Below are 288,358 nucleotides of genomic sequence, written 5' to 3'. Positions count from 1 at the left end.
ATGAAGGTGGTGGATGGGGTGCCAATCAAGCAGAAAGCTTTGTCCTGGCTGGTGTCGAGCTTCTTGAGTGTTGTTGGAGTTGCAGCCATCCAGGCAAGTGGAGAGTAACCATCACACTCCTCGCATGTGCCTCGTAGATCGTGGACAGGCATTGGAATTAGACATCAGGCAAGTTACTCGCCGTAGAATTCCTAGCCTCTGACCTGCTCTTGTACCCACAGTATTTACGTGGCTGGTACAGTTCAGCTTCTGATCAATGGTAACCTCCAAGATGTTGATAGTGGGGGATTCAGCGATGGCAATGCCACTGACATCAAGGCAAGATGTTAGATTCTCTCTTGTTCCAGATGGTCATTGCCTGGCACTCGTGTGGTGCAAATGTTACTTGTCACTTATCAGACCAAGCCTGGACGTTGTCCTAGTCTTGCTGCATTTCTACACGGACTGCTTCAGTATCTGAGGAGTCGCAAATGGTAAACATCGTGCAATCATCAGCGAACATCCCCACTTCTGACCTTATGATGGTGGGAAGGTCATTGATGAAGCAGTTGAAGATGGCTGGGGCTAGGACACTACCCTGAGGAACTCCTGCAGTGATGTCCTGGGACTGAAATGATTGACCTCCAACAACCGAACAGTTTTTCCCGATTCCCGTTGACTCGTTTTGCTAGGGCACCTTGATGCCATACTCAGTCAAATGCTGCCTTGATGTCAAGAGCAGTCTCTCACCTCACCCCTGGAGTTCAGCTCTTGTCCATGTTTGGACCAAGGCTGTAGTAAGGTCAGGAGCTGAGTGGCCCTGTCGGAATCCAAATTGAGCGTCAGTGAGCAGGTTATAGCTGAGCAAATGCCGCTCGAAAGCACCGTCGACGACACCTTCCTTGATGACACCTTCCATCACTTTGCTGATGATCGAGAGACTAATAGGCAGTAATTGGCTGGGTTGGACTGTCCTGCTTTTTGTGCACAGGACAAATCTGGGAAATTTTCCACATTGCTGGGTAGATGCTAGTGCTGTAGGCTGTACTGAAACAGCTTGGCTTGGGGTGCGGCTAGTTCTGCAGCACAAGTCTTCAGTCCTATTGCCAGAATGGTGTCAGGACCCATAGCCTTTGCAGTATCCAGTGCCTTCAGCCATTTATTGCTATCACATGGAGTGAATCGGATTGGCTGAAGACTGACATCTGTGATGCTGGGGACCTCAGGAGGAGGGCCGAGATGGATCATCCATTCGGCACTTCAGGCTGAAGATGGATGCAAATGTTTCAGCTTTGTCTTTTGCACTGATGTGCTGGGCTCCCCCATCATTGAGGATGGGGATATTTGTGGAGCCTCCTTGTTTAACTGTCTACCACCATTCACAGTGCTGTATCTCTAAACTAAACTAAACTAAACTAAACAACTGGATGTGGCAGGACTGCAGAACTTAGATCTGATCTGTTGGTTGTGGAATCTCTTAGCCCTGTCTATTGCTGCTGCTTCCGCTGTTTGGCATGCAAGTAGTCCAGTGAAGCTACAACACAGGACTGAAACTGGCTTATGGAGGATGCAGGCCAGACAATAGTTTGGGGCAGTAACTTGATTTAGCATAGAAAGTACTATAAAGGGATCATGGTCTGGTTCCCATAATAAACCCATAGCCATGCAATTTATAACACTTTCAATTGAAAAGGAGAAAGGTATCCAGCATGATTAACACCTGCAACATGATCCTAGGTTCAGCTTATTACAAACTACCTGAACTTAACTGAATTTCTAATCATTTAAACTCCAATAGGACCGAGCCTTCTAATCATGAATATATAATCATGAAGCTCATGAAAGCAATTTTACAAAGACACAAAATTCCAGTGCTACCTTAGTTAATCACGAGGCATTGATCCTGAAGACATAGTGATGGTGACATTATCACTGTGAGTGATCAGTTAATTGTCAATAATCTTAAACAATATGTACAGATTAAAAGCAAATAAACAGGGCAGCAACCTAAGGAAATGTTGCTTTCAAATCTGATCTTAATTATTTAATACTTTACCTGGGAATATTTGATGTCAAAGATGTTTCATTCCCCAATATCTCTCACCATGAGCACAGAGGTTCTTCATAAAAGTTTCCCTTACTCTTTCCATTCTTTCAGTTTAATGCTATGTGCTCTTTAATGTACTTTACTGGACTGTAAACTGTTTGGAAGGACACACTTAAGTCATCTTGACTGAGCCGTGGGATTGTCCTGGTTAAATGGAACAATTAGGAGGACTTACCATCTCATCTTTGGACTTTGTTTTCACACTGATGACCGGTTCTCCCTTAGATTTATCCATCACTACTATTCTTTCTGAACCTCGACTTCCTGATCTGCTTCCATCAGTTTGTCAATTAATGTCCCCCGTCCTATCACAGACCTTCCCTTTTGTTCTTTTTCCACATTCCCCCATTTGACCTACTTAAAAGCTTTTACATTTCTAACTTTTCTCAGTTCTGATGAAAGGTCATCAACTTGAAAGGATGGCCAGGATTTTGTGTTGGAGGCAGAGCACGCGGCTGAAAAGGCGGGGGAAAGCCTGCCTCTGCCTTTTTGCGCTGCCCCCGGAGTGATCCTCCGGTCTTTATAAATCTAAATTTCACAAGCCAAGATCCACGTCCCTTTAACGATAGGGATCCCGCCTCGAAGAGCTGCGGGCCAGTCAGAGGGCTGGCTGCTCTGCAGTATTGGCAGTGCCACCAGGAGTGGTGGCCACTGTTGATATTGCAGAGGCCTTGGCCACAGGCCGAGTGCTGGAACCCAGACTTCTGGTAAGTGAGGCAGGGTTGCCAGAGCCACTCTATAAGCAAGGAGTGGTGGGGGGGAGGGTGGTCGTGTAATCCAAGAAGAGGGGATTCCCAGGAGGTAAAGTGGTTCCCAGCAGCCCCCCCAAGCCTGTGTTACAAGGCATCCTCCTCGTGTGGTGGAGGCAACGCTGCCGCTGGTAAGATCCCAGTGACAGCGGTAGAGGCCCTTCTCTGGCTGTTAATAGGCTATTTGAGGGCCTCAATTGGCCTCTGGGCAGGAAGGCGGTCGACAGACTATCCCATCCCCAGTAAGATCACTTGGCAATGGATTCTCTGCCCCCCACGATTCTCCAAGCCCTCCCACTCCACCTCTGACCCTGCCTCGGGGGGGCCCATAAAATCCAGCCCATTAACTCTGTTTTACAGATGCTGTTAGACCTATTGAGTATCTCCAGCATTTTCTGTTTTTATTATGGTTGATTACAGGCAGTGCAGAAGCCTAATTTGTGTTACCATCCTGTTACTTAACTATAATCCCTCCCCCTCCCTCTTGCCCTCACCCTCCCATTCTCACTTTCTTTCTGCATAAATACTTCTCTATTCCTACTCTATCTGCTCTAACCAGCAACCACAGCCCCAGCTACTTTAAAAACCACCTCAGGTTCCCCCTACCCTTTATACCACCTGTATGCCACAATAATTTAACAAAACCAGCCAAAGGCCCATCTGCTCTTATTATTAAATCCAGTCCACCTATTCTAATTATCAATCCCAGTCCTGGCACTCCAATGAATAGCCCACTCCTATTCTAAATCAGTTCGAAGCAGAGGCCTTGCTCAATGCACATCAAAATAAGTAAATTACTATGTCCTGCATTTCCAAATTTACTTTTCTTTGCTACAGTTTATAAAGCTCTAGTTAGGCCACATCTGGAGTACTGCAGACAGTTTGGGGCACTGCACCTTGCAGGAAGTGCAGAGTACATTCATCAGATTGAAATCAAACTAAAAGCTTAAAATTATGAGGACAGGTTGTATACAGTATGTTTATATTTCCTTGAATATAGATTTAAAGGGTGATCTAATTGAGGTAAATAAGATGATTAAAGGATTTGATAGGGTAGATAGAAACTATTTCCTGTGGTGGAGGAGTCCTGAACAAGGTGGCAAAAACCGTAAAATTAAAGCTAAGCCCTTCAGAAGCAATGTCAAGAAGTACATCACAACACAAAAGGTAATGGAAATATGGAATTCCCTCCCCAAAAAGCTGCTGAGGCTGGGGATCGACTGAAAATTTCAAAACTGAGATTAAGGTAAGGGCATGAAGGGATATGGAATCAAAATAGATCAACCATAATCTAACTGAATGGCGTAACATGCTCAAAGGGCTGAATGGCCAACTCCTGTTCCTGTGTTAAAGTTAATTCTTGGGAGTGATATTTTGAGTTGTTCTACATTATTTGTCCTTGTAAGAAATGCAGACAAGTCCTTGCAGTAATCAGAAACAGTTTATTATGTCTGCTTGTTATCACCAATATTGGAATGATACCTTTACATCTTATGATTGTCTATCATGTGTTGTGTAGGGTTAATCCTGTGCTAAAGGGTTTTAATGGTACATGGATATTAAGATTAATTGTCATTCGAGAGAAGTAATCACGGATCAAATTGGCCTTCATTCACTGAAACGGAATCACTTCTGATTTAGGTGCATTCATGTTTGATTATGCATGGATTCAGTGGTCCTCAGTACTCTTAACAACACAACAACAGTATAAAACTTGCTGAGTATTGTGCTGTTTCTGGGGGAGTGTATATATTAACTCAAGGAAATGCCTCTATAACCTTCTGTTGGAAACCTTTTGTTCTCTCCACAGATGCTGCCTGACCTACTGAGTGCTTCCAATGCTTTCTGGTTTTGTCTCAATGTGAACGATGCTTCCACAATCACAGTAAATTTCCTGAAATAAGCAAGAAGCAGAAAATTTCATAGAAACTCTTATCTTAATGGCTACCAGTAATGTAAAGCAATTACAATCTGCGTACCAAACACAATTTGTAATTCCTGACATTTATCATTCCATGGTGTTAGCCATGGCTCAGTTGGTAGCACTCTTGCATCTGAGCCAGGTTATGGGTGTCACACTAGAGACTTGAGTACATAACCTAGGCTGACACTTCATTCCCAAAAGAGCTGTACTACTGGAGGTGTTGTCTTTTGAATGAGACTTTAAATTGAAGCCCTCTATACCATCTCTGGTGAACGCAAAGGATTTCATGTCACTCGTTTGAAGAAAAGCATTGGAGTTCCTCCCAGTGTCCTGGTCAATACTTATCCCTCAACCAACACCACTAGTGCAGATTACCTGGTGTGCACAAATTAGCTGTCTACACATCATTGGCTTTTTAAAAAAAATTCATTCTTGGGATGTGGACGTTGCTGGCTAGGCCAGCATTTATTGCTCATCCCAATTGCCCTTGAGAAGGTGGTAGTGAGCTGCCTTCTTGAACCGTTGCAGTCCATGTGGGGTAGATACACCAACAGTGCTGTTAGGAAGGGAGTTCCAGGATTTTGACCCAGCGACAGTGAATGAATAGTGATATAGTTCCAAGTCAAGATAGTGTGTGGCTTTGAGGGGAACTTGCAGGTGATGGTGTTTCCATGCACCTGCTGCCCTTGTCCTTCTAGGTGGTAAAAGTAACTGTAAAGTGCTTTGGGATGTCCTTAGCTTATAAAAAGGTGCTACATAAACACAAGTTCTCTTTTTTTTACTTTCCTTCTTTCAGCCACCAACATGGAATAGGGAATGCAAACTAATGATGAATTCACCAAAAGGCAAAGTTTCTGACTAGTAGTAAATGCACCTAAAAGAATCCAACTACAATGGCGCATTAGATCAGTACATTTCATTAAGTAGTAAAATATTCTAGAAAAAATAGAGCTCTCTCAATGGACCAGCAAGTCAGGTATAGTGTGCAGTATGATAATTGAGCCATAGACGAAACATATCCCAATTCTGATCCCTGCTCTATTGAGTTAGCCAATTTCAGGATAGTGGCAAGGTCACAACACAATTGTATTAAGTGTTCTTCAGTTGGAAGAGGAATCAGCAAGAGTTTCCGCATTTAATCACCAGCCAGTGAGCCCTGACAGAACTTTGGTGGTCATACGAACATGGAGTCTTGGAGGTTTATAGCACAAAAGAGTGCCATTCAACTCATCAAATGTGTGCCAATACTTACGAGAGCAATTCAAAATTAATTCCACTGCCCCCTTTTTCCCCATTGTCCTGTTATTCCCTCTACTTTAAATGGTTGTCCAACTTTTCCTTTGCATATAATAGTGTCTGCCTCACATACTGCCTGTGGTAAAGTATTCCAATGGTGGTGCAGTGGTTATGTTACTGGACTAATAACCCAGAGAGTGAGTTCATAAACTTACCATGGCCGTTTAAGGATTTGAATTCAATTTTAAAAGAAATATCAAAGCAAAAAGCTGATACTAGTAAAAAGTGACAATGAAGCCGTTGGACTGTCATTATAACCCAACTGGTTCACTAATGTCCTTTAGGGAAGGAAACCTGTCATACTTACCTGGTCTGTCCTTGTGACTCCAGTCCCATTCCAATGTGTTGACTTGCAACTGCCCTCTGAAGTGGTCTAGCAAGTCATTCAGTTGCATTAAACAAGAAGGCTCACCACTACCTTTTGATTTTGGATAAATACTGCTCTACAGGCTGGTGGAATGGGTGGATGCATGGCAGATGAAATTTAATGGAGGAGGAGGAAGGAATGTCCAAGTTGGGAATGGTGTGTGATTTGGAGGGAAATTGAAGGCAATGGTGTTCCCATACACCTGCTGTCCTTGTCCTAGGTGGCGACCGTCGTGGATTTGGGAGGGGCCATGGAAGAAGCCTTGCCAATTTCCTACAATGCATCCTGCAAATAGGACACATTGCAGTTATGGTGCATCGGTGGTGGAGGGGTGGCTGCCTCAATGTTGAGCGGGGGGCTGGTGAGGGGAGGTGGTTACTCTTTCTTGTTGGAGACTATCATTGCCTGGAAAAGCTGAATCTATTATCAATAAAATTAATATATTAGCCGATCACTCATAGCAGATATAAACAAGGTGATAGGGTGTACAAAGGACTCGATGGGTTGGATTTTACCGAGATCTTTGAGACATCGGTTGTAATCGTCCTAGTGGCAGCCAATTAAGACACCTTCTCTGGGAGCCCTATCCAATTAAGGACAGTCCAGGAAACTGATAGGCCGAGAGGACCCACAGTGATGTCCAGCCGGCGGCTCTACTGGGAAATGTGGACACTGCTGATGTAGATAGGAGATCGCGAGGGTGCATCAAGAAGGAGGTGCCTTCTGAAGAATTATAAAAGTGTGAATAATAAGTGTAGCTGGGGTGGGGGGGGGGTTGGCGGTGAGCCCCTTCACAGGATGGCTTGCAGCCGCAACTGTAGCCCTTTGACGCCTATGGCTTAGGGTGGGGTGGGGGAGGGGAGGGGATTTTGAAGGAGACCTTGCTGGCCCCTCTGCCCTGCCGCTGTGAGGCCGTCTCCAGGCAATTGTGGGCTGCGGCTTCAGCAGGGAGCCCATCCACTATCGGGAAGATCCCAGTGGCGTCACCAATTTGACCCCAATTGGGCACTTAATTGAGCCTAATCCACTACACGCCGCTACCAGGTGAGTAGCCGGTGCCAGTCAGACCCCGCCTCCGACAAGATCGCTCAGAGATGGAAATGTATCGGGGAGCTGCCCCGTCGAGAGATTCTCTAATTTTGCTCCTGGTTCTGCCTCCAAACCCACTGCCTCAAGACCGGGGAAATTCAGCCCACTGAGGTTTCTAAAAGTGAATTTATCTATATTGTCCACATAATCACAAAGACTGTACAGCGAAACTTCATGAGATGAATACCATGACCAGGTAAGGATGAGAGACAGCTCACACACAAATGCTCATGACGACAGTAGTGGGATATAAGCACATATGTAAACAACTGAGTATAGAAAAATCCAGATGCTTACATGCAACGACAACAACAAATTATATTTAAATAACGCTTTTAACATAATAAAACGTACAAAGGCGCTTTCACAGGAGCATTATAAAACAAAATATGACACCGAACCACCCAAGGAAACATTAGGTCAGGTGACCAAAAACTTGGTCAAAGAGTTAGGTTTTAAGGAGTGTCTTAAAGGAAGAAAGTGAGGTAGAGAGGCAAGGAGGTGTGGGGTGGGAGGAGGCATTCCATAGCTTAGGACTACAGCAACCGAAGGTGCAGCCACCAATGATGCAGCAATTTAAATTGGGGATGTTCAAGAGGCCAGGTTTAGAGGAGCACAGATACCTCAGTGTTGTGGTGCTGGAGGAGATTACAGAGATAGAGAAGAGCAAGGCAATGGAGAAATTTGAAAACAAGGATGAGAATTTTAAAATCAAGATGTTGCTTGATCGGGAGCCAATGTAGGTCAGAGAGCACAGCAGTTGAGTCACAGGCAGCTGAGTTAGAACATAAGAAAAAGGAGGAGTAGGCCATTCAGCCCTCGAGCCTGCTCCAATATTCAATAAGATATGATTGTGGCCTTAACTCCACTTTCCCACCTGCCCTGCATAATCCTTGATTCTCTTGTCAATCAAAAATCTGTCTAACTCAGCCTTCAATATATTCAATAACTCAACCTCCACTGCTCTCTGGGGAAAAGAATTCCAAACACTAACTACCCTCTGAGAGAAGAAATACCTTGTCATCTCAGTCTTAAATGGAGACCTCTTAATTTGAAACTGTACCCCTTAGTTCTAGATTCCCCCACAAGGGGAAACATCCTCTCAGCATCAGCCCTGTCAAGCCCCCTCAGAATTTTATACATTTCAGTAAGATCATTTCTCAACCTTCTAAATTCCAATGAGTATAGGCCCAACCTGCTCAATCTTTCCTCACAAGACAAACCCTTCATCCCAGGATTCAACTTAGTGAACCTTTTCTGAACTGCTTCCAATGCAAGTATGTCCCTCCTTAAATAAGACAACCAAAACTGTACACAGTACTCAAGGTGCAGTCTCACCAATGTCCTGTACAGTTGTAGCAAGACTTCCTTAGTTTTATACTTCAACCCCCTTGCAATAAAGGCCAACATCCATTTGCCTTCCTAATTATTTGCTGTACCTGTATGCTGACTTTTGTTTTGGATGACCTCAAGATTACGGAGGGTAGAATGTGGGAGACCAGCCAGGTTGTGAAGTAGTCAAGTCTAGAGGTAACGAAGGCATGAATGAGGGTTTCAGCAGCAGATGAACTGAGACAGGGCAAAGTCGGGCAATGTTAGAGGTGGAAATAGGCGGTCTTAGTGATGTCGCAAATATGAGGTTGTGACACCAAGGTTGCGAACAGACTGTTTTAATCTCAGACTGTCGCCAGCAGGAGGGATTGAATCGGTAGCTAGGGAATGGAATTTGGGACAGGGACTGAAAACAATGGCTTCAATCTTCCCAATATTTAATTGGAGGAATTTCTGCTCATCCAGTACTGGATGTCAGTTAGGCAGTCTGATAAGTCAGCAGCAGTGGAGGAGTCGAGAGAGGTGGTGGGGAGGTAGAGCTGGGTATTGTCAGTGTGAAAACTAACGTTATGTTTTCAGATGATGTTGCAGAGGGGCAGTGTGTAGATGAGAAATAGGTGGGGACCAAGGATAAATTCTTGGGGAACACCAGAGGTAATGATGCGGGAGCTGGAGGAGAAGTCATTTCAAGTGATACTCTGGCTACGATCAGATAGATAAGAATGGAACCAAGTGAGAGCGGTCCCACCCAGCTGGATTACAGTGGAGAGGCATTAGAGGAGGATGGTGTAGTCAACCATGTCAAAGGCAGCAGACAGATCAAGAAGGACAAGTTTACGTTTGTCACAGTCACATAGGCTGTCATTTGTGCCTTTGATAAGAGCTGTTTCGGTATTGTGGCAGGCATGGAAACCTGATTGGAGGGATTAAAACATGGAGTTCCAAGAAAGATGGGAATAGATTTGGGAGGTGACTTTGGAGAGGAAAGCAAGGTTAGAGATGGGATGGTAGTTTGCAAGGATGGTGGGGTCGTGGGTTGTTTTTTTTGAGGAGAGGGATGATGACGACAGATTTAAGGGAGACTGGGGCAACACCTGAAGAGAGAGAGAACCATTAACAATATCAGCTAAAATGGGGATCAGGAGGGACGTTGGGTGGTCAGCAGTTTAGTGGAAATAGGATCAAGGGAGCATGAGTTGCAAGCAGAAAGTTGTTATACAATGGGGAAAATTGCTTTTGAAGGTATTGAAATGTTTGAAATGCACAAATCTAATTATGCAAGCTCGCTAATTATTGAAAACAAGGTTTTGAATAGGAATTAACCTCCGTAACTTAGTTTACATAAGGACCAGTGAGCACAATAACTAAGCCAATGAATCAAAGCATAACTTAAGGAGAATATTTATTGCCTGGGCCAAAGATTGCATTGTTCTGTCTGTCACAGGTATTTAGCACATATTTTTAGCACATGCTTTTAAATCAAATTTAAATGTACTTTTAGTTATATCCAACTTAATAAAAGGAAATTATTTGCATAAATTGATGTATCCAAATATATGAAGTTTATTTCCAACTTTCCAGAAATAAAATGAGCAGAAGCATTGTAGTTCATAGTGTCATCACAGTTTATTGCATTTCAATGGTAAGATATAAAAGGTGTTAAATTTTTATATTTGGCTGCATCAGTTGCCAAGCTCCAGTAGAATGTTCGCAGCTCACCTTGGATTTCAGATGACATTTCAACATTCAACATTTTCACCCCCCTCAACTAGAGAACTGCGATGTGTCATCTACCTGAGAATTAGCTTGGTCTCAGATCTGTACCTTCAACAGTTGATTAAATTTCCACCAGTGTCTTAGCCAATATCTATCCCTCATCACTAAAACAGATTATGATTATCACCACATTGCTGTTCGTCGGAACTTGCTGTATGCAACTTAGTTGTCTCATTTTTAAAATATTCATTCATGGGATGTGCGTGTCGCTGGATAGGCCAGCATTTATTGTCCATCCCTAATTGCCCTTGAGAAGGTGGTGGTGAGCTGCCTTCTTGAACTGCTGCAGTCCATGTGAGGTAGATACTCCCACAGTGCTGTTAGAAAGGGAGTTCCAGGATTTTGATCCAGCGACAGTGAAGGAACAGTGATATAGTTCCAAGTCAGGATAGTGTGTGACTTAGAGGGGAACTTGCAGGTGGTGGTGTTCCCATGCATTTGCTGCCCTTGTCCTTCTAGTTGGTAGAAATCACAGGTTTGGAAGGTGCTGTCTAAGGAGCCTTGGTGCGTTGCTGCAGTGCGTCTTGTAGATGGTACACACTGCTGCCACTGTCCGTCGGGGGTGGAGGGAGTGAATGTTTGTAGATACATACATACATACAAAATAGGAGCAGGAGTAGGCCATTCGGCCCATCGAGCCTGTTCCATCATTCATTGTGATCATGGCTGATAATTCAACTCAGTAACCTGTTCCTGCTTTCGCCCCAAATCCTTTGATCCCTTTAAACCCAAGAGCTATATCTAACTCCTTCTTGAAAACATACAATGTTTTGGCCTCAACTGCTTTCTGTGGTAGTGAAGTCCACAGGTTCACCACTCTCATCTCAATCCTGAATGGTTTACCCCGTATCCTTAGACTATGACCCCTGGTTCTGGACTCCCCCACCATTGGGAACATCCTTCCTGCATCTACCCTGTCAAGTCCTGTTAGAATTTTATAGGTTTCTATGAGATCCCCCCTCACTCTTCTGAACTCCAGCGAATATAATCCTAACCGACTCAATCTCTCCTCATACGTCAGTCCCACCATCCCAGGAATCAGTCTGGTAAACCTTCACTGTACTCCCTCTGTAGCAAGAACATCCTTCCTCAGATAAGGAGACCAAAACTGCACACAATATTCCAGGTGTGGCCTCACCAAGGCCCTGTATAATTGCAGCAAGACATCTCTTCTCCTGTATTCGAATCCTCTCGCTATGAAGGCCAACACACTATTTGCCTTTTTTACCGCCTGTTGCACCTGCATGCTTACCTTCAGCGACTGGTGTACGAGAACACCCAGGTGTCGTTGTATATTCCCCTCTCTGTTTATAACCGTTCAGATAATAATCTGCCTTCCTGTTTTTGCTACCAAAGTGGATAACCTCACATTTATCCACATTATACTGCATCTGCCATGCATTTGCCCACTCACTCAACTTGTCCAAATCACCATGAAGCCTCTCTGCATCTTCCTCACAACTCACCCTCCCACCCAGTTTTGTGTCATCTGCAAATGGAGATATTACATTTAGTTCCCTCATCTAAATCATTAATATATCTTGCGAATAGCTGGGGTCCTAGCACCGATCCCTGCGGTGCCCCACTAGTCACTGCCTGCCATTCGGAAAAAGACCCATTTATCCCTACTCTTTGTTTCCTGTCTGCCAACCAATATTCTATGCATCGCAATACACTACCCCCAATTCCATGCGCTTTAATTTTACACGCTAATCTCTTATGTGGGACTTTGACGAACGCCTTCTGAAAGTCCAAATAAACCACATCCACTGGCTCCCCCTCATCAACTCTACTAGTTACATCCTCGAAAAGTTCTATTAAATTTGTCAAACATGATTTCCCTTTCCTAAATCCATGCTGACTCTGTCCGATTCTGCCACTATTCTCCAAATGCTCTGCTCTAAAATCTTTGATAATGGACTGTAGAATTTTCCCCACTACCGACGTCAGGCTGACTGGTCTATAATTCCCTGCTTTCTCTCTACCTCCCTTTTTAAATAGTGGGGTTACATTAGCTACCCTCCAATCTGTAGGAACTGTTCCAGACTCTATAGAATCTTGGATAGATGGGGTGCCAATCAAGCAGACTGCTTTGTCCTAGATGGCGTTGAGCTTCTTGAGTGTTGTTGGAGCTGTACCCATCCAGGCAACTGGAGAGTATTCCATCACACTCCTGACTTGTGCCTTGTAGATGGTGGACAGGATTTGGGGAATCAGGTGGTGAGTTACTCGCCACAGGATTCCTAGCCTCTGACCTGCTCTTGTCGTCACGGTATTTATATGGTTACTCCAGTTCAGTTTCTGTTAAATGGTACCCCCAGGATTTTGGTAGTGGGGGATTCAGCGATAGTATTGTCATTGAATGTCAAGGGTAGATGGTTAGATTCTCTCTTGTTGGAGATGGTCATTGCCTGGCACTTGTGTCTGAGGTCTGTGGTTCTTGAACTCTTTGGCACAAGGAAGGCCAACATTGGAATGGATGTTTGGCTTCAGGCTCAGGACCAGCAAGGGCGATTGCTTTACAAACACATGAATTAGGAACAGCAGTAGGCCACTCGGCCCCTCGAGTCTGCTCTGCCATTCAACATGGTTGATCTGATTGTAACCTCAACTCCACATTCCAGTTTACCCCCCACCCCCTGATAACCTTTCACCCCCTTGCTTATCAAGAATCCATCTACCTCTGCCTTAAAAATATTCAAAGACTCTGCTTCCACTGCCTTTTGACAAAGAGAGTTCCAATGACTCACGACCCTCAGAGAAAAACATTTCTCATCTCTGTCCTAAATGGGTGACCCCTTATTTTTAAACAGTGAGCCCTTGTTCTAGATTCTCCCACAAGAGGAAACATCCTTTCCACATCCACTCTGTCAAGACCCCTCAAGATCTTATACATTGCAATCAAGTCGCCTCTTGCATTTCTAAACTCCAGCAGATACAAGCCTAGCCTGTCTAACCTTCCCTCATAAGACAACCCACCCATTCCAGGCATTAGTCTAGTAAATCTTCTCTGAACCGCTGCCAACACATTTACATCCTTCCTTAAATAAGACCAATACTATATACAGTACTCCAGATGTGGTTTCACCAATGCCCTGGATAACTGAAGCATAACCTCCTTACTTTTGTATTCAATTCCCCTCGCAATAAACAATAACATTCTATTAACTTTCCTAATTATGCGCTGTACCTGCATACTAACCTTTTGCGATTCATGCACTAGGACACCCAGATCCCTCCGCATCTCAGAGCTCTGCAATCTCTCACCATTTAGATAATATGCTTCCTTTTTATTCTTCCTGCCAAAATGGACAATTTAGCATTTTCCCACCTTATCCTCCATTTGCCAGATCTTTGCCCATTCACTTGACCTATCTATATCCCTTTGTAGCCTCCTTATGTCCTCTTGACAACTTATTTTCCTACCAATCTTTGTGTCATCAGCAAATTTAGTAATCATACCTTCAGTCCCTTCATCCAAGTCATTTATATAAATTGTAAAAGGTTGAGGCCACAGCACTGATCCCAGTGGCACACCACTTGTTACATCTTACCAACCAGAAAATGACCCATTTATGCCTACTCTCTGTCTCCTGTTAGCTGGCCAATCTTCTATCCATGCCAATATGTTATTCCCTACACCATGAGCTTTTATTCTCCACAATAACCTTTGATGTGGCACCTTATCAAATGACTGCTGGAAATCGAAGTACAGTACATCCACCGGTTCCCCATTATCCACAGCACATGTTACTTCTTCAAAGAACTCCAATAAATTGGTTAAATATGATTTCCCTTTCACAAAACCATAATGACTCTGCCTGATTACCTTGAATTTTTCTAAGTGCCCTGCCATAATGTCTTTAATAATAGCTTCCAACATTTTCCCTATGACAGATGTTAAGCTAACTGGCCTTTGTGTGGGAGGCACAGAAGGCAAGGGAGGGTGGGGATGTTGTACAGGCTGGGGTCTCAGGTGGGTGGAGGTGCGGGGGAAGGGTAGCCAGGGAGGACACAGGCTGGGGCCACGGGTTGGGGAGGGTAGCTGGGGAGAACATAGGGTCGGGTCTCGGGGGTGGAGGTGCAGGGGAAGGTAGCTGGGGAGGACAGGGTGGGGTTTCAGGTGTCCGTACGAGCAGGGGAAGGCAGCTGGAGAGGACACAGGCTGGGGTCTTGGGTGGGTGGAGGTGCGGGAGAGCGAGTGGTCTTGCGACCAGCGTATGTCTAGGTGTTGCTGCTGCAGGTGGCTGGGGGAGGGTTGTTTTGAGCAGAATATTAAAGTGATGGTCATGATGGGCCTAAATGGAGGGGTCAGTGCTCTCCACATCGGGGTCCTGTGGGGCCAACTCAAGATACTGGCTGGCAGAGGGAACAGTTATACTAACAGGGCGCAGTTGGATTCGATGGGGTGGGAGGGGAAGGTCCAGACTTAGGGTTAGGTATTCTATTGAATCAGAGGGAGGTGAACGGGCAATTACATTGATGTGGATAACTGGAGGATCAAGGGTCAAAGTGGTCATATCTATGGCAAGTACATGTTAACAATGATCCGGTCCAAGGTAATGGGGAGAGGTTCAAGGGTCACAGAGGGAAGATATAAGGTAACATTGAGTGGGTCAAACGTGTTGGATGTAGACTGGAAGGTGGTAGGAGGAGGGTGGCAAGTGGGGAAACTTGCCTCTATTGTAACACACCATTTTTCTAAATACTGGAAACCACGTGGCCATTCAAGGATTGCAAATCGGTTGGGAGGAGACCAATGATGGGTGGGTGAATTTCAGGCTGGGTACAACATTAGGTGCACATATGCTATCTGCTCATTACTTCAATATTAGAGCTCCATGGCAAAACATGGGTGATTTTTAATGCTGGTCTCATTGTAATATATATGTAATTTATATACATAAATGATTTGGAGGAAAGTATAGGTGGTTTGATTAGCAAGTTTGCAGATGACACTAAGATTGGTGGAGTAGCAGATAGTGAAGGGGACTGTCAGAGAATACAGCAGAATATAGATAGATTGGAGAGTTGGGCAGAGAAATGGCAGATGGAGTTCAATCAGGGCAAATGCGAGGTGATGCATTTTGGAAGATCCAATTCAAGAGTGAACTATACAGTAAATGGAAAAGTCCTGGGGAAAATTGATGTACAGAGAGATTTTGGTGTTCAGGTCCATTGTTCCCTGAAGGTGGCAACGCAGGTCAATAGAGTGGTCAAGAAGGCATACGGCATGCTTTCCTTCATCGGACGGGGTATTGAGTACAAGGGTTGGCAGGTCATGTTAGAGTTGTATAAGACTTTGGTTCGGCCACATTTGGAATACTGCGTGCAGTTCTGGTCGCCACATTACCAAAAGGATGTAGATGCTTTGGAGAGGGTGCAGAGGAGGTTCACCAGGATGTTGCCTGGTATGGAGGGTGCTAGCTATGAAGAGAGGTTGAGTAGATTAGGATTATTTTAATTAGAAAGACGGAGGTTGAGGGGGGATCTGATTGAGGTGTACAGGGTGGATAGCAAGAAGCTTTTTCCCAGAGTGGGGGATTCAATTACTAGGGGTCACGAGTTCAAAGTGAGAGGGGAAAAGTTTAGGGGGGATATGCGTGGAAGGTTCTTTACGCAGAGGGTGGTGGGTGCCTGGAACGCGTTGCCAGCGGAGGTGGTAGACGCGGGCACGATAGCGTCTTTTAAGATGTATCTAGACAGATACATGAATGGGCAGGAAGCAAAGAGATACAGACCCTTAGAAAATAGGCGATATGTTTAGATAGAGGATCTGGATCGGCGCAGGCTTGGAGGGCCAAAGGGCCTGTTCCTGTGCTGTAATTTTCTTTGTTCTTTGTAATAGTTGCAAAGCTGCAAAGGCATGAGTCTCTTACACCCAATTTTTCTACTACCATGGGAGGAAGAGCAAAGGATGCAACTGAGGAGGGCTCTTGCAGTTCAGCAGCTAATGCCGCAACGCCAGCAGCAGGCAGCACAAGAGGGTGAGGCTGCTCAGAATGATGCCATCCAGGGGAAGGCATCATAGAAGATGGGCGCTGGCAGGTCAGCGCCTCCTCAGGAAGGACAAACTACCTTCAGATGTCCAAGAGGCAATGCCAGAGACGCCTGAGAATGTCACGTGAAATTTGTAGGATCATTCAGCATGACCGACAATCTCGTGGTTTTGGTGGGAATCCATTGCCAGTTGCCCTCAAGGTGACCGCTGCACTCAATTTTTTTTTCTAGCGGTGCTTTACAGGGCTCAACGGGTGACATATGTGGCATCTCACAAGTTGTCACTCATAGGTGCATCAAAGAGGTGACCAATGCCCTATTCCATCATGCCGGACATATTTTGCATGCGGAGGAACAAGAGGAGCAGCAGTCCTCCTCAAATGAGGATAAATGTGAAGAGCCTGAGGAGGAGGCCAATAATGTGAATAAGAATTTTACAGATGTTAGGGCCACAGAGTGCAAGGGACATCAGAGAGAACCTTATCTTTGGTTTCAGCCAAGAATGAGGCACTTACCTAATTAAACCTCAAGTGTGAAAAGAAATCAACTCCGTGGAATGTTCACATACCTCTGTGAGCTGAATCATTGTTGTTATCTAACAGTAGGCCTCATTTACCATCAGAAATTGCACCTGAAGTGCAGATGTGCTTAACGCCCTGTCTGTTATAAACTTCATTGTAACCTACTTGTGTCTCCATGGAAATAGTGTCTGGCATCCAGCCATTACCCCTCAAACATAAACTACTACACTGTTACAGCAGTTTGATTAGACCGGCACATCAAAATGGATCCGGGTTGCGATGGAGCCACAACAGCTCCTATACAAGGCATGTAAGGGAGGGCCGACAGAACTTGCTTTGGAAGGCATGTCTCTACAGAATGCTGCGACAAATTTTCAAGCTACAAGCAGCTGTCACTGAAGATTGAAAGCTCAAACATCAAAGATAACAACACAATGGCCACTTCCAAAAATCCTTTGTAAGCATGAATGGGTGCCAGAATAAGGCACCAATGATCATTATCTTTTTTAGTTCGGCAACTTCAAATAATAGAGAATAATGTATCTAAGACTAAATCAAATAAATGTATTTAAAAATATTATCATTTGCGGTTACACTATTTTAAACACCCCTGCCACCTTCGTGCTCATAATTCCTTAATTTTCCTTTTCCTTCCACTATGTCTAGGTGCTACCCCAACATTTGGAGCTGAGGTGGAAGCAGTCTGCTCATTGTGCTGCCCCATTGCTCTGGATGACAGTGGCAGGCATCCTCTGGAGGTTTGGGGCCTACTGTTAGTCGCCAGCACTGGTGCTTGAGCATCCCCCTTGGGCTCGCCAGCTGGAGATAAGGGGGTCAATGTCGGGGAGGAAGATGAGACGCTGCTTACCCTGGGGGTGTCCTGAGAGGAAGGCCTCGGGGCAGCTGGCATGCGCTCCTCCTCCATCTGGGTGCACAGTGGCACCTGCCTATCTTCCTGAGAAGGGGCACCCAGAGGGAGGTCCAGGTTCCTCGTACCGCTCTCGCTTAGACACTGCTAAATAGAGCCCATGGCTACAACAATGGAGTGCAGGTCAGATTGCATATGGCTTGAGTGCTCAACCAGACTCGCCACCGAGCTCACCAATCTCTCCACTGAGGAAGCCATACGCTCATATGCCTGGGACATGGCAGACATCATGGCTTGCATGGACTCCTCCATGGCATGCACAAAGTCATGCATGACCTCAGGCATCTCTGACATATTTTCCCCATGATTTCGCTGCACTTCCAGAAGACTTCTTGTAGCCACAAACAGAGGATCATCATCAGCGTGGGGCTGAGCAGGCGCCTGGTCCCCAGCAGTCCTCCAATTGTCAGGGGGCTCGGCTGGCACATGCTGCCTCAGCAGCCGGGATGTTTCTGTGTCGTATCCACCAGATTGTGACCTTGCTTCCAATTTCAAACTCCCATAGACCGTGTGGATGTATCTGTGCTGGCGGAGGTGGAAGAAGAGGCAGGTGTCTGTGCACCCTCTGGGGCACTGGCAGAATCTTCTCCAGAGGCTGTATCTTGGGTCTCATGGCGGTCCGTTACTCGAGTGCAGGCACCTGCAGTGGAAAAACAAATAGAGACACATGAAGCATGATCACAGCATGAGGTCGACACATTTTCACACGATCCTCCTGTGTTCACAAATGGCTGCAACAGTAAAGTTGACACTTCATCCTTACGCTTCAACGATCCTGCCTTGCCATCAGCAATCACTCTGCCTCCCTCCTCTCCAGTTATCTATGCTGCCTCCTTCTCTGCTGGAGTCAGGATTCTTATTTCAGGCACTCCTCCACCTGTTTTGGTCCGCTGCCTTTGGTTATGGGTCTGTTTTGCCTGCAGGAGAAAGTGCTGATTTAATGACATGTCAAATGATGCCTCACACCCATTGTCTACACGCATCGACATCACTCATTCTGGGCCGTCAGTCGCATGCTGAATCCAAGTACAAACAGACACAAGACTGACACATTCTGCAGATTCATTTGGTAACTAGCACCAAGCCTGATAATGTATTCAAACACATGCCATGACTGCCCACTGTCATAAACACATGCTCACGGAGCCAAGGAGAGAAATATTTGCGCAGCTTCGGCAACATCACTTACCGTCGCCAATCTGAGCAAGTCATTGATCCATTTCCAACACTGTACCCAGGTTCTACAAGTGACCCCACGGTTCGATACCTCCTCTGCCACCTCCATCCAAGCCGCCTTGGTCAGGCGGGAGGGTCTTCGGAGTTTATCCTTTAGGAATAGAACCTCCTGCCTTTTGCTGACAGCCTGGAAGAGAACCTGCAGGGAGGCATCACTGAACCATGGGGGAGGACACTGCCAGTTGGCTGCCATTGGTGTGGGTGGTGATGGTGACAGAAGTCAAATCTGAAGGGCAGTTGGTGCTGTGGTGGGAGAGATTCCAACGGATGAGGAAGGGCAAAAAACATTATACGGCAATATTAATTATTTTCTGCAGACGATTAAACATCAGGCAGACTGCTGATCCTCCAGGCTTGCAATGTGGAATGATTTATAGCCATGGCATTAATGATGCTTTTAAGAATGATGCAGGTTCCACCAATGAAAATCCATTGCCACCGCATGATCACACATATCTCCATGCCCGCTGCCAGAAGTTAATTTACATTTGTAATCCTGTGAGAAACTGCAACAAGGGCGGAAATGCCACCAACTTCCAGTTCTGCCATCGGAAATGCTGAGAGATGCATAAAGTACTGCCCAAAGCGGCATAGTTTCAAAATAAGGGGAAATTAAAGCAAAATACTGCGGATGCTGGAAATCTGGAAAAAAAACAGAAAATGCTGGAAATACTCAGCAGATCTGGCGACATCTGTGGAGAGAAAAGCAGAGATCACATTTCAGGTCAGTGACCTTTCATCAGAACTGGTCTGCTGAAAGGTCACTGACCTGAAACATTAACTCTGCTTCTCTCTCCACAGATGCTGCCTGACCTGCTGAGTATTTCCAGCACTTCCTGTTTTTATTTTAAAATAAGGAGTCTCCCTTTTAAGATGGAGATGAGGAGGAATTTCTTTTCTCAGAGGGTTGTTAATCTTTGGAGTTTTCTACCCCAGAGTGCAGTGGAGGCTGAGTCATTGACTATACTCAAGGCCAAGCTAGACAGATTTTTGATCTACAAGGAAGTAAAGGGTTATGGGGGCAGGCAGGAAAGTGGAATTAAGGCCACAATCCGATCATCCATGATCTTATTGAATGGCAGAGCAGACTCAAGGAGCCAAATGGCCTACTCCTGCTCCTATTTCTTATGTTATGTCTCAGGAGAGTCAGAGGCCTGGAATCTGGGGCAGGACAGCACTTCATTTTTCGGATACTGACCTGGAAGTCACGCTGGAGGGCATGAGGGAGAAGAGGGAAGTCCTCCCACACGGACGAAACAGGCCTAGGTAGAAACTGTTGCCATTGTCAGCAGCAGAAGTGTCATAAGATGATCCTGAATCCAGTGTTGGAAAAGGTTCAATGATCTAATATGTTCTGGCAAGGTGCGTGCTACCCCCAACCCTCAGGATAGGTCTCTGGGTATTCAACCTCCAGCAAATACACCAGATGAGGAGCCTCAGGGTGTATACTGCTTTTGAACACGGGAGGGGTATGTGCCTAGACCCCTCAGAATGGCTCTGAGCCATAGTGCTGCTGAGGCCCTGACAGCACTACAGTGTGCACCTTAGAGCTGATGCCATTGACTGCAGAGGACAGCAGTGCCTTATTACGCTCTCTTTCGTCCTTGTGGGAGAAACAGGCACATAATGCCCAAAAGGGCCCAGATAGGCAGAGAGTACCCTACCTGCAGATCATCGTGGTAAGGGAGGATCGAACTATGCAGATAGCCAAGATCGCAGACCAGGAGGAAGTCGGCCATGGCGAGATGGGCACTCATGGTAGAGATGGTGATTGCAGAGGGCAATGTGCTCATTGAGGGGTGCATTGCACTCGACCCCCTCTGACAACATGCTGAACACTGAGTTATACTGCTTCTGCTCTCCAGGCAAGGCTAGCTCTCATCATAGGGCGGCACAGTGGCTAGCACCGCAGCCTCACAGCTCCAGCGACCCGGGTTCAATTCTGGGTACTGCCTGTGCGGAGTTTGCAAGTTCTCCCTGTGTCTGCGTGGGTTTTCGCCGGGTGCTCCGGTTTCCTCCCACAGCCAAAAGACTTGCAGGTTGATAGTTAAATTGGCCATTTTAAATTGCCCCTAGTATAGGTAGGTGGTAGGGGAATACAGGGAAGGTGGGGATGTGGTAGGAATATGGGATTAGTGTAGGATTAGTATAAATAGGTGGTTGATGGTCGGCACAGACTCGGTGGGCCGAAGGGCCTGTTTCAGTGCTGTATCTCTAAATAAATAAAATAAATAGAGTCATAGAGTCGTACAGCATAGGAACAGGCCCTTCGGCCCACCGCGTCCATGCCAACCATAATGCCTATCTGTGCTAATCCCACCTGCCTGCATTAATTCCATATCCCTCTATGCCTTGCTCATTCAAGTACCTGTCCAGATGCCTCTCAAATGTTGCTACTGTTCCTGCCTCCACCACCTCCTCTGGCAGCTCATTCCAGATACCCACTATTCTTTGTGTGAAAAATTTACCCCTTTGATCCCCTTTAAACCTCCTCCCTCTCACCTTAAATCTATGCCCTCTAGTTTTAGTCACCCCTACCATGAGAAACAGACTCTGGCTATCTACCCTATCTATGCCTCTCATAATATTATATACTTCTATTATGTCCCCTCTCAGCCTCCTTCACTCCAGGGAAAACAGACCCAGCCTATCCAATCTATCTTTATAACTCAAGCCCTCCAAACCAGGCAACATCTTTGTGAATATTTTCTGCACCCTCTCTAGCTTAATCACATTTTTCCTGTCGTGTGGCAACCAGAACTGCACACAGTACTCCAAATGCAGCCTAACCAACGTTATGTACAACTGTAATATGATGTCCCAACCCTTGTACTCAATGCCTCGGCCGATGAAGGCAAGCATGCCAAACGCCTTCTTCACCACCCTGTCTCCGGTGACCAGTGGTGTGCTGCAGGGATCGGTGCTGGGCCCTCTGTTGTTTGTCATATATATTAATGACTTAGTGAATGTAGGGGGCATGATTAGTAAGTTTGCAGATGACACCAAAATTGGTGGTATAGTGGACAGTGAAGAAGGTTGTCTAAGGTTACAACAGGATATAGATCAACTGGGAAAATGGGCAAGGGATTGGCAAATGGAATTTAACGCAGAAAAGTGTGAAGTGATGTATTTTGGGAAGTTAAACCAGGGCAGGACATATAAAGTGAATGGCAGGGCCCTGGGGAGTGTTGTTGAGCAGAGAGACCATCTCCTCTTGTGTCTCCCATAGGTGCAGATGTCCACCCCACGAGACCTTCTCCCTCTCCAGCAGCATCCTTAAATGACCAGCAAGGAACCAAAGAAACACCATCATATCTTATAAGCCACCGTCCACCAGCGCAGATACTCTCACCTCAGTGGGTCCTCGCACATATTTAGATAGGATGGCACTGGGTGAGGATGTGTGCCAGAGGCAGATGTGGGCAGATGGCCTGCTCAATGGTTGCACGAATGAGCAGGTGGCTTTGGTTGTAGCCCTCTGGGGCTCTTGTACAGGGGTGAATAGTCATTTCTTCAAGGGATATCAGTTATCCCCTAGGATCCATCCACAGACCTTGGGGATTGGAGTAAAGAGCTGCGGCAACCTGCATTGGCAGAGGATGAAGGAATCATGGGAGCTACCAGGAAAGTGAAGCACACATGGAAGAAGCTCTTGCTGTTGTCGCAGACCAGCTGAACATTGAGGGAGTGGAAGTCCTTCCTGTTAATGATTCTGACTCGCCGGTCACTGGGTGCCTTGCTAGTCACATGTACGTAATCGATGATGCCTTGCACATGGGGGAATGGCGATGGCAGTAAAACCCATAACTCTCTGTGCCTGTGAGGCCGCATTTGTCATGAACTGAATGTGCTGTCCAGTCCTGGAAAATAGGGCATCAGTGACCTGCGAGATGCAGTGATGTGCAGCCGTTTGCGAGATGCCACCAAGGTCCACTGCTGATCCTTGTGTCACAGAACCGTATTTCCTTTCTCCTCAGATGAAAACAGTGTGCCTTTAAGACTCTGTTAAAAACAGTGTAGTTTTAAGACAGAGAGAGAGGCTTTTGGATTTCCAAGGCACAGTGTGCCAGCTGTACTTGTTACCTAGGCCACAGCAGGAGAGGTCACATGGTGTACTTTAACAATTTAACTGTGTGTAAAAAACAGCTGAAATCAGTTTTGAGAGACTCACCAGCGAAGTGTGCTACTGAAGAAAAGAGCTATTTCTCTCAGCAAAAATTCTACAAGGAGCTACAGGTTGAGTTAATTGCCTAAGGAGGAAAAACCCTGTAAAGAGACCGTTTGTATTGCTGAAGTAAAGTCTCGGCTGAGAGACCGTCGGTTTTAAAATTCAGGTTGACCTATTGCTGTGCTCATCGTTGAAAGAACTGTTTGATGCCTGCTGCAGCCGAACTGTTTTGAATGCCTATCTACTAAGAGACTAATTCATCAAATCCACATGGAGACTTCGAGTGGCATGTGTTTATTTTCAGTTTAGAATACCTCACCCGTCAGGAATGTAACCCACAAAGACTTATATGCCAGTTATTTTTTTATTCTCAAGAAACAGCTAATTTTTCAAACATAATTTTTTAAAGGAAACCGGTTAACTGTTAGTTTTGAGTGTGTGTCTGTGAATGGGGAGTTATGTTAAAATAAGAAGTTATAAGGCCTTTAGACATAGGTTTATCTTAATAGTGTTTAAGATTTAGTTTTAATAAATAGTTAATTTGTTGTTGTCTAAAGATACCTGGTTTGGTCTGTTTTATTCTTGGGGTTACTAGAAGGATTAATTTGGTTGTTTTCCAGTTGGGTGGGAAAACGTTAATAATATGCCGCAGTAACTGCAACAACTACCGTGGAATGTTCCTGCTCAGCATAGTGGGGAAAATCTTCGCTTGGGTCGTTTTAAACAGGCTCCAGAAGCTGGCTGAGCGTGTCTACCCTGAGACACAGTGTGGCTTTCGAGCAGAGAGATCCACCATTGACATGCGGTTCTCCCTTCGCCAGCTACAGGAGAAATGCAGCAAACAACAAATGCCCCTCTACATTGCTTTCATAGATCTCACCAAAGCCTTTGACGTGGTCTCTTCAGACTACTAGCAAAGATTCAATGTCCACCAAACCTACTAAGTATTATCACCTCATTCCATGACAATATGAAAGGCACAATTGAGCATAGCGGTGCCTAATCAGACCCTTTTCCTATCCTGAATGGCGTGAAACAGGGCTGTGTTCTCGCACCTACACTGTTTGGGATCTTCTTCTCCCTGCTGCTCTTACATGCGTTCAAGTCTTCAGAAGAAGGGATTTTCCTCCACACAAGATCAGATGGCAGGTTGTTCAACCTTGACCGTCTTAGAGCGAAGACCAAAGTACAGAAGGTCCTCTTCAAGGAACTCCTCTTTGCTGACGATGCTGCATTAACATCCCACACAGAAGAGTGTCTGCAGAGACTCATCGACAGGATTGCGGCTGCCTGCAACGAATTTGGTCTAACCATCGGCCTCAAGAAAACGAACATCATGGGACAGGACGTCAGAAATGCTCCATCCATCAATATCGGCGACCATGCTCTGGAAGTGGTTCAAGAGTTCAGCTACCTGGGCTCAACTATCACCAGTAAGCTGTCTCTTGATGCGGAAATCAACAAGCGCATGGGAAAGGCGTCCGCTGCTATGTCCAGACTGGCCAAGAGAGTGTGGGAAAATGGCGCACTGACACGGAACACAAAAGTCCGAGTGTATCAAGCCTGTGTCCTCAGTACCTTGCTCTACGGCAGCGAGGCCTGGACAACGTATGTCAGCCAACAGCGACGTCACAATTCATTCCATCTTCGCTGCCTCCAGAGAATCCTTGGCATCAGGTGGCAGGACTGTATCTCCAACGCAGAAGTCCTCGAGGCAGCCAACATCCCCAGCATATATACCCTACTGAGCCAGCGGCGCTTGAGATGGCTTGGCCATGTGAGCCGCACGGAAGATGGCAGGATCCCGAAGGACACATTGTACAGCGAGCTCGGCACTGGTATCAGACCCACCGGCCGTCCATGTCTCCACTTTAAAGACGTCTGCAAACACGACATGAAGTCCTGTGACATTGACCACAAGTCGTGGGAGTCAGTTGCCAGTGATCGCCAGAGCTGACGGACAGCCATAAAGGCGGGGCTAAAGAGTAGCGAGTCGAAGAGACTTAGCAGTTGGCAGGAAAAAAGACAGAAGCGCAAGGAGAGAGCCAACTGTGTAACAGCCCCAACAACCAATTTTATCTGCAGCGCCTGTGGAAGAGTCTGTCACTCTAGAATTGGCCTTTATAGCCACTCCAGGCGCTGCTCCACAAACCACTGACCACCTCCAGGCACTTACCCATTGTCTCTCGAGACAAGGAGGCCAAAGAAGAAGATGCTGCGACTTGTGGACTGATGGGACTGAATTGATAGTGCGTTGCTCCCATCTCGGTCGTAACACTTGGAAGGCGACAGAGCAAAGAAGTTGAAAGCCACACTAACTTTGATGGCCACTGGCAGAGAATGGCGACGAGGGCAGTCGGTGATCATCTGCCTGGCGGGTTGCAGTCTCCTGAGGCACTGCACTTGGACAACTGCAGGTAGCTCAGACTTTGCTGGTAGATCCTATGCTGAGGGTATGGCCTCCGTGTCCTTCCTGCTCCTTGTCCCTCTCCCTTACCCTCCTGATGCCTTGTACACCGCCCTTCATATGGAATGTGTTTCTCCTCATTACCACTTGGCCCAAAATCTGAGTTGTGTCCCCATTGCCAGCTGCAGCCTTCCTTGTAGTCAGGTGGCCGCCCAAATATGCTTGGCAGCCTTGCCCCGCAATGTCAGGAGCATGAAAAACCCCTACACTGCCCGAGCAGTTACTGTCCACTCTCCGTGCCACCTGAGCAGTGCCAAGGGCACCTGTTTCCAAAGTCCCTCTTTGCATTGTTCACCCTTTTATAGGAGCAAGGTAATTCCCTGGGACAGCCATGACTGGCTCCCCATGTACCCGCCTCCCTTTACCCGGCCTGTCAGCAGCCCATGTGCCCCAGCGAAAATCTCAACACCTCCCATTAATGAGCTCCTAGACCAACTTAACTGGTCTTAATCAGGGATCGGGCGACATCGCGATCCCATTCTCCACCTGCCCTGGCACACATGGCCGCACTGGGAAACCAGCATGTAGGCTGGCGCCAGTATTCCCGTCCCCGCTGGGACCCAAAAATTCAGCCCCAAGTGTTTATCACTCTCTGCATGAATTTTATGATCCCCGTAGACCACCAACAAACCAAATGAAATCGAATCCACCGACTGACCCCAATTTAGGAAACCAAAAAACACAAACCAAAAACTGACAAGATTTCACTTTTATAAACTTTAACACTCAAACTAAAACCCACATAAATTGAACATGAACTAACAGTTAAATCATGATTGATGTAAATATCTTAACGTTTACATGTCAATAAGCAGAAGCAACAAAGGTAGTCCTTATGATCTGCTGAGCAGTCTTATCAGCAAAATGGTGTTGAACAGTTCCACGGTACAAGATCAGTATCTTCCTCGGGTAGTTTTCAAAGTCTGTTCCTCAAGGTTGCATATATGGAAGTAATGATGTCCCGTTGATAGTGAGTGATGCAATCTTCCCTTTAACTTGTCTTGTCGCCTCTCGAACCACCTTGGCCTTTACACCACCATCCTGATGGCATGGCACTACGGACAACCAATGGTCAGCAGTGTTTTCTTGACAAATTTAAACTAAAAACTTCCAGTCACATGTCCTTGGTAGAAAAAAAAAAGCTGTTTGTTTTCAATCACTAGATTGTTTATTTGTCCATCCTGGGTTTGACTTCCAACCTGGAAACCCACAGTCCCAAATCAGGGACTGTCTCAGAAGCTGTGCAGAACTCAGTTTCCACACAAAGACTTCATAATAATGAAGAAGGAGCTCACAATATCAGTTCTGATGTTACCTTTGAACCTGGGTCCCCTTTAACATATTATTCAGGATTTACTTTTAAATGCCTTGTTTCAAGGCTCTAATTACTGTCTCTAATCTTTCCATGTAAGTCTTACCCCGGCACTAGAAATCAGCTTCATGGCTTTTCTCTGCACTGCCTTCAAACATTTGAATGTCTCCATTGTTTCTCAGCAACCAGAAGAGGACTCAAGGGGCGTTTTGACCAGTTTGAAACAGATTTCTCTGACTTGTATTCTACTTTTTTGTCAATTTAATTCAACATTCTGCTGACTTCATTGATTGCTGCTCCATATTGATTGGGCATGTTGAGTGTTTAGTCTACTAAGACTCCTGTCTTTCAAGTTCATCCTTAGCTATTTCAACACCCTACAGCGAGTATGCAAGTTGCTTCCAGAGTGTGTAAGTATCATTCTGCCAGCATTCACAAGCCACTATATCCCAGTACTGAATGTAGGCTTAGCTGCTCTCATACACCCTAAAACCCAATAGTTATCAAAGCCTGGAAGGATCATTAAAGAGTCTTGCAAGTAACACCTTCCATGAAATCATTGCATATTGTTCTGGTTGGCTGTCTCCAAGCAGTAAAGATATAGGTCATATTTGTAATGTACTATACAGAACATGAAAATGTCTGAAGAACTCTGTGGGGTTCATCAGTGTCAAAAAGAAACAAGAAATGCATTGATTTTGAATCTCAAATGGCTTCAAATAAAAGGCATTTTATTACATCTTCATTATTTGATAGACTTATCCCATGGAATACATTACCATAACTTTTAAAACTAGCTTCCCCCATAAAACAATTTATGAAGCTCATTATATCTCACCTCATTGAAATAGTTTATAACATCTTTAATCTGTATATATTGAATAAAATGAGACAGTCTGCTAATTTCCTGACTTTCTGTCTAAAAATATATATGGTATCTGCATCTATTTTTCTAGACTATTTTGCATATTTTTTAGATAGTTTTTGGAAATGAAAATTGCTCCATCCTGTTCACCTTCTACCATCGTGGTAATCACTTGATATAACAAGTTGGACCAAGCTGTTAAACTCTCGTACTGGTTTGTTGTTCTATTACCTCTATATTCAGTTGTTGACTAATTGTAGCAATCAATCGCTATCAATTCGGCTACACCAGTCACTGACACGAGACGAGGAAAACTCCCTTTGATGGAAAGCTTTGAGAATCCTAGTTCCAAAATCACCTCTTCCTCCCAAGCATGCTATACGTGCCATATGTCATGTCTGACACTACTCAAATACTGTATTGCAAATATTATTTTCTGTCAGAAATCTCTCTAATTTGCATTTCACCATCTCCCTAGGGAGCCTGTTCCATGGATTTACCACTCACTGAAATAATGTTTCCAGAGATTAGTTTTGAATTTACCCCCATTCAAGCACAGGCTGTGTCCTGTGGTTCTAATGTTCTAGGCAAAATGAAATTGCTTGTCATGACCCACATTATCTAGTTCCTTTGATTCCTAAAAACAGCTGTCAAATCACCTCTCAAATTTCACTTTTCTAATGAGAACATGCTCAATTTATGTAATCACTTGTCATAATTCAATCCCTCAATCGTTTTGGTTGCTCTCTTCTGTATTCTTTCACTAGCTGCAATATCCTTTTAGTACTGTGGTGACCAGAATGGTATACAGTATTCTAAGTGCGGTCACACCAATGATTTATAAAGTGGCAGGATTACCTCACTATTTCGGTTCAATATTGACCATTTAATACTTTCCGATGATGGATTTGCTTTATTCACTGTCAACCGAGCATTGTTGCAAAGCTTCAATTTATTGCGAATCAGGACCTCCCGATCTCTCTCATTTTCCATACGTGTTGTTTTCTTTCTATTTAAGTAACAGTGCCTTCTGAGATTTTTTATGCCCATATGAAGCACTTTGCATTTTTCTACATTGAATATTATCTGCCACCTGTTTTCCCAACTCACAAGTATATTCAAATCCTCCTGTAGCTTGTTATATTCATCTTTGCAATCTACCATCTTCATTAGTTCATAGCATATGAAAATTAAGTCACTGCGCTGGTGATTCCTAGCTCCAGATCAGAATTTTTAAGCATTAGTCTTTTTAACCCAAGTGGTCAAGCAAGAGACTTTAAAAGTAAAATTTTAAGAATTAGAACTAAGTATTGCCGAAAACAGAGACATTTTGTCGAAGCTTTTTGTCTTGCATTCATCAGGACAATTCGCAATGAACCAGCGAATGGCTGTCACTTATTTTGTTTAGCTGAAACAGGCGCAATGTGTGTACACGTTCTTTCAGTCTGCAAAGAACAGGGCCCTGTGTATTAATATATGTAACTTCAAGTATGTGCAAATGCACCACGCTGCGAGCCTGACTGACAATCTTAAATTGGTTGTCAGCGTAATTCTTAGCACACTGAGGATTATTTAGCAAATGTTATCCAATCGCGGAATCTAATGTTGGACACTGTGTTTTGAGTTTTGCAAGCAGGGGCTGGTTGGGTACGGTCTTTATCTTGCCCGTTGTGAACAGCGGAAGGAACATGTTGTTTGATACGATCCGCTGGTTCATCCTCAAGGCAATTCCTTGACCAATCAGAGTCAAGCTGCCCAGTTTGAGTTTCAAATAAAGCTTGGCAGTTAACTGTCAGAAGCCATAAACTGGTGCATTCTCCATGGCAACGTCTCTACCAATCAGCACTCTTCTTATTTAGTATAAATTTGTTGCTTTCCCTTACATTGGTATTTTTTTATTCATTCATGGGATGTGGGCGTCACTGGCTATGCCAGCATTTATTGCCCATCCCTAATTTCCCTTGAGAAGGTAGTGGTGAGCTGCCTTCTTGAACCGCTGCAGTCCATGTGAGGTAGGTACACCCACAGTACTGTTAGGAAGGGAGTTCCAGGATTTTGACCCAGCGACAGTGAAGGAACGGCGATATAGTTCCAAGTCAGGATGGTGTGTGACTTGGATGGGAACTTGCAGGTGGTGATGTTCCCATGCATCTGCTGCTCTTGTTCTTCGAGGTGGTAGAGGTCGCGGGTTTGGAAGGTGCTGTCTAAGGAGCCTTGGTGGGTTGCTGCAGTGCATCTTGCAGATGGTACAAACTGCTGCCACTGTGCGTCGGTGGTGGAGAGAGTGAATGTTTGTGGATGGTGTGCCAATCAAGCGGACTGCTTTGTCTTGGATGGTGTTGAGCTTCTTGAGTGTTGTTGGAGCTGCACCCATCCAGGCAAGTGGAGAGTATTCCATCACACTCCTGACTTGTGCCTTGTAGATGCTGGACAGGCTTTGGGGAGTCAGTAGGTGAGTTACTCGCCACAGGATTCCTAGCCTCTGACCTGTTCTTGTAGCCACGGTATTTATATGGCTACTCAAGTTCAGTTTCTGGTCAATGGTAGCGCCTAGGATGTTGATAGTGGGGGATTCAGCGATGGTAATGCCATTGAATGTCAAGGGGAGATGGTTAGATTCTCTCTTGTTGGAGATGGTCATTGCCCGGCACTTGTGTGGCGCAAATGTTACTTGCCACTGATCAGCCCAAGCCTGGATATTGTCCAGCTCTTGCTGCATTTCTACACGGACTGTTTCAGTATTTGAGGAATTGCGAATGGTGCTGAACATTGTGCAATCATCAGCGAACATCCCCACTTCTGACCTTATGATTGAAGGAAGGTCATTGATGAAGCAGCTGAAGATGGTTGGGCCTAGGACACTACCCTGAGGAACTCCTGCAGTGATGTCCTGGAGCTCAGATGATTGACAAAGAACAAAGAAAATTACAGCACAGGAACAGGCCCTTCGGCCCTCCAAGCCTACACCGATCCAAATCCTCTATCTAAACCTGTCGCCTATTTTCTAAGGGTCTGTATCTCTTTACTTCCTGCCCATTCATTTATCTGTCCAGATACATCTTAAAAGACGCTATCGTGCCCGCGTCTACCACCTCCGCTGGCAACGCTTTCCAGGCACCCACCACCCTCTGCGTAAAGAACTTTCCACGCATATCCCCCCTAAACTTTTCCCCTTTCACTTTGAACTCGTGTCCCCTAGTAATTGAATCCCCCACTCTGGGAAAAAGCTTCTTGCTATCCAACCTGTCTATACCTCTCATGATTTTGTACACCTCAATCAGGTCCCCCCTCAACCTCCGTCTTTCTAATGAAAATAATCCTAATCTACTCAACCTCTCTTCATAGCTAGCGCCCTCCATACCAGGCAACATCCTGGTGAACCTCCTCTGCACCCTCTCCAAAGCATCCACATCCTTTTGGTAATGTGGCGACCAGAACTGCACGCAGTATTCCAAATGTGGCCGAACCAAAGTCTTATACAACTGTAACATGACCTGCCAACTCTTGTACTCAATACCCCGTCCGATGAAGGAAAGCATGCCGTATGCCTTCTTGACCACTCTATTGACCTGCGTTGCCACCTTCAGGGAACAATGGACCTGAACACCCAAATCTCTCTGTACATCAATTTTCCCCAGGACTTTTCCATTTACTGTATAGTTCACTCTTGAATTGGATCTTCCAAAATGCATCACCTCGCATTTGCCCTGATTGAACTCCATTTGCCATTTCTCTGCCCAACTCTCCAGTCTATCTATATTCTGCTGTATTCTCTGACAGTCCCCTTCACTATCTGCTACTCCACCAATCTTAGTGTCGTCTGCAAACTTGCTAATCAGACCACCTATACTTTCCTCCAAATCATTTATGTATATCACAAACAACAGTGGTCCCAGCACGGATCCCTGTGGAACACCACTGGTCACACGTCTCCATTTTGAGAAACTCCCTTCCACTGCTACTCTCTGTCTCCTGTTGCCCAGCCAGTTCTTTATCCATCTAGCTCGTACACCTTGGACCCCATGCGCCTTCACTTTCTCCATCAGCCTACCATGGGGATCCTTAGCAAACGCCTTACTGAAGTCCATGTATACGACATCTACAGCCCTTCCCTCATCAATCAACTTTGTCACTTCCTCAAAGAATTCTATTAAGTTGGTAAGACATGACCTTCCCTGCACAAAACCATGTTGCCTATCACTGATAAGCCCATTTTCTTCCAAATGGGAATAGATCCTATCCCTCAGTATCTTCTCCAGCAGCTTCCCTACCACTGACGTCAGGCTCACCGGTCTATAATTACCTGGATTATCCCTGCTACCCTTCTTAAACAAGGGGACAACATTAGCAATTCTCCAGTCATCCGGGACCTCACCCGTGTTTAAGGATGTTGCAAAGATATCTGTTAAGGCCCCAACTATTTCCTCTCTCGCTTCCCACAGTAACCTGGGATAGATCCCATCCGGACCTGGGGACTTGTCCACCTTAATGCCTTTTAGAATACCCAACACTTCCTCCCTCCTTATGCCGACTTGACCTAGGGTAATCAAACATCTGTCCCGAACCTCAACATCCGTCATGTCCCTCTCCTCGGTGAATACCGATACAAAGTACTCATTTAGAATCTCACCCATTTTCTCTGACTCCACGCATAACTTTCCTCCTTTGTCCTTGAGTGGGCCAATCCTTTCTCTAGTTACCCTCTTGCTCCTTATATATGAATAAAAGGCTTTGGGATTTTCCTTAACCCTGTTTGCTAAAGATATTTCATGACCCCTTTTAGCCCTCTTAATTCCTCGTTTCAGATTGCGCCTACAATCCCCATATTCTTTCAAAACTTCGTCTTTCTTCAGCCGCCTAGACCTTATGTATGCTTCCTTTTTCCTCTTAGCTAGTCTCACAATTTCACCTATCATCCATGGTTCCCTAATCTTGCCATTTCTACCCCTCATTTTCACAGGAACATGTCTCTCCTGCACGTTAATCAACCTCTCTTTAAAAGCCTCCCACATATCAAATGTGGATTTACCTTCAAACAGCTGCTCCCAATCTACATTCCCCAGCTCCTGCCGAATTTTGGTATAGTTGGCCTTCCCCCAATTTAGCACTCTTCCTTTAGGACCACTCTCGTCTTTGTCCATGAGTATTCTAAAACTTACGGAATTGTGATCACTATTCCCAAAGTAGTCACCTACTGAAACGTCAACCACCTGGCCCGGCTCATTCCCCAACACCAGGTCCAGTATGGCCCCTTCCCGAGTTGGACTATTTACATACTGCTCTAGAAAACCCTCCTGGATGCTCCTTACAAATTCTGCTCCATCTAGACCTCTAACACTAAGGGAAACCCAGTCAATGTTGGGAAAATTAAAATCTCCTATCACCACCACCCTGTTGCTCCTACAGCTTTCCATAATCTGTTTACATATTTGTACCTCTATCTCACGCTCGCTGTTGGGAGGCCTGTAGTACAGCCCCAACATTGTTACCGCACCCTTCCTATTTCTGAGTTCTGCCCATATTGCCTCACAGCTCGAGTCCTCCATAGTGCCTTCCTTCAGCACAGCTGTGATATCCTCTTTGACCAGTAATGCAACTCCTCCACCCCTTTTACCTCCCTCTCTATCCCGCCTGAAGCATCGGTATCCTGGGATATTTAGTTGCCAATCATGCCCTTCCCTTAACCAAGTCTCAGTAATAGCAATAACATCATACTCCCAGGTACTAATCCAAGCCCTAAGTTCATCTGCCTTACCTATTACACTTCTTGCATTAAAACACATACACCTCAGACCACCAGTCCCTTTGCTTTCATCATCTGCTCCCTGCCTACTCTTTCCCTTAGTCACGCTGACTTCATTATCTAGTTCCTTACAGGCTTTAGTTACTACATCCTTACTCTCCACTGACCTCCTTTGGTTCCCATCCCCCTGCCACATTAGTTTAAACCCTCCCCAACAGCATTAGCAAAAGCACCCCCAAGGACATTGGTTCCAGTCCGGCCCAGGTGTAGACCGTCCAATTTGTAATAGTCCCACCTCCCCCAGAACCGGTCCCAATGTCCCAAAAATCTGAACCCCTCCCTCCTGCACCATCGCTCAAGCCATGCATTCATCCTGACTATTCTTTCATTTCTACTCTGACTATCACGTGGCACTGGTAGCAATCCTGAGATTACTACCTCTGAGGCCCTACTTTTTAACTTGGCTCCTAACTCCCTAAATTCTGCTTGTCGGACCACATCCCTTTTTTTACCTATATCATTGGTGCCTATGTGCACAACGACAACTGGCTGTTCACCCTCCCCCTTCAGAATGTTCTGCAGCCGCCGATCTGAGACATCCCTTACCCGTGCACCTGGGAGGCAACATACCATTCGGGAGTCTCGTTTTCGCCCACAGAACCGCCTATCTACTCCCCTTACAATCGAATCCCCGATGACTATAGCCCTTCCACTCTTTTTCCCGCCCTTCTGAACAGCAGAGCCAGCCACGGTGCCATGAACCTGGCTACTGCTGCCTTCCCCTGGTGAGCCATCTCCCTCAACAGTATCCAAAACGGTATACCTGTTGTGGAGGGAGATGACCGCAGGGGACACCTGCGCTGCCTTCCTGCTCTTTCTCTGCCTTTTGGTCACCCATTCCCTTTCTCCCTCAGCAATCCTAATCTGCGGTGTGACCAATTCGCTAAACGTGCTATCCACGACCTCCTCAGCATCGCGGATGCTCCAAAGTGAGTCCATCCGCAGCTCCAGAGCCGTCATGCGGTCTAACAAGAGCTGCAGCTGGACACACGTCCTGCACGTGAAGGAGTCAGGGATATCAGCCATGTCCCTGAGCTCCCACATTGAGCAAGAGGAGCATGTCACGGGTCTGAGATCTCCTGCCATTTTTAATCTTAAGCTTAAACTTAGTTAAATGAAAAAGGAATGAAAAGTTTTTAACCAATCACACGATAAAACAAAAAAGAGAAATAGAAAAAGCCTTACCTTATCTACACACCACCGAGTCCTTTTTTTTGGTTAGAGGAGGAGGGCGGGTGGGAGACACTACAGGTGTAGTGTCTCGGGTTCAGAAACGGCCTAAATATATAGGGTTTTACTTACCCAGCAGCCCCCTGGTCTCCGCCGAAAACAAAAGGAAATTAAGTTTACTTTAAACTGACCTTCCCAGCTGCTCACTCGCTCGCTTGCACTCTCTGCTCCCGAAAAAGCTGCTGCAATGAAAGGCAAGTTATTTTAAACGGCCCAAATATATAGGGTTTTACTTACCCAGCAGCCCCTTGGTCTCCGCTGAAAACAAAAGGAAATTAAGTTTACTTTAAACTGACCTTCTCAGCTGCTCACTCGCTCGCACTCTCTACTCCCGAAAAAGCTGCTTCCCAGCTGCTCACTCGCTCGCACTCTCTGCTCCCGAAAAAGCTGCTGCAATGACCTCAAACAACCACAGCCATCTTCCTTTGCATTAGGTATGACTCTAACCAGCAGTGAGTTTTCCCCCTGATTCCCATTGACTTCAGTTTTACTAGGACTCCTTGATGCCATACTCGGTCAAATGCAGCCTTGATGTCAAGGGCAGTCACTCTCACCTCACCTCTTGAGCTCAGCTCTTTTGTCTATGTTTGAACCAAGGCTGTAATGAGGTCAGGTGCTGAGTGGCCCTGTCGGAACCCAAACTGGGTATCACTGAGCAGGTTATTGCTGAGCAAGTGCTGCTTGATGGCACTGTTGATGACACCTTCCATCACTTTGATGATGATTGAGAGTAGACTGATGGGGCGGTAATTGGCTGGGTTGGACTTGTCCTGCTTTTTGTGTACAGGACAGACCTGAGCAATTTTCCACATTGCCAGGTCGATGCCAGTGTTGTAGTTATACTGGAACAGCTTGGCTAGGGGCACGGCAAGTTCTGGAACACAGGTCTTCAGTACTATTGCCGGAATGCAAATTGTCCTGATGAGTGCAAGACAAAAATGTCTCTGTTTTCAGCAATACTCAAGTTTTGTACTAACAAACAACAATTGGAACTAAGATCAATTTCATTTGTTTAGTTCCACAGTGAAATTTTGATAACTTAGAAAGATTAGCTTTTTCTGAATAATTTTCAGTATGAACAACACTTTGGGTGTAGCTTTACAGTGTCAGGTTGAAATGCTTCCAGAAAGGATATTCAGGCTCTCAGAAGCAAAATCAAGACTATCATTTTCTGCCAAATTTTCCAACACACTAAAATTAAACTGGAAATTCAATCACCATTTAGTTAAATAATTTAAATTTACTGTCTTTATCAGAAAAAAAGCCAATTTACCTGCAAGCAAAATTTTATTTCCAGATCGAGAGTGGAGAGCAAAATACTTATGATATTAGGTAAGCAGATCAGAGATCACGAAAAGAATGGGAAGGTTTGGGTCAAGTGAGGGGATGATAGTCTGAGAAATCTGTTTCCCGACTCAAACCAGTCTCCAACCTGCCCATTTCTGGCTTTAACTGAGGCTGAAGATTGGGTGGGCAGCCAACTTGCTCCAAATAGATGTGCTGAAACACCTCATTTGCTATTCAGGTTTTCAGCTTTAAACTGCTGTCGACCAGCTTTCCTGAGCATCAGGAAATTCAGCGCCTTCTTCAAGGCGAGGACTTTTTGGATGCAGGGTGTAAGTGCCTTCATACCTATCTCCTGGATTTAGGTGCTTGTCTTAGAAGCCTTCACAATTGGGCAACCCCCCAAACTTTCCCCCCCAGCCCCCTCCCCAAGGCCTCCAATCCCACCAGGAGGCCTCTGACCTCACCCGCCACCAGTTCCCAATGCCTCCACACAGCCAGGTCACTGATCTGCACCCAACATGAGGGGCAGAATTTTTTCCATGGAACCAGGAAACAGGAGTCGGGGTTGTTATCAGGTCAGAAACCCACCTCCAGTGGGAAACTGATTAATGTTATGATTTTCATGGGGGTGAACCCTGAATTGATCCCTGTCCAATTGCAGACAGTTGGGCAGGAACAGAGGCAAGTCAGATAAAGTGGAGGACTAATTTAGACATCCCATGGCAGCCGTCACTGAGGCTGATGGTTTTCTTAAGGAAGAAATCTGCTGATTGTGCCAAAGCCTTCCACACCACCAGAGGAAAGAGAGGTGTCACAGGAGATGTGGTGGCCTGGCACCGGAGGCAGGGTTGCCTCTCGTTTCATTGATGCCAACCTGGATCTAATGTTGGAGCCATGAGGTAGAAAAGGGAGGCCCTCTTCACAGAGGGTGACAAGTAGAGGTTACCAGGTTGCACGGAGCACTGAATGTGTCACTGGATTGTATTCTTACTGTCTCTGCCCACTCTGAGACTTGTGTCCCCAGCTGCAGCCTTTCTTTGGGGCAGGCCTGCCCTATTGAGATTGGCAGCCTTGCCCCCTGCTATTCTGCCTCTGTGATGCCAGGGGAGGTGACAACCCCATTCAATGCCAGAGTGCTAAGTTCCTATTCTCCCCACCACCTGCACAGCATCAAGGGCACTGCCTTTCCAAATGCCATGTCCCCCTTTTCCTCACTGACCCTCTTCTGGGACTGTGGTAATTTCCCGTAGCAGCCATGACCGGCTGCCCACTCTGTACCCACCATCCTTCAGCTGGTCTGCAACAGATAACGCGTGAAACCCATACACCACCCTCAAAATTCAAACCCTCCACCAACCTGCCCCCACCCCACCCCACCCATGTAACAAACTCTTCTTGAGCTGTTTAACTACTTTAATTTGCCTCCGCTGGTGAACATGATTGGTGCTGGGAACAGTGTCTCAAAACTGACACGCCAGCCGGCGCCCGTATTGTCAGGCATCCTCCCGCCTCTGTTCCCGACCTCGGCCAAAAATTCAGCCAGAGGTCTCCAATCCTCCTTCAGGCCTGTGCCCCTCCATACCACCATGAGTCCTCCAACCTCCACCCACGCCCCCCCCACCCCCACTCAGACCCTGATCTCCCCCCAAGGAATCAGCAGACAAAATAATCAACATCCCCAACCACCACCCCCCCCCCACCACCATGTGACACCCCCTTATTGAGACCTGGCCGATTCTCACCCCCACCTCCCCTTCTCAAAAGACCCCTGGCGTGGACATTCCTGCTGCTGCAGCCTTCACTGTCCAGCTCCCCACCTGACTGGAGCCCCAGCCTGTCGATCAGGCAGGACTCTGGGTGGGAAACTGATCAGTGAGGTCACTGACATGCTGGGAGTTAAAATTCCACACCGTGTGGAGGGATCTCGAATTGCGAGTTCCCAATGACTTTCTGACCAACTTGCTCTCTGCAGGTCAAGTAAGTACAAATTCTCACCATGGCACCTTAGGAAACTCAATTCAATAAATCGGGTAAATAGTGGGCTGCACTCGAAAACAGAAATGATTTTGAAAGCTGCCAGGTGATCATTGTTAAGAGGTGTGGCTACAAGATCATGTTAGTCATGTAAGAGCTATGATGTAACACAAACCGTGATTCTGAGTGTTAGTCTTGTACAGTTACAATCTCAATGTAATTGCTGCTCTCAGTAAATCAAGAAAGGATCCACAATATTACATTACTGATCCCATCTTGAGTGATCAGTCTTTGTGTACAGTCGATACAAACACAGAGGTTCAAGGAACATGCAACATGTTGGCTGCGGTGAGATTTCTGAAGACGCAAAGATGAAAACATTGTTAAGATTCTGAAGACATCACACTTCTTTTACTCTTGGAAGATCAGACCATGTTGCAAGCTTTTTTTTCTCTCAAATCTGCTCAGCAACGATCTGGATTTTCAACACCCAAATCCATCCAGCCTTGCCTTCAAAGCAGTGCAGTCAGCAGCAGCTGGGTAAGCTTCTTTTCATTTTGGGCTGTGAAGTTGGGTGGCTGCAGTCTCTGGTTGGCTCGACTGAATGGGGGATTCCCAGGTGAGTTTTTCATATCAGGAGCAACTTGAGGAAGACTGGGCGAGCGAACTCTGTACAGATGTGACAGACTCCGTTACTTTTGCGAGATGTGTGGACAGTTAAGTGCCATCACAGCAATGAGATACCAGTTCAAGCGCACAATCAGCACATTTTTCAGTGCGGGGAGCGCTGCGATCCATCGAAGAACACGGAACGGGCAACAGTCAAGACACAGAACAGAGGAAACTCCTTGGTTGCTGTTTCGGGAGGAATGATCACTTTTGCTATTTTTAGAAGGAAAATCGCCATTACAATTTTGGGCCTTTAGTTTTTCTCTTTGCATCATATTCACCCTTCGTGGGCAGGTCTAAACCAAAAGCATGCGAATTTAACAACAATGACACAACCTCCAAGCTTCTCCAATAGTGGTATTGCAACAAGTCTCCACAAGCAAGTGACAGTACCACAACCTCCAAACCAGTTCACCAGCGGAAGACATTGCAGAAGACAGCACCACACCATCCAAATCTGTTCGGAAGTAGTATTGTAAGTCTTTGATCTGAATTTTACGCCATCCTGGCGAGCAGAATAGTGGCGGGGGGTGGCATAAAATGAAGCAGGAGGCTCCAGGAGACCTTCCTGACCCACTCCCACCTCCACTTTATGCAGGGCGGCGGCAGCGAAAAACATCCCACCTGCCCCAGGCCAATTAAGGCCCTTAAGTGGCCACTTAACGCCGATGTAAGGGCCTTCGCTTGCCTCCACGCCGATTTTACAGGCAGGCAGGCGTTCTGGACCCAAGAGAAGCCGCCTGACAAAACCAGGCAGTCTTGAACATCCCGGGGGTGCCCTCATGATCGGGCACATTATGCCTGATAGAGGGCTGCCCCCACTACCCCAACCACCCCCAACACATCCCCCATCCCCCCAACCGACCACAGTTGTCTCGCCGGGGGCCGACTGATTACCCCCAGCAAGGCAACCAAAATTTACCAGTCATCCAGGCTCCATGGCATCTTGACTTCTAGATGGGCTGTAGTCCCAGCAGTGGCCACTGCTCTCGGTGGCGCTGCTGGGTCTAAGAACTGCCAGCCCACTGATTGGCCGGCAGCTCCATTAGGCGGGACTTCCTACCTCAAGCGTGTGGAAGCTCCGCCTCGGAACAATTGAAGCCCAGCGACCTGCAAAATACTGTTCGGATCCCCAGGCGAGGTGGAAGTGGGCCGTCACTGACTTTACAGTCGGTGGCCGGCTCCCGTTTGCCTCGGGTAAAATCCATGCCTTTGTTATTTTCTTCTGTTGGTGCAACGACACAGTTATTGCAATATTGGCAACACCTTTTCCATTAATTGCAAAGCATCTGACCAGCTTTCACAATTTTTTCTTTTCAAGCAGCGAGTTCAGCTACGTTTCGACGGCATGGCCATTACTGATTCACAGAAGCAAGCAATTAAGATATGCATTACTATTGGCAATGAAGGTCTACATCGTCTCAACACATCTGGTCTTAATGATGAAGAGCAGAATGATCTGCAAAGATTTGGTCCACTCTCGAAGACCAATTACGCCTCAAGCTTAATTTTCGAGTGCACCAACTCAAATTCATGTCTTTCAGACAACAGCCCAGTGAATCCATAGACCAGTTTGTCAGACATTGTCATGCTAAAGGCCTAGAGTGTGATTTTACTGACACTGATTGGTAGATTGTATCATCAAGCTTGTGATTGTATCCACACCAATGGAACTCTATCAAAAGGACCAACATACCATTTGCCTTCCGATTTGCTTGCTTGATATCCAGGTCCCTTTGGATATCAATACTTTCCAACCTCTCAACTTTTACAAATACTCTGTCTTTCTGATTTTCTACTGTGGATAACTTCACACTTATTCACATTATATACATCTGTCATGTTCTTGCCCATTCACTTAGCCTGTCCAAATCCCCTTGAAGCCTCCTTGCATCCTCCACACAACTTACACTCCCATCTAGTTTTGTGTCATCAGCAAATTTAGAAGTATTACATTTGGTCCCCACATCCAAATCATTTATATAGATTGTGAACAGCTGTGGCCCCAGCACTGATCCTTGCAGTACCCCACTAGTAACAGCCTGCAATCCTGAGAATGACCCACTTATTCCTACTCCGTTTTCTGTCTGTTAACCAATTCTCAATCCATGCCAGTATATTACCCCCAATCCCATGTGCTCTAATTTTGTTTACCTACCTCCCGTGTGGGACCTTATCAAAAGCCTTCCGAAAATCCAAATACACCACATCCACTGGTTCTCCTTTATCTATGCTACAAGAAACAGCCTCAAAAAACTCTGAACAGGTTTGTCAAACATAATTTCCCTTTCATAAATCCATGTTGACTCTGTCCAATCATATTATTTTCTAAGTGTCTAGTTATCACATCCTTTATAATATATTTTAACATTTTCCCTACTACTGACATCAAACTAACAAGGTCTGTTGTTCCCCATTTTCTCTCTCCCTCCATTTTTAAATAGTGGGGTTACATTTGCTAATTTCCAGTCTGCAGGAACCTTTCCAGAATCTATAGAATTTTGAAAGATAACCATCAATGCATCCACTATCTCTATAGCCACCTCTTGCAATGCTCTGGGATGTAGCTCATCTCATCCAGGGGATTTACCAACCTTCAATCCAGTTACTTTTTCGAGTACTACCTCTTTATTAATACTACTTTCTTTCAGTTCCTCATTTTCACAAATCTTTTGGTTCCCTCGTATTTCTGCGAGATTTTCTGTATCTTCCTCTGCAAAGACAGACACAAAGTAATTATTTAGTTTCTCTGCCATTTCCATATTCTTCATTACAAATTCTCCTTTCTCCGCCAGTAATGGAACCCACGTTAGTCCTTGCTAATCTTTTCCTTTTCACAGACCCTAAAGAAGCTTTTACAGTCCGCCTTTATGTTTCTCGGCAGACTGCACTCGTATTCTCTTTTCCCTTCATCAGTTTCTTGGTCATCCTTTGCTGAATTCCAAATTGCTCCCAATCCTCGGGCTTACCACTTTTTCTGGCAACCTTATAAGCAACATCCTTTGATCTAATGCAATCTTTAACTTTGTTTGTTAGCCACGGCTGATTCATCTTTCCTGTTGGGTTTTTGTGTCTTAGAGGAATGCATATTTGTTGTAGACCATGTAATACTTCTTTAAATACTAGCCAATGCCTTTCTACTGTCAAATCTTTTAGTGTATTTTCTCAATCCACCATAGCCAACTTGACCCTCATACCTTCAGTTTCCTTTATTCAGATTTAAGACCCTCGTTTCAGAATTTTTTATTTATTCATTTGGGGGATGTGGGCATCGCTGGCTGGGCCAGCATTTATTGTCCATCCCTAATTGCCCTTGGGAAGGTGAGGCTGAGCTGCCTTCTTGAACCGCTGCAGTGCTTGGGGTGTAGGTACAACAACCGTGCTGTTAGGAAGGGAGTTCCAGGATCTTGACCTAACGACAGTTAAGGAACAGCGATATAGTTCCAAGTCAGGATGGTGTGTGGCAGCGAGGGGAACTTGCAGCTGGTGGTGTTCCCATGCATCTAATGCCCTTGTCCTTTAAGGTGGTAGAGAATGCGGGTTTGGAAGGTGCATTCGAAGGAGCTTTGGTGAGTTGCTGCAGTGCATCTTGTAGTTGGTACACACTAACACACTGCTGCCACTGTGCATCAATGTTGAGGCTAGTGGATGGGGTGCCAATCAAGCGGGCTGCTTTGTCCTGGATGGTGTCGAGCTTCTTGAGTGTTGTTGGAGCTTCACCCATCCAGGCAAGAGCAGACTATTCCATCACACTCCTAACTTGTGTCTTGTTGATGGTGGACAGGCTTTGGGGAGACAGGTGCGGAGTTACTCGCTGCAGAATTTCCAGCTTCTGACCTGCTCTTGTAGTCACAGCAATTATATGGCTGGTCCAGTTCAGTTTCTGGTCAATGGTGAACCTCAGGATGTTGTTAGTGGGGGATTCAGCGATGGTAATGCCACTGAATGTCAAGGGGAGATGGTTAGATTCTCTCTTATTTAAGATGGTCATTGCCTGGCACTTTGTGGTGCGAATGTTACTTGCCACTTATCAGCCCAAGCCTGGATGTTGTCCAGGTCTTGCTGCATACGGACATGGGCTGTTTCAGTATCTGAGGAGTCGCAAATGGTGCTGGACATTGTACAATCAGCGAATATCCCCACTTCTGACGTTATGACGGAGGGAAAGTCATTGACGAAGCAGCTGAAGTTGGTTGGGCCTAGGACACTATCCTGAGGAACTCCTGCAGTGATGTCCTGGGACTGAAATGATTGACCACCAACAACCACAACCATCTTCCTTTGTGCTAGGTATGGCTCCAACCAGCGGAGAGCGTCCCCCCCCCCCCCCCCCCCCCAATTCCCATTGTCTCCAGTTTTGCTAGGGCTCCTTGATGCAATACTCAGTCAAATGCTGCCTTGATATCAAGGGCAGTCACTCTCACCTCACCTTTGGAGTTCAGTCCTTTTGTCCATGTTTGGACCAAAGCTGTTATGAGGTCAGGAGCTGAATGGCCCTGGCGGAACCCAAACTGACCGTGAGCAGGTTACTGCTGAGCAAGTGCTGCTTGATAGTACTGTTGACAATCCCTTCCATCACTTTGCTGATGATCGGGAAGACTGATAGGACAATAATTGGCTGGGTTAGATTTGTCCTGCTTTTTGTGAACAAGACATACCTGGGCAATTTTCTACATTGCCGGGTAGATGCCAGTGTTGTAGCTATACTGGAACAGCTTTGCTGAGGACCGGCTAGTTCTGGAACACAAATTTTCAGTACGATTGCCGGAATGCTGTCAGGGCCCAAAGCCTTTGCAGTATCCATTTCCTTCAGCCGTTTCTTGATATCACATGGAGTGAATTGAATTGGCTGAAGGCTGGCATCTGTGATGCAGGGGACCTCAGGAGGAGGCCAAGATGGATCATCCAATTGTCACTTCTGGCTGAAGATGGATGCAAATTTTTCAGCATTGTCTTTTGCACTGATGTGCAAGACACCCCCATCGGAGAGGATGGGGATATTTGTGGAGCCTCCTCCTCCTGTCAGTTGTTTAATCGTCCACCACCACTCACGACTGGATGTGGCAGAACTGCAGAGCTTAGTTCTGATCTGTTGGTTGTGGGATCGCTTAGCTCTGTCCATACAATGCTGCTTTTGCTGTTTGGCATGCAATTAGTCCTGTGTTGTAGCTTCACCTGGCTGACACCTCATTTTTAGGTATGCCTGGTGCTGTTCCTGGTATGCCCCCCTGCACTCTTCATTGAACCAGGATTGGTCCCCCAGCTTGATGGTAATAGTAAAGTAGGGAATATGCTGGGCCGAGGTTACAATTGTGGTCAAATACAATTCTGTTGCTGCTGATGGACCACAGCGCCTCATGGATGCCCATTTTTGAGTTGCTAGATCTGTTCAAAATCTATCCCATTTAGCACGGTGGTAGTGGCACACAACACGATGATGGGTACCTTCAGTGTGAAGACAGGACTTCGTGTCCACAAGGACTGTGCGGTGGTCACGCCTACCAATACTGTCATGGACAGATGAGACGTGATGTACAACAATGCTCCTCTCCGGTTGATCAACGTGTACACCCCGGTACAACGCAGCGAGCGGCTGACCGTCTTCCAGCAGCTCCCACTGCTGCTGGCGACGTCCAGGCTGGTCATCCTAGGTGGTGACTTCAACTGCATCATCGATGCGGCTGGACGATCCAGCAGTGACGACAGCAAACTGGACGCTACGTCCAGATTCCTAATGGAAACAGTTAAAGATGCCAAACTGCACGACGTCTTCAGCAAACCTGCAGACGGAGCGCAGCGCAGATACACATGGTCAAGATCGGACGGGTCTGCCCGTTCCAGGATTGACTTCCTGTTTGTGTCCCGTGCTGTCACGGTTGGATCCACCGACGTCAAGCCGGTTCTTCTCCGACCACTGCCTCTTACTGGCCGACTGTCACTTACAGGACGACCAGCGGGTTGGCAGAGGGACGTGGAAGCTCAATGCTACACTGCTGACCCCAGAGAACATTGAGGAACTCAAAAGGGATTACAAAGGTTGGAGGACCGTGAAACCCCTCTTTGAGTCTCCAGTTCACTGGTGGGAAGCGATCAAGGAGAACATCAAGAGGTTCTTCATCCACAAAGGTGTTCAGAGGGCGAGAGAGAGACAGAAGGAAAGGTCCCGACTCCAGAAAATTATGCAAAATCTACTCCGGTTGCAGTCAATGGGGGTCGAGGTCAAAGAGGACCTCCAAGAGGTGAAGAGCCAGCAGGCCTCGCTCTTTGCCAAGGAGGCCTCCAAGATCATCTTCCGGTCCAGAGTCCGCTCCATCGAGCAGGATGAGACGTGCTCGCGTTACTTCTTCCAAAAGGTACACAGAGAGAGCTCTGTTATCAGCAGCCTGAAGGAAGAAGATGGCTCGGTAACATCTTCGCAGTCCGACATACTAAGGATCAGCAAATCCTTTTATGCTGGGCTGTATGATGCGAAGCCCACAGACAGCAGAGCCTCCCAGTCCTTCCTGTCATCTATCACAGAGGTCTTAGATAACAGCAGGAGGGAGCGATTGGACAAGCCGCTAACTCTGGACGAGCTGACAAAGGCCGTTGAGTCTTTCGAGACGAGTAAAACTCCCGGGAGCGACGGCTTACCGGTCGAGTTGTACTCGGCCCTGTGGGACTGGGTCGGCCCGGACCTGCTGGAAGTATACGAGAGTACGTTCCTGGCCGGCAGCATGTCAGAATCCATGAGGAAAGGCATCATCACCCTCATTTACAAGCAGAAGGGGGAGAGGGCAGAAATCAGAAATTGGCGGCCCATCTCACTGCTTAATGTTGACTACAAGATTCTGTCCAAAGTCATAGCCAGTCGAGTCAAATCTGCTCTGGAGTTGGTGATTCACCCCGATCAGACCTGTACTGTACCCGGCAGGAAGATCTCTGATAGTCTCGCGCTACTCAGGGATACGATCGCCTACGTACGGGACAGGAGGGGCCTCATCAGCCTGGACCAGGAGAAGGCTTTTGACAGGATATCGCACACCTACATGATGGACGTGCTTTCCAAAATGGGGTTTGGGGAGGGAATCTGCAATTGGATCCAACTGCTCTACACAAACATCAGTAGCGCAGTCTCAATCAACGGGTGGGAATCGGAAAGTTTCCCGATCAAATCTGGAGTCAGACAGGGCTGTCCTCTCTCCCCGGTCTTGTTTGTTTGCTGTATTGAACCCTTTGCTGAGTCTATTAGGAAGGATGCGAGCATAAGAGGGGTGACAATCCCAGGCAGCGGAGGCACTCAGGTTAAAACCTCCCTGTACATGGATGACGTCGCCGTCTTCTGCTCGGATCCGCTGTCCATGCACAGACTGATGAGCATCTGCGACCAGTTCGAACTGGCCTTGGGAGCCAAAGTTAACCACGGCAAGAGTGAGGCCATGTTCTTTGGGAACTGGGCTGACCGATCCTTTGTCCCCTTCACCGTCAGGTCAGATTACCTGAAGGTGCTGGGGATATGGTTCGGAAGGGCCGGGGCGTGCACCAAAACATGGGAGGAGCGAGTAGCCAAGGTACGACAAAAGTTGGGCATGTGGGGGCAGCGATCTCTCTCCTTTGTGGGTAAGAACCTGGTCATCAGGTGCGAGGCGCTCACGTTGTTGCTCTACGTGTCGCAGGTCTGGCCCATACCCCACTCCTGCGCTGTGGCAGTCACCCGAGCCATTTTCCGCTTCATCTGGGGATCTAAAATGGACCGGGTCCGGAGGGACACGATGTTCAAATCTCTGGACAAGGGCGGGAAAAATGTACCCAACATGGCCCTCATCTTGATGACCACCTTCGTATGCGGCTGCATCAAGCTGTGTGTAGATCTCCAGTACGCAAACTCCAAGTGTCACTACGTGCTGAGGTTCTATCTGTCCCCGGTGTTGCGAAGGATGGGCCTGGGCACATTGCCGCGGAACGCTCCATGCAGTTGGGCCGTGCCGTACCACCTATCCTTCGTGGAGCAGTTTCTGCGGGAAAACACCTTTGACCACCGGTCCATCAGGCAGTGGTCTGCACGGAATGTCCTCAAGGCCATACGGGAAAAGGAGACGGTGGATCCTGTCGGATGATTCTCCGAGCAGACCGTCAAAGTCATTTGGCGGAATGCCTCATCACCAGAACTTTCAAACAAGCACCAAGACGTAGCTTGGCTGGTGGTGAGAAGGGCCCTCCCCGTCAGATCCTTCATGCACACCCGAAGTCTCGCCCCCTCCGCACAATGCCCCCCCGGTGGCTGTGGTGGGGAAGAGACGGTCGCCCACCTCCTCCTGGAATGTTTCTTTGCAAAGCAGGTGTGGAAAGAGATGCAGTGGTTTTTGTCGAGGTTCATCCCAAGCAGCTCTGTAACACAGGAGTCTGTGCTCTATGGGCTGTTCCCAGGGACGCACACCGAGACAAACATCAACTGCTGCTGGAGGACTATCAATTCGGTGAAAGACGCCCTTTGGTCTGCCCGAAACTTGCTGGTCTTCCAGCGCAAAGAGTTGTCCACCACCGAATGTTGCAGACTGGCACATTCCAAGGTCCAGGACTACGTGCTGAGGGACGCACTAAAGCTTGGGGCAGCCGCAGCAAAGGCTCAATGGGGAAAGACCACAGTGTAAGGTCCCCCACCAAGCTGAACTGAGAGGCTGGATCCATGGGAAACCCCTCGAACTGTATCGTTAATATTTTCAATTGCTGTAAATGTAAAACTGTAATTGGCATGACAATTGTGAAACGGAAGGGTTGTGAAGAAACTCATGATAGTATTGAAGGAAACTGATCTCCCTTGCAATGTTTGTATTTTTTGGTGCTGTTTTGAAACTGTTTGGCAATGTAATTTTTACAGATTTTTATGAATAAAGTATATTTTGGGAAAAAAAAATCTGCGACAGGTAGATTGACGAGTATGAGGTCAAGTAGGTTTTTCCCTCTTGTTGGTTCCCTCACCACTTGCCAAAGATCCAGTCTAGCAGCTATGTCATTTAGCACTCGGCCAGCTCGGTCAGTAGTGGTGCTACTGAGCCTCTCTTGCTAGTGGACATTGAAGTCCCGCACTCAGAGTACATTTTGTGCCCTTGCCACTCGCAATGCTTCTTCTATTTGGTGTTCAATATGGAGAAGCACTGATTCAACAGGGTGGTGGTGGGGAGGTGGTGGCAGTAGGTGATAATCAGTAGGAGGTCTCTTTGCCCATGTTTGATCTGATGCCATGAGACTTCATGGGGTCCAGAGTCAATGTTGAGGACTCCCAGGGCAACTCCCTTCCGACTATATATCACTGTGCCACCACCTCTGGTGGATCTGGCCTGCCAGTGGGACAGGCCATACCCAGGGATGGTGATAATGGTGTCAGGGACCATGTCTGTAAGGTATAATTCCGTGAGTATGACCTTGTCAAGCTTAACTAGTCTGTGGGACAGCTCTCCCAATTTTGGCACAAGCCCCCGGATGTTAGTAAGGAGGTCTTCGCAGGGTCGACAGGGCTGGGTTTGCCGTTGTCATTTCCGATGCCTAGGTCGATACCAGGTGGTCCGTTTGGTTTAATTCCTTCTCCAAGACTTTGCAGCGGTTTGATACAACTGAGTGCTTGCTAGGCCATTTCACAAGGCATTTAAGAGTCAACCACATTGCTGTGGGTCTGGAGTCACATGTAGGCCAGACCAGGTAAGGACGGCAGATTTCCTTCTCTAAAGGACATTAGTGAACCAGATGGGTTTTTACAACAATTGACAGTGGTTTCACGATCACCACTAGAATATCTTTTTAATTCCAGATGTATTAATTGAATTCAAATTCCACCATCTGCCGTGGTGGGATTTGAACCCATGTCCCCAGAACATTAGCCTGGGCATCTGGGTTACTAGTCTAGTGATATTGCCACCGCCTCCATCAGTCTCAACTTCACTCAGTCTACACTTTATTTCTCTCTGGAGTGCTCCTAATGTCAATGTCTATTCTGTTTCCAATCCTTTCTGTCTCATACTGCCTTTCTTTCCAAGTACTTGTTTTTTCCAGTTCTCTGAATTTCTGTTCTTTTCTGTCAGTGTTGCTTCTTCTTTCTCACCTGTCTTATCTTGTTTACTTTTCCCTCAAGGCTCCATTTATTGCATCCACCTCCACTGTTCCCCTCCCTATGTTCACATCTCTGCATTGTTGTCTCTTTCTCCTTGGGCTTATTTTTTGCCTCACTTTCTTCATCTTCTCTGCAATGTACATCCAATAAGTGTTTTTATTCACAACAGAGGTCGTGAGAAAGACTCACCAGCACGTTCACCTAGATTGATGATCTGCCTACTGCAATATTGGATGATTCATTTGCTCTGGAGTCACCTGAGGTCATAATCAACGACTCACCTCCTGACCCCGATACATAATTGGTGGGGACCAGAACTGTCATATCTGCCATTTTCTGCTATCTCCATCCTTCCTCTTGCAGGACAGGAGAATCTATAATAGGAGGGAGATGGCACCGACTGACAGAAGTCTCCCAGATCTGCATCCACTCACCTCCGCTGAGGAAGATGCATTGAAGCTGGCAGGCACCCAGGGCAGCCACGTACTATCGGATGGGGAGATTGGAGTCCCTGCGCAAGAGTCTGAGAAGACTGACTCCCAATGGCATACACATTAATGCTGGAGACCCACATATGTTTGTGCTCTCTCATGCAGGTTACCTTTCGCAGGGGTGCACAGCCACAGAGGGACAGTCAATCCACCTCTGAAGAGCAGGACCACTCAGAGGATGCACCGTCACATGAATCTCTTGCACCCTCCACCAGCGCAGATACTTTCACCTCAGTGGGTACCCGCTCGGCATTAGAATCAGGGTCACAAGCTGGTGAGTGCACCACACATGCGTCCATGCAGCCGGTTGAGGCTGAGACAGCCAAAGCCTTAGACAGTGAGAGGACTATGGGTGGCCAGGCCCATGCCGAGTCCCAGGATGATGGCGAGCCTCTGGTGTCGACAGCACAGGGCATGGTGAATTGCACAGAGAGGTAAGTCAACACCTGACGGAGATACCATGAGCGGACGATGGAGTCGTCCATCCATGCCAGGACTGCTGCTATGTCTCAGGCCTATGAGCGCATAGTTTCCTCCATGAAGAGGCTGGCAACCCTCATGGAAAGCCAGATCCTGCATCTCTGCCCCTGATCACACTAAAGAACACCCCACTGGAAGTGGTTCGCAAATTCTGCTACCTTGGGTCCATGGTGACAATCTGGCCCTTGATGCAGAGCTCGATACATGCGCAGGGAAAGCAGCGACCACCTTTGGCCAACTCGTGAAATGCGCATGGGATAAAACCAAGCTGACCCTTCGGACCAAGCTGGTGGTTTATAAGGCCCGTGTTCTCAGCACCTTGCTGTATGGCTGTGAAACATGTGTGACTTACAGCTGCCAGGAAAAGAAACTCAATAATTTACATCTTCACTGTCTGCTGCGCATTATGGGTATATCCTGGCGGGACAAAATTACAAATGCGTCAGTCCTCAAAGGCAGTGCACGCAGGTGTGTTGGCACTAATCAAACAGAAGCAGCTTCGGTTGGTTGGACATGTCCACAGGATGGAAGACTGTTGCATACCCAAGGACCTTCTGTATGCTGAGATAGACAGGACCAGATGACCAGTGGGGCACCCAAAGCTCCGCTTCAAGGATGCTTGCAAGAGTGACATGAAGGCCCTAAATGTCGACTATCACATCTGAGAGTCACAAACTGGCAAAAGAGGGAAATTGCGACACATCCTGTGGACTGGTGTGCACTACACAACGACCAGTTTCTACAGCAACTGGCAACAGGCACCAACATCAAAAACAACTCACAGCACCACTTGGCAGCTTCATGTGCAGCACTTGTGGCAGAAACTGCCTCTCAAGGATTGGCCTTCACAGCCATCAGAAAAGGTGTACCAAGAGAAGACACTCCACCTAATGGATTGTTTGCTGCATGTCCATCATCTTTCGTAGATTAAAGGATGCCAACCGAGCAAACAGATTCATAAGGCAGCAGTTAGTCATCCCTATACAGAACCCCCCCCCCACCCCTAAAACATTTAGCCCCCTTGCAGAGCCCCCAGACCCTCTTGCAAAGCCTGCAGCAACACAGTCCCACAGTGCCCTCTAAACCCCCCTTTCCCTATACACCAATGCTCAAGGTTACCTACCCATCATGGCAGTGTGTCCTCTTGCTTCAGTGGCACCAGGTTTTACCGGTCGTGAATCCGGAAGCACACGAGAGCCGCCTGCCATTCACAGAATCATTCACCAATCATTAAATCGCTTTTAATTATATTTTAATGCATGGAAGTCGGCATTTCAGCAATTTAAAATAGGTTCCCGTCGTGTTGCAGCGGCAATGAAAATATGGAACCAACGTCATGACACTGGATTTCCGGGTGGAGGGTTGCATTGTGATTCTCCGTACCCCATGCTACCAGACCTGCCCTTGACATCTGCGATAAATGCAGCCCAGTGTGCGTAACTAGATTTTTCTCTAATTGTCTGAAAATTAAACTTGCATTAAAAGAAAAAGATAGGCCAGAATTTTACGTTGGGGCAGAGGCCCCGCCCACCAGCTTACAAGTTGGGAGCGAGCCCACCTCCACCTGGCCCTGGAGCCTCGCAGAGATTTTACATAGCCCAAGCCCTTGATTGGCCTCGGGTGAGACGTCTGCCGCTCTAAGGCAGGAAGTCCCGCCTCCAGGAGCTGCCATCCAATCGGGGAGCAAGCAGCTCCTCAGTCCCAGCAGTGCCACCAGGAGCGGTGGCCACTGCTGGGACTGCACCTAGCTTCAGGAGGATCATGGACACCAGCGCCGAAAATGTAAAGATGGTCTGTGGGGTTTTGGGCCTCGCCGGGGACAATCGTCTGGGCCCCAGAGAGGGGAGCTGGGGTCAATCAGGAAGACCGTGGGAGTTGCACTAGCAGGCCCAGCAAAAGCTGCTGGGAGGGCCCTCCGTGGGGCACAGGGTGCTTGATCAGGAGCCCCCCCCCACACCTCAGGCCCGCAATGAAAATCTGGAACCGACATCATGACACCGGATTTCTGGGTGGAGGGTTGCATTGCGATTCTCTGTACCCCACGCTACCATGCCTGCCCTTGACGTCCATGTTAAATTCAGCCCAGTGTGTGTAACTAGATTTTTCTCCAATTGTCTGAAAATTAAACTTGCATTAAAAGAAAAAGGCCAGAACTTTACATCAGGGCAGAGGTCCTGCCCACCATCTTAAAAGTTGGGAGCGAGCCCGCCTCCACCGGGCCTGTTTCAGCTGAACAAAGTAAGTGACAGCCATTCGCTGGTTCATTCCTCAGGGCAATGCCTTGACCAATCAGAATCAAGCTGCCTGGTTTAAATTTCAAACAAAGCTTGGCAGTTAATTGTCAGTCACTGTAAACTGGTGTATTCTCCATGGCAACACCTCTGCCAATCAGAGTTCACTTGCGAACCAATCAGTACTCTCTTCTCATGCAGTATAAGTTGTTGTTTTCCCTTACATTGGTTATTCTTGCATATTGTCCTGATGAGTGCAAGACGAAAAGCTTCGACAACATGTCTCTATTTTCGGCTATTTTAGAATTGTAGTCACTGTTGTAATGCGGAAATGTGGCAGCCAATTTGTGGACAGCAAGCTCCCACAAACAGCAATGAGACAATGACCAGGTAATGTTATTGGTTGAGGGATAAACATTGGCCAGGACACTGGGAGAACACCCCTGCACTTCTTCAAAATATTGCCATGAGATCTTTTACATCAACCTGAGAGGGCAGATTGGGCCTCAGTTTAACTTCCCATCCAAAAGACTGCACCTCTAACAGTGCAGCACTCCCTCCAATTTCTGCACTAGAATGTCAGTCTAGAATTTGTGCTTCAGTCCCTATAGAGGACTGGAACCCACACCTATTGGCTGAGGCAAGAGGGCGATCCACTGAGCCACAATTGACACTATGTATAAGGACATAAAAGTAAAATACTTGTGGGTGCTGACAATTTAAAATAAAACCAGAAAATGCTAGAAATACAGCGCACTTCTGGCAGCATGTGTGGGAGAGAAATGGAGTTAACAATTCAGATTTGTGACTGGTTCTGATGAAAGGTTACAGACCTGAAATGTTAACTCTGTTTCTCTCCACAGATGCTGCCAGACCTGCTGAGTATTTTCTGTTTCTAAGTATAGGGAACTCATGTGTTGAAATTTTAGAATTTGAAAAAGTCACAAAACAAAATGATCAGTTGTACTGCTTCATGGCTTTAGAGTGTGATCTATTAATGACATCAGTGGCATACCGACAGTCTGTATGATAAGGGCTTGATTAGTTCATGTATCGCCTCCCTGCGTTGTTTTTTTAAAACTGAGAAAAAGAGTGACGTCAGTGTTATTTAGGAACCACAATTCTGTGGAAAGTTAATGGGGTTATTCTGAAACCTTGATGCATAATGAAGATTAACATTCACAAGCTTACATGCCCAAACCATAGAATTTGGAGGGTCTCCTTATGATTTACTGCACTGTTTTCAATTAATGCCTGGCAAGATCATTCCATGTACTCCAAACATGCATTTATAATAGATTCAGGCACTATCAATTACTATACAGACACTTCATTAAATGTTTACAGTCAATTTGATCAGCATTTGAAAGTGCAGCTTTCAGATTAGGCTAATACTAAGATACTAAAGCCAGCTTGAGGATATGCTCACAAAATGCTTTAAGCATGTTTTCCAGCCTTCTGCTGTAGCATATCTGTAGCAATGGAGAAGTTTCACTCTTGGAAGCCTGAGCAGCAATTACTGAAACCTGAAAAGTAAGCATACGGCTCAAAATAGGAGAATATTGTGAGCAGTAATGCTGGACTCGTCTGTCCGGGGAAAATGAGGATAGCACACTAGTTTTAAATTGACATGTCTGTTCTTAATTTTCCCAGTACATTAGACATTTGTCCATTCCTACTCAAATATATGTAAAGTTCTGTTGCAAATGAAACGCTCAAAATTTGCAAACCCTCTCAGCAGCTCAAAGGTCGATTTTCACTCTCACTTGGAAAACAAAGAAAGCATTACTGTATTTGTTCCCATCTGACTACACTCTCAGGTTAAATCTCTAAAGATTAATATAGATTAGCATTCATGGGGCAGAAATGTGGTGATTTGCTTCATGTTTGATCTGGATTATATGATCAGCCAGTAGACCTTTGGCCTCAACAGGACACATTGTTCTTATGTTCTGTCTCATATCGTTAACCATTCCACCTTATTAGAATGTAAAATATGGATACAAGAGGTACAACTTAGATAATGCAACTCACCCATCATAATTAATACCGACCCATGCCATTTTATTTCACTTTCCACTCTCCTGCTTTCCTCAGCATGATGATTCATACCAAAATAATGACAGTTCCACTTGTACTTAACCCAAGTAACTTCTTTATTTGGAAACTCAGGCAGGTTATTCAACTGCAGGAGGCAGCACAACCGGTACTAACCATCCACACACATACACTTTCCACAAAGGGGCTCTAGGTAACGATCAGGAGCAGAAGCCCAGACTCTATATTGCCTCTTATTAGCCTGGGGACACTGAAGACAACGTAGCACTTGCCACTTCCCAGCTAAAATCAGCCAGTTCAACACTCAGAGATAAAAACTCAGACCCTCCAGATCAGTATGACTCAGAACCACATTGTGCAGGGATTTTATCCATTGATTAATTGGAGAAGCTTGTCATCTTTCACTTTTCTTGATGCCAAACAAGTCTTCCAGCCCCGGTGAATCAGGAATATGTTGTATTCCTTTACAGATGCTTCAACCAGATTTATATTCATTGTGCTAAGTTAGCAATTCCTAATTTACCACTAGCTTGGTTGATTTAGCACATAATAGCTTGTCCCAATTTTTTTCTAGTTAAGTAAAAATGTGAGATTATCCACTTTGGTAGGAGGAATAGATGTGCAGAGTATTTCTTAAATGATGAGATTAGAAAATGTAGATGTACAAAGGGATCTGGGTTTCCTTGTCAATAAGTCACTGAAAGCTAACATGCGGTGCAGCAAGCAATTAGGAAGGCTAATGGTATGTTAGCCTTTATCGCAAGAGGATTTGAGTACAGCAGTAGTGAAGTCTTGCTTCAATTGTATAGAACCTTGGTTAGACCGCACCTGGAGTACTGTGTACCGTTTTGGTCCCCTTACCGTAGGAAGGATATTATTGGCATAGATGGAGTGCAACGAAGGTTCAACAGACTCGTTCCCAGGATGGCGGGTCTGTCCTATGAAGAGAGATTAGGGAAACTGGGCCTGTATTCTCTAGAGTTTCGAAGAATGAGAGATGATCTCATTGAAACCTACAAAATACTTAAAGGGATAGACAGGGTAGATGCAGCTAAGATGTTTCCCCTGGTTGGGGAGTCTAGAACCAGGGGTCACAATTTCAAAATAAGGGGGAACCACTTAGGACAGAGATGAGGAGAAATTTCTTTACTCAGAGGATTGTGAATCTTTGCAATTCTCTACCCCAGAGGGCTATGGAAGCTCAGTCATTGAGTATGTTTAAAGCAGAGATTGACAGATTTCTAAATACCAATGACACGAGGGGATATGAGGATAGTGTGGGAAAAAGGCATTGAAGTGGATGATCAGTCATGATCATATTGAATGGTGGGGCAGGCTCAATGGGCTGAATGGCTTACTCCTGCTCCTATGTTCCTATGTAACCTCTCCACATCTAGCACTTTATAAAATATGCTATAAAATATTAATACTGATATTTAGGAAAATAAGCTACAGGGAGTGTTGCTAAATCCAGGCAGAAGTTCAGTTAATAAGCATTATGTATTTTGGGTTTTTCCTATCCTTCTTACCCTAGACTTTTCAGCTTTTGTGTTTTCAATTATTCTCCTTAGTGAATCCTAACTCACTCAGACCCGAATATCTTCACCAGCCTTGATATCTAGGTGATCGTATTGCAGTGTGGTTAGTATAATAAACAGAAACATATTTCCATTAATTACTTTAACTCCTGAATATCCCATGGTTTAACAGAGCTTTCTCCTGTGTATGAAAAGCAGCAGAATACCACATCAGACCTCACAGGAGATTATACTGAAATGGCAGGAAAACTGAACATACTTCACCTTAGTTTTCACTCATGAGGCTAACAAAGAGGAAATGGCAATAATAGAAGTCGAGAGAGATATTACAACTGTTATGACCAGGTGAGGAAGAGGTCTCAGCCTCACCTTTTGCCCTTTCTCTGGTTTGACCACAACAGGGTTTATTCTGTTAACACAGTGATTTAGCTTACCACCTCAGTAAGCACTTGCTCACTGTTCCTCTAATTATAAATGAACCAATGAGACAGGTTTTCTTGAGTTTAAACAAGATGTAAGTTTATTAACCTTATCACTCTAAACCGGTTAAAAAGACTAAAATATGCGACACATCCATGCTCACATTCATATGAGAGGCGCACACACACACACAAATAGATACAGAAGGGAAAAGAGAGTTGGGAGGTTGAAGTAAAAAGTCCGTAATAAATGGAATTCAAATACTGAATTTCAGTGTCCTTAGTTGAAGTTAAAGGCCCTCGCTGGGCCACGTGCACAATTTGGGCTTGCTTCTCTGATTCCAGAAGACAGAAGAGAGTCTTTATCCATCCTCCTTGTCGTTGCCTGTAAAGATCTGCAGTCTTGAGGTTTAGTAGCTGTCACTGAGGCTCCCCTGGGACTTGGCTGGAGAGGGAGGCAGGAGAGAGAGATGTTCCTTCCTTGGAGTTCAGTTACTATCTGCTTTCAAAAGCACAATTCACAAAATTATGACCACCTCTATGTTTGAAACAGACATTTCTGAAAGGTTTCTTTGAAATTCAAAGTTCTTTCAAGCTGTGCAAACATACTTTTTTGGGGGGGGAGGGTTTGACTCTTTCAAAGTCAATAAGTGTTGATGGCTGTTGACGACCAATGTTGACAAAACCATTCTAGTTAATCGAATCAGGGAGCACCTCTATTGTTCTGGCTAGACTGGGCAATCACCTCGATCTCCCAGCTGGCCTTTGGCTTCTCATATGCAAATTGTGCGTGGCCATCTTTATCTGTCCTGTTCTGCATTTTAAAAGTTATTTGTAATAATGTCCAGTAAAAGGTCTCTGGCAGTTTCATACGACAAAATTAATATTTTTCCATTTGGCATGTGGGTTTTCCATCACACATTATTACAATAGAAAGGAGATACTAGCCAAACTTAAGGAGGAAGCATTGGGAGGGAGGTGTTGGTGTTTGGAGGAACTAGACTGTGAGTCCCGGAAATTAGTAACACTGCTGTGGGAGTGTTGACCTTTAGCAGTATCATATGAAAGTCCTGGAGTTTACAAGCATGGCGGTAGATCTTGAGTGTGGTAGCAATGAGGAAGGTCATCCTGGGGTTTCACAGCATTTTGCAGCAAAGCAGTAAGGATCATGACGTTTTGTACTATGGTAATAGGGAGCCAGGATTTGACAGCATTGCAGTGGAAGTCGAGGTTAAGTAGTGCTCGGGGAAAATGGCAGCACTGCAGTGGGGGCCCACTGTATACACTGTTCAAACCTTTCTCTCTTTCTTTCATTAGGTATCCCTTACACAAACAAACATTCTCATTTCCTGTTTCTCTCCCCGTTCACATTGGGGGTAACTTTAACCTAACTCGCCAGGTAGAAAACCAGCATTGCACCTGATCCCGTCAGTTTTCTGCAGGCCAGTTAGGCTAAAATTGTCTCTGTCACCTTTCTAGATGTCTGCCCCTCCCTTGTTCAGTCTTGCCTGCAGTAAAAAGAAGCTACTGACAGTAGTTTTATTGTCAATATTAGGCTTTTAAAAAATTTCAATGGTCATTTATGGCTTGTTTTATAGCAATTTGAGAATCCCATTCATAATTACAGCAATGGCCTTGGGCTTCAAGTTGAACTCCATGGTATAGCTGCTGGAAATCATAAATGTACAGACATGTAAAGCATGCTGGGAATTGTAGGCACTGAGCTTGCTGAGAATTGCAGTTAAATCTCTGCGGGAAGAATATAAACTCAAATGAAAGGTTTTTGCCAGAGGCACAAGCCATAGATGGCAATGGTCCCCCGTGCATTTTTAACACAGATAATGCTATTGTATAAGCTACTTTAATAATATTCTTGTAAATTTTGCAATTTCTTTCTAAAGTTAGAAAGCGTATTTACAGGTTCCTCAGCTAGTGAGTGTTCATATGGCAATAGAATAGATTTTCAAACAATATTCTGAGTGCTTATCCTTGATTCATTGTTCACATATGCATTTAGGGCAAAATTTGCGTATGAAGATTAGAAAAGAACAGGTACTGGTTAGAGGAGCAACGTCAGGGTGAGGTAAGGGGGTGGCAGGGGACATACAGGTGCTCCAGGGTTCTTATTGGGAATATTTCTGTTTCTAATTTATATCAATGGCTTGGATTCAGATACAGGGCAAATTGGTAAAATTTTCATATTATTGTTTGTTTACTTCTAGGCTGGGAGAATCAGGAGCAAGACCGTCTTGGGCCACCACCCACCCATGGTTGCCTGCCAACTCCTTCCCACCTAAGTTACCTATCTGCCAGAGACCGTTCCCTCATCCACCCACCACGTCATTCCCGGAGGGTTCAGGTGGGAGTCAGACTTGGATTACTTTCAGTTCATCTTCCAAGCCTGGGCTTGAAGTTCACATTTGTGCCAAAACTATCACTGTCATCTGAAAGGACATACCACAGTCGGAGCATGCAAGTGAGCATGAAAAGGATTCTCCCAGTTCAAGTGAAAGGCTGTGTTTCTTCACCCCATAATATGGTAGAATTTTACATTAAGTTTGAAAGTGATGTAGTTCAATCAGAAATTACCTTCTTTAATCTAAGCAAAGGAAACTATGAAGTTATGAGAGGTAAATTGGCTATGGTGGATTGGGAAACTATGTTAAAAGGCATGACAGTAGACAGGCAATGGCTAATATTTAAAGAACTAATACATAGTTTACAACAAAAATATATTCCTTTATTGCACAAAAACCAAACGAAAAATGTGTTTCAACTGTGTCTAACAATAGAAAATCAAGGATTATATGAGATAGAACAAAGAACAGTACAGCACAGGAACAGGCCATTCGGCCCTCCAAGCCTGCGCCGATCTTGATGCTTGCCTAAACTAACACCTCTGCACTTCCGGGGCCCATATTCCTCTATTCCCTTCCTATTCATGTATTTGTCAAGATGTCTCTTAAATGTCGCTATCGTATCTGCTTCCACCACCTCCCCTGGCAGCAAGTTCCAGTCACTCACCACCCTCTGTGTAAAAAACTTGCCTCGCACATCCCCTCTAAACTTTGCCCCTCGCACCTTAAACCTATGTCCCCTAGTAACTGACTCTTCCACCCTGGGAAAAAGCTTCTGACTATCCACTCTGTCCATGCCGCTCATAACTTTGTAAACCTCTATCATGTCGCCCCTCCACCTCCATCGTTCCAGTGAAAACAATCCGAGTTTTTCCAACCTCTCCTCATAGCTAATGCCCTCCAGACCAGGCAACATCCTGGTAAACCTCCTCTGTACCCTCGCCAAAGCCTCCACGTCCTTCTGGTAGTGTGGCGCCCCGAATTGCACGCAATATTCTAAGTATGGCCTAACTGAGCTGCAACATGACTTGCCAATTTTTATACTCTATGCCCCGACCGATGAAGGCAAGCATGCCATATGCCTTCTTGACTACCTTATCCACCTGCGTTGCCACTTTCAGTGACCTGTGGACCTGTATGCCCAGATCTCTCTGCCTGTCAATACTCCTAAGGGTTCTGCCATTTACTGTATACCTCCCACCTGCATTAGACCTTCCAAAATGCATTACCTCACATTTGTCCGGATTAAACTCCATCTGCCATTTCTCCGCCCAAGTCTCCAACCGATCTATATCCTGCTGTATCCTCTGACAATCCTCATCATTATCCGCAACTCCACCAACCTTTGTGTCGTCCGCAAACTTACTAATCAGACCAGCTACATTTTCCTCCAAATCATTTATATATACTACAAATAGCAAAGGTCCCAGCACTGATCCCTGCGGAACACCACTAGTCACATCTCTCCATTCAGAAAAACACCCATCCACTGATACCCTCTGTCTTCTATGACCGAGCCAGTTCTGTATCCATCTTGCCAGCTCACCTCTGATCCCGTGTGACTTCACCTTTTGTACCAGTCTGCCATGCGGGACCTTGTCAAAGGCTTTACTAAAGTCCATATATATAACATCCACTGCCTTTCCTTCATCATTTATCTTCATCACTTCCTCAAAAAACTCAATCAAATTAGTAAGACACGACCTCCCCTTCACAAAACCATGCTGTCCCTCGCTAATAAGTTTGTTTGTTTCCAAATGGGAGTAAATCCTGTCCCGAAGAATCCTCTCTAATAGTTTCCCTACCACTGACGTAAGGCTCACCGGTCTATAATTTCCTGGATTATCCTTGCCACCCTTCTTAAACAAAGGCACAACATTGGCTATTCTCCAGTCCTCTGGGACCTCACCTGTAGCCAATGAGGATGCAAAGATTTCTGTCAAGGCCCCAGCAATTTCTTCCCTTGCCTCCCTCAGTATTCTAGGGTAGATCCCATCAGGCCCTGGGGACTTATCTACCTTAATGCTTTGCAAGACACCCAACACCTCCTCCTTTTTGATAATGAGATCAAAGGAAGAGGTGTATAAAGTTACTAAAAAAGGTAATACTGAGGACTGAGAGCATTTTAGAGTTCTGCAAAGGAGGACTAGGAAAAAGATTAAGAAAGGGAAAATAGAATATGAGAGCAAACTAGCGAGAAACATAAAAACAGACTGTAAAAGCTTCTATAGGTATATAATAAGGTAAAGATTAGCAAAAAACAAATGTGGGTCCATTACAAGTGGAGAATGTATAATGGGGAATAAGGAAATAGCATAAAACTAAACAAATACTTTGTGTCTGTCTTCACAGAGGTAAATATTAAAAACCTCCCAGAAATAATGGAGAGTCAAGGGACGAGTGTAAACGAGGAACTGCAAGAACTTAATATTAGTAAAAAAATAGTATTAGAGATATTAATGGGGCTTAAAGTAGATAAATCCCCTGGACCTGATGATCTACATCCCAGTGTTGAAAGAGGTGGTTGTAGATAGTAGATGCATTGATGTTTATCTTTCAAAATTCTATAGACTTGGGAATGGTTCCTGCAGATTGGAAGGTGGCAATTGTAACCCCACTATTTAAGAAAGGAGGGAGAGAAATCGGGGAACTACATCAGTCGTAGGGACATTGCTAGAATCTATAATAAAGGATGCGATAACAGGGCACTTAGAAAATAATGGTAGGATTGGGCAGAGTCAACATGGAATTATGAAAGGCAAATTGCGTTTAACAAACCTGTTGGAGTTTTTTGAGGATGTCACAAGCAGAATAGATAAGGGGGAACTGGAGGATGTGGTATATTTAGATTTTCAGAAAGCTTTTGAAGAGGTTAGTAAACAAAATTAGAGCATATCGATTGTGGGGGGAATATACTGGCATGGATTGAGAACTGGTTAACTGACAGAAATCACAGAGTAGGAATAAATGGGTCATTTTCGGATTGGCAGGCTGTAACTAGTGGGGTACTGCAAGAATCAGTGCTTGGGCCCCAGCTATTCACAATAGATATCAATGATTTGGATATGGGGATTAAATGTAATATTTCTAAGTTTGCAGGTGACACAAAACTAGGTGTAAGTGTGAGTTGTGAGGAGGATGCAAAGAAGCTTCCAGGGGATTTGGAGAGGCTAAACTAGTGGGCAAAAATTTGGCAGATGGAATACAATGTGGAGAAACGTGAGATTATCCACTTTGGTGGGAAAAACAGAAATACGGAGGCTGGGAAGTGCTGAACTTCAAAGGGACTTGGGTGTCCTTGTTCATGAGTCACTGAAAGCTAGCATGCAGGTACAGCAAGCAATTAAGAAGGTAAATGGTATGTTTGCCTTTATTACAAGAGGATTTGAGTATAGGAGTAAAGATGTCTTACTGTAATTATATAGAGCCTTGGTGAGGCTGCACCTGGAGTATTGTGTGCAGTTTTGGTCTCCTTACCTAAGCAAAGATATACTTGCCATAGAGGGAGTGCAATGAAGGTTCACCAAACTAATTCATGGGATGGAGGTATTGTCCTGTGAGGAAAGATTAACTAGACTGGTCCCTTATTCTCTGGTGTTTAGAAGAATGAGATGATCTCATTCAAGCATACAAAATTCTCAGAGGGCTCGACAGGGTAGATGCAGGAAGGATGTTTCCCCTGGTTGGGGAGTCTAGAAACAGGGAACACAGAATAAGGGGCAGGCCATTTAGGACTGAAACGAGGAGGAAATTCTTCACTCAGAGGGTGGTGAATCTTTGGAATTCTCTGCCCCAGAGGGCTGTAGAGGCTCAGTCATTGAGTATGTTCAAGACTGAGACTGATAGATTTCTGCACATTAAAAACATCAAGGGATAGTGCAGGAAAATGATGTTGAAGTAGAAGATCAGCCATGATCTCAGTGAATGGCGGAATGGGCTTGAAGGGCTGAATGGCCTACTCCTGCTCCTATTGTTTATGTAACATGATTTGTGTTTTCAAAACTAAACAGAGAATACATTTTCAAATTTTCCAGCTAAATTTCATGTTTAAATTAGTAACTATTTACATCTATCATGATTTTTTTACATTTTACCTTAGAGACAAAGAACAAGAAGCCTGTTAGGGGGCTTAAGTTGGCCTTCTATTCAGTGTATTTCAGTATAACGTAGACAATTACCAATTATTTCTATTTGATACATTTAAGCTACTGGCATGAAGTGTGACCAATTGCTATTCCACAAAACAATGACTGCTTATAGAAAAATGTTCTCAGTGGTGAAGTCAAACATATCTTTGCTCAGACTGTATGTGATATTTCAGTTTGTTTTACTAAAAGATTTTAAAGCTATCTGGAAGATTAGTGTGCATTATTGGATTGGGATTTGATCCATTTTATTCTGTAAATTCCCCTATTCCTTCTGATTGGTGGCTTTCCATATTGATTGTGTCCAGCCCATCTTCATTCTGGCCCCAACTGTAATCAAGGATATCTCTCTTTTCCGAGTCAAATGAACATTCGCAGGTCCAGAACTTGCTGTTTGGGAGCTATTTTAAAAATGGTAGGTATCCTGTGTAGTTGATGGAGAGTCAGAGGATAGACCATTTTACAACTGGGGTGTTATAAGATAAATGTGACAGGGAAAGTAGTACAGGAAGTAAAAGTGCCATGTACAGAAAGGGTCTGTTATATACACAGATTGCAGGACAGTCTAAGTGACTGTCACTTAGTTACAAAGTTTACACTTATGAACAGTCAACTGAATACAACTTCTAATAAGACACCTTGATTATCTTTCAAGTGAAGTAATTTGTGAAATATTCAACTAGTTTTATTTCTTTCCCAAAACATGGAAATTTCCTCAGCAATAACCATATAGAAACAGAAATTTTACAAAGGACTAAAGACTGATGAACTGCACACACAAAAAAACTGGCATAACAGACCATCTTAGCTTTTAAAACTTAGAATGATTTCACATAAAATATATTTCAAAATAGAATACAAATTTTAGGGGATTGGCAAAAGAACCAGAGGTGATGCCGAGGAAAAACTTTTTTTTAATGCAGCCAGTGGTTAGGACAGGAGTCAGCAACCCTTTTTACCTGAAGAGTCTTTTAAAAAAAAAATTGCCCAAAATAAAAACTATTGGGAGCTGCAAGACAAAATTTTGGCATTTCTAAACCAAATACTTGGCAAATTACCAAGTGCCTCTGGTAGAATGCATGATTTTCATATATAATAAATAAAATACAAGTATTGAGTTTATGTATCAACAGAAAAAAAATCATAGACCAAACTCTGAACTATCACTTTTTTGATTTGTTTTACTATAATGTCAGTAGTCATCTTTAAAACAAACTATAACTTAAGATGCACAGAATTAAGACAATTTTTTCAGCAATTAATTCTTGTGATTAAAAAAGAACTCCTAATAGCATATTCAGAATAATTTATCGTCTCAGCTATTAGAAACAATAATGGTCGTAACCATAAAACCTCAAACCAAAGGCATTATCTATACTCATGGAATAGCTATACCACTCGAATGGGTTTATTTAAAGCAAAATGATGTTTTTCATTAAAATAATCATTTGAAATCATAAAGTGCAGCATAGTGATTAACTTTTTATCCTTACAATACTTATCTTTCTTGACTTAATTTTTTTTTAGGCTTCTTCATGTTAATGTGAAAAGATTGGGAGCCACAAATGAGATGTGAAAGAGCCACACGTTGCAGACCCTGGATCTGAAATACCTTGCCTGATAGGGTGGTGGAAACAGATTCAATAATAGCTTTCAAAAGGGAACTGGATAAATACTTGGAGTAAAAAAAATTGCAAGGATCTGGGGAAAGAGTGGGATCAACTGGATTGGTCTTGGAAAGAAACGGCACAGACTCGATGGGCTGAATGGCCTCCTTCTATGCTGTACCATTCATTTTATGAATATCAACCCGTTTGTTCGGAGCCACCAATCCGCAGTCGGGTAAAACAGAAGCATTAAACGCTCCCATATACGTATGTATATATAAATGATCCAGAGGGATGAGTCTACAAGCATTTTAAGCAGCAGAGGCAACAGATTATGCGTGAGGAAAAGTCATTGCTTCACTCCCCTCAGAAACTGCAGAATAGTCACCCACTACAGTAATAAACAGCCATGATTTAACCCATCCAGCTATGATTAAACAGCCATTAAACACTCGCGCGCGCTCTCTCAACGGACGAACCTGCCGCGCCATCGTCCGTCCGTTTCCCGCTCCCTTCGAACCCGCCCCCTTTTCTCCCTCTGCGCAGGCGCAGTATCCGGAACGGGCGGCGGGTAACCGATACGGCTCGGTCGCGGAGGAGGAGGGGCGCGCACGTACATACGTACGCGCGTGTAGGGGGCGCGGGCGCGCGGCCGATAGTTAGGGGTGGGACGACAGCTTGGAATGCTGGTTCGGCTGGGGCCACGTGACCCGGTGGTGCCACGGTCGAGAAACGGGAGCTAAATGGTAACTGGTGAGCCAGCAGGAGCGGATATGTTTTTATTGTGCGTGCGTGTGTGAGAGGGGCAAGTGTTTGCGAGCTGGCGGTGTCAACAGGCCAAGGAGTGAGAGTTAAGACTCTGCGGCTACTCCAGCGGGCAAACAATGGGCCTTGCACTCGGCTCGGGTCACAACCCCTGTCTCTATCTCTGTGTCTCTCCCCTTCACAGGCCTCTCTGTGGCTCGAACCTTGTTTTTCTGTGGGAGATGCGGGGCATCTTTCTGTGGCGGAGCAAGTTTGTGAGTGTCAGTCAGTCAGCTTTCATGGCTGCCTCGCTACCTAAACCATGTTTACTCCATGATTGATTTCTGAAGGTTCCAGATTGTTAGGTGCTCTGGTACTAATTTTGTGGCCTTTCAACATCTCTATCCTGTACTAATGTTGTGGCTTTTTTACATCTCTATCCTTTCCTGTTCTCTTTCTCTCTTTCCCCCCCCCCCCCCCAATCGTGGGAGAAAAAGATTACAATTCATTTTATTTGGCGTGGGGGTTAAGGGTTTGTATGTGTTCATAAAATCCAAGAGTTTAAATTTGTCAAAGATTTTTATTCTGTAAGAAAAGGGTATACTCTGCACCTATTGTTTCCAGTTTAAGTGTTTGCTTATGATGCGATTTTTGTTGTATTCATTTGTAGCTTGCAGTTACATCAGTGTTTCTACTTTATCACTTTCTAGGCTGGGTGTAAAAGATTAGCTTTCAACGTGGGCTGTTAGTAAATGTTTACAGTACAATTAACTGACATTTATTGCATGTTTTTACCCCCAATTTATAGAGTGGTTACCATGACCTGGGACTTACCCACACAACAATACCTTGATACCACTCAATCTTATGGATTTTGCTTTTGTCATGGAAGGTTCTAATTCTATATAGAAGTCAAATAGCTCTGAATACCAATAACTTCCTGTCAGATTTCAGTTTTCTGGTTCATCAGAAATGAAAAGTATTTTTTTGACTCATTCACTGAATGTGGGCTTCGCTGGCAAGGCCAGCATTTGTTGCCCATCCCTAATTACCCTTGAGGTGCTGGTAGGCTGCCACCTGTAACCACTGCAGTCGACGTGGTGTAGGTACACCCACAGTGCTGTTAGAATGGCATTCCAGAAATTTTACACCATGACAGTGGAGGAACAGCAATATAGTTCCATCAGAATGGTGTGAGACTTGGGGAGGAACTTACTGATGCTCCTGTATGTCTACTGCCCTTATCCTTCTAGGTGGTAGATGTTGTCAGTTTGCAGGGTGCTGTCGAAGGAGGCTTGCTGAGTTGCTATAGTGCATCTTCTAGATGGTACACACTGCTGCCACTGTGCACCAGTGGTTGGAGGGGTGTGAGTAAATGTTTAAGGTGGGTGGGCTGCCAACCAAGGGGGATTCTTTGTCCTCAATGTTATCAAGCTTCTTGAGTGTTGGAGCTGCACTTATCCAGGCAAGGGGACAGTCTTCACTCCTCACTTTTACCTTGTACATGGAGGACAGGCTTTGGGGAGTTAGAAGGTGTTACTCACCACAGAGTTCCCAACCTCTGACCTGCTCTTGTAGCCACGGTATTTATATGGCTGGTCCAGTTCAGTTCTGGTCAATGGCAACCCCCAGGGGATATGATTAGATTCTCTCTCGTTGGAGACTGTCATTGTCTGGCACTTGTTTGGTGAATGTCTGTTGCCACTTGTCAGTCTAAGCCTGAAGGTTTAGGCTTTAGGCTAAGCCAGGCCTTGCTGCATGTGGGCTTGAACAGCTTCAGTATCTGAGGAGGCGCGGTTGGTAATGAACATCCCCACTTCTGACCTTATGTAGGGAAGGTCATTGATGAAGCAGCTGAAGATGGTTGGGCCTTGGACACTACCCTGAGGAACTCCTGCAGTGATGTCCTGGGGCTGAGATGATTGGCCTGTAACAGCCACAACCATCTTATCTTTGTGCTAGGTATGATTTCAACCAGCAGAGAGTTTCCTCCGATTCCCATTGACCAATTTTGCTAGGGCTCCTTGATGCTGCACTCAGTCAAATGTTGCCTTGATGTCGAGGGCACTCACCCTCACCTCAAAAATTCAGCTCTTTCATCCATATTTGAACCAAGGTTGTAATGAGGTCTGGAGAGGAATGGCCCTAACGGAACCCAAATTGAATATTGGTGAGCAGGTGTTGCTGAGTAAATGCTGCATGTCAGCATTGTCAGTGACACCTTCCTTCACTTTGCTGATGATTTGAGAACAGAATAGTGCAGTAATTGGCTGGATTGAATTTGCCCAGCTTTTTGTGGACCAGACATACATTTTCCATGTTGGGTAGATGCCAGTGTTTCGGCTGTACTGGAACAGCTTGGCTAGGGGCACGGCTAGTTCTGGAGCACAAGTCTTCAGTGCTACAGCTTGGACATTGTCAAGGCTCATAGCCTTTGCTGTATTCACTGCCTTCAGCCATTTCTTATTATCGCATGGAGTGAATCAAATTGGCTGAAGAGTGGCATCTGTGATGCTGGGGACCAGTGGAGGAGGCCGAGATGGATCATCCACTCGGCACTTCTGGTTAAAGATGGTGGCAAATGCTTCAGCCTTGGCTTTTGTACTGACTTGCTGTGTTTCCCCAATCATTGAGGATGTGGAAGTTTGTAGAGCCTCCTCCTCTGTTTAGTTATTCAGTTGTTCACCACCATTCACAACTGGATGTGGCAGGACTGCAGAGCTTAGATCTAATCTGTTGGATAAAGGAGCACATAGCTCTATCTATTGTACACAAGTGGGTAGGAAGGAGTTAAATGCAACACCTCATTATCCACAAAAGGGTGCAGGTTCTGGAAATGTGAAACAGAAAATTTTGGAACTCCTCAGCAGATCTGTTAGATTCTGTGGAGATAGATGAGTTTCAGGTGCAGTTCCCTGGTCAGAACTGGCAGTGTGCATTTAGCTGTTCTGGCTGTGTTTGTGTTTATGGCTTAGTGAAGATTCTTGTATGCCAAATGCATTCCTAGAGAACTGAGAGCTGGTGTGCAGAGAGTTTATTTGACCAAGAAGACCCTTTCTTAGGGCATGCTGTATATCCATTAACAGGTTAAATTGCAGCTACAGTTGTACTGGCAGCTTAACTCCTTTTTGACCTGGTTGTATTGTGCACGGGTACCAACTGTCATGGCTGTTCTTGTTTGTAGTTATCTTCGATACCGTATAACATCCTCCTAACTAGCCATTGTTCTATCTTTATTGCGATCTCTGTTTTATTTTTGCCTGATTTTTCCCACAAATATTGTTTTTATTTGCTGTACTAAATCTCATTCACCTTTTCATTTCTGCTTGTTTGTTTCAGTTTTGCTCAGTCTTTCTTTCAGAAGCCCCTAAATCTCTCAACTGGGGATTTTACTTTTTTATTCCTTTTCCTGGAGGTGCTAACTGGTGCTGGCCTGTGGTTCTGTGGATGCAGGGGATGCTTCAGCCAAGTGCTGTTCATGTATTGCTGTTCAGCATTCATGCTCAGACATTGAACGTTGGCAGGCTGAATTGAGGTGCGGTTAGGTTACAGCTGAGCCAAATCCTTTCTGCAGCCGACATCTGCTCAGGCAATTAAAAGGAAGAATCATTGGATAGTGGCTTCTTCCTGACCTGCTTCTCCACCACCTCACCACAAACCCCGCCCTCTCCAAACTCCCTGTCCTGGGTGCCAAGGCTATTTGTAGATTAGATCAAAAAGCACAAGGATTGAACCCGGGATCGTAGTTGAGATCACCAAACTCAGTATAATTCAGGGATTGACCCTAGGACACTTTCTGTGGAACTCGAACAAGAAAATACTTGCATTTATATTGCACATTTCACATCCTCAGAATGTCCCAAAGCACTTTACAGTCATTGAATTACTTTTCATGTCTGAGTCAGAAAGTCGTACTTTCAAGCCACACTGCAGAGATTGAGCGCGTAATTTCGGCTAAGGCTCCAGTGTAGTACTGCAGGAGTGCAGATGTCTTTCCCCTGAAACAGTAAAGAGAGATCCTGGCTGTCTTTTCAGGTGGCTGTAAATAATCCCATGACACTATTTAGAAGAAGAGCAGAAGTGTTCTGCTGGTGTCCTGGCCAGTATTTATCCCTCAACTAACATCACTAAAACAGATTACGTGGTCGTTTTCTTTCATTGTTCTGTATAGGGCCTTGCTGTGCGCAAATTGGCTGCTGTGTTTCCCTACATTACAACAGTGACTACATTTCAAAAAGTACTTAATTGGTTGTGAAATGCTGAGAGATGGGCTGAGGTTGTAAAAGGGGCTATATAAATGCAACTACTTTTGTTCTTTAAAGTGTAGTTGCAATTATTTTGTCAGCAAACAGGTAGATAATTGACCAGATAATGTGTTTTGGTGGTATTGATGAAGGAGGAATGTTGGCAAGGACACCAGGAAAATCATGGGGTCTTTTACATCCACTTGTTCAAACAGGGCCTCAGGGTAACATTTTATCCAAAAGATGGCATCTATAAGTATGCAGTAATCTCTCAACTCTAACTAGAAGTGTCGATGAGGCTTGAACCCACAAACCTTTGAGAGGAGAGAGTGTTATCAACTGAGCCATGCTGACACACCAACAACAACAACATGCATACTATTAGATTTACTCACTGACCTATCAGTCAAGTTATTAGTCACTTCTTGGTTAAGATATATTTTGCAGTTAGTATTCTCTCCATCTCTCCAGCAGTGTACAGGAAGTTTGTTGGTTGAAAGGTCAATTTTTAACTGTTTAATCAGTGTTTTTGTAGAAATGGTTTTAAAGTAGGTTTTGTCCACACAGTGCAGGGTGTGAGTAGTACAATGTGAATATGAGCTACAGTGTAGCACCTTTTTAAAAATTGATGCTCAGAGATGGCAGGTAATGGTGTGAATAGGAAAATAATTAAAAGCTAAGAAGATAACTACTTTGGCATTTATTAAATAGGATGTATTTTAGGACATGGTGACTTACGTTGTCTAGAATTCCTCTACATTCTAACATGTTCTGTTTAATTACATGTTTTTTTTTAAAGTTTCATTTCCCCCAGTAGCTTAACTGGTTCTGCAGTGAGCAACTAAATTATACAGGCCAGGAAAGTCCCAGGTTTTATTCATTGTTACTTTACTGAAGCAGTGATCAGGTTGCTACCTTTGACCTCTCTGTTGGCAAAGAGAAGATTGGCTGGGGTTCCGAGAAAACATAGAAAATTTACAGCAACGAAGCAGGTCATTCGGCCCATCATGTTGCGGGCGGCTGAAAAAGAGCTATCCAGCCTAATCCCACTTTTCAGCTCTTGTTCCATAGCCCTGTAGGCGACAGCACTTCAAGTGCTTATCCAAATATTTTTTAAATGCGATGAGGGTTTCTGCCTCTACCACCTTTTCAACATCGAGTTCCAGACCCCAATCATTCTCTGGGTGAAAAAAATTCTCAACTTCCCTTTAATCGTTCTGCCACTTACTTTAAATCTGTGCCCCCTGGTTATTGACCTCTCTGCTAGGAAATCGGTCCTTCCTATACACTCTGTCTAGGCCCCTCATAATTTTATAAAAGCAAAATACTGCAAATGCTGGAAATCTGAAATAAAAACAGGAAGTGCTGGAAATGCACAGCAGGCCTGGCATCTGTGGAGAAAGAAACACAACTGATGAAATGTCTCAGATCTGAAACATTAACTCTGTTTCTCTCTCCACAGGTGCTGTCAGACCTGCTGTGTATTTCCAGCCCTTCCTGTTTTTACCCCTCATTATTTTGTCTGCTTTAATTAAACTGCCCCTTGATCCCCTCTGTTCCAAAAAAAAAATGTCAGCCTATCCAATCTTTCCTCTGAGCTAAAATCCTCCATGCCTGGCAACATCCTCGTAAATTTACTCTGTACCCTCTCTGGTGCGATCACATCCTTCCTGTGATCTGGTGACCATAACTGTACATAATTCTCTAGCTGTGACCTAACTAGTGTTTTATACAGTTCTAATACAACCTTCTTGCTCTTATATTCTATGCTTTGGCTAATAAAAGAAAGTACCCCTTTATGCCTTCTTAGCCATCTTATGATCCTATCCACATGCACTCCAAGGTCCTCTGTTCCTCTGCACTTCTCAATGTCCTACCATTTATTGCATATACCCATGGCTTGTTTGTCTTCCCCAAATGCATTCCTCACACTTCTCTAAATGGTACTATGTTTGCAACATTTTTTCCCATGTGACCAGTCCGTTGTCCTCCCTGCAATCTGTAGCTTTCTTTCTCACTATCAATCGCATACCCAATTTTTTGTAATATCAGCAAATTTCTTAATCATCCCCCCTACCGTTAAGTCAAAATCATTGATATATACTGCGAAAAGCATGTCCAGCGCTCTAATAGTATGGATGCATTTAAGTAGAAGCTAAATAAGCATGTCAGAACAACGGGAATGGGGGGTTATGCTGACAGATGAGAAAGGATGGGAGGGGGCTCAAGTGGAGCATTCACACCAGATGGACTGGTTGGGCCAAATAGCCCTTTTCTTTTGCCGTATATTCTATGCAATTGTATCTATGAAAGAACAAGGGAGTTCTCCCAGTGTCCTGGCCGATACTTATCCCTCAACTAACATCACTAAGTCAGGTTAGATGAAATCATAGCACAGAAATAGGCCATTCAGCCCATTGTGCCTGTAGCTCTTTGGAGTTATCCAATTAATCCCATTCCACTGCTCTTTCTCTATAGGCCTGTAAGTATTTTACCTTCAAGTATGAATATTATTGAAACTGTTTCTACCACCCTTTCCAACAGTGCATTCCAGATCACAACATCTTGGTGTTTAAAAAAAGTTTCCTCATATCACCTCTGGTTCTTTTGCTAATCACCTTAAATCTGTGTCCTCTGGTTACTGACTCTTCTGCTGGAAACAGATTCTCCTCATTCACTCTATCAAAACCATTTATAATCTGAACGTCAGTATCAAATTTCCTCTCGGGCTTCTCTGTTCTGAGGAAAAGAAAGACTAGCACTTATAATGCGCCTTTTGCAACCACTGGATACCTCAAAGCGTTTTACAGCCAATGAAGTACTTTTGAAGTGGTCACTGTTGTAAGGTAGGAAATAAGGCAGCCAATTTTGTGCACTGCAAGCTCCCACAAAAAGCATTGTGATAATGTGAGAATCCATATTTTTTGTGAAGTTGATTGAGGGATAAATATTGGCTGGGACACGAGGGAGAATTTCCCTGCTGCTCTTCGAAATAGTGCCATGGGATCCTTTACGTCCACCTGAGAGGGCAGATGGGCCCTTGATTTAACATCACATCCAAAGGATAGCGCCTCATACAATGCAGCACTCCCTCAGTACTGCATTGGACTTTCAGCTTTGATTTTTGTGTTCAAATTTTGCAGTGGGACCTTCTGACTCAGAAGTAAGAGTGCTGCCTTCTATGCCACAGCTGACACACAACAATCCCAGCCCCTCTAGTGTCTCCACATAATTGAACTGCATCATCTGATATAATTCCAGTAAATCTCTTCTGCACCCTCTCCAAGGCTGCATAATCCCAGCTGAGGCCTAACTGCTGTTGTATAAAGCTGTTAACATCCTTGTTTTTGTACTCCACACCTCTGTTAATAAAGCCAAGGATTTCATATGCTTTTTAACAGCTTTCTCAATTTGTCTTGTCTCCATAGAAAGATCACCAGCTGACACATAGAATCATAGAAAGTTTAAGGCACAGAAAGAGGCCACGTGGCCCATCGTGTCTGTGCGGGCTGAAAAACGATCCACCCAGTCTAATCCCACCTTCCGGCATTTGATCCGTAGCTCTGCAGTTTACGACACTTGAGGTGCATATCCAGACTCCTTTTGAATGAGTTGAGGGTTTTTGCCTCAACTATCCTTTCAGGCAGTGGGTTCCACTCTCTGGGTGAAAAGATTTTTCCTCATCTCCCTTCTAATTTTTCTACCTATCACTTTAAATCTATGCCCCCTAGTCACTAACCTCTCTGCTAAGGTGAATAGGCCCTTCACCTCCACTTTATCCAGGCCCCATGAGAATTTTGTACATTTCAATCAGATCTCCCCTCAGCCTTCTCTGTTCCAAGGAGAACAACCCCAGCCTATCCAAACTTTCCTCATAGCTGCATTTTTCCAGTGCTGGCAACATCCTCGTAAATCTCCTCTGTACCCTCTCTAGTGCAATTACATCCTTTCTGTAATGAGGTGACCAGAACTGCACACAGTACTCAAGTTGTGGCCTAACCGATGAGTTATACAGTAACAGCATAATCTCCCATATTCTATACCTTGGCTAATAAAGGAAAGGATTCCTTCAAAGATTTGTGTATATAAGCCCAGGTCTCTGTTCCTGCACCTTCTTTAAAATTGTATCATTTAGCTCATATTGCCCCTCCTCATTCTTCCTACCAATCATTATCCATTGACCACTGCCAGAATTATGCATGTGTGAACATCAGTTCAGAAAAGAATTGACCAAGGATGCAGGACTCTTCCGTTGAATAGCCTACTGAGACTTGTCGATTCTCACACAGAAAGAACAGGTGCTTTGGTGAGGTACAGGATGGTAGCTGACAACTGTGGAACTGTGATGAAGAAAAGAGTCTATGTCTTCAGTAGAAGAGGTGGGAAAAGAATTGCCCCCTCCAGTTTTCTGCCTTTGCTCTACTCCTTTTGGCGATTTCTGCTGCGGTGCTGATCACATAGGCATAGACAAGCCTCATCTAAGTGCCCATCCCTCATTTGAAAAATAAGCCAATGAGTTTGTGGAATATTCAATTATGTGGTTTTTCACAGCCAAGGGCAATTCTGACCTTGCACAGTTCAAGCAACAGTTCCTGGATTATGACCAAGAGCAGGAACTTTCACTAGCCTTTTTCCCCCTTAGCCCAGATACACTGAAGCCCATTGTGCCTCTCTCACCACTGTGCCTCAAAGATAAGCTAATTTGATGCATACTAGGAATGAAACCTAAGATGCTCTTGGTATACATGACTCATCGTCAGTTGCATTTATCCACTGAATCGTTTTTAAAACCAAAACTTAAAAAAAAAAATTAGGGAATGGATAATTTGTCAGCTAATTTGTTCTTTAGGATGCCATGAAAAGTTGGGTTATCCACATGTTTTGTAGAAAAGAGATGGACCATAACACAAAGAGGCTGAGAACTGGCAAGCACGATAAAGAGTAGCAAGTGAGAAGTTCGGAGTTGCAACCCAGGGTGGGGAGATCTCAATCTGGTAAGAGAGGACCAATTCTGTGACTCTTTTATTAAAAAAAAAGAAAAGAAATAAAAACAAATGGAACATGAACTAGGAGCGAGTATAAGCAGAAGAGGGAAAAGGTACAGAAGTAGTCAGTTGTGAGATAAATTATGCTGTAGAGGGCTTGGAGCAGCTGGAGCTCTGTACATAAACATTTTAAAGCAGAACCAGCAAGTGGACTGATGCCCTCAAAACCACCACAGTAAACCCATTTGTGGGGAAAACCCAACCAAAGAAGCGAGGTTTGCGTTCGGTTTAAATTGGTTTAAAATTATGATAGTGACAAGTCTTACATTAACTAGACGTTACAACAGAAACTGTACTTGCAGTTGGAACATAAGCTAAATAAGCAATGTCTCTCGAGATTGCTGGTTAACTGTGGAAGTGAATTGCATCATCAGAGTGGGAGCCTTTGTAGGATTCATTCCAGCATTTTGTTTTAATTTTACACCTGTTAAATTGTTCTGTACTGATGCATTGAATCTTCCACATGCACAAAGGGAACCGACAAAATGTAAATGATCAGGCTGTTACTGTCCCGGTGACTAACTATCAAGAGCTTTTATAGATGTGATCAATCTACCTGCAACTCCCTCTGGTGCTGACCTCTTTCTGCAGTAAGCATGTGGTGCTGCATCATTGTTTTTGTGTTTGGAAAGGATTCACAAATGTAGTTGAATCTCTCAATTCATTATGCAGATTGTGGACAGCAATTAGGATGGCAATTCCTTTGTGGGCTGTAGTGGGGGAGAGGCCCGGAGCAAGCGGCTCGGTGCTCATTGTTGATTGACAGTGCTGCTGTCGGGGGGTAAGCTGAAGAAAGAGACGATAGACATTTCCTTTCCTACAGCCACATCCTAAACACTGCGCAATTGAAGAATTAGGTTTGAATGCATCTTCTATTGGCTGTTCTGGGGCTTTGGTGTAATACAGGAGTATGCTTGGGGAAGTGGAAGGCAGACATTTGCTGTGACTCTGTGTCTACCTCAATTAATCCAATCCATTGGCTCCAGGCGGAGAGAGCATCAAATGCTTCTGTTTTTATTTTGAAAAATAAGCTATGTATAAACATTGGGCAGTTGTTGAATGATGTGGCTTAAAAATAGAGTTCTAAAAAACTTTCACTTTCAGGCTTAAGAGTAGGTAGGCCTTTAGCATAGTTCGAGTTTCTCGACACTGGACTACAAGGACACTCTGAGAGCTTTGCTTAGGAATTTTGATATCGAACACAAGTCCTGGGAGAAGCTCTCCCAGGATCGCTGCACCTGGCACAAACAAATTAAAAAAGGTGCAGCCTCCTTTGAAAGCAAGCACATAGAGGCAGAGAGAAAACACAAGGAGATGAAATCCCGAGCCAGCAGCTTGTCCAAAACTCAATCATCTGTGGTATCCTGCCCAATTTGCAGTAGAACCTTCCAGGTGCAGATTGGCCTTAGCAGTCACCTACATACCCACTGGAACCCTACCAAACACCCCAGATGATAGACATGGTCATCTTTGCCTTGAGGGGATGAACATCCAAAGAGTTTCTGGAATTAGGGGATGGGCCAAGGATAGGTGTCTCTGAGTTGCTATGGCAAAATACACTATATCTGGAACCCATCCTGCTTTTGTTTTGTGATCCAGCGAATTCATTTTACTGTAGAGCTCTGGTTATATTTTATGTCTCCTGTGTATTCAGGTGTTCATTGTTCCTTGTTTTCAAATCCCTCCATGCCCTCAGCCCTACAACTCTCTGAGCTTTTTGTGCTCCTGGAATTTCTGGCCTCTTGTGCATCCCCAATTTTAATCATTCCATGATTGGTGGCTGTGCCTTCAATTACTGAGGCCCTAAACTCTGGAATTCCCTCTCTAAAGCTGTCTGCCTCTCTTTCCTCCTTTAAGACACTTCTTAAAATCTACCTCATTGACCAAGTTTTTGGTCATCTGCCCAAATATTTTTTTTATCTCTTTCTGCGTCTCAGTTTCAAACTTTGTTTGATAATGCTTCTGTAAAACACCTTGGGACGTTTTGCTGTGTTAAAGGCACTATATAACTGCAAGGTTTTGAATGCTGGAAGACTAACTGCAATACACAAGGGTTTGTTTATGATCTTTTTGATATCACAGGACAGCTACTACATGACATGGGGGAAGAGATGTGCTAGTAATACCTTGTATACTAAATCTGAATGTTAATTAAATAAAACCCCATCTGAACCACAGTGCAGGCCCTTTATTTCTGTAGGCTCTGTGTGAATAGGTAATACAGTACCACTATTTGAGGCCTATAAGGGTCAGATTTAAAATAGTTGCTGCACGACATGGCTTTTTAATGTATTTAAGTGTGAGCTTAGAGAATAGAGGGGGTCGATAAAAATCTGGTGATGCAGTAAGTTGTAAATTAAATCTTTGAACACAAATGTAACTACTTTCCAAATAAACCCAGAAGCCTTTCCTATAGTGATTGGAAAAATTCTGGGTTTTTTTATATGTTAAATATCATGCAATGTATTTTTCAATGAATTCTAAGCCATGCACACTAAAAGCACCTTTCTGTGCTATTAGCTGATCTCAGTTAGGACACTATACTTGTCATGAGCCACTGGGATAAGATGGGAAAATTGACTATTATTCCTGCCTTTCTTTGTTATCCAGCAACCCACTACTGGAAGTGTGTGGTGGAGACAACAAGGTTAGATTAGCTATGATGCCTGTAGCAGTTGAAGAGCCTGCAAACATTTGCTGTCATTGCTCACATATGAATAATGACTTCAGTTCTACTTACTGGAGGATGCCGAGTACCTGTGCAATTGTGTTCAAAAGAGGAGGGATGAAAATTGGCTGAGAGAATTTAATTGAATATTATGAAGTAGAATTGGAGAGACATATACTGTGATGTGGAGCTAGATGAATGTACCTATTCAGACAACATAAATTCACACTGTGCTTCAGAATAAATTGTAAACTTGTATCATTTGAATTGTGCTGCAGAAATGTTGCTGCAGTTTGAACAGTGTTGTTCGCGACAAGTCCAGCCAATTACTAAACTGGCCATTTGAAAGTTATAGCACCCAAATGAGACTGTTCATCAGGAGAACTCTGTTTAAATTAGTCTCAACTGACCTTTGCACTTGAGGTGGGGAAGGTGTACTCCTGGAGGTGTTACTATTACATGTGTAGGGGGAGGAGGAATGTCTGGGGCAGATTTATTTGTGCAGTTCTTCACGATGACTGTCTTGAGAGGTCAAGGAAGAAATGTTATGAGTATCCGGGTAGATAAATGGGTTGAACTGCACTGCTGTCCTGATTATGGAAAACTGCGGGGAACAGATGCAAATATAACCAAATTAATCTGTGCAAGTCATTGATTCACTTTCAGTGCAATCACTTCTGCTGAAATCTTTGCTATTTGAGCTGAAACTTTTGCTAAAGTTCCTGCAATTGTTCTAAGCCCATAAATTAACATTCATGCTGAAAGTTGAGATTTGTGTGAAACTGGGCATGTTATTTTTTTTAAATTAATTTCCAGTAGCAATGTCTCAACAGGGCCATCCTCTCCCTTCTCCATTGCCAAAATATATAAATTTGATTTTTAATGGAAGACGTTCCCTGGTGGATGCCAAATGTGTACACGCAGCTGTATTTAGAATCAGGACATCATGGGTATCTGGTGTAGGGGTATATACAATGAATTAGCTGTTCTTTGAGCATCCCTCCTGAAATATTAGGATCCAGTTGTTGATTTACGTGTGTATCCACAGATCCACGGCAATACTGCAGGTAGTCTGAATTTTGTTTCCGGCCTATTCAGAATTTAACAGGGCTCACGAGAAAAGGGGGCCTGAGGAAAAAGAAATAGGATTTTTAAATCATAATGTAGTGAGTTTCTGTAAGGTTTGTGTGTTAGGCTGGTATCACAATAATGTCACTACACCACCCATGTGTGTAGGTGAGAGAGAAAAAGGAGGGATAATTTTCCATTAATGAAAGCTTAGGTAATATTACATATTGAAACATACAGTAGCTTTCTTGGACTGAGAGGGAGAAGTGCTCTTTGTCAAGGGATTCACATCAATTCATTCAGCGAGAGGACAAAACTCAATTAGTTTAAAAGATTTATCTGCAGTCTTGCATACCGACACAGATTGATGCAGGTTGTTCAAATAGATCAACAGCCTGGTGTTCTTTTCTTGAATAAGAAGATCTGCCGTGAGTGGCTTCATGTTCAAACTCAGCATGACTGCTTGCATATAATTCCACAAAGATGAGTGGCAAATCTGAAGATTGGGCAGAACATAAAGAACAGCAAAGAATGACTAAAAGGTTAATAAAGAGGGAGAAATTAAAGTAAGAAAGAAAGCTAGCTAAAAATATAAAAACAGATAGTAAGAGTTTCTACAGGTATTTAAAAAGGAAAAGAGCAAGTAAAGTGAGCCGTTGGTCCTCCTTGAAAGTGTGTCTGGGGAGTTAATGGAAAATAAGGAGAGGGCGGATGAATTGAAGAGATATTTGCATCTGGCTTCACTGTAGAGGATACAAATAACATCCCAGACATAATTGTAAATCAGGAAGTGAAAGGGAGGGAGGAACTTAAAACAATTACCAGGAAAAGGGTACTGAAAAATTTATTATTCCTAAAAGCTGACAAGTCCCCAGGTCCTTGTGGACTTCATCCTAGGGTCTTAAAAGAAGTGGCTGCTGAGATAGTAGATGCATTGGTTTTCCAAAATTCCCTAGATTCTGGAAAGGTTCCATCTGATTGGAAGATAGCAAATGTGACTCCTCTATTCAAGAAAAGAGGGAGACAGAAAGCAGGAAACTACAGGCCAGTTAGCTTAACATCTGTCATAGGGAAATGCTGGAATCTATTATTAAGGAGATTACAGCGGGGTAAAGGCCTGCTCGGGTCTGCAAAAAAAACCCCGACCCAAACCCGACAGAACCACATCCGACCCAGCCCGCGTCCTTCCATTTTTTCCCGCGCCTGACCCAACCCGACCATCAGTTAACTTACCTTTCGTTTTTCACTTTCTTGCTGATCTGCACGAGCTTAAAACAACTGTAACAAAACCACCTTTCTAGTCCAAAAACTAAATTAACAGTGGAGCCACTTACCTGTGATAGAGCATGTCTGACCAGGCCCGACCTGAGCCTGAATGCCTGACCCGAACCCAACACGTGTCGTCTGGTCCCGTCGGGTTCAGGTCGGGTAGCAGGCCTTTATAGCGGGGCACTTAGGAAATCTCAATGTAATCAGGCAGAGTCAACATGGTTTTATGAAAGGGAAATCATGTTTGATTAATTTATGGAGTTTTTGATGAAGTAACAAACAATGTGGATAAAGGGGAACCTGTGGATGTGGTGTACTTGGATTTCCAAAAGGCATTTGACAAGGTGCCACTTCAGAGGTTACTTAGCAAAATAAGAGCTCATGGTGTAGGGGGTGACATTAGCATGGATGAGAATTGGTTAGCTAACAGGAAGCAGAGAGTAGGGATAAATGGGTCTTTTTCAGGTTGGCTAGTAACTAATGGAGTGCCACAGGGATCAGTGCTGGGGCCTCAACTATTTACAATTTATATCAATGACTTGGATGACAATGTCTGAATGTTTGGTTGCTAAATTTGCTGATGACAAAAAGATAGATAGAAAAGTAAGTTGTGAAGAGGACATGAGTCTGCAAAAGAATATAGATGGATTAAGTGAGTGGGCAAAAATTTGGCAAATAGTGATGTGGGAAAATGTAAAGTTATCCACTTTGGCAGGAATAATCGTGAAACTGCATATTATTTCAATGAAGAGAGATTGCAGAACTCTGAGGTATAGAGGGATCTGGGTGACCTTGTATATAAATCACAAAAGGTTGGTATGCCGACACAGCAAGTTATTAGGAAGGCAAATAGAATTTTGTCATTTATTGCAAGGGGAATGGAATATAAAAGTAGGCATGTTTTGCTACAGTTGTATAGGGTATTGGTGAGACCACATCTGGAGTACTGTGTACAGTTTTGGTCTCCTTATTTGAGAAAGGATATACATGTATTGGAGGCAGTGTAGAGAAGGTTCACTTGACTGATACCTAGGGTAGGGGGGGTTATCTTGTGAGGGAAGGTTGGACAGATTGTATCTGTATCTTGGAGTTTAGAAGACTGAGAGGTGATCTAATTGAAATATATAAGATCCTGAGGGGACTTAACATGGTGGATGCTGAAAGGATGTTACCCCTAGTGGCAGAGACTAGAACTGGGGGATACAATTTAAAGATAAAGGGTTGCCCATTTAAGACGGAGATGATGAGAATTTTTTTCCCTGAGGGCTGGGAGTCTTTGGAACTCTCTTCCCCAGAGAGCAGTGGAGGCAGGATTAAATATTTAAGGCAGAGGTAGATAAATTCTTGACTAACAAGGGAGTCAAAGGGTATCAGGAGTAGGCAGGAAAGTGGATTTGAGGCCACAATCAGATCAGCCATAATCTTATTAAATGGCGGAGCAGGCACGAAGGGGCCAAATGACCTATTCTTCCTCCTAATTTGTATGTTCGTATTTGTTTTCTTGAAATGTTGTTCATATTGTCATTTTGTTAGACTGGTTGGGACAGAGTGCCAGTACTAACATTTCAGAGGGTGCATTCTAGTATGGAATAGGCTATCTACATAAATTCTACTGATTTATCTGCTTTGGGCTATACTGACCTGACACTCCACAATTTAATGTTCGTGCGAAGTTGAAATGGCTTAACATTGACTATGGAGTGTGAATTGGGTTTCAAGGCCAAAGCATTGAGACTTCTCACTCCTGGAAATATTGCTCTGTTTTGTTTTGTATTAAGCTAAGCCCTGACAGCATATTCCAGCTGCATTTATTCCATCATTGCAACTTAATCCAAATTGAAATGGCTTCATGTTGATGCTCAGTTACAGCATGAAAGTAGCCAAAGGATAAGGGGTGGGTTTTCACTAATGGCTAAAATTCAGCACTATAATATTCCATCAATGTATAGACTTGGCTTGGAGAACAGCGATATTAGTGACATGCCTTTCCTGAACAGTTCCATTTTTTTGGGCTATATTTACCATTTGTCCAACCATGTATCAGATATGAGTTTGCAACTCTGATGAAATTCAATGGGCAACAATCAGTGTCTTTCTCAGCAGAGTTGCTAGCTTGACCTTGGCACTGAAAGTAACAGTTTGTCCAGCCACTGGCTCATTTTTGTTATCAGCCTGTGTTGATTGTGTATTTGACCTTCAGATATGGAGTTAACTCTGTATAGACTGTGATGTTCTCAGGAGTGAGAATGTTATTGCTGCTGTTTAGAAGATTGTTGGTCAAGATCAGGAGCTACTGAGATCAAGAATATTTCCCTGAGGGACTTATAGAAATGCTACAGTGAAAAGACAAATGACTTTGTGTTTCTATCATCTGAAGAATTATATTAAGGCTTACTAGATACGTCACAGGCCTTATTGCCATATTCTCTGAAGAGCTCCAAAAGTGCCTAATGTTACTTCTCAACATAAAATTTGCTATTGAGAGAATCGCTCCATTTTTGTATCATGAGATTAAGAATCCCAAGTCAACCAATTTGCTGAAAAGCTAAGCTGGCGATATGCATGTTGCAGGAGAGTCTTCACTGCAGTTTCTATGTCAACCAACAGTGTGGATACTGCTGTTATCAGGATTTGACTTTGATCTCTTTTGTGAAGAGATAATATTTGCTGCTTTCCAATTGAATGGCACAGTGCCAAGTAACATGGTGAATTGAAATAGATGAATCAGGGAGGAGCTAGTTCCATTGGTGGTTAAGAATCAAAGCATCAAGGATAATATTGTCTTTTGGGAAGAGAAAAGGATTGGACCCAAGCTTTAAGAGAAGTTCAACTTTATTGTGCTTGATTTTGTTTCTGCTAATTGGGTTACAGGACTTCATTGGAACTTCTGATACCTGACTATGAATTTTAAGTGACTTTTCACCAAATATAGTGTGAAACTGCACATGCTAACTTCCTGTCTCTGGAGCTCTATACTTTTATGCAGGAACGGAAATGAAGAGTCAGTTATCAGTTGCTGAACCAGAGTTGCTATAGCAAGTGTACAGACAAGTCACAGATTTCTCACATTCTTTGCCCCTTAATACAATTTCCCATAAGTCTTTATGCTGCCAGTTACCAGCAAGGCCAAATTAATCTTTGTTGCAGGCTATCTTTGACTGCACCTTGTTATGCCACCTAACATGCCAAAAAAATCCCTGGCATCTCTATTGCAAAATGGGTACATTCTTGTCTTTGGCAGTGTTATGGGTTTCTTGTTATTTTTAGGTGTGTACCATAGCATATTGATATTCATAAAATGGCATCAGTCTTTTGTGAAGTTGATGCTTGTTTAGAAGGGTGTGCTTTGTAGATTGCTGTATCTTCCAGTGCCACATGACAGTAAACATGTGTATAAAAGCAAAATACTGCGGATGCTGGAAATCTGAAATAAAAACAAGAAATGCTGGAACCCGCTCAGCAGGTCTGGCAGCATCTGTGGAAGGAGAAGCAGAGTTAACGTTTCGGGTCAGTTCCGAAGAAGGGTCACTGACCCGAAACGTTAACTCTGCTTCTCTTTCCACAGATGCTGCCAGACCTGCTGAGTGGTTCCAGCATTTCTTGTTTTTATTACAGTAAACATGTGATTGTTTTATTACCTCCTTTGGGCTAAGCTTATGTAATCTAAAATGTGAATGATAATGAAAAATAGAGCATGACAATAAATTGAAGTTTTAAGAAAGCAGGGTTTTAAGAATTCTTGTGAAAGAAATTTAGTATAATAGTATGCGACCTGTGTTCTGACAGAATGATGTCTGCTAATGCTTAATAACAATCAACAGTGGTTTGAAATTCCAGAACACCAGGACTGCTGTTTTTTTTTGCTCTAAATAAACCAGGAGGAAGTATTTCTTGAACCAGCGGATTTATGAGCTGAGAATCTTGCTAGTGCAAATTTTATCTGATAAGAATTACATTTAAAAAAAAAAGTAAATCAATCCTTTACGACTAGAATCGCAGAATTATACAGCACATGAGGAGGCCATTTGGTCCATTGTACCTATTGCCAGCTCTTGGTAGAGTTTTGGTAGATTAAACTGAGTAAATCAGCTGCGAAGTAGAAGGGGGAAGACGATGTGAAAAGAATGAAGTGGGGGTGATATTGTACCATTGGACTACTGAGAAAAATAGGTGAATGGAAAGGCTAGACAGGCCAGTTAGGCATTTATACTGGGATTACATATCTGAGCTGTAATTTTGAGACTACCATCAGTGTGTCTATAATGCAGCCTATTGCACAATGCTAGGCAGAATCAATCATCTCCAGCCATTGTGAAACTGTAAGCTTTGAAGCATTAATTGGTGATTGAGAATAGAACCAGCAATGTCTTGAGCTGGATTTTTTTTGACTGTTTATAGTCCTGTCTACGAGTCTACGTTAAACTGCCTTAATGATTGACTAGCTGGTTATCAAGATTTTCTGTTGATTGCAATTTCAGTATTTCCTGGGTCTGTTCATCCAGACAATGTGAAAGATGGATGATTTTTACACAATGTAGACATTCCATTTCTTTTGTCCTCTGTAGGATCCTACAGTGGAGCTTTTTATTAATGGCTGAGGGCTCTTCTCTTACCTGTCACTTCCATTCCCTTCCTATGTCAGCAATGGTACAATAGTGTTTTGGACTTTGATTCAGTGATTTCACTGAATAAGTAAAAACTGTTACAGGCATTCCAACATAGTCATTTTGGAGCCTGTAGCTGACGTGTGCTCATGCTATTTATTACTGATTTTCACAAAAAACTAAAGCAACTGTCTCCAACATCTATGAATTTTGTACTTGTTTAAATTGCCTAGGTAGCCACCTATAATACTTCAATGTTCCCCTGTGTAAGAATATACTTAACAGCAAATCTTTTTATTACCTTTTTTTCACATTAGTGAAATGAAACTTTGTACTTTGAAACTGTGTTTGGTCTGCTGGGCTTTCTGTAGCTGCTCAGCTACTAAGCTCTATCCTGGCTTACTTATGTTTTCCTGGTCCCAATTTGGAGCTGCCTTGTCCCTGGGAACTCTGCATCTTGTCTTGCTAGCTACCGTTGTAAACAGGAATTTGAGGCCTAGCTGGCCCATAGTAACAGTCCCTAAAGATACTTCAGCTTCAAGACTATCAGTAATCAAGTTTTTCAAGACAGTACAAAGAGCGCCGATTGACTTTCTCCCTCCTTTCTTGGAGTTGTAAGAACAATAAAAATCGACCATATGTGCCTACACATGTGCGTGCATATGGTCAGGTTGCACTCAATATGCAATGAAGCATAACTCAGTTGGGGTTTCAAAATATAATTGCTTTGTGAAAAATTACTGTTTCTGTTGACCAATAGTTTGAATATCTTATGGATTTGCTTACTGCAGCAAATTATTGTGTAGTGGCTGCTGCACTGCGTAAAATATGCAATGCGCATGCATGTGGACAATGTCAGAAATTTGGAGTCACTGAACAGAACGTTTAGATACCTTAGCCTAGTTCATGGTTGCACTGTTGGTGGGTGGTTCGATTATTTTGTTTCCTATTCTGTGTTATGAGTTAGCTACCCTTGAGTTAAGGCCAGCTGTAAAAAAGCATCCAATGTAATTTGTGACTGAGAGAAACTTGGAGAATGTGAACTCAATTCTTTGTTCTCATTTTTTTAAGGGATTAATGAGCTGTAGTTGTAAAAACATATTTTACCTCAAATTCATATTGTGACATCAGAGGCATATTACAGATGAGATGTTTGAGGGTCGTTTTCAGAGCTGTACAAAAGCCTACAATTATTTTGATATTGAAAGATATATTGTGTAATATTTTAAGTTCCAGTCAAGTCTTAGTGTTGCCATACTTCCCCTCAACACATACTTAACAAAATCTTTTCGTAATAGTCTATCATATTAGGCAGTAAATTGTATTTTGTAAGTTCAGAACACTCTTGATTCAAAGTTGAAGCAAAAGGCTCGAGAATCACAACCTTGTAGTTCGCCTTTATTTTTATTAAACAAAATCTGTATCTATTTATTCTTCCTCCATCCTTTTTCCTGTGCAATCTTTTAGGTCCACAATTCATTCCTTCTCAGCCTGCATTTTAGGGAATAATCGATTATGTGAACGCAAGATGTTCTAGATTTCATGGTGGGAGGGGGAATTGCAGTAGTACAAACAGCTCAATGTATTGATGGACGGTGCTGCATTTCAAAATAGCAAACCTTGAATCTTATTCAAAAGAAACTGTATTAGGTTGCTGTGAGGTTCTGTCAACTTTGTTGATTTGGGGGCACACTATGTATGCTATTTGGACAAGTCCCACAAAAGCGACTCATCATTATTTAAATCCGTCTCTATCAAACACAACTTTTAGATTGTTGAGTGAGTATGGTACAGCTAGGGAGAGAACAGAGTGCAGTGTTGCTTCCAGTGATATGACTTTAATTATTTCCTCAGGAGTTAGAAGATATTTACTCTGTAGCTATTTTTGCTATGCTGCAGTGCATTTTACCCTCTTCCTCCTTGTTACATAATTTTGGTAAGATTTCATTCTGCCTGATAAAGATCTATTCCAGGCTATGAAAAGACCTTGCACTGCAGTAGATGCAATTGATTCAGGTGCGGTATGGTGTACTAATAATCAGATACCTTAACCAGCAATGAAACTCCATTTGGGAACAGTTGAATAGTTGGAAGCCAGTGGAAGCAGTAGGTGAGTGCCATCAGGCTAGCCCAAGTGTGTCAAAAGCAGATGTCTAAGAGCCACTTAGCTAAATGCATTCTTGACACACCATTGGTGCATAGTGTAGTGCTGTGTTTATTTGTGTTATAAAATATGAAAGAAGCAGTGTTTTGAGAATGGGAAAATTGCTTAATGTTTAGTATTTTAAAAACAAGTGAAATTCAATCCACATCATGGTTTAATAAACTATTACCCTTAAATTTCCCTAGTAATGAGCGACAAATGATTCCCTATTAAGAATGCAAATGACTTCACAACGGTTAGTCCTTCACTGTGGATGCACATATGCTTAATAATAGAGCAACTTAGCTGTCAACATCTGCACTGATAGACTTGCTGCAAGTGAGAGACTAAACAAAGCCATCCCTTAAATTAGATGGTTTTGATTAGTGATTTAAAAGCAAGTACCATAACTGTTTACAAGGCAACAATATAATTCATCAGTGACTTCTGAATTACATTAGCTTTATTCTTGTGACTTTTATACCATCCATACTCTTCTTTCAGAGCTGTATGACCCTTCAATTAAATTGCAGGCTTGTAATCATTCTCGAGCATCCATTATTTTATATGTAAACCATCTGCACTCTTGAGTTATCTTGAGCCCAGATCTCACTCTTGAGTGTTCACTGTTATGTAAGTAAACCAGATAAATCTACTCCCAGATATCATATGTTCTCTGTTTGAATTGTGTTTCCTTTACATTTCCCTTATTGGGGAATAGGATTCACTGTGTACTGCACACCTGGTATTGGGAGTGATAGAATTGTGCAGTTAATACAAGTACTGATCTGACTGATGCACCTTGATTATTACTAATACAGAATCAAAGATCTGCTGTAACAAGTCACTTCTGAATTATATAGCCTTGTAAACAGTTATGGTACTTGTTTTTAAATCACAAATCAAAGCAATTTCTCTAAGTATGGCTATATCATTGAATCCTGAACTTTTTGGTTTGCTGTTTATTTGTTTCTGTATTTGACCATCTGTAGGTGAAGACTGACACTTCAACACTTCTGACATTTAATCAGTATCTTGGAGAAAAGGATTCTCTTGGCCCTCTGAATTAGACATGCCTTCTTGCCTCCCAAAAATAATCAAGCATCTATCGAAGTTTAATGATCTTGATCAAAATGCAGATAAACAAATACGTGCACATTGGAGGTAAAGTAAGAATTCTAAAGGACTAGTGACTTTGGAACGCGAATGTAACTATTAACCCCATGTAAAATGTTCCAAACTAAAGTGGAAACTTGTTAGTATATTTAATATTGGGATCAGTTGGCCTGAATTGGTTCAGATATTGTAATCTGTGCACTGCTTCCAGCAAATGAGCTGGAAATTGTGGCGACCTGTCTCCACATTTAGTTTATATAGAGATTGCAGATATTTAAAGAATATAGTGTTAGTTTACTAACATGGGCCTATGTTTTCAGTGAAATTGATATTTGTAAGATCTTGCTGATATGTAAGGCATGACTTAATAGGGGATTGGAGAAGGCAGGTTTAAGCTGTGAAAAGCCCTACATTATATATAAATAGTATAAGTGAATCAGTATTGAATCTGTTTAAAAGTTAGCTTTGGGGAACTGGGTAATGGAATGAGTTAGCACATAGTGCTTTCACTTCTGGAATCTGATTTTAAAACCAGACTAAACTAATGGGATGAAAATCTCCCCATTCTACTGGCATTCAGGGTCCTATGTGAAATGTGTTTGGGCAGACTCAGTCCAAAACTGCTAAATTTTAGTTTTATGGGCACAGATTATAGCATAACTGCACCTAATGTGGCACTAATAGACAATTTTATCCAGAAAGGACAGTAGAGTAACTGGTGTAGGAGATGGAAATGTCACATTGCTGCTTTTGACTGTTTAGGGAGGAGGCACATTGTTGGTTTAGCACAAAGGGAGTGTCACTGAACTGTTGTGTGCCAAACTTGGACATGCCCCATGCTGACTGGATGCCTGAAATAGTACACTCTTTATTTCCCAGAGCTTCCTCAGTCACAAAAGTCCATCAAAATGTTAAACGAAAATACTGACCTACTTGTTGCCAGTGAATTGTGATTAGTAAATTTATTCTTGGGGATGTAAAGCACTTGAATTTCACTCACCGTTTAAAACCTTTGATTACTGTCACAATTCATTAACAGCCAACTAAATATTCTGTGTAACTTTTTTTTTCAATTTATATGAAGATAGCACACGGCCATCATACCAAGAGTGCCATTTTGAAACTGTATGTGAAGGAGACTGCAGCTACACTTTACTCTGCATCTCTAGCTGGACCTCCTTTCTCAGACATTATATGATACAAACACAGCTACAATAGACGCTTACTGTTGCATCCATTATTTCCAACAGATCTGACGAAGGGTTGTCTGTGTAGGTCATAAATGGACACTAACAATACATTTTCACTCCTGGTATTGACTTTTACTCAGTGGTGGTGTTATGCGTATTTCTAGTGACTATATGATGATTTACCCCTGGGAGGGAGTACACTGAATCACAACTATAAAATAGTTATCGCACAGAAGGAGACCATTCGCCCATCACGTCTGTGCCAGCTGTCTACAAGAGCAACTCACCTAATCCCACTCTTCCTTTTTCACCATAGACTGCAAATTTTTCTCTTCAGATAATTATCTTTTATAGTTCCCTGTTGAAGGCCTTGGTTGAATCTGCCTCCACCAAACTCAAGCAGTGTATTCCAGACCTTAACCACTCGCTGCATAAAAAAGTATTTTCTTCATGTTGCTGTTGTTTCTTTTGCAAGTCCACTTAAATCGGTGTCTTCTGGCTCTGGATCCCTCGGCCAGTGGGAAAAGTTTCTCCCTATCTACCCTGTCCAGACCCCTCGTGATTTTGAACACCTCTGTCAAACCTCCTCTTAGTCTTCTCTTCTCCAAGGAGAACAGGCCCAGCTTCTCTAGCCTATCCACGTAACTGAAGTACTTCATCCATGGAACCATTCTCATGAATCTTTTCGGCATCCTCTCATGCCATAACATCCTTCCAAAAGTGTGGTGCCCAGAACTGGACATACTACTCCAGTTGAGGCCGAACCAGTGTTTTATACAGTTTTATCATAATTTCCTTATTTTTGTACTCTGTTCCCTATTTATAAAGCCCAGGAGCCATGTGCTTTATTAATTGCTTTTTCAACCTGCCCTGCAACCTTCAATAATTTGTATACATATACCCCCAGGTCCCTCTGCTCCTGCACCTCCTTTAGAAGCCTCCTTTTAATTCATATTGCCTCCTTGTTCTTCCCACCAAAATGAATCACGTCACACTTTTCTGCATTAAATTTAATCAGCCACTTGTCCACCCATTCCACCAGCCTATCTATGTCCTCTTGATGTTTATAACTACCCTCCTCACAGTTCACAATACTTCAAAGTTTTGTGTCATCTGCAAATTTTGAAATTGTGCCCTATACACCCAAGTTAAGTCATTAATATATATCAAGAAAAGCAGGGGTCCCAACACTGACCCCAATGGAACCCCACTATGTACCTTCCTCCAGTCTTAAGACACAACCATTCTCAATTACTTTGTTTTCTGTCACTCAGCCAATTTTGTATCCATGCTGCTACGGTCCCATTTATTCCATGGGCTGCTACTCACCTTTTTATTCCATGAAGCTGATAATGATTTCCTTCCTCTTCTCCCTGCCCCCTATATGGGATCGGAAACCTTTCTTGTCTTGTATTTCTGAATACCACACAGTGCATTTACCAACATTGAGGGAGCATGAAGCAGCATTTATCGGTGTTTTTCTTTTAAGCAAATCAGAAAATGCTGGAAATACTGAACAGGTCAGGTAGCATCTGTGGAGAGAGAAACAGATATCGTTTTGTCTTTTAAGTGTTGGACTTCAGTTTGGTGCAGTATTTTCTTATACTTCCCCCCCCTCCCCCCCCCCCCCCCCCCCCCCAATAATTACTTTAAATTCACTGTTATACAGAAAAATCACGGTACTATTCCCAGTATAAGCATGGCGGGTAACAGGCCGTCCTCCAATTTTGGCTTTATGAAGATGCAGGGTAGAAAGCAAGAAAGTAAAAAATTTAAATAGAAAATGAGAAAGTGAGCAAGATCACAGTACCAAACTTCATTGGAATGGATAGGAGTAAAATAAATTGTCTTAAATTGAATTCGAGACAGCACATACATACCTGCTGATAAATCAGGAATCCAAATTTGGTTCAAAGAAAGATGTTCCAAATTAGATCTCAGAAGTGTTGGCAAATTCACATTGAACTATATAAACTTACCATCAGTACTGAGTTTAAAGATAAACTGTTGGAACAGAATTAGTTGATGTTATTTTTGCATTTATGCATGTGTTCGGGCATTTCTGTTTAAACATTTGAATGTTATTGACCTCTTTGGAACCAGGCTATGGAGATTATGTCATTAACTAAATTAATCCTTGTGGCTCTCTACTGTTCCCAATATTCTTTCCATAATGAGGTGACCAGAACTGTATCTAGTGGCCCAACTAATGTCAGGTACAATGCAAAATAATTTCCTTGCTTTTGTATTCAGTGTCCTGTGTATAAAACCCAGAATCACTTTCGTCTTTTTATATAACCTTTTCAAACAGCACTTTTTAAAGGTCTAAATTTGAGATTTCTCTCTCAGACTACTCTATTAAATCTTACTATTTAGGGTATGCTTTTACTGTTCTATTTTCTAAAAATATACTACTTCACATGTGTCTACGTTGAACTGCATTTGTTATTTTTCCACTGCTAATCTATTGCTACAGTCCTGCGTTCTTCCACACAGTTTTCCATGCCCCATAATTTGGTGGTTTCAATAATCTTGTATCATTTCAAACCACATGTTAAATAAAAGCTGGCCCTGCACAGATTTCAGAGGCTCACCACTATCCATGTCCCACCAATGTGAAGAACATTTTTAAAAAAAGACAAGAAAATGACAGCTGGTCCATTGAGCCTGCTCCTATACAGTCACAGTGCAAGACAGTCAAATCTTCCCAAAGACTGCTTTTCTGGAGTATAAAGACCCAGTTCTCCCAGCCAATCATGGTAACTAAAGGCTTTTAAGATGGCTACCTAAGCCTATCATGGTAACTAAAGGCTTTTTAGGATAGCTGTTGATCCAGAGGGCTACTTCTGAATCATTTCCAGGGACTCAGTATCACTCAACATTTGAGGGGATCAAAACTGAGGCCTAACCAAGATCTTATATAAGGACCAAATAGTGTTTTTTTTTTAATTTTAGATCTTCCTTGCAATATATGCAAAAGCTCTGTGTTTACTATAGCCTCATGGCATAGGTTGTGGACTTTGAGATTCAAGTACTAAAACATCCTCGGTGCTCTCCTGCTCAGTAACCATGCATGGTATACACACGGTTGGCATTACCCATACACGTAAAACTACATTAATCTATATTCAGTGATAATTGAGCCTTTCCCCCAAGGCTAGTTCTTCCGAAGCTGATAACCTGCTCAAGTACACAAACTGCCAGATTACTGAAATTCCCGTCTGCAATTAGTCTCTAAATTAGCGCAGCATGTGCCTATTTAATCTAGTCCCTTAAAAGGGCAGGTAAAGTTAAACACACCTCCATTATTTGCAGCAAAATGCCTACTGTGTTCCAGACCTTAAGTGAGGAACACCACAGTAAATCAGCTAGTTTTTAATGGCCATAGGAGGGGTTCTGGGCAGAGAAAAGGGGAAGTGAAACGAGGATAGGCTTCAAATCTCAGTGGAACAAATTAAACTACAATGCTGGTTATTTGCACCATAGGATTTCATACTTTACAGATACGAACCTTTAATCTGCTGCATACAAATTTCTACTCTATTCAAATAGATTTCTATATTTTCAACAGGCTACGTGTTCGTGGTTCAGACTTAGTTGATGGGAAGTAAATTATTATTTTGGACGGATGGGTTAATCAATCCAATTTTCTTTTCCTGCATTTTTGTTAGAAAACTTATGATTTTGAATGATGAGGCTATTTGGTCAGCACTCTGACATGACTTACAAATAGGAGGTCAGTCTTGTGCTAGTGGGAAAATCAATGTTGCAAATTCATAAGACAAGTAAAAGGTTCTAAAAGCTTCAAACTTATTTCTTGTTGGAATAGACTTTCAACACGTTTAATTCAGTATAGAAAATAATGGCATGTCTGACTTGTACTGTGGTACATTTTTCCAGTTGTGTAATAGTTTTAAAAGGTTAGAGGTTTATATAGTGTGTAATTTTAAGTCAGAAAATATGAGAGTGACCTGTACTAAAATGCAGGGTATAATTTGGGTTACTAAAGAACAAATCACAAAAAAATCTTCTACAGCCAATCCTTTATGGTTATTTATGGATGTGACCTTATTTCTGGTAAATGCACACAGCAAGATCAAAGTGTTACCAACAAAAAAATATCACTTGCCCTCACGATATGTACTGTCTTCAGGTCAGTGAGTTCCCAGTTTCAGGGAAGAGAAGTCTGGATGAGCCATTTTTCCCTGCGTCAATATTTACCTGCAAGCCAGTGCTCACTGATTTTCTCCAATTTGATGGATGGTGAGTGGTCTTAAAACTGGAAGGTCTTGCAAACATGTTGGTGTCTTCCATCAGGAAGTGTAGGCAGAAAAGATCACTTTAAAGTAAATGGATGATAGGTGAGAAGAAATAAATGAGCAACTTAAGTATCCCCAACTACTATCACAAGCAGATCTACCGTATACCTCATTAGATTGGAGAATGTGCCTTGATTATGTTGTGTAATGCACAATTATTCTGCTAATTGCAATTATGTGTAGGTTGCTATGGCCTTTTTAAGGTTGCTGGGTCCATTAGAAGCTGATCGATTGCAGAAATTCTTGGGTCAGTTAGTGACCTGGAGTTGTAGTTCTAGAGCGCAAAAGGAGGCTATTCGACCCATCAAGTCCATGCCATCTAGAGCAATCCAGTCAGTCCCCCCCCCCCACAATCCCCATAGCCCTCAAATTTATTTCCCTCAAGTGCCTATCCAATCTTCTTTTAAAATCATTGATCATCTCCATTTCCACCACCCTGACAGGCAGCAAGTTCCAGGTCATTACCACTCGCTGCATAACAAAAAGTTCTTCCTCACGTCCCCCCTGTATCTCTTGCCCAAAACCTTAAATCTGTGTTTCCTCGCCCTTCTGACATCAGCTAATGGGAACAGCTTTTTTTTGTCTATCTTACCTAAACGTTCTTGTGCACCTCATCAAATCTCCCTTCAACCTCCTTTGCTCCAAGGAGGACAACCACAGCTCCTACAACGTAACCTTGTAGCTAAAATCCCTTATCCCTGGAACTATTTTGGTAAACCTGCTCTGCACCTTTTCAAGGGCCCTCACATCCTTCCTAAAGTGTGGTGACCAGAACTGGACACAATATAGTTATGGTTTGACCAGGGCTTTATAAAGGTTTGGCATAACTTCCTTGCTTTTGTACTGAATACCACTATTTATGAAGTCCAAGATCCCATATTCTTTGCCAACTACTCTCTCACTATCTTCTGCCACCTTCAAAGATGTATGCACATGACCCCAGTCCTTCTGTTCCTGCACACTGTTTAGAACTGTGCCGATAAGATTATATTGCCTCTTCCAATCCCTTTTGCTAAAATGAATCACTTCACACTTCTCTATTAAATTCCATCATCACTTGGCTGGCTAGTATAATGGGCAGACAAGTCCTGTTGCAGTCAATTGGCATCATCCTCACTGTTTGCCAGACCTCCAAGTTTGGTGATATTGGCAAATTTTGAAATTTTACTTTGTATTCCAATATCCAAGTAATTTATAGATATCAAAAATCCAGTGGTCCTAGCACTGACTACCATCCTCTAGTCTTAAAAACAACTATTTAGCATGCTTCACTTTTCTGTCCTTAAGCCAATTTTTTATCCAAGCTGACACTAATGCTCCTATTTCATGAGCCTCAATTTTTTAACCAGCCTTTTATGTTTTCATATTCTCCCCTATCCCACAAGCTTGAGAGAAATTTCCATGTGTAATCTGAAGTGTGACAGATTTATCTCAAACCTATTATTTATGTATATGTGATTGAATCCTCCGTTATGGAATTAACAATACGAAGCATATCACAATCAAATCTTATTTTTAATTTGTTCACTTCTCTTTTTGCAGTTTACGGGAAGTGTTTCTCACTGCCCAGTTTCGCATCTTTTTAATTGGTTCATGGGATGTGAGCATCACTGGCAATGCCAGCATTTATTGTCCATCCCTAATTACCCTTGAGCAGGTGATGGTTAACAGCTTTCTTGAACCGCTGCAGTCTGTATGGCATAGGTACACCCACAGTGCTGTTTGGTAGGGAGTTCCAGGATTTTGACCCAGCGACTAAAGGAACAGTGATATATTTCCAAGTTAGGACCGAGTGTGACTTGGAGGGGAACTTGCAGGTGGTGGTGTTCCCATGTTTCTACTGCCCTTATTCTTGTAGGTGGTAGAGGTTGCAGGTTTGGAAGATGTTGTCGAAGAAGCCTTGGCGAGTTGCAGCAGTGCATCCTGTAGGTGGTACACAGTGTGAGCTGTTCCACTGTCATGGTTCCATTTGTATATTGGTTTAAATTTTTTTATTCTTATTGCACTTGCCATTTAATTGTCACCCTGCCCTTGAATTGTCAACTCTGGCTGGATATATTCCTGGAGGCTTCATCATTTGGCTATCATCCTATGTAACTGTGACAAAGGTAAACTTGCCCTCCTCATCGTCTTTAACCTGTCTGCAGGCTTTGGCATGGTTGATCACACCATCCTTCTCCAGTGCCTCTCCGCTGTCGTCCAGCTGGGAGGGACTGCTCTCACATGGTTCCATTGTTATCTATCTAATCGTAGTCAGAGAATCACTTGCGATGGCTTCTCTTCCTGCTCCCGCACCATTACCTCTGGTGTCGCCCAAGGGTTTATCCTTGACCCTTTCCTATTTCTCATCTACATGCTGCCCCTTGGCGACATCATCCAGAAGCACAGTGTTAGTTTTCAGATGCATGCTGATGACATCCAGCTCTACCTCACCATCACCTTTCTCAACTCCTCCACTGTTGCTTAGTTATCAGACTGCTTATCTGACATCCAGTACTGGATGAGCAGAAATCTCCTCCCAATTAAATATTGGGAAGACTGAAGCCATCGTTTTCCAAACTCCATTCCTTATCTACCAACTCCATTCCTCTCCCTGGCAGCAGTCTGAGATTAAACTAGTCTATTTGCAACCTTGGTGTCACATTTGACCCCGAAATGAGCTTCTGACCTCGTTTTTGCAGCATCACTAAGACTGGTTATTTCCACATCTGTAATTTTGCCCCGACTTCACCCAACTCAGCTCATCTACTGCTGAAACTCTCATTCACGCCTTGTTACCTCTAGACTTGACTATTCCAATGCACTCAAGGCTGGTCTGCCACATTCTGCCCTCCGTAAACTTGACGTCATCCAAAACTCTGCTGCCAGTGTCTTAACTCGCACCAAGTTCCGTTCACCTATCATCCCTGTGCTTGCTGACCTACATTGGCTCTGGGTCAAGCAACATTTTGGTTTTAAAATTCTCATCCTTGTTTTCAAATTCCTTCATGGTCTGGCCCCTCCCTATCTCTGTAATCTCCTCCAGCCCCACAACCCTATGAAATATGTGCGCTTCTTTACTTGTGCCCTCTTGAGCATCCCCAATTTTATTCGCTGCTCCACTATTGGTGGCCACGCCTTCAGTTGCCTTGGCCCTAAGCTCTAGAATACCCTACCTACACCTCGTCACCTCTCTACCTTGCTTTCCTCCTTTAAAGCACTCTTTAAAACCTACCTTTTTGACCAAGCTTTTGATGTTTGACCTCATATTTCCTTATGGCTCATGGTCATATTTTGCTTTCTAATGCTCCTTGCAATGTTTTATTACTTCAAAGGCGTTGTATAAATATAAGTTGTTAGCTGCCTGTCTTGAACCACCTGTCCCCACATCCACCTGTTGTCCATCCTCTGTTCCCTACCCCAATTGGAAAGGAAATAAACTCTTTATTATCCAATTAGGTGATTCTTGGCTTAGTGAAACAGCATTTTTTCTGATCTCCCACAGTTTTTGACTAATATATTAGTGTTCAAAGGAAATTTTTCTCCCAGGTTGCTCACTGCAGCATCCTGGAGCTATATCTTCAATTCCTGGGTTTTCAGGGCAATCCTGGAAGGTTGGCAAACCTCCCTTGCCCTACCCTACCCTGTGTAACTGAGCGTCAATATGGTAACCAGATTAATGGTCTGTATTGGTAGTGGTATAAACTTGCACATCTTCCTGTGCATTAAGAATGCAGAAGACCACAAAAAGAAAACCACTGAGTCAGTGGGATGTATAATTCATGAACTTGAACCCTGAATAAATTAAGTTAGCTCACCTCCCCTCACTTGACGTGTCGTGTTTCAGTAAATTGTTAAATCTTGTATAAGTCAACATGTGTTATTGATAAGTTTCCCCTTCGATATCTCCAATGATTTGTTGGATAACATTGTGAGAGGAACGTCTGTTCCAGGCTTTTCTGAAAGTATTTAGTTTAGTTTAGAGATACAGCACTGAAACAGGCCCTTCGGCCCACCGAGTCTGCGCCGACCATCAACCACCCATTTATACTAATCCTACACTAATCCCATATTCCTACCACATCCCCACCTGTCGCTATATTTCCCTACCACCTACCTATACTAGGGGCAATTTATAATGGCCAATTTACCTACCAACCTGCAAGTCTTTTGGCTTGTGGGAGGAAACCGGAGCACCCGGAGAAAACCCACGCAGACACAGGGAGAACTTGCAAACTCCACACAGGCAGTACCCAGAATTGAACCCGGGTCGCTGGAGCTGTGAGGCTGTGGTGCTAACCACTGCGCCACTGTGCCGCACTGCTTTTCACAGATGATAGAATTGTTGATAGACTAACTTGGGTATCTAGTCAGCTCCACCCACTTGGGCAATGGACTAATCCATGTGATGTGGTGGATGCCCCACCATCCACCACCCCCATCCTTCCCCAGAGTTCTGTATTATGGCATTGCATGGCTAAAGAGGGGTGCTTGAAGATACTGGTTAGAGAATTCTAGGGGTATCTATCTGTTCCAGTTATTCATTGATACTGATACCTCATGTTCCTGCAGATGCCAGCTGGAATATAGTCCTTCAAGACCATACTGAGAAGGGGCAAAGAGTACTTAGTCTTGCTCATCTTTTGTCAATTACATTAGAGCTTCCGGTGCACAGAGTGTATTTCAAACAGTTCTGCTTGATGTTTCAGGAAAGTGTCCTCTGGCCCATGTGTGATGTCTAGGACTAAACTGAGAGGTAGGTTTGTGGCAAAAAGGGACAATGTTTGGATGGAGAGTGTGTGAGTATTGTGGCCTGCAGTGGCAACAGTACCAGAGAGTGTAAATCAACCTTGTGGAGGACACTTCCCTTTTGCCAAAGGCCCCACCATGAGAATATAGATTAACATTGTATGTTGATGTATTAAACGTCATGTTGCTGAGGAGTACCCGCTGACCCAGCAATAACTTAAACACATGGTTGACATATACCCAAGGATCAACTAATGACTCTACTCCTTGGTTGAGGTGCTCCAAGGTGAGATGTCTCCATGAAAATTTGGAGCTAAGTTGATTTTCTGTGGTTTACTTTCTAATCTAATATCTGAAATAGGCAGATCAGCAATAATCTAGGGCACTGTTGATGATTTAACTAGACAGCCTGGTGCAACAATGAAACCTGTAGTGGGGAGACCTGTCAGTTCGACAGGATTCTTAATATCCCACTCCAGATAACCCTGCAAGACACTGAGCTAATGGGTATTGGTCCTAGCTGGGCAGCCAGCAGAAAGCTTACTGATAAGTAAGCTGTGCAGTTTGAACTCGTTAAACTCCCACAAAACCTGGTGCATACTTAGGAGTCCCTAAGGTTATGCCTAAGCTTACTCAATTTAATTAAGTCAGGCATGTCCCTTTGGGCTTTATTAGGGCTTTATTATTATTTGGCAGTGGTGGGATGCTTTGAGACTTCCAACTGTGGAAGTCTGTTTCATGATTTTGAGCTGCAACTAATGCTGCACATCATGGTTAAAAAATAATCGGCTGATCTTCTGAGACATTGCTTGCAGTAAGTCAAAGGATAAGAGAGGAGCATTATACCATGTAATGTACAAGATATTACATAAAGTGGTTCTCAGTCATAAGGTTGTGGATTTAAGCCCCACTCCAGAAATTTGAGCCCATAACCTAAGCTGAGACTTTTTGAAGTGCTGAGGGAATGCTGCATTGTTGGATGTGCTGTCCTCAATGAGATGTTAAACCAAGGGTCCCTTCTATATGTTCCAATGCCACTATTTGAAGAGGGAGTTCTTCCTTTATTTTGTGACTTTTTAGTGGATTGCTGGGCTATAGCTCCCGACAGATGGGGCTCATTTGGAAAAAAATCTGGCAACCCCACAACCAACCTTGTGAATTTGCTTTGTGAGTTGCTGCTGGCTATGAAAGACCCAGGTGTTCTGTACTGGTTATCATCCACTCCACTAACCTTACTATAAAGACCAGGCTCCCTCTTTCTCACTTTTTTCCCTTGTGTCTGTATTTCTCTATGAATGTTGTCGTCTTGCTATCTTTCTCTTTTTGTAAGTATTTTTCTACCCTTTGTTATGTATCTGATTATTTACTGATGTATTCAGTTTCTGATGTGCTTTGGTTAAAGCAAGATGGCAGCAGCCAATATGTAACACATTGGAGGTAGGTGTTGTAAGAGACTGTATAGGATAGATTAGAAAGAAAAATACGGTTGCTGGGGTTTGGGCTTCAGGCCAGGAGGAAGTAAGGGGTGCTTAGTGTCTAGGTGTGACCTACGCAGTTGGCACGGACTGGGCGTTAATTGGCTGTCTGTGCTTAATCCAGGATTTGAGAATGGGGTGGACAGGCTTGGGCCTGACATGGTGGAGCGATGGGTGGCAGTAAGACTCAGATCTAGGGGCATTTGGGAGGGCTGGAGCAGCAAGCAAACTAGATGAGGTTCGGTCTGCTGGCAGATGGATGTAGTTGCAGTGTTGTGCTGGAGTCAATGTGAAGATCAGAAAAGCCCTATAGGATTTCATGGGCATTGCCTGTTTTGGTTTAATTGCATTTCTATATTTAAATGATTAGTTGGCAACATGGCATTGTATTTTTGTGGTTTTCAATCCAAAGTACCCGTGATGGTTACTGTCATGCAAAACAATAGCAACATAATCCTGAGCAGAAACTCATTTACAACATTTTGCCAATTAAGAAGAATTACCCAACACTGTCTTCTGCTTGCTTAGGCAGAAATCGAAATTGCAATAATTTTTTGTGATCATTTCATGTAAATATTGTTGTATCATTGCCTTTAAGAGTGATCCCTTTAAGATCTTAGATCGTTGCCAAGGGACTGCTTAAGAAGAAGGATGCTAATGAGCTGACCGTCAGAATGCAGCTAACCTCTCATCAGTTGAAGGGAATACTCTAGAATCCAAAATTAAGGATAAGAAAAAAGAAAGATTTGCATTTGTATAGTGGCTTTCGCAACTACAGGACACCCCAAAGCTTTTTACAGCCAATAATGTACTTTTGAAGTGTAGTCACTGTTGTAATGTAGAAAACATGGCAGCCAATTTGTGCACAGCAAGCTCCCACAAACAACAATGTGATAATGACCAGATAATCTATTTTTGTGACATTGTTTGAGGGATAAGTATTAGCTAGGACACCAAGGAGAATGCCCCTGTGCCTCTTCATAATAGTGCCATTGGATCTTTAAGTGCACCTGAGGGAGCACACAGGGTCTCAGTTCAATATCTCATCCAAAAGACATAAGTTCGTGGAAGGCTTGGAGAGAAATAAACTAATTGGTTAATGGAAGTCATGCCAGACAAATGCAATATTTTTTTTGTGGAATTATAAAAGAATAGTAAGGCTTTTGTTCAGGTATCTCAGAGAAAAATTAAGAAAATTAGCTAAAGGGTTTTAGTGGAAGTATATTGAGATGGATTGGATTATGAATAGGAAGTATTGGAGTGTGTAGACTGGAGTCCTGCAGGGTTCAGTATTGGGATTGATATTTCAGCATTTTCATAAATTATCTGGAAGAGAGTACCTGTAGCTTCATCTCAAAGATTGAAGATGACACTGTGGTAGGAGTGGAAGATGGAACAAGCTTTACGGGAAGTTGAACTGTTTGCAGAGATGGATGAACAATTGACAGCTGCATTAAATAAAGTCATCCATTTTGGGACGGAATAGGCAGAGAGGTTACAAGATTAGTGAAAAATACTGAACAAGATGGATCAGGAAAAGGGTCTGGGATCATAGTAAATGTTTGGTGTCTGTTAATACAGCTATTGTACAAAAAGAGAAATGCAGTGAAGATCAAAGGAAGTAATGCTGCCATTCTAAAGACTATTGTGTGCATTTTTAGAAACCACGCAACAGAAAAGATGTAGCCAGACATGGTCCAAATGGCCTCTTTTAGTGCCTTAAACTTTTTATGATTCTATGTAGCCCAACTGGAAAAAATACAGGGAAAAGCTACTGAGGTGATGGGGATGAAGAATAAAACATAAAGATAGACTCAAGCAATCGGAACTCCCCTCATTGGGGAGAAGACTGAAGAGTATGTTTGAGCTTGTCAAATTAACAAGACTCAGTGATGTAGGGCTGTTTGTCTTGGCATGAGACAGCAGGAAGCAGTGATTGAGTATAAACTTATGCAAGTGGGTTGTTGGTTTTTGAAACAGGTTAATGGTGGGAGGTGATAAATAAATAACTTAGATTCAGGGATGATTACCCTAGACCAGGAGTCTGCAACCTTTTTAACCTGAAGAGCCTTTTTTTAAAAATTTGTCAAAAATTAAAAAAAAAACTATTGGGAGCTGCAAGATGAAATTTCAGCATTTCTAAACCAAATACTTGGCAAATTGCCAAGTGTCTCTGGTAGAAAGCATAATTTGCATATATAATGAATACATTGAGTTTATGTAACAATAAAAAAAATCAATTAAAATAGGCCTAACTCTGAATTATTGCATTTTTTGACTTTAATTTTGTCAGTAAAGTCATCTGTAAAACAAACTATAACTTAAGTTGCGCAGAATTAAGACCGTATTTTCGCTAATGATTCTTATAATAAAAAAAGCTTCTAATAGCACGTTCAGAACAATTTATCATCTTAGCTGTGTTAGAAACAATAACGGTCACAACCATAAAATCTGTTCTTCAAACCAAAGGCATTATCTATAACCATGGTGTAGCTATACCATTCAAACAGGTTTATTTGGAGTATGATGATTTTCATTAAAACAATAAGTTAAAACTGTAAGGTGCAGCCAAATTAGCTTTTTATCCCCACAATAAAAGCATGGCTCTTATTTTTCTTGACAATTTTTTAGGCTTTTTTTCATGTCAATGCAATTCAGCTGGAAAAAGTTGAGCCGCAAATGAAATGTTATAAAGCCGATTGCAACTCCGGAGCCAGAACTTGCACACCCCTGACCTTGGGTACAACTGCTGGAATGATCTTTTTTAGCCGTGAAATTTTCCAAGGATGTTTGTGTACATCGTCGGAGCTATCTGATCGAGGTAATATCTTCTCCACAAGGTGATTTTGTACAGTTTAGAAAGAAAGTTTTGCAGCAAACCTCCTTCATTGAGGAGGTGGCATATGGTGGTTGGGGAAAATGTGAATTTATTTTTAAACATGAAGCGCTGTGAGGCTGTGGAATGCACTATTGGAGTTTGTAACTGAAGGAGAGACCATGTCAGCATTAAAATGGCGATTAAATAAGTGGCCAGTGGAAAAGGGGGATAAAGTGATTTGGGAACAAGATGGGTTTATGGGATTAGGACTACTGCTGTTAGGTAGGATAAAAAAACCACCAACACACAAAACAGTAGTAAAGAGATTGTGGATCTCCCTGGATCTGGAGAACAACATGTAAAGGGAGGCATATCCAGCTGCCAGAGGTTAAAGTTCTGTATGACCTCCTGTTGAGGTCTGGGTGTGTAGGCGTTAATTCTAGGAGGAGGACATTGTTGCCTAGGGCTAAGGATTAGGGCAAAGTTGGGAGTGGAGGGAGTGTGTGGTCTGTAATTTGAGAGCAAAGGGATTGTGACTTGGGATTTGTGCTTCCCACACTCTGGCATCAAGATCTTCTGCAGTTTCTAAGATGGTGGCATCTATGATCTTATTGGATGTGTTTCTATATTCTGTAACAAAAAAAAGACATACCTACATATTTTAAGTCTCTATAATTTATCTCAGTACCTAGATGTATGCAGTGGTGCATTATGGTATTGGGTATACTCTGGGCACAGCAGTATATTTGGGCGCGAAGGAAGAGCTGAGTACGATTCAATGATGGTCTTTTGGGTTCGGCATCAAGAGGTTTAGAAAATCGATAGTGGGCCTTGAACTATCTGGTGCCTTGGGCCTGTATGAAATTTGCCTGCATTGTATGGATTTCCAGACTGACTTGTTCTTGGGTTCCAAGCAGAGCCCATACATCCCTTTATCACTGGACATAAAGGTTGAACAATAATCTGTTTTGGCTAGTTGACTGTTCATTAGAATAGAACAGCCATTCTTTGGGCCTGGTCGACTCCAGAATGAAGAGGCAATTGCTAATAATTAAGGTTACTCCTCAGCTCTTAAGTTGGAGGCAGCTACCATTGGATGTGGAGGAGTGGTATTGGGGCCACGGTCCATGGTGTGACCAGCAGTCTTTGTGAATGGGCTACCTTTAGTTCAGCTGTTAATGCTCCTTCTCAGTCCTCCTTTGAGGGTGGCATTGCTGGAGATGGGGGCAGCAATTTGACTCCTGACTTCCCTGAATGGGTGAGGTAGAAGGTTCAGTCTCTCATTCATTTTAGGTTTTTGGTGCTTTAGTGGAAAAACAAGTCAACAACTCTATTGGGGAAATATTGCTGAAGCTGCTGGCACAATCCTGGGGGGTGAGTGCATTTTAGCGTAAGGTGTATTCCACTATATTTGAGGGGCTCTTGCTCTGAGGTCAGAGTGGAATTGTAGAAACAGACCAAAGTGGGCAGATCGGCAAGCAGCATTTGAATTCATGCTGAGGCCGCTGATTTTATGGTTCAGGGTGATCAAATTGAGGTGCAAGGAGCCAGTAGATCAGCTGTTAAAATGAAGGCTGACTGGGGAGGCTTTGAGAAATTTTCCAGAGCGTGAAGCTGGGATCTTTGCAGAGAGCTGGGAGCTGATTTTAGGCAACAAGGCAGGGAAGGTGAAAGTACTGTTCTGAGAAACATTGCTGTGCTTTGCTTTGCTCAGCTATGGGTTTACTCGCAGTCATCTGCTTCTTGGTCTTCCTGAGGCAGCATCAGCCAGGTACTCTTGATTTTTCTTTCACCTCAATTGGGGAGCATTTAGGTTTGGAGCTCTTGGGGTCTAAAAACCATTTTGATCTTGGATTCACTGGAAGTCCATTGGATGAGAGTTGTTGATTTTCTAGAAATTGGTTACTCTGTTTTGTGGTTAGAAGGAGCCAATTAGATAGTGGTAAAGGAAGTAAATAGTAGATGGGACACAATTTTTTGAAAATCCTGATGATCTGATGTACACCATTACTTAATTCCAGTATGTAACCACAACCTGTGTGGCCTGAAAATGTAAGTCTCCCATATGCCTTCCTAACCACCTTATCTACCTGTGCTGCATCAACATCACTAAAACAGATTATCTGGTCATTATTATATTGCCATTTGTGGGAACTTGCTGTGTGCAAGTTGGCTGCCACGTTTCCTAAATGACAATAGTGTTTACACTTCAGAAGTACTTCGTTGACTGTCAAGTGTTTTGAGGAGTCCTGAGTTCATGAAGGTTCCTATTTAAATGCAAGTGTTTTTTTTGAAGAGGGTTCAGAAGAAATTTATTAGAATTATACCAGGGATGAGGAATTTCAGTTATGTAAAGAGACTAGAGAAATTGGAATTGTTGCTGAGAGTGGAGAACGTTCAGAGATTTAATAGACATGTTAAAAAATTCATATAATTGTGATAGAGTAGATGGGGAGAAACTGTTTGCACCGGCAGGAGAATCAGTAACCAGAGGACACAGATGTAAGTGGCAAAATAACTTTGAGAGTGGGGAGATGAGAATTTTTTAAATCTTGAATTGAAAAGGTGGTAAAAGCAGATTCAGTAGACAATTTCAAAAGGAAATTGGATATGTGCTTGAAAAGGAAACATTTGCAGGGCTGTTGGGAAAGACCAGTACAGTGGGACAATTGGATAGCTCTTTTAAGGAGTTGGCACGGAACTGATGAACCAAACGGTGACCTGCTATGCTTTATGATGCCATGTAGTTTCCTTTTGTTTATTTTGTAGAACTTTGCAATTAAAGTCCTGTTACTGATGCCATTGTGGCTGAGCTTTCCTTGTGGTACTGTGCCGAGAGAGGTTATATATAATCAGTTTTTGTGTCTCTATTTTTCTGATTGGGTTGATTTGGTGGGCAAAGCCTGATGTATGCGGAGATATGTGGGGTGCACGGAGGCCTGGAGTGCATGAGGCCCGTTTTGTATTCGTTTGGGGGTCACAAAGGGCAGCTAAATTAAGACATCACCAAACAATCACAGCTTGCCCACGCGGTAATGACCCGTTTATTCCTTCTCTGTTTTCTGCCTATTAACCAATCCTTAATCCATGCCAGTATATTACTTCCTATCCCATGCGCTTTAATTTTGCTAACCAACCTCCTGTGGGGGACTTTATTAGAAACTTTCTGAAAATCCAAGTATACTGCCTCTACCGACTCCCCTTTATTAATTCTGTTAGTATCATTCTCAAAAAAACTCCAACAGGTTCATCAAACATGATTTCTGTGCATAAATCCATGTTGACTGTGCCTAATCAGATCCAAGTGTCCATTTATCACATCCTTTAGAATAGATTCTAACATTTTCCCTGCTACTGTTTTAAGGCTAACAGATCTGTAGTTCCCTGTTTTCTCTCTCTCTCTGTTCTTAAATAGTGGAGTGGCATTTGCTACCTTCCAATCTGCAGACACCATTCCAGAATCTATAGAATTTTGAAAGATGATTACCAATGCATTCACTATCTCCATAGTTACCTCTTTCTGGGATATAGAATATTAGGTCTTGGGGACTAATCAAACTTCAGCCCCGTTAATTTCTCCAATGCGACCTTCTTACTAATACCAATTTTCTTTAATTCCTCATCTCCTTGGATCTCTAATTCTGGGAGATTTCTTGTATCTTTCTCAGTGAAGACAGACACAAAGTAATCATCTCGCTTCTCTGCCCATTATAAATTCTCCTGACTCTGCCTGTAATGGACCCACATTTGTCTTAGCCAAACATTTCCTTTTCACGCACCTTTACACCTTTATGGAAGCCTTTACAGTCTATTTATATTTTTTGCTCGTTTACATTCATATTTTGTTCTCCCTTTCTTTATCAGTTTCGTGGCCCTCCTTTGTTTAGCCTGTTCTCTAGTCAGTTCCTCAACATACTGCTCTAGAAAACCATCCCTAGCACACTCCAGGAACTCGTCCTTCACAGCATTAGTGCTCATTAGGTTTACCAGTCTATATGTAGATTTAAGTCACCCATGATTGCTGTGTTACTCATGCTACATGCTTCTCTGATCTCCTGATTAATGCCATGCCCCACACTACCACTACTGTTTGGCCTATAAACAACTCCTACCAATATTTGCTGCTCCTTCCTCTTTCTTAGTTCCACCCAAACAGATTCCACATTTTGTTCGTCTGTCTGAGATTCTCCCTTACTAATGTACTGATCCCATCCCTTGTTATCAGCACAACAACTCCCCTTTTCCTTTTTGCCTGCCCTTCCTAAATGTCAAATATCCTTGAATATTCAGCTCCCAGTCTTGGTCACCCTGTAGCCACGTTTCCGTAATGGCAGTTAGATCATGCCCATTTACCTTTATTTGTGCCTTTAAATCGTCCAGCTTGTTGCGAATGCTGCATGCATTCAGATAGAGTGCCCTTAACCGTGTTGTCTTGACGTTGTTCTGCACTCTAAACCTAGTTGTTGCTCGCCTTTGTTTTGCCTGCCTTCTAATGTCGCTTGCTACTTTTCTATCTCCTGTTACCAGCTTTACTTCCTTCCAATTTGAACTAGCCCTCAGGTTCTCATCCCCTTGACAAACTAGTTTAAACCTCCCCAACAGCACTAACAAATCTCCCTGCGAGGATATTAGTTGGGGTCCTGTTAAGGTGTAGCCCGTCCATCTTGTGCAGGTTCCACCTGCCCCAGAACCGGTCCCAATGCCTCAGAAATCTGATGCCCTCCCTCCTACACCAATTCTCCAGCCACGTGTTCAATCGATCAATCCTCCTATCCCTCTGCCCACTCGCACTAGGAGTAATCCTGAGATTACTGCTCTTGAGGTCCTGCTTTTTAATTTCCTTCCTAAAATCTGCTTTCAGGACCTCCTCCCTCTTCCTGCCTATGTCAGTGGTACCAATTTGGACCACACCATGGGTATAATGGACGTAGCTGTCTATGTAAAAGGTTTGTAGTGAGTAATAATCCATTTTATAAAATAATGTACTCTGCTACAACTGTAGAACACTCCTGCACATGATGTAAAATCCTCTAATCGGTCTGTTGCTTTATAGGAATGTTTTTCAGCGCAGCCTGAAATGGTACAGGTACATTGCAATGCTGCTTATTTGCTGCATAATAAATACTGTTTTTGAGATTAATTCACACCTAAAATGTAAAATCTATGATGAAGTGAAAAAAAAGGTAACTGTCAATGTAAAAATGCCTGACCTTTGAAGCTGACAAGATTTTAATGCAAATTAACTGTTTTAATAGTTACGAAATGTTGAGGTTGGAGTGTTTCATTATACATAAAATAATACTATTGCAATGTTTCTAGACTGCCCAAGAGACAGATGTGATCGGCTGGCAGTCGTGTCAATCCAGCTGATCTGCAGAAAGGTTGCTGAACTGGAAGTGTTCTAGAGCATCTGTAACAAAGAGAACTTCTGTAAGTTAACCTTATTTATTTTTTAACTGATGAGAATAGAATATATGATCAAATTCTAGTCGTCAGTTTTACTTGTTGCTAACACTTGCATCTGAGTCAGAAGTTTAAGATTTGAACTTCATTGCAGGACTTGAGCTCATAATCTAGGCTGGAATTATGATGCAGTACTGAGGGAGTGTTGCACTGTCAGAAACACCATTTTTAAGATGAGAAATCAGGCCAAAACCCTGTCTGCCCACTGAAAAAGATTCCCTGGCACTATTCAAGGAAGGGTAGGGGAGTTCTCCGTGTCCTAGTCAAAGTTCTACCCAACAAACAGAACAAAGCAGATTAACTGGTTATTACTTTATTGTTTGTGGAACCTTGCTGTGCACAAATTGGATGTGATTTGGCTTTGAGTAATTTATTGACTGAAGTGCTTTGGGAAGTCATAAAGACAGGAGATGCGTGATATAAATGCAAATTTGTTTTTGTTGAAAGCACACTCTACTTTCCAAGAAATCATTTTAAGGCTTTTTGAACCTTGTGTACTCTTTTCCCTTCCTCCCCATGTATACATGCAGACACACCACTGTTTCCTGTTTCTGCCCTCAGATGTCCTTGTCTTTCCCTTCCTGGTGTCTCATAGCCTCTTCTGCTCACCCTTTTTTCCCCCAGTCTCTTCTCTTCCTCCACTTGTCCCTTTATCTCCTATTTTTTCTGTTCTCCTCTTTTGTTCTCCCGACATCACCACAAATGGTAATTGTAACACTTTTGCTGCACCCATTACCAGATAAAGGATTTTTTCTACATGATTATCGTGGACCTCAGCCGATGCAATTAAATTCAAAAATTGAGGAACAATGAAAGAGCTCTGCAGGATTTAATATTTCCACTTTGAGCAGAATGTTATTGGAGATTCTTTCTGCAAGGAATTAAACTTTATTTTTGAACCTCGATTACATGTTTCAGAAGTAAACCCCAATGTCAATAGGAGTTTCAAATCATAATGGCCTCTGAGGTATTAGACTGCGCTTGCGCACTCGAGACATTCTGCAAAGGAAATCTCCAACTGCATTCTGCACATTCAGTTGGAAATCCCTTCCAGACCTTGCAACCTCATTTTTAAGTACACGGAAGTGAGTGCAGATTTCTGCTATCATCTTTACACCAGCCTGCTAACATGAATAGAGTCCAAGCTATTTTTGACCCTTTTTGGTGAACCACCACAATTGTGGTGATGTTTAAACAGTGAATATTGATGACAGCATTGGAGAAAATTGTCTGGAAGAGTTCCCTGGCCAGTTTCAGGGTGGGGAGGGGTGTTGTGTGGGTGGAGGAAGAGCAGTGGGGGGGACCACCAATTAGTTCAGCAATTCTTCAGCTGTGTGCACATTAATTTGGCATCTTTTCATGATGAGGTCCGGAATCACTCCAAACGACATGCCAGCTCATTTCAATGACTCACTATTAAAACAAAAATATTCAAAAATCCTTCCCAGCTGAAATATCGGCATTAGTTCAGCAGCTCTTCAGCTGTGTATGTGTTGATTTATCTCACTTTCATGACTGAGGTCAATAACAGTCAATATCCCGTCTCATTTTCAAGGACTCTAGCTATTCAAGCAAACATATTCAAACACCTTTTCTACCCCCAAGTTGTGTGAAGTGAAAGGTGCTGCAAGTAAATGTTAAAATTAAAAAATGAAACTGTTGAAAGGCTAATGCATATCAAACACTTAGTAACAGTGTTTTCCACAAAGTCTAGATCTTCCTAGCGATGGAATAATGTGATTTTTGTTGACAGGTTGCCAAGAAAAGTGATCACTCCTCTATTCGGTACACTTCAAAGCCATTCTTGTCTTGTTTAGTGTTTATTTAATCAAGGGTGTGCTGTGCTGCCAGAGCAGCGATTTTTTTTTTTCTCAGATGAGACTTTAAGCCACAGCCCCATCTGTCCACACATATGGACATAAAAGATACCATGATAACACTATTCAAAGAAGAGCAGGGGAGTTCTCCCAATATCCTGACCACCATTTATCCCTCAACTAATACCACTAAGCAGGTTAACTGGTTATTTACCACATTGCTGTTTATGCAACCTGTAAAAATTGGCTCCAAAAATTGGAGAAGGTACTATACTTCAAACTGTATTCATCTGTAAAACATTTGGGACATCCAGAAGTTGTGAACAGCTTTATATAAATGCAAGTTTGCTGTATTTCTTTCAAACAGCATCAGATTTGTATACAAAAGAAGAATACTGCGGATGCTGGAAATCTGCAACAAAAACCAAAAATGCTAGAATTACTCAGCAGGTCAGGCAGCATCTGTGGAGAGAGAAACAAGAGTTAATGTTTCAGGTCTGTGTGACCTATCATCAGAGCTGGCAAAAGTTAGAAATGTATTAGGTTTTGAGCAAGTGAAAGGGGGGAGGGGTGAAGAAGAATAAAAGGAAAGGTTTGTGAGAGGGTAGAGGGCAGGAGAGATTAAATGGCAAAAGGTTTCATGGTACAAAGCCGAAGTGGGTAGTTATGAGACAGGCGACGAAACAAAAGATGTGTCTGGATGAGGCGTAAATGACAGGATAGCAGCTGTCCGAACACAAAGTAAAGGGACTAAGAAAGAAACAAGTGGTGGTGAAAAAAAAAATCAGAAAAAAAAACTTAACTTCTGTCCCCATTTTTCTCTTTTTTTATGATCTAAAATTATTGACCTCAATCCTCCATCACAAACTATTATTGAAGCGGAGTCCATACATTTTTTAAAAAGGGATTCCGATATTTGCTTGTGAAAAAGGAAATATTAAAGGATGTGGAGAGCGTACTCGAGAGTGGGATTCGATGAAATATGGCCTGTACAGAAAAACCATTAATGCAAATTTGACGGGCCAAATGACGATCTCCTCCTGTTCTGTAGAATTCTACCATTGTGAATTTGGATCAGTGCATGGTTTAAGAACAAAGAACAGCACAGGAACAGGCCATTCGGCCCTGCGCCGATCATGATGCCTGTCTAAACTAAAACCATCTTCACTTCCGGGGTCCGTATCCCTCTATTCCCGTCCTATTCATGTATTTGTCAAGTTGCCTCTTAAACGTGTGGGGAATATGCCATTTTCATTACTGGTTTCCACTATTTGCGGATTGATTCTATTCCATGGATGCTAACGTGCCCCTCTTGTGATTTGATAATGGCCATTGTTCATATGTGACATTAAACAAGAAGTGCCCAGTTATTTGTAGACCCTTTTCGCCTCCCCTCCCCAAAACCATCATCCCTAGCTGAGATCAGTTAACTTGGTGCAGACCAATGATTTTCCTTATCTATATGGCTTGGTGCACCATATGTTATAATGTGTAAAAGATGGCAGAGTGCAGTTTAAATTTAGTTACAGAAGATCTTAGTAATTATGATTTGTAAAACTTCTGCATTTATAAATGGAGTCTATTTGTTCATGTGAAAATTTGGATAGATGATCATTTTGGGGATTCTGTGAATAATGCTGTAACAAAAGTGCAGGTTATATTTCCAACAAATAAAGGAAAACCATTAGCACCCAAGGGAGGGGGAGAAATCGACAAAAGCACTTAGTCATAACTTGTCTTTTTGATTATGGTAATTGAGTTCCTGTGTGTCTATTTTGGGATTTTCTAGTGACAAAATTTGAACTAATGTTTGTGAGAAATTATGTCTAATCCCGTCCTTTCAAATTTGGGTGTTTATTTTGTTCAAACAATATACTGGCGACAAAAAGGGTAGAAGAGAATTCCCACAAAGTAAATTTGTTTTAATAGTTTAAGTTTTATTTTATTGCACACCATTGTCTGTGGATATTGCTAGTTTTCTGTTTGAATGAATGAAGTGGGTTTAAAGTAAATTTTCTCAGTCTGCTTTTGTTGTGACCTAGGAGTGGTTAAGATATGGAACAAAGGATCTGTGTTACAGTAGTTATGCCTGGGGAAACCACATTGCATCAACAAGTGGCTCGTTTAAAATTTTTTCTAATTCTCAGCTATCCCTTTGGTACTGCTTAGGGCCGTTGGTAGACTTGTTTGGATGGTTTTTTTTAACATAAGAGAAGCAGGCTGTGCCAGTTTGTGAAACTAGTTTGTGCAAAGGAGGAGGCAGGTTTGAAATGTAGTGTTTCTCTGAGGGAAGAAGTTGGTTTACCATTGAGCCAAAATCTGCTCTGATGCACATCAGAGCCGCGTTGTCTCAGAGCTGAGAGTTTTAATGACGCACACCAAGCAGCTTGACAGAGTGTCGAGCCTGAACATGCAGCATGCAGGCAGCTGGTACTCGAGTATATCTGCTGCAGCTAGCAATATGCACATAGTCCGAGGAACCGCAGGCAAGTATAAGAAATGAAAGCACCTTTAGACTCTGTCCTCCTCTGTCTTTGCTTAGAATAAATATTAGCAAGGTGTGTAATGTCAGGCCTAGTCATACACAGTGAAGCTGTCAAAAGAAATGTGAATAATTTGCCAAGAAACTGGGGTTTAGCTGAGACTGAGTTACTGGGCTGCACAAAGTTGTACTGTTGCTGTTTTCTTAAAATCCTGCAGTATCAGATAATAAATACGAACCTGCCATGGGTTTTGTGTAATCCAGCATATTAAACAAAAAAAATCAGAACAACTGGTGCAAAAATTCAGTCAGTGCGCAATATTCATAAGGAGGAAGAGAAAATGAAATCTAGATATGTGTGGAGTTTAGTCAGCATATAGAATTTAAGTATCTTACCTTTGCACTGGAGTGATGAGTTTTGAGACAAACCCCTAAGGAGTTTGACAGACTGGCTTAAGGGCATTGGAGTATCTTGTAAACAACTCTTTGTACAACTTGACACTGCTATGGGATTCAGATAAATGATTAACATAGTGCCAGAAAAGTCTGTTCTTTTGAATGTGTGTGTTCATTGTTGATAATGATGCCCTCCTTTTGTCATGTTGCTGACTGGTTTTACTCAATCTCAGTGGCTCAATACATCCACTTCTGAGTCACATTGCCAATTTAGAGGTTGGAAAAGATTAATAAGCATGTGGCTTGCCGAGGGAGCCAATGTGTTTGGAGATAAATTTGAATCCCTTTTCAAATTATTCTACCAAAAACCACATTACCCGTAAGTTTTTTTTTCACAACATCCCTACCCACCCAAAATGCTTGAATTGCAAGCTTCCCTTCCACTGCTGCCAAGCACAACATACAAGTGATGAAACCTAACCGGGAAAGGATGGAGCAAGATCTTTTTAGCAGGTTGCCTGTCCAGTTTAGTAAAAAATTATTGAATATTGGGCTGAGTGATGTGAATTATCACAGTACCCTTTCATGTTTCAGGCCTAGGTTTTAATGCAGCCCAACATGAAGAGATGCAGTATCTCTCAAAATCACAGAATTGTACAGTACAGAAGGAATTTAGCCCAGTGTGCCTGTGCAGACTTTTTAAAGAGCTATCCACTTAGTCACAATCTCTGACCTTTCCTGCACCCTTTTTAATTTTTCCTTCTCAAATATTTATCCACTTGCTTGTTAAAAACTATTATGAATTTTGCATTCATCACTGTTTGTGGTCAGGCCTTTCCATGTCCTGAAAGCCATGTGCATTTAAAGAAAAAAAGATCTCCTAATCTTGCTCTCCATTCTTTTGGTGATCTTAGATTAATGAAACTCTGTCATGTCCTCAGCCTTCTCTGCTCCAGTGAAAAGAGTTTCAATGTCTCTCATCTCTCCCAATAAGTAAAGCAAATCAATCCTTATATCATCTCAGTGATTTCCCATGGCCTAAAAAAGGGCAACCAGAACTTGACACAATATTCTAATGCGGCCTAACCAATGATTTATATAGGGTTAATGTTGCCTTTTTTTGTGCAGAAGAAAGAACTTGCATTTATATAATGTCTTCCACAACCTCAGGATTATAGCCAATGAAGTACTTTTTGGAATTTAATCACTGTTATAATGTAGAAAACGTTGCAGTCGATTTCCATATAGCAAACTCCTACAAACAGCAATGAGAAAATGACTTTTTTTAAAATCTTTTTTAAAAAATAATATTGGCTGAGGGATAAATATTGGCCAGATTGCCAGGTAGAACTCCCCTTCTCTTATAGTACCATGAATTTTTTTACATTCACCTGCGAGGGCTGACTTGGTGCCAGTATAACGTCTCATCCAAAACACAGCATCTGTGACATACCCCAATTTACAATATTAGTTCCACCAGTAGAGTCATAGAGAGATACAGCACTGAAACAGGCCCTTCAGCCCACCAGGTCTGTGCTGACCAACAACCACCCATCTATGCCAATCCTACATTAATTCCATATTCCCTACCATTCTCCTACCATCTACCTACACTAGGGGCAATTTACAATGGCCAATTTACCTATCAACCTGCAAGTCTTTGGCTGTGGGAGGAAACCGGAGCACCCGGCGGAAACCCACACGGTCACAGGGAGAACTTGCAAACTCCGCACTGGCAGTACCCAGAACTGAACCCGGGTCGCTGGAGCTGTGAGGCTGCGGTGCTAACCACTGTGCCGCCCAGTACTGCAATGCATTCTTACTGTCGATACTTGGTTCACTAAAATGTCCTTAAAATTTAAAAGATTCATAGACATATAGTCCCTTAATGCATAAGGCAATACTTTACAGGGAGCACAATTCAGAACCCAAGCCAAATTGAATCAGCGTGAGCCAGACCTCCCCTCACATTACTGATGCATCTTCCTTTCTCACAATGCCACTCCTATCAGGTCCAACTGTGAATGGATCAGACCAGGGTCCCTTTCTCCTCACCACCTCTTATGATATTGGTTGCAGCTGTAGTAATACTATAGATGGTAGCATTTGCACGAACATGAGTACTTGCCTACAGTGCCCACAATCATTGGATTATCAGTGAGAGCGGACAGATGGGCCAGAGTTCAGGGCAGGGAGAATGAAGAAGAGCAATGAATGCCATTCAAGGGTTAAATAGATGACAGTGAAGAGGATGGAAAGGGCATGGTGTTAGGACCAGGTGAGAAAGGTGTCTAGGGGTCTCTTTCAGTCTTCAGGTCTTATTGTAACATGGTTTAATTTTAAACAGTGTTTTGAGCTCCCCCTTGCTTATCCATGTTCACCGCTTTCCAATTATAAGACAAAGAAATGAACACAAACAGACCTTTTTAGGTTTAAAGAAGAAAAGTGAAATTTATTGAAACTTAAACTAATTCATTTAACGCCTACGGATACATGCCGCGCTCCATGCTAGCATGCAGACGCAATAAATACGCACATGCAAATAGTGACAGAAAAGAGCAAAAGAAAAAAATAGAGAGGTTTGAGGCAATATCAGAAGAGTTTCTTGTTACTGTGCTTCGAGCTCACGGTAGTCCTTCTGTAGGTAGTCTTACTTTTCGTTGGGGCCCAGTATTCTTCTTAAATCTTGTTCACTATAGGAGGTTTTTCTCTCTTGAGGTTCATGGGTCTTCAGTTCCATGAGAAAAAGATGAGAGCAGACAGGAGAGAGATGTTCTCAGTCCAGGAGCAAAGAGCTTTGAGTTCAAAAATTCTCTGTGGCAAGTTCAAATTAAAATAAACTCCAACAGCCAGTTAGTCATGTGGTCAGACATGTCTGTATTCGGCCATCTTAGCAGTTAACCTGGAATGCTAGCCTCTCCACCTTAAATGTCTGGTATCAAAAGTCCATTGTGGATTAAATTGGAGCAGGGAGTGGCGCCTTTGTCCTTTCCAAGCTATGCAAGTGTCTTTCCAGTCAGGGGCTTGGCAACTCCTTGTAATAGGCCGCCTTTTCTTCCCAGCAACAGTTTTAAAATTTAATGTCCATGTGGTGAAATATCTGTGCCCCATTCTTGGCAGGTGGGGGCCTGCATGACAATGGATAACAGTGAAGATCGGGAGGGAGGAGAAGATTAGGCAAATTGACAAAAAGGAGGATGGATGGATGGCAATGAAGGGACTTGGGCTGGCGTGAAAACGAGAAGGAAAAGGCAGAAGCTGAGTGTGACACTTGGGGTGGGGGGAAGGAGACTGTCAGAATTAACTGATTGGGGAGGGGCGGGGATGGGGAGAACGAGTGTACCAGCATTTATTGGCAGAGGGGCGCTGCCATCACGAAGTGGAGAGTTGGATGGAGATGGGGCAATTTGATTTGAGGAGGTGAAGAATGCTATTTGGAGCAAAGGGTGAGGAGGGGAAGAATACTTCACACATTTATTTTGACTTCAGGAGATTTGAGATCAACTGTTTTGGCAGCATAACCCAGCATTCTGTTTTTGTTACTGCTACGACTGACCGCTCCTGTCAAAGCCCCCAGTCAAAATATACGATTCTGATTGTGGTGGGACCAACACACTGTTAATTCAATCCCGTCGTTCCACAGATCGGCTAACATATCATATAAAAACTTTCCAAATTAAAGACAGACCCAGCCATATTGTACCATGTATTAACCCCTGAATGAGGCTAATCAAACCAGGTATCTTTAATTCAACAAATTAACTCTTTAATTAGAAGAACTAAATTCTTAAACACTATGAAGATATAAAAAACATGTAAAATAGAAAAAATTAGAGTCCTTGCAAATTTACAGTCCAGTGTTGCTCTAAGTCCTCGCTGGATGTTGCTCGAAGTCCTCGCAGCCATCCGATGGGGAAAAAGCTCTTCCACGTAGAACAGTCCGTAGTCTAACTTCAGCCGTCAGTGATGCTTCCTTTTTTGGCGATGAATTTCAACAATTAACAACTTGTGAACACTTTCGATATAATCAGTCTGACTTTAGAATTTTTGAGGGATAAAAGATGGTCACAGTCTAACTCCCCTTTCTTCAATTTAAATTACCAAAGACCTCTGTCTTGGCTTGACGTTTTAGAATTTTGAGAGATAATTAAACAGACTAAAATCCTATTCCTTCGGTTTAAATGGCTGAGAGCTCTTTTTCAGGTGTGCTCATCACAGCTGTCTGTGTCTTCTGTCTGTCTGTTAGGACAAACTGTCTTCAACTGCCAGTTCAAACTGAATTGTAACAAATGTATCGCATCAGGGTCACTCCCAGTGGCTATATCGACGGTGATGAGAATGCAGTCTCCAAATGGCTGTTTCTAAGGCAACAAAATGTACCTTCCTATAACTCCTGAGGCTAGCTGGCTCTTAAAGCAATACTGATCCCTTGCAAGCCTTAAAGGCAAACTGCATATTCCGGGAAAAAAAACTACAGGACCATGACAATGACATTAGATTAGATTAGATTAGAGATACAGCACTGAAACAGGCCCTTCGGCCCACCGAGTCTGTGCCGAACATCAACCACCCATTTATACTAATCCTACACTCATCCCATATTCCTACCAAACATCCCCACCTGTCCCTATATTTCCCTACCACCTACCTATACTGGTGACAATTTATAATGGCCAATTTACCTATCACCCTGCAAGTCTTTTGGCTTGTGGGAGGAAACCGGAGCACCCGGAGAAAACCCACGCAGACACAGGGAGAACTTGCAAACTCCACACAGGCAGTACCCGGAATCGAACCCGGGTCCCTGGAGCTGTGAGGCTGCGGTGCTAACCACTGCGCCACTGTGCCGCCCTTCTCTCTCCATTTCGGTATAAGAAGTGACAACTCGATGTTGAACTGCTTTTGTATTTTAATTCTGGTTCCAGAAGCCCAACATTTATTTTCCACAGCAAAATCATAGATCAGACTTTACCTAAGTCTGCTAGTCCACTCCAGGATATAGGCAAAACAACAGTATAAGCACTGACTCATGGACTCAAGGCTCCTATATCCAAATTTATGTAACACCTCAAAGTCTCACTCATCTTGCCCCTTGACAATTTTGAATTCACCTACAAGATGTCTTACTTTCTTTCTTCTAAATTACAGTACCTTGCAATTGACCATACTGAACTGCATTTGACATTAATAAACTCAGGTGCTGTCAGACTTTCCTTGTAAAAGCTTAGTTGACTTCTCTGAGTCCACTGGCCCAGGCTTGGTGTCATCTGGTCATCTGTGAATTTAACTATCTTGCATTGTGACTGTGATTCCAGACCTCAGGCAAAGTCCCAGCATCGGCCCCTGGGGCATTCTGTTAAACACCAGTGCATAACTGATACGTGTAGAAATTTTCACATTGGTGTATTAGGTTGGGAAACTATTTGAGGAACCAAGGAACATTGTTAGAGCACTAGAGCAAACTTTACTCTGCATCTACATGTCCTGCTGCTAAACTGAAAGTCTTCACTAATGACATTGCAAAAAATAGCAAGTAGAACCCCCTATTTAATTGTTTTCTTGGCTCATTTTGACCTCTGCTTCGAGAGGTCATGAATTCAAGTCCAGAGACCCAAGTCCTAAATCTAGCTGACAGTCAAGTGCAGCACTGTTGGAGTTGCTGTATTTTGAGTGAGATTTTAAAAGTGGCACTAAATGTCTTCCATCTCAGGTGGATGTAAAAGATCCCATGGTACTGTATTGAAACAAGAACAGGGAGTTGCCTCCACTGTCCTGGCAATGTTTATATCTTAACCAACATCACTAAAACAGGTTATTTGATTATATATCCCATTGCTGTTTGTGGGGCCTTGCTGTGTGCAAATTGATGACCACATTCCCTAGATTACAACAGTGACTGTACTTCACAAGGGCTGTAAAGTGCTTTGAGGCATCCTTAGAAAGGTGCTATATAAATTCAGGTTAGTTATTTTAATTTTTTCCTTTCCACCTTGTATTATGAAAGGGGCTAAAAACTTAAATTTTGTTGGTGTGACTTTCTTCTATGTGTTGTTGCATAGGTCGTAGTTCTCCAAATCATTCATTAGAAGTTTTGTGCGGTAGTGTAGCGGTTGTGGTTCTGAAGCCAGAACTTATGACCTGAAATTCCATAACACAGCAAGTTATGAAATTGAGGTCAGTAATTATGATGATCTGACCACATTTGTCATTAACATCCAGTTAATGTCCTTCAGGAAACACAGCCTGCTACTCAGCCCTCCTCAATGTGGCCTACATGTGACTCCAATCTGATACCACAAAGTTAACGTTTAATCGTCTGAGATGTTATAATCTAGTTCAAGAAAACTTACCACCAGCTTTTCCGGAGAACTAAAGGTGGACAATATGTCCTGAAGTCAAATAATGTTTTTAAAAATTAGTTTTCATAGTGTTCTAGAGCATCGGTATGTTTACATATTGGTGTTTGTAGTCTTTGGAAGTTAGGGAGTGGAATAAATCCTTTCAAATGCCGGTAGCTGTTAATTGGTGACGCTTAGGACCATGCTGATGGTTTATAAGGCCTGTGTTCTTGGCACCTTGCTGTAGGCTGTGAAACATGGGTGACTTACAGCTACCAGGAAAAGAAACTCAATAATTTCCATCTTCATTGTCTGCGACACATTATGGGTATATCCTGGCAGGACAAAATCACAAATATGGTAGTCCTCTCAAAGGCAGAGCTCCCAAGTGTTGGTTAAAATGAAACTGAGGCGGCTTCAGTGGATCGTACACGTCCACAGGATGGAAGATGGTCGCATACCCAAGGACCTTCCGTATGGTGAGGTAGCCGGGGCCAAACGACCAGTGGGCCCCCCAAAGCCCCGCTTCAAGATTGCTTGCAAGCCTGACATGAAGACCCTAAATGTTGACTATCGCACCTGGGAGTCACTAGCTAACAAAAGAAGGCAATGACAACACATCCTATAGACTGGTGTACACTACCATGACGACAAGTTGCTACAGCAGCTTGGCAACAGGCGCCAGTGTCAAAAATAAGAACTCTGAGTCACTTGGCAGCTTCACATGTGGCATTTGTGGCAGAACCTGCCTCTCAAGGATTGGCCTTCACAGCCATCAGCAAAGGTGCACCAAGAGAAGACACCCCGCCTAAATAGATTGTTTGCTGCATGTCCATCATCTTTCGTAGATGGAAGGCTGCCAACCAGGTTTTTGCAAAGTCTTGAGTATCTCCTCCATTAGTGTTTGCACTGGATATGCAACTTAAAGTACAAGCTAGTATAGTGACACTATTTGTCCTATTCACTTCGTTTCACAGCTCAAACACATTTCAGCTCAGATTGCATAAGGTTGAAATTATTTTGTTTTAATAGTTGTCAGTCTTCAGGAATGAAATGGGCTAGAACGCTCCTCTTGTGTGTATTTACCTTGGCTTATGTTGGAGAATTTGATGCATGAAGTTTGTGCTCATCAATAGAAGAAACTGGGAAATGGATTTTTGTTGTCTAATTTTCTTGCCCAGTGTTAGCACCAAGGGTTTCCAGATCAGGTACAACATAGGCCAGAACAGAATAAAACTCCATCCAGTCTTTCCTAATGTAGACCAATATAAACATTTTCATTTTCCAAACCAACTCTCCAAGTGAAACTGAAAATGCTTTTCAATTATTGGCACACCATGGAATGTTAGAGCACAGAAGCAGGTCATTTAACCAGCAAGTGCTGGTGTTTATCTCCACATGAGCCATCTAGTCACTTCACTCCCCATCCTTTTAAAGAAAAACAATCCAATTCCCTTTTAAAAGAATTTATGGACTTTTTGCTTCAGTCAGTTTATGCAGATAATTTTACATCTAACCACCCTCTGCAAAGAATTTGCCAACTTCTCCTTTTATTCTTTGTGCTTACTTTAGTCTTTTATCATCATGCTGACCAAGGGCAAAGAAATGTCACTATTTGCATTATCATCCCCCTCTGTAATTTTGAGGATGTCTGTAAGGTCACCCTTAATCTCTTGGCTGTAACAAAAGGAGCCCTAACTATGTCTGTCTTCATAACTGTAAACCCTCATTGTTGATAGCAACCGAATAAACCACTGCACAATTTTCATTGCTTTTATATTCTTCCAATAAAGGGTGCCAATAATTATACACAGTGCTCCTATGGTAGGTCAGCCTTGCTCATGATAACATTTTGAAATAAGAAGTTAATGAGTCCAAGCCTCATTCCAGAGCTCAAATAATTTAGGCTGCCACAAATGTGCAGTATTGTGGGAGTGCTGCACGGTCAGAGATATTATCTTTCAGAACTGACAGACTGGTTGTTCAGGTGAATGTAAAATATCCTGTGGCATTATTCAAAGAGAGCAGGGAGTTCTCCTAGAGCTCTGTCAAAATGCCAGCAAAAACAGATTACCTAGATATTAACATTTCAGGTCTGTGAACTTTCATCAGAACACATCTGAAATGTTAACTCTCGTTTCGCTCTCCACATTTGCTGCCATACCTGCTGAGTATTTCTAGCACTTTGTTTTCATTTCAGAGTTCCAGCATCTGCAGTATTTTGATCTTACGTGGATTTTTATCTTAATTATTTTTGTGGATCCTGTTTTTTTTTTGCATGTTAGCTGCCAAATTTCCCAACATAACAAAAATGGCTGCACTTCAAAAAGTAATTTGGCTGAGATTTGAAAGATGACACGAGAGCAAGTTTCCCACCCCACCCCCCCCCCCAACCATAGAATTGTACAAGTTCAGCATTATCTCCTTAGTTTGTATTCTGTACTTTTGATGCCTATGCAATTACACCTGCCCTTCTCCTTTGCTTCATTTAAAGTTTTATTATTTGAGGTGTATTTTATTTCCCAATTCTTCCAATATGTATTACTTCACATTTTTCTACATTAAACTGCATCTGTTACCTGTCTGCTTATTATGCCAGTCTATGTCCTGCAGCTTCCTTAGTCTTGTTACAGTTTGCCACACCTCTAATTTGGTGTCATTATCAAATTTCAATTGTGGCCTCAGTTCTTAAATCCAGGTCATTCATGTATGTAGTAAATTATGCCAAGTCTTATGCAGTGAATCCTCACATTCTAGGAGGCAGGAAGATACTGCCCAGTGCATTGCAAAGGTTCATTTGGTATATGCAGAATAAATAGTCATTTGGTAGTACAGAACTCGAGTATTGCTGAAAATAGAAATTTGTCGAAGCTTTTCGTCTTGCGCTCATCAGGACAATCCGCAAGAATACCAATGTAAGAGAAAACAACTACTTTATAGTATAAAGTTGTTGTTTTTCCCTTACATTGGTATTTTTGTGGATTGTCCCGATGAGTGCAAGACAAAAAGCTTCGACAACATGTCTCTCTTTTCAGCAATACTCAAGATATGCAGTATACTTCATGCATGGTAATGAGGAATCAGATAAGTGCAGGCCTTGAAGAAGAATTGGTACATAACGTAAGAAATAGGAGCAAGAGTAAACCATACAGCCCCTTGAGCCTGCTGTGCTATTCATATGATCATGGCTGATCTTCTCTCTCAACTTCACTTATCAGCCTGCTCCACATATCCCTTGGTTTCCTGAGACACCAAAAATCTGTCTATCTCAGCCTTAAAATACACTCAACAATGGAGCATCCACAACCTTTCTGGAGTAGACAATTCCAAAGTTTCACAAACTGCTGAGTGAAGAAACCTCTGCTCATCTCGGTCCTAAATGATCACCCCTTATCCTGAGACTGTGTCCCTGTGTTCTAGAATCCCCAGCCAGGGAAACAACCACTCAATGTCAGTGTTTTAATGAAATCACCTCTCATTCTTCTAAACTCCAGACAATACCCCCCAATCCCAGGAACCAATCTAGTGAACCTTCGCTGTACCGCCTACAATGCAAGTGTATCTTTCCTTAAATGTGGAGACCAAAGCTCCACACGATATTCCAATTTTTGTTTTATTATTCGTTCTTGGGCTGTGGGTGTCACTGGCAAGGCCAGCATTTATTGCCCATCTCTAATTGCCCTTGAGAAGGTAGTAGCGAGCTACCTTCTTGAACTGCTGAAGCCGTGTTGTGTAGGGACACTGCAATGCATTTAGGGAGAGAGTTCCAGGATTTTGACCCGGTGACATTGAAGGCATAACGTTACAGTTCCAAATCAGGATGGTGAGAGACTTGGAGGGGAACATGCAGGCATTGGTATTTCTATGCGTCTGCTGCCCTTGTCCTTCTAGATGATAGTCGCAGGTTTGGAAGATGCTGTGTCACGAGTTGCTACAATGCATCTTTAAATGGTTCATACTGCTGCTACTGTGCACCAGTTATAGAGGGAGTAAATGTTGAAGGTGGTGGATGGGATGCCGATCAAGTAAGCCATTTTGTCTTGGATGGTGTCAAATTTCTTGACTGTTGGAGCTGCACTTATCCAGGCAAGTGGAGAGTATTCCATAACACTCCTGACTTGTGCTTTGTACATGGTGGGTAGGCTAAGTGGAGTCAGGAGGCGAGTTCCTCACCACAGAATTCTCAGCCTCTGACTTGCTCTTGCTTTAATCTCACCAAACCCCTATGCAATTGTAGCAAGACTTCCTTATTCTTGTAACTGTTTATACTGAATTAGGCACAGCAGATAATATGCCTGTAATGTGGGGATGTTCTTTTCATGCAGGGTCTAGCTTGTTTGTAATTGCGCTGTGAAAGGTGAATTTTACCAGGCACATTACACTATCCTAACTTAATGTTTGTGTTCTTTCTCCCTCAACAGATCTTCACTAAATATAACATTGAAAAGTCATTGTGCTGGCATAGAAGTTACAATGTGCTATATATCAGATTTAGTTTTAATAATTTCTCTAACCTCTTTGCATTTTTACACTTATTCAAGAATTTCTGTTCATTTATTGCCTTCAAAGAATTAAGTTGCATGGAGCAGTCTCTGGAGGTAATGGTGCTGGAAGGGAGTTTTGGAGAAATTTCTCCGATTAGTTATAGTGTTTGAATGTGAAAAGCAAATACCAAGCTTAACAGCCCTCAAAACAAATCCACTTAAACCGTTTGTTTAGTGCTATGCAGTGTGTCCTGTAAGGACGCATCCCATTTAAGCTTTATGAATATCGTTACAGATTGGCAGGAGCCACGGTTTTAGAAATCACATGCTTGGAGGTACTGCTGGAGTTCAACCAACTAAAGATGTGCAACGTACAGAGCAAAATGTTAGTGAGCTTCTCCAGCAGGAACTACCCTGCCCATTAGAGCTGCTGAAAGACTACTAGCTTGTCTTTCAAATTCTACACTTGGGACATAGTTAAGGATAACCGACTGCAGACCTGTCTGGAGTTGAATGGAGAAATTCCAAGACCTCTAAGCTCAACCAATGAACTAGGCTGGCTGGATTACTGCAAACACACCTAGCCTCAAGAATCAGATAAATGATTCTGCCCAGAGGATTAGCTCAACCTCCCACTGGCAGCATAACATCTTGAAATCCGTTCAACATTACTGAGGAAACTACCCTCCAAGGAAACAGTCACTAGTCGTTCATTAAGCAATTGACATGCTTGGGCTTGAGACCTAGCTAATTGAACTGCAGGAGCTTCTACCTGAGTAGTATAATGAAGAGCACAACTCAATAATTAATGTGTATTCATAAATTTCTGATCCTCCTGGCATGATGTGGGCAGTAGTTCCAACAGTTGGAGGTGTAAAGCTCCGCAACAAATAATTACCCTCTATAACTGAATCAAGTTAAGCACCAAACCCTTCAGTATGTTAACAAGAGCATATGCTGACATACTCAAACTCAAGGTAACTTCTTCTCACAGCTGATGTCCAAACATTCCTCATCAGCTGTAAGACGGAAATCAACCTTTAATGTGGTAGAAGAACCTATTGTAGGGTGTCTTGAGGTGTACCAGTCTTGATGTTTGAAGTACCCAAATTCAGCGCTGCATACAGCAGCAACTTGCATTTATATAGTGTCTTTAACATAGTAAAATGTCCCAAGGTGCTTTACAGGAGCAATTATCAGAAAAAATTTGACACCGTGCCACATAATGTGGTACTAGGACAGTTGATCAATAGATTGGTCATAGATACATTTTAAGGAGCATCTAAGCATACTTGTCACCAGCTGCTTAACCCAAATGTTATGTAAAGCATTTTGAAAGGCAGTTGAGCCTGCTTTGGGGGTGACACCCGAAGGGTGCTAAAATACAAGTTGCAAAAGACTGGCACACTCCCTCCCTGCAATTATTTCCCTTTTTGCCATAAAGTCACCCCTCAGCACAATGTTGGATCTTGCACATAAGCTAAGCAAATTTCTGCGCTGCATGCTCCAGGGCTGCAAATTATGAAGGTGTATTGTTTGGGCAAACAGCCCTGAAACTCGACCTGCATTTGGGTCTGCTGTCGCTAAAGAGAGATGTGAAAGATCAGAGTGCCTTTCTCTCCTGTGTTGTCCCAAAGGACTGTGTCCAAGCGAAGGTGGTTATCCATCAGAACACTCCAACACTGATGTGAATCAGCAATTGGAAAAGATGCCTTTTTATTTTGCAGTTACGAGAAATGGTTGCATTTGTTGGCAGCTCTCCATTGTAAGCTATTGCTGTTGGTTTAGAATTGTACCTTTCAATCAGGCTAGATTTAATTTATTGCTCTGTGCAGCTTAAATCATAGAACATGTTTGTTAGGGCCCTGACACATTTCTGCAGGGAAATGAGACATAGATGGTATAGCTGTGCCTGTGAGCCTGCTGTTTTGGCAGTGGTGAACCTGAAGCCTGCCCCACTGGAAGTCAGCATTAATATACTACAGTGCAATCAGTGTTCCTGTACTGCTGAAAGACTACTAGTTTGTCTTTCAAATTCTACACTTGGAACATAGTTAAGGATAACTGATCTGATTTTGTTGAGGATAAAGTACTTTTAATTTCTCCTCCATTTAGTCTTCCTTTCCCACACAGCATCTAATCCAATGGCTACTTGCTTTCAAGCATTTGAAAATTAAAATAGCTACTTATGTGCAAAGGCAACTTAGAACTGTTTCTCCCCATTTTTCTTTCCCTTACTTTGGGGAAGCCACAGATCTGTTCATTAGCTCAGTACTGTAGGGTGTGTGGTCCCGAAGTCACATCTCAGCGCAGTTTGATGGTCCAGTGGTTTGGTGATCCAAAGCAGTGTGTCATCAGACCACGGGGCATTTTGAGTTCTTTCTGGAGCAGTTGTAGAAAATTTTGATAACTATTTAAGCAGGCTTGTTCTGTCATGCTGATGAAGTGTTTCTGTCTGCTAATATAAGGTTTTGGTACACCAAAATGAAGTAGAATGGAGTGGTAGGAAAGGGGTATATGCCCATGGTTTTCTTGTCAGTAATTGCTCTCTGCTTTGTAACTTGTTTTCCAGCCGTAGAGTCATAGAATCATTTATGGCATCGAAGGAGGCCATTCAGCCCATCAAGTCTATACTGACTCTCCGCAGAATGATCCAGTCAGTCCCACTCCCCTGCTCAATCCCCATTGCCCTGCAAGTTTATTTCCTTTGAGTGCCCATCCAATTTCCTTTTGAAATCATTAACTGTCTGCACTTTCACCATTCTTTTAGGCAGTGTGTTCCAGGTCATTACCACTCGCTGCATAAAAAGTTCTTCCCCACAATCTCCCGGCATCTCTTGCCCAAAATCTTCAATCTGACCCCTAGCCCTTGTACTATCAGTTAATGGGAACTGTTTTCCTTGTCTAACTTATCCACGCCTGCCATAACTTTGTAAGTCTCTATCAAATCTCCCTTCAATCTCTTTTACTCCGAGAACAACCCCAGCTTTTCCAAGCTAATCTTTTAACTAAAATCCCCTATCCCTGGAACCATTCTGGTATATCTCCTCTGCACCCTCTCAAGGGCCCTTACGTCCTTCCTAAAGTGTGGTGATCAGAACTGGACGCAGTGCTCTAGTTGGGGGCTAACCAAAGCTTTATAAAGGTTCAGCATAACTTCCCTGCTTTTGTATTCTATGCCTTTATTTATGAAACCCAAGATCCCAAATGCTTTGCTAACCACTCTCTTAATATGTCCTGCCATCTTCAAAGATCTATGCACATGCACACCGGGTCCCTCTGTTCCTTCATACTCTTTAGAACTGCTCAATTAAGTTTATATTGCCTCACTCTATCCCTTCTGCCAAAATGCATCACCTCACACTTGGCAGTATTAAATTCCAACTGCCACTTGTCTGCCCATTCTGCTAACCTATCTATGTCCTGTTGCAGGCAGTTCAGATCATCCTTGTTGTTTGCCTCTCCAAGTTTTGTGTCATCAACAAATTCTACTGTGTATTCCAAGATCCAAGTCATTTATACATAGCAAAAAAAGCAGCGGTCCTCGCGCGGAGCCTTGGGGAACACCACTGTCCGCCATCCTCCAGTCTGAAAAACAACCATTACCATGACTCGTTTTCTATCTTTAAGCCAATTTTTAATCTAGTTGGACACTGACCCTCCTTTCCATGTGCCTCAATTTTGTTAACCAGCCTTTTGTGTGGTACTTTATGAAATGCTTTCTTAAGATGCACATAAACACCATCCGCTGCATTCCCTTCATCAGCCTTTTCTGTTTCTTCATCAAAAATTCAATTAGATTAGCCAAGCATGATCTGCCTTTTACAAATCTGTTCTGGCTATCCTTAATTAACTCAAACCTCTCCAAGTGCTTGCTGATTTTCCCCCCCCCCCCACCCACCCGATTATTGTTTCTAAAACCTTACCCACAACTGAAACTAACAGGCCTGTAAGTTGCTAGGACTGTCCTTATACACTTTCTTGAATAAGGGGTCACTTTTTCCACTGTCCAATACTCTGGCACCTCCCCCATATCTAGAGAAGGTTGGAAGATTATGGCAAGCCTTTCCTCTATCTCCATCCACACTTCCTTTAGCAACCTGTGATGCAAGACATCCAGACCAAGTGACTTATCTACCCTAAGCATAGCCAGTCTTTCCAGTATCTCCTCCTTCTCAGTTTTTACGCTATCCATTGCCTCTACTCTCTCCGCTTCTACCGATATTTTCAGATTCCTCTTCCTTAATAAACAACGATACAAAGCACTTAAGTCTTCCAGCCTGGCCTGTACCTCCATGCATATATTACCCTCTTTGTTCCTAAGAAACCCCACTCCACCTCTTACTACCCACTTACTATTTTCATGCCGTAGAAGATTTTTGGGTTCCCTTTTATGTCGACTGCCATTCTATTCTCATGTTCTTTGCCAGTCTTATTTTCCTCTTCACCTGCCCTCTCAACATATTGTATTTGGCCTGGTTCTCACTTGAAGAATTCACTTGATATGCATCATATACCCTCTTTTTTTTTTTTGTTTCATCATAATTTCTATCTCCCTCATAATCCAAGAATCCCTGATTTTGGTTCCCCTACGTTACGTCTTTGTGGGAATGTACCCAGCTTGTACCTGAAGCATCTCTTCCTTAAAGATAACCCATTGTTCCATTGCAGTTTTTCCTGTTGTCTTTGGTTCTGTTTTATCCTGACTAGATCCCTTCTCATCGCATTGAAATTAGCCCTCTTGCAATCTAGCTGTTTTACCTTGTATCGTTCCTTGCTTTTCTGCGTTACGCATCTAAACCTTATGATGCGATAATCGCTCTTACCCAAGTGCTTCCCCACAGGCACTTGGTTCACTTGGCCCACCTCGTTTCCCAGCACCAATGCAGCAATGTCTGCTTTCTAGTTGGGCCGAGAACATACTGATCAAGAGAAATTCTGCTAAACACACTTGAGAAATTCTTCCCCCTCCTTTCCCTTTACTCTAACATTATTCCAATCGATATTTGGGTAATTCAAGTTCCCCAATGTCGCCACTGTCTAGTTCTTGCACATCTCTGTAATTTCCTTGCAGATTTGCTCCTCTATCTCTCTCGCTATTTGGAGGCCTCTAGAATACCGCTAGTAGTATGATCATACCCTTTTTGCTTCTGAACTCTAACCAAATGGATTCTGTCCTTGCCCCCTCAAGGACATCCCCTCTTTCCAACACTATAATGTCTTCCCTAATCAGTACTACCACCCAACCTCCCTTTTTTCCTTTTCTATCTTTTCTGAACACTATAATCCTTCTGTATTAAGCACCCAATCCTCACCATTTTTAAGGCCATGTTTCCATTATTGCCGCTACATCATATTCCCATACTGCTATTGTAGCTCACTAACCTTATTTACCGCACTTTGTGCATTTACATGCATGCATTGTTATCTTGTCTTTGCATTCTTCGTAGTCCTTCTTAGTCTGCTCCTGTCTAATATGGAACTACTCCATTCTCTAGTACTGTCCAGCACACACACATTGTGCACCATATTCCTCTTTTCTTCTTCTATATGCTGGTGTCCATCCCCCTGCCAATTTAGTTTAAACTCTTCCCAACCACACCAGTGAACCTCCCCATGAGCCTCTGCCATTCTTTTTTCAAAGATCAAATGCTTTATCACAGGTCCAACAAAAACAAAAGTCAAGGTTGTTCCTGTAATCTAGGAAAAGAAAACAGATTTTAAAAAGCATTATGTTTTCAGAAAATTGCTGCAAGGAACTAAGTACAGTATATCATGCAACACCTTGACTTGGTCCTTAGCCTCTGTCTCTTGAGATGTAAACAAGTATGATCTAGAATGTTACAGAGGAGTGCCAGACATCCCAAGGAAACTATTATTGAATCAAGGACAGGGACTCAACAAAATTAACATAAGCAAGATAACAGTAATGCTGAAATTAATGGCACTAAAAAGCAGCAAACCCCCAAGACCAAACTGGAAGATTTCGCATGTCACTCTGCTATTTAAGAAGGATGAGAAAGGAAATCCAGGTAATGATAAGCCAGCTAGCCTAACATCTGTTGGGAAATTGCTCGAGTCGATAATTGGGTATAGGGTGACTGAACACCTTGAAAATTCTCAGCTGATCAGAGAGCCAGCATGGATTTGTAAAAGGTAGGTCATGCCTGGCGAATTTGATTGAATTTTTTGAAAAGGTAAGTTGTGCTGAGGGGGATGTCTATGGATTTTATTTATAGGGACTTCCAGAAGGTATTTGATAAAGTCACTAATAAACTGTTAGTTAAATCTGAAGCTCATGGAATTGAAGACGAGTTATTGACCTAGTTGGGAAATTGGCTGAGCAGAAGGAGACAGAGTAGGGTTAATGGGCAGATGCTCAAATTGGCAGTGTGACCAGTGGTGTCCTACAAGGATGTGTTGGGGCCTATAAGGTTCATTGTATTCATTAACATTATGGGTAATGCGATAGAAACCAACCTATTCAAATTTCCCAATGATACAAAGGTAGGGCTATTGTAAGCAGCGTAGATGGAAACATAAAGCTACAAAGAGATATTGAAATCCTTGCCATCTTTCATGGTCTTGCTAGTCTCCTCACATCGATCACAGATGAGGTCATTTCTGATTACTTCCTTGTATCGCTCTCCGCCCATATCTCCTTCCGTGCCCCAACCCAATCTCCTGCTGTATCTGCCCCTGGAAAAAAAAAACTATCCCCCAATTCACTTACAGCTGTACTTTCAAAATCCCAACTGTCTAGCCTTTGCACTCCATTCGCCATAACACTTTTGCAACCACCGATTTGTTCAACTACACCCTCACCTCCACCTTTGATGCCCGAGTCCCAAATAAAGCCATTAAACACACTCACCCTGGCTGTTCCCCCGGTACAGCTCTCAGCTCCGATCCCTTAAGTCCATGGGACATAGACATGAAAGGATATGATGGACAGCTGGTTTAGCCAGATCTGACTGGACCACATAAAGCACTATCTGGTTCTGTTCTCGTCTGCTAAAACTGCTTACTATTCTAGGATGATACTGGAATACAAAGATAACCCCCAGTTTCTTTTCTCTACAGAAAACCATCTTCTTAAATCTCTCTCCCCTGTCTCCTCCACCCTCACCTCAAATAGCAAGTCCGAATAGCTCATGAACTTCTTTGTTACTAAGATTGAGACTGTCCGATCAGCTGCCTCTGCCATGTCCCTGCCTAGCCCACTGGGCCTAACTTCCTCTCAGGTTCCCCCTGCTCTAGCCCTAAACTCGCATCTTTCTCCCTTTTCTCATGTGCTCTCCGAGCTCGTCTCATCTATGAAATCCATCTCCTGTTTCCTTTACACTATTCCCACCCGCCTTCCCCTCCTGGTTCCCATGTTAGCTGATATTGTTAACTGTGTTCTCTCTTCAGGTATTATCCCTCCTTTAAATCTATCATCACCCCTCTTCTCAAAAAAAGCCCACCCTTAACCCCACTCTTTCAAATTACCGCTCCATCTCCAACCTCCTTTCCGCTCCAGAGTCCTTGAACAAGTTCCCTCCCAAATTTGTGCCCACCTTTTCAAGAGCTCCATATTTGAATCTCTCCAATCAGGTTTCCACTCAACGGTTGTAATCAAAGTCACAAGTGACATCCTATGTGCCTGACAAAGGTAATCTATTCTTCTTCGTCCTTCTCGACTTGTCTGCACCATTTGACACAATTGACCACACCATCCTCCAACGCCTCTCCACTGTCATCCAGCAGGGTGAGACTGCACTCGCCTGATTCCATTCTTATTTATTTAATTAGAGTCAGAGAATCGCATGTGATAGCTTCTCTTGCTTCCACACCATTACCTCTGATGTCCCCCAAGGATCTGTCCTTGGCCTCCTACAATTTCTCATCTATGCAGTGCTCCTTAGTGATGTCATCCAAAAACACAGCTTTAGTTTTCACTTTTTATTTATTTATATATATTTTTTAGCCACGTGCCTGTTTTTCATGATGTGCTATTGAACAGAGCTGCTCATTATTCTGACATTAACATGCTCTCTATACTAATGCTTTATTGTTCACCACAACCATTAACACTCTCTTTGCCTTTGTCCCATGACGTCTTTGTTATTTCATCTCTCCTGCCCTCTGCCCTATCGCACATCTCTTTTGTTCTCTTCCCCAGCACCCCCCTTCACTTACTTAAAACCTAATACTTTTCTAACCTTTGCCAGTTCTGATGAGAGGTCACAGGCCTGAAATGTTAACTCTGCTTCTCTCTCCAGATGCTGCCTGACCTGTAGAGTATTTCCAGCACTTTGTTTTTATTTTAGTTTTCACTTGTATGCTAATGACAGTTCTACCTCACCACCACCCCTCTCGACTCCTCCACTGTTGCTAAATTATCAGATTGCTTATTTGACGTCCAGTACTGGATGAGTGGAAATTTTCTCCAATTAAATATTGAAAAGTCTGAAGCCATTGTTTTCGGTCCCCACTCCAAGCTCCGTTCCCTAGCTACTGACTCCATCCCTCTCCCTGGGATTAAGCCAGTCTGTTTGCAACCTTTGTGTCATATTTGATCCTAAGATGAGCTTCCAATCACACATTCGAGGCATCACTAGGACCATCTATTTCCACCTCGGTAACATCACCTGACTTTGCCCATGCCTGAGCCCATCACTGCTGAAACCCTCATCCTTGCATGTCTGTTATTTTAGACTTGATTATTCCAGCGTATTCCAGGCTGTTCTCCCACATTCTACCATCTGTAAATTTGAGGCCATCCAAAGCTCTGCTACCCATGTCTTAACTCGCACCAAGTTCATTCGCCTATTACCCTTGTGCTCGCTAACCTACATTGGCTCCTGGCCAAGCAATATCTTGATTTTAAAAGTTTTGTCCTTGCCTCACTCCTCCCTATCTCTGTAATCTCCACCAGACCAACAATTTTCTGAGATATCTGCATCATCTAATTCAGTCCTCTTGAGCATCCCCAAATTTAATTGCTCCATTGTTGGTGACCGTGCCTTAGTTGCCTGAGCCCTAAGCTCTGGAATTCCTTCCCTCCACCACCTCTACCTCACTTTCCTCCTTTAAGACGCTCCTTAAAACCTATCTATCTGACTTAATATCTCCTTATGTGGCTGGGTGTCAAATTTTGTTTTATAATGCCTCTGATGCATCTTGGGACTATCCCTTACTTTAAAGGGGCTATATAAATTTGTTATTGATGAACTAAGTGAATGAGCGGAATTGGAGCAAATGGATTTCAATGTAGGCCAATGTGAGATCATCCACTTTGGACCTAAAAAGGATAGAATAGGATAGAAGGCATGCTTCAACCATGTAAAGCCCTAGTTAGATCACACCTAAAGTGCTATAAGCAATTCTGAGCACCATACTTTATGAACGATATACTGACCTTGGAGGGAGTATAGCATAGATTTGCCAAAATGATACCTGGACTCAAAGGGTTAAGTGACAAGGCAGGATTAAACAAACTAGGATTGTTTTCCCTTGAATTTAGAAGGTTCAGGAGTGATTTGATTGAAGTTTTCACGATATTAAGGAGAACAGATAGGATAGATTAGGAGGAGCTATTTCTAGGACTTGGACTTGAGGGCATAGTCAAAACATAGTCAAAGCCAGACCTTTCAGGAGTGAAATTAGGAAACATTTGTTCATGCAAAGGGTGGTAGTTCGGAATTCCCTTCCACAAATAGCAATTGATGCTAGATCCATTATTAATTTTAAAACTGAGATTGGTAGGTGTTTTTTAACCAAAGGTATTAAAGGGTATGGGGCAAAGGTGGGTAAATGGAGTTAGGTTGCAAATCAGCCATAATCTTATTGAATGGTGGAACACGCTTCAGTGGCTAAATGGCCTACTCCGGTTTCTGTCTTCCTATTTGCAAGGCGATGGTCCCACAAATGGAAATTTAAACCATTGAGTCAAACTGCCAGGTTTGATGTGGCTCAGCTAATATAGTTTTTCAACCTGAAGCAAAACATTAACTTATAAATCTAGACTGACCTTGTTCAAGCTAACTACGCTCGTTCAACTTCCATCTCGAACAGCTTTGTTCAAAGGGCAGAACTTAAATATTAAAAGAGCGTCAAGGCTGCTGGAGCACAACAAAAAAAATACCACAGATGCTGGAAGTCTGAAATAAAAACAGAAAATGCTGGAAATACACAGAAGGTCAGGCAGCATCTGTGGAGAGAGAAAAGAGTTAATGTTTCAGGTTGTTGACCTTTCATCAGAAGGCTGTTGGCTTTCTTGGGTGTGAAAACTTGTTTTGCTTGTGAGAGTACATACTGTATTACACAGATAATGCTGCATAGGGGAATTACAACCCTACTTAAAGGTTTATTATCTGTCTCAACAGTAGCATCAATGGTGGACAAAGTTTTACATATTTGCCTCCTAGAATCCCTAAAGAACAAATGCACATGATCCTGAATAAAATAAACCATTAGTTCTACTTGAATTAAAATCCTCAGTATTTCTTTGTTCTCGTGAGGTCATTGACACAACAACCATCAACTCATCTGTCCATTTGCACATAACATGCTAGTGGACAATCACTGCCTGGCCAGCCAACCACAAAAAGTCAGAGACTAAGAACATTCGAACCCTTCACTGCTTATATAGTGAGCAGTCTTGTTTGTGCCTGTTGCTGCAGTGTCCTCAAACAGAAAAACCTAAAGAAAGTGCCCCCATTTTTTTTTTTTTTGAGGGGTGCTACTAATAGAGCTAAAACATAAAACAAATAAACTTAGCAAAGGTGATTTGCTTTGTAGCTAATTGTCAATATTAGTGACATTGTCATATTCCAATCCTAATTCTCCCAAGGATCGCATTGAATGTCACTTTTCTTGGTATCCATTCAAGGAGATTCTGTTAAAATCTTTTTTTTTAAAGTTTAGGGATAAGTCAGAAGCTTGATCCCTTGTATATGCCTAGGAAGCTAAGCTTTGTCAGAGCAGCAATTGGGCACTTCAGTTATCTCTGTCCTCAGGCTAGGGAGTGTTCTGACTCTTCCTACAAAGTGTGTGTGTGGACATTAGGTGAAGGCTGGGTCAGGCTTGGTTGTGATTTTCCTCTCATGGTTTACGCTCACACATGGAGTGTCCACTTGGGAAAGTACAATGAGGACTCATGGCGACAAGCAATAGTTACTGTCTTCAGGAGTTCGGGGAGAGAAGTGGGTGGAGTGGTAGAGGGAGAACTCATTATAATGAACACAGGACTACACTTGATTTTTCTTTGGTTAAAAAAAAAGTAACTGATCTTAAATATGTGTGTTATTGATCAGTCACCTTATCCAAAATAAATAAACTTTTATAAGAAGTTATGTGGAATTTCATGGAGTTTTTGTTCTGCACAAGTGGGAAGAGAATAGCCCATCTTGAACTGAAATGACTGTTGGATCTGACTGTCTGATAGCGCCATAGAACATAATAGGACTGTGAAGTTGAGTCTCTGATTCAACTGTTTTTTGAGAGACCAAGTTTCAGCTGGTTCATCTGTGGCTGTGGGAAATGTGAAAAACTGGGAGAGGAGAGCTTTCTGTCTGCTGAGCCGCAACTAGGAAGTGTGCTTTCTTACACAACACCAAGGAGCAGCATTAACTGTACTCTTAGGAGATGATTTCCGATTGCACCATTCCACTACTGCAATAGAAGATGGCTAGAGACTAATATGGAGGCAAAATATTGAGGTATTAAATATAACATACCAGTCTACTGTATTATTCACAGTGAGTCAGAAAATAACATTGTGATGGCATTAAATATATAGCCCAGCCAGGCCTTGGGGTATTTATTCTCCACATAAGCAGTAGTCCTAACCCATGAGCTCTCCCTGTTACCATATTTCTTTATTTTTCGCTCCCCCCAAAGTTTCCTTCATCCGCCCCTCAATCTATTCATAAATGTTAATATGCTGTCTACTTCTGACTCTGTCCAAAATTTCTGATTTAATCTTCTACGTTCCCTCGACCTCCTCGACCACGAGAACCAATCTGTTTTAATGATTCATTCCTATCCCTTCATAATCTCAAGTCACCCCTTAATTTCCTGATGAAAACAGCCCCAATTTTTCCACGTCCTTCATCGTATTTATATCCCCTGATACCAGGCAACATCCTCGTGAATCTACGCTGTAACCTATTGCCTCAATATCTTGCCTGTAGTATTGAGCCTAAAACTGCATACAGTACTCCAAATGTGCTCTTTACTTTCTCAAATACTGTATACAAAAGCTATTAGCATTTGGGCATAAAGGTTTTTTTTAATATCCCTAGCTTCCTAATTTTAAACTTACGTCCCCTGACCTGGTCCAAAAATGAACCTCCAGCCTAATGGCTATAAAATTTGGCCTATTGACCAAAACTCCCTCTCCAGTAAAGGTAGGGTGCAAGCGTGAATTTTCTAATGTAACTCATCAGTGTTTCTGATGACATAGCTTCCTCAAAATAAGGGAGATTTTGTTGTATACTATTCAAGTATAGAAATAACAAATTTACTTCTAATGAAAACAATGTTCTGAATTTGTTGCATAGAAATGATCTTGTAAGTCCTGTTCCTTTAACCCTTTTCCCAATAAACTGCTGATTGCCCAACTTCCCTTCCTGGTCCCCATGTTAGCTGATTTTGTTATCGATTCTCTCGCTAATGGTATTGCCCCTGTCTCTTTTAAATCTGCCTTCATCACCCCCTCCTCAAAAAACTAACCCTTGGCCCCACCGTCCTTGCAAACTACCACCCCATCTCCAACCTCCTTTTCCTCTCCAAAGACCTTAAATGTGCTGTCTCCTTCAAATCCACGTCCATCTTTCCCGGAACTCCGTGTTTGAATTTTTCCAATCAGGTTTCCACCCCTGCCACAGCACTAAAACGGCTCTTATCAAAGTCACAAATGACATCCTACGTGACTACCTTTATCACACAAACTATCCCTCCAGGCTTCTGAACCTGTCTGCAACCTTTGACACGGTTGACCACACTGTCCTCCTCCAACACCACTTCACTGTCATCCAACTGGATGCGACTGCATTTGCCTGATTCTGTTCTTATCCATCTAATCGTAGCCAGAGTATCCCTTGCAATGGCTTCTCTTCCCACTCCCACACTGCTATCTCTGGTGTCCTTGGCCCCCTGCTTTTTCCCACCTGCATGCTGCCCCTCGGCAACATCATCTGAAAACACAGCTTTAGTTTTCACATATAGGCTGACGGTATCCAACTCTACCTCATCACCACCTCTCACAACTCCTCCATCGTTGCTAAATTATCAGACTACTTGTCTGACATCCAGTACTGGATGAGCAGAAATTTCCTCCAATTAAATAAAGGAAGACAGAAGCCATTGTCTTCGGTTCCCACAACAAACTCCGTTTCCTAGCTACCATCTCCATCCCTATCCCTGGCAACAATCTGAGACTAAACCAGATTGTTCACAAGTTTGGTATCATGTTTGACACCGAGATGATCTTCCAATCACATATCTGCACCATCACCACCTCTAATATCGCCCGACTCCACCCCATCTCAGCTCATCTGCTGTGACCCTCATCCATGCCTTTGTTACCTCTAGACTGGACTGTTCCAACGCACTGTTGACCAGCCTCCCATATTCAGCCCTCTGTAAACTTGAGGTCAACCCTAACTCTGCTGAAAATGCCCTTATTCACACCAAATTCTGTTCATCACCCCTACGTTTGCTAAACTACATTGGCTCCCAGTTAATCAACGCCAGATTTTAAAATTCTCATCCACGTTTTCAAATTCCTCATGGCCTAGCCCAACCCTATTTCTGTAATCTCCGCCTGCCCCACAGCCCTCCGATATCTACACTCATCTCATTCTGGCCTCTTGAGCATCCCCAATTTTAATCACTCCACCATTGGTGGTAGTGCCTTCAGCTGCTAAGGCCCTAAGCTCTGAAATTCACTCCCTAAACCTCTACACCTCTCTTTTCTCCTTTAAGCCACTCCTTAAAACACACTTTGACCGAGCTTTTGTCCATCTGCCCTTCTATCATCTTATGTGGCTCGGTCTCGGATTTTGCTTTATAATGCTCCTGTGGGAAGCCTTGGGGTATTTTATTATGTTAAAGGTGTTATATAAGTACAAATTGTTGTAATAAATATTTAATTCAGCTTCCACCTTTTTTTTAAACCTCTGTTTGTGACGGAAATCACTCCATTTGCTTTAAGGTATTTAGCTCCCATTCCTCCGTCTGAATATATCATTTGTAGCTAACAAGCCTACTCCCAAGCTTCTGTTCAAAGCCTTCTAAAACCAGCTACTAGAAGTTGTGGAAGAAGAGCTTGTGATTCACTTGATTTTCCCCATCTCCACCCCAGTGTGGCAGGGAAGCATACCTTTTTGGCTTATTGCCTCATCCCTCCATCTCATACTACCATCATCAGGAATTTGGGGAGTAGGGAATCAGATCCTGCCATTACATCACATTTGTATACTTTGCACTGCCTGGAAATAACTAACCATCTATTCATATCAGAAGGAGCTTTTGATAAAATATTTCATCAGCAGCTGCAATTATGTTTTCGAGCAAGTGTCATTTCCTTTAACCTAATGGAGATGGGACAAGATTATCTCGTTATACACTGTAAATTCTGTTAATTTATTGAAGTGGGGTTAGTTGTAGTGTAGTAAATGAAGGCTAGCAATTCTTATATTGTGCCAAAAATTGTAATGTGGGATCCCCATTTTGTGTAGTTTGATGGAAACTCTCCAAGATGGTTGGCCTGGTATCCCCTTTCTGAGAAACCTCTGGAACGCTTCTGAGAATATAGACTGAGCTGACGGAGAGAGTAGCTTGTTTGTGTGGGTGTACAGTTAAAACGAATGTTCACCCACTTCCTGAGAAATGTTACTGACATTGTGTTTCCATTCAACTATTTTGTATACAGCATACGTAAATGTCATTTCAGCAGCCAAATTGGCTATATATGCTGTATATTAAATCTGAAATAATACTCTGTGGAAAAGTCAAGCCTGTTTAGTGCAATTAAATTGGAGTTGCAGCTTTCCAGATGGTTAAAAACTTATTACTTCAGCATGGCTAAATATTGACTACAGCTCATTTGTAAAATTTTTACTAGGCTGCAGACAATTTGATAGAAAAAGTTTAATGGAATGCTGGCATTTATTTCTAGAGGACTAGAATACAAGGCAATAGAAGTTATGCTACAGCTATCCAAAGCCCTGGTTAGACCACACCTGAAATACTGTGAGCAGTTCTGGGCATCACACCTTAGGGAGGATATATTGGCCTTGGAGCTACTGCAGTGTAGATTTATCAGAATGATGTCTGAACTCCAAGGGTAAAATGACAGCGAGAGATTACGCAAACTTTGGTTATGTTCCCTAGAATTTAGAAGGTTATGGGTGATTTGATTGAAATTTTCAAGATGTTGTGATCAGAGTGTTTCTCCCAATCTACCCAATTTTCTCTGGTTGGCCATAGTCTAAAAATTAGAGCCAGAGCTTTCAAGAGTGAAATTAGAAAACACTTCTACATACAAAGGCTGGAAGAAGTTTGGAACTCTCTTGCAATGGCAGTTCATGCTAGATCAGTTGTTAATCTTAAAACTGAGTGAGAGATTTTTGTTACCAAAAGATATTAAGGGATATAGGGCAAGGGCTGGTAGATGAAGGTCAGTCGTGATCAGCCATGATCTCATTGAATGGTGGAACAGGGTCGAGGTACTAAATAGCCTACTCCTGTTCCTATATTCCTAAATGACGCTCCCTGCTTGGCAGCAAAGCATTAGTAAGTCTGACTAACTTCAGTTCAACAAAACTCTCTGCTGCTCTGCCTGTTTGCATTTTCTCATGCATTCCTGAGGCGAGATCGCACATTCTTTAGCACAGTATTCGTACCTCTACAAGCTCCAGAGGCAACCCATGCCTGAGAACTGTTTTAGAAAAGTGTTCAGACTTGTGTTATTTCTGTACAGCACAGTTAAGATGCAAATGCTCCAGACATATTTCTGTATTGTACCGTTAAAATGCAAAAGAGGTGATTTAAAATTTCCCCAAAATGCTTTCAGTAAAAGTGCACAGCTCTGATAACTCGGTTAGTAAATGCACTGCTTGGTTGTGTTGGTATAGAGCCAGAAGCATCAGAAAGAACCCATGTTTGAAGTTTAGTGTATTGAGTTAACTGATCTCAGCTTGGAGTGTATAAGCATCCTGCAACTGGAATTGGGGCTGGGGAGGACCAAATACTCTGCTCTTGATCACTACTCACAGCCTCCTGATGAAAGTTACATATGTGTGGACAGTGAATAAAAGCAGGATCGACCTTAACTATGATACTTCTGTGAATAACCCGTTGACCCTCATGGCTCACATGAAGATTGACCAGTTGAGAATGTTACTGGAGCGTCGGTGCCACCCTGCGTGAATTACTACCTTTGGAAAAGGAGGAAACAGAATGAAGAGGAAAAAGCATTTAAGCAAAAGCTGATTTTATTTTCACACAACCTGTTAAAAGCTAATACACCTATTTAAAAATGATTTTTTAAAAGGTACAAATTAAATTCAGCACCAAAGGGCTTGTATTTAATTTACAGGTTGAATAAAGTAATGGCTAAATTTCTGATGCTTAGTTGGCAAATCGCCAATTGTAATTAGTTTTATCCCTTAGGGATATTGCAGGTTGACCAAATCCCACAGATCACTTGATAACCCATTCTTATATCATATTTGGAAGTCTATAAATTGTGCTTGAAAGTACAGCTTTGCGGCATAACATTTTAATTTCTATAAAAGCAAAATACTGCGGATGCTGGAAATCTGAAATAAAAACAAGAAATGCTGGAACCACTCAGCAGGTCTGGCAGCATCTGTGAAAAGAGAAGCAGAGTTAACGTTTCGGGTCAGTGACCCTTCTTCGGAACTGACAAATATTAGAAAAGTCACAGGTTATAAGCAAGTGAGGTGGGGGTGGGGCAAGAGATAACAAAGGAGAAGATGTAGATTGGACAAGGCCACAAAGCTGACCAAAAGGTCATGGAGCAAAGGCAAACAATATGTTAATGGTGTGTTGAAAGACAAAGCATTAGTACAGATTAGGTGTTAACAGACTGAATATTGAACAGCAACAAGTGCAAACCTGAAAAAAAAAACAGTGGGTAAGCAAACTGAACAAACTAAGATGAAATGAAATAAATGCAAAAAAAGATTGTAAAAAATGTAAAAAAGAAAAACTAACTAAAAATGAAAGTAAAATGGGGGGCTGTCATGCTCTCAAATTATTGAACTCAATGTTCAGTCCGGCAGGCTGTAGTGTGCCTAATCGGTAGATGAGATGCTGTTCCTCAAGCTTGCGTTGATGTTTACTGGAACACTGCAGCAATCCCAGGACAGAGATGAGAGCAGGGGGGGGGGGGAAGTGTTGAAATGGCAAGCAACCGGAAGCTCGGGGTCCTGCTTGCGGACTGAGCGGAGATGTTCCGCAAAGCGGTCACCCAGTCTGCGCTTGGTCTCCCCAATGTAGAGGAGACCACATTGTGAGCAGCGAAAACAGTATACTACATTGAAAGAAGTACAAGTAAATCGCTGCTTCACCTAAAAGGAGTGTTTGGGGCCTGGGATAGTGAGGAGAGAGGAGATAAATGGGTAGGTATTACACCTCCTGCGATTGCAGGGAAGGTGCCATGGGACGGGGGCGAAGTGTGGGGGTAATGGCGGAGTGGACCAGGGTGTCGCGGAGGGAACGATCCCTTCGGAATGCTGACAGGGGAAGGAGGGGGAGATGCGACTGGTCCCAGGCCCCAAACACTCCTTTCATGTGAAGCAGCGATTTACTTGTACTTCTTTCAATGTAGTATACTGTATTCGCTGCTCACATGTGGTCTCCTCTACATTGGGGAGACCAAGCGCAGACTGGGTGACCGCTTTGCGGAACATCTCCACTCAGTCCGCAAGCAGGACCCTGAGCTTCCGGTTGCTTGCCATTTCAACACTTCCCCCCCCCCCCCCCCCCCCCCCCCCCCCCACCCCCTGCTCTCATGCTCACATCTCTGTCCTGGATTGCTGCAGTGTTCCAGTGAACATCAACACAAGCTTGAGGAACAGCATCTCATCTACCGATTAGGCACACTACAGCCTGCCGGACTGAACATTGAGTTCAATAATTTGAGAGCATGACAGCCCCCCATTTTACTTTCATTTTTAGTTTTTTTTTCTTTTTTACATTTTTTACAATCTTTTTTGCATTTATTTCATTTCATCTTAGTTTGTTCAGTTTGTTTACCCACTGTTTTTATTCAGGTTTGCACTTGCTGCTGGTTCAATATTCAGTCTGTTAACACCTAATCTGTACTCATGCTTTGTCTTTCAACACACCATTAACATATTGTTTGCCTTTGGTCAGCTATGTGGCCTTGTCCAATCTGCACCTTCTCCTTTGTTATCTCTTGCCCCACCCCCACCTCACTTGCTTACAACCTGTGACCTTTCTAATATTTGTCAGTTCCGAAGAAGGGTCACTGACCCGAAACGTTAACTCTGCTTCTCTTTTCACAGATGCTGCCGGACCTGCTGAGTGGTTCCAGCATGTCTTGATTTTAATTTCGATACTGCATTAATAGATTTTGCCAAATATTCAGTACTTTCCTACAAAAGTCACTCCATCGGTTTCCCTTTCCCCACCCAAAAAAAATGTCGTCAGACAATGGACTGGAAAGTTGCTGGCTAAAGAGAGGGGATGATGGAATCTAGCTGGATACAGTAGATTATCCACCTGCCCTGTGTTCCAGTGAAGATAATTTCTAAACCCTGGTGATTGTGGTTTGATTTGGTGGGCAGAACCTGGTGCGTACACTACAGTTACTGGCCCCTGGCTCTCACTGTTCCTTGGCCTCGCTTACTGGGCTCCAACCCATGGCTCTTGACCATTGTGGGGATGGGAAGCAGGATCGGCATGAGCAAGGGGTGGGGGGGAATAATGGCATGGAGGAGGAGTATGACAGCAAAGGTCGCTGGAAGGAGAGGTAGATGCCGGCATGGGGGGCGACGGGGATGATGCCACGGGTGTGTGGCACAGCATGGGAGTGGGAGGGTGGGGAGAGGGCATGGGGGGGGTGGGTCGTATGATCAGGGAGGTGGTGTGATCTGGGAGGTTTGGAATGGGAGATAGGAATGGGTATGGCTGAGGGATGGCATGGGAAGGGGATTTAAAGAAGTACTGTTTCAGTAAAGATACTAATTTTACCACAAATGTTTTGTAGGTCTCTGCTAGTTTTTTTTTAAATCCAGGTTGGTCACCACTGAAGTTTATGTTCTCATTAAGAATGTTATTCAGACTGATATGAGCGACCTGGAAACTGTACTCTTAACATGAGTAGACCTATTAGTAATAGGGTATCTTGTTTGTGGTATATTTGTTCCAGAACCTGTGGGAAGTTATTTTGGTTAAGGGTGCATGTTTATCATTTGTGTAAGCCCGGTCCAGAGCTCTTACTGGGTGACAGAGGTCCAATTCAATCGCCTTTTCTAAAACTATCCATGTTAGACACCGATTTCCTTTCAAATAAAATCAGTCTTTTTTTTAAAAAGCGGATTAATATAAATGATAGCAGTTAGCAGCAATGAGATTGAAGGCAACAATTGGATGACGGTGAACTTAGAGGGGTTTGCACGGTTTTCAGTTGTCTGAGCACTAAATTACTGCTTTGTTGCTTTGCTAGGAAGTTTTTATTCCTTTTTAATTTTATACCAAGTAGTATTTACTGCTGATCTTCAGTTGTTGTACGTAAGAAATGCAAGCAGGAGTAGGCCATTTGGCCCCTCAAGTCTGCCCCGCCATTCAATAAGATCATGGCTGATCTTCCCCAGATCTCAACTGCTCTTTCGTGCCAGCTTCTTATAGCCCTCAACTCCCCGATATTTCAAAAATCTATCTACCTCCTCTTTAAATACTTTGTGATCTAGCCTCCACAACTCTCTGGGGTAGAGAATTCCAGACATTCAATAACCTCTGAGAGAAGAAATTCCTTCGCATCTCAGTTTTAAATGAGTGTCACCTTATTCTGTAACTACGTCCCCTAGTTCGAGATTCCCCCACTAGTGGAAACATCATCTCAACATCTACCCTGTCAAGCCCCCTCAGAGTCTTGTACGTTTCAATAAGATCACCCCTCATTCTACTAAACTCCAATGAATAAAGGCCTAACCTGTTTAGCCATTCTTGATAAGTCAACCCCTTCATCCCAGGAATCAGCCTAGTGAATCTCTTTTGAACTGCCTCCAATGCAAATATATCTTTTCTTAAATACGGGGACCAAAACTGTACACTGTACTCCAGGTGCGGCCTCACCAACGCCCTGTACAGTTGTAACAAGACTTCCCTATTCTTAAACTCCAACCCCCTAGCAATAAAGGCCAAAATTCCATTTGCCGCCTTAATTACTTGCTGCACCTGCATGTTATCCTTTTGTGTTTCATGCACAAGAACACCCAGATACCCCTCTGCTGCACTTTTTGGAGTGTGTCTCTATTTAAATATTAGTCTGTCTTTTGATTCTTCCTACCAAAGTGCATGACCTCACACTTTCCTACATTAAACTCCCATCTGCCAAGTTTTTGCCCACTCACTCAACCTATCTATATCGCTTTGCAGATTCCTTATGTCCTCATCACAATGTGCCCTCCCACCTATTTTTGTATCATCACGTTTGGATATATTGTACTCTGCCCCCTCCTCCGTCATTAATATAGATAGTAAATAATTGAGGCCCTAGGAATGATCCTTGTGGCACTCCACTAGTTATGTCTGTCCAACCTGAAAAAGACCCATTGATCCCAACTCTGTCTTCTGTGAGTTAATCAATCCTCAATCCATGCTAATACTTTACCCCCAGTACTGTGAGCTCCTCCTATCTTGTGCAATAATCTTTTATGTGGCACCTTATCGAATGCCTTCTGGAAATCCAAATACACTACATCTGCCAGTTTGTCAAATACTTTGTCCCTCGTGATAGAGACTGTTACAAGATCTTTCCTCCCATTAGCTCCTTGCTCATCTGCTATCTGTGGGATGCTTATAGTGTGCTCCACTGTGAAGACCAATGAAAAATATTGGTTTAAATTATCTGCCATTTCCCTGTTCCCAGTTATCAGTTCTCCAGTTGCATCCTCCAAGGGCCCCACGCTCACTTTAGCTGATCTTTCTTTTTATATACCCGTAGAAGCTCTTGCTGTTTTTTATATTTCTTGCCAATTTCCTTTCATAATCAATTTTCTCCCTCTTTTTATTAGGTTTTTAGTTATCCGCTGCTAGTTCCTAAAAAAAAAAAATTAATTCCCAATCCTCTGGCCTACTACATGCCTCAGTTTTTGATTGGATACTCTCCTTGACCGCCTTTGTTAATCACGGGTGGTTCATCCTTCTCATCGAGTCCTTCTTTTTGACTGGGATAAATTTTTGCTGAGCGTAATGAAATATCTGCTTAAATGTCTGCCACTGCTCATCCACTGACCTTCCCCTTAGTCTATTTTCCCAGCTCGCTTTAGACAACTCTTTCTTCATACCTCCGTAATTGCCCTTGTTTAAGTTGAGGACACTAGTTTGAGACCCGAGTTGCTTACCCTCAAACTGAATTTGAAATTCTACCATGTTGTGATTACTACCCCTGAGAGGATCCTTAACTACGATATCTCTTATTAATCCTACCTCATTACACATTACTAGATAGAAAATAGCCTGTTCCCGGGTAGATTCTGCAACTTATTGTTCTAAGCAACAATCCCTGATGCACTCTACAAATTTGACTTCTGTGTTACCTCTGCCAATCTGATTTGTCCACTCTACATGCAGATTAAAATCACCATAACAATTGTAGCACCCTTTTTACACGCCTCCATTATTTCCCGATTTGTACTTTGTCTTGCAGTGCGGGAACTCTTCGGGGGCCTATAGACAACTCCCACCCGTGACTTCTTCCCCTTGCTATTCCTTATTTCCACCCAAACTGGTTCCACATCATGAACTATTGCACTTATATCACTACTCACCACTGCATTGATACCTTCCTTTATTAACAAAGTTACCCCACTCCTTTTTCCTTTTTGTCTGTTTTTCCGGAAAATCAGATATGCTTGAATATTGATTTACCTGTCTTGGTCATCCTGCAACCACGTCTCTGTAATAGCTATCAAGTCGTATTCGTTTATTTCTATTTGTGCCGTCAACTCATCTATCTTGTTACAAATGCTGCGTGCATTCAGATAAAGTGCTGTAAGCTTTGACTTTTTAATCATTATTACTCATTCTGGTTCTAATTTCTGCTGCACTCTTATATTTTCTGCCCCTTGTCACACTTTGATTACCGTTCGCCTCTTCACTACCCTACACCTCTGTTCTCGCGTTTCTTTTTGATTTTTTTAAACTTCCCTTCAATTGAATCTTCTCCCCCGCTAATTAGTTTAAAATCCTATCTACAACCCTAGTTATATGATTTGCCAGGTCACTGGTCCCAGCATGGTTCAAATGAAACCCGTCCCAATGGAACAGCTCTCTCCTTCCCCAGTACTGGTGCCAGTGCCCCATGAATCGGAACCCATTTCTCCCACACCAATCTTTGAGCCATACGTTTACCTCTCTAATCTTATTTGCCCTACGCCAATTTGCACATGGTTCAGGTAGTAATCCAGAGATTATTATCTTTGAGGTTCTGCTTTTTAATTTAGCCCCGAGCTGCTCATAGTCCCTCAGCAGAAACTCTTTCCTAGTCCTATCTGTCATTGGTACCTACGTGGAGCACGACAACTGGATCCTTTCCCTCCCACTCCAAGTTCCTCTCCAGCCCAGAAGAGATGTCCTTAATCTTGGCACCAGGTAGGCAAACATCCTTCAGGATTCCTTGTCTTTGCTGCGGAGAACAGTATCTATTCCCCGAACTATGCTGTCCCCTATTACTACTACATTTCTCTTTACTCCACACCGCCCACCCCCCCCCCCCCCCACCACCACCACTTGAATGGCACTCTGAACCTCGGTGCTGTGGTCAGTTTGGTCACCCTCCCTGCAGTCTGTGCCCTTGTCCACACCGGGAGCAAGAACCTTGTACCTATTGGATAACAGCACTGGCTGAGGCTCCTCCAAAGCTAAATTCTGGATCCCCATACCTGCCTCACTCACAGTCACACCCTCCTGTCCCTGACCATGGTCCAAATTTGATGTAATTAATTTAAGGGGTGTGACTGTCTCCTGAAACACAGTATCCAGGTAACTCTCCCTCTCCCTGATGTGTCACAGTGTCCGCAGCTTGGACTCCAGTTCATCGACTCTGAGTCGAAGGTCCTCGAGCAGCCAACACTTGCTGTAGATGTGATCCACACAGGCGTCCACCAGCTCCCACATACTACATCTGCAACACATCGCCTGCCCAGCCATCTCTATTCTATTTAATTAATTAATTTGGATGTTTGATGCTATGTTTGATTTAAATTAACTTGAATTAAAAGTATCTGTTTAAACAATCAATTGTAATTAATACTTCTAGTCCTACTCTGTGTTTATACTCTTATTATAACATTTACTGTTACACTACCATGATTGGAAAAAATTTAATTACCCAGATCCTAATTTGAACCAATACCCTCCCTACTGGTCCTTCTCTATGGTAAATTATAAAATCCACCTTAGTTTTTAGTTTTTATACTAATTAATCGATCAAGTCTTATTTTATATTTAATTAACTAGATTAAATTAAAAGCTTACCGGTGTACTTACCCTGGCCTGTTGTAGAGGGAAGTTGACATGTCGTTGATGAGGTAACACTGAACAGCGACTTCAGACCTGCAGGTGAAAAGTATCACTTGTTTTTTGTAGCAGCCATGCATCAGACCGTGCAGTATCCATCTGAACTTTATCATAGAATATTATGACACAGAAGGAGGCCATTTGGCCCATCCAGGCTGCATCGGCTCTTTCGAAGAGCAGTCCAGATGGCCCCGCTCTTGCCCCATATCCTCGGTTTTTTTCCTCCAAGTATTTGCCTAATTCCCTTTTGAAGGCTATTATTGAATCTGTATCCACTGCCCTATCAGTACATTCCAAATTCTCACTACTCATGGCTCCTCTGATTCTTTTGCCAGTCACCTTAAAGCTGTGCCCTCTGGTTATTGACCCTTCAGACACTGGAAACAGTTTCTCTTTATTTACTCTTTCAACCCCCTTCATGATTTTAAATGCCTCTATCAAATCTCCTCTTAGACTTCTCTGTTCTAAGGAAAACAACCCCAACTTCTCCAGTCTGTCATGTACTGGAACCATTCCAGTAATTCTCTTCTGTACCCTTCCCAAAGCCTCTCACGTCCTTCCCTTGGTTATTTAATCATCTCCTGTCCTCCATCCAGTCACAGACCGCTTCACTTTACTTCTACCAGCCCTTTTTAAATGGATATTAGGGAGCAACGGTGGATTCAGGCACAGATCAGCCATAATCTGATTAAATGGTACTGCAGACCCGAAGGGTTGAATGGCCGTGTCCTGTTCCTATGTAACGGCCCAAGGGGCTGAATGGCCGCCTGTTCCCTTATAATGTAATTCAAATTTATTTTGCGACCAGTTTTTAGACATCATTGCAGATGTCCCTCCTCATGCCTGCTTTTAGTAATTGGCGTAACAGCAGGCACTAACTATTAGTAGGTGTACTTAGACATGGCTAATTAGAGAAGTTGGAATGCTAATTATTGTAGGTGCCCAGAACAGGATTAGGGATCGACCCTGAAAAAGTACTTTTCCTGGGCAGAGTTGGTTGTTATTCAGCACTAAGAGAAAGAACTTGTATTTATACGGTGCCTTAATTGTGATCTCAGCAATCCAACTAAAACTGCTGTCTAGCTGCTGTTCAGTTAAATTTGTTTTATAATACAGCATGAAATCTATATTTGCACGCCACACGGCATGCCATTTGCACTAGAGATGTACAATATTTAGAGAGGTCTTCCGTGGCAACCATTTCAGACAATGTGCTATTATTGATGCACATGTATAAAATCAAAAGATTTCTTCTTTTGTTTCCCCCAACACAGCCTTTCCTGCTCTTAAATGACTGTATCCTACAGTGGCCATGCAATTTACACCGTTTACAACATGCAGTACAGGAGTCCAATGTGATTCCGGTAGGAGTGAATCATCTGCTTTTATCCAGTGTTCTGTAAACATAGAGATTGTCAATTGGGTCATGTACAAACATGCAGGTGAATTGCCAAGTTTTACTCTATACACAGTGTACTTATTGTGTGAACAATTAACTGCTGGTCTTGGGGAGAGGATGTAGGGGGTGGGTGGGGGGTTGGGGAGGAGAGGCACAATCCTGTCTTTATGCTCTTTGTGTTGGTGTCTTAAGTTGCATTCAGTTTGGTTGTACACTAAACCTGTACTACTTAAATTCATTATGAATGGAGTGGTATTGTGGATGAATACTTGACTTAGAGTGGGTGCAACAAAGGTTCGCTAGATTGATTCCTGGAATGAGAGGGCTGTCTTAGGGGAACACATTGAGTAGAATGGGCTTACATGCTCTGGAGAATGAGATGTGTCTTCATTGAAAGGCTGAGGGGTGACCTGATGGAGGTCTTGAAGATTATGACAGGATTTGATGAGGTTGATTTAGAGAAGAAGTTACAACTTGTAGAGGAGACCAAAACCAGGGGTCATAAATCTGACAGTCACCAATAAATTTAAATACAGATTCTTTAACCAGAGAATGGTTAGAATGTGCAACTTGCTACCACGTGGAGTAGTTAAGGGGAATCGCATAGATGCAATTAAGGGGAAGCTGGATAAACACGAGAGAGAAAGGAATAGAAGGGTTCCACTCATCGAGCGAGATGAAGTAGGGTGAGAGGAGGCATGGACCAGTTGGGGTGAATGGCCTGTTACTGTGCTGTACAATCTATGCAATATAAAATTCTTAGAGAGCTTGACAGGGTAGATGCAAAAAGGCTATTTTCCCTGTCCGGAATGTCTAGAACTAGGGGGCACAATCTCAGGATAAGAGGTCAGTCTCAGCCCCCAGGACTGAAATGAGAAATTTGTTCACTCAGGGTTGTGAATCTTTGGAATTCTTTACCCTAGAAGGCCGTGGATGCTCAGTCATTGAGTATATTCAAGACTGAGAACAATAGATTGAATGATAGCATGCACCATTCTAAGGCAAGTATATCCTTGCGTGAAGAGACAAAAACAGCGCACTTACTCGGCATTTGGTTCCACCAAAGCCCCATATAATTGCAACAAGACTTCCTTACTCCTATACTCCAATCCCCTTGCAATAATGACTAACATACCATTTGCCTTCCTAATTGTTTGCTGTACCTGCATGTTAACTTTGTGATTTGTGAACAAGATCACCCAAATCCCTCTGAATACCAACATTTACTAGTGTCTCACCTTTTAAAAATATGATAATGAATGGTGGAGTGGGCTCAAGGGGTGTTTGAAAAAAACATTCTGCTTTTCTGTTCTTCCAACCAAAGTCGATAATTTCATATTTCTGCATATTGGGCAAGGTGGCGGCAGATGGAGCATAAATCACCTAACAGGTTTATATCCTTTCGCAGCCTCTTTGGTTGGTCCTCACAGCCTGCTTTCCTACCCAGCTTTGTATCATCAGTCGACATGGATATATTACACTCAGTCCCCTCATCTGTCATTGATATAAATGGTAGTAATGCACTGGCAGATTTTGTAGTGAGTCATGCTGCTAACCATATAGCTCATAAGTGCTTCTTATCTGCCTAATGAGGACTCAAACCCACATTGGTCAGTTGTCTAATAACCAACTGGTAACTGTCCTTCTTGGAAAGGACGTAAGTGAGGTTGAAGTGACTCTAAGATGACTTGCCAAGCAACTGAATGTTGGAACTGAGTCAACCCTCTGTTTTAGACTTGGTAACCTGATATGTCTGCATTAGTCCAGGACATTGTTGATGAGCCAGCCTGGCTCATTGGCACTTGGAAGGATAAACCTGGCACTGGAAGCTGGAAAACATGTTGCTTACCTTCAGGTAGACCTGCAAGCCTAACTGGCAGAGTAGCTCTGGCAGAGTAGCTCTGGCAGATCAGCAGTGTGAAGCTTACCAGTACTTTTGTGATGGTATGACCCCACAGCTTTCGCCGGTAAAACTTTAGCAGTACCTCTGTGCACACTTGGAAAGTGGGTATCTGAGCTTTGATGCTTGCCAATCTGCATCTTAAATTGTCTGAACGCAGCTGTACTTCTGCAAGGGGGAAGGAGGAGGAAAGAGTATGCACTCCATATTGGGAAATCAAACATTCTCCCTGTAGGGATTTACCAGTAGTTTATTTTGGAGACTCTTGAGGATGTGATTGAGTTCCATGTTGGTGAAGAATGCTGCATTTGAACATGGCATAATGGTTTGACTTCTCAGTGCTCAATGTTCTGCATCATGGAATTGTAGTGCACTAGTTCAAGCATCTAATCCCTCTCCCACTAAATTAGGAACAATATTAATGGCAAGTGAATGTTTCTGGTTACTTGGCTAGGCAGTGGTTAAAAAGAATTGCATGAGAATAGAAGACTGCTGCTTAGTGTTGCTGCACAAGGTGTTGAGGTTAATGCAAATCTTAGTCCTCGTATTGCATTTGGCTACATTTCAAACCTTTCTCTGCAGGCAACAGTCAATATAACTGTTACTCTGATAACTTCCTTGTAGAGAAAAGAGACACCAAACAGCTAGATTCTACCACCATCAATGGCTTGGGGTAAAGCAACTAATTTTGGTAATCTCCGCAAGCATGACCCAAGCTTCTGGTTGCTTGCCATTTCAACACAACCCCCTGCTCTCATGCCCACCTGTCTGACCTTGACCTGCTGCAGTGTTCCAGTGAACATCAACGCAAGCTCAAGGAACAGCACCTCATTTTCCGATTAGGCACTCTACAGCCTTCCGGACTGAACATTGAGTTGAATAATTTCAGAGCATGACTGGCCCTATTTTATTTTATCATATTTTTCTCATGTACCTGCCTTAAACTGGGTTTTTCATGTTTGTGCTTTTGGCTAGGGCTGTTCATTATTCTGTCATTAACACTCTCTCTGCACTAATGCTTTGTCTTTCGCCACACCATTAGCACACTGTCTTTGCCCCATGATATCCTTGTTAGTTAATCTCTCCAGCCCTCTGTCCTATCACACACCTTCCCTTTTGTTCTCTTAGCCCTCTCTTTCCCCCCCCCCCCCCCCCCCCACCAAACACCCACATTACTTGCTTAAAACCTATTACGTTTCTAACAGTTGCCAGTTCTGATGAAAGGTCGCACACCTGAAACATTAACTCTGCTTCTCTCTCCACAGATGCTGCCTGACCTGCTGAGTATTTCCAGCACTTTCTGTTCTTCTTTATAACTTTGGTAATGAATCTTTTTGGTGGCTTTCTGAAATTCAGGTGCACCAGTTACATTTTCACATTTATCTTTCCCGAAAAAGAAGTAGCATCACTATCTGGATTATGTTCAGAATGTGATTCCTTACAGCCAAGCAGGGCATCCTATAGCAGCTGGGGATGAGACAGCAGGGGTTTCTCTCTTCACTTGTCAATACATTAGTTGCATCACAATTAATCTTCAAAACATTTGCAGTGCTGCGTGAAAAAACTTTGGTACCAGATTAATGAATGCAGCAACTTATGAATATGATAGGCCAACAAGATATTTATAATTGTCTTGGAGTCTTTCTGTTGTTTGTTTCAGGCTCATTTTGCTGTCATTACAGCCTGCTTCTTGACTCCAGTGGGAATTTCAGCTGGAGAACATCCAGTGATCTCCAGGTTTATGGAAGAAGCGTATCCATTATATGAATCTCTTCATTCCTACATTACAGCTGTGCCGACACATCAAAATTCCTTCATTGGCTGCAAAGCGATTTGCAGTGTCCTGAAGTTGTGAAGGGCACTATATAAAAGCAAGTCTTTCATTCATTCTTGCTTGCTTTCATCATAAAAATACATTGGCTTCATTTAAACTTGTGATGTTCTATGATTTTAAGTTTCTCACTCTTAAGAATGTCGTGTGGATTGTCTTTATTTAAAACTGCATTCATTTAATTTGGATTCCTGGAGACTAGCATTTGAGTGCGGGCTCCCCATATTTACTTGTGTTAAATTCAGTCATTTCATCCATAGAATTTTGGAATTTTTCATGGGTCTGTGATCCAGTTGTTGGCAAAGGGGACATAACCAGAATCAGTTGTGCAAATACAGGGAACCAGCTCTCAAACATCAGTCTCCCAGAATCAGAACAAAATGGACACCTGTAGGGTTAGAGTTGGTGGGTTTCATGTTCTGGCAATTAATCCATCTTTCATAATTGACATTCAGTTGGGCAGCCCTTAAACCACATCTTCAGAATATGACTAAAATTGGATCCTAATTTAATTTCTCTCAAGAAATTAAAATGCTCACCATCTGAAAAAAATATCTCTATGCGGTGTTAAACTCTTAGAGGGACAATGTTGCAATGCTTTATTCTATGTTTGGTTAGTAGCCTGCTCATTTGTACAAGGTGAGTAAACTACATTTGAGAATGAAAAAGACCATGAAGACTGTTAGCAGCTTTTTATCCAGAGGTCATAGGATGCTTTTCATCACAGAGCAGTTTGTTATTGAGCTTGTAGTCTGTCTAGTTTCAACACTATCATACAAGCCAGTTAATGAGAATAGACTCTCATTGAGCAAAAAACTGACTTTATCCAATAAGTCCGGTTGAGCATAGGTTATTTGAGTTGAAGGAAACTGAATGCTCAGATTAAATTTTAGTTTCTAAAACGACTTGGCTACCAGACCTAAATTTCAGCGGCGTGCCAGTATTTTTGGGGTCACCTGCAGGAGACCAACTTTATTTTTGATTTGTCGTGACTTAAGTCCATTTTCCTTCAAGCTAAGTGCTATATATTTCTAGAATCATCTAGGACACCTTTCTTTTTCCCTTCAACTCCTCCCACAGCCCCCTGCATCTCCACCCCTAGAGTAATCAACTGCAACAGGTAATTTATTACAATAAAGGTGAAAATATGTTGCCAAGCCATCAGTGGAGTGTTTTGAGCCAGAGCATTCACAGAGCCAGTTGTAAAGTGATTGAGAATTTTGTTTGTCAGGCAGTTTGCAGGACTGTTGCACATTATGCAGATCTCCAGTTGGAATGCCAATCACTGCCTGATCAAATGTTCCTTTTGGCAACATGATGCCTTTAAACAAAACATCCATTGACGGGTGTGCTGTGCCACATCACCTAATGCTTGTAAAAAGGATCATTAAAGCAACACTTGGCTCTGCAGATTTCAGAATTCATTGACTGTGCCATGACCCTTGTAGGAAAGTACCCTTATCTGAAAACACTGACTTAGCACACAGATGGAGGGATGTTATGTGATGTTGAGCTGGGGAGATTCTTGTTTGTAGAACTCTCAAATTACAGCTGCGGTGGCACTTTCACCTGTGTCAAAAGGATGAAGGTTCGAGTTCCATTGAGCACAAAGGTGAAAGCTGACACTCTAGTGCAGTAATGAGGAAATGCTGCACTGTCCGAAGTGCCATCTTTCGGATGAGATGTTAAACCAAGCCTGCCCTCTCGGGTGGACGCAAAAGATTCCATGGCACTATTGCAAGAAAGAACAGGGAAGTTATCCCCGGCGTCCCGGCCAATATTTATCCTTCAATCAGTATCACAAAAACAGATTATCTGGTCATTATCACACTGCTGTTTCTTGGAGCTTGCTGTGCACAAATTGGCCGCCCCATTTCCTACATTGGTTTTAAGGAGCTTTGGGACGTCCAGTGTGGCACTATATAAATGCAAATCTTTTTTGTGATCTTGATATATTGCTAAACCTAATAAAGCTGAGTCCCATTTACTGACAGGAACTTATCCAGCTCTCTTGAAACCCATCAGTTTCATGTTCCATCTCCCTACTGATAATCCCATATGTTTAGCACCCTTGTACTAAAGATTATTGCTGGAATTTTCCATTTTCTTCACCCTAATTTTAAATATATAGTCCCTTGTTCCTGAATTCTGTACATAGCCAAAAAACTTATCTGAATTCATGTTTTCCTAGCCCCTCTAATTTTAAACACGTCTATCAAATCACTCCTTATTTCACTCTTTTAAACTGAGAACAACCCTAGATAGGTAACCTCTCCCTACTGCTCCGTTCCATCAGTTCTGTAATTATTCTTGTAGCTCTCCTTTGAACTCCGTCCAATAATTTAATATTCTTTTAACAGGGAGGCCAGAACTCTCGCTGTATGATAGATGTCGCCTCACCAAAGCCAGGTATAATTTTAGGATTATAAAAAAGAAAATACTGGAAATACTCAGCAGGTCTGGCAGCATCTGTGAAGAGAGAAACATAGTTGACGTTTTAGGTCTGTAACCTTTCATCAGAGCAACAAATCAAAGAGCTTGTTGTATTCGATAAGTGTACATTGATAAATCATCATTCCCAATTTTGCATTATTCTCCCTTGGACTCACATTTTCTCCTTTCTCTATCATGCCCACTCTGAGCTCAGTACCTGCTACTTCCTTGACTACTTGATGTCTCTTTAGTCTCCAAAATCCCTGAACAGTAAACTTCAGCTCAGCCAAACTTCTACTGTCCATGTTCTACTTTAAAACCCACCTCGGGTTACTAAGGTTGCCAGTTACCAAGCTTTTTGACACCCCGCCTTCTTAACTCTGCCCATTTTTGTCTAGTCACACCTTTTTGAACTTCCTTGGGATGTTTTTCTTGGCTTTATATAAATGCAGAATTTTAGATATCTTGGCTAGGATTCCATTCATATATTTTGTATTAAAGTTATAAACTGATCCCAACACTGACCCCTGTGGCAAAATACTAACAACCAGCTACCACCCAGATATCTCTTCATGCATCGCCACTTGTTTCTATCGATCAGCTCCTCATGCAGTCCAATACGTTGCCAGTTATTCTATGGGACTGAACTATATATTGGCTATCTCAAGTCAACCGCTGCCCTACAAAATGATTTCTTATACTATCACTCAGTTTTAAATATTTTTTCCACACCCAAGATAAGACTTACAGGTCTTTTTGATGGCTCATCCATAGTATCCCTTTCTTAAAAAAAAAAAGACAATTTCCTACCTTCCAACATTCAGCCCAGCATGTCCAGTAAGCACTGCTAAATATCAGTGAGGGGATTCACAATCACCCAAACCAACTCCTTCAGAACCCTGCAAAGCAAACTCAGAGACCAAGGACTTAACATCTTTGAGCTTTTGTACTTCCCAGTATATTCTGGTTTGTGATTTTAAATGTTTCTAATTTACACCCACCATTAAATTGTATCTTCACTTTTGATATTTCTCTCCTTTGTGAACAGTGTTACATAGCACTGGGTTAGCAACATCCCCATCTTCAGTCGCTACCTCCCCATTGTCATATCCTAGAAATAAAGTTTTGCGTTTATATAACACCTTGCATGACCTTGGGACAATGAAGTTCTGTTGTCGTACAGTTTAGTATAGAAAATGTGGCAGCAGATTTGTGCACAGCAAGTTACGCAAACAGCATTATGTTAATCAGACAGGTTTTTGTGATATTTTTAGTACGGTTCAACTATTTGCTTAACTCTTAACATATTTGAAGGTAGCTTTACTGTTCTCACTAATGTTTTCAGCTATATTATGTTCATGTTCTATCAGCACCTCATCAGCTTGTTATTTGAGTGTGCCTTTACAGATCTATCGTGTCCTTTTCCTGAACACTAAGCTTTCTCCTCCTTTGCAATTGATTTTCTCTAATACATTTAAGCTTTAGAGCCTGCCTTTTTTTTAAACTGCGCAGCATTTGTTAATGACAAAGGATTAAGTATGCGAGTCCAAAAACGAGTGCAACTAATAAAAATGCACCAGAGATAGCCAGAAAACTACGTCAGACCAAGGCAGTGACAAATGTTGAACATTTATAGTTGTACATCTTCCAAGTTTTGAGTAGACTAAGGTCTGGTATCATTGTGTTTATTGATTGTTTTGTTCATTACTGGCATAAAGTCATAATGTGGAACTTCTAGGATGGAAGAATTGCCTCTGTTGGTCAAAGATGATTGTTGTCTAGATATCCTGACTTGACTATCTATTCCTGTGCAGTTTTGTACTTGATGTGCCTCATTTATACATCAGGCTTTAGATCTAATCATATTAATATGATGGTAAGTTGTTTGTATGACTTATTTTAAAGCAGTGATAGTTATTGTTTTGTATTGCTTAATTTTGAAGGTAGATCTCACTCACCTTTTGAGGTGCTTACAAGATGCATGACCAGTCTGAGAGGAGGGGCTTAATGGTGATAGATGCTTCTGACCCAAAAACTATTCTGTCTTCCTCTGTCACTATACTACATGGTCCAACACTTTTCTACCCTTCTCTTGCTTCTGGCATATTTAAAGGTGCCTGTGACTAAAATATATTTTTTGTCTGTACAAGTTTTTTGATTTTTAAATACGTTATTGGAAACAGCACATATAGGGTTAATAATGGTTTTTTTTGGTGGGCTGTTTTGCAAGACAAAATTGCATTTCATTATTGCAAATGAAAGCCAATTAATAGGTATCTAGACATTGGTTTCTATGGAACAGGAGTTTACATGTTGGTGTGGACTGAATGGAGAAGTATTGAGTGTGCTCACTTTATAGTATCTCTAATGGCTAGTCAGAGGTGTTTGATTCCAATTATTACAGATATTTCAACTGAAGAATAAATATTCCACATTGCTGTGAAAGAATGGTGGTCCAATCTTAAAAAATCATAGGCACTAGTTATTGGCAAATAAGGATAGTCGAACAAAAATGTATGGGCAGAATGGGTACACCATAATTGTAATGTAGTAGTTCCAGAAAATAATGCAGTAACTTGACTTATATCATCAGTTACACTGTACCATAATTTGCTGGGACATATGTGCACTCTACCAATACCCTCACCTAAACACAAACATTTGTTTTCATAGTTCTTCCCACCTTTGTAGATTAACGATCGCAGATCTTATGAATTTCTACCTGTTTCCTTGCCACAGCTATTTAGAATGAAAGATAATGGCGCTGGTGACTTAGTTATGCCGTAGTTTATGGCCCGCACATGACTCAGCCTGGGAGACCCACAAAGGGACCATTGTAGAATAAAAAAGTAAAAAAAACTTATTTTGCATGATCACCAGACTTCCAAAAGCCTTTGATATACTTTTAAAGTGTAGTCAATGTTGTAATGCAAGCTACGAGGCAGCTAATATATGCACAGCAAGCTCCCACAAACAGCAATGAAATAATCGCATCATTTGCTTCAGTGATGTTGGCTGAGGGGTAGATATTAGCCAGGATATCAGGGATACCTCCCCTGCTCTTCTTTGAAATAGTGCCACCTGACAGATGGTGCCTCGGTTTAATATCTCTGCGAAAGACAGAACCTCCAACACTGCAGCACTTGTTCAATACTTCATCAGAAGGGTCACCTAGATTCTCTGTTCAAGATCCTAAGTGGAGCCTCAATCCTGCAGACATGAAATTGTTCAGATTTTTTTTTTTCCTAACTTTTTGTTCAGGGAAGTTGTGGGGTGCCCTTACCCTTGGTGTCTCCGGTAGCTGGTTTCACCAAAGCACCATCCAGTAGAGCACACAGATCCTTGTTCCCAAAGTACAGGACCCATTTCTTTGAGTCCTCTTCCGTCATCTCTGTGAAAAGGGGATACACGGACACTGGAAATTACTTTTTACAGCATTTTGCTTTATGCTTTAACTAAAAGTAACTTTTAAAAATTGATTTAAGATGACTTCAGAAGATGCAGCTCACTTACCACACAAGTAGGAGTTCTCAGCAGCTTATAGTGCCGTGTGGCTGGCCTGAGGCATGCACCATTGGCTACACCGTGAATGAGATCCCTGATTCATTATTGACCTTTTCAGCAAATCTTGGCATATTGGGAGGTGATGGAAGATTGCAAATGCCTCATTACGCGCTGTTTTTCCAGCAGATTCCGGCCTATGCCTTGACTGTGGATAACTCTTCAGAGTGAGGGATCGAGTAGGCACTTAGCAATATTTTGCTGAGCTTGTCAATCAAATCTGTTTATTCTTTCTCTTCCAGGCAGATTTATTTTAATTATGGGTGTATTCAGCCATGTTTCTAATTGCCTTTCTTCCCCCTCAATTAGTATTTTGTTTAAGTTTATCTTTAACTATTGGTGGATAACAAATGTGTTGCCAATGTAATTTTAATGTGCATGTCGTGTTTTCACTTTTTAGATTGTTTTCTCTAATCTTACTGATAAAATTCCTAATGTTAATTTGATATTTAAAAATAAAGCTGCGATTAACTAATGGATTAGCTTTGAGGCATGAGGGGTGATGTGTGAGGCTTTAAAAGAAACAGATCAATTTTTCTATAATGTTGCTATGAAGTCTCAGTTGATTTTTAACTAAAAGATGCAGTGCCAATTTGATCTTCATTTCTCAGAGTTCCTATTCTCAGTCATTGTTACTCAAAGCTGCAAGTGTGTTGCCTGCAGTTCCTTTCCATTACAGTTGGTGAATATTACACAGACGGAGAAACAAAAGAGGGAGAGGATAATTAGAGTAAATACTATTTTAAGTGAGGGGAGGATTCTCAATTGGCAGTATTTCAAACTGTTGAAATCTGTGATGGGTACAGATATTGCAGCCTGTTTTATTCTAGGATAGTATTTTTGGATGCATCCAGGTGAAACTTGAACAGGTAGAGGCCAAATAGAAATAGACCAATTCTCTGTGCTGACTTGAACAGTGAATGAGTCACTCTTCATCCTCTGGCATACATTGAACTCTCAATGTAAGGATCTTATGTTTTTTTAGAAACTTTGTGCAATTTTCTGAAATATTTATAATTGATGGCAGACAGATTGATAGAGCGCTGCTATACATGAAGGCTGTGTGATGTAGAACTGCGCAGCTTGCAGCCCTGTCACATTGCATAGTTACAATAACCTAATTTAGGAAGTAGGAGAGGGTTTCTGAACTTTTGTTCAGTTGGTAGACTCTCCATAAGCGTCTGTGACTGCACACAAGGAGGGTGGTGAGGGATCTCACCTCAAGATTGCTTCTGCATGTGAGAGAGTAGGGGGGAGTCTTTCCTGAGGCGCATGTATGTGCACACATACAACAGGTGTCTTTCCTAAAGATGCTTTGTTCTTCTACCTTGCTTATTTAAGGTATCACGATTTGGGGGAAGGGAAACCAAGAGAAGCATCTCAGTAAATTGCATGGAGGTATTCATCCAAAGTATTGGTATCAGTGGTTCCCTTCTTACAACAACAACTCGCATTTATATAGCAAATTTAACCTACTAAAATGTCCCAAGGTGCTTCACAGGAGCATTTTCAAACAACATTTGATACCAAGCCGCATGAGATAATCAGGTCAGATGACCAAAATCTTGGTCAGAGTGGTAGGTTTTAAGGAGCGTTTTAAAGGAGAAAAGAGAGATGGAGAGGCTTAGAGAGGAAATTCCAGCGCTTAGGGCCTTGGCAAACGAAGGCACTGCTGCCAGCGATGGAGGGATTAAAATTGGGGATGCTCAGAAAGCCAGAATTGGAGGAGCGCAGATATCGTGGAGGGTTATAGAGCTGGAGGAGATTTGAAAAGCAGATGAGAATTTTTAAATCGAGCTTAACTGGGAGCCAATGTTGGTCATCGAGCACAGGGCTGATAGTTGAACGGCATATGAGTTAGGACATGGGAAGCAGATTTATGGATGACCTCAAGTTTACAAAGGCCTGAATTTGGGAAGCCAGCCCAGAGTGCGCTGGGATAGTCGAGTTTAGAGGTAACAAAGGCATGTATAAAGAATTCTAGTGCACACGAGCTTATAGGGCATCTTTGCCATGCCCATGTAACCTGAGTTTCCCTGTCCCATTCACGTGCATTTTGGCTGGTGCTCCGGAGCTGAGATCATTACTTCTGTTTCCCTCTCTTTTACCCCACTTGGGCCCTTCTCTCCTGTCCTCTCACTTTCCTGTTCCTCCCTTAAGGTGCTCTTTAAAACTTATCTTTGTTTCCAAGCTTTTAATCACTTGCACTAGTTGCTTCTTCTTTGGCTTCCAGTTCAATTTTGTCTGATTATGTTCCTGGGAAGCATCTTGGAGCGTTTTACTGAATTAAAGGCACCATATAAATGCAAGTTGTTGTTACCAATCCCTTCTGTTTGAGCGTGACTGAACGGTGGGGACTGTTCAGTGCTTACCAGCCACATGAAAACATATGTCTCAAATATGAGAGCGTTTGCATTTTGGAAGAGTCTGCCCTGCATGACATGTTTGAGAAAGTATGAAAGAGAAAAGCTGTGGGGTTTTGTTTGCTCTGTTCTCTTCCTGTAAAAAAAAGCTGCACTCGCTGCCAGAGTTTTATTGCAGTCGGGCTGTTTGCCAGCTGCTTGCATCACAGATATTTGGGAGAGTGGCAACACTCTACCAGTTCCTGGAATTCATAATTATTGGCATTGATCTATAAGGAGTGTACTGTAAATGCAAATTTTTTGATATGATTAGCAAGCCACGTAGCGTGTTTTATTGTCATGTCTTGCCCTTCTGGTGGTGGTTAATATAGGAAATCTGTGGATGTCTCAACAGACTTGCTATCACCTTTTTAGGGAAGTCAGACGTGACAGTTCAATGTTTGACCAATGTTTCCTCTCCTAAGGACGATAGCATATTTGAGGACTGTCGGAGAAGATGTATGGCAAAGGTTTTTTTGTATACCCAATCGATTGGTGCACCAATCACAGGAAGACCTATTTTAACAGCATTTAGTTTTAGTAACCTGCCTTTCAGTAGATCTTTGCAACTGCTTCTTTCTGTCATAACACCTGTAAGATGTTGGCTTCATATGAGTCAATTTTGTTTCACAAGTATGATGTCATTATAACTAATGTGTTCTGTCTGTCCTTTAAGGTTGCCAAACATGGGTGACATGAAGACCCCAGATTTTGATGACCTCCTAGCTGCTTTTGACATTCCTGATCCAGACCTCGATGCCAAAGAGGCTATCCAGTCGAGCAGCGAGGAGTCAGAAAGTCATCTGAAGCAAGCAGGGATGGGTATAGATGAGTTGTCTATGCATCACGCTATACCTGATGTTCCAGTGGTGAGTGTTATTGTTAAGAACACCAGCCGACAAGACTCCTTCGAATCTATCACTGAGAAAGATGGCCATCAACTTGGACAGAATTTGCTTCAAAATGGGTTTCGAAATTCTGATATTACCTCTGATACCCATAGTCTTGGAAATAGCTACAACAAAATGGTCACTGCTTTCATCAATGGAGATAGTTCCAGAAACTACTCAGATAAGTTTGACATACCAAGGTCAGAAACCCTACCAGCATTTAGTCAGTTTAGTCCTATTTCTAGTCCAGAGCCAGAAGAAACAATACAGGACGTTAGTATTGTGGATAACATTAAACGTGATGAGAGACCTTACCTTGGTTCTGTAGGCCTATATATTTCTACAGAGAGTTCTCTGGTGGACAGTACAAGAGAACCACCTGAACAAGCTGTGACAGAGCTGAGCATGTTTGATGAATATTCTAAAAAACGAGAGAAAGCAAACGAGATTAGAAACTGTAAAGTAAAAGACGCCAGCTTGGGGCAGAGGACAAACTCAACAAATGTAACTGAAGAAGCAGAGCAAAGCGACAAGGACTTTGACAAAAGCAGCAGTTTGTTTGACAGCTTGCAGCCCTCAAGTGACCTGCGTAATAATAGCATAGAAGAGCTAAAGAGCAGTAGCGTTTCAGAGATGAGCTTGTGCTCTTCTGTCCCACCTCGCCAGCGTCTAAAATCAGCTCATTCAAAGCTGTCGTCTTGCTTAGCAGCATTGGTAGCTCTTAATGCCAAAAAAACATCAGAGTTCCCAAAGGAGGAACAAAAAGAAAACTCTAAAGAATCCTTGTTGGCTTTGAAGGACGGGGTCAAGGGCAGCCCCAAAATGACAAAGTCACCAAAGAGTCCGAGAAGTCCAATGGAGGGAGTAAAGAAAATGATGAGCAAACAGCCTGATAGCCCAAGGAGTGTGTCCAGTGACTACAGTGGCAAAGGATCTCCATATGTTGCAACAGGTTCACCACCAGCCATTCCAAAAGTAAGAATCAAAACCATTAAAACTTCTTCTGGTGAAATTACCAGGACTGTAACCAGGATAATGCCCGATTCTGAACAGAGTGAGTCGAGGAGTTCACCTGAACAGTCACTGACTGAAATGGCTTTTACTGAGGAGTTGAGCTTAAGATCTAGCCCTGTGACCAGTGCATCATTGCAGACCCACACTTCAACAGCAGTGGAAAATGGAAAGAAGCAAATGTCAGCCAGAAACATGGCTAATGCAGTCAGTTCTATGTCTAGTGCACCTGTCAAAGGAACTGAAAATGTAGATGGCAACAGCAGCTTGAAAGCTTTGACTGTAACAAATGCACCACCTGAGAATGCTAGCAATGCCATCATGAAGGTTGCTGGCATGATCCAGCAGAAGCAGGTTGCGGTAAAGCAGCCATCTAATGTCTCCAGCACAAGTCTCCTGCCAAAAGCTGTTCACCTTGCAAGCCTTAACTTGGTTCCGCACAGTGTTGCTGCTACAGCTACCGCGAGGTCCAGTACTTTGCGGCAGAGCCAACAAAAGATTGCCACTCAGGTGGTTACAGTGCCACTTGTACAGCAAGTCAAGAACGCGGTGCCACAAAAAAATGAATCTCCTACTTCAACTCAGAATATTGTTGTTGAAGCTTTTAACAAGCTGTTAAACAGTACCAATCCTGTGCCAATCTATGCTCCAAACCTTAAACCACCTGTAAACAGCAATGTATCCATGCCAGCTCGTGGCTATCGCTGTTTGGAATGTGGAGATGCATTTGCTCTAGAAAAGAGTTTATCACAGCATTATGAGAGGCGAAGTGTTCACATTGAGGTGATGTGCAGCCATTGTTCCAAACTGATGGTCTTCTTCAACAAGTGCAGTTTGCTTTTGCATGCACGGGAACACAAGGGCAAAGGTACTGTTATGCAGTGCTCTCAGGTACAGATGAAGCCCATCCCTTCGGACCAAATGTTTGCAACCACCCCAGTGACTTCTGCTGTGTCGGCAGATCCACCTGCCCAGGCTGCAACTTCTGCCCAAAATATTGGGAGTTTAACAGTAATTGGCATGGGTAGCCCAGCATTCAGTCACCCTGCTATGCCGCTGCGCTGTGATCCACTTAGATTAATACGTCATGGGTTAAAATGCCTCGAATGCTATCAACAGTTCCAAGACTACACCAGCCTTGCAGGACACTACCAGCTGGTGACAGATGATGTTGAGGCACCAGTAAGTAAATTCAAACTATATCGAAATTGTCTTGTTTCATTCAAGGGGAAAGTGATGCATGGAACCTCAAGTATAAGAATATTTACACTGTACTGGCACTTCCAAGAGTGTATTTTTATTTTTTGTGCTCATCACCGTGAGGTAGATTAATGCTGGGGTATAAAACACTTCCATTTAATATCCAATGTCAGCATCAAGCATATATACCACAGCTAGTTGCAGGTTAAAATTCTTCCTAATCTCTAACATCTGAAAAAAACCCCACTAACTACATCAGTATGACTCTTTTTTCCATTTCTCATTCCAGCTATCCTGTGACCCCTGAGTGAGATTACCAATTAGTGCTTAGTTAGGTGCACTTTTGTGCTGAGAGCCCGTTTCCAATTGAAACAGGATTGTTACTCCCAAATTCATTTCACAGAAAATCCTTATAGTTTATGGACAGAGGACATTTTCACCCCACCAGTATAAACTGGATTTTAATCTGTTTCCCAAATGTGAAATGCCAGTGTCTAAATCCATTATGCCACCCAATACCGAGAGTAATGTATAGGTGTCATCTGCTTCTGGAATGGTGAGGCTCAGATTTCAGAAAGCACCTGCTTAAGTTAGCACCGACTTTCTGTTTCTCTCTATCTTGTGCCATGTGTAATCTATGGTCAAATGGACTGGCAGACATTACTGCAATGTCTTTACAGTTACTACTGAGCTACAAGAAGGTGCACAGCCATCGTATGAGGTGAAAGAAGAGAAATCTTGCCCTCAAATGTGCATTTCCTCCAAATAGCTTGGCTGAGATCAGTTGCTCACAATTAATAGAGTCAAACTTAAACCAGTGTCATTAACATCCATTCTTGCTTTACAAAAGAAAAATCCTTTCTTAGACCTCAAACACAATAGGAAGAAAGCCTAGATTAATTCGGTTCTGAGGAAGCTAAGCACATGCACATAAAAATGTCCTCATGGTGTAAATAGGTGGTTTCCTACTCCCACACTGTATAAAGCCCAGGATTTAGGTCATTCTTCATCTAAAAGGTTGCATTCTCAGCTACCCCTGTCAAATTCTCACTCTTGTGTAGAGACATTTTCCACATGCCATCATCCAAGAATTTTAGGGTTAGAGGACCAGTCGAACCAATTGCAGTTCCTTTGAAACTGGAGCATTCAGACATGTCCTGAGGCTTTTCCAATATGGAAGTACGAAACCAGATGTAGCATTGTTTATCTATGGCAACACAACATCTTTGTCTGTGTGTGTGATAAGCAAGTCATAGCTCCAGAACCAAGAATCATAAACTTTACTTCTACATTATATAAAGGATGCATATTATTTCCAGAATATTGTACAAGCTCTATCTTTGCATGTAGCTATAGCTCCCAGCAGCAGCTGTAGGATTCTAGAATTCAATGGGATGGAATTTTAATTTTTAACAATGCTTACATCAAAAAAGACACAAGTTCAATTCTTGGTTGTACTGAGCCCATTGGGAGCTTTGCAATCAGTCTCAAAATATTCAGGTTAGAAAGGGGAAATAAGGAAAGTTGCCTGCTGTCTAATGCCATCCAATGACCCTGCTTGATGTCAGGTAATAGTGCAATAGTGCTTAGCTTTCATTCTCCTTAGCTTACACATGAAGGACAATCCTGAAAGGTGGCAGACAGCTGTCGAAATGTAAGCCAGCATGAGCCATCTGTACTTCAGAGGAGGGGGAAAAATTGACGGTGGGAGTGGACTAGCAAACTGTTGGAAATTTTGCCCTCACAGCTCGGCAACTTGCGGCAGGAATGGCTACCATTTCTCTTCAAGAGTAGAGTTAGGAAGGCACTCCAATATTGAAGGAATCCCCAGACATGAAGGTGGGCCTAGTGATGCCCGTTCATAAATTGGCTGATATATGCAAATTAAATTAAAACGGGGGAACTGCAGCCTGTGGTGCGTTTGCTACCACAGGGCCACATGTTGATCTCAGCTTCCAGCATCTAAATGACACCCCAGGGAACATTTGTGGCTGTGGGTGGGGGGTGATGGTGGGGGAAGGGAGATGAATGTGCAGTCACTCCCAACTACTGGTTGACGCAGACCCCAAGATCAGCAAGGCAAATATCGGAAGAAAATCTCCATATTGTAAGGAGCTCAGAAACTGCCTCTTCCTCCCCTTGTGGAAGGCTGTTGATGTTTATCACTCCTTGGAATAGCTTGCCAGCAGGGACCAAAGTTCCAGCCTCATCTCTGTGGTTAATCCTAGGGTCAGAGGTACAGCCGGGGTCAGGGGGTAACTCCAGGGAGAGTGGAAGCCCACCGACCAGAGATACCCCCTCCCTCCACCACCCTCAACTAGGGAGCTGGACCAGGATGTCATATTTGCCCCCTCATAACATCAGCTGTCCTACAAATGTAACCGGCCTTTTTTTTTAAAGGCAGAAATAGGAAAAATATAAACGTCATGATTTCCCACATCACCTAGTGTGGTTTATAGAGACAGTTATTTATATAAATTGTATTATTAAAAAAAGTGCTATTCTGACCCAGACAATGTGAGAAATAGGTTTCTTCCACCCCCAGCCAGGTCTGAGCTGTTCAGGCACCAACTCTAAACCCAGTAAGTATAAATGTTGGCCTCTAAAGAGCTTCTGTGATTGTTGCAGCTTGCAGATTAGGTTATCAAGAACATTTGGTGTTAGCAGTATTAAATAATTGATTTAAGTACTTACTGTAACTGTTGTGTGTTGGTGTTTTTTAAACTGCAGCTTAACTGCAGCAACTCCACCAATGTTAGTGCATTTCCCTCAGGTTTTTTGGCTAATTTGATGAAGCTAGCTTCCTTGGCACCTCCTTCCACCCAGTTCCATCAGATTTTTTCCCCTGAATTACAACAGTAACTACACTTCAAAAGTACTTAAATAAAAGCAAAATACTGCAGATGCTGGAAAACTGAAATAAAAACAAATGCTAGAAATACTCAGGTCTGGCAGCATCTGTGGAGAGAGAAGCAGAGTTCACATTCAGGTCAGTGTTCTGATGAAGGGTCACTGACCTGAAATGTTAACTCTGCTTCTCTCTCCACAGATGCTGCCAGACCTGCTGAGTATTTCCAGCATTTCTTGTTTTTACTTCAAAAGTACTTCATTGGCTGTGAAAGCCGCTATATAAATGCAAGTCTCTTTTTAGAGTCAGGAACTGTTCCCAGGCAGATCTGTCGGATGACCCTTTTCATCCAGTTCCTGCAGGTAACTTCACCATTTTAGAGTGTGATGGGTGTCCATTGTTTAATGTATATACATGGTTAAGGAGCTGTTGGTCAAAAAGTAACAGTTTTCTCTCAACTCTCAGATGAAAAATATTGTTCCCATGTGTAATAACACTATGCCTGTGACATCTGGATGTATTCTTAGAAGATTAAGGGGGATTTGATCAAAGTTTTTAAGATATTAAGGGAAATAGATTGCGTATAAAGTGAAACTATTTCTTCTGGTTGGGGAGACTTGGACGACGGGCATAGTGTCATGGCATGAGGCATATTAATTTCGCCACATGGACATTAAATTTCAAACTGTTGTTGAAGTGAAGAAAGGACTTTAAAAAAAAAAAATTGCCAGATCTTGGCTGGAAAGAAATTTGCATATTAACAGACAGTGCTTGGAAAGGACAAAGGACCATTCCCTGACGCATTCGCCCCACAATGGACTTTTGATCACCAGACGTTAAAGGGGGAGCTCGCATTCCAGGTTGACTGCTAAGATGGCTGAATACACTAATGGACATGGTCATACCAGCTAGTCACATGACTAACCTGGGCATCTTGAGTTTTTTGAATTTGTACAAACAGTTTGGGCAGAAGGCAGAATGCTCCTGTACTGAGAAGATCTCCTGGCTGGCTCGCCACAGCCTTTCCTGTCTGTCTGCTCCCATCTCTTTCTCACTAGCCTTTGAAGACACATGAACCCCAAGAGAGAAAAGTCTCCTACAGCGAATAAGGTTTAAGAAGAATACTGGGACCCAACGAAAAACAAGATCTACCTACAATCAAGGACTCTACAGTGAGCTTGAAGAACAGTAACAAAAACTCTTCAGATATTGCCTCAAACTTTTCCACTTTATTTTTCTTCTCTTTTCTGTCTCTATTTGCATGTGTGTTTCGCATATGCATGCTAGTGTGGGCGTGTCATGTATCCAGTGGCGTTAACCAAATTACAGTAAATTTCAATCTTTCTGCTTTAAACCTAAGAAAGCTTGTTTGTGCTGGTTTCTTTGCCTTATAATTGGAAAGTGGTGAACAAGGATTCACCAAAGGAGAGCTAAAAACAGTGTGTTTAAAATTAAACCCTGTTACAGTAAGACCAGGTGAAGGCTGAAAGGGAACCCTTTCTCACCTGGTCGTAACAGTAGTCTAAAAGTTAGAGCCCGACATTTCAGGAGTGAAATTAGGAAATGCTTCTATGTAGAGTGGTAGAAGGTAATTAATGTAAATCAGTTGTTAATTTTAAATTTGTAATAAATAGATTTTGTTAATAATGGTATTAAGGGATATGGGATAAAGGTGGGTATATGGGAGTTAGATTGCAGATCAACCATGATTTCATTGCATGGCAAGTCAGGCTCAAGGGGCTAAATGGCCTCCTCCTGTTTCTATGTTGTTTTCTACCAAAACCTTTCAGGAATTATGACCTCCCACACAATTATCACTGCTCTGCCCCAATCAGAAATACCCAGCAATTAATACAGACTAAAGAAAATGCTTGTATTTATATAGCACTTTTCACATCCTCAGGGCTTCACAGCCAATGAAGAACTTCTGAAGTGTAGTCACTGTCGTTATTTAATAAACGTGGCAGCCAGTTTGTGCACAGCAAGGTCCCAGAAACATTAATGAAACAAAAGACCCATGTATCAGTTTTGGCAGTGTTGATTGAAGGATAAATGTTGACACCAGGTGTAGGATCTTGCATATCCTCCTGAAAGCAGATGGGCCCTCAGTTTAACTTGTCTGACAACTGGTACCTCCAACAGTGCTGTACTCACTCAGTACTGTACTGATCTGACAGATTATAAGTGAATCAATCAGATTAAAAGCTTATGACTTTTAAAATATGCATGGGCACGTGTGTATGTTTATATGTATGTGTATATTTTGTGTACACTGTTAGCCTTGGGAGTGGAGCATTTATCCACTTTTTGGGTACACCACTTCAAGGACAGTTGTAGAAGAAATGGACTCAAGATATATCACCCTCTATATTTCCCCAATGTCCTATCGCTGCCTCAAAGCAACAGCCATTACTGCAGTGTTGCTACCAGTTGCAGCCAGATTATAAACAATTCTATCTAATTCCCTGGATGCAATACCAATTCAGAGATGCAATCTGTAAGAGACCTACCTGAAATGCATTTGGACAAAGAAGGCATTTTGAACCACTCCGTACATGTTTGATTGTTACTGAGATAAAGGAACAGGCCCCTGCCCCACTTGGTCACCTGTCTTCCTTGAATTCTAGTCCTTTATTTTCCCTTCATTCCCATCATCCTGTACAGGTCCTGCGGCATGTTACTCATACTCTGGAGTAACTTGGGTCTTCTCTAATTTGCTTTTATTCAAATAGTTCTTTCCCACTGAGTCACTTAGTATATTGGGGTGTCAGCTGCTTTCCACTGTACCTCAAGGGAAGATGCTGTAAACATTTAAAGTTGCACTTAAAACAGATACCTGATTTCTTTCAGACACTTGTGTTATCTTAGATTGCTTTACTGCAATGTAGGATTAATTGAAATAGCAACTCGTTTTACCATTTCCATTTTCAAATATTTGATTTGACGTTTTTATTTTGTATTTTAACAGCTCTAAATTAATTATATTTTCTTTAGTGCGGGCACAGGTGAAGCTGCTCAGCTCCAAAATAAATTCTGAGAAAAAATACCTCCAGTTCCATTTTAGTTCCAAATGACCACATTGTTAAGTTTGTGTATCAGATTAGCTTATTGGAACTATGAACTGGGCAAATGGCTCTGACGTAGAGCATTGAGTAGCAAGGGGGAAACGGTAACCTGTGGTTACAGCTCTTGAAAACTGTAAACTAAAAGACCGTTAGCATCTCCATATCTAAATGAAATCAGAGACAGCTGTTGCATTCCAGCTTAGATTATTTTGGGAAATATTATTGAATAAAAACTCATTCATGTTAATTTGATAACCAGTAAGGAGAGACTGTTTTCATTCATTTTGTTGAGTGCTTTGTCCTTTGTGACTCTTGAGATTTTTGGGTTTGTCCCTAAAATGTTCTATTTGTCATTTTTGTGTTAACAAGACTGCAGAACTTACCTTTAGAATATTACCTCTTTGGTTCCTATTGTATTACGTGGACCAAGTTTTAAAATTCACTCTGTAATGCAAAGATCTTATATTAGAATTTGCTTACTAATGCTCATTCTTTGCTTGCTCTGCCACATCTGTACAAACATGTCTCCTACAAGGATGAAAATAAATACAGAAATGTCTTGTATGCAGGACAATAAGTCCTTCAAGCACCTAGGAGGAGGTATTAGATAGGCTGTCTCAACTTAAAGTTGATAAAGCACCAGGACCGGATGAGATGCATCCAAGGTTAATGAGGGAAGTGAGTGGAAATTGCGGAGGCACTGGCCATAATTTACCAGTCTTCCTTGGACTCGAGTGGTGCCAGAGGACTGGAGAATTACAAATGTTACACCCTTGTAAAAGATAAGCAACTACAGGCCAGTCATTTTAACTTTGGTGAATAATTCACAATAATTCGGGACAAAATTAACAGTCCATGGACAAATGCGGGTTAATTAAGGAAAGCCAACATGGATTTGTTAAGGGAAAATCGTGTTGAACTAACTTGCTTGAGTTTTTTGAAGGGGTAATCGAGAGGATTGATGCAGGCAGGGCTGTTGATGTGGTGTACATGGATTTCCCAAAGGTATTTGACACAGTGCCACACAACAGACTTGTGAGCAAAGTTATAGCTCATGGAATAAGAGAGATAGTAGCAACATGGATACGAAATTGGCTGAGTGACAGGAAATAGAGAGTAGTGGTTAATGGATGTTTTTTGGGCTGGAAGGTTTGTAGTGAAGTTCCCCAGGGGTCAGTGTAGGGACCCTTACTCTTCCTGATATATGTTAATGAATTAGACCTTGGTGTACAAGGCACAGTTTCAAAACTTGAGGATGATACGAAGCTTGGAAGCATTGTGAACTGTGAGGAGGATAGTATAGAACTTCAAAAGGACATAGACAAGCCGGCGGAATGGGCAGACAAGCAGCAGATGAAGTTCTATGAGGAGAAATGTGAAATGATTTATTTTGGTAGGAAGAACATGAAGAGACAATATAAAATAAAGGGTACACTCAAAAGTGGGTGTAGGAACAAAAGGACCTGGGTGTATATCTGCATAAGTCATTGAAGATGGCAGGACAGGTTGAGAGCTGTCAGTATAAGTGTACAGTATCCTAGGCTTTATGAATAGGAAAGGCACAGTTCAACATAGCGGCACCTCATCAGACCCCTTTCCTATCCTGAGTGGCGTGAAACTGAGCTGTGTTCTCGCACCCACACTCTTTGGAATTTTTTTTTCCCTGCTGCTCTCACATGCGTTCAAGTCTTCAGAAGAAGGAATATTCCTCCACACAAGATTAGGGGGCAGGTTGTTCCCGTCTAAGAGCGAAGTCCAAAGTACGGAAAGTCCTCATCAGGGAACTCCTCTTTGCTGACGATGCTGCTTTAACATCTCACACTGAAGAGTGTCTGCAGAGTCTCATCGACAGGTTTGCAGCTGCCTGCAACGAATTTGGCCTAACCATCAGCCTCAAGAAAACTAACATCATGGGACAGGACGTCAGAAATGCTCCATCCATCAATATTGGCGACCACGCTCTGGACGTGGTTCAAGAGTTCACCTACCTAGGCTCAACTATCACCAGTAACCTGTCTGTAGATGCAGAAATCAACAAGCACATGGGAAAGGCGAGGCCTGGACAATTTATGTCAGCCAAGAGCGACGTCTCAATTCATTCCATCTTCGCTGCCTCCGGAGAATACTTGGCATCAGGTGGCAGGACCGTATCTCCAACACAGAAGTCCTCGAGGCGGCCAACATACCCAGCTTATACACACTACTGAGTCAGCGGCGCTTGAGATGGCTTGGCCATGTGAGCCGCATGGAAGATGGCAGGATCCCCAAAGACACATTGTACAGCGAGCTCGCCACTGGTACCAGACCCACTGGCCGTCCATGTCTCCGCTTTAAAGACGTCTGCAAACGCGACATGAAATCCTGTGACATTGATCACAAGTTGTGGGAGTCAGTTGCCAGCGTTCGCCAGAGCTGGCGGGCAGCCATAAAGGCGGGGCTAAAGTGTGGCAAGTCGAAGAGACTTGGCAGTTGGCAGGAAAAAAGACAGAAGCGCAAAGGGAGAGCCAACTGTGTAACAGCCCCGACAAACAAATTTTTCTGCAGCACCTGTGGAAGAGCCTGTCACTCTAGAATTGGCCTTTATAGCCGCTTCAGGCGTTGCTCCACACACCACTGAACACCTACAGGCGCTTACCGATTGTCTCTCGAGATAAGGAGGCCAAAGAAGAAGAAGAATGAATAGGAACAAAAGTACAAGAGCAAGGAGGTTATGTTGAACTTTTATAAGATGTAGTTTGGCCTCAGCTAGAGTATTGCATCCAGTTCTGGACGTCGCATTTAAGGAAAGATGTGAAGGCATTGGAGAGAGTGCAGAAAAGATTCACGAGAATGGTTCAAGGGATGAGGAGCTTAATTTACAAAGATAGGTTGGAGAAGATGGGACTGTTTTCCTTGGAGAAGCGAAGGCTGAGAGGAGATTTGATAGAGATATTCAAAATCATGAGAGGTCTGGACATAGACAGGGAGAAATTGCTCCCACTCGTGAAAGGATCAACAGTGAGAGGGCACAGATTTAAGGTAATTAGCAAAAGAAGTAATGACACAAGGAAAAAAAAATTTCTCACGGGGAGTGGTTAGGATCTGGAATGCACTGCCAGAGAGTACAGTATAGAGGCAGGTTCAATCGAGGCATTCAAAAGGGAATTAGATAGTTACCTGAAAAGGAAGAATGTAGAGGGTTGTGGGGAGAAGGCGGGGGAATGGCACTAAATGAATTGCTCACTCGGAGAGCCGGTGCAGATATGATGAGCCGAATGGACTCCTTTGTGCTTTAACAATTCTGTGACTCTGTGACTTGGTAGGGCCTGAAGAGAGCACGCTAGAATATTTTAATCATGTATATTTAAATCTTATGACCCATAAGAAACTTTGTTTCTGAGAGCTGAGAGTGTGCATGTCCATTGGTCGATCAATTTCTAACTCGCAGATGCTTCCTGATCATGTACATTGGATACAGATCATTGAGTTACAGTTCAGTTTCCCTCCCCAATAATGCAGTTTGTTTGGGACTGAATAAGGCGATCTGTAAAAGTGCTATGTATTTGTGGAATTACATTTCTTCTCTTTCTTTCTAAGACTTGTCGGGTCTGCCAGATGATGCTGCCCAATAAATGCAGTTCTGCTGCTCATCTCCGCATTCATGCACACAAGTCCCCTTACTGCTGTCCGGAGTGTGGTGCGGTGTGTCGTTCAGCTTATTTCCAAACTCACGTCAAGGAGAACTGCCTACATTATGCACGGACAGTAGTGTATAGGTCAGTATAAAAAGGTTATTCTTGCCCTGAGTAATAGTTGTCTGAAAATAACTGGTTTTAATTCCCATTCCAAAACAATTAATACTTTTAGACATCTAGAAATAAAGGAAAGAACAGTTTGCTATTATACACCATTAATCTCTTCCTGCAATAAGGTTAGAATTCAATAGTAATCCTCCAAGATATCTCCTAATAAGGAAAATGACTTTGCCAGTCCCAACCAATTTCTAATACACTCCAGTGTGCACATCATTGCTAGTGTAACCGAATATGCGGCGGTGGGGACATAGTAAGACAGTAGAATTGTAATTTGGATGGTTTGGGTTTCGGGGACCTCGACTCTCAAAGAAAACAAAGCATTGACAGATCAATGTCAGACAGCATCGTTCACCATGTTATTTCCACACTCTGCAATGGTTGTTATACTTGAGAAGTGCAGAGTTGGAAGTAAGATACCCTTCTCTTCTCTGCTGGGAAGGAGAATTGGTAAGCAAGTTGTACTGAGCAGCAAATCACACTGTACAACTCCTGTACATTCTCTAATAGTTGGTGATAAACTCAGAGAGGCCTGGAAGTAGGTTGTCTTTTCACGCTATTAACTTTCTTCTTGTCAGAGTGTAGCAAGTGAGCCTCTCACTAGGGTTGAGGTCTTTCAATATGTTGTGCCTGGTTGCTCAAAGATTGGAACCAGGAAACTAATACCTGAACGTATCAGTCTGCAGCACTGAAGTGACCTTGCAGCCTGGCTCATTATGGGACATCGAGGGGTAGATGTGCCAATGAAAACTGAACTCCAGGTAATCCTACAGCCCCAATATATAGGAGGGTCTAGGCTGCATATGCATTAATCTGTACAGCTTTGGCAGGTAAAGCTACAGTAGATCCCCTGCATACTGTTGGAAGGTCCTAAGCTTTGACTGTACCAATGCACATCTAAGTTCTCTAGCCTTAGACAAGTGCGGTACCTCCCTCTTGGAAAAGTAGTGAGCTCTCCATATCATGAAAACAGAAGCTTTACCTTCTTCTTTGTTTCTCAATAGCTCAGTTTGGGGGACTCGTAACCATGGTGATGGATATCTGCATGTGTCAGTACCAAAAAAATTCACTTTGACTTGAGAGGAAAATTAATTGTTTGTGAGACAAAAAGGTCTTGATGGAATCCTTACATAACTTCTAGATCTCAGCAAAGTGGAGTGGGGGTGGGGGGCGATGCTGATTAATCTGTGGACTCTGGAGACTGCATTGGGGATGTAACTTCAATGTTAACTGTATTAAATAGCAGATTTGCTAATCTGACTTTGTGTTGGGCAGGTTCAGAGTGAAACCGTTTGTGTTTTAGGATCATCAGGCTCTGGACATCATTTGTTTTCCTAAAATAACCAGTGGAGTGGAACATTGTTTAATGTTATTTCTTGGATGTGGATTCCAGAGACTGAAACAGTTGGATACAGGAATTCTGTTCAGCAGTGCAGTTGGAATCCTCATGTGCATGATTATGCATTTCCAGCTGCTTCCTCACAGGAAGGAAGGGTAAACTGGAAGGCATGTTGCAGCCAGCTGCTATTGTGTCTCTGAGTGGCCTATTATAGAAGACCTTTGATGGAAGAAGCCTGACAGCTTGCAGTGGAGACATGCTGGCATATTCTCTGTACTTTGCAAAAATAAGGTGCCTGTTCTATATAAAAATGAGAGCTTTGGGCATGAAACTGCTCTCTTTAGATTTTCCTTCGTTTCTTCTGGTTTCTATGTATCTTTTATTTAAAGATAATTACATGTTTGTGAAATATTGCTTATATCTGCCCACTAAATGGATAATACAAAGAGCAAACACAGTTAATCTTATTTGTTCAAACTGAAATGCAGGTTCTTAATCATGGAATAGTCAAACTATTTGTGCAATTCCATGCCATGCCTCTTATATTTTACTCTTTCCCCTTCACGCAGGTGTATGCACTGTGGTATCATCTTTAATGATCCGAACACGCTCAAGAGTCATATCCAAGGCACCCACTGTGAATTTTTCCATAAGTGCACAATTTGTCCAATGGCCTTCAAGTCAGCCCAAAGCGCCAGCTCTCATTACAGCTCCCAACATCCATTAGTTAAACACCGGCAACCTGAGTAAGTTCAACATCCTCACATCAACATATCTGGATTAATAATGGACACAGCTAAATAAACCAGTGAAAGCTTGAGCAGACTATTTAACAGTACTTGACAGGAATGGGACGAAGCATTTGAAACACGATTGAATTGTAATGACCTGATTTATTAGGGTGAAACAGGGTATCTCACCCACCACTGTCAAACACCCAGTTTATGCAGCTGAGAAAGTTGCTTGGGCATTGAGGGAGTTGCATTATAAATGCCCTGCAATGATCTGTGTTGTGATTGAAGTAATGAATATTGATCCCACTGCATCTGATGATTCAGTTGAGATCAACAGATCGCATTCTAGACAAAATTTGCTGTCTCCTCTAGCTCTGACACTTGATGGGATGGTTTGTGGTGCTTGAGCCAGCTGAGCATTCTCAGTCAGATAGCTTACAAAATCTGTAGTGTGAATGCAATGTATCAGTGCAAAGATGAAACTGCCAAACCTGTGGCGTGTAAAGCAAATGCCAATGTCCGAACTGACTCAAGTGAAGCAGAGTGACTGCCTCCTTCAAGGATTCTTGATACTCTCCTGGTTTGGTTTCATGATGCATTTGAATTAATATCCGTGTCAATTCAAAACTCTAGTGCATATGCACCCATAGATGTGGTTTGCTCAGCTCGCCCGATCCATTCCTATGGTGATTTTCCCACAAGCCTAATTGCATAATCAATTTGAACTTATGTTTCTAGATACTTTTGTCAATCGTTCTCCCTTGGGCACCAGAGCTGCTTGTATTATTACTGCTGGTGCTACAGGATTGGACAAAGTCAGCATGGGTTTACGAAAGGGAAATCATGCTTAACAAATCTACTGGAGTTTTTTTGAGGATGTAACTAGTAGAATAGATAAGGGAGAACCAGTGGATGTGGTGTATTTGGATTTTCAGAAGGCTTTTGATAAGGTCCCACATAAGAGGTTAGTGTGCAAAATTAAAGCACATGGGATTGGGGGTAATATACTGGCATGGATTGAGAATTGGTTGACAGACAGGAAAGAGAGAGCAGGAATAAACGGCTCTTTGTCCAGGTGGCAGGCAGTGACCAGTGGGGTACCGCAGAGATCAGTGCTTGGGCCCCAGCTATTCATAATATCCATTAATGTCTTGGGTGAGGGAGCTAAATGTAACATTTCCAAGTTTGCAGATGACACAAAGCTGGGGGGAATGTGAGCTATGAGGAGGATGCAAAGAGGCTCCAATGTGACTTGGACAAGTTGGGTGAGTGGGCAAAAGAATGGCAGATGCAGTATAACATGAATAAAATGTGAGGTTATCCACTTTGGTTGTAAAAAGGCAGTTTATTATCTGAATGGTGATGGATTGGGAAAGGGGGAGGTGCAGCGAGACCTGGGTGTCCTTGTACACCAGTCGCTGAAAGCAAGCATTCAAGTGCAGCAAGCAGTTAGGAAGGCGAATGGTGTGCTGGCCTTCATTGCAAGAGGATTTGAATGCAGGAGCAAGGATGTCTTACTGCAGTTATACAGAACCTTTTTGAGACCACATCTGGAGTATTGTGTGCAGTTTTGGTCTCCTTATCTGAGGAAGGATGGTCTTGCCCTGGAGGGAGTGCAAAGATGATTTACTAGGCTGATTCATGGGATGGCAGGATTGAAGTATGAGGAGAGATTGGGTCGACTAGGCCTATATTCACTAGAGTTTAGAAGAATGAGAGGGGATCTCATAGAAACCTATAAAATTCTAACAGGACTAGATAGGCTAAATGCAGGGAGGGTGCTCCTGATGGCTGGGGAGTTCAGAACCAGGGGTGACAGTCTCAGGATACAGGGTATGCCATTTAGAACCGAGATGAGAAATTTCTTCACTCAGGGTGGTGCACCTGTGGAATTCTCTACCGCAGAAGGCAGTGGAAGCCAAGTCATTAAATATCTTCAAGAAGGCGATAGATATATTAATGCCAAAGGGATAGGGGGAGAAAGCAGGAACGGGGTACTGAATTAAACGATCAGCCATAATCTTTTTTGAATGGCGAAACAGGCCCGAAGGGCCAAATGGCCTGCTCCTGCTCCTCTTTTCCATGTTGCTCCTATATTAGGGGGTGGGTGGGTGTGTTTTGGGGGAGGGGGATGGGGGGGGAGCGGGGATAGGTGGTAGACGTTGTCCGGAGGTTTGGGGGGGTGGGGGGTGGGTGGGTGGAGTCTGGTCTTCTATTTCTTTTTGAATGGCTAAAACCTTACAGAAGCTGGAGTTCAAATGTTTCTGGGCATCAATTAATTCACTAAAAGTATTCATCTCACTATAACAAGCATATTTAATTAGCAAGGCTGCAGTGAATCTCAGAATAAATTAGATAGCAAGAAACAAGAATACAAATATTCAGTTACAGTTCTGAGATACAAATGTTTGGTTATTTTTAATATATATTGCAATAAAAAGATGAAAGGGAAAGATTGAAAGCAGAGTGATTATGTGGGGGAAAAAGTCTCATTTGAGTCTGTAGTGAACACTTAGAAGCAGAATTAAATTGATCATGTGATTAGGTTTGTACAAAACTACAATTAGAGAAAATACACAGTGCTGAAAAGAATTTTGTACTCCTGCTAGCACAGTGGGGATGCTTTACACCTCTTTGCGCACCCCCCCCCCTCCCTTCAGCCGCACACAGGTAAGACTAACATTAATTATGTTATTACGGTATTTAGATTTGTAAATCAAACTAAACTATTCCAAGCTGATAGTCTTTGTGCGCAACAAACAAAAGTGTGAAATGGTAGATTAAAATTTGTTTAATTTCCACAGGGCATTTTATTTTTTTCCATTAATTGAGCTTTGTTGCATAACTGGTATTTCTAGCTTCTTGCGTATATCAGATGTCCAAGATTTGCTGTGAACTATTTAGTTGGAACCAAACATCAGAGTCATGTAAATAGCTTGGGATATTTTGTTTCCAACCATTGACTAGATTTAATCCTGACGAAAACATAGTATCTTTTTTTCTACATGGAAAGTAAACTACTTGGCTGGAATTTGCTGAAAAAGTGATAGCGTGCAATGATCCACACAGTTATTAATGTGCAAATTGGCCACAACTTGTGACTAGGAAGAAATGGACTGTGTATTGTGAATTGCCACATGTTGCTGGTTGATTTGTGCTGCTCTGTCATTTGCTTTGCGGAAATGCCATCCCACTCGTAACCTTCCCATGAGTTGCATGGAAATTGCTGCATTTGCCCATTAAACTTAGCGCAAATTGTTAGGTCTCGCAATTAATAATGTAAGTACCCTTTTAGCAACATGATCATTGCCAATTGACTGCCAATCAACCTGTATGGCCCAGAGAGTAAACCGTTATAAGTGTGGAGTCTCATTCCTTCATGAAGTGAATTAATTGTTGTAGAAAGTTTTAAAATGTCACATTTAAAATGTTAATTTTGGTTCTTCCCTTTCTGTGTCTCTTAATCCAGTCTTTCTCTCTTTTAATTCTCTTTCTGTACCTGATTTGACATTGAATTCACCCCAGTCCGGCTAATTCAGTATCCCTTGTGTTACTGGTAATTTATAATAAATTAGTATGCGTTTTTATTTAATTTTACACCCAATAAAATATTTGGCTTTCTTTCTCAATTTCATGAGTGCAGAACTCAAGGTTTTTTTATTTGTTCATGCAGTGTAGGCATCACTGGCAAGGCCAGCATTTATTTCCCATCCCTAATTGCCCTTGAGAAAGCAGTGATACACTTTTTGAACCACTGCAGTCTCTGTGGTGAAGGTACCCTTCCAGTGCTGTTAAGTAGAGCGCTCCAGGATTTTCACCCAGCAGCAGCGGATTTCTAAATCAGGATGGTCTCTAACTTGGAGGGGAGTGGTCCTGGTGGAATCCAAACTGAACATCAGTGAGCAGGTTATTGGTGACCCAAGTGCTACATGATAGCACTGTTGATAACACTTTCCATCACATTGATGATTGAGAGTAGACTGATGGGATGGTAGTTGGCCTGACTGGATTTGTCTTGTGGACAGGATATACCTAGGTAATTTTCTACTTTGTTGAGTAGTGCCAGTGTTGTAGCTGCAGTAGAACAACTTGGCTAGAGGCATAGCTAGTTCTGGAGCACAAGTGCTCATCACTGCAGCTAGAATTGTGTTGGGGTCCATTGACTTTGCTGTATCCAGTGCGCTCAGCCATTTACAAACATACGAATTAGGAGCAGGAGTAGGCCACTTGGCCCTTTGAGCCTGCTCCACCATTCAATAAGTTCATGGCTGAACTGATTACTCCACATTTCCACCTACCTCATAATCTTCCACCCCCTTGCTTATCAAGAATCTATCTAACCCTACCTTAAAAATATTCAAACAGTCTACTTCCACCGCCTTTTGAGGAAGAGAATTCCAAAGTCTGACGACCCTCTGAGAAAAAATTTGTCCTCATCTCTGTCTTAAATGGCTGACCTATTATTTTTAAACTGTGACCATTAAAAGGGATATAGATAGGTTATGGGAGTGGGTACAGACCTGGGAAATGGAGTATAATGTGGGAAAGTGTGAAATTGTCCACTTTGGCAGGAAGAATAAAAAAGCATATCTAAATGGTGAGAGATTTCAGAGCTGTGAGATGCAGAGGGGTTGGGGTGTCCTAGTGCATAAATCGCAAAAGGTTAGGATTTTGGTACAGCACCTAATTAGGAAAGCTAATAGAGTGTTATCGTTTATCAAGAGGGGAATGGAATACAAAAGTAGAGAGGTTATGCTTCAGTTATAAAGGGCATTGGTGAGACCACATCTGGAGTACTGTGTACAGTATTGGTCTCCTTATCTAAGGAAGGATGTAAATGCATTGAAACAGTACATAGACTAATACCTGGAATGGTGGGCTGTCTTACGAGGAAAGATTGGACAGGCTAGGCTTGTATCCGCTAGAATTTAGAAGAGTAAGAGGCGACTTGATTGAAACATATAAGATCCTGAGGAGTCTTGACAGGGTGGGTGCAGAAAGAATGTTTCCTTTTGTGGGAGAATCTAGAACTAGGGGTCACTATTTAAAAATAGGGGATCGCCCATTTAAGACAGTGATGACGAATTTTTTCTCTGAGTCGTGAGTCTTTGGAATTCTCTTCCTCAAAAGGCGGTGGAAGCAGAGTGTTTGAATATTTTTAAGGCAGAGGTAGATAGATTCTTGGTCAGCAAGGCGGTGAAAGGTTATCGGGGGTAGGTGGAAATGTGGAGTAATCAGTTCACCATGAACTTATTGAATGGTGGAGCAGGCTCGAAGGGCCGAGGGGCCTATTCCTGCTCCTAATTCGTATGTTCGTAACATAATCATTGCACTACTGTATCTGACTAGTGGGAAAGAGGTATTGTAAAATATTTTGCAGATGAGAAACTGGAATTTATTTCCTTTCACTATTCATCTAGTCACACTTGTATTCCAAATAACTTTTCGATGTGTTTTTGCCACTCCTGTTAAATACCATATTTGAACAGTCAAGAAAAACTAGTGTGAGTTACTGCAAGAATATAGAAATTTGCTAGTGCATTCACAGCAAATTACTAGACATAGTCACACTGATATTGGTTCATCAGTCCAATTATCCAATGTGCCAACCTGGCTTAAGGTCTGCACTGAGTGTGAAGAAGTGAATTTGGTAAGTGAGTGAATTTTAACGGTTAATCTCTCAAGACTAGTTTTTATTTTGTTTACATCTAACAAGTGAAATTCCTGTTTCAGTTAAGAGCTTAGGTTTCTTGCAGTTTTAAACAGGGGTATACTAACATTCAGTGTATCTGTAGCTAGTTAATTAGGTAGCTAGCTTAAACTGGTTTCTGAGCTGTAGGTAGCAGAGCTGACACAGCATTGTTTTTGGAGTATAAATTCAGGGGACTCAATGCTGCTTATCTGCATTGAGTATCGCTGGAGGGCACAGCATGTGAATAAGGAAGTTTGGTAATTGAGGGAGTTCGGTAAGGAGAGGAACATAAATTAAGAAGAAAATAAATTTGAGTGCACAGTGTGTAAAGTGGGAGTTTGGTGCGTGAGGGAAGGGCTGCTTTTTTCAGCCTCCAGTAGCTGCACCTCTCTTCGGTACAGGGGAAGAAGTTTATTGGTGAGTAACTGGTAAGTTATTTTACTTCTCATTGTAATAAAAAGTTTTTAAAGTTACGTTTTGGCAAGTCAACTTGGCCAAGTGGAATGTACATCTTGCGGTATGTGGAAAGTCATGGACGCGCCACGCATCCAAGGTGAACACATCTGCAGGAAATGTCACCGGCTGCAGAAGCTTGAGCTCTGGGTTTCGGAACTCGAGCGGCGGCTGGAGTCACTGTTGTGCATCTGCGAGGTGGAGAACTACGTGGATCGCACATTTAGGGAGGTGTTAACACCACAGGTTAGGAGCATGCAAACAGACAGGGAATGGGTGACTGCCAGGCAGTCTAGGAGAACCAGGCAGGCAGTGCAGGAGTTCCCTAAGTCTATCTTGTTAATCGGTTTTCCATTTTGGATTCTGGTGAGAACTGTGGTTGCTCAGGGGAGTGCGGCCAGAGCAAAGTCCATGGCACCACGGGTGGCTCAACTGCACAGGAAGGGAGGAAGAAGAGTGGAAGAGCAACAGTGGTAGGGATTCGATAGTCAGGGGATCAGACAGGCATTTCTGCGGCAGTAAACATGACTCCAGGATGGTGTGTTGCCTCCCTGGTGCCAGGGTCAAGGATGTCAGAGCGGCTGCAAGACCCCCTCCTGGGGGAGGGTAAACAGCCAGAGGTCATGGTCCACATTGGTACAAATGACATAGGTAGGGAGAGGGATGAGGTCCTAAAAGCAGATTTTAGGGAGTTAAGGAAATTAAAAAGCGGGAACTCTAAAGCAGTAATCTCAGGATTACTCCCAGTGCCACGTGCTAGAGAGCATCGGAATAGGAGGATTGATCGATTGACACGTGGCTGGAGAATTGGTGTAGGAGGGAGGGCATCAGATTTCTGAGGCATTGGGACCGGTTCTGGGGCAGGTGGTACCTGTACAAGATGGATGGGCTACACCTCAACAGGACCAGAACTAATATCCTCGTAGGGAGATTTGCTAGTGCTGTTGGGGAGGGTTTAAACTAGCTTGTCAGGAGGATGGGCATCTAAGGGGTAGCTCAAATTGGAAGAAAGTAAAGCTGAGAACAGGAGGTAGAAAAGTAACAAATGACATTAGAAGGCAGGCAAAACAAAGGTGAGCATCAACTAGGCTTAGAATGCAGAATAATGTCAAGACGACCAGGTTAAGGGCACTCTACCTGAATGCATGCAGCATTCGCAACAAGGTAGATGATTTAAAGGCCCAAATAAAGGTAAATGGGTACGATCTAATAGCCATAACAGAAACGTTACTACAGGGTGACCAAAACTGGGAACTGAATATTCAAGGATATTCGATATTTAGGAAGGATAGGCAAAAAGGAAAAGGGGGTGGTGTTGCGCTGATAATAAGGGATGGGATCAGTTCATTAGTAAGGGAGGATCTCTGATCAGAAAAACAAAGTGTGGAATCTGTTTGTCTGGAGCTAAGAAACAAGGCGCAGCAAACATTGGTAGGAATTGTTTATAGGCCACCAAACAGTGGTGTTAGTGTAGGGCATGGTTATTAATCAGGAGATTAGAGAAGCATGTGGCATGGATAATACAGTATTCATGGGTGATTTCAATCTGCTATAGACTGATGAGTACTAACGCTGTGGAGGATGAATTTCTGGAGTGTATTAGGGATGGTTTTCTAGAGCAGTATGTTGAGGAACCGACTAGAGAACAGGCTATTTTTAGATCAAGTTTTATGTAATGAGAAAGGGCTAATTAATCTTGTTGTAAAAGAACCTTTAGGGATGAGTGACCATAATATGATAAAATTTTACATTATGTTTAAAAGTGAGATAGTTCAGTCTGAAGCCAGGGAGTTAAATTTGAACAAAGGAAATTATGAAGACATGAGGGGCAAATTAGCTGGGGTGGATTGGGAAAATGCATTAAAAGGTATGACAGTAAATAGGCAATGGATAGTCTTTAAAGAATTATTAAATAATTTACAGCAACTATACATTCCTTCAGACACAAAATCCCCAAAAGTAAAGGCAGTCAACTGTGGATAACAAAGGAAGTCCAGGATTGTATAAAATTAAAAGAAAAAGCCTATAAAGTTGCCAGAATTGTAGTAATCCTGAGGATTTGGAGGATTTTAGAATGCAGCAAAGGAGGACGAAGAAATTGATCAAGAAAGGGCAAATAGAATATCATTGTAAGACAGCAAAAAATATAAAAATGGACTGTAAAAATTTCTACACGTACATAAAAAGGAAATGTTTGGCTAAGATAAATATGGGTCCATTACAGGCAGAGTCAGGAGAATTTATAATGGGAAATAGAGAAATGGCAGAGACTCTAAATAATTACTTTTGTGTCTGTCTTCACTGAGGAAGATACAAGAAATCTCCCAGAATTAGAGATCCAAGGATTTAGGGGGAATGAGAAAATGAAGGGAAATAGTATTAGTAAGATGGTTGTGTTGGAGAACTTAATGGAGCTGAAGGTTGATAAGTCACCAGGACCTGATATTCTACATCCCAGAGTGTTGAAAGAGGTAGCAATGGAGACAGTGGATTTATTGGTGATCATCTTCAAAAAATCTAGAGATTCTGGAGCTGTTCCTGCAGATTGGATGGTTGCAAATGTCATAGTCAGAGTTACACAGCACAGAAACAGGCCCTTTGGCCCATCGTGTCTGCGCCGGCCATCGAGCACCTATCTATTCTAACCCCATTTTCCAGCACTTGGCCCGTAGCCTTGTATGTTATGTCATTTCAAGTGCTCATCTAAATACTTAAATGCTGTGAGGGTTCCTGCCTCTACTACCCCTTCAGGCAGTGTGTTGCAGATTCCAACCACCCTCTGGGTGAAAAAATGTTTCCTGAAATCCCCTCTAAACCTCCTGCCCTTACCTTAAATCTATGTCCCCTGGTTATTGACCCCTCCGCTAAGGGAAAAGGTTTCTTCCTATCTACCCTATCTATGCCCCTCATAATTTTGTATACCTCAATCAGGTCCCCCCTCAGCCTTCTCTGCTCTAAGGAAAACAACCCTAGCCTATCCAGTCTCTCTTCAAAGCTAAAATGCTCCAGCCCAGGCAACGTCCTGGTGAATCTCCTCTGCACTCTCTCCAGTGCAATCACATCCTTCCTGTAGTGTGATGACCAAAACTGTACACAATACCACCCCACTATTTAAGAAGGCAGGGAGAGAGAAAACAGGGAATCACAGACCTGTTGGCCTTGCATCAGTTATTGGGAAAATGCTAGAATCTATTCTAAAGGATGTGATAAATGGACACTTGGATAATCTGATTTGACATAGTCAACATGGATTTATGAATGGGAAATCATGTTTAATGAACCTGTTGGTGTTTTTTGAGGATGTTACTAACAATCGATAGAGGGGAGTCGGTGAACGTAGTATACTTGGATTTTCAGAAAGCTTTTGATAAAGTCCCCCATAGGAGGTTGGTTAGCAAAATTAAAGCACTTAGGATAGGAGGTAATATACTGGCATGGATTAAGAATTGGTTAACAGGCAGAAAGCAGACATTAGGAATAAACGGGTCATTCTTGCCTTGGCAGGCTGTGACTAGTGGGGTACCGCAGGGATCAGTGTATGGGTCCCAGCTGTTCACAATTTATATCAATGATTTGGATGTGGGGACCAAATGTAGTATGGGAATGTGTGTTGTGAGAAAGATGCTAAGTGGCTTCAAGGGGAGTTGGACAGACTTAGTGAGTAGTCAAGAACGTGGTAGATGGGATATAATGTGGAAAAATGTGAGGTTATCCACTTTGGTAGGAGGAACAGATGTGCAGAGTATTTCCTAAATGGTAAGAGATTAGAAAGTGTAGCTGGACAAAGGGACCTTGGTGTCCTTGTCAATAAGTCACTGAAAGCTAACATGCCGGTGCAGCAAGCAATTAGCAGGGCTAATGGTATGTTGGCCTTCATCTTAGGAGGATTTGAGTACAGGAGTAATGAAGTCTTGCTTCAATTGTATAGAACATTGGATAGACTGCACTTGGAGTACTGTGCGCAGTTTTGGTCCCCTTACCTTAAGAAGGATATTATTACCATAGGGGGAGTGCAACCAGACTCGTTCCCAGGATGGCGGGACTGTCCTATGAAGAGAGATTGGGGAAACTGGGCCTGTATTCTCTAGAGTTTCGAAGAATGAGAGGTGATCTCATTGAAACCTACAAAATACTTAAAGGGTAGATGCAACTAAGATGTTTCCCCTGGTTGGGGAGTCTAGAACCAGGGTTCACAATTTCAAAATAAGGGGGAAGCCACTTAGGACAGAGATGAGAAATTTCTTTACTTGCGAATCTTTGAGCTTGCACAGCCCTCTGGGGTAGAGAATTCCAGTCATTGAGTATGTTTAAAGCAGAGATTGACAGGTTTCGAAATACAAATGACTTAAAGGAATATGAGGATAGTGTGGGAAAAAGGCATTGAAGTAGATGATCAGCCATGATCATATTGAATGGCGGGGTAGGCTCAATAGGCTGAATGGCCTACTCCTATGTTCCTAAGGTTTTGGAGAAGCAAGGAGCCAACTGAATTAGAAAACCATCTGCTAGCCAGAATAAGGAAACTAACCAAGTTCCCAGTTGCCTAATGATTCTTTGTAAGCTCAAGTCTTCTCTAGATAACCAATACCAGGTAATTTGTGTGAAAAATAATGTTTCCAAGTCTAAATGCAACACATTTCGGGTATCTTAGTAACCACAACAGTGGTTTAGGTGATTATCTTGCTTTAGGTGATTATCTTGCTTTTCTTTAGCTGGATGTTATTTTTCTCACCTCTCGTCTACAAATTGGGATTCTTTTGACTCAATACCACTTTGTTTTAAAATACATATGTTACTGTTGTTTGTGTTACTTTTGTTTTAACATACCAAGCTCGTTCGTGTTTAAAATGCATCTCCAATGCAAGTATTCACCACAAAAGTAGAAAATGCTGCTGGGAATGCCTAAGTTGGTCAGCATATGTAAAAAGAAAGCGCAAGTTAATATTTCAGGGATAAGCCCTTATCACATTAAGTTGCTTTATTCTTTTTATAAATGCTGACATATTTGTGCATTTCCAGTATTTTCTGCTTTGACTTCACATTTTCAAACTGCATTTTATTTTTAAAATTCTTCCAACTTATTTGCCACACCCCATAAAGAAGCTGTGCCATCAACATCCCTGCAACATCACAGTGACTGTTGCTGAAAGTGATCTGCTTCTTCTGTAGTTATTTTATTCGTCTGGAATTGCTGTGAGTTACTGATGGCATTATTGTTGCTGTGCTGTTTATTAACATGTCCAAAAGAAATCAGAACGGCAATTCACTTTTGAACTTCTTAACATTTTCTTTCATAGAAAATGTTAAGCAGTCACTCACTCACTGGTCTTGTAAGACCAGGCTGCTCTTTGCACTTTTCAGTGTCCATCTCAATGACCAGTCCTGCCACTGCTATTTCTGCTCACGTTATTCCATGAAGCAAATGCACAGAATTGTTTGACAGTAAATTTCCCCTTTTAAGTGATGATCTTTATTGATAAATGCAAATAATGGTACACTGTTCATGTGAAGGGAAATTCCAAAATAAGGCCTGTAAAGACTTTATCCTCATATTAAAACAAAACTACACCCTATATGTCAGATATCTTTGTATAAAAATAAAAGCTGATCAAGAGTTCTGTTCAAAGTAGCCATCTCCATCCTGCTGGGGTTAGGCATGGAAATGTGCTGTTCTGCCACTTGGCCTCATACTTTGGGCTTCAATTCTGTTATTTTTGATTAGTTATCAGACACAGTTTGGAAGAAAGTGTTGGACCTTATCCTGGAGTAGAGCCTTAATTATTTTTAACCTTTTTTTATATTATTGCAAAATGGTAAGAGTTCTGTTTGCTGCTGATGTGATGTAGTGGGTTGGTTGCTGATGTAAAATATTTCTCAACTTACAGAGTCATCTTAAAGTGCTCAATGTGTGAAACTGTATTCAACCAGCGAGCTTTGCTACACAAACACTTCGAACAGCACAAAAACAAGTTGAGAGTGTGTGTGTACAAGTGTCCTGTGTGCAAACTGCTCTACATGCACAAACAACTGATGATGGAGCACTTCAAGGTAGGTGCAGTGACTCGAGGTAACTAGTGTTTCTCAGTCAAAGTTGAGATCATTTGCAGGGTGACGTTTGTTGTGGTCTGTGGTGTATGTATGTTCATGAGCTCATCAGGGAAAGAAAAACATGATGGTCAAGGTGTTGCTGAGTGCATTCTACATAAACTCATTTTGAAAACAGTGATACCTTGCTTTTTTTTAAAAAAAATAACAGATGGCTTTTTTAAAAAAGCTTTAGTGCATTGAAGAATAACTCATTCTGCCCAATAGAGCTCATGGAATTTTTTTTTATATAATCTGTCGGGGTGTTGAACTTAGCTTGACAGTTTTCTGAAATGTGATGGCAGGCTTTGTTTGAAGGAAAGGAGGGTCTATGACAGTATTTACTGAACCTTGTTGCCAGGAATATTTTTAATGGCTTGATTAGAGACAAAATAATATGCCCTGTGAAACCACAATCTGTGACAAACAATGTATTTGGTTTTCAAAAAGTTTATCATAGTGCATATCTCCAAAATGTCAGCAAAAATTCTGGAGTCCCAGAATAAATTAATTTGTTTTTCAATCACCAAGAATCAATGGCTCTGGTGTATTCTTGGCTCCCTGGGTGGCTTAATGACTTTATCCAATGATTAGCTGAGCCATACAGCCCAGGAAGATCCTAGGTTTGAAACTTAGTCTGTTCAGTTAATTAATCTGAGACCTGCTGACACTGACCGTCCCAGTTTCCATGCAAATTGGGAGTCAATGACTTGAGACAAATGAACAAAATTGTTTTGAGGGGAGGGAAAAAAATATGAATCTGAGTAACAAAAATACAAAGCATTTGTAATCATTGCTATGATGGAAATAGTTACCGTACACCAGGGCTGGCCAGGGTACATGCTAGCATTTAAATAAAAGCAAAATACTGCAGATGCTGGAAATCTGAAATAAAAACGAAATGCTGGAAATACACAGTAGGTCTGGCTGCATCTGTGGAGAGAGAAACAAAGTTAATGTTTCAGGTCTGTGTATTTCCAGCACTTTGTTCTTATTGCATTCTAACATTTGTTGCACACCTTTAATTGAAAAATAAACAGAGAGGAAGTTGCATTGTCTCATCAGTGATTTCTTTTTAAATTTCTGGTGGTGTGTCTCAATGTTAAAATTGCATTAACTATGTTATATGTCACTTATCACACCAAACTTGGCGCAATCAGTACTTCTAACAAGCAGAAGATTAATTGCAACACCATTATCCAACATAATATTCTGTGGGCATCTTGTGTTGTGGTTTTTCAAGTATTTTTGAACACAGGAGCTGTTTCCATATCCAAATATCAATTTTATATATCTACCTATCATCAATAATAAAGTGAAAGCAGTGAGACTACATGCATTTCCTAGATCACACTTCACTATACTCAGCATCTCACATCATTTTAAGAAAAATCTAGATATTTTTCTATTCAACGTCCAGCTGATTGGTTCATAAGTAAATTTTCAAATTTTCCTAAATTGTTCTGAAAATAGTTTGAAAATTCTCTCAATCACCATCTTTGCTTTCATAGTAACTGAAATATCTAATATTGAAATTATGGTTTGAAGATGATCGGGGAAAATACATATTTCCCAATATGCCAATTACAGTTAGTTGTAAAACTAACTTTTGTGTCTCAGTGCCTTCATTAACATTTTTACTCAGGGACTTCAGCCTTTCTGAAAAACCTAGGGTTTGAATCAATGTTCTTTCCACATTCTGGCATCTGAAGAGATTTAACAGCTGTAACTCCCAGCAAGGACCAGTGTTTACCATTCCCAACATGGTACAGTCTGTGTGTGCGCCCTTTGGAGCAAGTCCCAGCGTGTGTCAATACAATTTTAGAAGTGATTATCACACTTGCCAAAAGTGCACCTTTGTGGATGTTGGTTAAGGATAAAAATCAGGCTCAGCGATGGTATCCCTTGCAGTCAGATAACCTGCCAAAAGCCACCATCAAAGCTTAAAAAATAGACATTAACTTCAGCAGAGGAGTGGAACAAACTGGTAACGGCGGAAATGTTTCCATGAAGCTGGGTAACAGAAACACACAACTGTTGCAGTCAATCACCTTAGCTTTAACATAACCTTAAAATATCACAGATCTTTTCTGATGATTTGGTGCAATATATATCATAACCATTGCGCTTATCTCTTTTTCCTCTCACACAATGTGAACACTGCCACAATTTTCAGGGGAAAAAAAAGTTTAAACCTTGGAGCCTGCTTTCAGTTTGAACAGCAAAATTACTTTCAAGAGCTTTTTCTTTCTTTAACTAGTATGAGAGTAAGGGGGGGAATGGATGATGGTGGAGACAGACGTACGTACAAGTTAGTGAGAGTCCCAGAGGATACCCAAGAGAGTGTCAGAGAGACGTGAAAACAAGCTGGAGAGCCAGCTTTGTAGTTTGTCAGAGAGCTTTCTGGGGCTTTTACTAGTCAAACTATGTAATTCTACAATTCCCAGTGCACTGCAGTCTGAGTGTGTGTAGTGTGGAGCAGTCTGCCAGATTGATAGCGGTGTGAATCTCAGGTAATTGTGTACAACTCAAAGAATATGTTTCCTCAGGCCATGATTCAAAGCAGCAATTGAATTTGTTTTTAAATGGCTTCCAAACAAGTTAAAACTTGAACTTTGATTTTTAATGTCTATTTTTAAATGCTTATTTTTATTTGAGTGGGAGAGAAATGCTGCCCAAGAGCAAGAAAAAGAGAAGCTGCTTGAGAGACAAAGAAGTTAGACAGACAGATGAGCAATGTGTGTCTGTGGAAAAGAGAGACACAGAGAAAGGGGGACACATACTTGAAATCTTGGGGCTGGATTTTCTTCTGAGGCAGGTTTGCCACTGGAGAAGGATTGAGGCATGACATCACAACTGCCCATCCCCCGATACCCAAACCCATTTTCCTGGATCTGGGCTCAGTTCATATTCAGAGCAGGATCTCCATCACTAAGACAGAGCCTCCTGGTGCAAGTGTGGAAAAAGCTGACAGGTGCAGCATCTAAAGTTCACACAAGTAATTACTGCTTAAAAGACATAAACGTCTTGAATAAAATGTTTCGCATGGTCCTCCTTGAGCAGAGTTAACTCTAAAAAGAGGTACGATGAGGCCTAAGAAAGGAAGAACAGCCCAATACTCAGCCTCCTTCCAACATTCTCCTTAGCGGGATTGCTGCCACTACCCAAAGTATACTGCCACCTCTTTCCCAGTGATCCCTATTGGCGGTAACACCAGCAGTATAGATAAAGATCAGACAGGTGCCCAGGCCCCGTCTCTCCATCGTTATTTACATGCAGCAAGGCATCCTGCTTTGGGGAAAGGAGTTAGGTTGAGGTTGGCAGTGGCAAAGGGATGAGATACTAGAGCGCTGCACACAAGCACGCTGTACACACACACAAACCCCCTTTGCACGCACGTACCCCCTTATTTTATATTGTATGCGAAATTGTTATAGCGCTTACATTTTTGTTTGTACTGAATTCAAAAATGACGATTGTTTATCAGATATATTTATGCATTTGTGGTATGAAACGCTATGCATTCATTTATTTATTTATTCACAAAACAATTGCTCCAGTATCTTTAGAGATCTCTTACAAACTTCTTTCCAAGTTCCTTCATGGGAGATATTTAGTTCTCTGCCACTTATACACCCACAATCATCCACTCTTCCACCCTGATTGACCACACATGCCATGTTAACAACTGTATACGTCACAAATGTAGATGAGATATTTCAAGCTATACACTTTGTAACCAATGTATGGGTGCTTCTTAGCTCCAGTCTGGAATAGACGAGCACATTCCAATCTGCAAAGTTCCCTGTCTAAACATCAATTAAACTCTGACCTCTACCAGTGTTTACTGAACAACATTTAGGCTTTGTGGCCTTAAAAGGATATGTGCCTATACTTCAACAAGTATAGAACATTATATTTTGTTTTATATGGTAAAATGTTCCTATCCATGGAGAACAGCACATTCCTTTTCCTAAGTATTGCATGTCAAGTGACATACTCAAACATAGCTGTTGCACCTGAATGAAAAAAGAGACTCATTGGCAACGTATAGAGAAACTTCTCAGCACGAGAAATACTATAGCTCAAATGTCTGAAACCTCATAACTGACCTTAACCAGAATAAAAAACATTACAGATCACAAAGTCCCCAGCAATGTAAAATATCAGTTGCCGGATTCCTGAAAAAATATTTACTTTCCAGAAGCCAAACAGAATTATTCACACTCTCTGGGGGAAGTCTCTAATAAACCTGTTCCCAAATTCTTTCAGATCTACAGCTCTTCCCATACCCAGCCCCTTGTAAGAGCAGAGTCTTTGCCATGTGCCAAGAGTGATCTGCTAATATAATATAGTTTGGGGACTGTGACCAGACCAACAGTGCCCAGAGATTTGATGTAATTTTCTGAAAAATCTGTTTATAAATCTGCTGCTTAGTATTCAGAGGATATCAAAATGTGTGATATTTCAGTATATTTAGCATTTCTTGCTATTTTGTTGTTTCACACCAATAAAAGAAAAATCACTGGCAACCAGTGAGAGAACAGAATTCTGTAAGTGCCTGCAGAAAGTTGTTGACACAGAGCTCCCTCTTACAAGGGAAATTCATCAACACTCAATTTTATGAAGTGTTAATCCAGGTGCCACCATTTTTCTTCCTGTCCCATACTGTTCCAGTTTGTTCTTTATTCCATATCTGCTTACCAAAATCATGAATTATCAATCAGTAACCAAGTCATATTCTGCAGCTAGTGTGTGTTATGGTTTAGAGAGAAGTGAATGAGCAATGAGGAAAGGGATAAATTACTACTGATTTTATACTGAACTAAATTAATCTTTTTCAAAGTTTTCCAGTTTGTTAGGGTGGGGTATCTTGTATGGACCAGACTCTGCTGTCAGTTTGTGTGATGAAAGATATAAACTCCAGAGGTATAACAACATGAACTGCTTGCAGTGTGCTTGTCAGTGTATTAATCATGTTTTTGTTTTCAATTAGGATGTTCACAACAATGCACAAAACACTGAAGAGCCTCCAAGCCTCTTGCCTCCCTCCAGCGATACATCTAGTGGCCAGAAGGCAGAAGTATCTACAACACATGCAATTGCTAATGGCATCACCCCCAACAGTTTGAACAGTGACAAAGAGGATGAAACCATCAGTCAGAAGTCTGAGACGCGGCCAAAAGTGAGGCGGCCTGGCTGGACATGTGCTGAATGTCTGCAGTGGTTTCCAGAGCGAGAGCTCTATGTATCCCATATGAAGAGAAGTCATGGAAAGGTAAATAGCTTTTTACCATAATTCAGTCCTGCTGGTATGAACAACATGGATACTCATTCCATTTTTATAGAATTATTTGGAATTTACTGCACAGAAACGAACCCAACAGGCCGATGCCAGTGTTCATGCTCCGCCTGACCTCTGCCCACAATACTACGTCACCAACATAATTTTCTATTTTTTTTCTTATTTAGCATTCCCTTAAATGTATCTATGCTATTTACCTCAACCACTGCCTGTGGTAGCGGGTTCCATATTCTAACCTCGCTCAAGAAGTTTCTTCTGAAATACTTATCGGGTTTATTAGTGACTCTCTTTTATATTTATGATCTCTGGTATGTAGACTCCTCCACAAGTGGAAACATCGTCTCTACATATACCCTATCAAACCCCTTCATAATTTTAAAAACATCTACTAGGTTACCCCTCAGTTGGACAAAAGAGACCCAGCCCATTCGGATTTTCTTGATACGGCAAGATATAGTTGGCAGTAATTGTCCTAAATTCTTAACTACGTGCGTGTTCATTTATGACTCTGTTATTCTTCAGCTATTGATCTTAAAAAAAAAAATGCTGCAAAGTAGATTTTGCAGCACCTAATTAACATCTGTAGCACAAATGTGACGCATTTAATATACAGTTTAAAAGAGGTTCCTTCAACTTTAATCAGACCTGAATTTTTGAATTCATACATATTAACCCTTTTTCCATCAGCACCATCAGTTTCCAACTTTAGGCTACACGCTATAGGAAGGATGTTGACAGTGGAAAGGCAAAAGCCAGATTCACCAGGGTGATAGTAGCATGAGGAAATACAAATAGAAAAGATAGAAAATTTGGGGTGGTTTTCATTAGAACAGAGGAGATTACAGGACTATTTTCATCGAGTTGTTTAAAATCATAAAAGGATGCAACAGGGTCGATGGAACCAGACTCTTTCCAGTGGTTGAAGGGTCTAGAACAAAGGGCCATTGATATAAGACTAAATGTGAGAATTTGACAAAGAGTAGGACAGACTTTTTTTTCATAGTGTTGTGATGCTGTGGAATGTAGAATCAGAGTTAGTGACTGAAGCAGAGACTACATCAACTTTTAAGAAAAGGTCAAATAGGTGGTGAAGGAAAGGGGGAGAAAGAGAACAGGGTGGACAAATGGGATAATACTGCTTGTACGGGGGATAAACATAAACACAGACTGGTTGGAATTACATATAAATGGTTAAGAAAGAAAACAATAAATTGCATTTATAATAGTGCCTTTCACTTCTCCAGGATGTCCAAAGTGCTTCACAGCCAGTAAATTATTTTGACTTTGAAGTGTACTCACTGCTTTTATTAGACTAATGAGACACTCAATTTGCACATAGCAAGGTTCCACCAGCATCAGTGAGATGAGTGGGCTTGGCTGAGGGAATAACTATTGGCCAGGACACCAGGTAAACACCTGTTCAAAAAGGGTCATGGAATTTTTTACATCCACCTGAACGTGTTGGCAGGACCTTGATTTAATATTTCATCTGAAAGATGGCACTTCCGACACTGCTGTACAGAAGTGTTAACATAAATTCTGTGCTCAGGTTCCTGAAGCACAATGAACATGCACCAAGGGCTTGCGATTGATTCCAGAGATTCAGTATTGATGCTACTCCTGCCAAAATTCATGCAATTTTTCATCTTATTTTTGTTCGAGGGCCTCTCATTGTTACCATTGTGTTTAAGAATCAAATCATTAAAAATTAATATGGTTCATTTTAACCTTTCTCCCCAATTGATGCTTATGAAGAATGCTTATTTGATAAATGCTTCCTACAGGAATTGAGGAAAATTCATTAGTAAACTCTCCTTTGGCCATTACTAGGATTGGCTGATATCAAAGTGGTGTTGGCAGAGTGCCTGCCCACCTGCTCTTTCTGTAGGCTGGATAGCTGTGTGAAGTGTTCAATGACAGAAGAACAGTCGTGGACTTTGATATTTTGAGAAACTTGACAAAATAGGCACTGATAATCATATGTGATAAATAAAATGACCCCACCGCCCAACCTATATTGGTCTTGTACAACGTGACAATCATGTATTATCAAGTTGTGCGAAAGACTTCAAGTGTGCCAGATTTTAATCGCTCCACCTTTGGTGGCTGTACCTTTGGCTTCCAAGGCCTTAAACTTTGGAATTCCCTCTCGCCTCTCTTGCCTCCTATAAGACGCTGCTTAAAACCTGTCTTTCTAACCAAACTGTTGGTCATCTGCCCTAATATCTCCTTATGTGGGTCAGTGTCAAATTTAACATTCCTGTGAAGCGCCTTTTATTTTATTTTTTTTTTTAGTTTTTATTTCCCTTATATATACCTTTGGAGCCCTTAATTTAGGAGTCTCATCCCCTGCATACTGGACATGCATATTTTAGATTCCTTCTCATATTTCTAAGTGTTTGGACAGTAAAGGAAGAAGTGTTTCCTCCATCCGAGTAAATAATTTGCACAAAACTGTTGCACACTTGCACAAACTTATCTGTTTGCCCTGGGCTGTGATTCTTTCGCTAGTGCCTAAGACTTCAGCTGAAAACAGATTGTGCTTAATTACTTGTTTCTTAGAATTAGAACATTACAGCGCAGTACAGGCCCTTCGGCCCTCGATGTTGCGCCGACCTGTGAAACCATCTGACCTACACTATTCCATTTTCATCCATATGTCTATCCAATGACCACTTAAATGCCCTTAAAGTTGGCGAGTCTACTACTGTTGCAGGCAGGGCGTTCCACGCCCCTACTACTCTCTGAGTAAAGAAACTACCTCTGACATCTGTCCTATATCTATCACCCCTCAACTTAAAGCTATGTCCCCTCGTGTTTGCCATCACCATCCGAGGAAAAAGACTCTCACTATCCACCCTATCCAACCCTCTGATTATCTTATATGTCTCTATTAAGTCACCTCTCCTCCTCCTTCTCTCCAACGAAAACAACCTCAAGTCCCTCAGCCTTTCCTCGTAAGACCTTCCCTCCATACCAGGCAACATCCTAGTAAATCTCCTTTGCACCCTTTCCATAGCTTCCACATCCTTCCTATAATGCGGTGACCAGAACTGCACACAATACTCCAGGTGCGGCCGCACCAGAGTTTTGTACAGCTGCAGCATGACCTCGTGGCTCCGAAACTCGATCCCCCTACTAATAAAAGCTAACACACCATATGCCTTCTTAACAGCCCTATTAACCTGGGTAGCAACCTTCAGGGATTTATGCACCTGGACACCAAGATCTCTCTGTTCATCTACACTACCAAGAATCTTCCCATTAGCCCAGTACTCTGCATTCCTGTTACTCCTTCCAAAGTGAATCACCTCGCACTTTTCCGCATTAAACTCCATTTGCCATCTCTCAGCCCAGCTCTGCAGCCTATCTATGTCCCTCTGTACCCTACAACATCCTTCGGCACTATCCACAACTCCACCGACCTTAGTGTCATCTGCAAATTTACTTGTACACCCTCTTCCAGGTCATTTATAAAAATGACAAACAGCAGTGGCCCCACAGTTAATGCCACCCTGGCTTTTTAAAGGCAAACAAACTCATCTTTACAGTTCCCACATGACTCGTGTTTCTACTACATAAAAGTGTGGTACTTTGGTCCATCCGTGCAGTACGCTTGTTTCGCCTCATTTTCCCAGTATCTAGTTGGTGTTCTATGTGATTTTGCCCAAAATTCCAGATCATCTTATCTGGCAATGAAAGTTCCTTTCTCCTTGAGTGGTGGGGAAGTGATGTTAGTGTGTCCTCTTAATGGTGGTTGTTAATGTTGAAGGCACTGACCAGCCGACAAAATCTGGAGTGGAGACCTGTTAGGTGGTTGGTGTTTCCCTCAAGTTCGCACCTTCTGGCAACTCCTGCAACCAAATAGGCCCCAGACATATAGACTTTCATTCTTCCTCTGGACACAAGCCCACGAGGTCAAGAGGGGGAGTGCAGATGCTACGCAAGTCTGCACCTCCTAAAACCATGCCTAGGCTATGCAGCCAACAATGAAAGGTAACCTTTTGGCTTGGAAGCTGAAATGTGAGGACTATGTGCCCTGGAATGAACAATGACCCACATTCCTCAGCTAGTGTGCACAAGACAGCACTGATTGACCATGGGTTACACAAGCTTGGTGTCGATATTCCCACTCTACAAGAAACCAGATTAGCTGACACAGGCTGTATTCAAGAGGCTAATTACACCTTCTACTGGCATGGAAAGAGTGCTGAAGATTGCCATGAGCATGGTGTATGCTTCACAGTGAGCCACCAGTAACAACCTTGGAGCACCTCATCTCCCTGAGGGCATCATCTGATGGAGTTACAGACAATATCATATGCGTCTACGCACCAACTCTGAATGGCAGCATCTCAGATAATGAGTATTTCTATGACTCCCTAGGTGCCATTCTGAGGAACATCCCAAATAGCGAGAGGCTGTTCATCCTGGGTGACTTAAACACACGTGTTGGGGCAGACCGTGATTCATGGCCAATGTGCCTCGGTCATCGGGTGGGCAAGATCAAAGATAATGGTCAATGCCTTCTTGAGCTTTGTGCCCTGAATGAATGCTGAATCACCAACACCACCTTCCAGGGTGGGCATCGCCACAAGATATCAATGCGTCAGCCAAGGTCTGGACATTGGCACCAACTGGACCTAGTCATCACAAGGCAACACGATCTGCCCAGTGTTCTTCACACCTGCACCTAGCACAGCACAGATTGTGACACTGACCACACTCTTACCAGCAGCAAAGTGAAGGTGCACCCCTGAAAGTTCCACAGCTCCAAGCATGATGGCCTGCCACGCATCAGCGTCCCTTGCGTAAGCAATGATGCCAAATACCAGAACTTTGCACTGTCACTAGAACAGTTGCTGCCCGCCAAAGCCTTCATGGGAAGCACCATTGCTGGCATCGATGAAGCTTTGAAGTCACTAAGCTCAGTTATCTATGAAGCAGCAGAAGCATCATTTGGTAAAGGCAGAACCTGCAACAAGGGCTGGTTTGGGACCTACTTAGCTGAGATGATATCTGTCATTGATGTAAAAAACAAAGCCTACATGATGCACAACATAAACCCAAAAGCTAAGACACTGCACAACCTGAAAGTAGCCAAGATGGCCGTACAAAGGGCAGGGAAATACTGCGCAAACAAACTGGATCAACTTTGGTCAAGAAATCCAAATTGCATGCAACAAAGGAAATCTACGAGCTGCTGAAGAAGGGATCAAGAGGACACGTAGCTGTTGGGTTTATGTTCATCAGTAAAATGATGGAAGTTGTCGTCAACAGTGCTGTCAAGCAGTACTTGCTTAGCAATAACCTGCTCGCTGATGCTGAGTTTAGGTTCTGCCAGGGCCACTCAGCTCCTGACCTCATTACAGCCTTGCTTCAAACATGGACAAAAGAGCTGAACTCAAGATGAGATGAGAGTGACTGCCCTTGACATCAAGGCAGCATTTGACTGAGTATGGCATCAAGGAGCCATAGCAAAACTGGAGTCAATGGGAATCGGGAGGAGAAAACTCCACTGGTCGGAGTCGTACCTAGCGCAAAGGAAGATGATTGTGGTTGTTGGAGGTCAATTGTCTCAGCTCCAGACCGTCACTGCAGGAGTTCCTCAGGATAGTGTCCTAGGCCCAATCATCTTCAACTGCTTCCTCAGTGGCCTTCCTTCAGTCATAAGGTCAGAAGTGGGGATGTTCATCTGATTATTGAACAATGTTCAACTCCATTCACGACTCCTCGGATACTGAAGCAGTCCATGTAGAAATGCAGCAAGACCTGGACAATATCCAGGCTTGGGCTGATAAGTGGCAAGTAACATTTGTGCCACACAAGTGCCAGGCAGTGACCATCTCCAACAAGAGAGAATCTAACCATCTTCCCTTGACATTCAATGGCATTGCGATTGCTGAATCTCACACTGTCAACATCCTTGGGGCTACCATTGACCAGAAGCAGAACTGGAGTAGCCATATAAATACCGTGGCTACAAGAGCAGGTCAGAGGCTAGGAATCCTGCGACAGGTAACTCACCTCCTTACTCCCCAAATCTGTCCACCATCTACAAGGCACAAGTCAGGAGTGTGATGGAATACTCTCCACTTGTCTGGATGGGTGCAGCTCCAACAACACTCAAGAAGCTCGACACCATGCAGGACAAAGCAGCCTGCTTGATTGGCACCCCATCGACAAACATTCACTCCCTCCACCACCGATGCAGCATTGTGTGCCATCTACAAGATGCACTGCAGCAACACACTAAGGCTCCTTCGACAGCACCTTCCAAATTCGCGACCTCTACCACCTAGAAGGACAAGGGCAGCAGATGCATGGGAACACCACCACCTGCAAGTTCCCCTCCAAGCCGCACATCATCCTGACTTGGAACTATATCGCCGTTCCTTCACTGTCGCTGGGTCAAAATCCTAGAACTTCCTAACAGCACTGTAGGTGTACCTACCCCACATGGTCTGCAGCGGTTCAAGAAGGCTGCTCACCAACCTCTCGAGGGCAATTAGGGATGGGCAATAAATGCTGGCCTAGTCAGCAATACCCACATCCACAGAACAAATAAAAAAAAACTTGGCCCTGCCATCATCAAAATTGCTGCCTTAAAATCGGCAGATGAAGTACTCATCGACAGAAGTAAACGGTTGTCCCGCTGGGCTGAACACTACTGTGAGCTGTGCTCCTGAGTCGGACGTCTCGCAGACTGCGCTTGACACACTCCTGCAACTTCCTGTCATGGATGAGTTAGATGAAGAACCGTCCTCACTGAAGCTCAAAGGCCATAGACCGCCTAGCGAACAGAAGGGCACCCGGCAAGGACGGAATCCCAGCTGAACTGCTTAAGCACGGAAAGTCCCGTCGTTTGCCACACCTTTACGACAACCTCCTCTGCTGGAAAGTAGGCTCTGTTCCACAGGAGATGCGTGACGCCAAAATCATCACTCTATACAAAAAGGCAACAAAGGAGACTGCAACAACTACAGGGGCATCTCACTCAATATCACGGGGAAGACCTTTGCAAGGGTCATACTTAAGACACCATTCACTTACAGACCAAGTGTATCTGGAAGTACAGTGTGGTTTCTGTGCTGGCAGATCGACTGTGGACATGATCTTCTCAATACACTAGCCACAAGAGAAATATAGGGAACAGAGTTTACCTTACTTTTGGAAATCTCACTAAGGCATTCGACACCATCAGCAGAGCAAGGCTGTACAAGATTTTGGGAATTATTGGTGAACTCAAGCTCTTTAGGATTCAGAATGGTGAAGATACCATGTTCATTCTTGGAGATAAATTATTGACTTATTTAACTCAAATATAATTCTGTTGGCTTTTTTACAAATGATTTCCCCCGAACTCTCCTAACACTGCTGCATATTGTTTGCAACTTGTTCTGCATTCAGAAACCACATTAAACATCCTCGGAGTAACACACCCCTCACATTAAGACACTCATACCACAATTTCTGATATAACTCACGCAAGTGCATCTCTTTCACTAATGGAAAATCATCTAAAAGACTGTTTGTAACACGTCCTCCCTACCATTGCCTAACCCAACCTCTGGTAGATGTTGATCACTTGCTGATAAAGAAACAATATCTCCGATGGTATGCCTATAGCTTCAATGTGCCATTTGTATGCTTAGATTTAGGGACAGGACTGGTGTTACTCCATTACATCACCAGCCAAAGATGTTAGTTCATTTTGATGAGGGATGTTGAAAATTGTGAACCCTTTCCTTCTGCATGCTTCACCTGTGCTGTACACGGTTTTATCCTCTTGCTTTCTTCAGGCATTTGCCAATTCCACTAAATGCTAATGTAGGTAGGAGGCAGGTGAAATCTGATTGACCTCTGCCTTTGTTAACTATTTTGCATCTTCCATTTGTAACATTTCTGCAGTTCCTTTTCTCCGCTGTGTCTGCCCAACAAGTCAGGAACTCATTGTTAAGCGAACAATCATCAGTGTGGAAGAATTCTGTCATTTTGAGTGAGACTGGTGCTAAAAGGGTTAAATAATGGGAATAGGTTGCATACACTAGGCTTATATTCCCTTGTATATAGAAGGTTAAGGGGTGATTTATTTGACGTGTTTGAAATGATCAAATGATTTGATAGGGTAGATAGAGGGAAACCTATTCCTATTAGTTTGTGGGGGGTGTGGGGGTGTACAGGGGCAGTCCAGAACAAGGGGCATAACCTTCAAATTAGAGCTAGAACATTCAGGACTGATGTCAGGAAGCACTTTTTCACACAAAGGTCATGAAAATCTGGAACTCTTCCCCCACAAAACAAAAAGTAATTGAGGATAGATCAATTGAAAATGTCAGCGTTGAAATTGTTAGATTTTTGTTAGGCAAGGGTATTAAAGATTATGAAACTAGGACGGGTAGAAAGAGTAGAGATACAGATCAGCGATGATCTAATTGACACAAGGGGCTAAATGATCTATTCTCGTTCCAATGTTCCGTTTTCAGTCTGTTACATACAACATTTAATAGTAAAATGTTGCTTGAACTTAAAGGTGAAGTTGAAGTGGAACTGTTCCAATTTGATTTAGCACATTGTGGTGGTTTCAGGCTCTGTCTGGTAGTACCAGGTACTGTTCTCTCCACCATCAACTTTCCATATTGAGGCTGTTTCTCCCTGAAAGAAAGCTCCCCTGTTGTCTTTGACTTTTTTTTATTCTCCACTCCCTACTCCCCACATTCCTGGATTTCCTGTTCAGTATTCACTGTAGACTTATAAAAAGCTCAAGTTATTTTATGTAAATGCAGCTAATTGTTTCTGTTACTTAACCGCAGTCGAATGAGGAAAAGGATTTTATTGTGTTTACTGTGCTGAGGTGCTGGCCAGGAAGTGCATGTTTAAGGTGATCATATGATCAACTCTTTGTTCTTTAGATTTTGATTTGAGGAGACTGGATAACACTGTGCTGTCTTTTCCCCTTTGAGACCTGTGTTGCTATTTATTCCAATCTGATAAAATGAAAGATTTTCTCTGTCCTAGTGTGCATTAGCACAGTAGTATGACACCACAAAGTCAAGGAATACATATTAGATTGTTAACTTCACTGAACTCTGCTGTGGGAGGCAGTGATTAGAGACGTGACACTTCTTCACACAGGAGGGAAAAAGAATGGTAGAGGAGGTAATCATTGGACTTACTCCCATCCCTCTGAATGATCAGTTTGACAGGAGACAGATGCACAGACAGATCTTCTAATTGCATTGTTGGCTAGAGAGATGCATGTCACAGCAAGACGAGGTGAACTGAGAAGATAGTGGGGGAGGGGGAAAGTGAGCAGGGAACCATTTACAATGAGAGCTAGAATTTGCAGGCAATCCCTTACAAGAGTGGGAGGGAGGTAAGCTCAGCATCTGATGAGAATGCATCAAATTTTCCATCTCAGTTATTCTGAGATGGACCCATCAAAACTACCTAAGGATGAAAGAGCAGTGTGTATTTCTTCTACTTATGCTATCACCAAGTTTACTTAGAAATAACAAGAAGTTTATTGGGTTCACTAGACTTGACAAGCCTATAATTTACATTGCCAAAGCCTTTGATTCCTGCCTTAATGATGTGCACTGATGGAGCCAATAATTGCCCTGATGTCGGTTAGGTTTCAGCTTTTAGGTCTATTTGCTTGGGGCATTCACAGGAATGAAATATGTAGTGCAGATATTTATATATTTGTGTAACTCAGTAGCAGCTGAAATACTTAATTAGTCCTTTGTTTTGCTTGCTTTGTTAACAGCTGAGTACCACTGAAACTTTGTGGAGATGAATTAGAATTTCCCTTGTGTGACTATATCAAATGATTATTATAAATAATAAGTCTACTTGACGGAATTCAGATGTCATTTATAAAACAGGAAGAGCAAAGCCAAGTAGGGATTTATAAATTTTTTTGCACTCGACCAGTGAAATGACAGTTGTCTCCAGCGAGTAGCTAAATCATAGAGAATTGGAAAGTACCAGTTAGTTTATCTCACTGAGATGGTGGTGGAGCTATGACTGTCTCCTGGGTGATGGAGAGGAAAGTACTCTGGAATTCCCACTCGCAGTAACTGCCTGCTGATCTTTGTTAAAGTGCATGTTTGTGGGCATTAGGTGAGAGCACGATCAGGCCCGACTGTGATGCATACTGTGGATGAATAGCCTATTGATGGATGTGTGTGTGTCTCAATCTCTCACACAGTCAGGCACACACGCGCACTTGCAGACGTGCATCGCATGCGCACGCACACAGTAGTCATTCAGAGTACCAGAAGTAAGGACCTGTTCTGCCACTTGGGTAATATTTCTGAAAATCTCAACATTTTGGTGTTATCTCATTGGCAGAAAATCTAGTTCATTACATCAAAAGATCATCAATATTCCGTCCTATATCTAAGCTAGTTGGTGACACTCCATGCAGGGAGAGTTTCTGGGTTTGAAGTTAACCTGTCAAAATCTGAACAGGCCATTACCGAGATGTTTTGCATAATATACACATCCAAGTTATATCTGGTCAAGTTATAGACGGACAGGAGGCTTTGTGCCTCAATGAAAGTGTAAACAAACCTCGAAGTTCACTTAGATTGGAGCTTAATTCCAGCTCTGTCGCACCACACTGCTAGTTACCTAGAAACCTCAAGTATTTAGAAACCACATCCTAACTCTGCTGTGCTTTCTTGCATTGTTTGGGTTGGAATTTTTCCCCTGTTAAGTTAAAGCGAAATATGAATGTAGAAAAAGATCAGCTAGATCTGTGCGACGTGTATATATATACCACCACTGGCACTCTGTGGCAGCTCTTTCAGTTTTTGTTTAAGGCTTTTTCTACAGTGTGCCAGACCAAAACCACCATTAAGTCAGTGCAGCACTGCTATATAACCAACAATGCCCCATGAATGCCAGCTAAATATATTGATGGTCAGGTTAAAAGATGAACAAGAAGGTCTCACGGTTGGTATCCCTTTTACAGAAATCAGAATTTACTCCTCTTTGTCATGAATTTTTAAAGTTGTTTAAATTTCTGATGACATTGCCTAGGAAGAAGACAACAGCTTTTACTAGTGCTCTGCCAAATTTAACTTTTTTAAACAAAAGTTGTCGTCTTGACTCCACTCAGATGTCGTCTTTGGCCTCCTTGTCTCGAGAGACAATGAGTAAGCGCCTGGAGGTGGTCAGTGGTGTGTGGAGCAGCGCCTGGAGTGGCTATAGAGGCCAATTCTAGAGTGACAGGCTTTTCCACAGGTGCTGCAGAAAAATTTGTTTGTCGGGGCTGTTACACAGTTGGCGCTCTCCTTGTGCCTCTGTCTTTTTTCCTGCCAACTGCTAAGTCTCTTCGACTCGCCACACTTTAGCCCCGCCTTTATGACTGCCCGCCAGCTCTGGCGAACGCTGGCAACTGACTCCCACGACTTGTGATCAATGTCACAGGACTTCATGTCGCGTTTGCAGACGTTTTTAAAGCGGAGACATGGACAGCCGGTGGGTCTGATACCAGTGGCGAGCTCGCTGTACAATGTGTCTTTGGGGATCCTGCCATCTACCATGCGGCTCACATGGCCAAACCATCTCAAGCACCACTGGCTCAGTAGTGTGTATAAGCTGGGGAAGTTGGCCGCCTCGAGGACTTCTGTGTTGGAGATACGGTCCTGCCACCTGATGCCAAGTATTCTCCGGAGGCAGCGAAGATGGAATGAATTGAGACGTCGCTCTTGGCTGACATACCTCGCTGCCATAGGCTCCAGGCCTCGCTGCCATAGAGCAAGGTACTGAGGACACAGGCTTGATATACTCGGACTTTTGTGTTCCGTGTTAGTGCGCCATTTTCCCACACTCTTGGCCAGTCTGGACATAGCAGTGGAAGCCTTTCCCATGCGCTTGTTGATTTCTGCATCTAGAGACAGGTTACTGGTGATAGTTGAGCCTTGGTAGGTGAACTCTTGAACCACTTCCAGAGCGTGGTTGCCAATTTTGATGGAGCATTTCTGACGTCCTGCCCCATGATGTTCGTTTTCTTGAGGCTGATGGTTAGGCCAAATTCGTTGCAGGCAGCCGCAAACCTGTCGATGAGACTCTGCAGGCACTCTTCAGTGTGAGATGGTAAAGCAGCATCGTCAGCAAAGAGAAGTTCCCTGATGAGGACTTTCTGTACTGGGGACTTCGCTCTTAGACGGGCAAGGTTAAACAACCTGCCCCCTGATCTTGTGTGGAGGAAAATTCCTCCTTCAGAGGACTTGAACGCATGTGAACGCAGCATCTACCATTGGCAAATTGCAGGGCATGCTTCCCAGGTCACTTGTGGATGTAGCTTCCAGGATATAGCACACTGAATAAATATTTGTGAACTGCGCATATAATTGCATTTACACTTTAGAAAGTATAGAATAAACATAGAATTTGTTTTTGAAGAAAGCCTTAAGCTCTTTTTTTTCAATTTTTATGTTGTTTTCACATTTAAGAAGTGTTCTTGACCTTCCATGCTTAGTGGCTTGGGGTTAGAGGCTATTTCTCAAACTCTGTTTCAGAGACAATGCAATTCACCCTGCTATTACTCTATGAAATCTCTGCATATGTATGAATATCCGTGCAGAGCTCTTTCCATCATGCTCACCTCCCACTTTTTTCATTTTGGGGCATTTTGTATCACCAGTATTCGCCATCAGAAACTTGTCTGGACAGGTTCAGTTTACTGGTTTGAGTAAAGTCAGGGCTAGTTGTTGCTTATAGTACTGCTTGTTTTTCTAAGTTTTACTGTTGTGAATTAATATAAACTTTTCTGTTGTCTTGAAGAGGGGCAATAGATTTGTTGGCCTATCTAACAATTAAGTTGCAGGATGGAGTTTACTTACACTGAGGAGGATTATTTGAATTAGCAGCTTTTGTGTACTTGGTTTTGTCAGCCCTTCCAGCATTCCCTAGGGAGATGAAAGCTTTGTCTACTCTTGACTTTCACAAGGGCCTCATTGCCATGCAAATCCATCAGCAGACAGTCGTGCCTTCACAAAGCGAGAGATACAGTATGCAAATTATAAATTATCAATTTGAATGATCCCTTATTTTGCTGTTTAATTTTAAAGTGTTTATTCTCAACAGAGTAATGTTGAATTTGCTTTTGTCATGCACTCAGTTCTATTTAATTGTAACAATCCACTTTGAAAGGTATGTTTCCATCAGTTTCCTTGGGAACAAATGATCCTTGTTTTGGTCTCCGCGTTGAAAAAGCTTTTGTGTTGTGCATAATTATTACGTTCCATTTTTTTTCAGAGTCTAGAAATAAAATAAACTGATAATTAAACAATGTTATGAAAGATAATATCCCTTTGGTATTCCTTTTTCACGTTACTGTATTTCTCAATTTTATCTCCTTTTTTTTTCCATTTCTTAATGTAGTGATTTACCCAAGCATATAGATCTATGGATACTGGGAGCCCAAATGGTCTATCATGAGCGCTGTGGCTCCATGGTTACTGGCAATAGGCAGCTCAGTTCCAGGGAACTTCACAGTTTGTGCTAGAATCATAAATTTACAGCAAAGGAGGAGGTTATTTAGCCATTGGTATCTGTGCCGGCTGTTGATTAGAACAATATCTATAAATAATTTCACTGTCCTGTCTCTTTCTCTGCATCAGATATTTATCCAGTTTTTCTTCTTTGCCTCAACCATTCTTGGCGCTCAGAATCTTCTGGAGAAAGAAAGCTTCTCCAAACTTCCCTCAACATTCACACACTGGATAGTGATGAGGAGCAGGAATCTTCTCTGCTCCCTTTCCAAGCATCAACAGGAGCTAATTCCAGGTTTTCAGACACAGGACTTGTTTTTCCTTTCGGAGATCCAGATGTGCTTTGGAATCCAATTCTGGGAGAATTAAAAACTGGGGGTCATAAATATAAGGTAGTCACTAATAAAACCAATAAGGAATTCAAGCAGAACATCTTTACGCTCAGTGGTTAGAATGTAAAACTTGCTCCATATGGAATAGTTGAGGATGAAATTGGGAGGAAACGAGATAAGTACATGAGGGGAAAAGAAATAAAAGGTTAGGTGGATAGTGTTAGATGAAGAGGGCTCGGAGGAGGGTCATATGGAGCATAAACACAGGCATAGACTTGTTGGGCTGAATGGCCTGTTTCTGTGCTGGAAATTCTATATAATTCTACATAAGGAAGCAAAGCAAGCTTGTGGCCTGTGTGCCCAGTGGTACAGGCACATTGGGGCACCAGCACACTTCTTCATAGATGTTGAGATGGAGCTTTGCACCTGCAGGTCCTCTTGCCAGAACTGTAGCCAGTTTTTCTTCTTTCTTCCCTCTCATAGCTCACAGAGGCCGGCAGTGACAGAAAGTGACTGAAATTAGAAGTATGGCAATAGATGAACCGCAGTTTGTCTCTGAAATGAGAGACAAGGGATATAAATAGAAAAATAGCCCATTCACTCAGCCAAAGTGTTAGCTGCATACACAAAACCAAAATAACATTTATATCAACTTGTCTGCACTTTCTAGTGGAGGAATAATTATTCAGTTCTCATTCTCTCTCACTTTCAACAGTCAATGAAGAGGTATCCATGCCGACAGTGCGATCGTTCCTTCAACTCCTCGCACAGCCTACGGAGACATATCCGAGTTAACCACGATGGTGTCAAGAGAACCTACACCTGTTGGTAAGTATTGCACCAGACCAGACTGTTACATGAATGTGTCCAAGTTGACTGATCAGTATGAAATTGATTCTCATGTCACATTAGCTCACAAGAAAATTCTGTTTGCTTGCAGTTGTGCTGTATATTACCTCTAATCTGGTGCTGCATTAAAGAAACAACTGGCATTTGTGTAACATCTTTCACATCCTCCAGTAACCCCAGAGCTTCTTGCAGCTAATGAATTACTTTTAAAATATAGTCATTGGCAGCAGCCAGTTTGTCCTTCAGCAAGGTGCCAAAAATAGCAAGATAGAATTCAGTCATTCCATTGTTGAAGGATAAATATTGGCCAGCACACCAAAATACCTTCCTGCCCTCCTTTGAATAATGTCATGGGATCGTTTCCACACACCTGAACAGACAGGCAGGGCCTCAGCTTAACATCTCTTCAGAAAGACGCACTCACCTTTATTTGACATATTGCACAATCCCCAAAAAGCATACAGTAAGCTATAGTTGTACTTGTAGACCACAAGGAATATATTGACTGTATGTAGATGCTGCATAATTGTAAGATTTCATTTTCTTAATTGAATTGTCTAATTTCTGTGCAATGTCCAGTTGTTGTGAATGCCCCTTTATCTCCTCTTCCCTCTTTGTTTTATCATATCTTCAAGCTGTTCCATCACTGTCATTGCTTTACAAAAAGGTGTTGTCCAGTGTACTCAGTAGTGCATTCCCTAGTGTTTTCGTGTAAATGCCACAGGAATGCAGGGCAAAACTGATTCAGCATAGAAAGTTCTTGTTGAAGTTATAAGATGTGTTAGAAGCAAGAGGATGTACTGGGTGCACAGAAGCAATAATACAAAGAAAAACTGCAAATGTTGAAAATCTGAAATGAAAATGCTGGAAATGCTCAGCTGATCTGTCAACATCTGAAGAGCAGAGAAACAAATCTCATTTTAAAGAAAGCAGCAAGTTTAGGAGTCATTGGTGCGGAGTCAGACGTTTACTTACAAAGCGATTTATTTAAAAATGTTAATTTTGAAAAGTTTCTTTTGAAAAGACAAAAGGTTACAAAATATATATATTTTATATATAAATATATATATATATATATATATATATATATATATATAAATAAATATATATATGTACAAGCTCAAAATTTCAAAAATGCCATCCAAAGCCGTGAGCATATAGCCCACATGTACTGAAGCAGTGGTGGAATGTACTGATACCAGTTGATATTGGCCGATATCAGAGGTTTCTGCTTCCACACTTGATTATAGAAATTGAGGACCAATAGGGAATATCTTCAAAACTGATAGCTATGCCTGGGATCTATCTGGTTGGGTATTTATATAGGAACAGGTAGGCCATTTAACCCCTTAAGCCCATTCAGCCATTCAATAAAATCCTGTATCTCTCATCCATTTGCCTGCCTTTGTCCATATCGCCCAAAACTATACTTGCCCTTAAGTTATTTAATAATCAAGTTAGAGGATTTAGGGACACCAGGACTTTTGAGTGGTGGATGATGACGTTGGACAAACAAATAACATGTCATCTTCCCCCACCACTGCCTGACTTACTGTATCAAAAATGAAAGTGAATGAGTAAAGAGTTAGTGTAGCAGAAGCGAAACATGGAGAACTTCTATACCTTCAATATGTGGGCAGCCATGTACATGTAGTCAGACATCTGTAATTTTGTTGTGATATTTAAAACTAAAAAGCAGCACCTTGCTTTTACTGGGGTACTCCATTCCCTAACTACTGATTCCAACCATCTCCCTGCCAACAGTTTGTTCTCAACCTTGGTGTCACATTTGACCCAGAGATGAGCTTTGAAGCTCACATTCATGTCATCACTAAGACCGCCTGTTTCCAGCTCCATAATATCACCTGTCTTTGCCTGTCTCAGTCCATCTGCTAAAACCTTCATTCATGCCTTCATTACCGCAAGCCTTGACTATTCCAACGCACTCCTGGCTCATTTCCCACATTCTACCTTCCGTAAACTTGCGGTCATCCAAAACTCTGCTGCCTGTGTCTTAACTTGCACTAAGTCCCGTTCACCTATCACCCCTATGTTCGTTGATCTACATTGGCTCCCGGTCAAGCAACGTCTTGATTTTAAAATTCTCATCCTTGTTTTCAGATCCTTCAGCCTCGCCCCTCCCTATATTTGAAACCTCCTCCAGTCCTACAACCCTGCAAGATATCTGCGCTCTTACTTCTGGCCTCTTGAGCATCCCTGATTTTAATTGTCTGCCATTGGTGGCCATGCTTCAGTTGCCTTGGCCCTAAGCTCTGGAATACCCTCCCTACACCTCTCCAACTCTCCACCTCATTTCTTCCTTTAAGACACTCCTTAAAACATACCTCTTTGACCAAGCTTTTGACCATCTGATCTGATGTCTCCTTGTGTGGCTCGGTGTTACATTTTGTTTTATAATGCTCCTGTGAAGTGCCTTGGGATATTTTATTACATTAAAGGCGCTTCATAAATATGAGTTGTTACTATAACACTTGAAGTGATTCACCACAGAATTCAGAGTCAGACTGGCAGCTGGTAGAAATCTACAAGAAGCAACAACTTGCAGATTACATTATGGTACTTTTGGTACCAAATCTCATCAGTTCAGTTTCGAGAAACCATTGTAACTCTGCAACAATCTCGGAGTATTTGAAAGAGAGATAATGTGGCTGAATCATCGTCTAGGATTATGCAAGACCACTTGAGTGTTTGAAAGGGTGCTTCTTTTTCCTAGTTTTCCTTCTTGCTGCCTTTCCTCAAGGCCCATGTCTAGAGTGTACAGTTCCACAGACAACAGCAGCCCTGCTGTATCTTGCCCAAGTGGGTGTTCTTCATGTGTAAGCTAGAACAGTACATGTCAGCAGGCTATTTGTGTGGGTGGAGCCATGCTGAATGCTTTCCTGACCTGACGCCCCTGCATTCTGTCAATCTGGGTGTGTCCGAGAAGACACTGGTATAGGATATAGCAGTGCTGCACCACCAAATGGTCATGTCCTGCAATTAATGCCATTGGGTCTATTTCCATAGAGAATTTCCATTGTAAGCTTTCAAAAGTTCTGAGAAGTAGCAGTGAAGTTTGTGGACAGGAAGTGCATGCATACCCAGGTTCTTTTAACATAATATAATCTATGATGGTGCACACAGTGAGCAAAACCATGTTAAAGCCTTCAAGTGAAATGGGGTTAGAGGCCAGGGAACAATTGGAGCAGGGCGCAAAAACTTTAATTCGAAAGTAACACGCTGTCCTTTTTTGATATTTCCATTCAAAATTATGTCCACATGTATAATCAAAACTGCATATGTAAATGTCAGGCTGCAGCACCTTCACTGGTGAAAGGGCATAGTTACAGCTCGATAAATTTAAATAATAAATGTGGACATATGGATCTGTAATGGAATTCTCTGTCCAGACAAGATTTTAATATATCAGAGGTTTAAATCCACAATATATACATGTGTACAATTTCCAGCTAAGGGCTTTGCATAATGATCAGGAGTCAGAGGCCTCAGCATTTGTACACATGGAATCCTACTTGTTTGTTTGGTTATAACTTCCGTATTATGTCAGGGCACCTGGTTTGAAGCTTGCAGGATTAACATTGTTATCCATCTCTCATAACTTTCCAAGTTTAGCTCCGCTGTTCCCCAGTTTGCCATGTGAACAAACTTCAATTCTTTTGTAAAACAAATTCGCAACCGATTCATCAGCATCTGCAATAAGTAAAATCAGGTTAACCTTTTGGATGTAATCGTACAACAAAAAGATTATTCTGCCTTTTCACAGATTCTGTTGTTCTGTATATTTCCAATAATTGTTTCCCCTTTTTATTTGGTTTTGTTTGTGTTTGTTACACTTGTGTATGACAATCTGTAGTGTGCCCCCTAACTTTAAAGGAGACCCTTTTTACTTGGCCTGTCTCAACCCCCCTCGTGCTTTCCCATGCTCAGACTAAAAGCCAAACCGTACCATATGTGATGATGCTTCCCTCTCGCCAGCTAAAGGACCCGAGAAATTGAATAACTGGAGCAAATGTCAATATCTATAAGGTGCTCATCACATGGTGTGTTATCAAGCTCACATTCATTGACAAACAAATAGCTTGAGTTGGCGTTACTGTGGCTCACCATTTATACCTGTCAGAAATGGTTGTCAGACAAGTGGATAATATCCAGGCATCGACTAGCTGCTGCGGCAGTTGCAATGCACCAATACCTCCTTGGGTGTAGGAGTAGAATAGTTGCAGATGATCTGCTATGCAGACATACCTGACCAGGCATATCCGGTTGCCCAGTGAACCTGCAAACAGAACTGTTTGTTTAAAAAAAAATAAATAAATTCCATTTGCTTCAGTGCATTTTTGGGCAAAAGCTTTCAGAAGCACCAACAAAACTGAAAAGATATTCTTCATTGAACAAAAAACTCATTCAGTTCAGCTCATCCTTAAAAGCAAATAGAATTCATTCTGTGTAGCAGGAGGCTTTCCTACAGCAGCCAATCACTTATTTCCTATAGGAACAAAACTTGAGACAAATTGACCACCAATCTGATATTAGCCAAGTTGCTATGCAGATCATTTCATTTCTGGTCTAGAAACATCATTGAAAATTAGAGCCCGTTTTACTCCGATCGCCCCACCATGGACCAATAATGAAAACAACATCACTAAAACAGATTATCCAGTCATTTTTCATTGCTCATTGTGGGCCTTTGTTGTGCGCAAATAGGCTGTCGAGTTCCTGACATTACAACAGTGACTACATTTTAAAAGTACTTCATTAGTTATAACAATCTTTGGGACATCCTAAGACCTTAGGATGAAAGGCACTGTGTAAATTTTCTTTATACTTTTATTGAACATTATTGACTTAGTCTGCTGGTCTAGACTTCACCATGTTTACACTTCAAGCTGGCACCAATATTTAGCTTCCAGATTGCCCATCTCTAGTCTCTGCAGTACATTTATATAATTTAGTTGAAGGTGAAGGCTGAGTAAATGAGGAACCTATTGTGGGTACAGTAGCTCAACGTCTACCTGAATAGCTTTCTCCTTCTGTTTGTTTTACTTTCCAAGCAGTACAGCTTCCAGACTTCCATCAAGTTGGTGAACATATTTACATTCTCTCATTCTTCCTCCTTTCTCTATTGCTTTCATCAATCAAACAACTAAAGTGTGGCTCAGAACGAGACAATAAATACAAAGGGGGGTGGGGAGGAAGAGCACCTGACCAAGAGAGTCCCAAAGGGCCTGAAGTTCTTACAGGACAGTATCTGTTTTTCTTCCCTAGTGTATAACAGTATTAGTTTGTAGTTAATTCCATACAAAAGTAAAATACTGCGGATGCTGGAAATCTGAAATAAAAATAGAAAATGCTGTAAATACTCAGGTCTGGTAGCATCTGCGGAGAGCGCAACAAAGTTAACATTTCATCTCTCTAACCTTTCATCAGAAGGAATTCCATACCTTCAGTAGGAGTTCTGACATTTTGTTAATTCACAACAGTTAGAACATTTATCAGTATCCCCAGGCCAGAGAAAAATATAAAACAGCAGCACTGCTTCTGAGTAGGCCTGTTGGTCACAGCATGGATTGTGGACTTGGCCAGACAGAAAGGACCCTGGACTAGTAACACAAAAGCATAACACATTTTATCTATTTTTTAACATTTGTACAGTCAGCTAGCTGAGGAAAGATAAATAGCCACCGAAAATATGTTGATGGGTTCACCTCCTTTATGATATTGATGGTGCTAGCTAACTGTCCAGTTTTGATATTGTGTTCATAATTTCTGCAATTATTTCCAGGTACTGCACGGATGAAAAGCACTTTTTTACCAAGCGCTTCATGCTGGAGAAACACATTAACCTAATGCACGGCATCAAAAACCCAGACTTCAGCCAGATGCCAAAAGCTGTGCACACGGGGACAGACACAACAGTGGTGAGCTCCCCTCCCCATTTCTATTTTATTTTAAGGTGGACACCAAAGGTTTTGCTCGGTGGGAGGGCAGTAGGATGGGGTGGTTACCTGGAATTTCCTGCATCAGGCAGAGCTGATAGAAAGCAGGAGTGAGATGCTTCACAGCAGGAGACACGGAAATCAAGTAACTATTTACCTGTGCACTTGTGGCACAGCTGCAGAGGACAGACCAGCAAATAACAAGCATAGAGTGAAGATGTCTGGGTTTCGAGGGCTGGTTTTCTTGTCACTAGGGTCATGTGGCCTATGTTTAGTTTAGTTTAGAGATACAGCACTGAAACAGGCCCTTCAGCCCACCGAGTCTGTGCCGACCATCAACCACCCATTTATACTAATCCTACACTAATTCCATATTCCTACCACATCCCCACCTGTCCCTATATTTCCCTACCGCCTACCTATACTAGGGGCAATTGCTAAAGGCCAATTTACCTATCAACCTGCAAGTCTTTGGCATGTGGGAGGAAACCGGAGCACCCGGAGGAAACCCACGCAGACACAGGGAGAACTTGCAAACTCCACACAGGCAGTACCCAGAATTGAACCCGGGTCACTGGAGCTGTGAGGCTGCGGTGCTACCCACTGCGCCACATTAGTAGTTTAGACACTCTTCAATGGAAGCAAAATATAGGTTCCAAAAATAAAGTGGTCATTGATCCAATACAACTACACCATCTGGTCCTGTACATTTTTGTAGAATGATACAGCACAGGAGGAGGCCATTCAGCCCATCATGTCTCTGCTGGCACTTTAAAAGAGCTATCCAATTAGTCCCACTCCTCTGCACTTTTCCCAAAGCCCTACAAATTTCTGATTTCAAAGTATACATCCAGTTCCCTTTAGAAAGTTACTATTGAGTCTGTTTTTGTAAGGCTTTTGTTGACTGAAAGTAAACAGATTGCGTCGGATCTGTATGTGACGCAGAAAGAGTCAACAGGACATGTAAACATAGCCACTTGATGAGCACTGATCTTTTATCAGTCTGAGCACTCAGATGCTGAGTTTAGGATTCCAAGGAACCCTGTTGAGGCACATTGCTTTATTAGACTACCTCCTGTGGATATGGCACTCAACCAAGCAATGAAAGATGATGCAGATTTGCACCACATTTCATTCAAATTATGGAGTTCCAAAAACAATACAAAAAGATGTAGCATTGGGTGAAGATTAGTATTTAATAATAAACAAAACCAAAGAGAGCAGCAGGGTAAACAAAACAATACAAGGTTTTGTTTCTGTTATAAAATAAAAATTCTCTTTTATACTTTTCCATCGTGAATTTTTTTTCCTATTCATTCTTCGGATGTGGGCATCGCTGGCAAGGCCAGCATTTATTGACCATTGCTAATTGCCCTTGAGAAAGTGGTGGTGAGCCGCATTCTTGAAGCGCTGTAGTTCATGTGATGTAGGTACACCCACAGTGCTTTTAAGATGGGAGTTCCAGGATATTGACACAGCAACAGTGAAGCAATGGCGATACAGTCGCAAGTTGGAATGGTGTGTGACTTGGAGGGGAACGTGCAGATGGTGTTTCCATGCATTTGCTGTTCTTGTCCTTCTAGGTGATAGAGGTCATGTCTTTGGAAGGTGCTGTCTAAGGAGCCTTGGCGAATTGCTGCAGTACATATTGTAGATAGTACACACTGCTGCCACGGTGCTGGAGGGAGTGAACGTTTAAGGTGGTGGATAGGGTGCTACACAAGCGGGTTGCTTTGTCCTGGATGGTGTTGACCCCTTCAGTGTTGTTGGAGCTACACTCATCCAGGCAAGTGGACAGTATTCCATTACACTCCTGACTTGTGCCTTGTAGATGGTGGACAGGCTTTGGCGAGTCAGGAGGTAGTTACCCAGCACAGAATTCCCAGCCTTTGACCTGCTCTTGTAGCCACAATATTTATATGGGTGCTCCAGTTAAATTTCTAGTTAATGATAGCTCCCAAAATATTGTTGGGAGATTCAACGATGGTAATGCCATTGAATGTCAAGGGGAGATAATTAGATTCTCTCTTGTTGGAGATGGCTATTGCCTGGCTGTTGTGTGGCACGAATGTCACTTTGCCACTTATCAGCCCAAGCCCGGATGTTGTCCAGGTCTTGTGTGCGTGCACAGACTGCTTCATTATCTGAGCAGTCACAAATGGCACTTAACACTGTGCAAGTGAACAACCCCACTTCTGACCTCATATTGGATGGAAGGTCATTGATGAAGCAGCTGAAGATGGTTGGGCCGAGGACACTACCCTGAGGAACTCCTGCAGCGCTGTCCTGGGGCTGAGATGATTGGCCTCCAACAACCGCAACCATCATCCTTTGTGCATCAACCAGCAGTGAACTTTCCCCCAATTCCCATTGACTTCAGTTTTGCCAGTGTTCCTTGATGTCACACTGTGTCAAATGCTGCCTTGATGAGAAGGACAGTCACTCTCACCTCAACTTTGGAGTTTAGCTCTTCTGTCCATGTTTGATCCAAGGCTGTAATGAGGTCTAGAATGTAGTAGCCCTGGCAAAACCCAAACTGAACATCAGTGAGCAGGTTGTTGCTAAGTAAGTGCTGCTTGATAGCACTGTCACGACACCTTCCATCACTTTGCTGATTGAGAGTAGACTGATGGAGCAGTAATTGGCCGGATTGGATTTGTCCTTTTTGTGGACAAGACATATCTGGGCAATTTTCCACGTTGTCAGGTCGATGCCAGCGTTGTAGCTGTACTGGAACAACATGGTGAAGGCTGCAACTAGTTCTGGAGCACAAGTCTTCAGTGCTACAATTTGGACATTGTCAGGGTCCATAGCCTTTGCTGTATCCAGTGCCTTCAGCCGTTACTTGATATCACATGAAGTGAATCGAATTGGCTGATGACTGGCATCGAAAATGTTGGGGACATCAGGATGAGGCCAAGATAGATCATCCACTCGGCATTTCTGGCTGAAGATAGTTGAAAATGCTTCCGCCTTGTCTGTTGCGCTGATGTGCTGGGCTCCCCTGTCATTGAGGATGGGAATGTTTTTGGAGTCTCCTCCTCCAGTTAGTTGTTTAATTGTCCACCACCCTTCATGACTGGATGTGGCAGGACTGCAGAGCTTAGATTTGCTCCGTTGGTTGCAGGATCGCTTAGCTCTGTCCATCACATAAAAGTCTGCTCAGGTCAGGGAAACCCAAACCCAACAGAGCCCATCGGACCCACGCTCGAAACCAACGCGAGCCCAACCCGACCACCGGAATGTTCCCTTTACCTACCTTGCGACTCTGAATCTGCAGGAAGCTGCAGCATGAGCATGATGATATCATAAAAATGCTCACTGCGCGCGCACACAGTTTCCCTCCTTGACGTCCCAGACTCCCAGCTCAGGTAGGTTTTTTTTACTTTTAACTCTTACCAGTAATACTTACTTTGTGCGTCCAACCTGGGCCCGACCCGAGCCTGAAGGCCGGACCCGGAAGAGCGACCGAACCCGACACGTCATCGGGTTCGGGTCGGGTAGCAGGCCTTTACCATCACATGCTGCTTCTGCTGTTCAGCATGCATGGAATCTTGTGTTGTAGCTTCACCAGGTTAGCACCTTATTTTTAGGTATGCCTGACGCTGCTTCTGACATGCTTTCCTGCATTCCTCATTGAACCAGGGTTGGGCCCCTGGCTTGATGGTAATGGTAGAGTGAGGGATATGATGGGCCATGAGGTTGAATACAATTATGCTGTTGGTGGCCCACATCGCCTCTATAATGCCCAGTTTTGGGTTGCTAGATCTGTTCTGAGTATATCTCATTTAGCACAGTAGTAGTGCCACACAACACAAAGGATGGTGTCTTCAATGTGAAGACAGGATTTTGTTCTCCACACTGTGCGGTGGTCACTCCTACCAATAATGTCACGGAGAGATGCATCTACAACAGGTAGTATTGTGAGGATGAGGACAAGTGGTTTTTTTCCCTCTTGTTGGTTTTCTGCCACAGGCTCAGTCTGACAGATATGTCCTTCAGGATTCGACCAACTCAGTCAGTAGTGGTACTTCCGAGCCCCGCTCGTTAATGGATTTTTAAGTCCCACACCCAGAGTGTATTCTGTGCCCTTGCTACCCTCAGTGCTTCTTTGAAGTAGCATTCGACATGGAGGAGCACTGATTCATCAGCTGAGGGAGGGCAGTAGATGGTAATCAGCAGGAGGTTTTCTTGCCCACGTTTGACCTGATGCCATGAGACTTTATGGGTTCTGGAGTCAATACTCAGGACTCCCAGGGCCACTCCCTCCTCACTGTATACCACTGTGCCACCACCTCTGGTGGGTCTGTCCTGCCGGTAAGACAGGACATACCCAGGGATGATGATAGAGGAGTCTGGGACATTGGCTGTAAGGTACAATTCGGTGCTTATAACAGTTATTGACTGTTGCTTGACTAGTCTGTGGGCTAGCTCTCCCAATTTTGGCGCAAGTCTCCATATGTTGGTGAGGAGGACTTTGCAGGGGGTGTGCCTTTTGTCGTTTCTGGTGCCTAGGTTGATGACAGGTGATCCATCTGGTTTTATTCTTCTTTGACTTTTCTGTAGCGGTTTGCTACAACTGAGCGGCTTGTTAGGCCATTTCAGAGGACAGTGTAAAAAAAATCAACCACATTGCTGTGGGTCTGGAGTCATATGTAGGCCAGTCCAGGTAAGTATGGCCGATTTCCTTCCCTAAAGGATGTTAGAGAACCAGATGGGTTTTTACAACAATCCGATAGTTTCATGAGCATTATTAATGAGATTAACATATTATTCCAGATTTATTAATTTATTTAAATTCCCCTAGCTGCGGTGGTGGGATTTGAACTCGTCTCCATGGCATTAGTCTGGGCCTCTGGATTACTAGTTCAGTAGCATTACCACTATACTGCCATTCCCATAATGAATGGGCCTTTGAAACTCATAATCTCTCCACAGTGTGTCCACGGCTTCTCCAATAGCACCTCCCAAGCTCTCAACTTCCACCACCTAGAAGGGCAAGGGTTGGCAGGTGCATGGGAACACTATCCCCTCCAAGTTCCCCTTCCAAATCACACGCCATCCTGACTTGGATGTATAACACAGTTCCTTCATAGTCACATGCCAGCAACGTTCATATCTTGAGAATAAATAATTTTTTATAACTCATATTTTAAAGTGTATAAGTACTTAGAGATGTTGTCCTTAAGATACCTAATTGTTGTTTTCTGTTTGAGGAGGACTTACCTGGCAAACGAATGGCTAGTGACTCTGAAACAAGTGAGCAGCCCAGCTCTGACGCCATAGTATCGCTTCCCAAGAAGCTGAAGGTCACAGTGTTCAAACAATATAGATGTTCCAAATGTGGCTACATGACCAAGAGTGGAGCCGACTTCCAGGAACACATACCTCAGCACAAGTCTGACGGCTCAACCTTCCAGTGTTCACAGTGTGGGCTCTGTTATACATCTCCACTCTCCCTGAACAGACACCTATACATTGTCCACAAACTCAAGGAACCCGAGAAACTTCAAGCAGCCGATGTGGTTAGTGAAAATGGACAAGATGAACACAATGGGGAGTCAAACACTACGTCAGAGGAAGATGTAGATCTTCAGTGCCAAGTCTGCAGAGACGTTTTTGACAGTGAGACAGCATTGAGCGCTCATGTTCGGACTCACGGGATGAGGTTTATATTATCCAAGCAGAATGGAGGATCAGAGCAATGAATGCACGGATGCTAAGGAGAGACTTTTTAACCCTTCTCCATCGTCAGTAGGTCTGCAGTGACCCCAGTGTTAAACCTGCATTCATTAATGCATAATGCAGCAACATATAAACAAGTAAAGGAAAGTGGTACTCATTCAAAGCTGAGGGGCAAGCTTCCCCCTGCCCTTTTAAAGGTCCATGAGAGTGAAACAAGTGTTGCTTCAGGAACCGCGAGCCTGCAAACACTATTTTTTTCGTTTTCTTGCTGGTCTCATAACAGTAGGTTTTATACTTTCTACAACCCAATGCACAAGCAGAACCTCACAGGGAAATTAAGCCAAGATGCTTTCTGCACCTTCCAGCCCTTCATGCCCTCAAACATTTGTGATATGTTTTTACCTGTTATGTGGTTTTGCACTTGCATGTCTCAGGCCAGCTTCCAGTTAAACTCTTCCATGGTCTCAGATAGCTTAGAGTCCATAATTTCGCAAGCAGAACCAGATTCTCCTGTTTTTGTGTTGGGCCATGCTTGGTCAGAGTTGGGAGTTAACGGTTGTGTTTCTCTTTTTAAACAAAATTAAGTGAATCAAAGTGAATGGATGCTCCCGTTTATTTAAAAAAAAAAGAGATTTGATATGCTTGCAATAAGGATTCACAACATAAAGTAGCTTATTTTAAACATCTTTGTCTCCCCCTCCCTTATTTAGAAGTAAGTAGGCAGATTATACAGTGAGTGAACCTCTACAATCGGTAGCAGTGGAACTCTCCTCTCTCATCATCCCTTTTGTGTGTTTTGTTGGAGTGGCAGTCCCAGTGCACCTTTGGGGTTATGCTTTTCCTCCTTTTGCTTTGTAACTTTCTTTTCTGAGTTAGTCTCCTCCTTCCCTCTTGCCTATTACCCTGCTAACAAAGCACCCTGCCATTCCACTCCAACCGTGTTTCCAGCACATGCCTTTGACTGCTTATATGGTAATGTAAACCTCGCTGAATAGAATAAGGCAACAATACAGGCACAATGAGCTATGTCAGACAGTTGCTAACTGTAAAATCTTGCTTAGAAATCAAACCTCTTGGTTTCCTTACATCTTGTGGTTCCAGTACACAAAATTTATACTTCTGCAAATCTAATGCAGAAGTATTGCTCAGAAATATGAGTAATGCGCTGGCTTGTACAGCAATATGAGGATGGTTCTGATAATTCCCATGGTAAAGTAGAGCTGCATTCCTTTCAAGCCATATGTCTGAGGTGCAAGGCCACAAATGTTGTTTTAAAGGTTATCACCTTGCATGATAACCTTTCCTCATTTATGAGATTTGTGTACGCAATGTTTGAGAGCTTTACGACATTACATCATTATTTGTATATAAAACCACACACTTTGGCATTTATGCAGCAAAGCTTTTGAGCTGGAGGCAAACTACTTAGAATCATAGACTTACAGCACAGACACAGGCTCTTCGGCCCATTAAGTCTATACTGGTGTCTTTCTCCATATGAGCCACTCTCTAGCTTCTTCCCAATGTCCTTTATAATATACCCCCTTTTTTCCAAGAAACTTTTAATTCCCTTTTAAAATAATTTATGGGCACTGCTTGAAAAACAGTTGGTGGCAGAGAACTTCGCATTCTACTTACAATATGGAAAGAATTTCTTTCTTACTTCACCTGTAATTTTTTTTTAGAGGAAAGGAAAAGCTACACAACAGGTCAGCCAGGGCACCACTCAGCACCACATTTAAAAGAAGTCGGAACCCATTGATTTTTCTCCCTGTCAATTCGAGCTGCATGTTGTGGTTGGAGAGGGTAACGTAGAGCGCTGCCCCAGGTGGGAGAGCTGTGCTGTGCAGCACTGTGCCCCGAAACAAAGCTCTTCAAAGGGACCAGGTAACCTCTTTGGAGCTGCTTGTACGTTTCTAAACTTCCCTGAAAATTTCAAAAGCGGGCAAGCAAACTGCACTGCTATGGAATGAGAGAAGCCAGTATAAGAGTCGCAGCTTTTAGACAACAAAGAACACAGCTATTGGAATTGGAAAGATCTGGCTGGCATTGATCTTCGTTTATTGAGGGCAAGCTGGTTTGTAATCATTTCAGATCCCATACTGTTCTGAAACCAGGGGACCTCCTCACCTTGGTTAATTTGCAACATCCCTTGTCATGTAGGAGGAGTCTTCACAAACTGTCAGTCGCCAGAATTTTCATTACAATTTAGCTTTTTAATTGTGTCGCATGACTGTATGGTTAGATATAGAATTACTGACTTGCTGCAGGATTGTAATTTAATTGTAGCCTCTGGGAGTGTGTAGCACTTGCCATTTGGACCCTGTGAGGCAGAACCTCCCTGACGTCACTGGGATTGATTTGCCAAGTATTCTGGTTCTCCAGTAATATTCTGTATCTCAAGCACAGGGAAGGTACAAGTACCTTACAGAATTCATGTTGGGAATTTGAGTGGATTTTATCAGGGTTGCCCTCCACACAGACCCCAGTTCAAGGACGAGAGTGCATCAAGCCAAGATCCCAACAAAAACAAGAAATGCTGGAATCACTCAGCAGGTCTGGCAGCATCTGTGGAAAGAGAAGCAGAGTTAACGTTTCGGGTCAGTGACCCTTCTTCGGAACCAAGATCCCAAATTGGTCCAAACATGGTAGTCAGTCAGACATTTTACATCACCAACCATTCCGTTGAGATGTAAAGTGCAAAATGTCAACAGCACCGTCGCCAACAGTCAGATTTTCCTTAACTTCAACAAGCAAACTATGTGATCAATTGCAATTACAGAATTAACTATTACTCATTATTTTGTCTGTGAAACTAAATCAAGAGGGAAATTACTCAAAGCATGAAATAGATTTAAACAATTGATTAGAACAGAAGATTACTTTTGTCATTGGGCTCGAATTTCCACCAATTCCTCGTCACTTGGAGGAAATCGGGCCCACTGTTTGCATTCTTCATGTTGCAGAGCTCATTTTACATTTGCAAAGTAAAACTCTAACTCTGGTGCTGGCGACCAGAGATTTGTGTGAGTCGCTGAAATCATGTCAAGTAACCGAACAGCTGATAAACACTGGCCCACTCTTTTAAATTAAGTCATCAAATCCTGATATGACCAGTTAGCTGGCACTAGTATTAGATTGAAACCAGATTTTAAGTTAGAGAGGTTCTCTAGATCATGCAGATCCCTTCATGTGGTAAAATTATTTAATCGCAAATGGTTCTTTGTACTGAGTGGAGACTGTGGGTTGTGGGCATGGTGCTGAGGTAAATGCGAGGTGGCTGTGACCTGTGCAGGTGTCCGGACAATATGGCAAGTTGGTGCTTTTCCTTCCCTACCATTTTCCCCCTCTCAGGTACAGGAAGTCTAAGTGGGGACCTTGTTGGTTTGGAAGGTTGGAAAGGTGCTTTTCTTGTTGGACAAGGTTGTGCATTGGCTTGTTTTCTTCAGTCTCTCCATGCTCATTTAAATTGGAGGTTGTAGAAGATTGTCCAGTGACCACACTCACCATGCTGTAAATCACTTCAAAGAGCATCTGAAGCCACTTAATGGAAGCATCCCTCACTTCCCCTACCCCGGGACGAGTAATGCATTCCCCTTTGTGCACTCGCTCCTATTAAGCAGACACTGTAGAATGTATGGGATTGAATCAGAGTCTGTGCTAATGTTCCCTTTGTAAATGGGCAGTGCCATTAGGAAGGATGCTCATTAACTGGCTCATGCACTGCCATTCCTTCTGGTACCTGTGTGAATGGCACTAAAGTAATTTACAGGAGGACCAAATAAAGTATTTCAAAAAAATTTTAAACTAATGTAATTCCCTGCTTCAATGACCACTGTACTGTATCTTACTTAAATTTTATAAGATTAATTTCTTTAAAGAAAATGTATCTCCCATATTACTCAATTTTATAAATTACTTTGGAGATTTATATTTAATTGTAGTCATATTGACTAAAGTTTTCACGTGAACTTTCTATTTAAGTGCTGTACTACCTTACGCTGTTGTGTTCACATGATATGTTATATTACACTTAAAGGGGACACCCCAGACTCCATCTGTGTCAAGACACACATGCTCCTCTACCGGAAAGATTCATTTCTAATCTTTTCATCTACGTAGTGCAGTTCTTGTTGAGTTGCATCCTCTGCCTATGGGCGGTGACTTACTTGGTCCAAAGAGGTTGTTAGCTTGTGTTAACTATGTAGATGAAATTAGTAAATGCTAGGAGCTGGATGTTTAGAGGGTTTTAATTATCGTGTATTAGTTGAAGTCTGGAGTTTACCTCTTATTTTTGAGCCAGAATTCAGCTGTATTATTTACAGATAAAATAATTTAAAATATTTATCTTACGGAATTCAGCTCTGTTCACTTCCTTATTTCAATGTTTTTTGATACAACATATACAGACATTTGTACTTTTTGATAAATGTGTATAGTAGCGTGTAGAGAAACGTTTTGCAAGGTAACCTGTGTAGTTTGCTAAGGGTAGATCTACATGTTATCAGGGATTTCCCCCCGCCCCAAGCCATCACCCCTCTATTTAATCTGCATTGGCCTCCGTGCCTTCTTATTATGTTTACTTAAAAATATTTCAAATAAAAGCAACAGAAATTGAATTTTAACAGCCTCTTGTTAAGTCTGTGAGCTTTATCTTGATGTAATCATCCCTCTGTGAATATTTACTTAATATAATTAGCAACTATCCAGTGGCAGTGCTCATGGTAAGTCAGAGGATATTATACCATGTAAGACACCATATTCTACAGTAATATGTGTGCCCTTAATACTGAATGAATTTATATAGAAATGCAGATATTCTGGCTCTGGTGTTTTGTGTTGCTCTCCTTTGTTTCCTTCTACTTATTTAAGTGTGACAGACAATTCTAATAGACAGAAAATATATATATATATCAATCTGCAATTTATTTAGGAATTATTTATTTCCCCAAGACGACTCCAACATCACCTTCCAAATGCTCAATCTCTACCACCTTAGAGGACATGGCAGCAGATGCATGGGAACACCACAAGTTCTCCTCCAAGTCACACACCATTCTGATTTGGCATTATATTGCTGTTACTTCACCATCGCTGGGTCAAAATTCTGAAACTCCCTCCCTAACAGCACTGAGAGTATATCTACACCACATGGACTTTAGTGATTCAAGAAGGCGGCTCACCATCACCTCCTCGAGGGCAATTAGGGATGGGCAATAAATGCTGGCCTTGCCAGTGATGCTCACATGTCATGAACGAATAAAGTTCAGTTTTGACGATCAAAATATTTATCTCAAAATTCTTAAGTTTAAATCTGTAGAACAGCTGCGATTAATTAGGATGTCTATTTTTTGTGAGGGATGGTCTTACTAAAAAGCTTTCAAAATTCAATGTAATCTTTTCAGAAAAAATAATGAGCCTGAGGAATCTTTTACTCCTTGCTCACTCGCACATACATACAAGCTTTGTCACGAAATAAATAGTTTAATTTTGAAACTTAAAGAAACTGCTTTTGCTAATACTTATTCTCAGATGAACGTTATGTTAATGTTACTTGTTATCTGTTTATATCCAAAAGAATGAATTACCTCACCCTTTTCTACTGTCCTGGGTGAGTTCCAAAGAACTAGTCATGAAATATTACAGCACAGAACGTTGTGTTCTTACAACTCTGGCCTCTTGTGCCTTTCCCCCTTCCTTCACCCCACCGCTGGAGGCTGTGCCTTCAGCTGTCTAAGCCCCTAAGCTCTGACATTCTCTCCCTAAATCTCTCCTCCTTTAAGACACACCTTTAAAGCTTACCTGTGACCAAGTTTTTAGTCACCTATCTAACATCTCTTTCTTTGGCTTGGTGTATGATTAAACCCCTGTAAAGTGCCTTTTACTACGTTAAAGGTGCTGATAAGTACAAGTTGTTGAGTGATTCAACGTTTTGAAATATGCTAGTTATGTAACAGTGTAATCTGATACCTCATACGTTTCTAACTACAGTAGATAGTTTCACAAAGCTTTGATGGAGGGATTTCTCCAATACGGTAGATTTCCTAGCAATTCCAATACCCTACCTTTGGGAATTCTGTTTAAGTTGAAAGATGTCACTGTTGACATGTCAATGAGTACTTCATTGACGTCACTCAACATGGAATGGATGCTTGCGTTTTACAGGATATGAACGACTCGTAGAAGCTGTTTGGTGAAGTACTTGGCAGATTGCTTGTACGGCAGACTCTGGTAGTTAGGTTCTCTGACTTTCTGTATTCACCAGATGTTTCTCTGTTTGAAGACAACGGGGCGGCACAGTGGCGCAGTAGTTAGCACCGCAGCCTCACAGCTCCAGGGACCCGGGTTCGATTCTGGGTACTGCCTGTGCGGAGTTTGCAAGTTCTCCCTGTGTCTGCGTGGGTTTTCTCCGGGTGCTCCGGTTTCCTCCCACAAGCCAAAAGACTTGCAGGTTGGTAGGTAAATTGGCCATTATAAATTGTCACTAGTATAGGTAGGTGGTAGGGAAATATAGGGACAGGTGGGGATGTTTGGTAGGAATATGGGATTAGTGTAGGATTAGTATAAAAATGGGTGGTTGATGGTCGGCACAGACTCGGTGGGCCAAAGGGCCTGTTTCAGTGCTGTATCTCTAATCTAATCTAATCTAAATGCCAGCTCCTTGAAAAGCAGATGGAATACCATTAAAAAAAATTAACCAGCTGTATCAAACAAAGGAACCAATTTGAATATAATGTAAGTAGGTCATTGCCACAAGATTGACCACAAATATAATGCCAGCATTTCTGGATCCAGTCCAGAATTTGAACCTTTTTTTAAATTTGTTTCATGGGATGTGGGCGTCTCTGGCAAGGCCAGCATTTGTTGCCCATCCCTAATTGCACTTGAGAAGGTGGTGGACAACTGCCTTCTTGACCTGCTGCAGTCCATCTGGTGCGGGTACACCCACAGTGCTGTTGGGGAGGGAGTTTCAGGTTTTTGATCCAACGACAGTGAAGGAATGGCGATATAGTTCCAAGTCAGAATGGTGTGTGGCTTGGAGGTGAACTTGCAGGTGGTGGTGTTCCCATGCGTCTGCTGCCCTTGTCCTTTTAGGTGGAAGAGGTTGCAGGTTTGTAAGGTGCAGTATAAAGTAACCTTGGTGAGTTGCTGCAGTGCATCTTGTATATGGCACACACTCCTGCCACTGTGCATCGGTGGTGGAGGGAGTGAATGTTTAAGGTGGGTGGATGGGGTGCTGATCAAGTTGGCTGCTTTGCCCTGGATGGTGTTGAGCTTCCTGAGCATTGTTGGAGCTTCACTCATCCAGGAAAGTGGAGAGTATTCCATCACACTCCTGACTTGTGTCTTGTAGATGGTGGACAGACTTTGGAGAGTTGGGAGGTGAGTTACTGCAAGTCTACTCGGTCAAGTACAGCTCTGATTATTTTTCCCCACTTCTTATCTCTGGGACATTGGGTTGAATTCCAGTCCATGCATCCGATGAAAGCTTCATCTCTTTGCTGGTTAAGAATGAGCAATAATGACTTTAGTCAATAATACAGGGCCCACCTATTATTTCCAATCCAGGGTGCTATGTCCTTCTTTTACAATAACTGCTCAGTAGGGCACCACTTGAATTATATTAGATGATACAATTGACTTTCAATTTCTGCTCCAAGCATGGAATTCTATATCCTGTTCTCTACCATTATATAGAATTTGTGAACCATGTAAAATTCTGATTAAAGAATAAAATGTTCCCCATTTGTCAAGTTCTTAATATTTTATGCACATTAGAGGTAATGAATCCTCTGCCAAATATCACCTCAGGCAGCTGCATATTTTCAAGGTCAAACTTTGTTCAAAGATATGCTGAAGTACTTTATACACTTAATTGGGTTGCTGCATGATTGGTTCAAATGCATTGTGATTTGCAAATTGGTTTAAATTGTCCATGGGTTTATAGAAATCTAGATCTGTGATTAACCCTAATTATCAACAGCAACTTGCATTTATATAGCACCTTTAACAGAGTAAAACATTCCAAGATCATCAAACAAAATATGACACCAAGCCACATGAGGTATTAAGACAGGTGACCAAAAGCTCAGTCAAAGAGGTGACTTAAAGGAGGAAAGAGGGATACTGAGGTGAAGAGGTTTAGGGAGGGAATTCCAGAGCTTTGGGTGTAGGCAGTTGAAGACAGTTACTGGTGGTGGAGCAAAGGAAATCAGGGATGTGCAAGAGGCCAGAATTAGAGGAGCACAGAGATCTGAATTAAAGCTTAACATTTGGCAAGCTAGTTCTGGATTTAACGGTGCTTAACTTATTCATGTTGCACAAAGTCAGTGAGAGATATTTGCCTACCAATCTCTCTGTTATATGGGTGGGAGTGGGACCCCTGGGTTGACTCGTGTTACATTGGAATATACATTGTACAGAGCATCAGGTTTAATAACTCAATGACTGGCTACTGATAGATTCAGAGACAAATCCAACTAATCAATGGTCAAACATAGCTTCAATTTCAGAGTAATTAAGAGTCCCAGCAGCTTGGAATGTATTCATGCTCCCTCACTGCAGTATTAGGATGTATTCAAGGACAAGACAAGACCATTCAACCCATCGAACTTGTCCTTCTACTATCTCAAATAACAGCCCAGCGTTCACCGCGCTCAGCCCAGTGTTCAACTGTGTCACAAAAGGTTTTACCTTTTTGTAATCAGAACTTCGAATTCTGTGTGTTTTAAAAACTCAAAGGATTTTCAGCAGACTAGGACACCTGCAAACAGTTGGAATTTCTGCAATGTTTTGAAAGAAAGTTCAGAACAAGAGTTGAACTTTATGGGTGTTTTGAAAGGAAGTTGAACTTGAACAGGAAAGCCAGCAATTTCAAGGAAACCACAGGGGTTTGACCTTTCTTCAGAGCAGCTTGAGTGACAGGGTGACCCTGTGTCTGGACATGTGACCATGTTCAGGAAGGCTTTTTTCACCTTGGATCCTTTAAAAAGCCCGTGAATTGGACAAAGGGCAGGCATTTGAAATCTTTGCTTTGACCTGCCTGGAACAAGAAAGAAAAGACCCAGAAAAGTGCTGCCTCTCTCTCTCTCTCTCTCTCTCTCTCTAAAGGAGACTTGCATCTCTTGAAAAGGAATTCTGCATTTGAAAGGTGGCAGATTCCTGTTGCTTCCAGTCTCTGAAGGATTCCTGAATCCAGTGAGATTCCTGCTGCCTCCTGTGTACTAAGAAATCCTGAAATCCGAAGAATTCTTCTACTGTTAGACTGCTGCTTCACAACCCAAACAGACCTGTTGCTACACCCCGATTGAAGACCTATATGACGCCTACTACAGTTAAATTGCCATGAACCCCTACCCATCACAGACTGTTCATCAATGTCGCTTGGAGAGACGTCGAGTGGCATCCAACTGTTCAACTCTCGGACACCTCACCATACCAAAAACATCCTGCCAGGACATGATAAACCCAATTTTTTTTTTAATTCCTTCTATTCCAAAGAGACAGCTTTGAACCAAAAATTCTTTTTCCCTGGTTAACAGTTTTTTTTTCTGAATGTATGTGTGCGCATGAGGGTTAAGGAATTAAGGAGTTTTCATATATAGATTTATCTCGTTAGCAGTTAAGACCTATTATTTATTTTCTAATAAATAGATGATAATGTTTAAAGAAACCTGGTTTGGTGTGCTTTATTCTGGAGGGAAGATAAAGTGTTTAATTTGGCTACACTTCAGTAGGTGGGAAACTTTATTTGATCTGCTATGGCCTGTGGAGTAGTGGGACTGAATTAACAGTGCATTACTCCCGCCTTGGTTGTAACAGTAGTGTTATGAGTGCTTCAATTTTTTTTTGTTAAATTTTTTGAGAATTTGGGTTTTAAAACTGAAAAGGATTCCATAGATGCTAGAACTTTGTTTTTTTAAAAAGAGGTCATCGGAAGGTCTTTTGGACTGAGCTTGAAAACAACAGTTACTGGAAGAATCAAGGACTGCTTAAAAACAAGCCCACACTGGTAGTCACCTGCCTTCAGTTAAATACCCAGCAGGGGCCTTTTTTGACTTTTGAAGATGTTTACAGAGAAATGACAGGTCAAGATTTATAGGGGTCAGGAGGCTTGATTCCTGTGATGCTTTTGGTTTCGATATGGACAGTGCTCTAAAAAGAAGTTAAACAATCAGCCTGCCAAGGACAAACCCCAACTCAGCCTGTTCCAGCTCTTTGAAAAGCTGCCAGTTTTTCTATCTCTGAGAAGCTCTGTGAAGCAAGTGTAAGAAACTGCCTAAAACCCCTGTTGCTGCATTTTGCCTGGAAAGCCTGCCCAAACTGATCTTCAACATCGCCTGAAAAGCACTGTTCTAGGAAGATCGCAGTGACAGCCGTCTACGCATATTTGGGATGCCAAACCAAAGCAAAGGACATCTCTCATCTTTCCATATCTTTTTTTTTCTTCGAGGATTAGCAATCATTTGGCCAAGCATTCTTTTTGTCTTTTTTTTTTGTAATAGAGCTCTAAAGAGTAAATCTCTTTTATCGGATATGTGTGTGTGAGGGGCTAAGGTAAAAAGGGAACTTTTATATTTCAATCTGTATTAATGCTTTGCATCATTACCAGCTAAGACTTGTTTTATAACAAACTGATAATTTTGTTTATTAAAGAAACCTGGTTGGTGTATTTCATTCTGGGATATGGGTAACTGGGAAAAAATGTAAATATATGTTGTGACCTGTGGAGAAGTGTAACTAGAAAAATAGTGCACTCCTCCCGCCTCAGTCGTAACACTGGATATAGAGCATTCCATATGTTTATCGCCCTACAAATAAAGAATCTTTTTTTCTAGGATCGGTTTTAAATTCAAACATAAGATGGTTACTGGTAAATCCAGTAACAAATTCAAGAGAAACTTATTTACCCAGCCAGAGGTTAGATTTTGGAACTTGCTACTGAATTTTTTTTTATTATTCATGGGATGCTAGGCGAGCATTTATTGCCCATCCCTAATTGCCCTTGAGAAGTTTAGTGGTGAGCTGCCTTCTTGAGCCACTGCAGTCCACAGAGTTCCAGGATTTTGCCCCAGTGACAATGAAGGAATGGCAATATAGTTCCAAATCAGGATGGTGTGTGACTTGGAGGGGAAGTTGCAGGTGGTGGTGTTCCCATGCATTTGCTGCCCTTGTCCTTCTAGGTGGTAGAGGTCACAGGTTTAGAAGGTGCTGTCTAAGGAGCCTTGCTGCAGTGCATCTTGTAGATGGTACACACTGTGCATCGGTCGTGGAGGGAGTGAATGTTTGTAGATGGGGTGCTAATCAAGCGGGCTGCTTTGTCCTGGATGGTGTCAAGCTTTTTGAGTGTTGTTGGAGCTGCATCCATCCAGGCAAGTGGAGATTATTTCATCACACTCCTGACTTGTGGACAGGCTTTGGGGAGTCGAGAGATGATTTACTCACCGCATGATTCCTAGCCTCTGACCTGCTCTTGTAGCCACCGTATTCACATGGCTACTCCAGTTCAGTTTCTGGTCTATGGTAACACCCAGAACGTTGATAGTGGGGGAATTCAGTGATGGTAATGCATTTGAATGTCAAGGGGAGATGGTTAGATTCTCTCTTGTTGGAGATGGTCATTGCCTGGCACTTGTGTGGCGTGAATGTTACTTGTCACTTATCAGACCAAGCCTGGATATTGTCCAGGTCTTGCTGCATTTCTACATGGACTGCTTCAGCGTCTGAGGAGTCACAAATGGTGCTGAATATTGTACAATCATCAGCAAACATCCCCACATCTGACCTTATGATTGAAGGAAGGTAATTGATGAAGCATCTGAAGATGGTTGGGCCGAGGATACTCTCCTGAGGAACTCCTGCAATGATGTCCTGGAGCTGAGATGATTGACCTCCAGCTACCACAATCTTCCTTTGCGCTACGTATGACTCCAACCAGCGGGGAGTTTTCTCCCTGATTCCCATTGACTCCAGTTTTGCCCAGGCTCCTTGATGCCATACTCAGTCAAATGCTGCCTTGATGTCAAGGGCAGTCACTCTCGCCTCACCTCTTGAGTTCAGCTCTTTTGTCCATGTTTGAACCAGGGCTGTAATGAGGTCAGGAGCTGAGTGGTCCTGGCAGAACCCAGACTGTGCGGCACTGAGCAGGTTGTTGCTAAGCAAGTGCCGCTTGATAGCACTGTTGATGACACCTTCCATCACTTTACTGATGGAGAGTAGACAGATGGGGCGGTAATTGGCCGGGTTGGACTTGTCCTGCATTTTTTGTACAGGATATACCTGGGCAATTTTCCACATTGCCGGCTAGATACCAGTGTTGTAGCTGTACTGGAACAACTTGGCTAGGTGCGCAGCAAGTTCTGGAGCACTGGTCTCCAGTACTATTGCCAGAATGTTGTCAGGGCCCATAGCCTTTGCAGTATCCAGTGCCTTCAGTCGTTTCTCAATATCACGCGGAGTGAATTGAATTGGCTGAAGTCTGGCATCTGTGATGCTGAGGACTTCAGGAGGAGGCGGAGACGAATCAACAACTGCATGGAATTGCTTAAGCAATATAGATGAAATTAAGGGGAACCTAGCTAAGTTCTTGAGGGAGTAAGGAATAGAAGGTTATGCTGATAGTATGAGATGAAGAGGGGTGTGCTGCAGCTTGTGGGGAGCATAAATGCTGTTATAGACCAGGTTTTTTCATCATCCATGGGAAATGGGTGTTGCTGGTGTTGCTGGCGTGGCTGGCATTTATTGCCCAGCTCTAATTGCCCTTGAAAAGGTACGCCCCTTCTTGAAGCACTGCAGTCCATGGTGTAAAAGTGCTGCTGGGGAGAGAATTCCAGGATATTGACCCAGCGATGATAAATAAACAGTGATATTTCCAAGTCAGGATGGTGTATGACTTGGAGGGAAACTTGCAGGTGGTGATGTTCATATGTGTCTGCTGCCCTTGTTCTAGGTTAGAGGTTATGGGCTTGAGAGTTGCTGCAGTGCGTTTTGGAGATGGTACACACTGCAGCCGTGGTGTCAATGGTGGAGGGAGTGAATGTTTAAGGTGGTGGATGGGATGGCAATCAAGTGTGTTGCTTTCGTCTGGATCGTGTTGAGCTCCTTGAGTGTTGTTGGAGCTGCACTCGTCCAGGCAAGTGGAGAGTATTCCATCACCGAATCGTTACAGTGCAGATGGAGGCCATTCATGTCTGCACTCACTCTCTGAAAGAGCAATTTCCTCAGTTCCATTCACCCACCTTCTCCCCATAACCCTGCACATTCTTCCTTTTCATATAACTGTCTAATTCCCTTTTGAATGCTTCAATTGAGCCTGCCTCCACCACTTTCTCAGGCAGCACCTTCCAGAACTTAACCACTCACTGCGTGAAAAAGTTTTTCCTCATGTCACTCTTGCTTCACTTACCAAATACGAGTGGGAACAATTTCTCTCCATCTGTTCTGTCCAGACCCCTCATGATTTTGAATATCTCTATCAAATCACCTCTCAGCCTTCTCTTCTCCAAAGAAAACAGTCCTAACTTCTCTAATCTATCTTCATATTTGAAATTCCTCATCCCTGGAACCATTGTCAATAATCTTTTCCGTACTCTCTCCAATGCCCTCATGTCTTTCCTAAGGTGCGGCGCCCAGAACTGGACACAGTTCCCCAGCTGATGCCAAACTAGTGTCTTATACAAGTTCAACATAACTTCCTTGCTCTTGTACTCTATGCCCCTATTAATAAAGCCCAGGATACTGTATACTTTATTAACCTCTCTCTCAACCTGTCTGTCACCTTCAATGATTTGTGCACGTATACACCTAGATCCCTCTGCTCCTATACCCCATTTAGAATTGTGTCCTTTATTCTATATTGTCTCTCCATGTTCTTCCTACCAAAATGAATCACTTCACATTTCTCTGCATTGAACTTCATCTGCCACCTGTCTGCCCATTCCACCAACTTGTCTGTCCTTTTGAAATTCTACACAATCCTCCTCACAGTTCACAATGCTTCCAAGTTTCGTATCACCTGCAAACTTTGAAATTGTGCCCTGTATACCAAGGTCTAGGTCATTAATATATGTCTGGAAAAGCAAGGGTCCCAACACTGATCCCGAGGGAACTCCACTACAAACACTCCTCCAGCCCGAAAAACATCCATTAACTCATTGTTTCCTGTCACTCAGCCAATTTCATATCCATGTTGCTACCGTCCCTTTTATTCCATGAACTACATGTTTGCTCACAAGTCTGTTGTGTGGCACTTTATCAAACACCTTTTGAAAGTCTGTCTACACCACATCAACCCTCTCTGTTACCTTCTGAAAAAACTCCAGCAAGTTAGTTAAACATGATTTTGCCTTAAGAAAACAATGCTGCCTTTCCTTAAATAACTCTTATTTGTCCATGTGGCTATTGATTTTGTCCCGAATTATTTTTTCCCGAAGTTTTCCCACCACCGACGTTAAACTGACTGACCTGTAGTTGCTGGACTTTACACCCTTTTTTGAACAAGGGTGTAACGTTTCCAATTCTCCAGTCCTCTGGCACCACCCAAAACTAAGGAAGACTGAAAAATTATGGCCAGTGTCTCTGCGATTTCCACCCTCACTTCCCTCAGTATCCTTGGATGCATCTCATCCAGTCCTGGTGCTTCATCCACTTTAAGTACAGACAGCCTATCTAATACTTCCTCTTTATCAATTTTAAACCCCTGTAGTGTCTGACTTACCTCCTCTTTCAACATTGCCTGGGTTGTATCATCGTCTTTGGTAAAGACAGATGCAAAGTATTCATTTAATACTTCAGCCACATATATATCTCGGGGCTGTTACACAGTTGGCTCTCTGCTTACACTGCTGTCTCTTTTCCTGCCAACTGCTGAGTCTCTTCGACTCGCCTCTCTTCAGCCCCGTCTTTATAGCTGTCCGCCAGCTCTGGCAATCGCTGGCAACTGGCTCCCACGACTTGTCAATGTCACAAGACTTCATGTCGCATTTGCAAACATCTTTAAAGTGGAGACATGGACGGTTGGTGGGTCTGATACTGGTGACGAGCTCGCTGTACAATACGTCCTTGGGGATCCTGCCATCTTCCATGCGGCTCACATGGCCAAGCCATCTCAAGCGCCGCTGGCTCAGTAGGGTGTACATGCTGGGACTGTTGGCTGCCATGAGGACTTCTGCGTTGGAGATACAGTCCTGCCCCTGATGCCAAGGATTCTCCAGAGACAACGAAAATGGAATGCGTTGAGACGTCATTTTTGGCTGAAATATGTTGCCCAGGCCTCACTGCCATAGAGCAACGTACTGAGGACAGAGGCTTGAAACACTCAGACTTTTGTGTTCCATGTCAGTGCACCATTTTCCCACACCCACTTGGCCAGTCTGGACATAGCAGCAGACGTCTTTCCCATGCGCTTGTTGATTTCTGCATCGAGAGACAGGTTTCTGGTAATGGTTGAGCCCAGGTAGGTGAACTCTTGAACCACTTCCAGAGTGTGGTCGCCGATATTGATGGATGGAGTATTTGTGACATTCTGTCCCATGATCGTTTTCTTGAAACTGATGGTTAGGCCAAATTCATTGCAGGCAGCCGCAAGCCTGCCGATGAGTCTCTGCAGACACTCTTCCGTGTGGGATGTTAATGCAGCATCGTCAGCAAAGAGGAGTCTCCTGATGACTTTCCGTACTTTGGTCTTCGCTCTAAGACGGGTAAGGTTGAACAACCTGCCATCTGATCTTGTGTGGAGGAAAATTCCTTCTTCTGAAGACTTAAACTCATGTGAGAGCAGCAGGGAGGAGAAGATCGCAAACGGTGTAGGTGCAAGAACACAGCCCTGTTTCACGCCACTCAGGATAGGAAAGGGGTCTGATGAAGCACCGTTATGCTGAATTCTGCCTTTCATATTATCATGGAACGCAGTGATGATGCTTAGCTTTGGTGGGCATCCGATCTTTGCTGGTCGTCTGAAGAGACCACGTCTGCTGTTGAGGTCAAAGGCTTTGGTGAGATCTATGAAGGCTAGGTAGAGGGGCACCTGTTGTTCACGGCATTTCTCCTATAACTGGCGAAGGGAGAACAGCATGTCAATGGTGGATCTCTCTGCTTGAAAGCCACACTGTGCATCAGGGTAGACACGCCCAGCCAGCTTCTGGAGTCTTTTAAAAATGACTCAAGCGAAGGCTTTCCCCTCTGTGCTGAGCAGGGAGATTTCACTGTAGTTGTTGCAGTCACCCTTGTTCTTATAGAGGGTGGTGATATTGTCATTGTGCATGTCCTGTGGTACTGCTCCCTCATCCCAGCACAGGCAAAGCAGTCCATGGAGTGCTGAGAGTATAGCAGGTTTGGCACTCTTGATTATTTCAGGGGTAATGCTGTCCATTCCAGGTACTTTTCCGCTGATTAGAGAATCGATGACGTTACTGAGTTCCGATTTTTTGGCTGTTTATCCAGCTCATCCATGACTGGCAGAGACTGGGCTACATTGAGGGCGGTATCAGTGACATCATTTTCCCTGGTGTACAGTTCTAGATAGTGCTCCACCCAGCGGTCCATTTACTTGCTTGGGTCAGTGATCATTTCTCCGATTTAGACTTGAGGGGGGCGATCTTCTTGATGGTTGGCCTAAAAGTTCTCTTAATGCCGTCATACATTCCTCTGATGTTTCCGGTGTTGGAGGCCAACTGAATACAACTGCATAGGTGTTGCCAGTAGTCATTTGCACAGCGCCTGGCTGTTCTTTGCGTGGTGCTTCTGGCAGCTTTAAGTGCTAAGGATGTTGATTTGCTGGGGACTTTCTTGTAGTTCAGCAATGCAATGCGCTTAGCGGCTATGACCATCTCTTCAAAGTGAGATTGAAACCAGACTGCATTCTGCTTCTCACATTTGCCAAAGGTGGTTATTGCTGAGTCATAGATGGCGTCTCTGATGTGGGCCCACTTGGTCTCTGCATCCCCTGCAGGAGTGTTTTGAAGGGCTTTTTCAAGCGAATTGATATAGATATATATAAGGCCATGCACGACAACTAAATTTTAAGGGGTCATTGCTCCTGACTTGTGCCTTCTAGATGGTTGAAATAGTTTGGGGAGTCAGGAGGAGTCACTGCAGAATACCCAACCTCTGACCTGCTTTTGTAAACACAGAAACAAGTCATTCGGCCCAACTAGTCCACGCCAGCGTTTATGCTGCACTTGAGCCTCCTCCCATCTTTCTTCTAAATCTATCATTGTAACCCCCATTCCCTTCTCCCTCATATTCGTGTCTAGCTTCCCCTTAAACTATTTGCTTCAACGACTCCCTGTGGGATTGAGTTCCATATTCTCACCACTCTTTGGGTAAAGAGGTTTCTTCTGAATTCCCGATTGGATTTCTTGGTGACTATTTTATATTGATGGCCTCTAGTTATGCTCCTCCCCACAAGTGGAAACATTTTCTCTGTATCCACTCTATCAAAATCTTTCATAATTTTAAAAACCTCTAATAGGTCACCCCTCAGCCTTATTTTGTCATGAGAAAAGGGACACAGCCTGTTAATCCTTTCCTGATGATATATATACCCACGCATTTCTGGTATCCTTGTAAATCTTCTCTGCACCCTCTCCAGACTTTCTATACCCTTTTTATAATATGACCACCAGAAATGCATACAGTATTCTAAGTCTGGTGTAACCAAGGTTCAATACAGGTTGAGAATAACTTCCCTAATTTTCAATTCTATCCTCCTAGAAATAAAGCCTAGTGTTTGGTTTGCTTTTCTATGACCTTGCTGACCTGTGGCACAACTGTTAGTGAATTTTGTATTTGTTCTCTGAGATCCCTTTGTTCCTCTACCTTTGTGGCTAATCCGATTAAGTTTCTGGTCAATGGTAACCCCCCAGGATGTTGATGGTGCGGAATTCAGCAACAACAATGCTGTTGAATGTCAAGAGGGAGCGGTTTGGCTGTGTCTTGTTTGCCAATTGTATGGAACGAATATTATTTGCCACTCAATAGTTTAAGCTTGAATGTTGTCCAGGTCTTGCTGCATGTGGGCACGGACTGCTTCAGTATCTGAGGAGTTGCAAATGGAATTGAACACTCTGCAATCATCAGTGAACATCTCGCTTCTGACCTTATGGTGGAGGGAAGGTCATTGATCAAGCAGCTGAAGATGGTTGGGCCTAGGACACTACCCTGAAGAACCCCTAAAGAAATGTTCTGGGACTGAGATGATTGGCCTCCAACAAACACAATGATCTTCCTTTGTGCTAGGTATGACTCTAGCCAGTGAAGAGTATTCCCCCTGATGCCCATTAAGTTCAATTTTGTTAGGGCTGCTTGATGCCACACTTAAACAAATGTTAATTTCATATCAAGGGCAGTCACACTCACCTCACCTCTGGAATTCAGCTCTTTAGTCCATGTTTGGCCCAAGACTATAATGCTGTTTAGAACCGAGTGGTCCTGGTGAAAAACAACCTGAGCATTGGTGAGCAGGTTGTTGCTGAGTAAGTGCTACTTGATAAGTGTCGACGACAACTTCCATCACTTTGATGATTGAAAGTCGACTGATGGGACAGTAATAGGCCAGATTGGATTTGTCCTGCCTTTTGTGGACAGACATACCTGGGCAATTTTCCACTTTGTTGGGTGGATGCCAGTGTTGTTGTACTGGAGCAGCTTGGCTAGAGGCACGATTAGTTCTGGAGCACAAGTCTTCAGCACTACAGCCAGGATGTTGTTGGGGCCCATAGCTTTAGTTGTATATAGTGCATTGTCTTTTCTTGATATCACGTGGAGTGAATCGAATTGTCTGACAACTGGCTTCTGTGATGCTGGGGACTTCAGGAGGAGGCAGAGATGAATCATTCACTTGGCACTACTGGCTAAAGATGGTTGCAGATGCTTCAGCTTTGTCTTTTGCACTCATATGGCTGGGCTGCACCATCATTGAGGATGGGGATGTTTTTGGAGCCGCCTCCTGCAGTTGGTTGTTTAATTGTCCACCACCATTCATGGCTGAATGTGGCAGGATTGCAGAGATTTGATTTGTTGGTTATGAGATCACTTAGCTCTGGCTATAGCATGCTTCTTATGTTTGGCATGCAAATAGGGCTGTGTTGTAGCCTCACCAGGTTGGCACTTCATTTTTAGGTATGCCTGGTGTTGCTTCTGGCATGCCCTCCTACAGTCCTCTTTGAACCAGGGTTGATCCCCTGGTTTGATGGTAATGGCAGAGTGAGGGATGTGCCAGGCCATGAGGTTACAGATTGCAGTGGAGTATAATTCTGCTGCTGGTAGCCAACAGAGCCTCATGGATGCCCAGTTTTAAATAGCTGGATCTGTCCCATTTAGCATGGTGGTAGCGCCACACGACAGGATTGGAGGGTGACATCTGTGAAGACAGGACTTCATCTCCACAATTGGTCAAATCTAACAGTACCGTCATGGATAGATCCATCTGTGATAGGTAGATTGGTGAAGGCGAGGTTAAGTAGGTTTCTCCCTCGGTTCTCTCGCCACTTGCTACAGACCCAGTCTAACAGCTATGTCCTTCAGGACTCTGCCAGCTCGGTCAGTAGTTGTGCTACCGAGTCACTCTTGGTGATGGACATTGAAGTCCCCTACCCAGAGTACATTCTGTGCTTCTTCCAGGCCAGTTGGCCTGCTTCACAGCTATAAATTCTGTCATTTTTACTCACTTAAATTTATCACTTCTTCTTCCATTAGCCTGACTCTCAAAGTTCTGAGGAAAGGTCGCAGACCTGAAACATTAACACTGTTTCTCTCTCCACAAATGCTGCCAGGCCTGCTGAGTATTCCAACACATTCTGTTTTTATTTCAGATTTCCAGCATCCACAGTATTTTGCTTTTATTTTACTGTTTAATTCACTGCCACTTCTCTTCCAGGAATGCCTACCTTGAAGTTCTGTTCTCTCCAATGGGATTTCCGTTTCTCTCTCTTACCTTGTTCTTCCATTTCCCTCCTGGTGTTTGATTAGGGGTCTACCAAAACTCATTTTCACAACTACATCTTCCTCAGCGACTGTTTCCGACTCCGACTTACTCCATGTGGGTTCCAACTGAAGTTCCATCCTTCATGTTTTGAACCCACCCAGGATTACAGGTATCTCCGAGAAATACAACATTCCTCAGACTGCTGTTCTCACCACATCCTGAGATCCACACTGAGTGCCATGAGCTGTTAGCAGCTGGGATGTAATGCTGGAACTGTATAAAATGCTGGTTAGGCCACAGCTGGGATATTGCATACAGTTCTGGTCATCACATTACAGAAAGGACATAATTGCTCTGGAGAGAGTACAGAAGAGATTTACAAGAATGTTGCCAGGGCTTGAAAGTTGCAGCTATGAGGAAAGATTGGATAGGCTAGGGTTGTTTTCCTTGCAACAGAGGAGGCTGAGGGGTGACTTAATTGTGGTGTACAAAATTGAGGGGGCTAGATAGAGTAGACAGGAAGGACCTGTTTCCCCTAGCGGAGAGGTCAATTACCAGGGGGCACAGATTTAAGGTGATTGGTAGAAGGATTAGAGGGGACATGAGGAAACATTTTTTCACCCAGAGGGTGGTGGGTGCCTGGAATTCACTGCCCAGATCAGTGGTGGAGGCAGAAACCCTCAATTCTTTTAAAACGTACCTGGACATGCACCTGAAGTGCTGTAACCGGCAAGGCTATAGACCAGGTGCTGGAAGGTGGGATTAGATTGGGCGGCTAGTTTTTTCAGCCGGCATGGACACGATGGGCTGAATGGCCTCCTTCTGTACTGTTATGGTTCTATGTACATATTCGACCTCTCTCCAGCAGTACCGACACCACCCTATCTCAAAGTTGTCCTCTGCAGTTTCATTCCAATTCTAATGAAAGGTCACAGACTTGAAACATTAACTCTGTCTCTCTCCACAGATGCTGCCAGACCTGCTGGGTATTTCCAGCACTTTGTCTTTATTTCAAAGTACTGGTCAGGGTTCACCTTTCCTAAGCTATAATGTATTTTAAACTTCTTTGTGTAGAGACCAAACTTGTATTGCATGCTTATTACTTGTTTTTGTTTACTCTTCTCTACACCATCTCCTGTGTATTTATATTGTTTTTGAAGAGTGCTGACCAGAATTGCAAGCACCATTGATCCAGTAAGACTTGCCCTGCGAAATCCAAAGCCCCTGTAGACTTGTACTTCACTGTCTGGCTATGTGCGCCAACATTATGCTTGTGATTCCCCCCCATCGCAGAGTCTAACAACTTCCAGAGTTGTTCCAGAATTCCTGCCCCCGCTGCCCTCAGGAAAAGCACTACAATGTCAACTGCTGTGTGTGAAGGAGTGGTTTCCTGACTTTTGTTTTTATTTGTTTGTGGTATTTGGGTGTCACTGGCTGGGCCTGCATTTGTTGCCCATCCCTAATTGCCCTTGAACTGAGTGGCTTGCTAGGCCATTTAAGAGTCAACCACATTGCTGTGGGTCTGGAGTTACATGTAGGCCAGACCGGGTAAGGATGGCAGATTTCCTTCCCTAAAGGGCATTAGTGAACCTGATGGGTTTTTACAACAATGGTTTCATGGTCATCATTTGAGTAGCTTTTAATTCCAATTTTTTTTTTAATTAATTGAATTCAATTTACACCATCTGCCATGGTGGGATTCGAACCGAGATTACTAGTCCAGTGACATTACCACTACGCCACCCCCTCCCTCCCCTATCAGTCCTTTTAGCAGTTTGCCTATGTTCTTTTATCCTGCAGCAGTGCTTTAACTTGAAACAGTACTCACGATTAATCTTAACCACTCTACTCAGTATGAAATAAGGAGGAAATGACTGAGGGAGGAGGTTTGGAACAGTGAAAAGCAAATCAAAGTACTTTTATTTAAATCAAATACTGCAAATCCACCTTGAGAGTTGGATCAAAGCATATATATTGTATAATACAAATAACTGAGAATATGAACTTTGGGGAGGAAGGAATAAAGTTACTAACATCTTAAGCAAGTCTTGTGAAGTGGTAGGTAAATTACATATTAGTTATATCTAGGAGACATAAATCTTTCAGTATCATTATCCTCATGTCAGTTATATGATGTATGGCTTCAATAAAGAGAGAACTTGCATTTGTAGACACCTTTGACAACCTCATGATGTCCTAAAATGCTTTACAGCCAATGAATTACTTGTAAAGTGTAGTTACTGTTATAATATAGGCAGCATGGCAGCCAATTTGTGCACAGCGAGATCCCACAAGCAGCAGCGAAGACAATGGCCCGATAATTCATTTTAGTGATGTTGGTTGAGGGGTAAATGTTGGCCAGAACATGGGGCAGAACACCCTGGCTCTTCTTTGAAATAGTGCTACGAGATCTTTTACATCCACCTGGGAGGGCCGACGGGTCTCAATTCAACATCTCATCTGAAAGACGGTATCTCTGACAGTGCAGCACTCCCTCAATAATGCACTGAAGCGTCAGCCTGGATCAAGCACTCAAGTCTCTGGAGTGGCACTTGAACCCACAGTCTTCTAACTCAGAGGTGAGAGTGCTACCTACTGAGCCAAGACTGACATCTTAACCTGCTCTATTACCGCAGTGGGAACGCCTGTGTCATATTTAGAAAGAATGAAAGGCTTGCATTTGTATAGCACCTTTCACAAACACCGGAAATCCCAAAGTGTTTTACACCCAATGAAGAGCTTTTGAAGTGTTGTCGCTGTTGCACACAGCAAGCTCCCATAAACAGCAATGTAATGATAACCAGATAATCTCTTTTTTTTTTTTAGTGATGTTGATTGAGGAATAATTATTGGCCAGGGCACCAGGGAAAACTCCCCTGCAGTGAGACCGCAATAAACAGCAGAACCACACTCTGGGGGAGCAATGCCACGGGTGGTTTGAAGGGGCAGGAGGAAGAACAATTAGACAGGAAGAGCAGTGCTCACAGGACACACTGGTTCATCTCAAAAGTTGTGATTTCAGAGGAGTTTGGGAATAGGTCTGGTGCTGCCCTCTAGGCCACAGGCTGTGCATGACATGGAGAGGGCTGAGAATGGAAAGTACCTCACAAAGGAGCAATTCTTTCTTTCTTTCTTTCTTTTGGGCCTCCTTATCTCGAGAGACAATGGATACGCGCCTGGAGGTGGTCAGTTTGATGGAATTATATTCTAGAGCAGTATTTTACAAGACGTGATTTAGTTTTAAGATCCTAGCTCTCCACACAATGAATCAATTTTTATGTCCACACATTGGGTGATAGAATTTTTGTGGGGGGGTACGGGGGAGTATTTTATTTTTCATTTTATGGAAACAAGGCCACGGAGTGGTGCTGAGCAGAAGTTATGTTAAATTTGCATAGAACCTTATGTAGGTGTTCAAAATTATGAGAGATTCTGGTTGAATAAATAGGCAGAAGGGCCAGTAACCAGAGGACACAGATTTATGATAATCAGCAGCAGAACCAAAGGGAGATGAAAATTTGTTTTATGCAGCGAGTTATGATGCACTTCCTGAAATGGTGGAGGAAGAAAATTTGATATTAAGTGTCCAAACTAAATTGGATATATACCTAAAGGAGAAAATGTTTTAGGCCCATGGGGAAAGTGCACCTCTGCACCAAAGAAAACAAACTCAGTCTATCCAATCTTTGCTTCTACCTAAAATTCTCCAATCCTAGCATCATTCTCGTAAATCTACTCTGTACCCTCTCTCTAGTTGATCATATCCTTCCTGTAATACAGTGACCAGAACTGTACGCAGTAATCTAGCTGTGGCCTAACTGGTGTTTTACACAGTTCTAACTCTGACATTCTATGCTTTGTCTAATAAAGGAAAGTATCCCACATGCCTTCTTAACCACCTTATCTACCTGTCCTGCTACCTTGACGGATCGATGGACAAACACTCCAAGGTCCCTCTGTTCTTCCACATTTCTCAGTATCCAACATTTATTGTGTATTCCCTTGCCTTGTTTGCCCTCCCCAAATGCATTACCACACACTTCTCTCGATTAAATTCAATTTAACACTTTTCTGCCCACCTGACCAGTCAATTAATATCTTTCTGCAGTGTACAGTTTTTTTCCTCACTATTAACAACATGGTCAATTTTTATAATGCCTACAAACTTCCTAATCATAGCCCCTACATTTAAGTTTAAATCATTGCTCTATACCAGAAAAAAAGGGACCTAATACTTGGTCTTGGAAACAGCCTTCCAGTCACAAAAACACTCATCAATCATAACCCTTAGTTTCCTGCCACTGAGTCAATTTTGGATTCAATATACACTTTCCCTTGGATGCTAGGGGCTTTTACTTTTTGACCAGTCTACCATGTGGGACCTTGTCAAAAACCTTTCTAAAATCCACATAGACTAAATTAGACGTACGGGTGGAAATTGTAGAGGCATTGGCCATAACCTTCCAATCCTCCTTAGATACAGGTATGGTGCCAGAGGACTGGAGAATTGCAAATGTTACATCCTTGTTTAAAAAAGGGCGTAAGGACAAGCCCAGCAATTGCAAGCCAGTCAGTTTAACCTTGGTGGTAGAAAAGCTTTTAGAAACGATCCAGTCCAAAATTGATAGTCACTTGAACAAATGTGGATTTATTAAGGAAAGCCAACATGGATTTGTTAAGGGTAAATTATTCTTAAATAACTGGCTTGATTTTTTTGGTGAGTTAATAGAGAGGGCTGATGAGGATGGTGTACATGAATTTTCAAAAGGCATTTGATAAAGTACCACATAGCAGGCTTGACTGCAAAGTTAGAGCCCATGGAATAAAAGGGACAGTAGCAGCATGGATAGGAAAATGGCTGAGTGACTGGAAACAGTAGTGGTGAACGGTTGTTTTTCAGACTGGCGGAAGGTAAATAGTGGGGTTCCCCAGGGGTCGGTGTTGGGACTCTTGCTTTTCTTGATTTATATTAATGACCTAGACTTGGGTGTACAGGACACAATTTCAAAATTTGCAGATGACACAAAATTTGGAATTATTGTGAACTGAGAGGAGAATAGTGATAAACTTCAAGAGGACATAGACAGGCTGGTGCGATGGATGGACAAATGGCAGATGAAATTTAATGCAGAAAAGTGTGGAGTGATTCATTTTGGTAGGAAGAATGAGGAGAGGCAATATAAATTAAAGGGTACATTTCTAAAGGGGGTGTAGGAGCAGAGGGACATGGGGCTATATGTTCTCAAATCATTGAAGTTGCAGGACAGGTTGAGAAAGAAGTTAGTAAGGCATATGGGATCCTGGGCTTTATAAATAGGGGCATAGAGTAAAAAATGCAAGGAAGTTATGATAAACCTGTATAAAACACTGGTCGACCACAACTGGAGTATTTTGTCCAGTTCTGGGCATTGCATTTTCGGAAGGATGTTAAGGTATGAGAGAGGGTGCAAAAAAGATTCACGAGAATGTTTCCACGGATGAGGAACTTCAGTTACGTGGATAGATTGGAGAAGCTGGGGCTGCTCTCCTTGGAGAAGAGAAAATTAAAAGGAGATTTTTATAGAGATGCTCAAAATTATGAGGGGTCTGGATAGAGTAGATGGGGAGAAACTGTTCCCATTGGCAGAAGGATCCAGAGCTAAGGACACTGATTTAAGGTGATTGGCAAAAGAAGCGACAGCGACATGAGGAAAAACATTTTTACACAGCGAGTGGTTCGGATCTGGAATGCGCCGCCTGAGAGCGTGGTGGAGGCAGGTTTAATCGAGGCCTTTCAAAGACAACTGATTTTCTGAAGTGAAAAATTTGCACAGCTACAGGGAGAAGGCGAGGGAGTGGGACTAGTTGAGTTGCTCTTGCAAAGAGCCAGCACGGATATGATGGGCCAAATGGCAGCCTCCTGTGCTGTAGCCAATCTATGAATTAAGTTAGTCAGACAGGACCTTCCCTTAACAAATCCATGCTGATTGTCCTTGATTAATCTCCATGCCTTTCTAAATGACGATTAATAATATCCCTCTGAATTTCTTCTAATAATTTTCCCACTACTGAGGCTAGGCTGCCTGACCTGTAATTACTAAGTCTATCCTTTTCTTCCTTTTTAAGCAAAGGTATAAGATCTCCTCTGGCACCATGCCTGTAGCCAGAGATGATTGGAAAATGATGGTCAGAGCCCCCACTATTTCCACCCTTACTTCTCTGAACAGTCTGGGATACATTTCATCCGGGTCTGAAGATTTATCTGCTTTCAAATATGCTAAACCCTTTTTCACTCACTGTTTTTCCTGTCCAGCATTTCACACTCCTCCTCCTTAACTACAATGTCTGCTTTTCCCCTCTCTTTTGTAAAAACAGATGCAAAGTATTCATTAAGGACCATGTCCACTTCTGCTGCCTCCACACACAGGCTACCTTTTTGGTCTTTAATAGACCCTACTCTTTCCTTAGTTATTCTCTTGTTCTTTATGTATTCATAAAATATCTTTGGGTTTTCATTGATTTTACTTGCCAATATTTTTCATGCCGTCTCTTTGCTTTCCAAATTTCCTTTTTAATTTCACCCGCACGCAGAATTGTTACAGTGTAGAAGTAGGCCTTTCAGCCCGTCTTGTCTGTTCCGGCTCTCTGAAAGAGCAATTTACCTAGTGTCACTCCCCCACCTTCTCCTCACAGCCCTGCACATTCTTCCTTTTCAGATAACATCCAATTCCCTCTTGAAGGCCTCCATTGAATCTGCCTGCACCACACTCTCGGGCAGTGCATTCCAGATCCTAACTACTCACTGCATGTAAAGGTTTTTCCTCATTCACCATTGCTTCTTTTGCCAGTTACCCTAAATCTGTGCCGTCTTGTTCTAGATCTTTTCACCGTGGGAACCAGTTTTTTCCTATTTACTCTGTCCAGACCCCTCATGATTTAAAATATCTCTATCAGATCTCCTCTCAACCTCTTCTCCAAGAAAAACAGTCCCAACTTCTGCAATATATTCTCATAACTGAAGTTTCTCATCCCTGGAACTATTCTCGTAAATCTTTTCTGCACCGTCTCTAATGCATTCACATCTTTCCTAAAGTGCAAAGATGCAATACTCCAGTTGAGACCGAACCAGTGTTTTATACAAGTTCCACATAACTTCCCTGCTTTTGCACTCTATGCCCCTGTTAATAAAGCCCAGGATACTGTATGCTTTATTAACTGCTCTCTCAACCCATCCTGCCACCTTCAATGATTTGTGCACATATACACCCAGGTTCCTCTGCTCCTGCACCCCCTATAGAATTGTACCCTTTATTTCATATTGTCTCCCTGAGTTCTTCCTACCAAAATGAATCACTTCAACTTCTTCACATTAAATTTAATCTGCCGTTTCTCTGCCCATTCCACCAACCTGTCTATGTCCTTTTGGAGTTCTAGACTATCCTCTTCACAGTTCACAATGCTTCCAAGTTTTGTATCATCCGCAGATTTTGAAATTGTGCCCTGTACACCAAGGACTAGGTCATTAATATATATCAGGAAAAGCAGGAATCCTAACACCGACCCTTGAACTACAAACACTCCTCCAATCTGAAAATATCCATTCACCACTAGTCTCTGTTTCCTGTCACTGAGCCAATTTCGTATCCATGTTGCTACTGTCCCTTTTAATCCATGGGCTATAACTTTGCTTACAAGTCTATATTCTCTATACTTTCTATACTCCTTTAGGCTTTCTGTTGTATTGAGCTTATAAGTTTCCCTTTTTTGCCTTATCCTACTCTGTATGCACCTTGACATCCAGGGGGCTCTATATTTACAAGCCCCTACCACCTGCCCAGCTTCATTCCCTAAAACTAAAGACTGCATCTGCTGACAACGCTACTGCTAGAGGCTGCTGTTGTGGCACATGCGCAAATGCAGCCTGTGCCACTAAAACGTCACAGACTGTGACTTTAGGCAGCTGCCAGGACTAAAGATGGCGCTGCTCAAATAATCACACGGTGGCAACCTAACAGACACATGTCAGCACACAATGGCGGAGTGAGAGCGAACGAGTTGGCCGGGGCGCGGGCCAGGGAGGGAGGGGGGCCTGGTAGGAGCGGAGCGGTTGGCGAGTGGGCAAGCAAACGGCCCGGTGACGGAGGGAAGCGGAGCGGCCGGAGACAGCAGCGTTGGGGGGGGGGTTGCGTTTTTCTACACATGCGCCATAAATTTGCAACGGCAAAAGACTTACCAAACTTACCCGCACCCGGCGACAGCAAGGTCTTCGGCCGCTCGCTCCCCGTGGCACTCTACAACCTCTCGCTTCCGGCCCCCTCCATCCAGCCGTTCTCTCCAGCTGCAGATCCCCCATCCAGCCGCTTTCTCCCCTACTTCTCAACTGTACTTCAGGCATTGCAGCTCTCTGGTCCCTGCCTTTTGCATCCCCCTCTTCAGGAGCTTCTGAATTTAACTCCCTCCCACTACCTTCCCCCCACCCCCTCTCCACCTCCCCCCTCTCCCCTCCCCCCCACCCCTTCAAAACCCCCTCCCTCTTCTCCCACACAACCCCGTCCAACTTCTCCTCCCCACCCCCCCACCCCTTCACAGCCCCCCTTCTCCCACCCCACCCCTTCATAACCCATTCCCTCTCCCCTCCCCCCTCCCCCCAAGGACCACACCGCAGTTGAATATCTGAAGTGCAGTTGCAAAGTCGGGAAAATAACATCAAAAACCTCAACAATTCCAGGTTTAGTTATTGAGAAATTTTATTAAGTGCATTAAACATTCGAGGCACTGCTGTGCATGGATACATGAGTGTTGTGTCACCAGCATTCCCGTGAAACAGACAGGCCGAGTCTCTGCTATGCAGAACTAAAGAGATTGTTCCTGGAGAGCCTTGCGGTAATGAACACTTGGCTCTCTATTCCACTACTGTATTGTCCATGTGAAGAAGGCAAAGTCACAAGAGTCTGAGCTCAGTCTATTCTTGGTGAATGTTCCCCAAACGCATCCCAATGTGCGCTCCCACTTCATCCATAAATGCCAGGTTCCTTTCCACATCGTGACAAGCTCCGCAGCATGATCCAGTTGCCTTCGTTGCTTGAATGCTGACCTTAAGTGTCAAGGATTGTTTTCTCAAGGGCATTTTTTACATGAAAAGAAATAAGGAAAGAACATCAGTGTCAGAGCTTCCCTCCTCCAATGAAATTACTGTTGCACATGCTTTATGTTCTGCAGTAAAGGCATGTACTGAGAACACCACCAATAAATCACTTAGTACCCACCTCAGCTGTAAGAGTCAGGATGATGTTACTGCCCCTATATCGTGATGGTTCAATGCTGCTCTCAGGGACAACATGAATGATGTGAGGGTGCTGGAAAAGGAAGAACATTTCTTTTGTACTATGAACATAAAGCAGGCCATTTAGCCCAGCTGTTCCCTGCTAGTGGTTATGCTACTCCTGCGCCTTCCCATCCGCTCCCATTTAATTCTGCCTACTACTATCAGCATCACCTTCTATTTCTTTCGCTCTTACCGACCTTTGCCTTCAAGCAACACTGACAATGGAGAACGGTGTGGCTGCACTCCCACCTCACCAGTTGTGTACTCAGCAAGAGCATTTACATTCGTGCTACCACTGGACACAGCATGCTTGTTTCTTTCAGTGCTCAGTCTCTTCTTTCTGAATGTTCCCCAAGTGCTTGACCGCTTTGGACGCCCTCTCTGCTTGACAGGCAGCAGCTGGCAATTGTGGAGTCTCACAAGGCTCTGCTGGTTGTTTCAAGGGCGGATGGGGAAACATGTGGCTGTGTGTCCATGTGCACGGCTCTAATGGGTGCAGGAACAGAGCAACTTACAACAGGGACTGGAGCACATGTACTGCCTGCACACAGCCCCAGACAATGGAAAGGATTTTAGTGCAGTGCAGTGCAGTGGACTGGAGCACATGCTGTGCCCCAGACAATGGAAATGTTTTCAGAGCAATTTACAACAGGGACTGGAGCACGTGCAGTGTCCCAGACAATGGAAATGTTTTCAGAGCAACTTACAACAGCAGAGCAACTTACCTTGTAGCAATCTCCTCTTTCTGATAAAAATGAAGCAGACTGAAATCTCCAAAACGACTAAATAATTGCGAGAAAATGCCCGACGAAACCTCTCCTCCTTCCACTTTCAGAAACTCGCGCCGAAGCTTTGACGCATGCGTGAATACCCGTTGGCATTGCACTAAGCGCATGCGCAGAGGCTGACCAGGCTCGCGTTGTCCGAAGATGCACACGTCACATGATGACGTAATCGGCGCATGCACTAACCAGTCCTGGCAAGCCAGAACGCAGCGCATACGCAGAGAGCAGGAGATCGTCTGCGTATGTGCGCACCGCGGTGCAGCCTGATGACGTCAGTGGGAGGCTGCGTTGTCAGGAATCACTTTGAAAACTAAATCCAGAACTATTCATTCTCTTGTTGAATTTTCTACATACTGGCAAAAAAAAGTTCTCTTGAATGCATTTCAAGAATTCTGCACTCTATACCTTGTACACTGATTCTACCCCAGTTATTACACGATTATATACTCTATTTTTGCCCTTCTCAGATATTTACCTACATATTTGCTCTTCTATCTTCCTTTGACTGTTTAGGAGTTTATAGTACACTCCCAGCACTGTCCCTTATTTATTCCTCAGTTCAACCTTTATGGCCTCATTTGATGATCCTTCTAGCATATCATCCCTCTTCACAACTGTAATTGTTTCTTTAACCCAGGGTTGTCTAACATCTGGCCCGCTAAAGGTTTTCATCTGGCCCACGGATGTATTTCAGAGATGAGAAATTTCTCATTGTCTTCTTTCAGACTAGGTTTTTTAAAAATTGTGCAATCTATTTCATAGCTGGCAGGTGCTAACATCAGCCACAGCAATTTCCGAACTTCATGCAGATTTGGGGATTTCCAGCAGGTTCCGACTTTTTTTTAAAAGCCTGTCGGAAAACCCTGAATCTGTCCGAAGTTGGGAAACCACTGTTCCCAATGTCAGGACCTGTCAGCTGTGAAACCAACAGTGCAATTTTTTTTAAAAGCTGACCAACCACAAAGCTGTTGTGCTGTTCCCACTCCCTGCAACTGTCAGAGAAAGAGACATATGGATAGAGAGAGAGAGAAGAGGGGACAAACAGAAAGAGAGAGGGGGGAAGATGGAGGTACACAGTGAGGATAACACGGGGAGTAACAAAGTGGGGGAAGGAGAACACAGAGAGGAGGGACACGGGGAGAGAGACAGAGTAATCAAAATCACTCCTGACAGATAGACGTCTATCCAGAATACTCCACATCACTACAAGACGTGTGCGGGCAAACACTGACTACTTGTGCAAGCAACAAAAATGCCAAGGATCTCACTAAATCAGTGTCCAACATAGTGATGAGAATAAAAGAAAAATACTGCGGATGCTGGAAATCTGAAATAAAAACAAGAAATGCTGGAACCACTCAGCAGGTCTGGCAGCATCTGTGGAAGGAAATCTGCTGTCCTTACCTGGTCTGGCCTAATGTGACTCCAGACCCACAGCAATGTAGTTGACTCTTTAATGCGCTCTGAAATGGCCCTAGCAAACCACTCAGTTGTATCAAATCGCTACAAAGTCTAGCACTCTGGGTGTACCTGCACCCCAAGTATTGCAGTGGTTCAAGAAGGCAACTCACCACCACCACCTCAAGGGCAATTAGGAATGGGCAATAAATGTTGGCCTAGCCAGCGACACCCACATCCCACAAACGAATAAGAAAAAAAGGATCTGGGAGTGAATAGCTCCTCTACAGACAGAGGTTCATCAGTCTGACGTCTCACAAGGTTAACTCCATCCTCTCCGAGGAAGAGGAGGCAATTAATTCTTCTGAATCAGAATGGGGTCAAAATAGTTCTGGAAACATTACCAACTATAAGCGTATCAATGTATTCAACAGACTGGCTCTCTAACAAGCCTAAGGAGTCTAAACGAAGCTCACAAATTTATATGAATTTCAGAAACTCATAACTATAAATCAGCAAGTAGATAATGCTTACTGTAATATAACTAAGCCTTATTTACTCTCTTATTTATTTGGTTAATTAATGATATCCATGAATTGTCTAAGTGCTGCTAATTGCCATTCAGAGGTTAATAAACAACTGTTGGCTCAGGACTTTGGCTTCTTCTTTGATAATTGTCAAGAAAGAGTTAATTAATTTACTCAGTAGCTTGAATGGGTCAAGCCAGGAATTTGGTTGTGTAAATGGGAATATAGTCTAAACTAATTGATGTAAACCAGTTTAGTGAGCATCATTAACTCCTGAGCATGGATTTGAAGAGTTAAACTGAAGAGATTAAGGATTCACCTGGTGCCTTTGATGAACGTTCTTTTTGGGCTATTGATCCCAGTATTATTACAGTATTGCAATACCTGATAGAGGTCTTTGTCTTTGATTCTGCGTCTCTTAGCAACTTGGATTCCATGCTCTCGATAAAAGGCTTTCATTTGAGGGAAACAACCAATTAGCCTTTGGCCCCGAGGCAGCAGAGCTAGAGGAGAACTGTCCACTCCCGGCCATATCTCTATTCTCTTTGATCTCACCTAGCGCAAAGAAATATAGAATGATATCATTTGCAATTTATCAAGTTTAATTTTTGTTAAATGCCTCAACATTTTTGTTAAACAACCTCAGGAAATTCCAAAGCACTTTTCAGCCAATGAAGTGCTGTCACGGTTGTAATGTTGGAAACACGGCAGCCAATCTGTGCACAGCAAGCTCCCACAAACCGCAATGTGATAATGACCAGATAATCTTTATAGTGGTGTTATATTCCTGTTTGAGAGAGCACCCCTGCTCCTTTTCAAAAATAGTGCCATGGGATCTTTTAGTCGTGAGAGGGCTGGCGGGATCTCGAATTAGCATCTCATCTGAAAGATGGCACCTCTGACAGTGCAGCACTCCCCCAGTACTGCACTGTACTGATTTTGTGCTCAAATCTCTGTAGTGGGGCACTGCTATGCACTGAGACACAGCTGGTGCCATAAAATAGTGTGTTGAGTGTTTGTCCACCAAAAATAAAATCTAATCTCGTGCTTTAAGCTTTGGAAAACAGAAAATGTTTCAAAGATATGAAGAGTTGATGTTCATTTAAAAGAGCAAAAGGCAGGTTAATCTCTGGGTGTGACCTTTCATCAGATTTGTTCTGCCGATACTGATTCTCTTTTATCCCTCCTAAAGTTATTTAAAAATCATTTTAACTGTTTATTTAAAGTAGTTAAATTGACAAACTTTTAATCTGAATATTCCCCAGCCGCCTGTGGCAGGTGTAGAGCCTGAGAGCCCCCTGCGGAGTCTCACTTAGGTTCAGAGCCTAAGTGTTCCTGGATGTAACAGGAATGAGTGACTCAACACCAAATAGTGTGTAAAGACTGTCATTTTATTGAGTAATTATTAAGTAATTATTAAACAAATATTAATAAAAAAGGAAAGATAACTTGATGAAAAAGGTAGGAAAAGAGTATAGAAAGACAAAAAAATCTTATAGCACACTGCTCTAACCCCAAATTTGTTCACAACATCTCTCTAAAATGGTACCATTCCCCCTTGGTACACACATCACCAAGTCTCTAGAGAACATTGCACCGGGGTGGACACTCTGGTCAGTCACTCCGTCGACATCCCTTCCTCCATAGTCTACAGTGGTTGACTCGTCCACTCCGGCTGCAGCCCCAAACGTTGGATGCTGTGCCCCTTTAAGTCCAATTTCTGGCTCCATTCCAGCATTCCGAGACCCCCATCAGATTTTCTCAAAACACGAGTCTGACAACCATGAGTCCTTATCGAATTCTTCTCACACGCACTACGAGGCCGTTCAGACTGTTTACACATCCTTTGATGGCGTCTCCCACCAGCCATCAATTAGATTATACAGTCCATCAATTAAACTCCATCTTCTGATCCCACACCATAGTGGACCACCCCATGTTCAAGGTTATCCATTGTCCTGGCTTGTAGTTCAAGGGTCAGCGAATACCGAAAGAACTGACTTCTGTCTAAACAATGGGAAACAACTATTATTTTCAAGAAGAGAAAAACCACAGCTGTGCATGGCTTGGCCTGATCAATGTGAAAACAGAAGGATAAGGTTTGGGAAAAACACTTTCATAGTTAATACTACTTACATCATTGATTAATTACTTGACTTAATCAGAGTACAGCCACACTTAGTATAAAATCAATGTCTACAAAGTAACCTTTAAAAATTCACTATAGGTTTACGGCAAAAGCAAAGCAGAAGTAAAATGCAAAAACATACAAAATGTAGTGGCTGCAGATCTCGGGCGCACACAGACAAGGGGATAAGGGACAGTGAGTGAGCGAGTTTTGACTTATGAATGTAGAAGGTTGAGATTTTCGTAGGTGTGTGTTATAAACAGTTCCACTTCACAAACTAGCAAAAGGCAAGGCTGAGATTCAATTGCCAGCAAAGAGAAATCTAAAAATAAAAGGCTGGTAGTGGAAAAAGTGATGAAGCTGTCTCATTGGCTTTCCAACCCCAACTGGTCCACTGATACCCTTTAAGGAAGGAAAACTCCCATCCTTACCCAGTCTGGGTCCATACGTGACTCCAGAGAAGACTCACCACCACCCTCTCGAGGGCAAATCAGATGGGCAATAAATGTGATGCCCACATCTCAAGCACGAATTTTTAAAAATAGAAGTGGGTACCCTGGAAAGTTGGATTGAATCCTTACAACTATTTTATTTTCATATTTAAAACTTTTACAACCCTTCCAGCAGAAATTATTCTTTCGTTTCGAAAAGCAGAATTACAATGGGTTTCAAAATACCAGAAAAAACGAAGGGTAAAATGTCAAAAATTAATCATTTCTGCAGGGGGTCATGACCCATAATCCTCACTGGAAAACCTATCCCATTCCATCTGCCCTCCGCACTCCCTCCTGGGTCATTTCTAAATCCACCTTTTCTTTTGTGTACTTTGGGTTTTCCCCCAAAGCAATGAAACTAATCGAGCACCAGGCATCTTACGTTACGATGAGTCTATTTCTCACTCCACTTTTAGCTTAAACTGTCATGGTTTAGAAGCTTCTTGCCCAGTTTCCAGGTCATTACATGTCCATCGGGGACATGACGGGTCTGAAATGGGGATGCTGCAAAAAAAATGGGAAAGAATTCTGTTCCCCAGCACTGATACCCCCTCACAACAACAACTTGCATTTATATAGCACCTCTGTCATAGTAAAGACGTTCCAAGGCACTTCACACAAGCTTTATTCGATAATATTTGACACCGAGCCACATAAGAAGATATTAAAGGTAGATGATCTAAAGCTTGGCCAAAGCCATAGGCTTCAAGGAGTATCTTAGAGGAGGAGAGAGGCCGAGAGGTTTAGAGAGGGAATTCCAGAGCTTAGGTCATGGGCAACTGGAGGCACGGCCGCCAATAGTGGAGTGAATGAAGTCGGGGATGCTCAAGAGGCCAGAATTAGAGGAGTGCAGATATCTCAGAGGGTTGTAGGACTGGAGGACGTTACAGAGATAGGGCGGGGTGAGGCCGTGGAGGGATTTGAAAGTTTACAAATCGACCAGCATTGATTAGCACAAGCAATAACCTTTGATCATTTTTGACAGTAGTGTTTTAAATATGACTGAGTGATAATGTAACGTTCTCCAAATTTACAAGTCAGACGCAGATTCCAAATGGAAACACTGCTGAAAGATGGACCTGTAGATGTGCAGTTTACAAAGCGATGCTGGTATTTAGAATCTTAAAGATCCCATAATGCCTCTTTAGAAGGAATGGAATGCCAAAAACAAATTGACCTTGAGATTTTGAATTGTCCTCCTGACAGCCATAATGCAAAAACAATGTCATTTTGCCGAGCTGTCTTACTTTTCAAATTCAGATAAAGGCAAGATCCTGAGATAAACTGAATCAGTTCCTTCCTTGTTGCCATGACTACAAGGAGACACCTGGATTAAAGGGGGATGGTAGCATAATGATACTGTTACTGGAGACTCCAGGGACATGGGTTAAGATCCATCAGTGGTAGCTGGGGGAATTTAAATTCAATTAATTAATATTGAATTTTTTTTTAAGTTTCAGTATTGGCACGCATGAAACAACCCGATTGTGTAAAAACCCATCTGTTTCACTGATGTCCTTTAGGGAAGGAAATCTGCCATCCTTACCTGGTCTGGCCTACGTGTGACTCCAGATCCACAGTAATGTGGGTGACTCTTAACAGCCCTCTGAAACAGCCTAGCAAGCCGCTCAGTTGTATCAAGCTGCTACAGAACAGCACAGTGGGTGTATCTACACCACATGGACTGCAGCGGTTCAAGAAGGTGGCTCAACACCACCTTCTCCGGGGCAATTAGGGATGTGCAATAAATGCTGGCCTAGCCAGTGATGCCCATGTTATGTTTACGCTGGGTTACTGGGTTTAGTTTGTGTATCTGATTTAACTCAGAGCAATGCAGGTATCACACTTGTGTTAAATAACCAACAGGTTTATTTACAAGACTTTAACTATAAAGGTTCTTACAGGATTTCCGTACAATCAGAGAAGTGTGTTCTGTGGAAACTTCTAGCTGTGTGTCTGTCTTTGTTTCTGCAGCTCCACCCAGAGGCTCAAGCAATCAAACACAGTGAACACAGATAGTGGACAGACTGATACAATCAAACCCTGATTGATCAAACACTACAGCCCATATCCCAAGAACAAATAAAAATTTTTTGGTTAGTTCCATTTTCCTGACGTCTGTTGTATCCACTGGATAATCAGCTCACCAAATAAAATAGCACAGCCTCCAACTCATGCAGCTCTGCTGTCTATCGGTGGGTCAGCTATGGACGCGCTAAAGAAAAACAAGGTATCTGCAGTCCGTGTTGCGAGGACATTATGGTTAGGGCTTTCCCGTGGGCTTTGGTACCCCCAAGTGCTGGGAGCCAGACTAGGGGGAGCAATTTTCCCAAAGGTAGCCTCCTAATTGGCTGCCTCCAAGCTCAACATCGAATTAAAGAGAGAGGGAAGGCGGGCTGCCGATCACACGGTCAGCAGCTCTAGAGCCTCGGCAACCCCACCGAGAGATGGGGACTGCTGAGGCAGATGGGAGATCGCAAGGGCACTTCAAAATGGAGGTGCCCTCAGAGGTGAAGATAAATGAATGTTTTAGCAGAAAAACCCCCTCTGGGGGCAGCATTAGAGCCGAGGTGCGGTTTCCCACGCCCTGTTTGGGGGATGGAGACTCTGACTTCAAGGGCCCCCAGCTTGCCGCAAGAAAGCCGCCTCCATTGAGGAGGCAGACTCTCCACATGGCGGGGGCTGCTCCGGGCCCCCTAATTTACCCCTATTGTTTAAATTGGCTGCCCATCACCTTGCAGCGGGCAGCCGACCTCATTTCTGCTGGCTCCCGGTAAACTTCCCCAGCGACAGAAATGCATCGGAGAGCGGTCCCAACGTGACTCCCTGCTATTTTCCTGAGGCCCCTCCCCACCCCCACCCCACCCCTCCACTCCACAAACCTCCAAACCTGCCAACCCGGGGCCAGGAAAGTTCAGTCCCATGGTGCTGGGCCCTGGTCTAGTGTGGCCAAGTTTAAATCTGGTCTCGACTGACTTCAGCATCCTATCAGTCACTAGTGGAGGAGGCAGGGCTCCCGGCACCAGTCCGTAAAGGCGGGAGGAACCCCGCCTCTGCATTTTTCCCAGCCTCCCGGAGTGCTCCTCCGGTCTTTTGGGGTCAGAATTTAAGGAAGCGGGATTTTTAAAGACTTTATCCGGATGGGTATCCCGCTCCCAAGAGCTGCCGGCCAATCAGAGAGCTGACAGCTCAACAGTATCGACAGCGCCACCAGGAGCAGTGGCCACTACCGGTACTGCAGAGGCCTCGGACCCAGGCCCAACGCTGGAACCCCAGACCCCAGGTAGCTGAGGCGGGATCGCCAGGGCCGATCCAGAAGGCCCCAGCGAGTGGGGGTGGGGGTGAATTGGGGGTTCGGTCCGGCGGGAGTGGGGGGGGTCCCAGGGGTACAGTGGTTCCTGGGAGTTGTGGGGGGGGGTCTTATCTCTAGGCCAGCAGTCAGACCTGGTTGGGGTGGGGGGGGGGGGGGGGAGTTTTATGCTCTTCCCTGTGGCGGGTTTGGAGGCGGGGAGAACATAAATCGGGTGTGGGGTGGGGGGTGGGTGTTTTGCCACCTTCTCACCCCACTGCCAATTGCCCTTAACTGAGCAATTAATGCCTAATTAAGGGCCTCCTCCTGCCGCAGCCGCAATTATCCATGCGGTGGGTGGCCCTGTCTCCACATTGGAAGCACGGCACGAAACACCGTGTGCAGGCCGCTTTCCGATTCCGGAAAGGGGGGTTGTCCCTCGTTAAAAGCCACCCCCCCACCCTCCCGCCCTTGCTACCAACCCACACCCCCCCCACCACATACCCCTTCCTCACAACCCTCAACCCCTCCCGCTGTGAGCTACCTGTGGCCTGGGTCCAACACTGATCCTGGGCCTCAGGTAGATACTCCACTGGCAGCAGCCACTGCCTCCACGTTGGCATTGCTCAGTGGAAGAGCTGCCAGCCTCTGATTGGCCAGCAGCTCTCTGAGGACGGGACTTATGGCGCCGGGGTCCTTGATTCCATGGAAGGCCCGATGTTGTCCACTTAACTGCCTAATTGGCACTAGATCCGCGGGCCTTCCTCAGAAGAGGCTAGGCAGGGTTCTCCGCGTTGCTTTTTCCAGACAGCAAGAGCCCCATTGTCATCGTAAAATCCTGGTCCAGGTGTCAGCTCTGGATCAGTGGTAGTATACTTGCTTCCGATTCAGGTTACGTGAGAAAAGTTAGCATTTCAGGTCAATGACCTTCCATCGATTTTGGAAGATGTTACAGATAAACAGTTTTTAAGCAACTATAGAGCCAGGGGAAAAGGGACAAAGGAAGATTAGAAGAGAGATAATTACCTTCATTTGCCCTTGAACTTTTGTCATTTAATCACTCCTGCCCTCTCTCACGTTAAATCTGCTTTCTCTCTCCACAGATGGTGCCTGACATGTTGAGTATTTCCAGCATTTTCTGTTTTTATTTCAGATTTTCAGCATCTGCTTCTGTAAGAAATTGAGATGGACTGAGCAGTGGTTTTTTTCCCCCTATTTGTTCTTGGGATATGGGCTTCACTGGCTAGGCCAGCATTTATTGCCCATCCCTAATTGCCCTTGAGAAGGTGGTGGTGAGCTGCCTTCTTGAACCGCTGCAATCTATGTGGGGTGGGTACATCCATAGTGCTGTTAGGAAGGGAGTTCCAGGATTTTGACCCAACGACAGTGAAGGAATGGTGATATAGTTCCAAGTCAGAATGGTGTTTGGCTTGAAGGGGAACTTGCAGGTGGGGGTGTTCCATGCAACTGCTCCCCTTTGTCCTCCTAGGTGGTAGAGGTCACGGATTTGGGAGGTGCTGTCGAAGGAGTCTAAGTAAGTTGCTGCAGTGCATCTTGTAGATCTTACACACTGCTGCCACTGTGCATCAGTGGTGGAGGAAGTGAATGTTTGTGGATGGGGTGACAATCAAGCGGGCTGCTTTGTTCTGGATGGTATCGAGCTTCTTGAGTGTTGTTGGAGCTGCACCCATCCAGGCTAGTGGAGAGTATTTCATCACACTCCTGACTTGTGCCTTGTAGATGGTGGAGTGGCTTTGAGAATTCAGGAGGTGAGTTACTCATCGCAGAATTCCCAGCCTCTGACCTGCTCTTGTAGCCACGGTATTTATATGGCTACTCCAGTTAAATTTCTGATCAATGGTAACCCCTAGGATGTTGATAGTGGGGGATTCAGCAGTGGTAATGCCATTGAATGTCAAAGAGAGATAGTTAGATTCTCTCTTGTTGGAGATGGCCATGGTCTGGTACATGTGTGACATGAATGTTACCTGCCACTTATCAGCCCAAGCCTGGATATTGTCCAGGTCCTGCTACATTGCAGGCAAAAACTGGTTCAATATCTGAGGAGTTGTGAGTGGTGCTGAACACTGCAATTATCAGCGACATCCTCACTTCTGACTTTATTGATTAAGCAGCTGAAGATGGTTTGATCGAGGACACTACCCTGAGGAACTCCTGCAGTGATGTCCTGGGGCTGAAATGATTGGCCTCCAACAATCACAACCATCGTTCTTGATGCTAAGTATGACTCCAAGCTGATCCCCATTGACTTCAATTTTGCTAAGGCTCCTTAATGCCACACTCAGTCAAATGTTGTCTTGATGTCATGGGAAGTCACTCTCACTTCACCTCTTGAATTTAACTCTTTTGTCCATAGAGACATAGAGTTATACAGCACAGAAACAGGCCCTTCGGCCCATCGTGTCCGTGCCGGCCATCAAGCACCTAACTATTCTAATCCCATTTTCCAACATTTGGCTCGTAGCCTTGTATACTATGACGTTTCAAGTGCTCATCTAAATACTACTTAAATGTTGTGAGGGTTCCTGCCTCTACCACCTCTTCAGGCAGTGTGTTCCAGATTGTAACCACCCTCTGGGTGAAAACATTTTTCTTGAAATCCCCTCTAAACCTTCTGCCCCTTACCTTAAATCTATGCCCCCTGGTTATTGACCCTTCCACTAAGGGAAAAACTTTCATCCTATCTAACCTATCAATGCCCCTCATAATTCTGTATACCTCAATCATGTTCCCCCTCAGCCTTCTCTGCTCCAAGGAAAACAACCCTAGCCTTTTCAGTCTCTCTTCATAGCTGAAATGCTCAGCCCAGGCAACATCCTGGTGAACCTCCTCTGCACCCTCTCCAGTGCAATCACATCCTTCCTATAGTGTGGTGCCCAGAACTGTACACAGTACTCCAGCTGTGGTCTAACTAACGTTTTATACAGCTTGTTTCAACCAAGGCTGGAATGAGGTCAGGCGGAGCCCAAACTCAGCACCGCTGAGCAGGATATTGCTGATTAAATGCTGCTTGATAGCACTGTCGATGACACTTTCCATCACTTTGATGATCATTGACAATAGACTTATGAAGTGGTAATGAAGCCACATTGGATTGCTCCTGCTTTTGTGGACAGAACATATCTAGGCAATTTTCTACATTGCCAGGTTGATGCCAGTGTTGTGGCTGTACTGGAACAGCTTGGCTAGGGGCGTGGCTAATTCCAGAGCACAAGACTTCACTACTTCAGCCGGGATATTGTCAGGGCCCATAGCCTTTGCTGTATCCAGTGCCTTAGCCGTTTCTTGATTTCACGTGGACTAAATTGAATTGCCTGAAGATTAGCATCTGTGATGCTGGGGACCTCGGGAGGAGGCTGAGATGGATCCTCCACTCAGGACTTCTGGCTGAAGATGGTTGCAAATGCTTCAGTCTTATCTTTTTCACTGACATGCTGGGCTCCCCCATCATTGAGGATGGCAACGTTATGGAGCCTCCTCCTCCGGTTAGTTGTTTAACTGTCCACCACGATTCACAATTGGATGAGGCAGGACTGCAGAGCTTTGACTTGATCCATTGGTTGTGGGATCGCTTAGCTCTGTCTATGGCATGCTGTTTCCACTGTTTAGCATGCATGTAGTCCTGTGTTGTAGCTTCACCAGGTTGGCACCTCAATTTTAGGTATGCCTGGTGCTGCTCTTGGCATGCTGTCCTACACTCCTCATTGAACCAGGGTTAATCCTCTGATAGTAATGGTAGAGTGAGGGATACGTCAAGCCATGAGGTTACAGATTGTGGTTGAACACAATTCTGCTGCTACTGATGGCCCACAGCGCCTCATGGATGCCCAGTTTTGCATTACTAGATCTGTTCTGAATCTATCCCATTTAGTACGGTGGTAATGCCACACAACACGATGGAGGGTAGCCTCAATGTGAAGTCAAGACTTTGTCTCTACAAGGACTGTGCGGTGATCACTCCTACCAATACTGCCATGGACAGATGCATCTGCGACAGGTCGATTGGTGAGGGCGAGGTCAAGTAGGTTTTTGCCTCTTTTTGGTTGCTGGTGGTTGTGGAACTAATCCAGAGGTCATGAGTTCAAATGCCCATTCAAAGGTGTGAGGTTGGATTAAACAAGTCGAACAGCAGATCTGTCGGATTGTTTTGAAAGTCTTAACAATCTGATGTCCTTCAGGGAATGGAGTCTGACGCTCCCAAATAGTTTGGGCTGAACAGTCGATTCATGTCCTCTTGAAGCTACCGCGTCGGTCACTTGGTTGGCCGGGCAACAAAGGCCGGGGATAAAACCTGACCCTGTCAGTGTTGTCTACATCCGAAGAACAATTTATTTTTTTTCAAAAAAAAAGCAAGTCACTGATCCCTTTCTCTTGCTGGCTTTCTCTCCCTATAATTAGACTGCTAGAGACGACTTCGAAAGTGTCACACCAATGACATTTCCAATTTCATAAAACCCTTAATGGTGTTTATTTTAGCTAAAGGATGAAGATGGGTACTCAGTGGATGCTCTGTGAATCAGATACGCCTGTTTGAAAGTCCGGACTGAGCTCACAACGTTGGTCCTAATTGCTGATTGCCATAATTTGAACTTGCCTGGAGCTGCCCTGATTAGGAATCATTTTCGTGGAGCAGTATATATGGACTACTCGGAGCCACTTCCACTGATACAAAGCGGCATATTGCAGGATGGCTCAGGCACAGACTCTAGGACGTGGTACTAGAGGTCTAGAGGAGATGGGGAATAGGGTCATAGAGTCATTTACAGCACTGAAGGAGGCTATTCGGCCCATCAAGTCCATGCCGGCTCTCCACAGAGCAATCCAGTCCGTCCCACTCCCCCGCTCGATCCCCATAGCGCCACCAGTTATTGCCTCCAAGTGCCCATCCAATTTTCTTTTTTGAAATCATTGTCTCCGCTTCCACCCCCCTCAAGGGCAGTGAGTTCCAGGTCATTACCACCTGCTGCGTAAAAACATTCCTCCTCATATTCCCCCTTGTCCAAATCCTTCAATCTGTGTCCCTTAATCCTTGTACCGTTAGTTAATGGGAACAGTTTTTCCTTGTCTAACTTATTCAAGCCTGTCATAATCTTGTACACCCTCTATCAAATCTCCCCTCAATCTCATTTGCTCCAATGAGAACAACCCCAGCTTTTCCAACCTAACCTTGTAATTAAACTCCCTCATCCCTAAAGTCATTTTCCTCTGCATCCTCTCAAGGACCCTCACATCCTTTTAAAGTGTGGTGACCAGAACTGGATGCAATACTCGAGTTGGGGCCTAACCAGAGCTTTATAAAGGTTCAGCATAACTTTCCTGCTTTTGTACTCAATGCCTCTATTTATGTTCTGTACTGTTACGACAAGGTGAGAAAGAGGTCTAGGGTTCCCTTCAGCCTTCACCTGGTCTTACTGTAACAGGGTTTAATTTTAAACACACTGTGTTTTTAGCTCCCCCTTGGTGAATCCTTGTTCACTGCTTTCCAATTATAAGGTAAAGAAACCAGCACAAACAGGCTTTCTTAGGTTTAAAGAAGAAAAGTGAAATTTTATTCAACTTAAACTCTAATTTGGTTAACGCCTATGGATACACGACACGCCCACACTAGCATGCATATGCGATACACACATGCAGATAGGGACAGGAAAGAGCAGAAGAAAAAATGAAGTGGAAAAGTTTGAGGCAATCTCTGAGGAGGGTTTTTTGTTACTGTGCTTCGAGCTCGCTATAGAGTCCCTGATTGAGGATATGGTCTTGCTTTTCATTGGGGCCTAGTATTCTTCTTAAACCTTGTTCACTGTAGGAGACTTTTCTCTCTCTTGGGGTTCACGTGTCTTCAGTGGGTTTTGGAGTTCCGTGAGAAAGAGATGGGAGCAGACAGGTGGAGAGGAGGTCTGCTTCAGTCCAGGAGCCAAGAGCTTTCTGCCAGTTCAAACACTGTCTCTACAATTTAAAACTCCCCAAGTTTTCCAGCAGAGTAGACATGTGACTAGTATAACCACTTCTGGCCTTGTGTATTGGGTGGCCCAGGGAATGGTTCTTTGTCTACAAATACTGTCTGTTAATATGCAAAAATGTCTTTCCAGCCAGGGGCTTGGCAACCCCTTGTAACAGGCCTTCTCTTCTTCCCAGCAACAATTTGAAATTTAGTGTCCATGTGGCAAAATTAATATGCCTCACTCTTGGCAGGTGTGGGCCTGCATGACTTGTACTCACAGAGTGCCAGCCCCCCACCTGTCCTTCTCTCTTGCAGCAGCTGGTGCTGGTCTGTCTGGCCTCATCTCTTCCTTCAATTCCTCCTGAAGACCAAACAGGACCCCTAGCAAGATGCTGATGACCCAGCACTCCCTTTCCCCTGCTGGCTCCTCTAAGGTGTCCAATAAGGTGGAGTAACACAACACTTACTCTTTTTAGGTGAAGCCCTCAGAGAGTTTTCTGGAATAAATGTTGCTCGAGTGTTGGTGAAGTCTTGACAAAGTCTCCCAATGTGTTTCAGAGGCCCTCTTCACAGCTCCAGCAGCAATGACCATTAAATGGCGAGTATCCCCTTAAGTGGTGAGTATCCCTTTAAGTAGCACTTGCAATCGACAGCAATGCAGTGTTTACTCCCTCAGCAGCTGGCCACTGCTAGAAGGGGGCGTTAGTTGAAGCATTAGCCTCTTTAATGAAAGCTAGCAAGCATTGTAAGTGGTAATCAGTTGTTACACAAACCTCCGAGCAGCTGTTCCCAGCAAAACCTCTTTACCAAGATGGCGTCTTGCACTAAACGTGGACTAAGGCCCCACCTTGGCCACCTCTTTAGCTCTTTAGTGCCTCAGGTATCCAACAAAAATCGGCCTCTTACCATCTAATAAGAAAACCACATCTATTGTTGGAGATTCTGTTCTCTGAGTAATTCTGCAAGTGTAAATCAGAGCGTTATTCAATCTCCAACAAGACTCCTTCCTGCCAAATAGGCCAGTAACATAATCGAGAATGATTTGAGAGAAAGATGTGACTGATATCTCCCTAAGGTCTTTCAGTCAGTGGGAAATGGCCAAGAGACATCGTTGCTTAAGCAACAGGTATAATCACCATGTTTGGGTTTTACAGTAGCCAAGACCTAGATTGTGGCAGACGCTGTCACTTTCTCATTCCCTTTCATGTGTCTCCAGCTTCTTTACCTCAGGAGTGAGATTAAAAATTCTTCCAAACGCCAGTTTCAGTAGATCCATTCACCTGGGCGAGAATGCAACAAGGAACACGGTGGGGACACAAGTATTGGTTTGTGACCACAAATGAGCCCATCGCAATTTTAAAGTGAACTTCAAGATCAAATTGTCTGTTAAGGAAAGAGAGACTTGGATTTATATAGCACCTTTCATGATCTCAGGACATCTCAAAGTGCTTTACAGCCAATGAAGTACTTTTGAAGCGTGGTCACTGTTGTAATGTAAAAAATGTGGCAGCCAGTTTGTGCACAGCAAGCTCCCATAAACAGCAATGTGATAATGACCAGAGAATCTGTAACGTTGGTTCGGGGATAAATGCTGGCAAGGTCACTGGGAAGAACTCCCTTAATCTTCTTTGAAAAGTTCCATGGGACCTTTTACATTCACCTGAGAGGGCAGATGAGGCCTCAGTTTAACGCCTCACCCAAAAGGTGGCACCTCCAACAGCGCAGCACTCCCCCAGTAGTGCGCTGGACTGTCAGATTTTGTGCTCAACTTTCTGGAGTGTGTACCTACAATTTTCTGACTCAGAGACAAGACTGCTACCACTGAGTCACAGTTTATGTTGTACATTAATGGGAAGGTTTCAGCACACCGTACTCACAGCCTGTTTGATCTGATATAGTAAGCTGAAAGCTTTTGGATTCCAGTGTCATCCAGGTGTTGTTCAAGGATTCCACTTTGCAGGTACACTATCTCATGTGTGACAGTGTTAAAAACCTCTCTGCAGGATTTGAAATGTCCTTCAGATTCTAAGAATGCACCTTTAATCGGCTATTCCTTCCTATTATAGAGCGAGGGACTGATCATTTGTATTGTTTTGGTTGCAGCATTACAGTACCGCCCAAATGTGTTCGGGCCCTGGTAGAAAGCACAGGGAGCTGTTACTCCCCATTTTTACCACTCACTAAGAGTGGCGTTGAGCTGCGTTATTGACAGTATAACTGCCTTCTCAAAACCCTATTGTTAGTCCCCTGGCAGTGAGTGACGGGATCTGTATATACAGTATTGTTAGTGCCATGTACTTCCATTGTTAGTCACTGGGAATGAGTACAAGGTTTGTTATTCACGGTATGAGTGGCCTCTCACTCTCCCATTAGCTGGTCACTGAGTCAGTGTGGGTGCAGGGGGGTAATATATATATCACTGCCTCTTATAGTCCTGCCAGTTACTGGAACAGAGAGTGAGATGTCCCATTCACAGTATTATTAATTATTAAGATTATTGTAATTATAACAACAACTTGAATTTATGTATGTCATCATCCATGGTTCAACAGTAGTACTTTCACCTCTGAGTCAGTTGCATCCCTGAGACTTGACCACATAATCCAGGTTTGACCCTCCAATGCAATACTGAGGGAGTAAAAACTGAAAGTGCTGGAAATACCCAGCAGGTCTGGCAGCATTTGTGGAGAGAGACAATTAATGTTTCAGGCCTGCGACCTTTCATCAGAACGGTTTTGTTTTTATTTCAGATTTCCAGCATCCGCAGTATTTTGCTTTTATTTTAGTGTTTAATTCACTGCCGATGCTGAGGGAGTGCTGCACTGCTGGCGGTGCTGTCTTTTGAATAAGGCGTCAAACCCAGGCCTCATTTGTGTTCTCAGGTGGGCATAAAAGAACGGCTAGTGTCCTGACCAATATCTACCCCTCAACCAACATCCCTAAAAAAAACAGCGGGCGAGTCTTCCAACACTTTGGCAGGGGGCTCTGTAAGGGGCAGTTGGGGACTGGCTGACCTGCCTGAGTTACCTAATTTCCTTCACAGGGGAAGACCAAAGACTAGACTCAGGCACGATCAACCTTGCAACAAGATGTAAGCAAAAATGGAGAAAATGACGACAAAAAAAACAAGCTGTGTTTATTCTTAGATGGCAGGTTCAAGCTTTTTTTTTTGGGGTGGGGGGAAATTATAGGCAGTGTGCATGTTGCAACTGTACATTTTATTGCAAGAAGCATATTTTAAGGGAGTACCTTTTAAAACTAAAATGAGTGACTTTTACTTGCCAAGGACACACTGACAGCTCAGTGGTAGTAAAACCTGGCAGTTACTCATTGGACAGGACACATGCTGCTGGAGAGGGGATGTCCCTTTAAATCTCCCAGAGGACAGCGCGCCGCCCCTTCCGGTTGGGGCTGAGGCCGGAGCTTCCGGTGGCGCGAGACTCAGCCGATTATTTTTTTCCCCCCCCATTAATGTCAGTTTGAGGAGGTGAATAGACGGCGGGACGGGAAGATGATGTCGATGGATTTTCTGAACGATGTGCGGCGCATGAATAAGCGACAGGTGGGTGAGGCCTGGGCCTGGAACCGGCGGGCGCGGCGCCCGAGCCCCGAAATAGCGACGGGCCTCCCCAAACCCCCCACCCCAGCCTCCTTACCCCCCCCCCCCCCCCTTTCAGTGGTTCACTGCCCCCTTGTGCAATGTGTCTCTCCTCCATGGGGTGGTAATCGTCTTTTATGGCCGGCACTGCAACCACCAAGGCAGCCGAGTTTTAAAGCAAAAGGGAGTTGCATTTGTATAGCGCCTGTCGCGCTCACCGTGTGTGAGATGTTGATTGAGCGATAAATATTGGCCGGGATAACTCTTGGAAATAGTGCAGGCGGATGGGGCTCTGGTTCAACATCTTGTCTGAAAGATGGCACCTCTGATAGTGTAGCACTCCCTCAGTGCCTGCACTGGGGTGTCAGCCTCTATGTTTGTGCTCAAGCCCTGGTGTGGTACTTGAACCTGGAACCTTGTGACTCAGAGGCAAGAGTGTTACCAACTGAGCCATAGTTAATGTTGTTCTGTAAGCTAGTTCACCATGAATTTGATATTGATATTCCACCGTGTGGGAGCTAACAGCCTGCTTGCAGGACGCAAAGCAACCAGCTTGCGCCTCTCCCAATGTTGCACGCAAGTATATCTGAGCAGCTTCATACCAAATATCTTACAGACTAGAATAACCTCACTGTGCGCCCCCACCCCTCCCCAGAAATAATTAACCAAACTCCTTCACAGGCATTTGGGGTATACGTGGAAAAGGGGAAACCAGAACATTTAGTGTGGGACACCTCTGGACGATGTCTGGATACTGTTGATATTTTGAGAAAGCGCCACCAAAAGTACTCCAAAAGGACCTAGTAATGAGAGCCTGAGACTGGGCAATAATGATCCTTGAAGGAAGTAAGTAATGCCATATGGACTGCTGAAAGCCATTTAGAAAGTTGAGTGTGGTGCTGCTAACAAATTGCACACTCAATGGCAGGTAGGTGTTTGGTTACATTTGGGAACAGTCCTCCCAAAACATTTGTTTTCTGCTGCCAGACAATAGGATCCGGTACTTTGAGATGTGAGAGGTTTTTGTTGCAAAATAACGTGAAAGCTCATTTAGTAATGAGCTTATTATGCTCTTGAGATGAAGTTTACAGCTCAGTGCAGCCACTACAGGTTTCTTTGTAGTAAATTCCAAGCGTTTTTTTTTACCAAATAGCAAATGTGATGTAGATTGCATATGGATCAACTTTTTTGCTGACTTTTCTTATGATTTGATAATGCTCTGATACTTTTTACCCACCATAATTTGTCAGTGGAACTTGATGAATATTTTGGTGTCTTAAATTCAAAAGGGCCAAATGGAGTTTGATGTACAGTACCAAACATCCTGTGGACAAATCTGATCAGAAATAAAGCAAGCTCTTTTTATTTCCCCCTGCCCCCCCCCCCCCCCCTCATCACCTGGTTACTATCGGCCCTGGGCATGGCAAAATTTCTTCCAGCACAAGCTGATCTCTTGTAGTGTTGCTCATGGGTAGTCTGGAGAATGGTAGTTGCTGCTAAAATGGAGCTTTGCTTCAACGTGCCCCTTTATAAGGCCACTCTCTGAATATTCCTTGTTTTGGAGTGATGGGGTGGAATTTTGGACGGATAAGTACACCTTGAGGTTGGCAAGGCTAATTTATTGAGAGAAGTTGCTGTTGGTTAACAGCTGTCTAAATCCCTGGATGCTGTCCTTGAAGAGAAGTCAGGTTCTTCAGGTCAAGGAATAAACAGGAAATAATTTTTGTTTTAATAAAATATGTATGTTTGATATATATTTTTAACACTGAAGTGACGGCCGCTTTTTGGTTAGTTCTTTGGTGTGGGTGAAGCTGATAAGGCCTTGCTTTTTGCCCATTGCAAGTTGCTGAGAAGATGGTGGGTTACTGCTTTGAGTTGCAACTAAGTGGATTGCATAGGGCAAAGCATAGGGGTCTGAACCAAACACGTAGTGTGGACTTAAGCCTGTGCAGGCCAGACTGTATAGGAATGTCAGGTTCTCTTTCCCGAAGGTCATTAGTGAACCAGTACACTTCTAACAACAGTCCAGCTGCTTTGTCTTTTTTTTTGCCCCTGGTGGTAGCCCACCTGTACATAATAAGCTAGATTTTTATATATTAGGTTGGATTTTGATATAAATAAATGAGCCTAATAGCCTTTCTATTATTTATGTGCAAATTGGACAGCACCTTCTGGTGCGCGTGCATGTGCAGTTAAACACACAAATCTGGAAGTTGCTGTTTGAGATGCACTGCTCTTCCATTAGCTGCACAAAAATGGCACCTTCCCTTCTGGCTTCCCCATTCAAATGCATGGAATGGTGTGAAGTTCCTGACTTGGTGGCATTGATGTGCACTAAACTCACCACACACAATTAAATCTAGGTATTCCAGCCTAAATACCCCTTTAAGTCAGTTAAGTTTAAGTTAAAACAGTGCCGTGAGTCTTAACTACCTCTCCGGTACTGAAAATGAACATTAACAAGTGTGGAGTCTGATTCCCTTTAGCTTTCAATTATCAGCTTTTTAAAAAAGAAGCTTTTCCTTTTCACTTTCTTCTCTCTCTCTCTCTCTCCTAATCCAGTCTGTCTTTTACCCTCTCCGTTTTGCTTTTTGTACCCTATTGGATATTGAATTCCGATTCTAACTTACACTTCCTTGTGCAGACTCTGCAGTGCTCATTGATATTTCTTCAATCTGATTGGTTAAAAAGATGCAATAGATGCTGTGCAGAGGTCATGTGCCATTTGGATGCCCCACTTGCCATGCAAACGTCCATAGAAATTCTGCAAGCAAGTGCTAGTCACAGAATAATACCGTGCAGAAGAGGCCCTTCGGCCCATTGAGTCTGCACCGATGCATTAAAGACACCTGACCTGTCTACCTAATCCCATTTGCCAGCACTTGGCCCATAGCCTTGAATGTTATGACGTGCCAAGTGCTCATCCAGGTACTTTTTAAAGGATGTGAGGCAACCCGCCTCTACCACCATCCCAGGCAGGGCATTCCAGACCGTCACCACCCTCTGGGTAAAAGAAGTTCTTCTTCAAATCCCCCTTAAACCTCCTGCCCCTCACCTTTAACTTGTGACCCCTTGTAACTAACCCTTCAACTAAGGGGAACATCTGCTCCCTATCCATGCCCCTCATAATCTTGTACACCTCGATCAGGTCACCCCTCAGTCTTCTCTGCTCCGGCGGAAACAGCCCAAGCCTATCCAACCTCTCTTCATAGCTTAAATGTTCCATCCCAGGCAACATCCTGGTGAATCGTCTCTGCACCCCCTCCAATGCAATCACATCCTTCCTATAATGTGGTGACCAGAATTGCACACAGTACTCCAGCTGTGGCCTTACCAAAGTTCTGCACAACTCCAACATGACCTCACTGCTTTTTTAATCTATGCCTCGATTGATAAAGGCAAGTGTCCCATATGCCTTTTTCACCACCCTATTAACCTGCCCTTCTGCCTTCAGAGATCTATGGACAAACACACCAAGGTCCCTTTGTTCCTCGGAGCTTCCCCAACTAGTCCAACGGGCAACTGGTGCCATTTGTTTGCTTACAGCAAAATCTGGCCCATTGTTTGTTTTTGAACTCTTCTTTTCTGACTGTGTGTCTCTTCGAGCTTTCCATCTGCTTGCTCTCTCAAAGGGAGTTTGTTCCGTACATTAATTACCTGTGCGTTCCTTGCCTGGGAAGCCATGTCTCCTTGTGATTTGTAATTATGTCTTGCCTGCTTCTGCTGTTACAACCTAACAAAGGGCTACTCCAGCTTCCTCATGATGTAGGGAATCCTGGATATATGTTCTCTATTGTAAGGTTGCCATTTTGATGGGCAAGTCATATTGAACATGTCCCTTAGTAGCATCTTAAACTAGCACTTTACACCTCATGTGCTTTTCTAAACTGTATTATCAGTCACATGATTCTGAATGTGTCGCTAACTGTTTGAAATTTCAGGCGAGTTGGAAGGCCACTTAAAACATTAGTTAGCACTTGCAGTGCCATCTGGGCTTTTTTTTATTCATATGTGGGATGTGGGTGACGCTGGCTAGGCCAGCATTTGTTGTCCAGCCCCAATTGCCCTTGGACTGAGTGGCTTGCTAGGCCATTTCAGAAGGCATTTTTTTTTTTTAAGAGTCAGCCACATTGCTGTGGGTCTAGAATTATATGTAGGCCAGACCAGGTAAGGACAGCAGAATTCCTTCCCTAAAGGACATTAGTGAACCAGATGGGTTTTTACAACAATTGGCAATGGTTTCATGGCCATCATTAGACTAGCTTTTAATTCCAGATTTATTAATTGAATTCAAATTTCATCTGTCATGGTGGAATTCGAACTCGTGTCCCCAGAGCATGAACCTGGGCCTCAGGAATACTTGTCCAGTGAGTTGCCATTTCATCAAATTATCAATCACTTATTTGGAAAAGTGCTAAGTTTTAGGAGAGAAACTAAAGGGATGAGTCATTTCTCAGTTGCTGTCCTGTACGAGCTCGCTGCAAGCTTGGGACAGGTGTTGCTGGAGACCAGAATCAACAGTTTGGCTAAAGTTGGTGTGTGTTTGGGCAAAGCCTTAGACTAGTTAAAATTTAACCATCCAGTTAAATATCTAAGAAATGAAGATCACAGTTTTTAAGGTTTATATTTCAGGTTTATACTTTTTTTAGGTTTATATAGCCTGAATCTAATTTGAAACACACCACTGATTTGGGTTTTTTGGTTCTGAATATTTCCATCTCTGCTGTTTAAAATTTGTAGTCCACTAGTTTATGGTGCTTCTGTCTTATTTACTTGTGCCCTTGCAGGTGGATCACTGTAATATCCTGTACTCCTAGTAGGATGTGGGTAGTGGCAAAAGTTGTTTTTACATGTCGATTGAAAGTTGGATGAGATGTTAATGATCACTGGGGATGTGACACCAGTGCAGCTAAATTACAGTCTTTCTCTGCACGATTGCACTATTAAAACTTTTGTGAAATGCAAACAGTTTTCACAAAACTCTTGGCCTTTGTCTAAGAAAATTCTTTTTGTTCCAGCTGTACTATCAGGTGTTGAATTTTGGTATGATTGTGTCTTCTGCACTGATGATCTGGAAAGGATTGATGGTTCTGACGGGAAGCGAAAGTCCAATTGTAGTTGTGCTCAGGTAAGTGATAAATAGATTGTTCTTTTGTTCAGGTACTAATTTTCAGTGACTCTTAAGATCCCAAGATCTATTAAAGGGACAGGACACTTAATTTCTTCCATAACACCCCCCCCCGGCAAATAATTACCCCTGATTGACATGAGTCAGTGTGTTATATTTGTCACTGTTTTGTGAGAAGCCTGTTCCAAGGGCTTGAATTGGAGATGGATGGCGGCAGCATTCACATCGTGTCTTCTATTTCATTCTTGATGAAACATATGTTCTCCTGCTACCCTGACAGAACCTATATAGACATTGTAACTTGGATTGTGAATAAAATTGCAATATTGTGCATTTTTGGGAAGGGAGGGGTGGGACTAATTGACTATCTTTCAAAGTGCCAGCACAAGCTTAATGGCTGCTGTAAAATTCTATGAAATCACATTGGTCTGTAGACTGAGACTATATGAAGTAGAACTGTACTTAAACAGTAATGAGAGCTTCAAAAATGTTGTCCACGTGTTTGTGAGCAGTCATCCATTCACATTTAGAAGTGCTTCAAGTCTTGTTTCAGCTTAGCTGGTTACACCCTTGGGCCAAAGGTGCAAGACCCACTGTGGACAGATCATTTAGGCCATCATTTCAGTTCAGTAATTAGTGCTGTGGTATCTTATGGGTAAGATATTACACAGGTTTGTGGGACCTGCCATGTGCGATTTGGCTGCTGCCAGTGTCTACAATTCAAGGTGGTGATATGGTACCATATAAATGCAACTTTTTCCCCTCAACTGAGGCTCCAACACTTCTGTACATATACAGCACTTGGGTTTGTAGTTCAAAAATTGTCACTGTTGAACACCTCAGGCTGTTTCCTTCTATACACAATGTAGTCTATGTACTAAATTATAAAGTGATAGCCATATAAACATAAAAATTATAAAGTGTCACTTATGCTTCCTATGGTGGTATCTTAATACAGTAAGATATCTGGCACGCCCCTTGGTAATTAATGTAGAAATGATGCATACAAAATGCTTTTATAAATAAAAGGAGAATTATAAGGAAAATTACTGCATTGCTCACAATGTGGGGAACTGACTATAAAACAAGTGATTTTACCCTCCACCACCCCCCCCCCCAGGTTGATTATAGAAAAAGCCAGCATTCTTCTCTTTTCATGAAGAATCTAACGTTTAAGTTTGTCATTAAATGCTGCTTAATTTAAAAAGAAAATAACAGTATAGCTGGCTGTGAGATTAGCGCTGGCCATTGTTCTGAACCATAGGGTCTGGGGAGGTCTCTGATTCAATCACTGGTCAGTTACTGAGTTCATACACTTGGTCCGAGTGGGTACGGTATTTGATCTCCGTTGCAGAGGGGTAAAGGAAGCCCAAGTTATTAGATATTAAATAATATAAAAGCTAAAATATTAAATATGCTGCAGATGCTGGAAATGTGAAATAAAAACGAAGTGCTGGAAATACTCAGCGGATCTGACAGCAGCTTTGGAGAGAGAAACAGTGTTAACGTTTCAGGTCGATGAACAAAGACGCTGTCTGATCTGTGTGTTTCCAGCATTTTCTGTGTTTAAATTTATTTGACTCAGCGAGTAAATGGATAAAGTAACATTTTAAAGGGTTATGGTAAGTGGACAGCAATGTGAAATGTGCTTTCCTTCCCCCAAACGAGCAGTCAAATTTGAGTAAACCACGGATCCTAATTAACTGAATTGTGGAATGTGATCCCAAAGCATTATTTGAAAACAGGCTGGCAAATTGATTGTAGACCTGTGGCTTTGCTCATAGTAATCCAGTGACCTTTACTAGAGACTACCAGCTGTCTGGTGAGGGTAATGTTTGCCGTTTTGGATCTTAAGAGGAATCAGCCCTCTGCTCTGGCAAGCCACCAAAATGCTGTTAGCACTGATAGAACCTTGCGTGTTTGAGGAGTAGCAGGGGATGAAAATGAGCTGTGAAACCTTGATTTTTCTCCCAACGTGCTCTGAAATGTCCCTTTCCTTTCTCTTCTGGAAAGAGAGCTCTGACCGTCTGATGTGTTTTATTTCAGTGGGAGTATGGAACCTGCATTCCACAGAGGGGACCTTCTGTTCCTGACCAATCGTGTAGAAGATCCCATCCGAGTCGGCGAAATTGTGGTTTTCAGAATTGAAGGACGAGAAATTCCAATAGTACACAGAGTGCTGAAGATTCATGAGAAGTACGTTCTTCCAAGCCAAGAATTCTAGTGTTTTGTAAACTGGAAATCATTGTTTAAGGTGTTGACTTGCTTGAGTTAACATTTCTTGACAGCTTTTTGCACTGCACAGCAGAGTGGTAGAATTTTGGGTGTGACTTCTCCTTTCCTTCCCCACCCCACTCCATCCCACCCTATGGAATTTCTTTGTAGGGTGATGGTTCATAGGCACAATACCTAATTAGAGATCCTTTACCCCTTTTTCTTCCTGTCCTCCTACAACATACCAAGAAGGATAAGGTAGGTACTGACCTGTGCTGTCAATGAGTGGCCTGTGACATTGGGGAAATGAAAGTGGAATGAAGCAGTTCTTAAAACTGAAGAATAATCAATCTTATTGCAGCTAATGTATGCACTCTCTAATTTGCATGGAAGGGGTTTATATGTGCAAGTTGTTGGAAGAATGAGGAACTCGTATAATGTATTGTGTGCGGCCTTTACTTTTGGGGAAGCTTGTGCTGGCGTTGACTACACCCTGAGGAGAAAGGTCCATATATACTTTTCAATCCCCGGGTGGGATAAGAATGCACAAAAGCAAAATACTCTGGATGCTGGAAATCTGAAATAAAAACAGAAAATACTGGAAACGCTCGAGTCAGGCAGCATCCGAGGAGAGCGAAACCGTTAACATTTCAAATCTGACCTTTCTTCAGAACTGAGGAAAAGTTAGAAATGTAATAGGTTTTAAATAAGTGAAAGATGGGGTGGAAGAACAAAAGGGAAGGTCTGGTCGGGTGGAGGACAGGAGAGATTAAATGACAAAAGGTCTTCTAGTTCAAAGCAGCTATCTGAACACAAGGTAAAGTAATTAAAGAGAAAAAAACAAAACAGCAAATGTGAATAAAATGGGGCCGGAGGTTATGATCAGAAATGGTTGAACTCCGTGTTGAGTGCAGAAGCTGTAAAGTGCCCAGTTTAGAGGTGCTGTTCCTCAAGCTTGCATTGAACTTCATCAGAACACTGTAGCAAGCCAAGGACAAAACGTCAGAGTGGGAGCAAGGTAGAGAATTAAAATGACTGGTGACTGGAAGCTCGGGGTCATGCTTGAGGACTGAATGGAGGTGTTCCACAAAGCAGTTACCCAGTCTGAGTTTGGTCTCGCCAGTATAGAGCAGACCACATCGTGAACAGCAAATACAGTATACTAAATTGAAAAAAGTACAAGTAAATCTCTTTCACTTGGAAGGAGTGTTTGGGGCCTTGGGCGGTGAGAAGGGAGGAGGTAAAAGGGCAGATGTTTCATCTCCTGTGCTTGAATGGAAAGGTGTCGTAGGGAAGGGGTGTCAGGGGTGACTCAGAACAGGACCAGGGTGTTACGGAGGGCATGGTCCACTTTGGAATGGTGCAGTGGGGTGGGCGGGGGCAAAGGTGTATTTGGTGGAAGAAATGGCGGAGGATGATGCAATGAATACAGAGGGTGGTGGGGTGCAAGGTGAGGACAAGGGGAACCCTATCCTGGTTCTGGGAAGAAGCGGAAGGTGTGTGAACAGAAGTGCAGAAAATAGAAGAGGACATGATCGAGGGTCCTGTCAACCACATTGGGGGGAATCCTCGGTTGAGGAAAAAGGAAGACTTATCAGAAGCACTGTGGTGGAAGGTTGCATCATCAGAACAGATGTGACATGGAAAAACTGGAAGCAGGGTGTGAAGAAGTGTAGTTATGGTAACTGTGGGAGTCATTGGACTTGTAATGAATATTTATGGATAGCCTATCCCCAGAAATGGAGACCGAGAAGTCAAGGAAGAGTCGGAAATGGACAATGTGAAGGTGAGAGAAGAGTGGAAATTGGAAGCAAATTTAATGAAATTTTCCAGTTCAGGGCGAGAGCAGGAAATGGCATCGATGGAGTCATCAATTTACCAGAAAAAGAGGTGAGGGAGTGGGGGCCTGAGTAGGAGTGGAACAATAACTTCCACATATCCCACATAGCTAAGACCCATGCAGGTAGCCATCGCCGCACCTTTTATTTGGAGGAAGTGAGATAAGTTGAAGGAGACGTTGTTCAAAGTGAGAACAAGTTCAGCCAGGCGGAGGAGGGTGGTGGTGGATGGGGGACTGGTTGGGCCTTCATTCAGGGAAGAAGCGGAGAGCTCTCAGACCGTCCTGGTGGGGGATGGAGGTGTAGAGAGATTGGATGTTCGTGGTGAAAAGGAGACATTTAAGGCCAGAAAATTGCAAACTGTTGAAGTGATGGAGGGCATCGGCAGAGTCACGGATGTAGTTGGAAAGAGACTGAACAAGGGGAGAAAAAATAGTCGACATAAGAAGAAATCGGTTCAGTGGAGCAGGAACAGGTAGGGACTATATGTATCCATTTAAAGGTTTTAGCTGTTCAGGCTGTGCAAAGCACCTACCGTAATTGAGTTATTATGTATACGTGTTGTGGGAATGGCCACCTATTCTGGAACTAGACCAACTTTGTTTATATTAATTAGTTGATTTCCAATGGAGTCTCTTTGGCTAAAATCACAGGAGCAGCTTTCCTGTGCTTCAACAGTTTAGAATTCTCTGGGCTACTTGCTGAAGTGCTAATTTTAGCCAAAAATTAAAGTTGCTTTTCATAAACCTCTGGATCGGAAAGCAGTGGTGAAGTCAGAACATCTCTCGTATCTTTTTAATCTTCCCTATCTCTATAACTTCATAGTCCTACAACCCTCTGAGATCTCTGTGTTCCTCCAATTCTGGCATCTTTTGTGCCACTGATTTCCCTGGCAGCTGTACTTCAGCTGCTGCGGCCCTAAGCTCTGGAATAACTTACCTGAATCTCTCCGCCTCTTTAGTTCTCTCTCCTCCTTTAAGACTCTCCTTAAAACCTAGCATGTCCCAATATTTCTTGTGTGGTTCCGTATAAAATTTTGTTTGACAACGCTTCTGTGATGTGCCTTGGGACAACACCAGTTGTTAGACTAGCTGGCCAACTTAAAATTTCCAGTTCATACATCATCCATCTAAGTTTTTGCAGATTGTGAAAACCATGTGTCAAAACCATATTTTCTCCTGTTCTAGGGAAAACGGAGACATCAAGTTCCTGACGAAAGGTGACAACAATGCTGTTGATGACCGAGGCCTGTACAAACAGGGACAGCACTGGTTAGAGAAGAAGGACGTAGTGGGGCGAGCACGTGGGTGAGTTACGGATTCATCGTGTGTGATCTGCATATTCATTGCTCTGCTGCAGCAGGGAAACTGGTTCGGCCTCAACTAGAGTAATGTCCAGTTCTGGTCACCACACTTCAGGAAAGATGTGAAGGCATTCGAGAAAGTACAGAAAAGATTCAAGAAAATGGTTCCAGGATGAGGAATTTCTGTTATATAGATAGATTGGAGAAATTGGGACTGTTTTCTCTGGAGAAGAGAAGGTTGAGAGGTGATTTCATAGAGGTATTGAAAATCATTAGGGGTCTGGATAGAGTAGATAGGGAAAAACTGTTCCTATTGGTGGAAGGATCAAGAACAAGAGGGCACAGATTTAAAGTAATTGGCAAAAGCTGCAATGGAGCCATGAGGGAAAACTTTTTCACACAGCGAATGGTTAGGATCTGGAATGCACTGCCTGAGTGTGTTAGGTTCAATCGAGGCATTCAAGAAGTAATTGGATTGTTATCTGAAAAGGAATAATGTGCAGGGGTACAGCAAGAAGGTCGGGGAGTGGCACCAGGTAAATTGCACCTTCGGAGAAGCAGCAGACACGACGAGCCGAATGGAGTCCTGTGTTGTAACAATTTTGTGATTATGATGCTGTGACTTTTTAACCGAATGTAGGGAAGACCGGACATGACTATTCCATGACTTTTCTTTGTTCTAAGGTTAATGAACTTACCTTTGGGCTTATTTTGAAGATTTATGCTATTACGCACAGGGAGGACATGGGAAAAGGTTGCTAATTTTATGTTGAAGCTATAACACAAGTCAAGTGTGATCTGTAGAAGAAAAAGCGGGCTAACGTTTTAGATGGAGAACTTGTATACGAAGGTAGGTTTAACCCTTTCAGAAAACAGAATGGAAAAACATGGTGGGGAGCTCAACCAAAGCAAGGCAGGCATGGGAGAAACGGCTACTGTTACAAAGAGATATGTATTAACTGAAGGTGAAGAGTTGCATTTATGTAGCACCTCAGCATATCTGAGAAACACGCAAGGTAGTGAAATGACACATGGCTTTATTTTAAAAGAATTACAGTCATTTCACAATAATTGATTTAGGAATGATTTTATTTTTGGTAGTCTGACGAGCAACAGATCTCAGTGCAAGCCATTAACTTTGGCTTTTTTGTCGATCTCAAGACTAGATATAGCATTTGGATGGTTCAAATTATGATTCACGATCAAAATTCAAATGCTTTGGTCAAAACTGAGAACTATTGCAGAAGCCCAGAATGTAGCTAAGTTTGTCCAATGGCCTCTGAAGGCAGGCACTTGATAAAATTTACAGTACATAGGGATTATTGTACAGAATGCTTACTAACTAGCAGTTATGACAGTGCTAATACCTTGAAGGTATACAGTCTAATTCTGCATTAAAACACGTTGTCTTGAAATAATCTCCATGCATTTCCATGTACATCAGCTTTGCCTGCTTCTTGCAGACAGTGAAGAACAGTTTCTGTTTAATCTCTAGCTATTATAAATTGTATGAAGTTCAAAAATCTCCCTATTTGCCAAACCCATTGGACCCATCAGAAAGGGAAACAATTTTGGCAGGTAGGAGAAAAGATAATCAAAATCAAATGTTCTTAAGAACTTAGATAATTTTCAGGTCTGCCAGATATTTATGGTCAATGGCAAGGACCATTCCCCTAAACAAAAATAAAAAGCATTTTTATAGCGCTTTTCACAACCACAGCCAGTCTCAAAGCACTTTACAGCAAATGAAGTCTTTTTTAAAGTGCAGCCGCTGTTGTAATGTAGGAAATGTGGCAGTCAGTTTACATACAGCAAGTTTCCATTATCAGAGCGATGTGATAATGACCAAGCAATCTGCTTTCTAATGATGTTAATTGAAGGATAAATATTGGCCAGGACACTTCTTTGAAATAGTGCCATGGGATCTTTTGCGTCCACATGAGAAGGCAGAGGGGCCTCAGTTTAACATCTCCTCTGAAGGACAGCATTTCAGACAGTGCAACACTCCCTCAATACTGCACTGGAGTGTCAGCCTTGATTTATTTTTGTGAAGTGTGACCAACAGCTGGTAAAATAGAAACAGCAAATCCTGGAAATATTCAGATCAGTTGGCATCTGGAGAACGATACACAGGACATTGACCTTAAACATCAACTGTCATCAGAAATTGCAATCAAGTAATGTTGCCTGGGGCTGAACAGAACACCCTTGTTCATTGTACATGATGCTAACCCCTTTGTGTCCCAGTCTTCAAATGGCCGGAGAATAATCACTATCAGTCCATTTCTTAGACTATAATCTAAGACTGCTGAATACAATGCAATTGAAGGATCTGATTAAAGTCACATGACATCCTATGTGACCGTGACAAAGGCGAACTATCCCTCCTCCTCTTTCTTGGCCTGTCTGCAGCCTTTGAAGCAGTTACTTGCACCTTCTCCACCGTCGTCTTGCTGTATGGTACTGCATTCACATTGTTTCATTCTTATTGATCTAATCAAAACCATTTAATTGCCAACAATGGCTTCTCTTCCCATTCCCGCATCGTAACCTCTTGTGTCCCTCAAGAATCTATCCTTGGACCCCTCCTATTTTTCATCTTCATGCTGCTCCTCAGTGACATCATCCAAAAACACAGGAATCATTGCTGGGCCCTCAACTATTTACAAACAATATCAATAAAGTGGTTGAAGGTCGAATATATGGTAGCTAAATCTGCCAATGGCACCAAGATAGGAAGGAAAGTAAGTTGTCAAAAAGGGGTGGAGAGTCTACAAAAGGATATTAATAGGTTTAGTGAGTGGGCAAAAATTTGGTAGATGGAGTATAATGTGGGAAAATGTGAACTTGTTCACTTTGGCAGGAAGATTTAAAAAACAGTATACTGTTAAAGTGGAGAGAAATTGCAGAACTCGGTACAGAGGGATCTGAGTGTTGTTGTACGTGAATCACATAAAGTTAGTGTGATTAGGAAGGCAAATGGAATGTTGGAATTTATTGCAAGGGGAATAGAGTATAATTGAGCAAACTGATGGAGCTGTGGGCTGACAAGGCCCTGGGTCCTGATGGAGTTGATCCTAGGGTCCTAAAAGAGGTGGCTAATGAGGTAGTAGATGCGTTGGTATTAATTTGTCAACATTCACTAGATTCTGGAAAGGTTCCATCAGACTGGAAAGAAGCAAATATAGCCCCTCTATTCAAGAAGGGGTGGGGGGGAGGCAGAAAACAGGTAACTATAGACCAGTTAGCTTGACGTCTGTCATGGGGAAGGTGTTCAACTTGATCATTAAGGAGCTTATAGCTAGGCATTTTTATATTTAAAAAAAAACTCAATCGGGAATAGTCAGCATGGTTTTGTGAAAGGGAAAACATATTTAACCAATTTATTTGAGTTCTTTGAAGGAGTAACATGCGCTGTGGATAAAGGGGAGCCTGTTGGCATGCTGTACTTGGATTTCCAGAAGGCATTGGACAAGGTGCCACATAAAAGATTATTGAGCAAAGTAGTGTAGGGGGTAACATGTTAGCATGGATAGAAAATTGGCTGGCTGGCAGAAAACAGAGTATGCATAAATGGATCCTTTTCTGAGTGGCAGGATGTGACACGTGGAGTCCTGCAAAGGTCTGTGCTGGGGCCTCAACTTTTTACAATTTATATCAATGACTTAGATGAGGGGATGCTTGGCCATGTGAGCCGCATGGAAGATGGCAGGATCCCCAAAGACACATTGTACAGCGAGCTCGCCACTGGTATCAGACCCACCGGCCGTCCATGTCTCCGTTATAAAGACGTCTGCAAACGCGACATGAAATCGTGTGACATTGATCACAAGTCGTGGGAGTCAGTTGCCAGCATTCGCCAGAGCTGGCGGGCAGCCATAAAGACAGGGCTAAATTGTGGCGAGTCGAAGAGACTTAGTAGTTGGCAGGAAAAAAGACAGAGGCGCAAGGGGAGAGCCAACTGTGCAACAGCCCCAACAAACAAATTTCTCTGCAGCACCTGTGGAAGAGCCTGTCACTCCAGAATTGGCCTTTATAGCCACTCCAGGCGCTGCTTCACAAACCACTGACCACCTCCAGGCGCGTATCCATTGTCTCTCGAGATAAGGAGGCCCAAAAGAAAAGAAAGAAAGATGAGGGGAGTGATGGCATGGTAATTAAATTTGCAGATGGCACAAATATAGGTAGGAAAGTATGTTGTGAAGAGGACATAAGGAAGTTGCAGACCAATATCAATAGGTTGAGCGAGTGGGCAAAAATCTGGCAGATGGAGTATAATGTGGGAAAATGTGAAGTTGTTCACTTTGGCAGGAAGAATAAAAAAGCAGAGTATTACTTAAACGGAGAGCGACTGCAGAATTCCGGGGTGCAGAGGCATGTAGGTGTTCTAGTGCATGAGTCGCAAAAAGTTAGTATGCAGGTACAGCAAGTAATAAAGAAGGTTAATGGAATGCTATCCTTTATTACGAGAGGAATTGAGAATAAAAGTAAGGATGTTATGCCTCAGTTATACAGGGCTTTGGTGAGACCACATCTCGAATACTGTGCAGTTTTGGTCTTATTTAAGGAAGGATCTGAATGCGTTGGAGGTGGTACAGAGGAGGTTTACTAGATTGATACCTGGAATGAGCGGGTTGTCTTATGAGGAAAGGTTGGACAGACTGGGCTTGTTTTCACTGGAGTTAAGAATGATTGAAGTTTATAAGATCCTGAACAATCTTGACCTTTGCCCACTCGCTCAACCTATGTGGAAAGGATGTTTCCTCTTACAGGTGAGTCCAGAACTGGGGGACACTATCATAAAATTAGAGGTCGCCCTTTTGGGACAGAGATGAGGAGAATTTTTTTTTCTCTGAGGGTTGTGCAACTTTGGAACTCTGCCTCAGAAGGTAGTGGAGGCGGGGTTATTGAATTTATTCAAGACTAAGTTAGATAGATTTTTGATAGACAAGGGAGTCAGTGGTTATGGGGGGCAGACAGGAAGGTGGTGTTGACACCACACCCAGATTAGCCATGATCTTATTGAATGGCGAAGCAGACTCGAAGGGCCAAATGTCCTGCTCCTAAGTCCTATGTTCCTATGAAAATGCATTAGTTTACACATGTTTGCTGACAGCACCCAGCTCTACCTCAAAACCACCTCTCTCGATCCCTCTACTGTCTCTAAATTCAGACTGCTTATCTGACATCCAGTACTGGATGAGCAGACATTTTCTCTAATTAAATATTAGGAAGACTGAAGCCTATGTCTTCAGTCCCTGCCACAAACTCTACTCCCTCAGCACCAACTCCAAATCTGTCCCTGGCAACTGTCTGAGGCTGAACCAGACCGTTTGCAATCTTGGTAGTGTATTTGGTCCCAAGGTGAGCTTTCAACCACATATCTGCATCATCACTAAGACCACTTAATTCCACCTCCGTGACATCACCCATTTCCCCCACTGCACCCCCCCCCCCCCCACCCCTGCATCGGCTCTTCTACTGCTGAAACACTCATCCATGCTTTTGTTACCTCCAGACTCAACTATTCCAGTGCACTCCTAACCAGCCTTCCATATTATACCCTCAGTCATCCAAAACTATGCTGCCCGTGTCCTAACTCGCATCAAATGTCGATCACCCATTACAGCTGTGCTTACTGACTTACACTGGCTCCTGGTCAAACAGCACCTTGATTCTAAATATCCTTTTTCAAATCCCTCCACTGCCTCGCCCCTCCCTATCTCTGTAATCTCCTCCAGCCATCATATCTGCCCTGCGCTAGCTCTGGCCTCTTGAGCATCCCCTATTTTAATTGCTGTACTGTTGGTGGCTGTGCCTTCAATTGCCTAGACCCTAAGCTCTGGAATATCCTCCCTATACTTCTCCACTTCTCTGCCTCATTTTTCTCCTTTAAGACACTTCTTAAAATCTAGCTCTTTGACCAAGCTTTTGGCCATCTGCCCTAATAATCTCTCTATGTGGCTCGGTGTCATATTTTGTTTTATAATGCTCCTGTGAAGTGCCTTGGAGCCTTTTATTACATTAAAAGTGCTATATAAATACATGTAAAGACGTTACTATTTGTAATTCAAATTTGTGGGCGAGGTCGAGCTTGCCTGACAGCGGCTTCACGTGATCCATTATACATGATTTTTTTTTTAAACTGACTACTGAAGAATATATTTCAGCATGAAACTGTCAATCAACAATCAATAGTGATAATGTCATTTGTTTTTGCTGAAATATCTGTTCACATCCCCCCCCCCCCCCCACCCCTCTGCTGGTGGGTATTCTGTAGACAGGTTCCTAAATGGGAGGGTTTAGGTGAATATCGAAGGCCATTAATAACATTGGCACATTCTGATCATGTCAAACGTCTAACTTTCCAGAGTCTGTCTTCTGTGAAGGTAGGACCAGTGAGCTTTCACAATGGGTTACCAATGCACAGACTGATCTGGTTATTGTTACAAAGTTTAGGTCTGTGTTAAATAATTCTGGTGTAGTCGCACTGGTCACTCGTAAGCAACCCCTTCCTCTTGGGCAGGAAGTCAGCTGACCTCTGGCCCTCCAGAGGTTGGCAGTAGGGCTATTAGTTGTCAGGCTAATGTAGAAACGCACTCTGTGTCTACTCTGTCAAGACCCGTCATAATTTTAAAGACCTCCTAGGTTACTCCTCAACCTTTCCTTTTTCAAGAGAAGAGTCCCAGGCTGGTCATAACTTTCCTAATGGGTATAGCCTATCCTTGTAAATCTTGTTTGCACCCTCGCCAGCCCCTCTGTATCCTTCTAATATGGCACCCAGAATTGTACACCGTACTCAAGTATGGTCTAACCAAGGTTTGATATAAGGTTAGCATAACTTCTCTACTTTTCAATTCTATCCCTCCTGAGGATGACCCCTAGTGCTTGGTTTGCTTTTGGTTGTAATCTCATTGACCTATGTCACTACTTTGTGATTTGTGTATTTGTGCTCGCAGATCCCTTTGCTCCTCTACCCCATTTAGATTCTTATTTTCCAAGTCATATGTGACCTCCTCACTTTTCTAACCAATCTATATCACACACTTTATCCATGTTAAAATTCATTTGCCATACTTTCAAATATGCCACACTTTGAACATCAAAAATGATTGTTTTGTTAAAAAACCTCCAAACTACAGAATATCCAATTGACCAATAGCGTAAAAATTCTAACCTCTAATTGATCCAAGGAAATATCTAGCTAGATGCTATCTCCCAGGCTGTGAATAACTTGGTGTCAGTGAGGCCACACCGATTCAATGTTGCTTAATTCAGACTATTGGATTCAAATTTTTTTTCACTAAATTCCACTTAGCAGTTATTTATTCTGCTTAAATTAAGTTATTGGATAATTTGAGTTTATTGGTGCAAAGGTGGCTTTGAATTATCAAGAGTAGACTAGAATTACTGCATCATCCTGGGTCAGTTAGAGGCTAGTTGTTAGACAGAAAAAGAAAGACTTGCATTTTTATAGCCCTTTTCATGACCACCAGACCTTAGAGCCAATGAAGTTATTTTGAAGTGTAGTCACTGTTGTAATGCAGAAATCACAGCAGCCAATTTGTGCACAGAAAGACTGAAGTGAGAATGCTACCAACTGAGCCACAGCTGACGGATCAATTGGAGAGAGATATTTATTTACAGCGCTGGTCAATTGGGTATTCTGTGGTACGGAGGTTTTAAATAAAGCCAGCCATCTTTGATGTTCAACATATGATAGTCAATATGGCACAGAAGGAGGTCATTTGATCCATGGAATCCATGCTGGCGCTCTATAGAGCAATCCAGTCAGTACTGTGGCCCCATAGCCCTGCAAGTAGATGTACTAACGTGTAGCGTAACAGATTGTTCACTTTTTCTCCTTAAAAACATCTGCATCTTCAGTTGACACGGAGCTTGCTAGGACCCAGCCAGATCAATATGACTTGACTCCTGGGCCTCTTTTGTTTTTAATTGAATTGGAGCCTTGTGATGGGCACCCATCTGAGTTCTAGATGCCAGTTACCATGCAGCTTAATGGCAGCTGGCTGCAGATGAATTTGCTGGGTAAGGTATCTTGTGCAATGTCTGATTTGTCTCCAGTGATCTTTCCTAATTTGGATAGGGAACGAAGAATTTATCACTCCTGGCATGCATACAATTTCTTTCCAAGTGTTTTTAGGACAGCACTTTAGGTAAAAGTGCTTTCCTCCTCTGTATTTTCACCACCTTAAAAAATCTAGGTGGAAATGTCATCTTGAGTGGTTGAGGGAGTTTTATGGTAGAAAGCTGAGCTGTCGACTGAAGGGTCACTCGTCAAATTTCAGCTCTGGCTTTTGTAGCAATAGGTAAGCTGTTTTGCTAAATGGGGAATTATTAGCGGAGAGTACTTCTACATGGCACAGGAAGACGTTCCACTGCTCTCAGCTCTTATAACTCTTCCAATACTGTACCTATTTTTTAAAAGCAGCTCAGCAGTGGATTTGTGTAGTAAAAAATGCTTTTTCTGATTTTTCTCTTTTTTTTCTCTCCCTACCATGTTTTCTCTTTTTTTTTTAGAGATACAGCACTGAAACAGGCCCTCCGGCCCACCAAGTCTGTGCCGACCAACAACCACCCATTTATACTAACCCTACAGTAATCCCATATGCCCTACCACCTACCTACACTAGGGGCAATTTATAACAGCCAATTTACCTATCACCTGCAAGTCTTTGACGGTGGGAGGAAACCGGAGCACCCGGAGGAAACCCACGCAGACACAGGGAGAACTTGCAAACTCCACACAGACAGTACCCAGAATTTAATGACCCTCTTTACATTTTGATGTTTCTGTAGTTTAGATTGCCAAAAGTACCTCTTGTCTTAATGGCCGAACTGTGCGCCACAACTGTTGGGACAAGGGGACCTTTTTTTAAGCAATGTAAATGCAAGTCCCAGATGATCTGCTTGTGGTCCAAACTACAGTACTATGTGTTACGACCTTGTACTGTAATCAGCCTTTTTATTCCTTGTTGTGTTCCAACAAATTTAAATTAACTGAACAGAAGCTGAGAACAGAGTAACTGGGGCAGATACACTGTTGATGTATTGGTCAGTGTAATCCTGTAGGTTTAAAAAAAAAAAAATCCACTGTGGATCATAGATTTTGAGCTGCACGAGTTATCTGTGACTACAGCAATCTCTGAAGACTTGCATCAATTGTACAAGACTATGAAGCATAGAATATATTCTTTAGCAGTAGACAATTGCAGAGATGTGGGGTGAGTCTTTGACATGTGTTACATCAACTGCTGTGTAACTTGCATAAGGCAATCCTGAAACATACTTGAATGTCACATTTATCATTGTGCTGCTACTGGCAGCAGTCCTGGCTTCATTGTATGTAATATAAATAAGGTGGTTTGTTACCACCAGTTGAATGGGTCATTACCCACCAACAAGAGGCACGGTGCTATTGACGGCCACTTTATTTCTGGCCTTGGCTGAGTGGGTGCTGCCTAAACAGATCAACAGTGCAGTTTCTGTGTTGCTGGCCTACGCCAACCCTCCCTATGTGCGGGCAGAGAATGAAACTGTGTGAACAGTGCTGTTGATCCCAGAGCACTGGAAGGCAAAACACACAATTCCTCCTATAATATCAATGCGGCATGACGCATGTTGGATTCTGTGCCTGAGAAGAAAAAGGGCTGCCTAGTGTCTCAAGCCATTTTCTGAACCGATTGCATTGTACTTATATCTGCAGCAGTGAGTGACATCGTGACATCCGTTTTGAAAAACCTCAGTGTCAGTTTAACAGGGTGTATATCCTGTTTGAGATCATCTTCAATAGTGGTGCATACCTGATACTCAAAAGTGCCAGTTTAATACTTCAAATAAAAATGTGGGGGCTGTTAACAACTTTAATGAGTGGTAAAGTATTCTATGTTGTCTAAATGTATGTAGAGATCGTCCTGTTCAGTGTAAGATGCAACATGCTGTTTCATTAAACTGAAGTAGGAAAGCTAAATGTAAATAAAGATGGGCATTTGAGAGTTTCAAATTGCCTTTGATATGAATGTTAATATCTGATACTTGCTCAATTCCAGAGAATGCAGAACATTATCATAAAATAACATTATTTTAAGCCTGCCAGGCACCCATTACTAACGAAATGGAAGAGGATTGCAAAGTAACTATCTGAAACATGTCAAGAAATCCCGTTTAATGATTATCCTTTGCGAGACTACTCTCAGGCAATAGTTTCAGATTCGTGAGGGTTTAAATTTAGTAAAGTAGCTGGCAGCTGAAGCTGATCACTTATTATTTGCACTTTCGGTTTGCAGAGTACTTCTGCTATAGGTCCCCAAGATAGGAAAGGTTCTTGAGGGTATGCAGATTTTCTGGTTTGTTTTGTTGGATGTTTTACTCCTTGGAATCCTGTAAATTTAAATAGCGTTGTAGTGCTTGGTCCAATATTCAATTTTCCAGCCCATTTTTGTACTTTTATAGCCACATGTAATTGTGAGGTGATGAGCTTTTTGATTACATCAACAGTCTCATTAAAATGAAACTTGTACCAACTGACCATTATGCACCTGGATAACTACTTTGCTGAAAGTCATGTGTGTTTTATGAGTCTCGTTCAGACACTCTACTTTCAATCCAAACAGCCATTTGGATCGTTAATTGTCTTTAAAGGCATTGTAATTTTTTTAATGTGAAGTGAAGCATCTTGGGATGTTTTATTATGTTAAAGGCGCTATATAAATGCAAGTTGTTGAGTGTTGTGATCTGACTAGAAGTAATTACTGATCTCAGTTGGATTGAGGCCTAAATTGCTAAAATAATCCAATTTCCACTTCAAAGATTGTGTTAAAGGACCTTTTTGGCTAGTAGATTAATGCATTGTCCATAGTATTCTCTCATATTGATCCCCACTCTTTGCAGAGTTAGCTGATCTTTTTTTTAATCCCCCTCCCACTTTCTCCCCACCCCACCCCCCTCTGCCCAGGGTGAACTAGCCACAGTTTCCATTCTTGTTTGCTGTCTACTTGTTTCTGCTGGAAAATGTGTATGAATGCAAAGATGAGGACAGGATTGGACTCAGCTCTGATGCTGCAGCAAGCCACAATCAAATAGAATGCGGACGATCATGCACTAGTGTTGTGCGTAGTGAATGGACGCTCAAATGAGTAACCTTGGAACGACACAAAAAGAGGCGAACGTTTTGGGGCAGAGAGTCATTGTGAGAGTGGAGGAAGGTACATTGTAAGCTGAAGTGGTGCCTTCACTATTCGCTCTTGGGCGGTGCTGAATATTGTCAGGGTGTACTTCCATGGCATTGGTAGAGTTTAACTTCCCTAAGTAGCTGGCCTTCATGTGTGAATCTAGACCCTGTCATCTGGCTGTTAATTGCAGCCAATCTCAGTCCTAATGCATGTGCATTTTTTACTCTCCCTTCCCTGGTTTAAGGACCTGGAAATTATTTCCCTTCCATCCCTCACCCCCTCATCCCTGCTGCCACCTTCAGGTTAGATTAACCAACTGAG

General features: G+C 43.0%; 2 protein-coding genes across 11 annotated transcripts in view; both read left to right on the top strand.

Annotated features, from left to right (window-relative positions):
- The first annotated feature begins 65,158 nt into the window (after positions 1 to 65,158).
- On the top strand, positions 65,159 to 223,581 carry znf592 (zinc finger protein 592). Of its 10 annotated transcripts, XM_068015389.1 has the most exons (12): positions 65,159 to 65,242; positions 107,240 to 107,350; positions 147,962 to 148,129; positions 151,647 to 151,857; positions 160,890 to 163,296; positions 172,804 to 172,982; positions 174,927 to 175,103; positions 187,122 to 187,284; positions 192,317 to 192,598; positions 207,181 to 207,293; positions 213,118 to 213,253; positions 218,488 to 223,581. In XM_068015389.1, the coding sequence occupies exons 5-12, from the start codon at positions 160,900 to 160,902 to the stop codon at positions 218,977 to 218,979; spliced, it is 3,939 nt and encodes a 1,312-aa protein (XP_067871490.1). In that variant the 5' UTR covers positions 65,159 to 65,242; positions 107,240 to 107,350; positions 147,962 to 148,129; positions 151,647 to 151,857; positions 160,890 to 160,899; the 3' UTR covers positions 218,980 to 223,581. The 10 variants fall into 10 exon arrangements, with proteins under 10 accessions (XP_067871490.1, XP_067871489.1, XP_067871483.1 ...); XM_068015388.1 differs by lacking the exon at positions 147,962 to 148,129; XM_068015385.1 differs by lacking the exons at positions 147,962 to 148,129; positions 151,647 to 151,857 and adding an exon at positions 87,267 to 87,438 and having other exon boundaries at positions 65,181 to 65,235.
- A 42,574-nt stretch (positions 223,582 to 266,155) lies between these two features.
- Positions 266,156 to 288,358, top strand: part of sec11a (SEC11 homolog A, signal peptidase complex subunit) — a 24,681-nt gene continuing 2,478 nt past the window's right edge. The window contains exons 1-4 of the mRNA XM_068015380.1: positions 266,156 to 266,326; positions 271,381 to 271,490; positions 273,537 to 273,686; positions 276,730 to 276,849. Coding sequence (XP_067871481.1) covers positions 266,276 to 266,326; positions 271,381 to 271,490; positions 273,537 to 273,686; positions 276,730 to 276,849 — 431 coding nt within the window. The 5' untranslated portion in view covers positions 266,156 to 266,275. The remainder of the gene's footprint in view (positions 266,327 to 271,380; positions 271,491 to 273,536; positions 273,687 to 276,729; positions 276,850 to 288,358) is intronic.

The sequence above is a fragment of the Heterodontus francisci genome, chromosome 35 (genome assembly GCF_036365525.1).
Source record: "Heterodontus francisci isolate sHetFra1 chromosome 35, sHetFra1.hap1, whole genome shotgun sequence".
Lineage (NCBI taxonomy): Eukaryota > Metazoa > Chordata > Chondrichthyes > Heterodontiformes > Heterodontidae > Heterodontus > Heterodontus francisci.
This window is presented reverse-complemented; position numbering and strand designations above follow the sequence as displayed.

Coding starts and splice junctions, on each gene's coding strand:
- znf592 (XM_068015382.1), top strand. CDS start 160,900: ATGGGTGACATGAAGACCCCAGATTTTGATGACCTCCTAGCTGCTTTT. Junction 175,104..187,121: donor GTTAAACACCGGCAACCTGA/GTAAGTTCAACA, acceptor CTCAACTTACAG/AGTCATCTTAAAGTGCTCAA. Junction 192,599..207,180: donor TGAAGAGAAGTCATGGAAAG/GTAAATAGCTTT, acceptor CACTTTCAACAG/TCAATGAAGAGGTATCCATG.